Consider the following 288,358-nt stretch of genomic DNA (forward strand, 5'->3'; position numbering starts at 1 on the left):
AACCTCTCATTAATCTAGTCTCTAATCCTAACCACCAGATTAACCCCATGTAAAAGTCTTTGATATCATATCCCCTTCAGGCGGTTGGAATTTGGTTTCACTTTATATGTCCTTCACTGAAAACATCATTAGGAAAATCATTGTCGTTCCTCCTTGTATCAATCCTTAAAATGACACTTTTTGGTAGAAACCTGGGAAACATGGGAGATTTTTAGTGCAAGCAGCCTATATTTTTTTGAAGAAGAATACAGCTAATGATCGTAACCCTATTTGGAAGATTCTATGGAAATGGCCTCTACCTAAAAAGATGAAATTTTTCTTTTGGCAAGTACTTCATGAGAAAATTCCTAATAACTAATGGAGAGCTATGAGAGATTTCTCTGAGAATACTAATTGCCCCTTTAAGTGTGGTTGTGAGGAATCTATTACTCATATCTTAAGAGATTGTATGAGAGCAAAAAATTTATGGAAGGAATTGATTAACCCTATTTTCCATAACAAATTCTTCTCATGCAGCTTGCAGGACTGGATAAAATGGAGCACAACACATCATATTGATAGCGGGAAACTTAAATATTGGCCCTAGATTCACGTCTTTGGTCATACTTGTTGGTTGCTATGGACTTGTAGATGAAAAGATATCTTTGAAGGAACTCAACACAACACGAAAGCTATCCTTAACATGTGTTAAAGAAAGCTGATAGAGGAAAGAGATCTCAATCAACTCAAATTGCATTATGCCTTAATTGACACACATAGGTGTCGATAGATAGCACCTGTCTAAGGAACTATAAGAATGGACGTGGATGCTTCTCTAACTAAAAATAACAATGTTGCTTGTGGTGGATTAGCCACAAATTCAAAAGGTAAATGGATAAGGGACTTCACTTGTAACCTTGGTAATATCCTTATCATTATTGCAGAGGTCAAAGCTATTTAGCTAGGAATGGAGACTTGTAGAAGTATGAAAATTGAGAAAGCCTACATTTTCTCAGATTCACTTAATGCTGTTAGTTTTATCTATAGAGGAATTCTAAATTTTCACCCCTTCTACGAAGAGGTAAGAGCTATACAGGAGCTGATTATCACTCAACAGGATTACAAGATTCTCTATGCCCTTCATGAAGCCACTCTTTATGCTAATTTTCTTGCAAAGCAAGCCCACCATCATCCTTGCAATCTGATACAACTACTTGTAGCTCCCAGGGAATGTTAAGTTTATCTTCTAGCTGATAGGAGTGGGATTATACCCATAGCTTCTAACATTATCTAGTTTTATCACTAGCCTTTTCAAAAAAAATTGTGCAGGTTTTTTTTAATACAAGGACACAAGAAACCCGTGTAAAAGGTGAACAAAATTAGGTCATGTTAAATTCCATAAGAGACCTACAACCTGGGGGTAGATGATCATAAATAATAAGATCCAGCTTTTTTTAAGAGGCTTGGTGAGCGAGCATGTCCATACATCTGTTTGCTTTCCTGAACGTGTGGTCAAAGGTAATGATCCAATCTTTCATAACTAATTTCCTGACTTTATTGATAATACCAGAGAGAGGATGGTTATTAGGAAAATTATGTTGGATAAGCGAGAGTGCTTCGACATAATCAAGTATATATTGATTTTATTGAATCAAGCATTCCAACAAAGTTGAAGTCCTTCTAGAATACCCAAGAGTTCCATTATGGTGCTTGATTGATAACTAAGATATTTAGAGAATCCTTTGATCCAATTTCTTTATCATCTCATATGATTCCACCACAAGTAGTAGCTATAATGGAGTTGACAGCCCCATCAATGTCAAGGCGAGCGAATCCAACCTATTTTTAGGGGTGTCTATAGTGCCTCTAATCTTCTGCAATTACGACTGAGGAGATTAACTCTAGATTGAAGCCTCATATCGTTGTAGATTTGTTAGGTACTATAGAAAGCAATATCAACATTCTAGATGGTTTCTTTAGAATATATTTTTTTACAACGTGTCTTCCAGATGTTCTAGTGAACCTGAGCAAAAAGCCTTTGCCAAGGGATTTTCCTTGTGTTAAGATTTCTTGCCTTAACTTTCGCATTCTAAGTTATCCAATCCTGCACAAAAAGGGAGAAAAAAGTATTAAGTTTAGAAGGTTCCACCAGTTTAGTCAAAACATTACGAGCTTCTATGCAATCTTGCAGAATATGAATTGAGGAATCAAGAGAATTGCATTTGAAAAAGCAAGTTCGTTAAAGAGGAGCACTCCCTTTGGTATAAATAGATTTGAGTTGAAGTCTGTCCCAAGCAGCCTCCTAAAGAAAGTACTTGATTTTTTCATGAGTAGGCTACTTCCAAGTCCTTGCCCAAATGCCACACTTGTTACGATCTTTTGAGAAACCATAACCTTCTAAGCAAATTTGACAACGAAGTTGCCATTATAGGAAGGTCTCCAAACAATGACATCATTATCTCTAGAGGGATTGGCTAGTCTAACCAACGTAATGAGTCTTATCATCTTAGGAGGAAGGTGACAATTAAGAAGGCTAAAATTCCATCCCCCATCAAAGTTGTAAAGATCAAAAATTTGAGCATGAAGGATAACCTCTATGCTAGGATAGGTTTATTTAACAAGAGGTTTTGGAAAAAGGGACTACTTACTGTACCAGAAAGAGCTTTGGTCTCACTTATCAATTTTCCAACCAATATGCGCCATGAATTTATTCCAAACTTTACAAATATTATTCAAAGTAAAAGAGGAGGAGCTTAGTTTGTAGACCATAGGAATAGTGGGGTTAATATATTTGTATTTGTCACGAAGAATCTTGACCCAAAGATGATTTGGTTGAGTGATAAGACCCCAATAAAGTTTTATGATGAAGGCAATGTTTTGGATCTTAAGATTTTTTATGCCAAACCCCTAATAGATTTTTCCATAGTAATACAGTCCCAAGAGATAAGATGAGATTTTTTATGCCTATAAGAGGAGTCCCAGAGAAAATTTCTCGAATTTTTTTCCAAATTCGCCAGAGTTGGGCAACAGCATGGTTTGCATGACATAGCTAGAAATTGCCAAAAGGACAGAATTAATAAGGATAGTTTTCCCAGCAGTGTTAAGGAATCAACTTCTCTAATTGGCAAGGCGAGAGCAGGCTTTGTTAAGTAAGGGAGCAAAGGCGAATTTAGAAACTCTTTCATGGATTAAAGGAATTCCTAAATATTTTCCAAGATTACCTGTGAGGGGAGTTCCCAATTTAGTGCTGATTTGAGAAGCCCTATTAAAATTAACGTTCCTAGAACAAAAGAGCTTAAATTTTTTGATGTTAACTTTTTGGTCGGATGCATTACAGAAATTTGAGAGACATTATTGAATGATCCTAGCTTGGTTAATAGATGCCTCTGTAAAGAGTAACAAATCATCAGCAAAAAATAAACGGGAAATAAGAGGCCCATTAGTTGTTAGTCTAATTGGCTTCCACTCATTTTTATCAATGAACTAATAATACAGTGACTAAGACAATCAATGCAAAGGACAAATAAATAGAGAAATAAAGGGTCTCCCTGTCTTATGCCACGAGAGGGTACAAATTCATTTGTCAATTCACCATTTTAAAGAACCCTCATACAAGAAGTAGATATGGCAGCTCTAATTAATTTCCTAAAATGATTATTCAAACCAATGGAATGAAGAGTGTCATCTATAAAGTCCCAAGAGAGTCTATCAAAAGCTTTCTTAAGGTCAACTTTAAGAGCCATAAAACCCTTCTTTTTGTTCTTATTCCTCATTGAGTGAATAATTTCTTAAGCAATAATGATGTTATTACTACTCTGCCGACCTTGGATAAAGCTGCATTGAGAATCCCCAATAAGATTGTTCATACATTAATGAAAATAGTTAGAGAGAATCTTGGTTATTATTTTGTAGCTAACATTACAGAGAGATATAGGTCAAAAGTCCTTCATACAAGTAAGGTTATCGATTTTAGGGATGAGAATAATGAAGGTATCATTTATCTCACTAATGGTGTTCGGATTGATGAAGACCTTTTTAATGAGTTTGACAATGCTAGTTTTAAGATCATTCCAATAAGTATCGATGAAACCGACATTGATACCATTCAGACTAGGGGCTTTGTAGGCTCCGATATCAAAAGCTGCAGTCTTGATTTCCTCCTTGGTAAACTCCCTATGAATACATGTAGTTGTAAAGCAGACAGAGGTGGAAATCTTTTATTAGTGATGAGATTGTGTTTAACAAGAGCATCTTCCTTGAAGATATTTTCAAAATAAGAGATAACCATACTCTTTAAAGTATTTGGATCTTAAATCCAAGTATCATTATCAGATTTGAGAGATAAGATTTGATTTTTTTTTCCTTTTGATGATAGAGGTGGCATGAAAGTATTTAGTATTCCGATCACCCCAATTTAACCATTTGCATCTAGATTTCTAAAACCATATCAGCTCCGCCTGGTAAATAACCTTATTAAATTCAACCCATAAAGATTTCTCAAGTTTCCTAAGGAAGTAATTATCATTATGATTCCTCCGATGATCTATTCCTTCCAATTTGCGAAGGATCCTTTTCTTTTTTGTGGGAATACTACCAATATTGTTTTTATTCCATAAGGATGCAAAATCAGTAAATTTAATTCTTCCCTCATTCTAATCATTATTTTTCCAATGTTCCTTGATTATTAGGTGAAAGGAATCTTCAAGCATCCAAGCAGCATGACAACGAAAAGGTCCTTTATGTTGATAAGAATTGATCCTATTATCAAGTTTGATTCTAATAGGCTAATGGTCGAAGCCATATTTGAGGAGATGATAAGTATTCACTTGTTGAATTTAATATGCCACTCCACATTATAGAAGGCCCAATCAAGTTGTTCTTTAACATTTCCCTTTCCCCAAGTGAATGTATTCGCTGAAAAATTTAGATCAAGGAGATTGGAAGAATTGATACAGTCTCTAAATTGTTTCATGGCTCTCCTATTATGACTGATGCCTCCACATTTATCTTCACAGGAAAGGTAAGTATTGAAATCACTTACAATGAGCTAAGGATCATAAATATTTTGAGCAAGGGATGTGATGAAATCCCAAAGACCAACACGTTCATACGGGTTAGGGTCTCTGTAAACACAAGATAAGAGATAGGAATTATTATTAGAGAAAACATTAACTTTACAATGAAGAATTTGGATGTTGGAATAAATATAATCAATTTTAATAGTATTATTGTTCCAAAGAATCCAAATACCTCCAGCATATCAAGTAGCTTCAATATAGATCCAATCAGAGAATCCTAATTTTTTAACAATCTTATCTATTCTAGAACCACTTGCTCTAGTTTCAATTAAAATAAGGATTTGAGTATTATAAACATTAATAATTTCTCTGATGCAACCAAGAAAGCTTTTACCACAAGTACCTCTACAATTCTAGCAAATAATATCCATAATAATAATAATAATAATAATAAATAATAATAATAATAAAAGAGGGGATAAACCTAGAAAAATGATTAGACTTCATCCTCATTATTAATGAATTCATCATCCTCTAGGTCATTATTGATGTGTGGATTATCAAAATCCTCACCCAAAAGGTCATCATCAATGATTTCATCATCATTGCCATCAATAGAAATATCATCTTCATCATCTTTGTCACATAAGCATTAATTTTGATTAGTTATGGCTAGATCAATGCTCATTTGAGTTGCTGAAACAAAGTTGATAGAGTTACTAGGATCAAGAGGCATACTAGTATCATAATTCTTAGTTGATTTAGGAGGAGAAATCAAATTAATATTAGAAGTATTCCCTTGTATTCTTTGCGTCAGACTTGAAGATTAGGAGAGAGAAAATTTTCAGTTGTAGCTTTAATTTCGATGGACTTGCTTTAGTCTACTGTAATGGGTTTGTTTGAGAAGTCCAATTCCCTTTTATTCCCTTTAATTACCGTGTGTATACGTTTAGAGGGCCTTAGATGTGTTTGCTTTTGCTACAGCCCATTATGAGTAGCATCATCCAAATTGAAGTTCTTTGGGTCATCCCAATTAAAATAGAGCCCAACTCAAGAAGCCTTCTTCCCTTTAACTAAATTTGATAGTTTCTCATCTGTAAGAGCTTTCTCACTATCTCTAATTGTTTCAGCCACCATGTCCTTCTTATACTCTCGGTTTCTCTTATTTCCTACCAAGTCTTTCTTTACCCATACTTTCCTAACAGTCTTAGCTGCGTGACTCATAGTTGGACCGTTAAATGGAGCTACGTTCTCTATCTTACCGTTAAATGGATCATCTTCAGTGCTCAGCATATGCTGAGCACGAAGGTGCTCATCACCACCATTCGCATCGTTTCATTAAGGAGAAAAAATTGGGCTGTCTGTGAAGCTTTAATCTTAGCCATTAATTATTTTTATTTCACTAAACTTTTAATAAAATAAGGATGTTCGATTTCCCAACCCTGTTTGACGTCATAGACTATTTGCTCTCTTACTTTATCGGCCATCAGCGATGCTCTCTTGCTCCTTCAGCCATCATTGATTGTGGCTGGTAAGTTACTTTTTATTCTTTCACTTTCCTGCCGATTGGATTTTGGCTATTAAAATGGTCTCAAAGAAATCACATATTGTTTCCATAATCTAGTTTCTGCCACCGTTAAGTTTAGTTTGTGTTAGTGTCCAGCCTTTCAAACTTATAGATGTGGCTATTTTCTTGTTTAGTTCTGTCTAGAGAATATTGTAACTGATTAGTTCACTTTTAAATTATCCTTATTGTTTGCTCCCTTATTCCACATGTTATCAACCTTACCTAATTTTTTATATTTATAAGTTTAATGTTGATGAAAGGACTTGATTTTTTCTTTAGTTTCTTCTTGTATATATAATAATTTTGTGGGATAAATTCTTGCAGCCACTATGCACAAAATTTGGATTATTTTAAGATGCTTTTAATGAAGCAAGTCTAGTGACTGGATCACAAAGAAGCTATGGCAGAAATTGTTTTGCAGACACACTTCTAGTTTTGATTTATGGTTTCTTCTACAGTTTTCCATGTGTGCAATTTCAATGCATGCTAAATTATTTTTCTCAATAATCCATCATCCATTTTATCTAGAAATTTTACCTTAGACATGAATACAGGCGTCTTTCCTATTAATAGCAAATAAAATCTTAAATGTAATGCATCTAAACCTTATGGACTCTAGATGCTTGGCATTTAAGTACTGTTACCTTTTTATGATTATTCTAATGGTTGATTATTTCCTCCAGATCTTTTCCCCTTGTTTGATTTGTTTATTCTTGTATTTGCCAAAGCTTATGATACACTCTCCTTAAACTAAATAACTGAACCAAGCAATAGAATTTAGCATTGGGTGGATTTGTTATTCATCTTCCTTCCCCTCCCCCTATCCAAATTAATTATCAGTTAGGTCAGTTGGAAAGTTTTTAAGGTGGCACTGAAAAATCTTCTAGTGGCATTGAGATTAACCAATGGAATTGATTGCTTCACTTCTTCAACATATCCAGTTGGTAAAAAAAAAAACCTTTAGAAAAAGTGTAGTTGAAAACTTTTGAATTATTTTAGAAATATCTATCTCAAAATTAAGAATGGCAAGTATCATAAAAGAAAACACTTGCAACAAGTAATAACACAACATTAGCTCACAATATTAGATAAAGAAGTAGCATCCACAGTGCATAGATTAAAATATATCAATACTTTGTATGAGATCATATTCCACATGTACATTTCCAGCTAAATATTGTGAAGGATGAAAATTGATTTTCTTGTAGGTTGCTAGTAAATGATTGAAGCAAAGCAAGCGCCATCCTACAAAAATTTGTCCTTTGAGCTGTGCAAAAAGTCAAAAAGTGTCCATTAAAGTGTAAAGCAAACAACCTCCAAAAGCTAAAAGTCAAAAGTTGTCATGTACAATGCTAAATTGCAAATTAGTGAAGTGCAAAGCAAGCTGTCCTCAAAAGCCAAAAATAGTCTAGTGTGTATTTTACTACCCTGTATGAAGAAGAAATTATGTTATTAATTAGGTTTGTAACACGTATAAAATGTGAAGAGGTTGAAATGCATAGAGATTGGTTTTGTTCATTAGAATCAAATTGTATATGACATTTTTGAAATAAATAAAGTTGTATTTTTATGTATATTGTGCACATATATTTTTTATTTATTACCTTGTGAGTAGTTTGTCATGAGATCTATGGCATCAAGTGATGAAATTTTACTACCTTGTGCCTACATTTGCAAATGTTAGTGATTGTGACATGAAAACAAGATTACAATATATAATAACACTTAGTAGAAATTAATGTATTGATTTATACCATTAACAAAGTTGTAAATGACAATGATTGTAATGTAGAGGGTGGAAAAATATGTTTGTTAGAGGAATTGTGCATGAAAAGGTTAAATCTTGTATTTATGCAGGTGGTGTTGGAGCCTCTAAGTTTGAAACTGTTGAAACTTGAGTTTGTGTAACTTTCATTTGATCAACTTTTCTTCTTCTTTTTGTTTTTTTTTTTTGATGATGAAGCCTTTTCTTTTTCCTCAAACTTCTTTTCAAATAGTGAAGCCTCTTGAGAGTCCTAAAAAAAAAAAAATACAAGATGAGTTATAGCTTCTTTTTATTTTATATATAAATTAAAATTCAATACTTTTAATGTAACTCTTCTTCTTTTTTTTTTAATTCTTCTTGATTTTCCATCTCTTTTTTTCAACCCCTTTGGCATATTTTGTGACTTTATGACTAGTGTAGAATTATCATCTCATCACTACAAGGAATCTTATTTTCTAACTCAATGACACATCTATGCACATAAGTAAATCCCTCAAGTGTCATGGCTGCCTTTAATGCCAGTCTTCCCATCATAAGTATTAGTTGTCTATACCTATGTGTAATGTCAAGTCTAGGATCTACTTGAATCTCATTTCCTCTAATATCATGGACAATACCAGACCTTGCTTCTTTGGTCCAGCGCTTTAGAATATATTGTGTAGGCATAACTCTTACATCCTTTGACTCGTATACTTTTAATGCATGACAACATAATATCCCTGTAGTCTCAAATTTTTGACAAGTGCAAGAAGTTTCATGTATGTCAAGTTTGAACTCAACTCTCCATTCCCCTTCCTCATCAATCATATAGGCAGTATATATAAACAATGAATTTTTATTATCACAAGTAGATAACTCCACAGAGAATTGGAGATCCCATTATTCTTGGAACATCTCAAAGATAGTGGGGGTATACACTTGCACGAGTTGGCGTAGGATAGGTGCACTTTGATTGACCATCCTAGGAATCTTTTATTGAGATTCATACTCAAGTTCCACTTCCTCGTATCGCTTCTTTGCTACAACCTTGTCAAATCTTTTAAAGAATCGATTGATGTCCAATTTTGGCCTTGTACATCACTTCGCATCAGCATTCACACTTTCACTAACCTATGTGCTCCTTATACCTAATGTATGAGCATCCTTCACATAACACCAAGCCCATTTCTTCTTAACATCATAAGTAGAGTTCAACCACCCATTTTCTTGGATATTATAAGAAGATAATAATTGGATCCATTCTTCTTTAAACTTGTCTATATCAACATAATTAAACATGCATTTCTTGAAATCAGTCAAAAATCGTGACCCTTCTTTCATCAAGTTCCCGAGGTGTTTAACACCATTTTTCAATAAATGCCAACTACATAAACAATGTTTTGTATTAAGAAGAACTTCACGCAATGCTCTTGCTATAGCCTGATTTTGATCTATAAATACAACTTGAGGCTTATTTTGTATGTGAGCATCCAAAAATGTTTCTAGTAACCACTTGAAAGACTCAATAGTCTCATCATACAATAGCACTGCTCCAAAAATGACCACACTTCTGTGATGATTAAACCCAGAAAAGAGTGCAAGAGGTCGATGATTTTGATTAGTATTGTATGTTGTATCCAATGATACAACCTCAACAAAATGTTCATAATCTATTAGCAGACGACCATCAGCCCAAAAAACATTAATGATGTGTTAGTCTGAGTCCAACTGATATTTGTGGTAGAATGCTAGATTTTCTGCAATTTGTTTTTGAAAATATTGAAGTAGACATCCTACCTCCCCAAACTTCATACATCTATTCTTTTTGGACTCTAAGTAGTTATTTGCATCGTTCATCGTGTATCCAAGATTTTCTTGTCCACCAGCATATGTACTCATTAAATCAAAAGTAGCCCTTGGTTCAATTCAAGCCCAGATTCTTCTGCAAGATCTATCTCATATGCCTGAGCTTCTGATAAATTTCTCTGGGATGGTAACAGGAAAACTATGTCTTCTATATGAAGAGGGTGACTACGCTCTTTATCAAACACAATAATTTTGAACTTTTGCCCAACAAGAGATACTGCCATTCTTGCCTTACATTTGGTCCTTGTTTCTGGCCTATATACAGAAGAATATATTCTTTTTTCATTTTTTCTCCGAACACCTTCCTTGCAACATAAATATCTATATGTGATAATAATTGACTTATCTTTTCTACTCTTTGTAGAAGTATCCTTTCTAACTCCAAATCCATTCATTTTACTATATTCTCTCCAAAACTCCCATGCCTCATCTAAACTTTCAAATTCTCTCCCTATTTTGAGTTCTGATTCATCCTCCACTTGCATAGTCCCTGCACAGAGCAAAAGTATTTATATATATATATATATTATACAAGTTTTTCAAAAAAAAAAAGGGATGTAACAGAACACGCACATATCATTGTTATTATATATATATATATATATATATAATAGAACACGCACATATTTAGAGACTTGATAACATAAAATTTTAATTTTGTTCCTCAATCATTTCCTTCTTTTGTCTTATTTTGTTATATTACACACACACACACACACACATATATTTCATCCAATATCACATTTGGTATTTATCTATTTAGTTTTGTTAATTTCTTAAGCTATCTCTACTTTTAGTTAAAAAAAGAAGGACAAGAAGAATAGTCATAGAGAGCTTGAGCATTCTAAAAGACAAAAAACAAAAGAAGAAGAATCAACTATGTGATAAAGCCTACCAGAAAATGGCCAGAATGAAGACGCAAGGTCCCTCCCTCCATTTGAGTTACACTGTTACAGAATGCTTTGCATAAACCTGGAGCTCAATGAAAGATTAAAAAAGAGGTGCCAAAACAATACATTCCTCCCTCCCTCCTATTGATTTTATAAAATGAGGTTGAAGTCATTGAACAAAGTTGAGGAGCTCAACATCCTTATTTTATTAAAAGTTTAGTGAAATAAAAATAATTAATGGCTAAGATTAAAACTTTGTAGACAGCCCATATTTTTTCTCTTTAATGAAACGGTGCGAATGGGCGATGAGCACCTTCATGCTCGGCATATGCTGAGCACCGAAAATGATCCCCTCGGTTTCTTTTATTTCCTACCAAGTTGTTCCTTGCCCATACTTTCTGACAGTCTTAGCTACGTGACTCGTAGCTGGACCGTTAAATGGAGTTTCATTCTTCGTCTTGCCATCGTCTCTGAGCTTTAGGTTGGCTAGAACATCAAATTGAGATATGTTTAGTTGGTTAGATCCTTGATTTGGGTGATTTTACTTGTTACTCGTTGGATTCTTCGAGTTTTGTGCTCAAGCTAGTCTTCGAAACTTCATCCATTCTTTGCAGATTTCTTCTAATGAGTAAGATTTCGATGACCCTTCGTGAGCCTTCTCTTGTTGATTTATCTACTGTCTGGCTATATTTCCTTGTGAATGGTCCGGGACGCTGTTGTTAACTTCAACCTTGTTCTTCTTCTTTTTTGTAACTCTGATTTTTGGGTTATATAGGCAAGAGTTTTTATTGTGACCATAGCAACTACACCCGAAGCAAATAAGATTTAAGCTTTCATATTCAACATTGTAAAGTTCATCTCTAATAAAGATCCTTGGAACGAGTTTCTTTTGGAGGTCAATTTCCACACTAATTCGAACAAATTTTCCCCTCTCTGTTTTACAAGTCTCATTTTGAATGTCTGCTTCAGAGAGTGTATTTACATCTACCTTCAGTGTTTTACCCATACAATTTCCTATTCTCCATAAGATTTTTTTATCATAGCATTGAATAGGAATATTGTTTAATCTCACCAAAGGTGCTATCTTACTAAATAAATTTGTATTCGGGTTGAAATTTGGTGTCTAGCGCTGAACCATGATATAGTGATTGAAAATTCACCATGAGCCTCCATTAAGGATATTCTGGTATGCTTCTTGATTTTTGGTTTTGATTATATATAATAACCATTAACCAAATCAATGAGTTCGAAGTCTCTGATCTGCCACATTTTCGCTAATCTTGATTTAAGAGATTTCGGATTTAATTGAATACCCAAAGTTTTAATGACTAAAGCAACCACCCATAGTGTATATATTTTCTTCTATTCTTCATTAGAGATCTAAACACTGGGATATTGATCCATTAGTTTTTTGGTATAATCAGAAGGAGACCATTTTTGCTCCGGTTCCTTAATTAGAGAATCATTAATGTGTTCAGTGTTATTTCCTTCACTAATCCCCTAACAACTATTGTAGCTTACAAGGAATCTTTATAAGAAATAGGAGCTTTTAATGCCCTGTAAAAGTTTTTCCTTGCCTGGATTTTCTACTCTGTTGCGAACATTTTCAGATTGTATTTCCATAGGTTGAGTTCCATGTTGTTCGCTTTTTGATCTTTTATCTATTATTTGGATGCAGGTGGATCCATGATAGCATCTTGAGATTTTGAGGCAGAGAAAATGAAGTCAGACTTAGAGTTCATCACGTTTTTTCGCTCTGTGAAATTGGTAAATTGTGCAGGTTTTAAATGATGGAAATCAATGCTTTATTTAAAGACCAAACTAACCTTCGGCGAACTCCATCGTGTCATGTTAGTACAATCCGGTAAGCTTTCGTGTAAGTGCAATCCAGTATACCCATCGCCGTCGCCGACGTGAGACATACCCAAGTGCGTTCGACTCCCTCCCAATTTTCGAATACCTGCTCTTCTTCCTTGAAACCCTCCACTTCTTCCTCGACGCAAATACGACAGAGGCAATAGGAAGGGTTGTTTCAGTCTCGTGGACGGTGGTGGTTTCCGGCGCAGCGCTGCAGTGCTTTCCGGCGTGGTTACACAGCTGAATCGAGTGATGCAAGGTTTCCGGCCATGATGCATAATTGGCATTGAAGGTCTCGACTCCTTCTTTGCACTGAGCTATCTATCACTACAAATCTAGGGAAACGGGGGGGAAAAAACATTGGGAACAAGTAAGAAAAGAATGACAGATAACAAAATGAATATGTACCAAATTGTTCACATCCCAGACAAGGAGCCATATCCCCTTCACCAGCAACCCACTGGTCAGTTTATTAAAACTCATTAATTCAAACTCTTCTTTTCTTTTACATGGACTCAATGGATATTCAAAAAATAGTGCTTTGTTTATAGCTTTGTATTTCTATCTGTTCAGAGAATGTCATTGCTTCAGTCATTGATCCAAAGCATGCCAACCAAATTATAAGGTTAGTTCCTCAACCTTTATTTGTAATTTCCATTGTTTTATATGTAATATGTTGTTGGTTTAAAAAGATTTTGAGCTCGTTGCTGTTGAAACTTCTAACTTTTCTCTTCCTTTCTATTTTAAACTGATTTTCAAGGCACAAAAAATAAAGTAACTCTGAGTCCACCAGTCATTTCTACTTTATGATTTCTAATACTGGCTAAAGTCTTGTTTTCATCTTTTTTATTTTCTTTGGTCACTGTATTTATATGAAGGCAACCCAATATTTGCTTATATTTGCATTATGGGCTCAATGTATTGTGAGCTGATCAAGTTATTTAAATTTGTTGTTAGGATTTTGAATCGAATACAACCACTGGAAAATCTCCGTCATGTGAAACGAGTTCAAAAGAAAATTCTTGAAGCAGGTTTGATGGTTTGTCATGTGTGCAATATTATGGCATGTTATATTTGTTACATCGTTTAACATTCATCCCATATGGATCATTAAATTAGGAAAGTTATAAAAGCAAGAGATGTACCATCTTATATTTTCATTTTTTATGCGAGAAAAATTGATTTCGTGTCATTTTTTATTTTAACCTTTTAAGGTGAGTAAATAGTAATTATATTCATCTTTCTGAACTTGAAAGTCAAAACCAATGAACATATCAAGTTCCTTAAACTTCTTATTGAACTAAGCGTTACATTACATGCCATGTCTAAGGGACTGGGTGAAGGCTGACTGTTAAATTGAATTAATGGAGCATTTTCAAACTCTTTCCTTTTCAATGGTTGGCTGAACATTAAGGAACCCTAAGACTCCTTATCTCCATTGTTCTGGTTCTGTATATATGGGTATAATTTTCTTTGTAAGGATTATTATATAAGACAAATATCTTTAGACATAAAACAGACATGCTTCTTGGCCAAGGAAGCAAAAACTTCAGTTTGCTGCCAATTTCAATCACCATGTCCACTGATGAAATGCATAAATTAAGCTCACACTATAAACAGTTACAACGAGTAACAACAGAGAAAGAAAATAGTTTTGGTGAGGAATATATGCTATGAAATAGATGGGTATGTAAACAACCTATAGTCATTGACAAAATCATATTATCTGACTTTATAGATGATACAAGGAAAGAACACAAATGAATGTAGAAGAAAGCATGGTTTTAAAAGCATAAAGCTATTTTGTACATCACTTGCACTTATGGTCAAAAGACCTAGTCACTCAGTTTGACGGTAGATATTTTTGCTTCAACACCTGTATTAATGTACATGGCTTTCATTCTTTATCATTATGACTTGTGGTCAAAAGATATAGTAATTTTTTGGTGACAATGAAAAATATTTGACAGGACAAATAGAGTTATCTGTGATCTTGTGTCTGGCATCTGAAGGTGACAGCCAATTGGATAGTATGCCACCGCATCTGCAGGAGTTGATTAGGTCCTATCAATTGAGTCCTTTTATCACAAAAGTGGGTCTTCCTTATTTTGTCTCTGTTTTTTTTTTTGGTTTGTGGTGCTTTATTCTGATTATTTTAAATGTGCAAGATGAAAATATATTATGAAAGTTGAAATATTGATTTTTAAATTTTTTATGTCTAGTTTTTAAAACCAAAAGAAAAAAGGATTATATATAATTTGACTTATGAATTTATCATTGTACTGTACTGATTGAAACTGCTAAGCTGGCATAACAAATATGGTATATTTTTTCTTGTTAACTAATTTTATTTGTTTCTAAAGAAGAAAGATAACAGTTTAAATAATTTGTATACTTTGTATTGGGGGGAAAAAGCAAACCATTAGCACTATAAAGCAATTGGTTTTACATGAAAGCGAACTTTTCCTTTTATCAAATGTTTATCAGATTTTAATCTGAGCAAAGCAATGAAGCTATGTTTGTTAAATGTGTAACCCATATTTGTTTAGAGTGAGGGAGGGGGAGGATAAACTGTCTGCTCTTTCAAATGTTAAATGTGGTGTTCTGATGGTTACTTGAAGTGAAGTAAGGTGCTTTCATTTCTTCATGTCTAAGCGTAGGGTGGAATATTTTTTGCCTTTCTTTTTCACTTATCCTTTAATGGTTTTGGGATATATTAGGATGCACTTTTTTTGGGGCTGAAATCTGATGAACTCTAATTGTGTGGAATCTTGGTTCCCTTACCATTTCAAAATTCTAGTAGAGTTCTTTGATGTGAAAGTGTGGTTTCATTTTCTGTGAAAGAGACAATCAGTTCTAAAATTAATTGCCATTCTCTGAAACTAGCGGAGACTGCTTGGGCCCAAGTAGAATAACAACATATTTTCATGAAGTTCTATGTTTTTTTTCTATCTTTATTAGGTCTTACTAGTAACCTGCATACTCAAGCACTTCTAAATGCAACCTACTATTTCTATCTTGAAGATGGATCTTTTCAGTCATGCAAATGAGCATACCTACACTAATATATATGGCTTTGGGAGGTTTTTGTGTCATGGTGAGTCCCATTCTCAAAGTGTAAAATAATAGTGGCGTGGGTCAGAAAATTTTGAACTGCCCATGATCTCATTAGTTTGAAAATAAAAAGTAAAAATGAAAAGGGGACTAACTTGTACAACAACAAGAAGAAGTCTTATCCTACTAGGTAAAGTCAGATACATTGATTGTACTGACTGAAATCTGTATTAACTTGTAGATACTGGGATGTGCTGTGATTTTATGATCTTCATTGCATGTTACTGCTCCAATGCTGGTGATTCATGGATTGAATTGAATCTGACTATTTTTAGGTTTGTAAATATGCTGCAACGTCAAAAGAAGAGTGGCAAGAGCAATGCAAGTTTTGGCCAACATCATATCATCCAAGGACCTAGTAAGCTTTCTATCGTGTTCTAGATATATTGTCTCTGATTGAAGCATTGTTTCTCCCATTAGAATAATAGCTGACTTTGGTTCTGGTTTTGGCTTTGCTTTCATACTCAAACTACAGTAACATTGATGGCATTACCGGATTCAGTGAGGGTGACTCGCAGTTAGTTTTCAAGTTCATGCAATCAGCTGTTGAGTTGGCGACATCTGAGGCTGGGTTGGTATGTAAACAAAAGTTTCCCTTTGAATGAAACTAATTGTAGATCAGTATATGCTTTTTGGAACCGTGTCAATTGTCCAACTAAAGTGAGGACTTGTCTTGTTTATCTGTAAAAGCTAATGGAGCAATGATCTTATTGATTGTGCTTGCTAAGCTGCTTGTGTAATTTGCTAAGCAGGTTGTCAATGCTGCAGTGATTGTGGATCCTTCAGCTAAACAGGTGATTTCAAGTGCTTGTGATGAGGTTTATATTCCCAACACTTGCAAAGACAGTTGTAGCACTGACTCTTGCTGCTTGAAAAAACCAGAATTGTTTAGTTTCCATCCCATTGCCAATAAAGTAGGACCCAATGACCCGTCGAATTTAAACAATCCATCCAATCAACCCAAACCACCTCATACAGGTGTGGCTTGTTTATACCCTTGGCAGTGGGCTGAGCAGCAATCACTTAGGCCAAGTTTATACAAGTGGCACCCCTTACGGCATGCTGCTATTGTAGCTATAGAATCTTCTGCCGTGAGGGATCGATGCCTTTTTCGTTCTGTGAGTGACATTGATGAAAAATGTTTGGTATTGGATCATGAAAAGACTTGCTGGATTGCCTCTCCTCCAAAGAGACAGAGAACTATTCCTGATAATGTAAGTTTTTCCTGTAAGTTCTGATAATGGAACTGGGTTTAATGGATACTTTTTTGGGAAAATGACATTTAAGGATTCTCTAAGACCATTATTTAAACGTTATTTAAGAACATTCCAAAAGAAGACCATATTCCTTGAATTAAAATTTTGTGGGTAACAATTCCTGAGTTAATTTTTTCAGTACTGTTCTTTCCCAGTTTTAGTACTCAATTTTTCAATAATCATCTTAGATGTTTTCAATACTCATCTTTTATGTTTTCAATACGGAAAAACACTTATATTTAATTCTTCTTGTTATTAAAACCATGGAAGTTGAACATTGAAAACATATGAAGTAATTACTGAAAAAACTGAGTAATGAAAATTCCTAAAAATGACTATTGAAAATGTGAAAGATGAGTATTGAAAATATATGGAAGATGAGAACTGAAGAAACTCAATCGAAGAATTTTAATCCTAACTAAGGAGTAAGGACCATGATCCCCACCCCCCGAAATTTCATAATTTTAAGGTCCTTAACTATAATTAATCTCCTTAGAAGGTCCTAAAATGTCATTTTTCCTACTTTTTTTTTTAAATCGTCTGGATGCTGTAGTCCCACTCTTTATAAAGCATGTATTTCTTGCTGGCTGTGGTATCAAGGTCATTTAATTCTATTGTTTGATAATTTGTGACTAAAATAACATGAAGTACAGAAACAAAATATGTGGGTGCAACATCATTCATCTGATATCTCTTTGTTCAAAATAGAGCATGAGAAGATTAATTTGTGGAAGTTTTTATACCATCATTGGCTTATGGTGTTTCAGGTCGAGGATGATGAAAAATTAAATGCTCTTAGCCAGAGTTCTGATCAGGTGTCAGCGCGACCTTACTTATGCACTGGTTATGACATCTTTCTTGTTTGGGAACCTTGCACAATGTAAGATTGTATACAAGACACTTATCTGATTTCGATGCATTCTTATCTCTAAAGATCCTCTAGAGTATTTTGCCTGTTTAGTATACAGAATCAAATGGAATTGAAAATGAAATGAATGGAAAAAAAATTGATTTTGTAAATAGATAATGTCCTTTATGCCCTTTTATTCAAGTGAAAAAAAAATATCCTTCTTGTTGAGCAATGATAATAAAGACTACAATAAATTTTGTAGATCTCTGATTTTTATGCAATAACTTCTTCCATTGTACTCACTCCATCCCATTTTGTGATTCTTCAATGATAAATATTCCAATATTACCCCTCATTATTCAATTCTATAAATAAATTTCCTTCATTCTCTCTCTTATTAATGAAGGGTATTTTTAGAAGTTTATAAAAAAATTAAGATTATAATTTGTATTTAATGAACTTCATTAGTATGTATAATTTTGTCAAAAAATGTTTTATAAATTGGAATGAAAGGAGTACATTTCTCTAACACATTATTGCCGTCCACATTGATGTCAGGTGTGCTATGGCATTGGTCCATCAGAGAATCAGGAGGATATTTTATGCTTTTCCAAACCCTAATGCTGGGGCCTTGGGCAGTGTTCACAGATTACAGGGAGAGAAAAGCTTGAATCATCATTATGCTGTCTTCAGAGTTCTGTTGCCTGAGGAAGTCCTCCGTAAACATAATGCTCAAGTTTCAGAAACCGTTGCAGCCAGTACTGCTTAAGCACCAGATGTGAGTTCTTAGGCTTAGGAGGATGATGATGAATGATTATAACTTGGGAGAGGATTAACGAGAGAATGTTGAATGTTGTTAACTTATGTAGAATTATTCTGAATTGTTATGTTAGTAACATAAATTGGGAGAGTTATTATCAATTCAATCATTGATTTGTAATGTTGTTTTGTTGAGGTACAGGTTCAATGTATTTCAATAGAATAATAATTAGTAAGAAGTTCTACTATAAAATATTGTGGCCTCTGAGGGTAATTGTCGGAAAGTAATTTTTTTAATGACTGACCTTAGTGCTTCATGCCTAAAAAAGCAAAAGACAAGAAAAGTAGTGCTCATATATAAATGGCCCTAATATATGTTTTGCATGTCTATTGGACACATTATTACAAATAAAGTTCAAATAAATCTGAGATTTCACTGTTGGAATTTAAACCTAAAGTAAAATTTTGTAAAGGCAAAATGCTAAACATGATAATAAAAGTTGTGTTTCAAGTTGTGGTAATTGGTTGGGGTTAGTTATGTTGAGTTTAAAAATAGCAAACAAAGAAAAATGTAAAGCAAAATGACTGAAAGAACCTTTTTAACAAGTAAGGTAAATATTCTAACAAGTAACTTTATCATTTAACAGGCACGGTAATTGAATTAATAAATTATCAAGAATATTTTAACAATTAACTACAAAGAATTACAAGTTACATTACACATTTAACAAGTATGGTAATTAAGTTAATAAATTATCAAGTAAGGTTAAGAAATTAACATGTAAAGTAAAGATTTTAAGTTTTTAACAAATAACGATAGGAAATTAACATGTAAAGTAAAGAAGGTTATTTCAGTCATTTTGCTTGACATTTTAATTTCAGTTTAGGCCCAAATTCTTGATGTGAAATTTCATATTTATTTGGGCCTCATTTTTAATAATGTCACATCCTTGGTCTTTTAATGAAATTGTCCTCATTTTCAGTTATGAGAAAGTCACTTACAAAAAATGAGAAGTGAAGATGGAAGGGGAAAAAATCGTAGAATTTATAAAGAATAGAAGGGAGAGAAAAAAGCTTTCCCTTCTTATATTTGGATAAATCAATATATCTTATATAACAAAATAACTCAAGCCAATGCCTTTCACGGCCTTCTCATGGCTTCTCTCACAAATTACTGTTCAAAGGAACTGTGTCAACTTTTGCCATAGTACTAGCTCATGTATAGGGTTCCATGCAAAGATCTCTCTTCTCCACATGACTAGCATTTGAAGTTGGATATCTTGAAGCATACGCTTCTCACTTCACCCCCCTATGGTGATATGATGATCTTTGTTCTTAGAAAGGATAGTAAAATTTTAGGTCCATCAAGTTTGCTTCAATTATAAATTTAATTCCTCAAGTTTGATTTTTATCAATTTAGTTCATTTTGTTCTTTTAAATTATCATGTTAATCCTTTCAAAACACAACTAGCCCTCAAATTAGTCAAATGTACACAATATATATATATATATATATATATGACTTCATATGTATGTGAAGATAAATAAGAACAAATTAACTCTCAAATTAGTTTAATTTTTATCAATCTAGTTTCTTATGCTACTATTTGTTATTTTGTTCTTTTATAACTTGCATCTGTCTGTTTTTTCTATATAATGAATTATACTTCTTTTTATTAATCTACATAAGGATACACATCCTGTGCAATGGTGTGTGTAACATCCCAAGTTTTTAATTCAAAAGTTAATTACTAATTTAAGGGTAACTTATTAAATTAGTGGATTAATTAATTTAAGCATATTTTTGAATTGTAAATTGACATTTTGGGGCATTAGACCACTGCATAATCAGGCTAGGAGGAAATTTAGAGTAGATTTGGTCAAGTGGGAGAGCTAAAGTGAGAAGTATCTCACTGTACCACATATCACAGTATGGCGCAATGCATTACAGTGTATGGTATCAAAATTTGACTTTTTAAAAAGGGGTCAACTTGTGAGATTTGAGGGAGAAAAGGGAAAAACAAGACCAAGAAGAGAAAAGGAGTTTAGCTTTTCTAGGGCATAAGATCACAGGCAATTGGAGGTAAATTTTGACCCATCATCTACCAAATAAGCTTTATATCTCATTTTTCTCATGTTCTATCATATTTTCTCTTGGTTTGAGATATGAAAAAATTAGATTTTGACATAGTAAGGGGTTTTTGTTGGGCCCAAAGATTGTTAAAGGTTTGTTGGAAGTTAATTAAGAAATTGTAACTAGATTTGTGGGTTTTTATTGAATAATGGGACTTTGGCTAAATTATGGCTTTAAAGAGGAGGGTTCAAAGTGGTGAAACTCTATATTGATAGCAATGGGTTAGTAGAAGTTGTAGGAAGTGACAGAAGGTAGTTTGGACATAAAATTGTCTAAAGAAAGGGATGAGGAGTTTATGTTAGTCTAATTATACTAATAAGTACTTGTGTTCAATTTAGAATTGACATATAGTGATTAATTATGTAGATTTCGATCACTTGGAACCTCTCTGAGGTTGAAGTAAGTTGAAGCATTAGGAGTGACCACAGGTAACCCTTTTAGTAATAAATGAGTTGAGGTAATTGGATAATTTATATTATTTGTTAGTTTGTTTAACTATTTACAAGTAAATTGTGAAATGAAATATTTGGATATTTACTTTTAGAAATAACTTAAAAACAATTAAACAAGTCAATAAATAGTATGAATTATCCAGTTACCACAACTTTTCTATTATTAAAAGAGTTACCCGTGGGTACTTTTAACACTTCAACTTACTTCAACCTCAAAGAGGTCCCAAATAATTGAAATCTATAAAATTAAGCACTATATGTCAATTTCAAATTAAAAACAAGTACTTAACAATACATTAAACTAACTTAAACTGTTAATCTCTATCATTAGGCAACTTTAAGTCTTAATCACCTTCCATAAACTTCTTACAATTTCTACTAATTCCATTACAATTAATATAGGTTTTTCACATTGTAAAACCTCTCAATTGAAACTAAAATTTAACCAAAGCCTCTAAACTCAACTATCGACCACCCAACTACTCACAACTCCTCAAATTAACTTTCAATAACCTTTTTATGACTATCGAGCTAGAAAATAATCCCTCACTAACTCAAAATTAAATTCCTCTGTATCTCAAAGCAAGAGAAATTGGGTAGAATAAGAGAGTAAGAAGGTACTAAGTTTACCCGATATACGGTGGGTCGAAAACAACTCTTAGGTGCCCAAAATTTCTTGCCCTAATAGAGAAAGCTTCCCTCACTCTCTTCTCTCATGTTTTTCTCCATTTTCCTCTCTACACTTGACTTGATTCATGACCTATTTAATTAACTTTTTGTATCATATGTCGTGATGCATAGTGCCATGTTGCAGTGCATAGTGCAATGAGTAAAAACCCACTTTAGCTCTCCCTCTTCAATCTTGATTTTCCCCAACTTTCACAAAATCCTAATCTTGAAGTTAACTAACAATGAAAATGTTAATTTACAATCAAAATCACAATCGATTTAATTAATTCACTAATTTTTTTAATTTATCTTTAATTAGTAATTAGTTTTCAGATTAAACATTCAAGATGTTATGACTAGCACCATAGGGTATCTGGTGCAGCAAACATATTATGGACTGTGTTACCTTGGGACATTTGAGCAGTCATAATATGATTATGTGCTCCTTAGTAGCTAAAAGGATGTGGTATTGGAGTAGTAACACCCCAAATATGTGTGTAATATAAGGAATCCATAATTCAAGAGTGGGATAGAACACTTTTGGCTAGACAGTTCTAACATAAAAGGTGAGTTCAAATCAATTTATTCAAGGTTGATCCAGTATTATAGTCTACAAATTTAGTTGAAGGTAGATGTGGAGGTTTAGATGTATAATATGATCATGCATGTGATATTTCCTTTATTGTAATATAACATGTAGTTATAATCCTACTTTACATACTTGTTTATGGTTTTATTTGCTAATAGATAGTTGTAAATTATTTTGGTTATTAAGATTACATCTCACCCCGTGGTTATTATTTTACAAATTCATATACAAATAGGAGTTTAGAGAAAAGATTTGGGCTAAGAGTAGCAAGGCTACTATTGTATGGCCCTGGCATTGTAATTTGTGTAATGAATTTGTATAAATGTTTATGTTTATAAGTTGCTTAGTAGGAATGCGTACATTTTGGTTGCATTTATATGAGATGGTGTGTTGAGTATCTTAGCTTTGGAATATGTGTTTGTGATGAATATGGTAAGAGAGTTGAGATACTAGTACAAGTTCACATTGAAATGAATATTTTGATCTGTATTATGGAATTTGGCCAAAGGTGTTGTCTTTATGCAAATATGCAATATGGCCTTATTTTGTAAGAAATTAGAACGTTGGAGTGGCCAAATTTGATCTAATATGAATGATTATTGATATAATTGTTTGATTAGATGTGTATTGGTCCATTTGATGTGGGTGAGGCAAAAAAAGTGGGCTAATGATACAAGTTTGGGAATTGGGATGCTCAGTTACTAGAAAATGACATAGAAGTGTCATTTTGCATCTAGGTGTTCAATTTTAAAATGGAATAATAGATTGAAGTGAAACTTGTATAATTAGTTAGATTTGTGAAATGAGCTATATATAAACACTTAAATTACTCAAATTGAACATTATATATGAAAATGGTGCGCATTGAAAGTTTGCTTCTGGTGAGCTGTTATGACAACAGATACTGTCATGTGAGCTATGCTGCATGTCAACATGCCATGACATATGACACAGAGTTGGAAGTTAGTTTTTTGTGCCATATGTTGCAGCATATAACACACAAGGTACAACATATATACCTATATGGGTGAAAATAACCTTTTTGCCCCTATTTTCTTATGTATTATGATTTTAAATTCATAAATGCTTCCATTGCTCATAAGAATGCATTATTTTGGATTTAAATATAATTTTGAAGGGTTTTGGAATACCAACCATTTTCAAAAGTTTTATTTTGTATTATTAAACCCTGTTATTATTAAAGTAAGCTTAAGAGCTTAATAACACTTAATTACCATTATATGTTAATTGTGGTGATTATTTAGTAATGCCAAAGTAAACATTACAGTGTGGGTACAATGCTTGGGAAGTGGGGAGTCCTCATCATTAGTTTTTATCCAATGGATGGGAAGAAAGAAATGTATAAAACTTCTCATTTACTAAGCACACAATCACATTATATCCACTTTGATTTTGACTCTTTTAAGTTCCATGATTCCACTATATTATAATTATTTTATTTTATTTTATTTTATTTTTCTTAAAATAAAAATTATAAAAATAAATTTGTTTAATAAATATGCTTTATCATTTATCTAGATAGTCCATTTTTAATTTGGATAGTCCAAATTTAATACTAATTGTTTTATATTTTTTATAAATTAACTATCCAGATTTACTTTAAACAATTCAAACTTAAAATTTTAACCTTTAATTTTTTTAAAAAAAAAATTGGAAGGTGCCACGATTTTATCTTTATTGTTAATGTTGTATTTATCAAAATAAAAATTTATAAGAATCATAAAAATTTTAATATCAAATTTGGAAGTACATCTAAATAGTTAATTTATAAAATTTTAAAAAATTAATATTAAATTGAATCGTCCAAATTAAATCTGTATTACCCAAATTGGTGATTAATAGATTTATTAAAAAATTTATAATCCAATGTTAATAAAATTAGACTTGTCATTGAACCAATCAAAATAATTGGCTCATAGTTCAATGGTTGGATTGTTATCTAAACCATGGTTCAACGGCGATGAATAAATTGATATGTTAAATAATGCATGCTTAAAATAAAAAGAAATAATTATATACAATAATAAAAATAAATTTTTAAATTTGAAACAAAATGATATAAAATAAAAAGGTAATATCTATCTATACTCTATCATGTTAATCCAAAATATGTATACTTATTTCATGATGTATAATTTATAACTTTAAAATATATACATATATACATATTTCTTACATATTTGTTCATTTTTCTTCATCCATCAATGCTTATTAGGTACAAATATACATAAATTATAGTTTATAAATATAAATTAAAATTTAAAAAATGCAAAAAAAAGTAGAATTGAGTCAATCGATTTTGCTTGTTTTGACTGATTCAACCAGCTCTTGAGCGATTCTCAAATATAGCAATTTTATGATGTAACCAAACTAAATTTAAGATCGATTCTCGATTTAACTAGTCAAATCAGTTGGTCCAATTTAGTTCTAATAATATTGACTTGTGAAGATTATAAACATGATTGTGTGCTTTGCAAATGAGAAGTTTTTTATGCACTTCTCTCTTCCCATCCATTGGAAAAAAATTGACAATGAGGATTCTCTACTTTCCAAGCGCTGCACCCACACCACTACATAGAATCCATATCCATATGCATGATTGTTATTAATATTCATTTATCTATGCCAGAGGATTTTAACAATATTATTTCCTTTCTAAATAATAAGGATCACACTAATTATTGGGGGGACAAACTTAAACGATCGAATTAATAACTGAAATAAACTTAAATGACTAAATAGATTAAAAGAAAATAAACTTTAAAGATCAAATTGATAATTAAGGCAAACTTGAAAGGACTAAAAATTTTATTATTGTTAAAAAATAAAAATATGTAAAAAAAAAAGAAAAAAAGCGCTCATAAAATTCATTTTCCTATTGATGAATTGGAGGGAGCCATGAGGCAATTAAATATAGATAGTGTTCTCAGGTCAGATGGTTTTCATTTCAAATATTACCAAATCTATTGAAACCTTGTGAATAACAATGTGTTTCACTTAACACAGTAAATCTTTTAATATATGTTTCACTAAATCATACATTCATTAGTATCATTAAGAAATGTGAAAGTTCCCTATCACTGAATGACTTTTCCCCGACAAGTCTTTGCAGTGATATATAAGATCATAGCCTGGGGGCGAAGAAATAAACTGAAATTAGTGTTGGAGGAAATTATCACACATTATCCCTAGAAGAAAAATTAGTAATAGTATTATAATAGGTTGAAGGACATTTTTGTCCCTTACCTATTTTGCAAAGAGAAATGGATATTTTAAAACTATTTATTAAAATAATGTTACACTTTAGATATTAAAATTGTTGCAATGTTACCCTTTAGCTAACAGGTATTACTGTTAACTGTTAACTTTAAATTAAACCAACTTGCTAGGGACTTAATAGGCAAAATTTCAGAATAGATTTGCAAAATTGGAATGCATATTGTAAATCAAGAGTTGAGGATTGTTTAGGCTTCAAAGAACAACAAAATAGAATAGGTAAATGTCAATTTTTATCCTTGAAGTATTCTCTAAAGGGCACCTAAAACCATAAACTATTGGTCAGAGTAATTTTACCTTTAAAGTAATTAAAATGGAACATTTTGCCCTTACCATTAAATTCCCTAACTATCAACGTTAAAGTTTTCGTTATCATTTTCTAATGGTCAATATTGAGAATTTGACAGTAAGGATGAAAATGTTCTGTTTTAATTATTTTAAGGACAAAATTACTCTAATTAATAGTTTAAGGTGTTAGGTGCTTTTTCAATAATATTTCATCGACAAAAATGCACCTTTACCCAAATAGAATTGCCTTACTAGGAAAGCTTGCTTAAAAACTTTTTTTTTTTTAAGTTACCTTTAGAATCTTTCTTTTGCTAAGTGTTTCAAAACCTAAGTTTTGACTAGATCCTTAAGTTTTTTCATTTCATCATAGGTTCTCAATGGAAGATTGGGAACATTTTGCAAAATCCACTAGAAGATTAGTGATAGGTGGGATATTTTATTGCATAACCACCTTTGGTAGCATGTAAGTGGCCTTTGCCATTGACAATGATGACAGAGCCAGCAAACTCCATTCTTAAAGCCAATAATTCGAGCCAGGCTCGATGGATTAACCTAAATCTATCAAAAAAAGGTTAGAATTGATCTTGATTATATGGACTTTTTTAAAGTGTAAGATACTTTAAACTCTATTTAAATAAGCCCAAACTGAATTGAGCCTAACTTGAATAAGCCCACCCACTGAAATAATAGCTCTATATGTATGTACAGTTGATAATTCTCACTAAGCCCAACGAGCCATCCTAAACCCGGCCGAAAAAAGTTAAGATCAGGCTTAACTATATAAGCTTTTTTTCAAATGTAGGATACTTCAAATCCGATCCGAATAAGCCTAATCCGAATTGAGCCTAGTCTAAATAAGCTCAGCCCACTCAGATCATCAACTCTAACCATTTTGCATGATCAAGGTGGGATTATAAAACTTAATCTCTTATATGATGCTGAAACGGACAAAGCACATCATTGTCATGTAATTCATATAATTGACTTCATTTAATAGGATAAGACTTGTTATTATTGTATATGATGCTCAAACAGTGACCCACATTCTTACCTTTCTTTATCACAGAATAACAAGACAACAAAATTTGGACTATAAGATTGCAGATGCATACTTGGAATTAGTTAAGACTTGGCAAAACAGATCTCAGCCAAGACTTAATTGGTCCTTTATTTGGACAACGAAAATTCCGTATAAGATACAGCTTTTTGTTTGGAAACTACTGCATAATGTTACTCCTATGAAAACAACATTGTTTGAGCATCACACCTGTCTCAATTCAATATAAGATTTTGTAGAGAAACCACATATCATAAAAAGCTTCTGCTTTTTAATTGTTCTTTTGCTAGGTGCATATGGTAGGGGGATCCAAGTTGAGGGAGTTTTCAGATACAAGCTGAGTTAGGAATCTTTTATTTTTTTTAAATACTACTCAAATGTCGATGGCATATTTTAAGAAGACTTGAATAAGAGAACTTCTCAATTTCTTTCAATGAGCTTTGCTTCTTTAGTGTTCTAGATTGAACACCACGTGATTTATTACGTATTGTGGCGTTGAGAGTTCCATGTTCAAGCTCCACTTGGGATAATGTTAGGTTGCAAGGTAAGCTATTTGGAGGCTTTCATGACACAATTTAACTGCTGTCATTTTATACTCAACATGGAGGCTTCCAAATTCAAAATGGGACAAAAGAACTAATCATTCCGGTCCAGGTCATCCTCTGGCATCAATGCTCCCTTAGTTTTTATTATAAAGTACCTTTAATTATCTAATCAGAATTAAACAAATGTGGTTAAGTTATTAACTTTGTCTGAAAATAAAATAAATTTTCAATTGTATCCCTATTTAAATAAAAAGTTTGCAAATTTGCATTACATTTTCTATCACAGTCAATGAGTTTAAATAGGAACAATATTAGAAAAATGTAATTAATATCCTATCAAATACCTTATATGAAAAGCCAAAGAATTTTTCCAGAAGACGCTCTATAATAGGCACCAAAATGAGTACTTGGCATGTACTTGCAAAAACAAGTAAGAAAGCAGCAGCAGTGCCTGATCATGTATTTATGTACTATTTGATCATGACCTATTGCACTCATGAACCAGCGGATAAGCGGATCAGGGCATTTTACAAGCAACATTAGAGGCTACTAGACAAATCTTGAAATTTATCCAGCAACAGCAGAAGAGCATGCTAATTGTGTGTTTGGTTCCATGTTGGAAATCACTACAATGATGGTTTTGTTGAAAGCAGGTGGTTTCCAACATGAAACTAAACATGCTTTCAATCCGAAGGAGTTAACATTCTTTCTGCAAGATTTTAGATGGACAAAGAGTGGGTGGGTCGGGCTCAATTCAAATTGAGGTTAAAATACCTGAACATATAAAAAAGCCTATATATTCAAATGCAGACCTAACATCTCAATTTTTCGAGGTAGCTTGAATATCGAATTGTTAAATGTTTATATTATATTATGTTATTTTTCTTTTTTTAGCCAATTTCAATTTTTATATTAAAAAATTAAGATTTTCAATTTTTATCTTATTTTTGATAAAAAATTATCTTACTTAAATTTATTTTATTAATAATAAAAAAAATTCTGGTATTCAAGCTAAAGCTTATTTGGCAGATTTTTCAGGCTTACTTGGGTAGACAAATAAGTCTGAAGTAAAGAAAACTTTCTAAATTCTCAAGTCTAACCCTAAAATTTTTTTGGCAAATTTAAGTTAGCGCGTTGAGCTTAGTCCAAATTACGGGCTAAAAGGAGAGTATCCTGTCCTATCTAGTCTAGAATATCTTTTACAAGATGCTAAATTTTACCATTTTGGTTTCACTGGTTTTACAGCTACTTTGTATCAACCTGGTATGTACCCCTCTGCTCCTTGACTTCATGCTAATATGATTATGTCCTTTGATGCTGACTTCATTATCCCAAAATGAAGGATCTATTTTACCCACACATATCTCCCCAAAGACAATGTAAGTCAATATGGTTTCAGGATAGCCAAACATCTCACTTCCTATCAGAAAAGTTTCTCCCTGTCTTGAGTTCAATTATCAACAAAGATTCAATTTTTTGCATCAAAATCAGGATGTTAACCGATCGTACAAACTAATGATGATGACAACTGGGCGAAGCAATGTCAGTTTTCATACTAGGCATCTTCATTAAGTTCTCTGTCTCTTGCTCCCACAATCATGAAGGTTTCTAGCTTTCTTTTTTCTATTTTCATTAAGTTCTCTTTCTTTGTGGTTTTTTTTTTTTTTCCTTTTAAATTTCCTTTCTTTGTTTCTTTCTTTATGTTTTATAAGCACTATAAGCACACACCACGGATATTTTATTGCCCGATATCTTTAAGAAAAGACCCAAAATACACTAAAAATGGTCAGAGAAATTTATATTTGATAAAACTGCTTTTAAATCAATCTATTTCTCTGTATACTAAAGCGATATCAGATCAAGAAATTCATATATAAATCAATACATTAATTTGAAAATAAACCTCTTTCATCTCAGGCTTAAGTTTTATCATTGATAATTTTGTAAATTTACGTTATACAAGGAATTTGAGGCAAGTTCAAGATAAGAATTATGACTATCCTATCATGATCATCTCAAAACTGAATTATGAGCCTGTTTGGTACAAAGAGGGAATGAAAATGGGGAAGAAAATGAGAAAGTACTCCCAAAAATATGAGAAGCTCTCTTTGCAAAACAAAGCAAATAAATAAAAAAGCAAATCAAGACACACGTTGCCATCTATTAAACATGATAAAAATATCTTCCCTTAAATTTTTCCTACCTCAAGTCCCTTTTACCAAGTATAGCCTAGAAAGATCAGATTTTTCTAGTCCCCTTCAAACCTCGGTCACATTAACTAACCCAATCCAAATAGAACAGAACAAGTCAGGTTACATTAACTAAGCTGCAGGTTCAGTGAAAGCTAAGCTCTATATAATGAGTTAAGAGACAACTTAATGCCACCGAGAAGATTCAGCTCAAGTGAGTCAAAAATTTATCAGGGAAGAGCCACACAAGCAAGCTGATCCTCTCCCAACTAAGTCAGAAAATCCTTTCTAAACTTGTGGAGGTTAGCAATCTCTACATTTTATGTTTTGGATTAAAACCCTTCACCTTTTCACTGATACACAAAACAAGCACAAGGTATTCAATTCAAGTGATTTTCTTGTAAATACATAATTAATGCAAAGGCACTTAGCTCATTTTAATATGCATAATTCAAGCAGTATTATAAGAAAATGATGTAAATACCCTTGCACCTTTTTGGTCCAAATACAATTGGGGATCTTGCTGTCCTAGATCACACTATACTCCAAACACCAATGAAAGGGTTGGGTGCAAGTCTGTGAAGTAATATACTTCTAAACCTAAACAACTTAGCAATATCCAATAATCCAAGTATCTTACGTTATTATTTTCTTTTTTTGCTTTTTTTTTTTTTTTTTTTGTGGGTGGAGGGGGACCTACTACACATCAAGCTGTAAAGTCATAGTATTCAAATTATTCAATTTCAAGCACAAGACAGAATCACTAAAAGACAAATTATTTTGTCGATATGGGATTTCTAGTCTCTCATTCTACCTTTCTTGTGGTTTTGTACCCATTTTAGAGTTATCAAAGTTTGAACCATCTCTAGCAAGAGCCTGAGGAGCATCAAGTAGGTACGAAAGCCAAACATATGGAAATAAATAAACCTTTTCATTCTTCCTCACGATGTCGTTATGTCATGAGGATGTCAAAGTTGAACGTGCATCTAACATGTGACGTGCCTGAAAAGCAAGTGTATTATCGATGCACTTCAACTAAAATGAAGGAGTATCAAAGCATCTACTTCAATAAGAAAAAGTAGTTGTTCTATTTAATTTGTTACAAATCAGCAGCACAGCAGTAAAAACTGCATCAGAGGAATAGTCCAACCTTTATATAGGATCATAATTTCCTGGCATTAACTGTTATAGGTCATGGTAGTTGATCTTATGCAGCCCTTTGCTAATCCTAAGAGAACCATTATTAATGGCTTGTTTAGTTTCCTACATATGGACGAAGATATTGGCATTAACTGCAAAATTTCTACGACAACCTTGAACTCAAAAGGGGAATGACTTCCTCAATTGGTAAAGATGACGCAATTTCAGAGCTCTTTGCCTGAAAGCAGATGTTTTAACTGAACAGCATCCATCTTGTAAATTGAATGGAGAAGCTGATGGTATGATGGATTGATCATTAGACTACTAATGCTACTTTGGCACAGTTATAGCAGTATTTCAATATCTAATGTCTATGACGGAATCCTAAGAAAACCTGGAGAACCCAGCCTTCAAGACTGACTTCTAAGGAAGTAAAACCAAGCCATTTAAGTACTACAAGAATTACTTGGGGCTACTAGTAAGACTCCATTATATCATCACTATTGAAGAGCCAAAGTCATCAACAATTGCACCCTACAATGCTTACTCCAGCCACCTGCTGGTTGCACCCTCTGCAGATAGTCCTTTCCACGGAAGTCGTAAGAAGTTTGTAAGAGGAAAGATACATGTCACTTTGGTTTACAAGAATTACTTGTGGCTACCCTATGAAGGCCTTCATCACTCTCCTATGTCTGTTCATAACTTTATGCATATTTCTTTTATAGAAGGCTGATATAATACCGAATTTATCAGTTCAAATAATTTTTCTGGTGTATGAACCTCCAAGAGAAAATGAATACAGATATATATATATATATATATCATGAGCTTTTGAAAGATAGATGCCTCAACTATTTGGTCCTTGAATCTTCTCCAACACAATTCATTCCTTGAATATTTTTAGATCTCCGTTTGTTAGTTCCCCTAGTAGTAAAAAAACAGGGAAAAAAACATGCTCCAAAGACTAACCATGAGCTAGTAAAAAAATGCAGGAACTGAATCACGTAAATGTGAAATACAGGGACAAATTTCCTAACTATGTATCTTTGAAGGACCAAAAATATACATGTCATCTACAAATAACCATAAACAAGAGAATCTGAATTTTTTCTGGCCACTACCAGACATCTCACCAGGGCTCCGATAAATAGAACATTCAACAGGTTTATAGCATAATTCAAGATTCTACATGGGAACTACTTTCCTGAGATATGATTAGTGATCTAGGTGCTTTCTTCAACTTCTAACTTATGGTTTTCTTCTTTCTACCCTCATTAATTACGAAATGTTAAAAGTTAAAACAGAAAAATATTCAAGCAGAGAAGGTAATAAAACTTGTCTGAAGAATTTTGGAACTATAATTACTCAAAGTTAGCAAAAGAACAAAAATTTGGTGACACGTCAGCTCCTGATGATCATACCATTACCCAAAGCAGTACCATATAAAAAAGTGAATCAAGAACCATATGATTTCTCCCAACATTCATCTATAATAAATACAAATGTGTTGAAGAAACTGTACAGCAGATGGGTAACTCAATGGACATGACTATCAGTGCTATGTCTTACAGACAAGATCAATGTGTCACCTCCTTCTACATGCTCCACAAAGAAACTTGTTTCTGTCACAGATCACCATGTGTAGTGATTTTCAAGTTTCAGCTTGAATTGCAATTGAAATCCAAAATAATACAAGACTGCATATTTAGCGAATGCAGGAAATGCCACCACATACTATTAACCAGATGACAAATAATATTAAACAGACAGCTGCATCAATAGCTAAAACAATGCGTACTTGGCGCCACCATTTCTTGCGAATGCTTTGAGGACCTGATCTCATCCTCATCGAACCAAAATCTTTCTGCAAAGAGAATGAAGCAGCTGCTCCACCTTGACTATTAGAGTCCACATTTCCTGAATCAACCTTTATTCCCCTATCTGTAGATTTCCGATTCTCTTCCAACTCAACATCTCGCATTGCAATCACATGATCTTTTGCTTTCTTCTTATCTTGCTTGTTAGATTTTCCCAATAAAGGGGCTTTTGTTGAGCTAGCACCTTCAATCTGTCCATTTAGATTACTTGGTGATGGAGACAGACCCACTTGAAAAGGCAAAGTTTCATCCCTCAAATTGCTATTATTATCCGACACACTCTCCAATGAAGTGATCAGGCGGCGGATAACTGGAACTAATTTTTCCTGAATGTAAACAGAATTCATATTTGACAAACTTCCTCTTGAATCCTTTTTGGCTAAGTTTCTGAACTCATCCCTAACATGCTCCAAAAAGCGAAGAACTCCAGAGTTACCAAGACTTTCATCAACAATTGTAAAGTAAACATAACCATCTTCCATCAAAAACCCATAAGTCCTTTTACCAATTGTCTCAAAATACCACCAGTGGAAAGAGGGAGCCCTCTCCATGCACAGGGCTGCAACATTCTCAATTTCATGGTCTCCACCACTATATGCATACAGAATGCGGCTTCCCTTAGAAACACAACAATAATAAACTTTATTTTGAATTGAATCCATAGAGATACAGATAATAGCCTGAATATGATCACAGCCAAATCCACTCTGATGCCAGGACCAATAATCAAATGGCACCACTGCTCTCTTAATGGATCTTGGATTGATATGATAGACCTTTAACATACAAGCAAACTGAAATCTTGCGTGCTGCTACCAAGAACCTAAAAAATAAAGATTTGGCAAAAGAACCCAATAAGCACTTCAAGGAAAGAGGCAAAAACCAAGCAAACAACAACAACAACAACAAGCCTTTATCCCACTAGGTGGGGTCGGCTACATGGATTGCAAGACGCCATTGTGCTCTATCATTTATTAAGCTTTTAGAAGGCAAAAACCAAGCAAAGTGCAAGAAATTCGTCAGCTGTAAATTCAAAGGCCTCCATGAAATACCAACGCAGACATTCAGCGAAGCATTGAAAATCAAGAAGCAAGTCCTTCATGCCAGCTATCAATGCCGTTTCTTCTGTGATTCAAATAATGATTGCAGCTAATCAACAATAATAAACAATATAGAAATATAAGACCACAGTCAACTCCATTAGATCTTTCAGTTGACACTAGAACAAGAATTTGACACCGTTCGGATCAGAAAACTTACAACAAGAATTATTTAAAACACATAATTTCTTCACCGAAAGATCCTTCAACTTTTATGGGCAAATGAAAACCCAGAAGCTCAGTTCAATCGATTTGTAAAATCAAAAGCAAGATTATCAATTTACCAAACCTAAATGTAAACCCATTTAGCTTTCAGGTGTAAATTCTTCAAAATGTTAATTATTTTCAAATTCCTGCTATTTTTGCAATATTCCCAGCAAGAAAGCAGATCGTACAGCGACATACCTGATAACTGTGTTCTTCGGCAGATTGATTCATCGAGATAGAAAGAGAAGCTTCCGAGGTAAAGCTAGCAAGAACAATATCAGAAAGAATTATGAAAGAGAAGGGCGAAAGCGAAAAACTCATGAACCCAAGAAAAGAACACAAGCCGCGTAACATGGTTCATGTTTTTTTAACCCTCAAGCAATGCGTTTGAGTTTTGACTCACTTGACTTTCTTTGATATTTATCTCTTTTTTCCTGCAAGCTGTAAGATCGTTTGAAACTTACAGAAAAAAATGGTGGGACGATTGTCTTACTTGTACGTATTCACATTGATATTGATTAGATGATTAAAATATAAGGTTTAATTTGTGGAATAAAAAACTAAGATGCAATGAGTTCTGACCAAGCCAAGCAAAGAATTAATTGAAGAATTAAGACTTTAAAAAAGAATATCAAATTGTGTATTTGTTTTATTTTTCTGGAAAAATGATTTTTTGTTGACATATTAAAAAATTTAATTCAAAATAACTGGGACTCGTTTAAGTTAAATAATTTAACTGTGCATAGTTTGAAAATAAAATGTTTTTTAAATGCAAGAAATTATGCTGAGAGAAAATGTTTGTCACTTGCAAACCGTAATTTTTCTTTTATAAATTTTATGATTTAAAATTTATGTCCAACGTCTAACACCCGAATGATTTACAGTAGATTAAAAAAAATTTAAAACCAACATATTGACAGCCTCATTGATTACAAAATGGAAAAAAAAAAAAGGAAAATGTGTAATATTTAATTTAAATTCTCAGCATCTTTTTAATTAACAAATATTAAATAATGTAATCAATTTAATATGCTTCCTCCATTAAAAAAAATATAAAGTATTTTTGAAAAGTTTAATATTAAAAATTATAAAAAAAATTTAGTATTTTAAAATATAATCATTATGTTTTTTTAAATACTCATAATAAATAAATTACTTTATATTTATTTTAAAATAAAATACTCTGTTAAATAGAGATAAGTATGAAAAGATGATGTTAGTTTGAAGATAAATAATTACTTTATTGAAGATGAGATTTTTGCATAATTTGATATAATTTTTAATAATTGAATCCGTTTTATTTGATAGAGAAATGTCATTATTGTTAAAAAATTTCTGCATTTATAACAATGAGACGAAGTTTTTAAATTAAAAAACAAACACAAACATCATTACATAAAAATTGAATAAGTGTGGTGTGTATTTTAACTCATTCTTGAAAATGAAATTTTCAATCTTTATTTCTTTATGCAAAAGATAGAGATGTAATTTTACTACTTCAATGCAATTATATATATTCCTTAAATAAAGTTGCGTTTGCAAGGATGCCACATGCATGATTGACCGAATCGCTTTTCATAAACTTAAATATGTGAAGGAAATATGATAGTCATGTTCCAGAATAAAAACTAAATTATAGTTAGGTCCCAGATTAGGTCCCAGACAATTTTTTAAAAATAATTACAAATATTGATTCATATGAAAAATGATTATAAATTTATTAGTTTTAATTGCAAATGAAAAATTAAGTTTTCATTCAAAATAAACATTAATTTTTAAATGTAACTTTTAATTTGCAATTTATATTTTGTTTTAAAGAAAAAAAGTGAGGGCAAATCCCAAACAAAACTTTGTTAATTAATTAGACCAAGAAGGATTTATCTCAATACAACAAATACTCATGTTCTCCAGGGGCTGAGTGATAAAATTAAAAGTTTAAAACTATTAGGCATCTCTAAATTATTCTTGCAAGCTAATTAGCACAATAATTTCCTTCTCTAAATGTGTGAATATTTTGAACTTTCACTCATTTCTGTTACTCCTTTCGTTTAAAAATATAAGGTATTTTTAATTAAATCTCACTCCAAATAAAGTAATTACTTACCTTTTAACTAATCTTATGCTTTCATATTTACCTCTATTAAACATCTTATAATAAATATATAAGTCATTATCAATAGAGACATTTTTGAAAATAAAGAAATAATTACACTTTGAAAGACTAAAAATGCTTTATATTTTTTAACATCTAATTCCACAAAAAATGCCTTATATTTTTGAATGGAGAGAGTATTTGTAATTGAAATTTCTATTTATAACTATTTAAATTAGTATTTATAATTTATTTCTAAAAAAATTTCAACAAACTAACTCTTATTAATCCAACTCTTTGGAACTTAAATATCATTCCTCCATGTAAGCATGATACATAATTTAAGAATTACTTTATTTTAGAAATCAAAGAATTGTTTTAAAAAACAGGAGCAGGATAAATCTGAAGAAGTCAAAAATAAATTTTGAGAGAATGACCCGTGGATGTTGAGATCAAAGATCTCAAGTTAAGAATTATATAAATTATTAAGAGTCATTGCTTGAATAACTTAAAAAAAAAAACAGATTTTTAATGGCGACTTTCAAAAATGAATAAAAAAATATTCTGCCCAAAATGAATTTTTGAGGATGACTTTTGACAATTACAACTGAAAAAATTTTTTGAAGGCGATAAATGTTACCACTGAAAAATTTTTTTAAGACAATTAAATATAATTTTAAATTGTATGAGATAATTTATAAAATTATCATTTAAAATATGAAAAAAATTTTATAAATTATTTTAAAATTTTAAAATTAAATAAAATCATTCATGAAATTATAGTTCTTATTTTATATATAGAATGAGAAATAAATTATAAATTGGATTAGGAGACAAAATGAATGATGATGATGATGGTTGTTATAAAAAAAATGATGATGATGTGTTAAGTTTAATTATTAAATAATTCCTTTTAAGTTGGTTTTATTCATAATCTTTTTTTAGACATATATGTAGCTCTTTTTTTTAAAGAATGATATTATTAAGTTAGTATTTTAACATGACATAATTAAAATCTTGATAGGTGATTGCTTCTTATTATAATCTAGCTAAGTTATACATGAAGAGTTAAGGTATATTTTTACTTTTGAACTATTTTTCAGGAAGCAGCAGTGTTCTAAATTATTTATCATAGTAATTTTATCTCTAAAGTAATTAAAACGTATTTTATTTTCCCTTGAAGTTAAATACCCCAATGTTAACCGTTAAAAATACTACATCCATCCTAAATTATGAGGCATTTTTGAAAAAAATTTTCCGTCTCAAAGTATAAGACACTTTGAGTATACTAAGGTTTCATTAAATACGCCAATTTCAATATTACCCTTCCTCTCTTTATAATTAATTTTTGTCTTTTATTTTTTTAATATATTAAATTATGGGTATTTTTGAAAGTTTATATTTTCATTTTAAAAAGATAATATTGTTAAGTATATTTAATAAGGTTTATTGATATGTGAGATTTTATCTAAAAATATTTTATAATTCAGGATGGATGGGGTACTTATTAAGACTTAAGTTGATATAAAAAAAATACCACCTATCATGTTAGGTGGATTCGAGATAAGATTCATTTTTTTCCTAAATTATTCTCTAAAAAATATCCAATGCCCTAAACTATGTGCGTTATCGCAATTTTGCCTTGAAAATAATTAAAGCATAACATATTTTTTAACATAATTAAATAACTCAAAAAAAAAATTTCTACCCTTATTCTTTATTTTTATTAAAATACTACGTTTAATTATAGATGTTCATAAAGAAGAAGCCATATAGGCACTAGTGATAAATTGCTGAAAGATAGAGAGAGAAATGATGTGGGATTGCATTATTTGGTAAGACCTCTTTCTCTCAATTGGCCATCCCATCATCTTTTATTATTGCCTTCTGATGCATCATATTGTCAATTAACCCCACCTACCCATTCCCTCTAGTTCATAGTTTTTCTTACAATTACAAATGTTATACACTCTTCCTAATTTAAAGTCTGTAGTTCAGATTGATCAAACTTATTTTTATCTTAATTAGATTGGAAGAAGAAGGGAAGAAAAGGAATTTACATGATTTATTTATGGATGTTTAAAAATATGCTGTGTTTTAATTATTTTAAGGGAAAAATTGTTATGACACAAATTGTAACACTATAAAATTTCACACTTATTTTTTGCTACCTATATAATTTCACAAATAAACTTTATCTATTAAACATTTATCATTGTAGAATAGTGTCTAATGTAATAATAAAAGGTAAACTCATCTTTCAAACATTCCCATGGTAAGTAAAGATTACCATGGTAGAAAGTGCTTTAGATAGTATTTGAAAATCCTACCATGATTAAAAAAATGGGCTGAGTCAAAATCATTTACAAAATCTTATCATAGTAGAAAATAGTCTTTTTTTTAACAATCAAAACATTTTTCAAATTGGATTACCATGGAAAAAAAGGATCTACCATGGCAAGAAGATTAAACATATTAAAATAAACCATATCATAGTAATTTAGAAAATAAATGACTCAAATAAAATGTACATAATGGGATTAGTCTATGTTTTGAAATATATCTTTGTCAAAAACAATGATTTATGAGACCATATATGGGAATAAGGTAACTACAAAAGTTATACCTATATAAGGATGCTTATTCTTGAATAAGGAATATTATACATGTGTAAAGGATATTAAGGGAATTTTTGGGACTGGACCATTATTATACCAGTATAAAGGAGTTTGTACTAGTATGAGCATATATACTTGGGAATAGTGGACTTATTTCGAAATAATAAGGAAGGCAAAGGAATAAAGGACAATTATATCAGAATAAGAACAACTATACCAACATAAAAGAAGATGATTGTCTCATAAATCATCATCTTTTTCGAAGAGTTATTCCAAGACATGATAAGGATGTCATGTGAAACCAAATAAAATGTACCTAATGTGATAGAAGGCAATCAAAGATTGAGAACGTCATAGGTATACCTTGAGAAACCAAAAAATATATACTCTCTCTGTTTAAAAATATAAAACATTTATTGAAAAGTTTAATCTTAAAAAATGTAAAATATTTTTAATTTTTTGAGGTGTAATCATTTTTTTTTTCAAAAATGTCTTTATTGATATTGACTTTATATTTATTATATGGTATTTAATAGAAGTAAATATAAATAAATATAGTTAGTTGAAAAATAAGTAATTACTTTATTGAGGATGAGATTCAACTAAAAATACTTTATATTTTTAAACGGAGGTTGTTAATTATCTAAAAATGACCTAAAGTTATGTTTTTCCTTCAATTTATCTAAAAATATTATATAAAATTTTCTGAAATCCTTTAATGAAGATTAATATTAAACGTGAGATTGTTAATTATGGTCAAGAGAGAAAGAAACGGAATAATTGTTTAGGTTGGGAATGATTGTTTTCTCGTGAGTCATGTGTCGTGAAGGGAGAGAGCTCTGATTTTGATCAAACCCACACCTAATGAATTTGATTAACCTTGACTTTATATAATCATAAAATATTTATTACAAGAGTTGAAATTAGGGGTGGTAAATAAATTATTAAAACTTCTAATAAAAAAATCACTACAAAAAACTATTCTAGTTATATTTATAGGGTAGAGATAGAAGATTAATTTTGATCTTAATTATAAGGTACTTTATTATTTTCTATATTTACCGTTATTTTTTACCCTTATTAGGGATAGAGGTGGACACTTATTAAATTTTAAGATAAAATTAATAAGGTTTAATATTTTCATTGATTTTAATTAAATATACTAAAAGTAACTTGTAAATAGGATTAGAGGGAGTATTTCATAATAAAAATGAGATAAAAATGTTATCTTTTATATCAAAGATTACCAAAACTATCATATTTTTTATTAGAACTGAGAATATGAGTTAACTTGCCTTTTGCAGTCAATGCTAAAAAAATCACCTTGTTCAAACTATGCCCAATTCTTCAATTGCAAGCGGATAGGCCAACTTGCTAAATTGAGCTCTCTCTCTCTCTCTCTCTCTCTCTCTCTCTCTCTCTCTCTCTCTCTCCTCTCTCTCTCTTCCTTAAAAAATTTCTTCTTTTCAGTCTTCTCTTCTATATCCCCTTCATGATATGATTTAACATATAGTGATAAAACAGATTAATTGTATAATACTCTTTTTATTCTTTTGTTACAGGATACTTTTAACTGTTTTATATATATATTAAAAAAAGTTTTTTTTCTTGATATCATAAAAAAATAAGATGTACTTTTATTTTTACTCTTGACTTTAAATAGTAATATAACTACATTAAATACCTTATATTAATCAAGAAAGGGTAAAATTTGAAAAAAGTGGTTTAATTATTATATGGCATCTTACATTTTTTATTAAAAATTACTTTAGAAGGTGCCTTACAAATAGAATTAGAGGAAGTATGTTTCAAGAAATTAACCTGCAATGGAAAAATAAATGAAAAAGATATTACTAGAGGCATAAACTCATCAAGTAAATTAACTCAGGCATGAGGGGAGCATTAGACCAGAACATAATAGGACAAACTCTTATTTTTCAAGCCACAAAATGAATGTGTTCAGAAAACATTCTTAAGAAAATTAAACAAATGAAAACGAAGAATTGCTATGTCCTAGAAATTCATGTCTTTCAGTATATTTTCCTTGAGTTTTTTCTTCATTTTGGTGTACATTTTTATACAGTAGATACTCAAAATAGGAAAAAATGTGTATTTTGTGTTACGAAGCATGGATGCATTTCTATCATGAATAATACAAAATTAAAAAAGTTTAATAATTAAACTTAACACATTTTCATTATCATTTCTTTTGTTTTTAGATCCTATATATATCATTTGTTTCCCATTCTATATATAAAAGAAGAAATTTAATTTCCAAAATATCTTTTGAATAATTTTATTTAATTTTAAATTTTTAAAAATAATTCATAAAAAATATTTTAATTCATTTAAATGATAATTTTAAAAGTTATTTCATATAATTCAAAATTATATTCAATTTTTAAGAAATATTTTTAGTGGCAACAAATGTTGTCACCAAAAGTAATTATATGAATTATTTTTAATCATTAAATAATTTATTATAAAAATAGTTTTGGCTGTAATACTTTGTTACCCATCAAAAGTAATTTTTGGCGACAACTGCTTAATGTCAACTAAAAATCTATTTTTGGTAGTGACAATTAAAATTTGTTGCCAAAATCTTCTTTTGACAACTATGCTAAAAGTTTATTTCTAGTATCAATGTCTAACTATTGCAGCTAAAAGTGAATTTTACCCAAAAAAAAATTTATTTCACACTACGCATCTTTGATTTGAAAAATCAAATCATTCAGGAAATAAACATGCTTAAGGGGTATTAGAAAATGGAAAGAAAGTATGAGACACAAGTCCTAAGGGACGAAATTGGAGATAACCTTAAACCTAAATTACAATATCATCCACACTCAGGTTAAGAAAATTGAGCCTAGGCAAAATTTCCCATAGAAGCTTCCATGCCTAGGTGTAGAAAGCTTCTTCTAGGCATGACGGATTTACTTAAATGCGCAACAACACTTCCAGTTGTGATTTTTGGCTAGGGTATCATATTTATGCTTATGGAGATTCAATACATTCTAGTCAAAGAGGACATTAAAGGTAACTATGGAGTAATAGTTTGGAGCTTGGGAATGCTTCTAGTTAAATTTCAAAGAGATTCGAACTTCGATCTTTGAATTTTCTCTTATCCTTCTCTTTTTCCTCATTGTTATGATGTCAAAGGAAATCAACATATAATCTTTAGCAAAGGAAAGGAAAAGGATGACAAAGCTCAGCTCAACTAAATGGAAAAGAGGTGATGATGGCACACTTGGGTGATGGTGAGAGTTAAATAAATAAGATTGATATTAGCTACGTCCACACACATATGCCATTTGTGGGGAAAGGTTTGCACTTTGAAGATTGGAGACAAAGACATTCGGTAAAGTTTAAGAATAAGATTTTGAAATTTAAAAAAATGGGTTAGCTTGCTTAACCTACAAGCTAGATTGTTTTAGCCCATATGTCAAGCGAGGTCAGCTTAGTGCTCTTTTTTTAATTAATGCACAAATTTATCTAGCATGGGCCTCCATTTGTGACATATTAAATATAATGTCTACCTTAACATTACCATAACATACCACATAATATTATCATAATGGTTAGGACTAAGCAAATCCTTATATTTGGTCATAATAGGCAAGGGTTTAAAAACAAGGAGTTAAAATTTGAGATTTTAAAAAAACCCTTTTTAAAAAATGTTTGAGTTCAAACAATAGTTTAAAACATAAAAGAAAAGGATATGGAAGCATGGAAAAAGTAATATTCACATTCAAGCATTAAAAGAGGTCAAATTAGACAAGGTCTAAAGTATATCGTTTGCCATGCATATGACACAAAGGGAAAAGTCCCCTCAATGTGTAATGCATTGCGGCGCACTCTTGCTATCATGATAGCAGCTTGCTGTCATGATAGCACTTTGGGACTAATATTTGAATTGTATCATTTCGCTATCTAACGTTCGATTCAAGTGATATAAGTGTCTACACGCAGCTTTTTAAGCTATCTAACTATTGGCACTGGTTCCACAATAATTACTTGACCATTTAAAAGTTGGATACTAGAGATTAAAAAAATACTTTTCTAATCCCAAACATACACAAATTTGTCTAAAACTACAAACCAAGTGCTAATAGCACAAAAACTACTTGAATTGACTCATGCGGACCACAAAGCACTCAACAAAGCATTCAAACTCACACACAAATATCTCAAGCATATATTGGCCATTAAAATTCCAATTCCACATAAATCAAGGAGCATAGGCATAATTCAACATAACAATCCCATAACCATCCATACATGTACAATCATCACAGTAATAATATTTGTACTAGTATTTCAGCCTTTTACAACCAATTTCATTATATTTACAACATCCTAGGCCAAAATACACCAAATCTTAATTTCAAACAAGTGACTACAATAATAATACATGTCCTAACTTGGCATAACATATATATATATATATATATATTAGTTGCACAAAATACCAAAAGAATAGAGCTATATGTTAACCTCTAGAATTTTCTATCATTTCATCACATTTTCCTTATATTATAATATATTTTATCTCAATTTATATATTTTAGTTACCCAAATTAGAAAAATGTGCATCTTGCTTTGAGTTTGCATACTTGGCTTTAATTTAATATTTTTCAGCTAAGTTTGTGTTATTTTCGGTGAAGGTTTGATTAGATACATTTCTAGACTTAAGATGATGCTTTTGGAAGGCTTTCAGATGAAGAAATCAAGTACATAAAGACTAAGTTTCATTAACAATGAAAACAATACACAATTGCCAAAGTTGTCCTAAAGTCATGACTTTTGCCGCAGTCAGAAAAACATTCCATTTTATTCACTTAAAAATGCTTAGGTAGGTGCATATATGCTGAAAACTCAACCCAAAATACATTCTTTTTACTATAAGACACATTTGAAGCTTGGTTATGTTAGGGTTTGGGCATTATAAGAGTTAGGATCAAGAGATTGAACCTTTGAAGATATTTAGAGCTCATTTTCTTTTTCTTTTTATTTCTCTTCCCTTTCCTCTCTCGTGATCTAAAATGTGTTGAACCTTGATTTTGATGATTACAAAATAAAGAGAAGTTTTATGCATTTTAGGTTATTTAACTTGAACTTAAGTTAATTGGCTTAATATTAATCTAAACTGGCTAAGTATAAGCTTATATGTAACAAAAGTTCTTTTATCCAAATATCTCTTTGTTATTTAAGTATTTGATTTAGCTATAATTTATGTGCGTGATGCTATCTTGTTCTATTTTGTTTCTAAGTGTTCTTAGCATCGGTACTAAAAGCTTAACACTGATGCTGCTTGAATTATTTTCATTGCTCTATTAGTTCATGTTTCATTTAACACCAGTCCTACTTTTTTCTAACACCAATGTTATCCTTTTAAACTTATGCAATTGATTCTGTCTCTTTGAACTTTTTTCTTTACACTGGTACTATCTATTTAATATCAATCTTGTTCATTCTATGTTCTTGTTTGAGTTAAAACAACACCTGTGTTCTTCGTTAGCACCTGTACTATTTTTGAACAATTATCTGTAATACTAGTGCTGACTGTATAGCACCGGTACTATCTCTTCTATTATCTTGCAAAGATGTTTGACTGATCATGTTACTTTGGTATTATTTTCTTTTAACACCAATGCTGAGTTATCTTTTTAAAAATATCTTTATTCACTCAAAATTGTCAAAAATCTTTGTCTTTTATGATAATGGATTACACCGGCACTATTAGAACAACACATGTGCTAAGCTCTTTAATCAAAGTCTACTCATCACAGTAACATTGATGTTGGAACATTATAACACCGGTACTACCCTGCATTTTCATGCTCTGTTTTTCGTGTCAATTTTAAATCTCACCAAAACTCATCTTTCAATCTTTCTTTTTATCCGAAATCAATTGTGTTCACTCTATATCTTTACTCAATGGTATTTACACATAATTATTTGCTTAAAGTTATTCAAATTGCTTATCTTTCATTAATTCATCGAGTTTGCCTTTTGTTATACCAAAACATATAAGCTTTAACCACTTTTGTCAGAAGCATTTAATGTTTCTAACTATTATTGTACAAAAGAGAAAGTCTCTGTCGTAAAGCACTATTCCATTACTTCATCCATCGGAGAACCTTAGATAAGCTTGAATTTCCAAGGAAACTTGAAGGAAAGAAGCAAACAAATTACAAGCAACCTTTAACAAAAAAATTTATGAGTCTAACAGATCATTTATGATCCTTAATTATGAATAGACTCATTTATGAAACCTTAAAAGGAATGAACAATATAAGCTAACAAGAAAATTCTGTAATTACTTAAGCATTAAAGTTTACCTACGTTCTATGTATCATTTATTGTTAGAGAGCTTCATTGATCATATATTACTCTTAAAGAGAGTTTAAAAGCAATAGTAGTTCATTCTTGAATTTACTCTATTTATTCTTGTTTTACATCTTCAAAATAGAGGAACTTAAACTCAGGGAGTTTAAGGGAATTTATCATTACCTTTGTAAGGGGGAGAGTTTTAGACTTATTGTGAGGTCTATGAATGTACTGAGGCAACCAAGAGCCCATATCAATCTTTGTGATATAATTGGAAATCTTAAGAGGTTCCTGAGGACTAAACGTAGACTCAAGTGATAAAAAGTCGAACTAGGATAAATCACTCATGTCAAGCTCTACTCTTTTGACTCTCGTGATTGGTGATTTCATTCCTTTACTACTCTAATTTTTATTGTAAATCTTTTCAATTTTTAATTAGCCCAAATCTTTAAAGACATTTAGAGCTCATATTCTTTTGCTTTTTATTCCTCTTCCCTTTTCTCCCTTGTGATCTAAAATGGGTCTAAATATTTTGTGTATTTATGATTTGTGAAAGCTAATGAGTAGCTAAACTTTTTGTTATAAGATTATTTAGAACCCTTGTATGGATTAACACTAAGTTCTTCTTTTTTTATGATTGATGGGGTGTGTATGTGTGTGTTTATTTTATTTTTTTCTTAGTGCTTCTAAGTGATTGATCACTATTTAGATATTGAGTTTACTTGATTGATGCTTAAGAGGGCCAAGTTGATGTTGAATGTGGGTATAATAGTGGAAGAACTTGATATTTGCATGTTAAATGGATAGTTTGACCATTAAGATATACACTTGCTAGCCTTGTATAGCCACATTAGGGTTGATATTTAAAATTGAGTTTTATTAATTGTAATAAGAGATTGGGTAATTAATTTAACTAAATACTTGTTCATGACTTGCGAGAGCTTGTCTAGATATTTTTAGAACCATAGGTTAACACTTATTTTCATTAAACACATTTGTGAGAGGAGGTAATTTTAGTATTATGAGATATAAGGAAGATAAATAATCCTAGATTCCATTATGTACTTGAAGTTATGAATCAATTGTTTTTCTTTATTTTCTAGTGTTAGGTTAGTTTGCAAAATCAACTTTTTCACCTAATTATGTTTCAACTTAATTGAATTAGTTTAGTCTTTTACTTGATCATCATTTTTAAACAAATCTCCATGAAAACAATACTTTACTTTCATTATATTATTTGCTATGACCCATACACTTGCAGAGCACTAACACTACACAATCACAAACTCTTCAATTCCCAGTAGTATCATTCTTCTCTTTGCCCCTATTAAAGCCTTCACATGTAAAATATAACAACAGAGGTGAGACAATGTCTTAATAACTAAATAACCTAATCTATTTACTAAGTGTTAGAACAATATATTATCATGTGAAAGTCCTAAATAAAACAAGTTATTTTGATACATATCATACACTTGAATATAAGATTTCATTCATACAATGCATGATTAACATTCTCCACCTTATATCCTTTATGGGCTAACAACATAATAAGACCAAGTCCATATGAATAAATTAGTCTAAGGTCACCAATCATGAGAGGCAACCCAACCAAAGACACCTTCACCTATTTTTAGACCACAGATTTTCCCTTTTTTGAATATTCGGGGTGTCATATGCCCAATCTATCACCAAGATAGTATTGGGACTTTCAAACAAGAAAATTGAGCACAGGGCCTCTAATGTATTAGTGTACCACATAGATTTCAAACAATACAACCTTACAATATTAGGGTGAACTATCACCCTTTCATAATGATCATCCTCATGGTCTCATCAAACAATCACCTTTATATAATGGATAGTCCCAACTCAATCACTAACATGGAAAAACAACCTTTTAAACATGTGTGTGTGTGTGTGTATGGCTTTGACATAAAAATAATATTTTAAATGTGTGTATGTGTGTGTTTGTGTGTGTAATATCTACTTCACATAGTTTCCAAATCACACACAAACCTTCATCTTAATGTAACACTAATTTAAAACAATAACACATACTTTCACAAATCTCATAACTATCCAATCACACAAGTAAAAGGATTAGATTATCTAGTTACCTCAACCCTTTTATCATAAAAAGGTTACCATGGCAATTTAGTAATCCTTTAAACTCTGTTATCCTCAAAGAGGTCTGATCAACATTTAATTTACAAGATTAAAAACTAATCATCAATTTATAACTCTAATAATCACTCTTTCAGCCTAAATTTAGGTACCCACATTAGCCAAATTTCTTATTTAACATAATCAACATTCCTAAAATATTTCCTTAGTCCTATTTAATATATATAAACTTAGATAATATCAAATTTCTACCCATATCACTTCCAATATTCAAATTTAATCCTAGAGTTAGTCTAAACTCTAGCTTAAAATTTTAAATTACAATAAAATCCTTAAACTTTGATTTAGAAGCTTAGTTTAACTCCTTATGGACCTAAAGAACATAATAGGTACAGTCAAAACCTAAGGGAGAATGAAATCAACACTCAATTCTACCCAAACTTACTGAAAATTCGTATAGAGGAGAAGGAGAATAGATAGGAAGTTTACCAATATGCATTATTGTCCTAGAATGCCTCTAAATAGGTCCAAAAGTAGAACTATAGTAGAGAAAAGGTCATTCTCTATTGCCCTTCTCATTCTCTCTTCTCTCCTTCTCTATTCTAACGTGCAGCATATGATAAATTCATATTTTTACATATCTATCATGGCGGATGATGTAGTAATTCAAAATAAGTTTTAGGCCTTACTAGATACCCAATCCACTTCAGCCAGTTTATCCCACTTTTAAAGTTGTCCAATGATCCAATAATCTCATTAGTAGTTTGAAAACATCATTAATTTATTAATTACCCAAATTTACCAATTTGCCCTTACTTACACTTTGAATTTCAAGTTTAAAAGTTTGAGGATGTTATGTTAAATAGTACAGTTGGCCTATTAGGCTGATCCTATTTCCTTAGCTCTAATTTTGATTGCGTCTACTGCTTATATGAAGATATGTCGATTTTGGTCAAAAAGTATTGTAAGAGTAGTTTTGTCTTGAAAGTTACAAAAAAAAAACATTTGTAACAAGTTTCTGAACAAAATATGGAAAACCAAACACATATTAAGGGACATTGAATCCCTTCATATTTAAGCGCCATGAATATTCAAATTCATATTTATTATATCAAATCATAAATTACGTCATAAGCAATGAATTTTCACCAACTTTAAAGTTGATGTTAAATGCATTAAATTTAGGTGCATTAACATTTTAATTTGAGCATTAAAAATGATGGTTAGGAGAAACTTTACTCGCATTATTTAAGGAAGAATTCTCTCAAACCTTCAACCAGAGCTTCACCTTTCAAAAAAAAACCCTATAACTCACCATATTCACAAGAAAGATTTCATTCAAAGACCATTTCTCATAAGCGTCGCCTTTAAAAAAAGCCCTAATAACAACATTCAATATCATATAAGGAGGATTTCACCAAATCACCCTTAGTGTGAGCATCATCTTTCCAAAAATAAAAACACTAATTCACTGCATTGAAGATGTTGTAACTATGGTTCGTGTTTTTCCAATTTGGAGATAATACTCATTATCACATAGTACAAGTTTTTTTTTAAAAAATTCAATTTATCATCCCTTTTCCTTATTTTAAAAAATATTCAAATGGTGGTTTTAAAGATGTTCTAACAAAGTAGCCATTCGACCATCCTATTAGTTTTAAAAGATCTCGATTCATCATAATTGAGATATTATAAAGTATATTTAGACCATTGAGATGATCCATGTCGATTACACAAGGTATTACACAATTTTGTTTATTTGCTACCAATATCATGTTGCAAACATAATGCTCTTTTACTCTACCATATAAGATCAGATCTTACTTTTGATGTTTTATTGTTGTTGTTCCATGGGATATATATTCTTTAAATTGTTTCATTTTGTAGGGGTATATAATCTTTTAATAATAATTATCTTTAGTGAGGCAATTCTAAGAAAACACTTTAGTAAGAGGGTTTATAATTGGTTTCCATCCATGACCATTAAGCAAGCCAAGAACAATTATGTATAAGCTAGTTAGTACATAGGCTTATACAAGATCAGGTTCAAATGAGAAGATTAGAGAGATAGGGAAGCTTTGAAGCAAAAAAAAAAAAATGAAGGCCAAAAGGAAGCATATGAGAGAAAAACTTAACTAGAAAGAGAAAGCGACAAACCTTGCTTATGTAATTTAAAATTGAAGCAATAAATATATGTGAAAAGGAGTAAAAGAAAATAATGAAAAAAAGGAGGGCATATTCAGTTATTCACAATTGCCATAGCAAAATTTATTATAGCAGTTTACTAAGAACGCTAAGCTAGTCAAACAACTTCTTATGGGGAAATAAGTCAATGGCTTGAAATTTTTTGGATGAATTGCTATGTATATTTGGTTACTTGGGATGCTAAGCAAAGAAAGGAAGTGCGTGTATTTTTAGCATTTACTAATGTTCTTGTGAAATAGAGAGATATTTGCTAACAACCATGAGATTTTTTTTTGTAACATTTGACAACATTTTTTTGTATCTCCTTTTATATGCTAGGCTTAAAGGGAAGCTTGACAAGAAACTTCATTTGGTTTCCCTTCACATTACTTAGAAGCCATACAGAGCATAATAATTCCTTCAACTATATTTCTTTTGTTTTCATACTCTATAGCCATTATGAAAGGATATAAGTTTACACTCACTTATCAATTTAACTTTTCTTTGGTAGGTTTAAGAAAAGAAGATCTATACAAAGAAATATGGAAGCTATGTGCTAGACCCTTAGTTGATATTCCCCAAAAGGGGGAGAGATTTCTCTATTTTCCCCAAGGCCATATTGAGTAAATATTTCGTTGCTCTCATGCATGTCATAATCGCTTTCAAATTTGGTTGAGATATCTTTTTTCCCCTTTTATTTACATATAAAAACTTTTTGCTTTGTCTTATGTAGTTTGAATTTTTAACAAATGAAGAATTTGATTAAGGGATTCCTCATTTTAATCTTCCTTCCCAAATTCTTTGTAAAGTTTTGGACATTCAGCTTTTGGTACTACTAATGTTTGATTTCTTTTTTTATTTTATTTTGTTTATAAAATGGCTTATTTTTATGAGTATTTATCATGGAATTACTTATTTTGTAGGCTGAACCAAAAATTGATGAGGTATATGCACGAATCACTTTGCTTCCTAACTTAGAAGTGAGAAATTTTTATGTATTCTGCCTTTTATACTTTAAGAGAATAAAAGGGAAAAACATAAATTGAATTTTGCTCACTATAATGTTTATAAAATTTCAAGTTACTCATTTTTTAAGATGTCCAGATCTATTACGACCTCTGATACTAGCAAACATAGAAGACTTTTAGTGCTATAAAATCATGACATTGAGTGTCTTCCTCAATTGGTATTTTCCTATCATGGTTTCTTTCAATGGAAGTAAGATTAAAATGTTTTATAGAATCTAGCTTTTCATTATTGTCAATTGACTCTTACTCTCTATTATATAGGACATGACTCAAAAAACTCCAACTCAAGAGGTGGTTGTTAGGGATCTACATGGGTTTGAATGGAAGTTTAGGCACATATACAAAGGTAATTTATCATATTTAAATAAAGATTGTGTAAAATAAGTAAGGATAAAAACTACGGAATATGATCTCATCTTAATTTGTTTTTTTCCTTTTTATAAAAATTAGCACAATCAAGGAGGCATATTCTTACAACTGGGTGGAGCAACTTTATCTCATTCAAAAAGTTGAATGCAGGAGATGCTTTTTTAATTCTTAAGGTACTTAATGTTGTTGGTATTTGTATGTTATGTTATGACTTGTTTAATGATTCTTCATAGTTTAATTTTGATCTTTATAGGGGAGCAAATGATAAGGACTTATGGTGTGGTATTAGGCGTCCATCTAGGCAACAAATCCATATTCATTTATCTATTATTCCAGGCCATTATGTACATCTAGGAGTTCTAGCTCCTACTTCACATTCTGTAATAACTGGCACCATATTTATAGTCCATTACAAACCAAGGTTAGCCTTATGGAACATCATGATTTGTATAACTATACACAAAATTATTAGTATATTTTAATATAACATATTTTTTACCACTATTTAATTCAGGATTGGCCAATTCATAATTCGTTTGAACAAATATTTAGAAGCAGTGAACAATAAGTTTTATGCTAGTATGCGATTCAAGATGAGATTTGAGGGAGAAAACTTACTTGAGATATGGTATTCTAGTAAACTAATATCATAGTTTGAGAGTCTCTTGTTTCATTCAAGATTTGTATTTTAATATTATATGATTCTTTTGGTAAGGTACTTAAGGTACTATTGTTGCTGTTGAGGATTTCTCTCAAGATTGGCCAAACTCAAAATGGAGATCATTAAAGGTTTGACATTGCTCTAAATAACCCCTTCTTGACTTATTTATAATGTGTTTGAGACATTTCACATACTTTAAGAAAAATTATTATGTTACGTTATTTGTTGAAAGACATCATAACTTTTCATTTTTACCTTTATTAATCAAAGGTAGACAATGAGTCACCTTGTTATTTATGCAAATTCTTTCTTATGTTAAAAGGTATAATTGAAAAATTATTATTATTTTATTTGACACCTTATAAATAGGACTATTGTTTGTCTTCATGTAAAACACTTTATAAATAGAATAAGAGTAGTAGATGTCTAACAATGCTTATGTGACTATTGTATTATCTTCATTTTAAACATCCATGTTGGGTTCCTATATATTAGGTTCAATGGGATGAACTTGCAACAATTCCAAGGCCACAAAGGGTTTCTCCATGGGAGATAGAACCTTTTGTGGCTCCTGTTGCTATAAACATTTCTTGTTCAACAACAACAAAGAATATAAGGTTTAAGCATGTTAATATTCCATCTTTTGGTAATCAAAAGATACTTCCTCTTATATTTGATTTGTTAAACTTATTTGTTAACTTAGCATTAACATAATCATGACTTTCATTGCATGTAGAAATTACTTCTGACTCAATTGCTTCTCCAATAATAAACACTACTAATAGCTCAAGAATGCGAGTGGATGGAATATGGCCAGGTTCTCTAATATTGCATGTCTCTTCAAGCTTTCCTAATAGGCTAAGAAACAACAAAAGCTAGTTCACCAACACAAGCTTCTATCTTGGGTATGCTCATGTTTCAAAGTTTAATGATAATGATCAATATGATTAAGTTGAAAATGAGGAGAAAAGTGGGAATTCCAAGAATGTTTAATATTTGGGGTCAATTTTAGGTTGATTTGTATGTGTAAATATTTCATTGATAGGATTGTCAGGTTCTTGTAAAAATATATGCCTTTATTTTAGCATATTTTCTTTTGGGTTGCTATTATGGATTTGAAGTTCTGATTGTTGCTACAAAATTTTCAATATGATTTTTCATGCAACAAAAGGGAAATGAATCTTGTAAAATCTCCAAGTAAATAAGTAATGCTACCCTTACTAATCTACCCTTAACACTAAGTTCAAAATGATCATGAGGCTAATCATAAAAATTACCAACTAGTGCAATTTTCAAAAGTCAGAATCCTAAGTTCTCATAATTCAAAACACTACAGCACTCGTATTACTTAAAATTTAGAGACAAACATCTTTACAAAAACATGTAAATCCAATTTGTAATTTAGCATTTGCAAAGGAAGTTGAAAACTTTTTCAGCAAATGACATGATGCACCATGGCTAAAGCACTATGCACCACGATGTAGTGCATGAATTTTGAAAGCAAAGAACTGTCATATGACAGTTCTTGGGCGAACTTCTAACACCCCGATTCTCCGTTTGGCATCCAATTGAGGTGATTTAGGTGTTTACAGTGAACTTTCTCTTAACTCTAACTAATGATACTAATTTCATAATTAAATCATTTTTCAATCAAAAATTAGACGTTCATTACAAAACTACTAGGGTATCTATTTTACAATGCAAGTGCCAAAAGTCTACACACCAATTTTTGGACCACACTCAAAATACTATAAAAGACTTATGCAACACACCACAACTAACTCAACACACATAAATCAATTTTTTATTGCTTAACCCATTGAACACAAAGCATGAGGGGGAGCTAAATTTTTATGAAGTAATATAATAATCATCATTTTCAATCAATTACACATGTCGTTACTTGGACTATTATTTTGGACTTATATAGACAATATCCTTACATCTCAAATACCCTAGGGCATAAATATGTAACACCATATAATTTTTTTCAAAATAGTTATCTCAACTATGGTAGAAAAGTGTCTATTATGGTAAACAAAAGTTAACTTATCCTATATTTTTTTAAAATAATTTTATAATTTAAAACACTACACCATGATAGGAAATGATAAAACATAATCTTATAAAATATTTTCCTTTTAAAATGACTACCATGGTAGAAAAGATTAAACTAATAAATAAATAAATAAATACTATTATAGTAAGTAGAATTTAACTCCTTAAATTATCATTTCTAAAATTTGAAATCCCAAGCATTTAAGAACAATATAAGTGTGAAGGGCCCAAAAGATTCCTTTTGAATTTGAGAACATGATAAACACAATAGAATAGAAAAATTAAAAATGCTATGCATTTTAAAATTTTATAACCACTTATCAATCTTTTCAGATAAAGCAAAATCATTTTTGGTATTACTAATACATATCTACAACCATAGTTGGGTTACAGCCGCCGTCTAATACAATTTATATCAATAAATCAAATATAAAACAAGTAACAATTAGCTTACGTTTGTACAATACAACATTTCAAGCAAATTTTAACCTAACCTCCAACATGTCATTAGGCAAAAATCACATTTTTCTAACGTTATACTCTCAACAAGTGCAAACCATGAACCCACAACCAAAATAGATAACTTAATTAATTTTCAAAAAAAACTCATTATATAGCCCAATAATCATGTTATTTTAAACCATCCAAAATAAATCAAATATCAAGTTACAGTCATCTAAAGTGTACCAAAAGTTTGAAATGTATGATTACAACATTTCATTTATGTAATTATCAATGAACAAAAGGCCTTAGCATTAGCAATATAACACCTTAAAAATCATAAATCAAAATACCCAAACGGAACAGTGGAATATATGCCATTAAGTCTCAAGGAGTCCTCCACGCGCCACACGTAGCTCTTCTCCTGAAAATTGTTAACCATATAATAAGACTCAAAAGTCTCAATAACCAATGCCAATTTATGATAATGTATATAAACAATTAAATGTGTGCTCACTATGTACCATCATTTATTTTAAATGAAAATTAAAAAAAATCTCTTCCTTTCCCTCTTTTGGGATGCCAGTCATGCCACACCTATTACTTACCGCTGCTTTGGTTTTCAGGTTCCACTCTTTCCTCTTGTAGCTATTCGGCATTCTATACTATGTTTTCAGATCTGCTTCTTGCTATTTTTCTATCCTTGGTTTCATGAACTTGTAGTTGTTTTGCTACTCAGATTTGCTCTCATCATTTATAACTGGAACAAAACAACATATCTCCACCGCTAGCTTCTTCTTCACTGCTGCTCCTATTCATCATCATCTTCTTCTTCTTCATTTTTAGTGTCGTTTTAGAGCCTTTGGAAGGAGGTAAAGTGGCCCATCCAACCCGCCCAACTCATGGGGTTGAATGGGTTGCTCTGAGTTTTTTTCCAAGTCATTCAAGTTAATCCAATTAACCTCCGTTTGATCTATATAGCAAACCGAATCAAACATGTGGCCAATTACCAATTTATCAATCTAACCAGTTAGTCCAATTTGATTTTTCAACCATACATTTGACAACTACCCAAGGCATCCCAGCAACCACGCAAATGAGCAAGTAAGAGAGCTAGTACGTGACGAATGAGAAAAGATAGAAGTAGTATAATCAAATGTTTTAAAGATGGTTTGAAGATATAAAATAATGTAAATATTTTCAAATATAAAAATAGAATAAATTATATGAATCTATTTTCAAGCATTAATAATAATGATGATTATAACACACACATATAAAAATAAAAGCAGTTCAAAAAAGATTGAAAATATATATATATATTAAAATTTTATAACCACTTATCAATCTTTTCAGATAAAGCAAAATCATTTTGGTATTACTAATACATATCTACAACCATAGTTGGGTTACAGCGGTCTATACAATTTATATCAATAAATCAAATATAAAAACAAGTAACAATTAGCTTACGTTTGTACAATACAACATTTCAAGCAAATTTTTAACCTCCCACATGTCATTAGGCAAAAATCACATTTTTCTAACGTTATACTCTCAACAAGTGCAAACCATGAACCCACAACCAAAATAGATAACTTAATTAATTTTCAAAACAAACTCATTATATAGCCCAATATCATGTTATTTTAAACCATCCAAAATAAATCAAATATCAAGTTACAGTCATCTAAAGTGTACCAAAGTTTGAATGTATGATTACAACATTTCATTTATGTAATTATCAATGACAAAGGCCTTAGCATTAGCAATATAACACCTTAAAAATTATAAATCAAAATACCCAAACGGAACAGTGGAATATATGCCATTAAGTCTCAAGGAGTCCTCCACACGCCACACGTGGCTCTTCTCCTAAAAATTGTTAACCATATAATAAGACTCAAAAGTCTCAATAACCAATGCTAATTATGATAATGTATATAAACAATTAAATGTGGCTCGCTATGTACCATCATTTATTTTAAATGAAAATTAAAAAAATCTCTTCCTTTCCCTCTTTTGGGATGCCAGTCAGGCCACACCTATTACTTACCGTGCTTTGGTTTTCAGGTTCCACTCTTTCCTCTTATAGCTATTCGGCATTCTATACTATGTTTTCAGATCTGCTTCTTGCTATTTTCTATCCTTGGTTCATGAACTTGTAGTTGTTTTGCTACTCAGATTTGCTCATCATTTATAACTGGAACAAAACAACATATCTCCACCGCTAGCTTCTTCTTCACTGCTGCTCCTATTCATCATCATCTTCTTCTTCATTTTTTAGTGTCGTTTTAGAGCCTTGGAAGGAGGCAAAAAAGTGCCCATCCAACCCGCCTAACTCATGGGGTTGAATGGTTGCTCTGAGTTTTTTTCCAAGTCATTCAAGTTAATCCAAGTTAACCTCCGTTTGATCTATATAGCAAACCGAATCAAACATGTGGCCAATTTACCAATTATCAATCTAACCAGTTAGTCCAATTTGATTTTTCAAACCATACATTTGACAACTACCCAAGGCATCCCAGCAACCACGCAAATGAGCAGTAAGAGAGCTAGTACGTGACGAATGAGAAAAAGATGAAGTAGTATAATCAAATGTTTTAAAGATGGTTTGAAGATTTAAAATAATGTAAATATTTTCAAATATAAAATAGAATAAATTATATGAATCTATTTTCAAGCATCAAATATTTTCAATAAGCTTAGCAGAGCAAAAAGGAAGCATTCAGAAGCTTGAGACTTAGATTGAGTAAGCTTTAAAGCCATTTTAATTTTCAGAATAATCATTTGCCAGTATAGAACTCATTTGTTAGTTGGGTTGATTTTTTGAAATTGTTTATTAATTATTGATGACCAAAAATGGTATTGTTAGTTGATGCCTAAGACTATAGAAATTGTATAACGAATCTATTTAAAGTAAATATTTTAATATAGAATTCTAAGTATCAAGACGTTTGTTGAGATAAATATTTAAATATTCATGGTAACTTATTATTTATGATTTTAAATAATAGGAACTTTTATAACCTTTGTAGTCTTTATAACTAGTTTACTAAGGTTAGAGTTAAAATATCTATTTATTAGACATATTTTATAATTATGGTAACTTTCTAGAATATAGATTAACTCTTTTAATTACAATTAATTAAGGATAATTAGTCATTAATGACTATTAATATGTTTGATTGTAGATTGACCATTGTTAATGCCATTGAGCTTATTGGAGGCTCCATTTGATATTCACGAGTGCTCTTAGTTAGTAGACCAAGAGTGAGGTAACTAGAAATTTAATTATAGTACATATTGTGTCTACACTTGCATTTTAAGCATTATTATGGATGACTTGAAATGAGTAAAATGAGCTTATAGATAAATCTATTGATTTTGAACCATTACCTAAAAATGAAGCATGCCTCTTATGATAAAGTGCTTGGTGATTATATTTATATAGATTCTATATGATATTGAAACATGAGATGCCAAGTCTAGATTGCCTATGAGATGAACGTATTAAACATGATGAGTGGTCGTAATTGATGGATATTGAAAGAATTGTGTTAAGTATGCATTTTTGTGATGAAATACTTGATGATTATGTTTACATAGATGTTATGTGGCATTTGAAATATGAATTGTAAGCTTGGATTGGCTATAAGTTGATTATATGACAAGCTATTGTAAATTATGATGATGTGTGAACTACATACAAGTTCTAGAAATTATGAGAATGATGAATTATTATGATGCATGAGTTTAGATTTGCATATTTGACTAAATTTGTATGATTATAATGGTGAGAGTTTACCTTAGTATAATAGAGGGATTATGATAGAAAATCCATCTGATGTAGCCTTTATTGAGTTTGCACACAATGGTTGGAATATTTCATTACTATATTTGCTTAGTATTGCTAATAACCTTCAAGCGCAGCATGGTTTGGGCATAATGCTTAATATCACCAATCCTAGATTGAACGGGTAGGCCGGGCACTTGCAACACCTTGAAACTCAAGTACAAAGAATCTATGGTTTGAGAGTGCGTGTGGAAACCTTTAGCCTAATGACCCCTAACAATTAGAGAACGGGGCTAGTCTAGTCACATGGATTAGACCTGTATAAGATAATAGCTTATGGATTCAGTTAGATGATATAAGGAGTGGTAAAGGCGATTGCATTTGATCATACAAAATCATTATAATAATGCATTGTGAATAATGTCGGTTTGCCTTATATGATTTAAATACTCAATTGTTATGAATGCCATACTTTATATGCTTGATTAAATTACTTGATTATTGTGATGTTTATCTCACCTTCACAGTTTCATGTTAAAGGCGAGGATCAAGCTAAAACAAAGGGAAGGCCTTTGAAGCTAAAGATGAGTAGTTAATTATAATATCTCTAGTTTTATCTTTTATGTGTAATTAGAATACAATATTTGCAAACTAGGGATCTTTCATATTAACTTATGTTTATTTGAAGTTTACTTGTATTTGTAGCCTTAAACATTGTATTTAGTTATTTTTGAATTGTCTTGGCCATAGTAGGGTTCAAACTCATAATCTAACTATGGTAGTGTGCCAAGATAATTTGAACAATTATATTTTAACAAGTTAAATGAGTTTTACATGTTTTAGGTGATTATTTACTTGAATGCAAAGAATTACATTTTCACCCTTCCTTATGTGCCTTATGGTGCTTGGGTGGTTAATTCTATTATTAAAAGTTGTTTGATACTTGTGACTATTTAGACAAGTGTATTAAAACTTATTGAGTGTGGTTTAAGCCCTTGTGTGGGCTAATGGCTTATGGTGTGAATTTAGACACTTAGTTGATGGTTTTAAAGGCAAAATGTTAATTTATAGTCCTAGGTGTCTAAATTTTTCATTTGATATTGGATTGACATGAGACTAAAACCATTAGGTAGGTTATAAAAATTTTATGTGTAGGTGCTTGAATCACCTCAATCAAAGATCTGAGTCAAAATTATACACATCAGAAGTTCGTGGTGGTAGCTGCCATGATAGTTACTGTCATGAATCTTTGATTGCAACTTTTAAATTGTTAACTGCAACTAAAGAAGTTCCAGAGACCATTTGGCCATAGTCAAAAGAGAATTGGGTGCAGCTAATCTTCATGGAAGTGTTGGCCACGACTTAATGTGCTCCAGCGATAGCCAATACCCCTCTTAAGCAAAATAGCCCTTTTTATCTCATTTTGACTTGTTTTCAACTCTAATTATTTTTCATGCTTCCTAAAACAATTTTTACGCTAATTTATAATGGTAAATGACCTTTTACACTCAATTTTGAGATTGAATAATTTATGGGATCCCATCTCTATAGGGTTTTCTTACTTAGACTTTTGAGTTCTTATATAGCCAAGGTTGATCCTTTTATTTCCATAATATCTTTTACTATAAATTAAATTAGTTAGAATTACTATGATAGCTCTACATTAAGGTTAAGTATATTTTAATTATGTGTTTGATTATTTGAGGTTTTATAGCACCAATTAGTAAATGAATGTTTGAAAACTTAAGGGGCTTCAAATCAAATCTCAACCCTATTAGATCACACACTGGCGAAGCCCTTTGGAAATTTTTATTTGAACATAGCTTTTGAAAAATATTGAATTGAGTTTTTGAGAGTTTTAGTATTCCCCTCCTTCTCTCTCTACTTTCTCTTTCTCTCTCTTCCCTTTTCCCCATACTCATTTCACATCAATTAATTCTTAGAAAATCTATTCAATATTTTTCAAAAGCTAAATATGATTAAAAAACCTTGGTGCTATTTAGAGAGCCCTAGAAATAATAAATCGTAATCTAATCCTAAAATATATTAAGATATTCTAAATTTACTTAGATATTTATTTTATTAAAATAAATAAAATATAAATAATCCTAAGGTACTGAGAAGAAAACCTAACTAAATACTAAATAATCTAACAAGTACTCTAAATATCCTTATTTAAATTATCTAATAAAATAATCATAAATATCTAAAATAAAACTAATTAAATCTCATTTATATTGCATCACACACATTAAGGGACATGAATCCCTTCATTTTTAAAGCCATCAATATTCAATTTCATATTTATTTATATCAGATCATAATTATGGCATATGCAATGAATTTTCACCAACTTGCAAAATTCATATTAAATGCATTAAATTAAGGTGCATTAACATTCTAATTTCAATAATAAATGTGACGATCGAGGAGAAACTTTACTCACCCTATTTAAAGAACAATTCTCTCAAGAACCTTCAACAAGAGCTTTACCTTTCAAAAAAGAAAACCTTAAGTCACCACATTCAATATCTTGTAAGAAAGATTACACTCAAGATCTGTTTATCGTGAGTATCACCTTCTCAAAAACCCCCTAATTCACCACATTCAACATTCTATATGAAAAGATTTCACTAAAACACCATTTAGTGTGTGCATCAACTTTAAAAAAACACCAATTCACCACATTAAAGATGTTAAAATTATGGTTGGTATTTTTCCATTTTTGGAGATAATACTCGTTCTCAGGTGGTACAGGTTCTTAGAAACTTTTTCAATTTGTTGTTCATTTTCCTTATTGAAGTTCGAATGTTGGCTTTAATGATGTTCTAATTAAGTAGCTATTTGACACCATCTTATTGCTCCAAAGATCCTAATTCATCACAATTGAGATATTACAGAAAAGAATCAAACCATTGAGATCATCTATGTCGATTACACAAGGTATTACATAGTTTTGTTTATTTTGTTGTCACATATCATGCTAAGAACATAATGCTCTTTTGCATTACCAAATAAGATCTTATCTTATTCTTAATTTGTTGTTGTTCCATGGGGTACACATTCTTCAATTGTTTCATTTTGTAGCAAGATATATATATATATATAAAATAATTATCTTTAGTGAGTATTTCTAAAAAGATTTAGCCAGAGGGTTTTATAATTGGTTTCCATGTATTTTTTAGCATCTACTAATGTTGAGTATTCTTGTAAAATAGAGATAGATAGACTAATAGCAACTAATGAGATTTCTATTTGTAAATTTGGGCTCTGTGTGTATTTCACATGAATTTTTGTGTCTCCCTTTATACTCTAGGCTTAAAAGGAAACTTGACAAGAAACTTCATTTGGTTTCCCTTTACATACTCAGAAACCATACAATGCATAATGCTTCCTTCAACTATTTTCTTTAATTTTCGTTCTCTCTTATAGCCATTATGAAAGGATATGTATCGGTTTATACCTACTTATCTATTTTAATTTTTGTTTGGTAGGTTTGAGAGAAGAAGATTTGTATAAAGAACTATGAAAGCTATGTGCTGGACCTCTAGTTGATATTCCCCAAAAGGGGGAGAGAGTTCTCTATTTTCCCTAAAGCCATGTTGAGCAAGTATCTCTTTAGTTAATTATGTCATAGTTGCCTTACAATTTGGTCAAGTTATCTTCTTTCCTTCTTTTATCTATATATGAAAACTTTTTTTTTTGCTTATGTAGTTGGAACTTTTGACAAATGAAGAATTTGACTAAGGGATTCCTCATTTTAATAGTCCTGCTCAAATTCTTTGTACAATTTTAGACATTCAACTTTGGTACTACTAATGTTTGATTCCTTTGTTATCTTATCTTGTTTATAAAATGTCTTGTTTATTATGAGTATTATCATGGAATTTCTTACTTTGTAGGCTGAACCAGAAACTAATAAAGTATATGCACAAATCACCCTGCTTCCTGACTTAGATGTGAGAAATTACATATCTTCCACCATTCATGCTTTAAGAAAATAAAAGGGGAAAAATCTAAATTGAATTTTGATTACTATAGAATCTATAAAGTTTCAAGTTGCTCATCCATTTTTAAAAGCCCTAATCTACTAAAAGGTGCCTTTCATGGGTTTATTCAGACTAATCTGGCAGATCTTAATCCAGTTACCCACTTGAAACCCAAATCAAGAAATGCACTCCTTTTGCAAAATTTTGACAACCTCTGATACGAGTAAACATGGAAGATTTTAAGTTCCACGGGATTATGCCAACAAGTGCCTTCCTCAAATGGTATTTTCCTATCATGGTTTCTTTCAATGGAAGTAGGATTAACATGTGTATTATGGAATCCAACTTTTCATTATTGCCAATTACCTCTTTCTTCTCTATTACAGGACATGGCTCAAACAACTCCAACTCAAGAGTTGGTTGCTAAGGATCTTCATGGGTTTGAATGGAAGTTTAGGCACATATATAAAGGTAATATGTCATAGTTAAATAAATATTTGTGTAGAATAAGTACTAAAACCTATGGAACATATTCTCATCTTTTTTCCCTTTAGATCAAAGGGAAAATTTTATCTTTGAAGTATAAGTCTAAGAGGACCTAGGACACTAAACTTATTTAGGTGCAATATTCCCTTTCAACTTTTAAAAAATGGTGTAATGTTGCCCTTACCATTAATAAAGCTAACATTGTTAATTACGGGAGCAACAATGTATCATTTTGAAATTTTGAAGGGGAAAATTATACCAAAAATAAGTTTAGGGTCCTAGACAATATTTGACCTATAGTTTAGGGCTAAATGACCTTGATCCTTTTTCTTTTATGAAAAATTAGAACGAGACAGGAGGCATCTTCTTATAACTGGGTGGAGTAACTTCCTTTCATTCAAAAAGTTGAATGCAAGAGATGCCTTTATAGTTTTAAGGTATTTAATGTTTCTTGTATTTGTATGTTGGATCTCATGTTATGATTGTTTGATGATACTTCATATTTAATTTTGATCCTTATAAGGGAACAAACGATAAGAAACTATGGTGGGGTGTTGTTAGGCGTCCTTCTAAGCAACAAAGTCATATATATTCTTCTGTGGTTTCAAGCCAGTGTATGCATCTAGGAATTCTTGCTGCAACATCACATGCTATAACAACTGGCACTATGTTTGTAGTCCACTACAAACCAAGGTTAAGTTTGTGGACATCATGATCTATATTACATAAAAAAAATATTAGTATATTATAATATAAAACATTTTTATTACTATCTAATTTAGGATTAGCCAATTCATTTGTTCGTTTGAATAAATATTTGGAAGCAGTGAACAACAAGTTTCTGTTGGCATGCGATTCAAGAGATGAGATTTGAGAGAGAACACTTACTTCCTATATGGTATCCTACCAAACTGATAACATTGTTGAGATTATCATGTTTCATCCAAGATTTATATTTTAATGTTGTATGATTCTTTTGCTAAGGTTCTTTGGTACTATTTTCGGTGCTGAAGATTTCTCTAAAAACTGGTCAGATTCTAAATGGAGGTCATTAAAGGTTTGACACTATTCTAAATACTCTTCCAGTTTTGTTTATAAGTTATTCGAGATGTTTTACATGAGATTTGAGAAAATTTATTATATTAATTTATTCGTTAAAAAGATCATAGCTTTCCAATTATACCCTTATTAATTAAAGAAAGACATTGTGTTGCTTTGTTATTTGTGCAAATGGTTTTTTAAGTTAAAAGGTGAAACTAGAAGATTGTTCATCTTTTTTATTTGACATTTATTATTAGGACCATTTTTTCATAAAACTCCTTACAAATAGTACAAGAGTAGTATACTCATGTAATGATGCTTTTGTGACTTGCATTATCTTCACTTTAAACATCCATATTTTCTTCCTATAATAGGTTCAATGGGATCAACCTGCAGCAATTCCAAGGCCAGAGAGGTTTTCTCTATGGGAGATAGAGCCTTTGGTGGCTTTTGCTACTATAAACATTTCTTATCCAATAACAACAAAGAACAGAAGGCTTAAGCATGTTAATGTCCCTTCTTTTGGTAATCAAAGAGAGTTTTTCTTATATTTGATCTAAAAAATCTATTTGTTGCGTTAGCATTAACATGATCATGAATTTCATTGCATGCAGAAATTACTTCCAACTCAACTGTTTCAAGTATGCGAGTGGATGGATGGAATATGGCCAACTTCTCCAATATTGCATGTGTCTGCAAGAAAACAATAAAGCTAGTACATCAACACAAGCTTCTATCTCTGGTTATGCTACAATTTCAAATAGGTTTAATGATGATCAATATGATCAAGTTGAAAATAAGGAGAAAAGTGGGAAACCAAAAGAATATTTAGATATTGGAGTCAATTTTAGGTAGATAGTGTGAGGTTTTATAAAAATGTAGTATTTTTTTCTTTTGTAAATTCTCTTTTGGGTTTTTAATGTGATGCTAAGACTATGGATATTTTGAAGTTTTGTGTTCTTGCAAAATTGACATTATGATTTTCATGCAACGAAAGGCAAATGAATTGACCAAAAGCCAAAAAAAAAAAACAAGTATGGGGAGGAACCAACATCGATTTCCTATTAATATTCATTCAATATGAAATATGGCGAGTTAATTTATAAAGCGTTAGCTTATTTCTTAGAAATTTTCACAATGTGACTTGCCTATCAAAGTATGTCAATAAATGTCTATAAACATAGGTGTTTGGCAATACCAATGGAAAATATCAATAGAAAAATTATAATTACCTAAAAAATAATAAATCATTATATTATGAGATTTTACTTTATAATCAGATATTGATCATATGATCCCGTTCTTCGTAGAAAGGAATCCAATGGAATGAATGAAAAAATAATATAAAAAACTAAATTATCCAGTTCCTTATGGTGAATATGAAAAACAAAATCGATAACACATATTTCAAATATGGGACTTGTTACACCCATCACAATTCACAAGAATCATGATTCCAACCCAAGAATTAAATTATTCATCTCCTCTCATAAAATGATTGAATTATTTCTTCTTCATATATTAATCTTTATTCTATTCTATTCTTTTTTAATAAGCAAATAATCAAGACATAAGTTTTGTTAAGAGCTTGAAGCGAGCCGTGTGACCAAGTTATGTTAGTATAAGAATATGTGACTTTATATCCTCCAATCAATATCTATAAACTGTTTCTTTTAAGTAAAATTATACGACCCTTCCTCTTTACATGAGGCCAATGTGCATTGTATTGTACCTTTCTTAGACTCATCCAAGTCCATATTGGGCTTAGAGCTCAAAATAAAAGAGTTTTCATATAGAACATAGGAGGACTTGTGTTTGTATATTTAGAATCCCAGCTGAATGCAATTTTGAGAAAATTAAAATTTTTATTAAATTCTCTGATAATGAGCTGAATAGAACTCTTGGCTCCATTGTAAGTGAATATAATTCCTTTGAGCCAAATTAAGATGGAACAAAGTGAAGATACTCTTTTAGGTGATAGAATCTTGCTTAATAAAGAGGGTCTAAAGGCCTTTAGAATCTAGTTTACCAATCATAAATCTAACATATATTCGATAAGTGGATAAAAATTGCCAACCAAACAGCTCTAGAAAAAAGAACAGTCACAAAATGTGATTCAAATGTAATTCAAAGTCTCAAGACATGGGCTTAGGGCTTAGAGCTCAAAATAAAAGAGTTTCATATAGAACATAGGAGGACTTGTGTTTGTATATTTAGAATCCCAGCTGAATGCAATTTTGAGAAATTAAAATTTTTATTAAATTCTCTGATAATGAGCTGAATAGAACACTTGGCTCCATTGTAAGTGAATAAATTCCTTTTGAGCCAAATAAGATGGAACAAAGTGAAGATACTCTTTTAGGTGATAGAATCTTGCTTAATAAAGAGGGTCTTAAAGGCCTTTAGAATCTAGTTTACCAATCCATAATCTAACATATATTCGATAAGTGGATAGACAAATTGCCAAACCAAACAGCTCTAGAAAAAGAACAGTCACAAAATGTGATTCAAATGTAATTCAAAGTCTCAAGACAGTCACATCTAAAGGCATGAAGAATATTTGTCTCTAAATGATGATTCTAAAAAATGTCACCAATAGAAATTGCCTTGTGGATTAACTTCTAGATAAATAGAAGAGTTTGAAAGTTAATTAAGTTTTCAAAGAAAACTCCAAATTTCTTCATTAGCATGAGGACTAACCTTGGTATTTTGAGTTAGCCAGGAGTAGCCTAAATGAATACAATAAGTACTTTTACCCTATGATGTCCTATCAGAGTTTTTAGGAAAAAAAAAGAGTCTCCAAAATTGTTTTGGCAGAGTTAACATCATATAAAGACTTAATTAAGGGTACGTTCCATTTAGCTGTTGTCCAAGGGTTTAGACTTGGGATGATTAAATAAAAACTTTGAATATAGTTTGATGCTGTTGAGCAATTGAGGTAGACGTTTTCCATCACAAATCTTGAGAGATAAAGATGGATTTCCTATTAGCAACCTACTAATAAAAGTTTTTCTTGATAAGATTTATAGACTTAGAAATCCCTTTCTAGAACCAACGAATACAATGTTGACTTAAAACTCACCCTTTTCATTTTTTTGTTTTTAATTGTGAGAATTTTTGTTCTCTCTATTTTTATTTAAAATATCAAAATAAAATATAGTGTTAAAGACACATAGTCATTAAAGGTGTCAATTAGGGCTGGCTTGGTCCTAAAAGGCAGGCTCTTAAAAGGTTAGGGCCTAAACGGCTGACCCTATAAAGCTCGATTACATCTCAGGGCTTTAATTTGGTCAGCCTGGCCCTAAAGGCTTTAGCCTCTATTTTTTTAATTTAAAAATTTTAATAAAATATATTTAAAATTCAAAAAAATTATTACATGTAACATTTAATAGATAAAAATAAATTTAAGCCAATACACATAATAATAAATTTAAATATAATAAAAAATGATAATATTACAAATCAACACCAATAATAATCAGACTTTGTTAGCATTATTAGCAAAATCTTGATAATTTTTATTATCATCAACATTAATATAATTCTATTTTTCTCTTTATGGAGCTTCAATAGTGACAAAAATATTATACTTTTTATATATTATTTCTTCATCCAAGTGAAATGAGGCTATAGTTTTAGAATTAGCATAATATTTAATTTTTTTAATATTAAAATTATAAAAGAGCCTAAAAAGGCCAGCCCTTTTATTTTAAGGCTTTTAAGTCTAAATTATTATTTTATATTTTGAAATAACAGCCTGACCTTAGCTTTTTTCAAGCTTAAAAGAGTTGGCCTAATAAACTCGGTCCTAATTGACAGTTCTGATAATCATAGTATATTTAGTTTTTGGCTTAATGGCAAAAACCAAAAAAGTTTTGGGCTTGCTCTTTACTTCCCTCCTTTAAAATTCAAATCTGGTTGTTAAATTAAATTAAATATTATTAAAAAGAAAATGGTGAAACCCTATCTTCATGCCTTCTCTCTATCGCCGTGTCTCCATCCAACCATCCTTTTCCTTCTGAGTCGCGATTTTTGCTGAACCAATTGCAGATTTCGATCTGCATTCAGCCTCGTCGCCATTTTGTTTGCCGAAGACAAGTCCTCTTGTACGCCTTTTCCTGAGTTTTAACTTTCCTCCACAAGTTTCGAGCCAAGGATTTAGCAGGCGAACCAAAAAGATTTACATTCTTCCTGGGCGAGATCCAGAATGAACTCCGCGGCCATTTCATTGAAGGTTACAAGTTTCCGGGTGCGTTTTCTTCTTCTTCTTCTTCTTCTTAATTTTATTCTGTTTATTCGATTTTCTCTGAAATTGAATGGTTTTGTACTGTTAAGCATTTCTTGCTATTGCCTCCTCTGCTGTTGAAGCATCTGCATTGATATTAAATTTGTATTGAGTTCTGTTGATTTGTTCTCACCGGAAGAGACCATGGTGTTCATCATCTAGATTTGAAAGTTTTTTATATTTATCAAAATAAAAAATCATAGAAATTTGAGAGGCTAGGATCAAAGCTTTGACTAATGAGCTCATCAAACACAGAATGCTAAATACTAAACTTGAAATATGCCTTGACGTAAGGTAAGGCCTTAAAAAAAATCCCTGATAAAGCCAACCCGCTAACCCAAATGATTAAGGCAATTTTAATTTACGTAAGCTACTAGTACTGTTAACGGATATTGAAATTGATTGAATTTAATTGAACAGGTTAGTCCTTTATCACAGGTCGAATTAGGATTTGAATGCTCACTTCAGATTGAAATATGTTAATTTACAAACATGAGTTAACAAATTATATGAATTTATGTCAATAATTATATAAGATTTGATATCATTTTTTCAATCATGAGCAGCAACATCACTTCTTAAATTGTTAACTTTATTTGTTAATTTATTGGTAGGTTTTATAATTTATTAACATTAATTATAAATTATTGACAAGTTTTGTTATTTATAATTAATGTTAGTAAATTAACAAGTAAAGTTAATAAATTAACAATTAATATTACTTCTTGTTTGATAAATGGGTGTAATTTATAAGTGATATTAATAAATTAATAAATGTATTAAGAAAATTAACAGTCAATAATTCTATATAATAAATGAAGAGTATTTTAATTTTTTTAATGTTAAAATTCTTTTGACTTTTCTTCAAATTTCATAATGTTTTTGGATCCACATAAAATTAAGTTTATACGAAGGTCCTTAGCCGAAATTCTTTCATGAAAATATTACATTACAAATGTTCTAATGCTCATATTTGGGGAGTGGGAAATAAAACTAGAATAGGAGACTTGTACGAAACATAATTAAGACATTTCAAAAGCTGACATATAATGAGTCTTAACACGTAAACTTGAGGTGCGGATTGGCTGTCAGCATTTGCGCAAAGACAAAAGTCAGCTGGTAGAGAAACTTCTTCCTATATAACAAATAATACAAACATTATTATTAGATCGTTCTAGGAAGAGAAGAGAGCCCAAGGTCCACTATAAAAGATAAAATCAATCGTAAGCATTATGGAACTAACTTAGATTACCTTCCGACGCCTTCCACGTAGACTTCCTTGAGAAATATGAACTCCAACTGCACCATACTTGACTCTTACATTGTTTACAATTGAATTTGGACCACCAAGGCATTGAAAAATGGACTAATTATGATACTGGTTTGATAATTAATGGTTAAAATCATAATTGAATTATAATCAAACCTGTCATAAACAAAAAATTTTATTAAATTAATTAAGATATTAGTTTAACAATTTCAATTGGGTGAGTTGACCCTAATTTTTATATCATGTGGACCATCTTTATCACATGTTGCCATCTTGGATGTTTGCCAAACATAGCTTAGGGTAAAGCAAGCTTATTTGGGTCGAGCTGGGCTTATTTGGCTTATTCAAATTGAATTTAAAATACTCAAATATATAAAAAAGTTCATATAATTAAGCTTATTTGTAATACTTTGGGCTTTTTCGAGGTGACTTGAATGCTCAAATTGTTACTTATTTCTTTAAAAGATGTAAAGTATTTTTAATAAAATTTTACTTCTAATAAAGTAGTTATCTATTTTCAAACAAACCCTATCTTTTTATATTTATTCCTATTAAACACTCTATAATAAATATAAAGTTATCCATTAATAGGAACATTTTAAAAAAAAATAATGATTATATTTCAAAAAACTAAAGATATTTTACATTTTTTAATATCTAATTTTTTTAAAAATGCCTTACATTTTTTAATAGAGAGAGTAAATATTATTTTATTATGTTTTTTGCCATTTTCAATTTTTATCTTATTGTAATTTTATTTTATTAAGAAAAATTAATTATTTAATTCTTATAGTTTTAACTCAGTTATAATTTAGTCCTTCAACTTTTTTTCTTGTATTTTAGTCTCTATAGTTTAAATCACTTAAATATTAATTTCTATATTTTAAAAAATAAAATTATAAAGATTAAAAATATTTTAAATCTTTAATATGTATAATATTTATAAAGATTGAAGGGTTTATTTAATATTTTAATCTTTAAATATTACAATATTAAATGTTCAAAATATTTTTAATCTTTGTAATTTTTTTTAAAATATAGGATCAATATTTAAATAGTTGAAACTATAAGGACTGAATTGTAAAAGATAACATTTAAAGAATGAATTACAATCGACTTTAAAGTATAAGGACTAAATCACAATAAATTAACTTTAAAAACTGAGTAATAATTAGGCTAAATTTACAAGTACTAAATAATTAATTTTTCTTTTATTAATAACTTGAATTCTTAAATATTATTTTATTATTTTTTAGCTAATTTAAATTTTTATCTTACTATAATTTAATTTTATTAATAATACAAATAATTTGAATATTCAGCCTAAGTTTATTCGGGTTCAAGTTCAGTTTGAATTTTTTCAAGTAGCTTGAATAAGTTTGAATTAAAGAATTTTTTTTAAACTTATAAATCTGATCTTAAAGTTTTTCATGCTTCTTTGAGTAGGGTTAAATTAGCTTCTCTAGCCTAGAGATATATGTAACAAAATTAAAAATAGGAATAATTAATATCAAAATTATCAAAACTGATGTATTAAGTCAGAGATATATTATTATGATATATAGTTAAGAAGATATTTGTAATTATATTATAAATACTATATTATAATTATAATATTATGATTAACTCCTTGAGTGTGTTCATCGGATTCTTGTTCGTGCAAATAAACAGGCCCAAGATATCCCCAAAAAACTGCATACAGGCCCAATTCGTTAAGGCAACAACACAGCAGATAAGTCTGATGCTATTGCTGTCTATGGCTTTAACTACATTTTCATGGGTTTTCTAGATTGATTTCGTATTGCTTTATGAGTTGAAGCAAATTCTTGTTGAAACCAACCCAGGGACAGGGGTTCATGATAGAAGTCCCCTGATGAGATATGGCATTAATTATATTTAATATTTTTATTTTATTAGAATGATCTGATTTGAATAAATATAATATATTAGATTACTAGGTTGTCTTTTAGGTAACGCTTGAATTAATGAATTTAAATGTAAATTTTATATTTAAAATTTTACATTCATATGTCAAATATAAATTCTTTGTTTGAATAATTTAAAAATTTTTAAATAAAATAGAAAAGATGAGTTAGGATTTGGAAAAAACAGAAAATTATAAAAGATGATTTTTTTTTTGGTGAATCTACAAGAGATGATAAATGATACGGAGTTGTAGAAATATGTGAAAATATGAAAAGAATGAAATGTTTGAATAGTTAGAATTTCAAATTACTATGGTGTAAAAAAATTTAAAATTACAAATAAATTATAATTTAAAATAGATTTGGATTTAAATTAAATATAAATTCGATTTTTGTGTAGCTAAATGGGGGATGTGGTCCAAATTCAGATAAAAGTCTTTTTAGAATAAAGATTGATATTGATTTACTTTGTCCTGAGATTTCATCTTCTCTCCAATCCTTTTCTCGCCCCGTTCTGTATCATCCACCCATGAAAAAGGGCATGGCTCTCCGAAACGCAGAAGCAAGGGGATGCTGCATTAACATGGCTTTGAGGGAGAACATGATTTGCTAAATTTGAGTGTTGTTTTCATAATCAGTGAAACTTTAAAAGGCGTTTTCGGGAACTTTCACCACTCATCCAAACATTCGCAAGATGGTTAAGGCCATAAATAAAAACTCACTAGTATTTATCAGATTATTGATTGGAGTTTTTAAGAGTTTAAACCAAAAAATTATTTGAATGATTGAGTCAGATTGAATTAGAGTTAACTTCTTATTAGTAAGAGAAAATCAAAGTTAAATTGAGAATTGAAGTGATTTTTAAAAAATTGAATGGTTTTAAATATAATATTAAAAAAAGCTTAAAAAATTTGAAAAAAATAAAAATTCAAAAAATTAGATTCCTATTAAAAGCTAATTTTATTTTTGGACAATTTATACATGTAAAATGTGATTTGAGATTATTTATTATATATATATGTTGACAATTATAGGCACAAATACAAATACTTTTAAATATATTTATATCTATTATAATTGAGATTCATATATACTCTCTCTATTAAAAAATGTAAAGCATTTTTTAATTAAATTTTAACTCTCAATAAAATAATTATTTACTTTTAAATTAATCCTATCTTTTCATATTTATCTTTATTAAACACCCTATTTTGAAAAAAGATAATGATTACATTTTAAAAGATTACAAATTCCTTACATTTTTTAACATCAAACTCTTCAAAAAATGTTTTACACTTTTAAATGGAGAGAGTATTTAACAAGTTATAAAATTATAATTTATAAAATTAGTCATCTTATGTCATTTCATTAACATTATAAATTTATTTCTTATATTTATTTTATACATACATTTAATAATAAGAGCTTTTATAGATATAATTCATGTTATGCGATCAAATCAAGTAATTAGCTCAATATTTATTATATTTTATAATTTATTATATTATCAATGATATATCGTTATATATTAATGATAAATTTTTTATAAGTTTTCAATTTTTCAATGATAAATTCCTCATATATTAATGATAAATATTTTATATATCAATATAAACTAGCTCTATTTTCAAATTTTCAAAATTTGATCTATATTTTTTGGGTATAATTTTTTTTTTCAGTCAGTGGATTAATGCACAATAATATTATTATTATGATTAATGCACAGTTAATTTCAAGCCCCGAAAGCTCGAACAGGATACTTGTCATGAATTCTTGTGAAACATGTTAGAAAGTTTACCAAGGCAGTCAGCTAGATTTTCCATGGACAACCTTTCGTGTTTTTGCGCTCCGAACCATGCATTGAGCGAGAACCCACGATGCACAATGGCGCGATCTTGTTGCCCACGTAGCGAAAAGCCTTGACCCGAGTAGTTGAAGTGAAGCCCAAATACACCCCTTGCCAATAAATAGGCACAAGCAAAACCACAGAGTAGTCTGCCATGACCAAAAACCACCTTGCAGATCGGAACAATTTTGCCCAATTGCTTCTGCAAAAACCAAGTATGATTAGAGTCAGCACTTCCATGCACTGACACAGAATCTGCATTGGGTGGCACCGAAATCTCTTCTTCGTTTCTGATCTGAGCAGAAGTTCCAGTTGTTCCATGCACTGGGTCTGATAGGTTGCGGGGCATTGGTTCCTGGTCGACTCTCCCCAAGGCGAGTTCGATGCAAATATTCAGAATGTCGACAGTTTCTTTGACACTATTGTTAATGATTTCTAAGTAGGAATGCCCTTGGTCCTCGAGTATCTCGACCTGAATTGTGTTGTGATCAATTAGTGCACAGTTAATTTCATGTCTATGGCATGGATAGAAAGAATAATAGAAAGGGAGGGACAGAATTCTAAAGACAAAAATAACCATACTTTTAGGAAGGGGGAGCAAACAGTCTGAAAAAAAGGTAGAGGAAAGTGAAGAAAAGTAGTGGAAAGGTACGTGTTTCAAGGTTTAAGTTTATGAGTCTTTTTTTTATTATTATATATTAATTATTAAACTCAACTTTATTCATGTGTAATTTTCTACGTTGATTCAAGTCTAATACCAACCAAATGTACTAATGGTGCATTAGTTCTCAAATTAAAAGCAATAAATAAGAGTTTGTTTCCCATTTGGTTTCTGAACCATCTCTCACTTAAAATCAAGGCTTGGTTTGGATAGAAGAAAAAGTGAGAAGAAATAAAAATGGTGACGCTGGGAGGAGGAATTTCAGAAAAACGATAAAAAAATTTTGATCATTTTTAGGACTTTTCTCCCCTAGTTCTCATTCCTCCTCAGTTTTTACCGGAAGTTAAAGGGAGGCCCATCATGCTCATCCCACGTCCCAATAGATTAGTGGATAGAATGCCAGACATCCAAATAGTATAAAGGTGAAGTGCCACTACCTGTGCCCTTATAAATGCCACAGAGACACCAACAGTATACGGACAGAGTGAGCCAAGATCAAGTTGATCAGCACCGAATGTGGACACCTCACCAATTTCACCCATAAGGTGAGGAAATTGACCCTGATGATACGCATCCCAGAAGACCAGGAAGTCATTGAATGAGTCATTGTGAGCTTTCTCAAATTCCCTGTTTTCATCTCCAGTGAAAATGTTGTAAACAGCCGAAAGCTCCTGTCCATGAAAAGAAACAAGAAATGTTATGGCACTTCCGGGAAGGACCCCATAGCATTTAACTTTGAAAGATAAGCATGAGAATGCAACCTTAGTTGAGATTATTCTTGATGCAGTTCCGGTAATGCACATAGCAATGATCTTGCGAGCATGATTTTTGTTCACTCCATTCTCAGTGCATCTCCTAAAGAAGTGCTCCTTAACCATACGAACAGTACTCAATAAAATTCCTGAGGAAAAAAAATATATATAGTTAGGCTTTGTGTTTTTGGGACAACACAATGCAAAAAATACTCTTGCCTCGCTCTGGATTAGGATAAGAGGTTGTAGCTCTGCCATCAACGCGCTGCATTTCAAGATAGTTAACACTTGTAACAACAGGCAAGAAACAATATAACTATGGGAGTGGACCCACAAGGAGGGAAGAACTAGAGAAAGAGAGATTACCTGGTAGACTGCATAGCCTGAATTAGTTCCAGCGCCATCTATCTCTTTTCCTTGGGCGTCAAGTCTCTTACCAGATGGATCCATTGTCCATGGACTGACAGCTTCTACATTGCGACTAGGCATAAAATCAAGCGCCTCCACTTTTTGACCATGTGTGTACAGGTTTCTGGCCATGGGCGAGAGAAAGAGGAGAGACCAGAATCTGAAAATAAGGGAGAAGAGTTCAAAGTATGGAAAATAAGGAAATCAAAAACTAAGATAGAAAATGACGATGAGAAAAATAAATATGTAGAAATCAGAACCTCCCGCCGCAAGCAACGCAACGGCGAGGTAAGAAGCTCCACCAAAAATAAAATTTAAATTTCGGAAAGAAATTGCAAAAATGCAGAACTGATCATAGCTAAAATCGCTTAGGGTAAGATATAGACATAGACTTACTAGAAGCTGGCCGATGGACACGAAGAATAGATGGTGCGATGACAGTATATATTCAAAGCTTCGAGGGTTAGAGAACGAAACTCTGCTTGAGGCGGAGAAGCCAGCGATGGCTTTCACAGCGAGTGTGGAAGACGAAGAAAGGCTTTGATTGAGAAGATTAATTAGGTTAATCTTGTAGGGGCTCAACCAGAAACCATTTGAGAGTGAGATTGCCAAAGAAAAGGGCTCCGTAGGGTTGGTGGAACGGAGAGTACAGTAGTGAGAACTTGTGGAAGGGCAAGAAACATTTTTTTAATTATTATATTTTTTAAAAAAATAAAATCATTAAAAATAATTATATATAAAAAATTATTTTATTAAATTTGTGTAATTTTATTAATTGGATCATGAATGATATAATACTTTGAGGTTCACCTAATAATTTCTTATAAAATATAGACTATATATTCGTTATTTCAATAGGTTTGTTAAAGTTGAAAAAGCTTGTTGTTGGGATTATATTTCCTAGAGTTACCTTCATTTTTATGTTTTTGCTATCAATGTATAAAGAATTTGGATTATTATTTAATTTTGATTTCCTTTATCCTTCATTTTAAATGCGTCATAATATTGATGAATGGAAGAAATAAATATTTGTGAATGAGTGTTCCATTAAACGATTGATCCCTTCTTATCTAAAATGTTATTCTAATTATTTATGATCCTATTTTTCGTGTAATCATATTTGCGCAAATTATCATAACTCATAAATGAAAATCCTAATTTTGGATAGGTGAAAATTTAAAAAAAACAATATAAATGTTATTTTCTGTATGATCACTTTCTAATTTTAATACCTTCAGGTTGTTTATTATTGATAAAAGTGTGATTTGAATAGATCGAACATATTTGAATTAATGAGAAAATATCTCTTAAATTTGTAATTATTTATATTTTCTTATTCAAAGGTGATGGATGACATGATAGAATAAATTGTAATTATTATAAAATATAATTAAATTGATTTATGTTATCTATAAGACTGAACTAAAGCATAAAAGTTGAAAAATGAATGCTTCATGCGATTACTTTTGGGTGCTTGAAGTAAGAGTATTCGAAATTGATTTAAATTAAAAAGATTGACCCAAATCAATTCAAACAGAAAGAAACCAATCAAAATTGAAAAATAATAAATCTGCTTCAGTTTTTATGAGATGGAAACTGATTGATTCAATTTAAATTTTATTTTTAAGTACTAAAAACTAAATCAAATCAAACCAGACTTAATTAAAAAACTTTATTTATAAAATATAAAACCATTTATCTACAAGAAGTATTTTGTTTTAAATTTTTTATAGTGATAGATGAACATTTTTTAAAGGATTTAAATGAAAATACATAAATTAAATAATTATAATAATCATGCTATGACCATCATTTAATTATTTATAACTTAAAAGTCTCACAAATTCAATTTATCTATTAGAAGTATTTTGTTTTGAATTTTATATAATAAACTTTTTATTATTTATTAAAATATAAATACATAAAAAACATTTTTAAAGGACTTGAAAGGAAATATATAATATTAAATAATTTTAATCTTATAAATTGATATCAATTTTTATGATTAATTATTGTTAGCACATTAAAATTTTATTATATTTTTATCTCTATTTATGAAAAAAGAGTCAAAAAAAATTAGATTTAATTTTAATACACTGCATCGTTATAAAGATGGAAAAAATTAAATAAGTGTATTGAAATTTGATCCAAACATTAATCAAACTGAATCAAATTAAAAATAAAATTAAATTAAATTGAGTTTCATAAAAACTAATCTAATTTTAATTATGTGTAAATTGAATGATTTAATTTGATATGACTTTTGTTAAAATTAAATCTAACCAAACCTATAAATGCCCTAGCTTTGAGTTGGATTTTGTCAGCTTGAATTGTGTTGAAAATATGACAGTAAACAACTCCAAATCATAAAATATACTGGATAAGTAATATAACATAGCTCCTTGTACTTTTACAAGCACTAAATTTGCCTGTACACAAGGAAAAATGACAGCAATAAAGGGTTAGGTAGAAAAACAACCCCACTTTGATGCCTCTATAACTTTTATTAACTTTAAACCCTATAAATTTGCCTTTACTTGCTGCAAGAGAAAATATCCTTTCTAAGAGGAGAAAAAAGCTCATTGGATTTTAACAGTTATAGAAATTGTGACAAGACAACATCAATTAATACACCTTTTTTTCCTTACACTCATAAAGCATGGTAGAAAAAGTTAGATATTTTTAAAAAATAATAAAAAGAAGGTCTTCAAAAAAAATTAGTTATTTGAATTATGTTTTAACTATCAAATTTTAAAAATTTATAACTCAACCTTTCAATTTTATAATTATATTATAATAAATTTATAATTTATTTTTTAAATTTTAACATAATTGAATAATAAAAAAATATTTTTCTGTTATAATTTAATATAAATTATAAATTCATCATAATCGAGTTATAAAATTAAAAATTTAATTATAAATTCTTAAAATTTAACTTAAATTAATTAATTTTTTTAAAATTTTATTATCATTCTTCTTATTCCCTTCTCACAAAAGCAGAGCCACGTACTGTCCTTTTCATTTTTCATGTCATCATGCATCTGTCACAAGTACAGGAAGAAAGTTAGAAGTTAGGACTTCAAAGAGTCACGTCTCCGCTTTTGTATGTCTCCATGTTCCTGCAAGAGAAACATGATGCAAAAACACATCAGAAAATTTGGATTTAAAAGAGAAGCAAGAAAAGCCAACAAAAGTGTACACATAGTCAAAAATGCCAAGATTTAGAAAAATGAAGAAAAGCAAAGCTTAATATTCTAATATGAAGAGTGATCTTATAAAGTCAAGACTCAAACCTAACACTTGTTTACGAGAGCAGAACAAACTTTAATCAAGACTCAACAGACACAACAATCTAACGGTCACATAACAGACGCATCTAAAAAGAAAAAAGAGTACATATAAAAGTCAAGATCTTGCCCCATCACAATCTGGTCAAGAATGGTTCTTTCAAAGCAGCAGCCTTTTCCTTCGTTCATGTTACCTTTCCTTTTTGATGCGACTTCATAATATTTGTCTCTTCTAGACTCTTGGAGAAGGCATGTTGGGGTCAGGTTCTTATGCAAGTCATACATCAGTCGAGTTAAAATATATTGCTGCTGAATTTGATGATTGACCTCCAGTGAGGTATTTGTTCTACATGGATTCTTCAGCTTTGCTTCATCATTTACTTTTTACATTGCACTGTCATGATGCATCACATGAAAAATAATATTTTGATCATGGTTATCGAAGATAGAGTTCGAAGGATCAACTTGCCGATAATTGACATTATATAGTTTAAGAAACAGCTAGTGAAACACACACACACACCTATACATGGTAAGAAAAAAAATATAAAGTCACATATGCCTTAAAATCAATATCAATCAAATATATGTAATAGAATCTATAGCAAGTCATATTATTTACAAATCACAAAGGACTCATTTATTAGACTTAGTGTGACAATCTCTGAACTGGCAACTGGTTATATAGCAATAGATTCGAGGCATGAAGCAATCTCTGAACTGGTAACAGATTATATAGTAATAGATTTGAGGCATGTGTGAGCAAGACGTCATAACCTTGTCATACCAGCTTCATGACATAGAAGGAACAAATATTGGAGTCTGCAAGCTTATAGCAATACTTTGACGATGATTTTGCCTTACCATCAATGCTTTCCATATTTTCTCCTGCCACTCAAAAGTTCTCATCCTTGATGAGCCCATACTTTATAACCTCAGCAAATCTTGATGCAAAATCCCCTATCTGATAATGTATTTAACGTGTCTGTGTTTATAAGCACACACTGAGGTTGGTAGAAAGTGCCAATCCTGTTCTTTCCAAGTAGATGGTTTATCCTAGTCTTGCCACCGAATGAAGATTCAACCTGGAAAATTATGCACAGACCAATGTGAAAGAAATAAGAATTTGACATTAGAATAATCAACATCAAATAAAAGAGGGCAAGCAGAAATCTGGGTGACATAAACATGAATATTTTAAACGCGATAGCAGACTTGAACAATAAGAGAAGTGAACGAGATTGTATATGGTAAAAAAGTTACACTTCTTGAAGTTCTTGAATGCAGCAATATCAAAGGAGAAGTGAAGTGACAACATGAGGACAAGTAACTCAACAATAAGAATCTTGATAGTACAAGTTTAAGAAGCAAACCTATGAAATCATCAATTTTTCTGCAGATTTTGAAGAGCCATTTTTTTTTTTTTAATTTCATGTCCACAAAATTTACCGACATAGACACTACATGTATATGCATAAATCCTAGAATGAATAGATCCAAATAAGGATAAAGAAAAGTAACATGAAGCCATAAAACCAATATTTGTGAGTAATTGAGCAAAAGGAACCAAATTCTGAAAATCCAAGTCAAAATACTTAAAAAGATCTTTCTTGTAAAGTACCATTTACTTGCAATAATAAAAAAGAAATAAGAGGAACATGAACACAGCATCCATTATCATGTTTTTTCTTTTCATCTCCATTGTACAATTTAAACTCTCATAGAACCAAAACATGTAAGGGAGTCACATTGCTTGTGGGCTGTCAGAGATTTTCATCGTCATCATCATCAAATTGAGGAAGTTCATTGTTATGCTCTTTATAGAAATCAAGAATAAAATTCCAGGTCCTGTGTTGAAAAATTCATTAGTAACATTACAAATATTTGGAGGTAGTGAATAATAAGTTTTTTGTTGGCATGCGATTCAAGATGAGATTTGAGGGAGAAAACTTACTTCTTATATGGTATCCTAGTAAACTAATAACATTGTTGAGGTTATCATGTTTCATCCAAGATTTATGTTTTAATGTTGTATGATTCTTTTGCTAAGGTTCTTTGGTACTATTGTCGATGCTGAAGATTTCTCTAGAAACTGGCCACATTCTAAATGAAGGTCATTAAAGGTTTGACATTATTCTAAATATTCTTTCAGTTCTATTTACAAGGTATTTGATACATTTTACATGATATTTGAGAAAAAGTTATTATATTAATTTATTCGTTAAAAACATGATAGCTTTCCAATTATACCCTTATTAATTAAAGAAAAACAATGTGTTGCTTTGTTATTTGTGTAGATGGTTTTTTAAGTTAAAAGGTAAAACTGAAAAATTGTTCATCTTTTTGTTTGACACTTTATTATTAGGAACATTTTTTTTTCATAAAAGTCCTTATAAATAGTACCAAAGTAGCACGCTCATGTAATGATGTTTTGGTGACTTGCATTATCTTCATTTTAAATATCCATATTGTCTTCCTGTAATATGTTCAATGGGATCAGCCTGCAACAATTCTAAGGCCAGAAAGGGTTTCTCCATGGGAGATAGAGCCTTTGGTGGCTTCTGCTGCTGTAAACATTTCTTATCCAATAACAATAAAGAATAGAAGGTTTAAGCATGTTAATGTTCCTTCTTCTGATAATGAAGAGAGACTTCCTCTTATATTTGGTATGAAAAATTTATTTGTTGACTTAGCATTAACATGATCATGAATTTCATTGCATGTAGAAATTACTTCCAACTCAACTATTTCAAGTGTGCGAGTGGATGGAATATGGCCAACTTCTCCAATATTGCATGTCTCCGTGAGAAACAACAAAGCTAGTACATCAACACGTGCTTCTATCTTTGGTTATGCCCCAATTTTAAGTTGGCTTAATGATGATCAATATGATCAAGTTGCAAATAAGGAGAAAAGTGGGAATTTGAAGAATATTTAGATATTGTTGGAGTTAATTTTAGGTAGATAGTGTGAGATTTTTATGAAAATGTATGCCTTTCTTTTTGTAAATTCTTGTTTGAGTTGTTAATGTGATGCTAAGGTTATGGATAGTTTGAAGTTCTAATCGTTTTTGCAAAATTTTCGTTATGATTTTCATGCAATACGAGGAAAATGAATTGACCAAAGGCAGGTGTGGGGGAAAACCAACATCGATATCCTATTAATATTTATTGAATATGAAATACATGACAAGTTAATTATTTATAAGGCATTAGCTTATTTCTTAGAATTTTTACAATGTGATGTGCCTATCAAAGTATTTTAATAAATGTCTATAAACACAGGTATTTGGCAATATCAATAAAAAAATATCAATGGAAAAATTATAATTACCCAAAAAAATAAATCATTATATTATGAGATTCTACTTTATAATTAAATATTGAATTATATGATCTTGTTTCTTGATAGAAAGGAATTGAATGGAATGAATTAAAAAAATAATAATATAAAAAACTAAATTATTCAATTCCTTGTAATAAATATAAAAAAAAATTGATAACACATATTTTAAATGTGAGACTTGCTACACCCATCACAAATAACAATAATTATGATTCTCAAATTTATGAATTAAATTATTCATCTCACGTCATGAATATATTGACTTATCTCTTCTTTATATATTAATCTATTATATTTCATTCTGTTTTAATAAGCAAATAATCAAAACCTAAGTTTTGTTAAGAGCTTGAAGCGAGCCAAGTGACCCAAGTAATGTTAATACATAGAACATGCGACTTACGTTCTCCAACTCAGTATCTATAAGTTGTTCCTTGCAAGTCAAATTATACAACCTTCCTCTTTACTTGAGGCCCAATGTGCATTGTATTGTTCCTTACTTAGACTCATCCATGTTCATATTAGGCTTAGAGCTCGAAATAAAAGAGTTTCATACAGAATGTGGGAGTTGTGTTTGTATGTTTAGAATCTCAGCTGAATGCAATTTTTTAAAAATTAAAATTTTCATTAAATTCTTTGATAATGTGCTGAACAAAACACTTGGCTCCATTGTGAGTGAACAAATTCCTTTCGAGCCAAGTAAGATGAAACAAAGTGAAGATACTCTTTTAAGTGATAGAATCTTGCTTAATAAAAAGGATTTTAGAGGCCTTTAGAAGCTAGTTTATCAAATCATAGCCTGAGATATATTCGATGAATGGATAAATAAATTCTCAAACCAAACAGCTCTAGAAAAAGGACAATCACAAATTGTGATTCGAAGTTTCAAAACAATTACATCAAAAGACATAAAGAATATTTGTGTGTAAATGATAATTTTGAAGAATGTCACCAATAGAAATTGCCTTATGGATTAACTTCTAGATAAATAGAAGAGTTTTGAAAGTTAAATTAAGTTTTCAAAAAAAACTCCAAATTTCTTCATTAGCATGAGGACTAACTTTAATATCTTGAGTTAGCCAAAAGTAGCCCAAATGAATAGAATAAGTACTTTTACCCCATATTATCCTATCAATGTTTTTAGAAAAAAAAATAAGAGTCTCCAAAATTGTTTTGACAAAGTTAGCATCATACAGAGATTTAATTAAGGGTATGTTCCATTTAGCTATTGTTTAAGGATTTGGATTTGGGATGATTAAATCAAAAACTTGGAATATTGTCTGATGTTGTTGGCAATTAACGTAGACACCACAAATCATGCAAGATAGAGATGGATTTTCCATTAGTAACCTAGCAATGAAGGTTTTTCTTGATGCAATTTGTTGACTTAAAAATTTCCTTCCAGAACCTAGAAATACAATGTTGACCTAGAGATCACTATTTTCATTTTTTAGTTTCTAACTGCGAGAATATTTGTTCTCTTTATTTTTATTTAAAATATCAAAACAAAATACAGTGTTGATATAAAAAGATTTTTTTTTTAATTGGGTTACTCGGTTTTAACTAAAAAGAAACATAGTTATAGTGTATTCATTTTTTGCCTCGCTGGCGAAAAACGAAAAAAAGTGTTGGGCCCGCTCTTTATTTCCCACTTTTAAGACTGAAATCTTGTTGTTAAATTAAATTAAATATTATTAAAAAGAAAACGTTGAAACCTGAAACCCTATCTTTATGCCTTCTCTCCATCTCCGTCTCTCCGTCTCTTCATCCAACCATCCTTTTTCTTGAGTCGCGATTTTTGCCGAACCAATTGCAGATTTCGATCTGCATTCAGCCTCGTCACCATTTTGTATGCCGAAGACAAGTCCTCTTGTACGCCTTTTCCTGAGTTTTAACTTTTCCTCTACAAGTTTCGAGCCAGAGGATTTAGCAGGCGAACCCAAAAGATTTACATTCTTCCCGGGCGAGATGCAGAATGAACTCCACGGCCATTCCATTTAAGGTTACAAGTTGCCGGGTGCGTTTTCTTCTCCTTCTTAATTTTATTCTGTTTATTCGATTTTCTCTGAAATTGAATGGTTTTGTACTGTCATGCATTTCTTGCTATTGCCTCCCCTGCTTGTTGAAGTGTCTGCATTGATATTAAATTTGTACTGCGTTCTGTTGATCTGTTCTCACCGGAAGAGACCATGGTGTTCATTATCTAGATTTAAAAGTTTTTTATATTTATCAAAATAAAAAAATGATAGAAATTTGAGAGGCTAGGATCAAAGCTTTGACTGATGAGCTCATCAAACACAGAATGCTAAATGCTCAACTTGAAACATGCCTTGACGTAATGTAAGGTCTTAAAAAAATCCCTGATAAAGCCAACCCTCTAACCCAAATGATTAAGGTAATTTTAATTCATGTAAGCTACTAGTACTGTTAACGGAGATTGAGATTGATTGAATTTAATTGAACGGGTTAGTCCTTTATCACAGGTCGGACTAGGATTTGAATCCTCACTTTAAATTGAAATTTGTTAATTTACAAAACTGAGTTAGCAAATTATATGAGTTCACATCAATAATTATATAGAATTTGATATCATTTTTTCAATTATGAGCAGCAACATTACTTGTTAAATTATTAACTTTATTTGTTAATTCACTAGTAGGCCTTGTAATTTACTAATATTAATTGTACATTATTAATAGGTCTTGTTATTTATAATTGATGTTAGTAAATTAACAAATAAAGTTAATATATTAACAGTTAATATTACTGATTGTTTGACAAATGGGTATAATTTACAAATGATATTGAGAAATTAATAAATGCATTAAGAAAATTAACAACCAGTGATTCTTCATAACAAGTAAAGTGTATTTTAATCTTACTTGTAACTCAGTCCCTCAACTATAACTTGCTGCGACTCATTCCTTCAACTTTTGATTTATCTATAATTCGGTCCTTATTTTTTTATTTTTTTTAAAAAAATTTCTTATCAAATAAGAAGGATAAAAAAAATGCTCATATATTATTTTAAAATACCATTCTTTTGCTCATTGATGTGAGATATAAGCTAACATAAAAAAAAATTAACAAAAGTTCAGGGACTAATTTGTAAGTGATTTAAAAGTTGAAGGACTAAATCATAGGTGAGTCATAGTTGAGGGATTAACTCACAGTGAGTCATAGTTGAGGGATTGAGTTACAAGCAACTTAAAAATTGTAGAATTAAAATATTAATTTTTCCTTTAATCTTTTTAATGTTAAAATTCATTTGACTCTTTTTCAAATTTCAAAATTTTTTTTGAATCCCCATGAAATTAAGTTTTTATGGTGGTATAACCGAAATTCTCCTATGAAAATATTACATTACATATGTTCTAATGCTAATATTTGGGGAGCGGGAAATAAAACTAGAATGGAAGACTTGTATGAAACATAATCAAGACACTTCAAAAGCTGTGACATATGCTGAGTGTGCGGATTAATTTTTTTGGTCTGTCAGCATTTGCGCAAAGACAAAAGTCAGTTGGTCGAGAGACTTCTTCCTCTGTAACAAATCCTCCTTCCGTTCAAAAATATAAAATATTATTAATTAAATTTTATTTTTAATAAAGTAATTATTTATTTTTTAACTAATTTTATTTTTTTATATTTATTCTCATTAAATATCTTATAATAAATATAAAGTCATTATTAATAGGGATACTTTTAAAAAAAGAAAATGATTATGTTTTGAAAGACTAAAAATATTTTATATTTTTTAACATTTAATTTTTTAAAAAATACTATATTTAACATTTTTAAACGGTAGGAATAATACATTTTAGGGAGAGAATAGAGCGCAAGGTCCACTATAAAATATGAAATCAATCGCAAGCATTATGAAACTAACTTAAATTACCTTTTGACGCCAAAAATCATCCAGCCTTCTACTTCCTTAAGACATATGAACTCCAACTGCACCATACTTGCCTCTTCCATTGCTTACAATTGAATTTGGACCACCAACACATTGAAAAATGGACAAGTCATGATACTGGTTTAAGGAATAATGGTTAAAATCATAGTCGAACTATGATTAAATTGATCATAAATAAAAAATTTTATTAAATGAATCAATATACTTGTTTAAGGATTTCAATTGGGTGAATTGACTCGAATTTCTATATTTGTGAACGACCTTTATAACATGTTGCCATCTTAGATGTTTCCCAAAGATAGCTTAGGGTAAAGCAAGCCTATTTAGGTCGGACTGGACTTATTCAAGTTGAATTCAATTTATATTGACCTTATTCGAATTGAATTTAAAATACTCGAATATATAAAAAAATTTATATAGCCAAGTCTACTCGTAACACCTTGAGTTTTTTTGGGTTAACTCAAATACTTAAATTGTTAAATATTATTTTATTATGTTTTTAGCTATGTTCAATCTTTATCTTATTGTAATTTTATTTTATTAAGGAAAAATTAATGATTTAGTCCTCGTAGTTTTAATTCAATTATAATTCAGTCCTTAAATTTTTTTCTCTTGTAATTTACTCCCCATAGTTTCAATCATTTAAATATTAATTTTTACATTTTAAAAAATAAAATTATAAAGATTAAAAATATTTTGAATCCTTAATATTTATAATATTTATAAAGATTGAAAGAGTTTATTTAATATTTAAATATTTAAATATTATAAATATTAAATGCTCAAAATATTTTTAATTTTTATATTTTATTTTTTAAAATATAAGATCAATATTTAAGTAGTTGAAACTATAAGGATTGAATTATAAAAGGTAAAATTTAAAAATTGGGTTACAGATGAGTTAAAATTATAAGAACCGAGTCACAATAAATCAAACTTTAGAAATTAAGTTATACTTAAGCTAAAACTATGAGGATTAAATAATTAATTTTTTTATTAATAACCTGATTTTTTAAATATTATTTTATTATTTTTTAGCTAATTTAAATTTTTTATCTTACTGTAATTTTATTTTATTAATGATAAAAATAATTTGGGTATTCAAGCTAAGTCCATTTAGTTCATGCTTAGTCCAGATTTTTTTCAAGTAGCTCGAATAAGTTTGAAATAAAGAAAATCTTTTAAACTTTTAAACTTGATTTTAAAATTGCTCATGCTTATCTGGGTAGGGCCAAATTAGCTTCTCTTGCTTACAGATATATGTAACAAAATTAAAAATAGGAATAATTTAATATCAAAAGTATCAAAAACGATGTATTAAGATCAGAGAGGTATTATTATGATATATAATTAAGATGTTTGTAATTATATTATAAATACTATACTATAATTATAATATTACGATAAACTCCTTGAGTGTTCTTCATCGGATTCTGGTTAGTGCAAATATCTGCCCAAGATATCCAAACAATTTATATTTATACAGGCCCAATCCATTAAGGCTGCAATACATCCCGTAACTCCACAAGTCTGATGCTATTGTTATCTATGGGTTTAACTATATTTTCATGGGTTTTCTTTCTAGATTGATTTCGTTTTGATTTATGAGATGAAGCAAATTCTTGTTGAAACCAACCTAGGGACAGCGGGTCATGATAGAAGTCCATTGATGAGATATGGTACTGATTATATTTAATATTTTTATTTTATTAGAATGATTTGATTTGAATAATGATAATATATTATATTATTAGGTTGTCTTTTAGTAACATTTGGATTAATGGATTTAATTTTAAATTTGAAATTTTACATTCAAATGTCAAATAAAAAATATTTATTTATGTAATTTAAAAGATTTCAAATAAAATAGGAGAGATGAGTTGAGATTTGAAAAAAAAAATAGAAAATTAAAAAAGATGAGTTTATTTTTATTTTTTTAATTTATAAGAGATGATAAAAGATACGAGGGTTATGGAAATATGTAAAAATATGAAAAGAATGAGATGTTTGAATGGTTAGAATTTCAAATTACTATGTGTAAAAAAAAATTTAAAATTACAAATAAATTATAATTTAAAATGAATTTAGATTTGAATTAAATTTAAATTCAATTTTTGCATATTTAACTGAGGAATTTGTTCCAAATTCAGATTAAAGTATTTTAGAATAAAAATTGATTGATATTAATTTACTTTCTCCTGAGTTTCTAACTTTTCTCTAACCCTTTTCCCTTCCCGTTCTACATTATCCACCCATGAAATAAGGCTTAAAGTATAATAAATAATTTAATATTTATTATATTTTATATTATAATTAATTTATTATATTTATTAATGATATATTGTTATATATCAATGATAAATCTTTCATATATTGATGATAAATCCTTTATATATTAATATGAATCAGCTATCCTACCAAATTTTCAAAAATTTTATTCATATTTTTCAAGAACAATATTTCTTTCGACCAGTGCACCAACATAGTTATTTTTATTTAATTATTACGTCAACAACCGGTCTAACCAGCGACACCATAAAAACCGAATGTACTAAAAAGAACAGAAATTGCAAACCCTAAAGCTCGAACAGTAATCCTCCTCTAATAGGATTCTTGTCATGAATTCTTCTGAATCATGTTAGAAAATTTAGCAAGGCAGTCAGCTAGAGTTTCTATGAAAAACCTTTCGTTTTTCTGAGCTCCAAACCATGCGTTAAGCGAGAAGCCACGATGCACAATAGCGCGATCTTGTTGCCCACGTAGCGAAAAGCCTTGACCCGAGTAGTTGAAGTGAAGCCCAAATACACCCCTTGCCAGTAAATAGGCACAAGCAAAACCACAGAGTAGGCTGCCATGACCAAATGGAAAAAACTTGTTGCAGATTGGAACAATTTTGCCCAATTTCTGCTGTAGAAACGAAGTATTATTAGAGTCAGCACTTGCATGCACTGACAGAGAATCTGCATTGGGTGGCACCGACATCTCTTCGTTTCTGAGCTGAGCAGAAGTTCCAGTTGCTCCATGCACCAGGTCTGATAGGTTGTTGGGGATTGGTTCCGGGTCGACTCTCCCAAAGGCGAGTTCGATGCAGTTATTTAGAACGTCGACAGTTTTATTGACACTATTAAAGATTTCTAAGTCGGAATGCCCTTTGTCCTTGAGTATCTCAACCTGAATTGTGTAGTCATCAATTAGTGCACAGTTAATTTCATATCTATGGCATGGATAGAATAATAGAAACGGGGGAAGACAGAATTCTAAAGACAAAAATAACCAACTATTAGGAATGGGGAGCAAACAATCTGAAAATAAGGCAGGGGACAAATGAAGAAAAGTAGCAAAAGGACACCATATCTTAAGACTTAAGTTTATGAGTCCTTTATTATATATCAATTATTGAACTCAGTGTTATTCCATGTGAGATTTCCCACATTGATTCAAGTCTAATACCAACCAAATGCTCATTTGTCATGACCAAACACAAAAAAAGGTGCATTAGTTGTCACCGGTGGTTTGATTAATCTCACACTTGAAATCAAGGCTTGGTTTGGTTAGAAGAAAAAGTGAGAAGAAAATGGGGAAACTAGGAGGAGGAATTTCAGAAAAAAGAAATATTTTTTAATCATTTCTAGGAGTCCCCCCCCCCCAAAGTCTTCATTCCTCCTCATTTTTTACCAGAAGTTAAAGGGAGGCCCATCCATAGTCCCAATAGATTAGCAGATAGAATGCCAGACATCCAAATAGATAAAATGGTGAAGTGCCAATACCTGTGCCCTTATAAATGCCAGAGAGACACCAACAGTATACGGACAGAGTGAACCAAGATCAAGTTCATCAACGCTGAATATGGACGCCTCACCAATTTTATCCATAAGGTGAGAAAATCGACCCTTATGGTACTTATCCCAGAAGACGTGGAAGTCACTGAACGAGTCAACGTGAGCTTTCTCAAATTCCTTTTTTTCATCTCCAGTGAAAATGTTGGAAACAGCCGAAAGCCCCTGTCCGTGAAAAGAAACAAGAAATGTTATGGCACTTCCGAGAAAGACCCCATAGCATTTAACTTTGAAAGATAAGCATGAGAATACGACCTTAGTTGAGACGATTCTTGATGCAGTTCCTGTAATGCACATAGCAATGATATCGCGAGCAAGACTTATATCCATTCCATTTTCAGTGCATCTCCTAAAGAAGTGCCCCGTAACCCTATGAACAGAACCCAATAAAATTCCTGACAAAAAAAATGTAGTTAGGATTTGCGTTTTTGGGGACAACACAATGCAAAAAATAGTCTTACCTTGCTCTGAATTGATGGTTAATGGGAAAGGATTGGAGGCTGTAGCTCTGCCATAGGTGCGCTGCATTTCAAGATAGTTAACACTCGCAACAAAAAACAAGTAACGGTATAACTATGGGAGTGGACCCACAAGAAGGGAAGAACTAGAGAAAGAGAGATCACCTGGTAGACTGCATAGCCTGAATTAGTTCCAGCGCCATTTATCTCTTTTCCTTGGACGTCACGTCTCTCACCAGATGGATCCATTTTCCATGGTCTGACAACTTCTACATTCCGATTAGGCATAAAATCAAGTGCCGTTGACAGTGGGGACCCAATACTATGTCCAGAAAACAGCCCATGTAATTGTTTAGCCACCTGCACTGGGTCTGGCAAGAAGTTTCTGATTAGTTCCGGGTCGACTTCCTCCAAGGCGTGTTGTGTGCGGATGTTATCAAGTAAAGGAGAACACAAGCGAAGCCTTAGAACGCCTACAGCTATAGCTTCACAATGATGAATGACATCTAAGTAGGAATGCCCTTTCTCCCCGAGTATCTTGACCTGAATTATGCAGTCACCAATTAATGCACAGTTAATTTCATATTGTACTTCATAGATAGAAGGGAGAGAACAGAATTCTAGAGACAAAAATAACGAAGTGCCCCTTTGTCATGACCAAACACAAAAAGGGTGCTTTAGTTGTCAGCAGTGGCTGATCAATCCGACACTTGAAATTAAAGGTAACGAAAGTTAAAGGGAGGCCCATTGTGCTCATCGCAAGTCCCGATAGATTAGCAAGATAGAATGCCGACACCCAAATAGATAAAATGGTGAAGTGCCAATACCTGTGCCATCATCAATGCCACAGAGACACCGGCAGTATATGGACATTGTGGGCCAAGACCACCTGCTGAACATGTAATTCGTGCGGCTCTGACGACCTTACTCAAGAAGGTCTGATACTCAATTTTACCCTCAAAGAATTGAAGTGCATACTCATAGTACTCATCCCCGATGACCAGGAAGTTATTGTACGTGGCCCTGTAAGCTCTCTCAAATTCCCTTTTTTGATCTTTTGTGAAAATGTCGTAAACAGCCGAAAATCCCTGTCCATAAGAAGAAAGAAGAAATGTTACAGCGCTACCGAGAATTGAGAAAGGCCCCTGCAAATGAACATGCGCATAGAAGAATCATAAGAACCCCACAGCATTTAACTTTGAAAGATAAGCATGAGAATACAACCTTAGCTGACTCGGCGTTTGATACAATTGTTGCAAACAACTCAACAATCATCTTGTAAGCAAGATCTTCACTTATCCCACGCATAGTGTGCCCCGACAATAGCATCTTCATCCAATTAACAACGTCCCTTAAAATTTCTGAGGAAAAAAAATAGTTAGGATTTGCGTGTTTGGGGACAACACAATGCAAAAAAAAAAAATTCTTACCTTGCTCTCGATAGATGGGTAATGGGAAAGGATTTGAGGCTGCAGCTCTGCCATCAACGCACTGCATTTCAAGATAGTTTATACTCAGCAACAAAAAGCAAGTAACAATATAACTATGAGAGTTACTCGCAACAAAAAGGCTTAGAGATGTGCTGGTTCAGTGGTTTCAGAAATGTGGAGATTTACTGTGACTGTGCGGAAGCCATTAACCTACTTACCAGACTTCTTCTTCTTCTTGTTTTTTTTTTTTTGGTAATACCTACTTACCAGACTTTGAAACTGGAATCACCCTTTTGAAGACATCATTCAGACTACAGTGAACTTGTGTAAGTATTGGGCTATTTCCTTAAATTTCATATACAGGGACTCTAATACTTTTGCTGATAGATTAGCCAGGTTTGGTCATATTTTAGTGAATGATTTTTGGATCTTTGATCATATTCCATCTTTCCTTGTAGATGGAGTATGATGAAAGAAGTGTTTTGGTCCGTAATTTTTCTGTTTTTTTCTATTTGTTTCTTCATTAGGTTATTGTATCTGTTAGCTCCTTTATTGGAATGAAGCTTCAGCTTTTACTCAATATATATATATATATATAACTATGGGAGTGGACCCAGTATGGAAAAAAATAGCGAAAGAGAGTCACCTGGTGGACTGCAAAAGCTGAAGTAATTTGCTTAAATTCCAAGGGAGTATCTAGGTTCAAAGGGGACTCGCAATCTCCTTCGACGCTGTGCTGTAATGATAATACAAAGCATCAGAAAAATCGGCCAATTTCTACCAAATGCTTCACAAATCAGACAAGTAAACAAGTTCCAATTCAGTTGGGGGAGAAAACTGAACAGAAGAGACTTTGAAGAAACTAGAGACAATAAAAGCTTGAACGACCAAACAAATCCGAGTCGTTGGAAGAAGTTTCGGAAGACTACCTGCTTATCATGATCCTGAGACCAGAGACGAGTGTTGAGAAGGATTCCGGAAGGAGAATTCAATTTGGTTAGAGAATCCATCCTGGCTTTCTGAATCGCGCAGGCTGGGCGGAAGAACATTCAGCTGTGTTCGAGCACGAGCAATATTTGAAGCTTGAAAGAGAGATTCTGGTATCCCAAGAAAAAGAATGCGGCGGACGCTTACAGCCCGTTTGGTTTAGTGAATCATGAGTAGTGTCTTGTAACGTTAAGGTAAGAAACGGGGACGATCATAAGATGTTTGTTTGGTACGATGGAAAATATGGACATCTGACGGTCCAGATTTAAAAGTTTCAATTTTTATTTTTTATTTATATTTTTAAAATAAAAATATATAAAAATTGTAAAATTTTTTAATAAATATACTTATCAATCTCACAATCCAGATTTAATATAGATGATATGAATTTAATATAAAAAATTTAAATTAACTTTTTAAATATATTTTGAACAGTGCAAATATATTTTGAATAGAACAGTAAATTTATTAATATTAATTTTAAACTATCTATATTAAATCTGAACTGTTAGAGTAATAAGTATATTTATTAAAAAAAATTTACAATTTTTATATATTTTTTATTTTAAAAATATAAATAAAAAATAAAAAATAAAAATATTAAATTTAGATCAATCATATTAAATTTGGACAGCCCAAGTTAAGCTTTTGCTTCAAAGGAGAGGTGGAGGAGGCTTCTTTCAAAGGAGAGAAGCCTAGTCTGATATTGGAAAGGTGGAAACTAAGTTAATTTTTTATATTTATTTTAATGATTAGAAAAAATGAAAAGACTGTAATGCCCTCCTAAAAAATTTTCTTTCACCTCTCATTCCAACCAAAATTTCTTCCCTTCCCTTCAGCCTTCTTCTTCCAAACCATAATTAACTCTAAAATCAATAAGCAATAAAATTTAAAAGCAAAAAAGCAAATTTTGATTTTGAACTCAACCAACTTTTGTGAACAAAAAAAAAAGATTTGCAAACAAAAAAAAACGTTATGAGGGATGAGATATATATATATATATATATATGAAGGCTAACTGGTTGAGATTGAAGCAAAGAGCAAGAGATGACGGCGATAATCAACTACAACAGCAACCAACACAGAGGAGGGAGGGGACGCTGGATAGTCTTGAGTAGCATGAGGAAGTGGGAAGGGAGGTGGCGGTTGATGGAGGTGAAGAGGATGGTGACGAAGGTAGAGGGAGGAGGTGTCGAAGTTGCAGTCATAAGGAGGAGAAGCATGAAAGGAAAAAAATAGAGAGGGAGGGATATTTGAGTAAATTCATGATAAGGAACGGGGATTATAAAGGTTTTTTGATGTAATTCTCATTACCACTTATAATGTAATCTACATACACTGTAAAAGATTTTACAATACAAAATGGCAACCAAACAGTCAAAAGGTGAGAATTGTATTCGGATTACATGTAAACTCCATTCATGTAATTGAACCAAACGAGCACTTAGGTATTTACAAACAAGTTTTTTTGACTTATTTTCAAATAAGTTTGACAAATTTATAAAATTTTCTTTAAATCCTTAGAAATTTAGTTATGATTAGTTTTTCTTGTAAAATAACAGACTCACTTGTTTGACTGATGTTGACCAACAATTTGTAGTCATCATTCGTTGACTAATTCAAAAATAATTTTTAAAAAAATATTCTTAATGAAATATTAATATTTTAATTTTTACAAATTAAATTTCACAGATTTACAAGTCAAACTTCTTAATAAATATTTTTAAAAAAATTAAAAGCCTTAATATTTATAAGTCAATCTTTTAGATTTTCAAGTTAATCTCATATATTTGCAAATAAATTTATATAAGTTTTGTAATTATTATTCAAATTTTATACATTAATTTCCAAAATTTCCAAATCACCCTATTAAATTTACAAGTAGAATAAGTGTTCTTTACCTTGTTCATTTTCTGCAGTTTAAAATCGAAATATGAATCAAATTAATTGGTTTTTATCGGTTTATGTCATAAAAACCAAATCAAACTTGATTAATAGTTTATTTTCATCAGTTCCTTTCAGTTTGAGTTGGTTTGATTTGGTTTTTCTAATTTAGCTCGATTTTGAACATTTTTAGTAGGAGATCAAAAAAATAGCTCATTGCATCTCTAACAATACTTATAAGGTTGCAACAAATTTTACTCGTGGTTTTACAAAACACAGGAATCATGAATGTTTCAGAATTTTATCAACTACTACATAAATAACCAAGGACAGGGAGTTGTCACCAAATCCTTCAATACTATGTAAATTCATGGCAAAATTCAAATAATACATTATATTTTGAAAGAATTACTTTGAGATCTCCCATAATATAATTAAACACTGTAAGGTTCATTAACAATTGAGTAAAAGAAAATGACAACATATTGTATTGAATTTAGAAAATAAAATCGTAACAAATATTTAGTGGCTTAAAATTTAATGAAAAACCATCCCTAAATAAAGGATAAAACTTTCAAATTGGGTCAAATTTATAATTACAGAAAATATATGGCACTAAAAATAAGGACTCAAATAATAATAAAATAGAAAGGTAGCCAGGGTACCGTGCCGTTTGCCTAGACTGGAGCCGAGAGACGGAGGAAAAAGTATATACCACAACCACAAGAAAGTTGACCAAACCATATCTAGGACCTTCACTTTAAAAATGGTAAGAAATCACGAGACACCAGAGACAAGGCCGTGTGAAGGAGTTTTCGTAGCTAAGATAAAGTATTTAAGGGGTCTGATGTATTACTCTTCCTCCGGTCCCTATTATGGAATATTTTTTTAAAAAAATTCTTGGATCTTTAATATAAAGTACATGAAGGATCGTTTATTGTCATTTTTCAATTTTACCTCTATTATAAATTTAATTTTGTGACTTATTGTATATTGTGTATCTCTCCCTTCCTATTTTCACTAGGGATGAAGTTGAAATTCTTTTCATTTTGAGATATATTAAATGAGTTAACTGTCTGTCTTTTGTTTCAATGAAGTGGTTGAAAGCACCTAATAGGAACAGGAGAAAGTGCTCTCTTCATTTCAAATTATATGACATTTTTTTGATACAATCTCACATATTAATAAATATCATTAATTGCACTCAATAATTTTATCTTTTCAAAATGCAAATATAAAATTTTAAAAATATTCATCATTTAATACATTTAAAAGAGAAAGGATGAAAATTAATTACAAAGAGAAAAAAAATAATATTAAAATTGATGCATTTAATGAAATCTTAATTCACCCAAAGTATCTTATATTTTAAGACGAAAAAAACTTATTTAAAAATGCTTTATAATTTGAGATTGAGGGAGTATTATTTATATCTATATTCATGTCACTTTTCTTAATGACTCATTACATAGGATATAAGCACCACACACGGTCCTGACCAGAGATTGGGTTATTTGAACAAAAGTGATGAAACTCAGTTTTTGCACTGTATCTTTGAGCCGAGTTTGGTTGTAGAAAGAAACATGAGTCATCCCTTGAAGAGGCATTTTGGGATTGCTTTTGGATAAAATAAGTGTCCTCCGAAGAAATACTGCTACAGAATTTGTTGACACAGTTGCACTTACAGAGAGATTTTGCACGGAACCGTGAGAAGATCTCAAGCAACATATCATTAGGCATGTTCACATATGACTGCTGAATCGACACACGATAAAAGTTAATAGATTTTGAAAAGGAATGAGATCAAAATCAGGGATGTATAAGAGAAAAGACTCTAAAATTTGATTTGGTATTGCAATTTATTTTTGTTCTTGGGTGTGTATAATTATTGATTCCTAAGGTCTACTACGAATAAGAAACTAGTCTTTGAGATTAAAAAAAAGGAAATTAATATAATTTAACATTGTTGATCACCAATCAAGATAGATTGGGAATGGGAATCATTTGACCGAAAATAAAAGATTAGGAAACTTATTCCATAATGCTAATAAATCACTTTTTTTGCATATACTAATTAAAAATCAATTTCTTTAGAAGTCTTTTATGAGTTTGTGCAAATAAAAGAAGGCTTTGAGGGAAAATATAATGTTTATTTTTTCCTTAAAAACTAAAATGCAATATCTTAAGTATACTTTATGCATACATCGATATATAAATATAATCAATTTATATATAAATTATGAAAATAAGTAAGGTAACGTACCTTGGTGTAATGCGAGAGGGGCGTGTGTGATGAACAGGGTATTGGCCAGACAATAATTTTCTCCCCACAAAGTAAGAAGCCTCCAACTTTCAAAAACAAGTCTTTGAGTGAGTTTCTCTCTCTTGGGTTTTACGCACACTATTTCTCTTTTCCATCCTCATGGAGGACACTGGCCAATGTAAATCCCTGTTGAATTGACCCTCTAATGCTAGAAATGATGGTAGAAACAAGAAAAAAAAAGGGTCGAAGAACATCTCCAACTCATCATGGATGATTGTATGGAGGAAAAAGAAGCTGCATAGGATGGAAAATCCCCTGAATGTTCACTACACAATGAGCCGGTGCCCTCTAACTCGAACAAGCCCCAACCCTAGAAAATTCCAACCTATAAGGAATCACTCTTAAGCTTTAATGGTGTGGCAAATAGTGGGTCATTCCCTAATTCTAAAGATGTTCCCATGGAGGAAGATGATATTTTTTGACAACTACCAAAGCTGGACGAGTCCATGAAAAAGCCCATGGAGATATATCCTGTTGTTCCTATAACTCAAGAATATAATGACCGGTGCAAACCTTGGAACTACGGACTGGTGATTACAGTTCTTGATAGACATTTTTCTCTTCCCTCTCTTAGAGATGGACTTCGTCTTATGTGGGGTACATCTGAATACAAGATTGTTGATTTACCCACCAATTATTTCGTGGTCAGATTCACAAACCTAGACACCTGGAAAATTCATTACTCAAAAGCTCTTTATGAAGGACTGTGGGTATTCAAGCAACACTGTTTGCTTATCCAGAAATGGACACCTTACTTTGACCTATTCCATAATTCTTTAAGAAGAATAGTAACCTGGGTTTGTATACCTCACATTTCAACGCGCTGTTATAATAGTCATTTCATCTCTCGATTAGGCAATAGAATTGGTCGCACATTGAAGGTTGATCTTAACACTCTTGCTGATTTTACTGTGTCTAAAGCTAAGGTTGAGTGTGGCCATTTTGCTCAAATTTGTATAGAATTGGATCTCTAAAAGAATCTAGTGTTAAGAATTATTGTAGCTGGGTTACTGTTCAACGTCGAATATGAGGGATTAAACCTCATATGCTTTGCTTGTGGTCGATATGGCCACCGTTGCAAGGCATGTCATTGGAAAACTAGCTCAAGTAGTCAGCAACAAGAATGCACTCAGTCATCCTATAATGTCATTGCCAGAGAAAATTATGTTGAATGGAGACATATATGGCACCTTGATGCTTCCACTTTAAAAACAACAATTTTAATTCTTGAGATGGGGTAGGCAAAAGGAAGTTAGCCTAGATCTTACAGTCATGATAAAGATGTCATAAAGGAGGTTAATTTTCAACAGTAGTCCTTAAAGCCCCAGGTTCTAATGGAGTATAAGCCCACTTCTTTCAAGCACAATGGGATATAGTTGGCAGAAAAATCTGTAGATTGGTTAAAGATTTGTTTCAAGATCCAACCAACATGAAAATTATCAATCATGCAAACATTATCCTCATTCCCAAGGTTGACCATCCTACCTCCTTAAAAGACTTGCAACCGATTTCACTTTGCAATGTTAGTTTCAATATCATTACTAAACTGCTAGCTAGTCATTTCCAACTGATCATCAATGATCTCATTACCCCTAATAATGATCTCATTACCCCTGACAATGTAGTTTTATCACAAGAAGATCTAGCTGTGACAGCATTATCATCGCCTAGGAAGTAATCCATTAAATGAGGGCCAAACCTAGAAGAAAAAGCTATGTTGCAATTAAAGTTGATACAGAGAAAGCCCTTAATTTCCTCGGCTAGAATTTCATCAAAAGCACACTCCTTGCTATTGGGTTAGATAATAAGTTTGTGGACATCATTATGGCTATGACCTCCACTGTTTCCCTTAAAGTCCTTTAGAATGGTGAAGAAGGACCAACTTTTTATCCATCAAGAGGCATGCACCAAGGCGATCTTTTAAGCCCGTACCTTTTTGTTTTATGTATGGAGAGACTAGGACACCTCATTCATAATGAATGCTCTATTCAAAGTTGAAACCTTAGAGATTTGGAATTGATGGACCAATAATATCCTATCTCTTTTTTGTTGATGATCTTCTCCTCTTCTCAGAAGCAACTAAGAGTCAAATGAAGGTTATTAGATAGGTTATGTTGCAATTTTGTGTAGTTTTAGGGCATAAAATAAACTTAGATAAGTCCAAAGTCTTCTTTTCTAGAAATGTGCATTTTAATCGAAGTGTGGGGTTGAGCCAAAGTCTTAGGATTGGTATCACTGGTAGTCTAAGGAAATACATTGGAGTCCCGTTCATTCACTCCAGAGTTACTAAAGCTACCTTTTCTCACATTACTGAGAAAGTTTGCAATCGTCTCTCCTCTTAGAAAAGAAAATTGTTGACCCTAGTAGGAAGGTCAGTTCTTATCAATCTATTATTAAGGTTTTTCCTTCTTACCAAATGCAATCCTCTCTAATTCCTAAAGGCATTCTTAAGGAAGTTGAAAAAATAAGTAGAAGCTTTCTTTGAAGTCAAGACTCAAAGATGAGGAAAATGCATCTTGTCTCTTAGAAGGGCATCTCCAAAAACAAAAAGATAGGTGGCCTAGGTATTAAAGATCTTGAATGTCAAAGCAAGGCATTTATCATGAAGTTATGGTAGGAATCGATTAACAAATCTAATTCCTTATGGGTTCAATGCCTTTGTGCTAAATATGACTGTGGTACTCATGAAATCCTGTTACATAGAAAAAATCTTCATCTCTTGTCTAGAGTGTGATGGCTATAGTTTGGAATGCGTTCTTGGTGGGAATTGGAAAAAGAATCAACAATAGATGCAACATAAATTTTTTGTGGGACTCATGGGCCCTTTTTGATAAACATCTCATCACCTTTGCAGACAAAAACTTAGATCTTATCAATCATTTTGAGGTGGTTAGGATTATGTGCTACCCTTTTGAACTTGGAATGTGTAGAAGTAGTCCACCTTCTTTTCTCCTAACATCATTGCTGTTATTAAATCTATCAAAACACCTTCAAACAATCATGATGATGTTCTCTTGTGGAAAATGGCATCTGATGAAAGGTTCTCTGTTAAAGCAGCATATGACTTCCTCACCAATACTGACTTACCTACTGCTGACCCACTTTGGAACAAGATTTGGAAGTATCAAGTCTTGGAAAAAGTGAAAATGTTTATGTGACAAATTACCCATAAGAGAATTCTCAAAAACTTATTTAGAGAGAAGAGAGGTCTTTTAAAGACTTCACATTATCCTTTTGAGTGTCATGAAGAAGAGAGTGTTATTCACATCTTGAGAGATTGTGGTAGAGCACAACAAGTGTGGAATAAACTGATTAACCCTATCTTTATTCCTGTATTTTTCTCTTGTGACTTGTAGGTGTGGTTGAGATGAAATTTAAACCACAACCTTAGGCGTCAAAAATCTAGTAGGTGGCATTGGTTCAGAACTTTCTACTAATTTTGCTAACTCCTATGGACTAAATGTTGCAAACAAGTATTTGAGGGAAAGTGTGCAAAACCAAATGAGGTCATCCATGGTGGTATGCATAAGCTAATGGAAAATGTTGCTCAAGATAAATTTCATCATCAGCTTTTCCCAAGTTAGTCATTTTCTAAAACAGTCTAGAAACCCCTATTAGCATGGTAAGGATTGATGTAGATGGTTCTGTTAATAGCGATAATTCTACTGCTTGTGAAGGTGTCATTAGAAATCATTGAGGTGAATGGATCATTGATTTCAAGAAGAAACTAGGCTTTCTTCCTTCCACCACAGCTGTAGTTCTCATTATTGAAACTAGTCTGCAGGTTTGTAACCTCTATCAATTGAAGAAAATTTAATTTTTCTCTAACTCTATTGAAGCCATTAACTATCTTTCTAGAGATATTGGCATTGATCATCCTCCGAGGGTTGAGATTAAAGAAACTAGGGAAATATTCTTCAATAATTGGGAGATTGAGATTCATCATAACTCTAAAGAAGCACTTCAATATGTAGACCACTAGCCAAAGACGCACATGCTGACCACTATGGCTTAGTCTTACTATCTACTTCACCCTCCTTTTGTTTAGGCCTGTTTGTTATGATGGAATTGAGAGGGTGGAAATGGATATGGAATTGGAATTAAAATTTTTTATGTTTGGTTAGTTAAAATAAGGTTAGGTTTGGCTTCCACATGGAAATCATTTCCATCAATTTTGATGGAATTGAGTTCCATAAAAAAAAACTCAGTTTTGTAATTCCAGATCCCCTTTTTAATTTTTTACCCTTCCTCTCTCTCTCTTCCATTCTCACCTTCTCTTGAACAACAGTGACTCAGCATAATGAAGATTGACCTCCGACGTTCAATTTCTGACCTCCGCTACTCAGCCATCATCGCTCGTGCTGTTCCCTTCACTAACGTTGATGACCTCCTCCCTCACTAATTCCACCTGTCTCTTTGTCTTCTCATCCACCGAACTGAATGACGGTAACCTTCTTTACAAATGGTAAGGATAAACCAAGGTTTGTGAACAACAAGGATGAACTAGGATTTCCAGTGACCTCCAGCAATTTCAGGATCTCTCCTGCCGACAGTGGGTCTTCTTTTTCACGGCAATAGTGATGATGAAGGCTACCCATGCAATCAAAGGGCAAGGATGATGAAGCCAACAACATGGTTCCAACGACAATCTTCTTCAAGCTAGACTATGAGCTTCTTTAGCACAATATCATCATTTGGTCTTCTTCTTCTTTTCCGGTGGAAGTCCAGCAAAGATGCTTCATGGTGGTTCTTTCCCAAATTTGGGTAGGAGCTTTTTTTTTTATGATGAAAATTTTTATCCGTGATGGGGCATATTTTTTTTTGAAATGAGGGTATTTTAGTCTTTTCTTGTTTTTAAGATTAATATTGAATAAAAATAATATCTCAATTCTATAAACAAACCAAATATATTTTTAAACCTCATATCCTTTTTTGTATCCACTTTCATATCGATTTTCATTTCTATCAAAATCATTTTCACCATACCAAATGTGACATTAGGTTTTATGCAAGATGATCTGTAGATAAACTTTGATGTAATGGCTACTAGAGCCTAGTCTCTCTTTTCTTTGCTTTCTTTCAAGCTTTGGTTTGCCTTCTTATTTTAAAAAAAAAAAATACAACTCTTTGAGAGTCAAAAGTCATGACATATTTACAGGAATATGCTTTCCTTCTCTTAACTCTTACACCTCTGCAACTCAGCTGCATTTAAAAAAAAAAATCTAAACCATTCAAATTTTATTTGGACAATTTAGATTTAATGTTTTAATTTTTATTTTTATTTTATATTTATTAAAATAAAAAATTTTTTATGGATGATCCAAATTTATGGATGATCAATATTTAAATCTAATCACCAGTTTAAATAGTTTAAATTTAATATGAATGGTTCATATTTATAAAAAAATTAATAAATCTCATCAGAGTTCGAACAATTCAGCATTTAATATGAATGATACAAATTTACAAAATAAATTAATAAATATGATCAACAATCTAAATAGTTTACATTTAATATGAATGGTTTAAATTTGATATTAAAAATTTATAAAAATTATAAAAAATTTTCATATTAAATCTACACTTCCTATAATACATCTGAATAGTTAATTGATAAAAATTGTAAAAAATTTTGACATTAAATTTAAATTTTTTATATTAAATTTAGGCTATTCATATTGGTTAACGAATTTATTAAAGATTTTCTCTGAAGTGTAGCGGAAGTGTGGAGGTGCGTGAGGCAAGATGAGCAAAGACGAGTCCGTCTTTAAAGGCATGAACTGTTTAACTTGATATTCTTGTAAATTCTAATACACATTAAAAAAAAAAATTATTACTTGACAAAGATCTTTTGGCCTGAAAATATCTTATAAAGATTCCTTTCTCAAATGATTGTGATTATCAGAATATTTAAATTTAAAATACTAGAAAATAAATATTTTTATTAAAAAATATAAGACATTTTTTAAAGAGTTTAATATTAAAAAATGCAAGGCATTTTTAATCTTTAATATGTAATTATTATCTTTTTTTTTTCAAAAATACCTCTATTAATAGTAACTATATATTTATTATAAGGTGTTTAATAGGGGTGAATATAGAAAGACGGTGTTAGTTTAAAAGTAGATAATTATTTTATTGGGGTGAGATTCGATTAAAAATATTTTACATTTTTAAACGGATGAAGTATAGAAATATATTTATAATTATCTTTATTAAATTTAAAATATTTAAAAAATAACAGAGATACAATTTATCATATTATAACCTAAAAATACTTGTTTGGCTGTTAATTTAGGCTTTTTAAATTTTTAAAAATAGAAGAGAAATATCATCATCTTAAATCTTTTTTTAAGAAATCTACCAATTAGTTCTTTTTATTTTGGATAAACTTTGTGAACAGTAAAAGACAGTTCTGACAGTAAAAGTCCATATCTAAAGATCAAATGCAAGGATAAAACAATATAAACGCAATTTTAATTAAATTATAAATGTTATAGCCAAAAAAATACTTGTCCAGCCACTAATTGAGATTTTAAAATTTTAAAATAATAGTTAAGAAACATATTTATCATTACCTTTATTAAATTTAATATATTTCAGAAATAATATAAATGAAGTTTTTAATTAAATTATAATATTATAATCTAAAAATACTTTTTTGACTACTAATCCAAGCTTTTAAATTTAAAATGAAAGATGAGAAATAGATTATTGTTTTCTTTATTAAATTTAAAATATTTCAAAATTAATCGAAATACAATTCAATTAAATTATAATATTATAATTTAACAGGATTCTTATGTATGTTCATCTCTCAAAAGCTTCGGATGGGGGAGATAGCCTAGAGAAGATATGAGATAGGATGGTTAAGAACACCATGAAATGGGTAGTGTCATGTTAGAAATTCTTAGATACACTGTATACACTATGTTATTTGTGATCTGTCTAATAAAAATATAATATTTAGATGTATTAAATATAAATTGATTATGATATTAATAGTAGTAAAAAGATAAAAGATAAAGAATTAAATGTATATTTTGTTATAAGAATAAAATCAATTAAAAAATATCACATAAGATTTTATTTAGATTGTTTAAAGCATTTTAATTGAAAAGAGCTTAAATAACATGGCGCACCTAAACTATTTAAATATTTTTCAGTGTCATGGACAATTGATAGATACAGAGCACATTCAGACGCGCCCCATCATCTCTTATATTTTTTAAAATAAAAATTTATAAAAATGTTAATAAATATATTAATTATCAATATATATAATCATAATTAACTCTCTCAGTCTAAATTTAATATTAATTTTTTATAATTTTTATAAATTGACCGTACATATCTACTCTATGTGGTTTAGATTCAAAACTTTTAACTTATTATACTGTTAGATTTAAAACAGCTTAAAATAAATTTGTGTGATCAATTTATAAAAATTGTAATAAAAAAAAAATTGGACCGACTTGACTAAATATTAGTAATTAACAAATTATTTCAGTGGATCTCATCGCTTATAAGCAGCGAATGTGCTTCCTTGATGGATATAGCTCCCCCCCGCCGGGGGGGGGGGACTTTTTTGTTCTTTTATCAGTACTCTCTCTCTCTTCATTTACAGTATAAATAATTTTTGAAAAAAAAATCATATATCAATAAAGTCATTGTTTTCATAAAAATATATATCATTTTTTTCTTTTTACCCCTAATCTCAATTATCAATGCACTTTATGATAATTGAGATATATTTATACAAATATCTAGGATTAATAAATATAAGAAATAAAATGAAAAAAAATTTACATATACTAATTTAGTAATAGAGGCAAGCATAGTTGAGAGTGGACAAATGCCCCTACTCAATTTGAAAAAATTTACAAGACAAAGGTGGAATTTTAAAAATTTGCCCCCATTATCGTGATAGTTTTGAACCCACTAGATTCAAACTAAAATATATTTGAGTTTGAATTTTTTTTATCTTTTATATTTCACTCAAGTTCAATATTTTAAATTTGAGTACAATATATTTAAATTTAAATTATTTTTATAAAGATACCATTTTAATTTTTCCTTTTCTAATATTATTTTATAAAACTAAATATTTATTTTAAAAATATTAAATTATTTTTTATTATTTTTAAATTTTATATAACTATACTCTTACTGGCTCAGCGTCTTACATCCGCCACTATACTAAGTAATTTTTTTTTAAATCAAAATTAATTAAAAAAATGTTTATATTTTGAATAACAGAAGATACCTTTTAGATACCTTTATTAACAAAGATGGAGACGGTTCTACACGAGCCATGCATATTCTGCTTAAAATGATAGCTTGTCTCCTTCGTGGAAGTAGAAGCAATATCTTGCTGTCAAATGATTGGACCACTTGAGTTGTTGGAGCCTATCAATTTTATGTTTAGTTTCACTTCCGTTTTTCGTTGCTTTGTTTTTCTTTATGGGTTCCTATCAAAAAAAAATCATTATGTGTACTGTTGGCCCAATTTCTTTTGTGGGCCTTCTTATGAATACTACTAACGTTTTAAGGGATAAAGTTTAACCTTTAATCCCAAAAAAATATATTATAATATTATAACCTAAAATTAAAAGTACATGTTTGGCTGCCGGTCTAGGTTTTTAAAATTTAAAAATAATAGATAAGACATATATTTATCTCTGTATTTATTGAATTTATTGATGTCAGAAAAAAATCTTTATTGAATTTATAATACTTCGAAAATAACATAAATACAATTTTATAATATTATTATAAATTTATAATATCAGATTATAATATTATAACCACAAAAATATTTGTTTAGCCACTAATTCAGGTTTTAAAATTTTAAAATAATAGAAATACAATTTTAATTAAATTATAATATTTATCGTTACCTTTATTAAATTTAAGGCATTTCAAAAATAATAGAAAAATAATTAAGTTATAATATTATAAAAAAATACTTGTTTGGCTGCTAATCCAAGTTTTTAAAATTTAAAGTAATAGAATTTTTTGGCCAAAAAATTTAAAATTGTAGATAAAAATATACTTATCATCATCTTTACTAAATTTAAAAGTTCAAAAAATAATAGAAATAAAATTTTAATTAAATTATAATATTATAACCTAAAAATACTTGTTTAGCTACTAATATACAGGCTTGTTTCCTTTACCCATTCAATTTTAATTTTAATTTGTATAATTTAAAATTTTTTAAATAAATAATCAAAATTATAATTTTTAACTATGAAGTTTATTATTATATTTTTGTCGATATTTATCAATTCCTTTTTATCATTCTTTTATTATTGATATTTTAAAATATTTTTGTTTCCATTTTTAAAAAAAATTTATACAATTAATAAGACATTGACTAAAATAATGTGCTTCCAAATAAAAAAATTATTTATTTATTTTTCTGCTTAAGTATTTGTGAGAATTAAATATAGTTCAAGATTACAAGATCAGCTAAAACAATGTAGTAAGATTATAAATTAAAGAGACACACATGCATAACTTTAAACTAATAATTTGCGAGATTTTCTTTTGTTTTTTTTTTTAAATCTCTCTTAACTCCAGAATCCAGGATTTGAATTGATGTCTGAGTTTTCCTGAACATTTTATTTCAATCACTTCTATCTTTTTCTTTATTTCTAAATTTTGTTGTCTCTCTCTATTAAAAAAATAGTTTATATTTTTTAAATTACATCAAAAATTACCTTTCTCGCTTCATGTTATAGCTTACCTTGGCTTCCCGTTTATTATTATTATTATTATTATTTTCCAAATTTCGGACATTAGAATAATCAACATCAAATAAAAGAGGGCAAGCAGAAATCTGGGTGACATAAACATGAATATTTTAAACGCGATAGCAGACTTGAACAATAAGAGAAGTGAACGAGATTGTATATGGTAAAAAAGTTACACTTCTTGAAGTTCTTGAATGCAGCAATATCAAAGGAGAAGTTAAGTGACAACATGAGGACAAGCAACTCAACAATAAGAATCTTGATAGTAGAAGTTTAAGAAGCAAACCTATGAAATCATCAATTTTTCTGCAGATTTTGAAGAGCCAATGTTTTTTTTTTTTTTAATTTCATGTCCACAAAATTTACCGACATAGACACTAAATGTATATGCATAAATCCTAGAATGAATAGATCCAAATAAGGATAAAGAAAAGTAACATGAAGCCACAAAACACCAAATTCTGAAAATCCAAGTCAAAATAATTAAAAAGATCTTTATTGTAAAATACCATTTACTTGCAATAATAAAAAAGAAATAAGAGGAACATGAACACATTATCATGTTTTTTTTCTTGTCATCTCCATTGTACCATTTAAACTCTCATAGAACCAAAACATGTAAGGGAGTCACATTGCTTATGGGCTGTCACAGATTTTCATCGCCATCATCAACTTGTGGAAGTTCATTGTCATGCTCTTTCGAGAAATCAAGAATAAAATTCCAGGTCCTGTGTTGAAAAATTCGTTAGTAACATTGGAAATATTTGGAGGCAGTAAACAATAAGTTTTCTGTTGGCATGCAATTCAAGATGAGATTTGAGGGAGAAAACTTACTTCCTATATAGTATCCTAGTAAACTAATAACATTATTGGGATTATCATGTTTCATTCAAGATTTATGTTTTAATGCTGTATGATTCTTTTGCTAAGGTTCCTTGGTACTATTGTCAGTGTTGAAGATTTTTTTAAAAACTGGCTAAACTCTAAATGAAGGTCATTCAAGGTTTGACATTATTCTAAATACTCCTTTCAATTCTATTTATAAGGTGTTTAAGACGTTTTACATGAGATTTGGAAAAAGTTATTATATTAATTTATTTGTTAAAAATATGATAGCTTTCCAATTATACCCTCATTAATTAAAGAAAGACATTGTGTTGCTTTGTTATTTGTGCAAATGGTTTTTTAAGTTAAAAGATAAAACTGGAAGATTATTCATCTTTTTGTTTGACACTTTATTATTAGGACCATTTTTTCATAAAATTCCCTATAAATAGTAGCAAAGTAGTACACTCATGTAATCTTGCATTATCTTCATTTTAAACATCTATATTGTCTTCCTATAATATGTTCAATGGGATCAACTTGCGACAATTCCAAGGCCAGAGAGGGTTTCTCCATGGGAGATTGAGCCCTTGGTGGCTTTTGCTGCTGTAAACATTTCTTATCCAATAACAACAAAGAATAGAAGGTTTAAGCATGTTAATGTTCCTTCTTTTGGTTATCAAAGGAGACTTCCTCTTATATTTGATCTGAAAAATCTATTTGTTGACTTAGCATTAACATGATCATGAATTTCATTGCACATAGAAATCACTTCCAACTCAACTATTTCAAATATGCGAGTGGATGGAATATGGCCAACTTCTTTGATATTGCATGTGTCCGCCAGAAACAACGAAGCTAGTACATCAACACAAGCTTCTATCTCTAGTTGTGCCCCAATTTCAAGTAGGTGTAATGATGATCAATATGATCAAGTGAAAAATAAGGAGAAAAGTGGGAAACCAAAGAATATTTAGATATTGGAGTCAATTTTAGGCAAATAGTGAGGTTTTTATAAAAACGTATGCCTTTCTTTTGGTAAATTCCTTTTTGGGTTTTTAATGTGATATTAAGGTTATGTTGCAAAATTTTCATTATGATTTTCATGCAACAAAAGGAATATGAATTGACCAAAAGCAAAAAATGGGGGTGTGAGGGGAAACCAACATCAATATCCTATTAATATTCATTCACTATGAAATACATGACGAGTTAATTATTTATAAGGCGTTAGCTTATTTCTTAGAATTTTCACAATGTGACTTGCCTATCAAAGTATTCCAATAAATGTCTATAAATATAGGTGTTTAGAAATACCAATGGAAAAATTATAATTACCTAAAAAAATAATAAATCATTGTATTATGAGATTCTACTTTATAATTAGATACTAAATTATATAATCATGTTTCTTGGTAGAAAGGAATTGAATGGAGTGAATTAAAAAAAATAATATAAAAAACTAAATTATCCAATTCCTTGTGGTAAATATAAAAAAAAAATTGATAACACATTTCAAATGTGAGACTTGCTATACCCATCACAAATCACAAGAATTATGACTATCAACCTCATGAATTAAATTATTCACCTCCTCTCATGAATATGATTGACTTATCTGTTCTTCATACATTAATATATTTTATTCCATTCTATTTTAATAGACAAATAATCAAGACCTAAGTTTTGTTTAGAGCTTAAAGCGAGCCAAGTGACCCAAGTTATGTTAATATATAGAACATGTGACTCACATCCTCCAACTCAGTATGTATAAGCTATTCCTCGCAAATCAAATTATACGACCTTCCGCTTTACATAAGGCCCAATGTGCATTGTATTATACCTTGCTTAGACTCATCCATATCCATATTGGGTTTAGAGCTCAAAATAAAAGAGTTTCATACATTATGTGGGAGGAGTTTTGTTTATATGTTTAGAATCCTAGCTGAATGCATTTTGATAAAATTAAAATTTTCATTAAATTCTCTGATAAAGTGTTGAACAGAACAAATTCCTTTTGAGCCAAATAAGATGAAACAAAGTGAAGACACTCTTTTATGTGATAGAATCATGCTTAATAAAGAGGGTCCTAGAGGCCTTTAGAATCTAGTTTATCAAACCATAGTTTGATATATATTCGATGAGTGGATAGAAAAATCCCTAAATCAAACAACTCTAGAAAAAGGACAGTCACAAAATGTGATTCAAAGTCTCAAGACAATCACATCTAAAGGCACAAAGAATTTTTGTTTGTAAATGATGATTCTAGAGAATGTCACCAATAAAAATTGTCTTATGGATTAACTTCTCGACAAATAAAAGAGTTTTGAAAGTTAAAAAGTTAAATTAAGTTTTCAAAGAAAACTCTAAATTTCTTCATTAGTATAAGGACTAACCTCGATATCTTGAGTTACTTAGGAGTAGCCCAAATGAACAGAATAAGTACTTTTACCCCACATTATCCTATCATAGTTGTTAGAAAAAGAAATAAGAGTCTCCAAAATTGTTTTGGCAGAGTTAGCATCATATAGAGACTTAATTAAAGGCATGTTCTATTTAACTATTGTCCAAGTGATAGGGGATGCGGAAGTAGAATCGTCCTAGTCTAGGGACAAAATTTTGAAACACAATAAAAATACAAGAACAAAAAGAAAGGGACGAAATTTATGATAAAAATAAAGAAAAAAAGGAAATAAATAATGGGATAATGATTAAGGATAAGATTCTCTAGAGCACCTGCCTCTAGAAACCTCAACCTTCGATGACACCGTAAGAGTCGATCATGTTCTTGATCACATTTGTTTCTTAGACGGGATGCCACCACAAAGCACAAAAGCTCACAAGAGTTATAGACTCTAAAATAAATAATTTCATTCAACTTCTATTCTGTTTACAAGAGGGAGCATGCCTAATTTATATAAGCTCATAGAGAAGACTATTTCTTAAAATTAAAACCCTAATTTCCTAATACTAAAAGGAGAAATAATATAAAATAATGAAAAAATATTCAGCCACATAATTTAGAAGATGTGATCCTAAAATTATGAGATTAGAAAACTTAGAAATTAATAATATAATTAATTCTAATCTTTGACTAGACTCAAAAAAGGAAACTAAGACTAATATTACTCCTTAAGAAAGGGAATCAAATCAAAAGATCATTAAAATAGGAAACAATTTAGGAGACAATCAAGGGATCATAAAGGATTTAAAATCACGCCACTCTTGACTTTTTCACTAGGGTTTCATGCCTCCTTGCTTGCAAGAGGCTCAACTTGTAGTCTCCCTTGCATTGGACTAAGGTTTGCATCTCTTAAGCTTGACTCTTCATGGATTTAGATCTTAAGCACATTATACACGTATAGATGCTTTCCTTTGGGCTTGAAAGGAGTGCCCCAACGCTCTCCAAGCTCTTGGACTTCTTACACAAGACTAAATAAGGCTTGCTTCATGACTTTAGTTCGGGCTCTTGTCATTGAACCTCTAATATGTTGTAAAGGGTCTTCAGGCACATTGGATTAGAAGTATTGGCTCCTTGCTCCTTGCCTTGGGCTTCTTTCATGCCACCATGCCTATGATTACCATCTTCAAGCTTCGTTGTCATTAACGCCATATTATCCATGCCATAGGGTCCATCATTCCCTCCTAGTTGGAAAGGATTCATCCTCGAATTTGCAGAATCATATAAAGATAGATCAAAAACATTGAATGTGACACTAACATTGCCATAAAAGCTAGGCAAATCAATTTTGCAAGCATTATTATTAATTCTTTCTAAAACTTAGAAAAGTTCATCTCTTTGGGCTTGAAGTTTGGATTTCTTCTAATTAGGAAATCTCTCTTTCTTTAAATGTAACTAAACCCAATCTCCAGGCTCAAAGATCACACGTCTCCTACCTTTATTAGCTTGCTCGATATATTACTCATTCTTTCGCCCTATGTTTGCTTTAACCTTAGCATGTAACTTTTGCACAAACTCAGCTTTTCTCTTGCCATCAATGTTAGCACGCTTAGAAAAGGGCAAAGGTAAAATATCAATAAGAGATAATGGATTGAAACAATAAACAGTTTCAAATGGAGAATAAGAAGTAAAAGAATGAACAGCCCTGTTGTAAGCAAATTCAATATTAGGTAAACAATTCACCCAATTCTTCAAATTCTTCTGAATTATTGCTCATAGTAGTGTAGTCATAGTTCTAGTGACTACCTCAGTTTGACCATCAATTTGTGGATGGGCAGTAGTGAAAAAAAGTAACTTAATCCCTAATTTATGCCATAAGGTACGCCAGAAGTGACTAAGAAATTTCACACCCCTATCACTCACAATAATCTTAGATAAAACATGCAAACGAACAATCTCTTTAAAGAATAAGTTAGCAATGTTAACAGCATCATTAGTCTTAGCACAAGCAATAAAGTGTGCCATCTTAGAGAATCTGTCAACAACAACAAATATGGAATATTTGCCTGCAAAAGATTTAGGCAATCCAATTGCAAAATCCATAAAGATATGTTCCCAAGGGTAAGAGGGGACAGGTAAAGGAGAGTAAAGTCTATGAGGTTAGACCTTAGATTTTTCCTGTCTACATTTAATGCATTTATCACAAATAGATATGACATCTTTTCGTATGTGAGGCCAAAAGAAATGATCAGACAAAATAGCCAAAGTTTTCTCTACACCAAAGTGTCCCATCAAACCACCACCAAGTGCTTCCTTAGTAAGCAGCTCACGCATAGAACAAATAGGAATGCATAATTTATTTTTCTCAAAAAGAAATCCATCAAATCTAAAGAAATCACCAGATCTATGATTTTTACAAGATTTTCAAATATTTTCAAAATCAGAATCAGTTTTATAAAGATCTTTTAGAATCTTAAAGCCAAGTAATTGAGCATGCAAATAGGAAAGTAATGTATACCTTTGAGATAAGGCATCAGCAATGACATTTTCTTTGCCTTGCTTATGCTTAATCATATAAGGAAAGGTCTCAATAAATTCCATCCAGCCAACATGTCTCTTGTTCAACTTACCTTAAGACTTGAGAAACTTTAAACTTTCATGATCAGAATGAATGATGAATTTCTTAAGCCACAAATAGTGTTGCCATATTTCTAAGGCCCTCTTTAGGGCATAGAGCTCTTTATCATAGGTGAAATAATTCAAAGCTCACCATGTAGCTTTTCATTAAAGTAAGCTATGGGCTTAAAATTCTGCATTAAAATAGCACATATACCAATACCAGAAGCATCATATTGAATTTCAAATGCTTTAGGGAAATTAGGCAAAACAAGTAAAGGGGCATTAGTCAATTTATCTTTTAGGGTTTGGAAAGCCCTTTCTTGTGTCTCACCCCATATGAAGGTCATGTTCTTCTTAACAAGTTCATTAAGAGGGACAGTAATGCTAGAGAAATCCCTAACAAATCTCCTATAGAAGCATGCTAAGCCGTGGAAGCTTCTCACTTCACTTGCATTCTTAGGGATTGGCCATTCACGAATAGCTTTAACTTTCTCCTCATCCACATGAATTCCCCATGATCCAACAACAAATCCTAAAAAGATAACAGTGTCCATGCAAAAGAAACACTTTTAGAAATTAGCATAAGCTTATATTCCCTCAAGGTGTCAAACATAATTTTAAGATAATTCACAAGATCAGTTAAAGACTTACTATAAATCAAAATATCATCAAAGTAAACCACAACAAACTTGCCTATAAATTTTCTAAAAACATGATTCATTAATGCCATAAAAGTACTAGGAGCATTAGTCAAACCAAAAGGCATAACTAACTATTCATATAATCCAAATTTAGTTTTAAATGAAGTTTTCCATTCATCACGCTCTTTTGTAATCTCCCTAAGGTTAAATCACACTTAACTCTAAATTATGGTAATCCAAGGCTTAACTCACTGGAATTACTAAATTGTAGGGTTTATAAAATCTATTTCAAAGGAATCCCAATATGCCATTTTAAATCTTAAATATAATTTAAAGACTCCAAATCAGAGTTTTTAAAAACAAAGCGAAAGCTTGAAAATCAGTTAGGACCTAAATAATGAGTTTTTAAAACTCAAAATAGATTTTTACACTGAATCTGACAAGTACGCCACGGCTTACAGTTTGTGCGCCACGGCATGTCTTCTCTGTGTCATGTACCGCGGCGTGAGGCGCCATGCGCCGCAGTACATTGCATAAAATTTCACAGATCAGTGTTGTCTTTTGACAGCATAGGGAGCAAACTTTTGATGCATCCTAAATCTCCATCCGACGTCTGATTGAGGTAGTTTTGGTGTCTACACAGAGCTTTCTCCTAGCTCTGACTAATGGCACTGGTTTCACGCTCAAATTCATTTTCTATCAAAAAGTTGGGCATTAAAACCTATTTTGATGCATTTTCATAAAATTTCCTAAATAAGGTATCCCAACTCAACCACATATGCTAATAGCCCACACTAATCCTCTGACCATACTCAATGGATTCTTGCATACTCGTGCAACACACTACACACAATCAAACACACTTATTTCACAAAACACCTCTCAACCCTAATTTTCACAAAACATAGAGGGGGAGGAAAAATTGCACAAAACCAACCATTTCATTCATATTTCTCAAAAATACATATGTTCCTACTTGCATAAGTATTTTGGCTCTATCTATGGGTTCACAATAAAAACTTACTAACCTAGAGCACAAAATACACTAGTTAAAATATAAAATTATGCAAGCAGTGCATCAATCATGACAATTGTTCCTAGTTGGCAAATTCATTAATAATTACACATGTAACAACTAAAGAGAGACATAAAGAGGATTTACTCCACAAATCCTAAGTCTCTGTGTGTTTTTCCCGACTCGAATCCAATGAGCTAGTCCTTGAAAATATTGAGAATTAAGGGGTGAGTACAACCACTTAGTAACTAAATTTCACTTAACCCTTATAGTTACATATTAATTGTAAATAAATGCAAATAGGCACATAACACATATATCATATAAGATTAGGCCACGGTTCACAAAACTAACAACTGAGTGACCGGGCTTGCTATAAAACACTATACCATGTTGTTTTCAAAAACATAACTCAGGGTCGCAAAAGTAATAACCATACGCCTTTCACACGTGCCGGACCATAAAACTAACAACCATATGGCCGGACTTATATGCATGATCATGTGCCAACTTTATATCCTCCTGTTACTTTTGACATGAAACTGGTGGCTATCACGAGGCTATATCCTTCACGGACTGACCCATCCTTTTACTTGTGAGGAGCTATCGGGCCGGGGTTAACTCACTCACTCATGCAATTTGGTTTCCCTTAATACTAATAACCATAGGGTGTCGTACCCCTAATCTAGCCTCCTTATGAACCAGTAGAGACTAGTTAGGTTCGAGTCCCTCGTAGAACAAGTAAGACAGTCCAAATCAATCATAGGACAAGAGTTACCTCCTGATTCCAACGGTTAGTACCAAGGCTAGTTCGTAATTCCAATAGTCACTGCCAGTACCATATGGATTTCCAATCAAACTACTCATCTCCCTCGGTGAACTCCCGCTAATGATCATGCCATGCACATTTCACCCATTTTATGCATTTCAATTCATTACTCAACACATGAACTTACATAACACGTATACTTTACATTTTAACACATAATTCGTCACAATTCTCCACTCATAGTAATAAATCACAATTAATTTCACAAAACATCCTGGGTGGTAGAATCAAGATTTTCTTTATCAAAACCATCTTACACTCAAGCATTTGCCAATATGAATAATCAAATTAACTCACAAATCACATTTTACAACACAATTAAGATTCAACTATAAAAATTAAGTTTCCCTGGTTACCTCAAACCTTTAAGAGGTCAAAAGTTTATCCCTCACTATAGCAACTTCCCCAAGCTTCAACGAGCTCGAATGGTTCCAAAACGAACCTCAATTCATCCAAACCACAAGAACATCATCACCAACTAGCTCTTGGAGTTTTATCAACATAAAACTCCACATACACTACTAAGTCATCTCATAATTACTACCCATTCATACTCAATAGGCTCATTAGATTTCATTAATGTATATTATTATTAATAACACCTTAAACTATCATTAATGCACATTAACCTCTCTCAACTACCTCATAAATACCAATTTTTGAATATTAAATGCTCCTATGGACCAACCACTTTTAAAATCATCAATGTGGTATTCCAATACATAAAATCACTCCCATTAATCTCATTTTAACTAGAGCCAGTAATTTGGGCCAAACTCGATAGGTCAGCCCAAACTCGCCTGAAAAATTTAGGCCCAAGAAAATTCGAGCCAAGCCCGATCGGGTTCAGGCTTGGCCTAAATACCTGAATAGAAAAAAATAAATTTTTAAAAATATATATAATATAATAAATATTAATTATTTTTAAAGTTTTATATCATTTTATTTTAAAATATCATATATTTGAGTGTATTACTATAGTTATTTTAAAAAAAATAAAAATATTTATAGTTTCTTATTTTTATTATTTTTAATCAAATAAAATATCTCAAAATAATAAATAAAATATATTTTAATATTAATTTTTATATTTTAAGACTCAATTTTTTTCAAAAAAAAAAGTTGAGTGATATACACCATTTTCTTGTCCAAAAAATTATATTTTAGATTTTTTAAAAAATAAAATAATTAATTTTAAATTAAAAATAATTTTAAAAATAAAATTTGGATATGTACAAATTCTCGGCTCTTCTACTAAACAAACATAATAAATAAAATAATATTTTTAAATAATTATTTAATTATCATCCATGCTAAACTTGGTTAAAAATTAAGAATGAACTAAAGTAAATACCTTTTGTATATAGGGCTTAAACAATATAAAAGGTTAAAGAAAAAAATTTAAAAAAAATAGTGTTTTACCCATAATTAAATGATTTTTTTATATAATATAATGATGGCTATTTTTCTCATATGCTTAAAAATAAAAAGTACAGTTTATCCAATAGTTATTAAAAACTTTAAGCTAATCAGGGCAATGATTTTAAATTAGTGTTTTAACTATAGTTAAATTGAGATTAACTTAATCATAATTAAAATAATATAATTCAATTAAAAATTATAAATATTTTTATATAACCATGATAAGAGAAATATTTAAACAAATAAGACATTAATTTACAAGTAAAGGAAACATTCATAAATAAATTGCATATAATACAGCAAAATAGTAACATAGCTACTTAAGTACTTAACTACAAAGTTAATAAGTTATTATTTTTTTATTCCTTTCAAGTTAAAATAATATTTTATGCTTAATAAAATTATTTAAAAATTAAAATTGATTAAAAAATAAAAAAAATATTTTTAAAAAAATTTTTGAGTATTCGGGTCTGCCCGAATAAGCCTGAAACCCGATGATGTTAGGGCCAAGCTTGACTATATAGGCTTTTTAAAATGAGTAGGATTCTTTAAGCTCGATTCAAATAAGCCCAGCCCAAATTGAGCCTGGCCCGAATAAGCCCGGCCCGCCTGAATTACCGGCTCTAATTTTAACCAATGGAATCGGACTCATACTCTTATGGAACAAAAATCCATCTCCCAACTCAAATCCTACATAAATAATCATAAATGAGAGAGGAAAGGAAAGAAGGAAGCATCATAATCTTACCTTGAGTGTTTGGGAGCTTCAATCTATCCACAATGGGCCAAATATTGTGCCCCAATAGAGCCAAAACTAATTTATTTGGTTTCCTCCTCTTTCTCTCTTTTATTTTTACTCAACTCACGAGCTGATTTATCAGATTTTTGGCCATACGCCACGGCGCATGATGCTATCCTCTACAGTGCATGGCACAGAGGAACCTGTTACATTCAAATTATGTTTGTGCGTCGCGACAGACTAACCATGCACCACGGCGTGTGGCACAGAACATAACTCTTCACTTTTTCATCCTCTTTCCTTGCCCGGGTGGCCTGCCATCGATCCGAACTCATTTCTAGGGCTGAAATCATAACAATTATGCCAAGTTAAGCCCCTCTGGCCATACACCTCATTAACTCACTAACTACCCTAATTAAGTTAATAAATCAGGGTTAAAATTTTTTGGATGTTACATCTTTCATACGAATTTGATGATAACCACTTTTAAGATCAATTTTAAAAAAGATAGAAGCACCATGCAACTTATCAAGCATATCATCAAGTCTAGGGATAAGGTAATGATATTTTATAGTAATTTTGTTGACTTCTCTACAATCAACATACATCCTTCAAGATCCGTCTTTTTTTGGCACCAAGATAACAAGGACAGCATAAGGGCTAAGGCTCTCACACATCAAGCCTTTCATAATCAATTCCTCTACTTGGCGCTAGATCTCCTAAGTCTCTTTAAGGTTAGCCCTATAAGTAGGTTTGTTTGGAATAGTAGCTCCGGGTAAGAAATCTATCCTATGTTCAATTCCTCTTAAGAGAGGAAGCCCATCAGGAATCTCGTCAGGGAATAAATCTCTATAGTCCTGCAACAAAGAGACAACACTAGTAGGTAAAGTAGGGTCAAGAGTGTCAGTAAAAAAAATATTTTTAGGAATTATAATAAGAGCTCACTCACTTATCAAAGCCTCTTGAATCTCACTTTTCCCACACAATAATATTTTCTTTTCACTATTTTCTTTCACTCCCACCATTCTATTTTTTTCTTTTCTCACCTTCTCACCACTCTTTTTTCCTCTCTTTTAATTGATTTTCAAGTAAAGTAATACTCTCTTTCTTTTCTCTCTCACTCATGCCATAATCAAGGAGATCTCTCCTTTACTTGTAATCTTGAGCAATCTTCTTCATAAGTTTGGATGGGCCTAAGAGAATTTAATACAACAGTTTTGCCTTTAAAAGGCACTTTGTAACAATTTCTAAAACCATCATAAGTAACCGTATTATCAAACTATCAAGGCCTACCTAATAACAAGTGTCCAGCAAGCATAGGGGCTACATCACATAGTACATCACAAGTATAGACCCTAACAGAGAAAGTAATTAACACTTGCTTAAAAACCCTAATTTCAACACAATCATTCAACTATTGCAATTTGTAGAGCTTAGGATGTGGAATTAAAGGTAGAGATAATTTATCTACAAGTAAAGTGCTAGCTACATTAGTGCAACTACCACTATCAATTACCATGCTACACACTTTCTCTTTGATAAAGCATCTAGTATGAAAAATATGCTCACGTTGCTCATGTTTATCATCCTCCTTTGGTTGAATATTGAGAGCTCTTCTTGCCACCAAGATAGATTCAACTATATCATTGCATTCAAACTCATCATTTAATTCATGGAAGATAGAATCATTATCAACATTATCAGCATCACTTTCATGCACACTATCATAGCCATCATCATCTCTCAAGATCATAGCTCTTTTATTGCTAAAATCTCTCGCCATGTGGCCTACACCATTGCATTTAAAACACTTAATAGGAGAAGTGTTATATGAATAAGAAGAAGGTTTAGGGTTAGAAGTTTTACCCTTATACTTGATTTTTATTTCTTCCTTAGCCTTGAAATCCTTCCATTTAGACGTTGCCTTGGAGTCTTTCCAAGAGAACTTGGAATGTTTATTCTTGTTTCTCTGCTCTAACTTTATAGCTTTGTGTATGAGCTCTTCCTTGTCCATAAAAGTGTACAAGTCAAGCTATATCTCTCAACTCTGGCCTCAAGCCATCCATAATTCTTGACATTGCTTCACATTCATTTTCTTGAATGTTTGCACGAAACTTCAAGAGAATCAACTTATGCACATAGTCCTCCATAGTCATAGATCCTTAAGAAAACATTCTCAATTTTCTATTCAGCTTTGTGTAATAGTAGTTAGGGACATAAGCCTTTCTCAAATATCTTTTAAGCTTCTCTGACAATTTAATGAGCTTTTTCCTAAGTTTGTTTCTTTTGTACTATAAATCTTGCCACTAATAAACAGCATAGTCAGTGAAATTCAAAGAAGCAGTTTTTACCTTCCTTGACTCAAACAAATCAAGGGTCTTGAAGATTTGGTCCATTTTCATTTCCCAATTAAGGTATTTTTTTAGATTGTTGCTACCCTTAAATGAAGGATACTTTACTTTTTGGTCCGATAAGTCAACATTACGCTTTGAGGATTTCTTTCCCTTAGGAGAAGGGGGCTCTTCATACTCCTCATCATCGTTGGGGGTCTCATGCTTCTTTCCTTTAGAAGAGGACGTCTCCACCTTATCTTTATCCTCCTTATGGAACCTATGATCAAGTTTCAAGTGAAACTACTACAACTGTGTTTTAATAAATTCTAAAATAGAGTTCATATCAACACTAAGAGATTCATCCTTGTTACTCATATTCACAGAAGCACTAGAACCCATATAAAATAAAAATGGATCCTCATACATATAAACTCATGTGTTTACTCTCAAAAGAAATAAAGTCATTTGTATTTCACAAAAAAAGATAATGGCTTTGTTTTAATAATGAAAAACACACTTGCCTTTTACCACTCACTAAGCTTATGGATAGAATCCAATGGTGAAACCAAACACAAATCAAGAAATTAAGAAAAAACCAAGTGAATATCTTCTAAATTAAGGAAACTAGAAAACAAGTACAAGATGAAAAGAGGATATATTTTTTTTAAAATTTTTTTTGAAATTTTGAAACAAATAGGAAAGTAAAATTTTCAAATAAAATCACGCTTACAAAAGAAAAAACCACAAGTAACAAACAAAAATAAGAAAGAAAGAAATGAAAGTCAAAGAGTCAAATGCTCAAAGATAAAAAATAAGAAGCCAAATAAAATAGGAGAGTAGCACAAATAGCAAAATAGAAGAGTAGAGAATTTGAAAAGTGCTGCCAAGAATGAAAAATAAGAAAATGACCAAAGTAAAAGACTTTCTTACCACCCAACTTGACTTTTCTCTTCAGGCAACCTCTTAGTGACTTGGAGTTCAAGAATAGTCTTTTCTACAGTCACAATTCACAGCAATAAATATTTTTTTGTAATTTTTTTGAATTTTTAGATTTTTTTTATTCTTTTTTTTCAACACACTAACACTTTTTTGCATGAATTTCTAGGTATTTTTTCTCTCTTTTTTTTAGAATGTTAATAAAATAAAAACTCACATAAGATGAGAAAGTCACAAAGATGAAGAAGAGAAAAATCAAAAGATAGAAGTAGATAGGGTAGATAAGAGAAAATGAAAAAAAAAAAAAAAGAAAGGACAAGATTTCGAACCACAACTAGCAAACTAACAACCAAAGCTCTGGTAGCAATCTGATAGGAGACGCGGAAGTAGAATCGTTCTAGTTTAGGGACAGAACCCTGAAACACAATAAAAATACAAGAACAAAAAGAAAGGGACGAAATTTATGATGAAAATAAAGAAAGGAAGGAAATAAATAATGGGATAATGATTAAGGATAAGATTCTTTAGAGCACTTGCCTCTAGAAACCTTAGCCTTCGATAACACGAGAGTCGATCATGCTCTTGATCACATTTGTTTCTCACACGGGATGCCACCACAAAGCACTAAAGCTTACAAGAGTTATAAACTCTAAAATAAATAATTTCATTTAATTTTTATTCTATTTATAAGAGGAAGCATGCTTAATTCATATAGGGTGGTCGGTTTTGTTTTTTAAATTGGGGTGCTCGGTTTACGCTGAAAAGACACACAGTCATAGTGTATTAAGTTTTTGGCTCGCTGGCGAAAAAAAAAAAAAAACAGTTTTAGGCCCGCTTTTAAAATTGAAAACTGGTTGTTAAATTAAATTAAATATTATTAAAAAGAAAGTGGTGAAACCCTATCTTCATGCCTTATCTCTATCTCCGCATCTCCATCCAACCATCCTTTTCCTTCTGAGTCGCGATTTTTGCTGAACCGATTGCAGATTTCGATCTGCATTCAGCCTCGTCACCATTTTGTTTGCCGAAGACAAGTCCTCTTGTACGCCTTTTCCTGGGTTTTAACTTTTCCTCTACAAGTTTCGAGCCAGAGGATTTAGCAGGCGAACCAAAAAGATTAACATGCTTTCTGGGCGAGATGCAGAATGAACTCCACGGCCATTCCATTGAAGGTTACAAGTTTCCAGGTGCGTTTTCTTCTTCTTCTTCTTAATTTTATTCTGTTTATTCGATTTTCCCTGAAATTGAATGGTTTTGTACTGTTATGCATTTCTTGCTATTGCCTCCCCTGCTTGTTGAAGTGTCTGCATGAATATTAAATTTGTACTGTGTTCTGTTGATCTGTTCTCACCGGAAGAGACCATAGATTTAAAAGTTTTTTATATTTATCAAAATAAAAAATTATAGAAATTTGAGAGGCTAAGATCAAGGCTTTGACTAATGAGCTCATCAAATACAAGAATGCTAAATACTAAACTTGAAATATGCCTTGACGTAAGGTAAGGTCTTAAAAAAATCCCTGATAAAGCCAACCCGCTATCCCAAATGATTAAGGTAATTTTAATTTATGTAAGCTACTAGTACTATTAACGGAGATTGAGATTGATTGAATCTAATTGAACAGATTAGTCCTTTACCACGGGTTGGACTGAGATTTGAATCCTCACTTTGGATTGAGATTCTTTAATTTATAAATATAAAGTAGTAAATTACATGAGTTCATATTAATAATTATGTATAATTTCACATCAGTTTTTCAATTATAAGTAATAACATTAATTATTAAATTATTAAATTTACTTATTAATTTATTAATATTAGTTGTAAATTAATGACAGGTCTTATAATTTATTAATATCAATTGTAAATTACTTACCTGTTTTGCTATTTACAATTGATATTAATAAATTAATAAGTAAAGTTAATAAATTAATAATTAATATTATTGATTGTTTTGATAAATGAGTGTAATTTGCAAATGATATTGATAAATTAATAAGTGTATTAAGAAAATTAATAATTAGTGACTTTGTATAACAATTTTTTTTTTTGACTTTTTCTCTTAAAGTGAATTGAAATTTTAAATTTTTTTAAACTCACCTAAAATTAAATTTTTACAGTGATCGTTAACTGAATTTTTCTTATAAATATATTACATTACAAATGTTCTAATATTAATATTCGGGGAGTGGAAAATAAAAACTAGTATGGGAGACTTGCATGAAACATAATTAAGACATTTCTAAAGCTCTGACACATAATGAGACGTAACGCCATAAACTTTTTTTTTTTTTGACCAAAAACGCCATAAACTTGAGGTGCGGAGAAATTCTTTCGGTCCATCGGCATTTGAAACTGTGCCCGAGTAATGAACCGCAAAGGCAAAAATCAGCTGGTTGAGAAACTTAAAATTAAAAGGCATTTGAATTTCAATTAAATATAATTAATTATAAAAAGTTTAATTAATATGATTAATTTAAAATATAATTAATTATCTTATGTAGTATATAATTGATTTATAAAATTAATTAATAAAATTAATTTTAATTAAAATTGAAAGGAAGAATTGAAAATAGGGTAAAATTATAATTTTATAAAAATATATCCAAACACTCATTTTATATGTTAAAATCAATTATAAATTTAAAATCATATTTAAAAAAAATTCAAATACTCATTATGCATGCCAAAATTAATTATGAATTTAAAATTGTAGTTTTCTTAACAATATTCAAACACTTCCATACATATCAAAATTAATTATCAACCCAAAATCATGATTATTTTATTAGCTATTAATACCTACTTTTCAATTCAAATTTTCAATTATACATTTTTAAAAATTTATCTAAAAAAGTTTATAAATTATTTTACAAATTATATTTTTTTTATTCATAATTGATTTTGACATGATAAGAAGTGTTTGGATATTTTTAAGAAAATAAAAAATATAATTTTTTAATCCCTGCACATTTTTACGTTTTGCCAGGGTTCTTATATTTTTTTTCAATGTTTTAGGTCGTTACACTTTTATTTTTTTTTATTATTTTAAATTCTTTCATGAACAAAGTGTAGGAACTTTAGGAAGATTTAAAACAATAAAAACAAAAGCATAGGAATTTAAAACACTGAAAAAAGTGCAAGAATCAAAAAGCAAAATGCAAGTAAAGTACATGAATCCGAAGTTATGTTTTTTCTTAAGAAAACTATGATTTTAGATTCATAATTAATTTTAACATGTATAATGAGTGTTTGAATATTTTTCATAAAAATATGATTTTAAATTTATAATTAATTTTAACATGTAATATGAGTGTTTAGATATATTTTCATAGAATTATCATTTTGATCTCTAAAATTGATTTTAGATGTTATGGAAACAGGTACTTCCTATAAAACAAATAATACAAACATTATTATTAGATCGTTCTAGGAAGGGAAGACAGCCCAAGGTCCACTATAAAATATAAAATCAATCGCAAGCATTATGGAACTAACTTAGATTGCCTTCTGACGCCAAAATTCATCAAGCCTTCCACGTATACTTCCTTAAGAAATACGAACTCCAACTGCACCATACTTGACTCTTCCATTGCTTACAATTGAATTTGGACCACCAAGGCATTGAAAAATGGATCAGTTGTGATACTAGTTTAATGATTAATAATTAAAATTATAATTGAATTATAATCAAATCAGTCATAAATAAAAAATTTTATTAAATTAATCGAGATATTAGTTTAATAATTTCAATTGGTTGAGTTGACCCAAATTTTTATATTACATGTTGCCATCTTGGATGTTTGCCAACCATAGCTTAGGATAAAATCAGCTTATACGAATTAGGTTGGACTTATTCAGAAAGAGTTTAATTTGCGTTGGTTTTATTCAAGTTGGACTTAAAATATTTGAACATATAAAAAATATCATATAACCAAAGCTGGCAATAACACCTTAGCCTTTTTTGGACTAGCTTGAATATTCGAATTGTTAAATATTATTTTATTATTATTTAATTGATTTCAATTTTTATCTTAAAAAATTAAGATTTTTGATTTTTATCTTATTGTAATTTTATTTTATTAATATCCTGAATTCTTAAATATTATTTTATATTTTATTAGCTAATTTCAATTTTTATTTAAAAAATAAAATTTTTATTTTTATCTTATTGTATTTTTATTGTATTAATAATAAAAATAATTTGGGTATTCATGCTAAGTTCATTCATGTTCAAGCTTGGTTTGGATTTCTTTGAACGACTCAAATAAGGTTGAAGTAAAGAAAATATTTTAAACTCTTAAATTTGGTCCTAAGATTTTTCATGCTTATTAGGGTAAGCCCAAATTTCCTCCTCTAGCTTAGACATATATGTAACAAAATTAAAAATAGGAATAATTTAATATTAAAAGTATAAAAAATGATATATTAAGATCAGAGAGATATTATTATGACATATAATTAAGAAAGTATTTGTAATTATATTATAAATATTATATTATAATTATAATATTATGATTAACTCCTTGAGTGTTCTTGATTGGATTCTTGTTAGAGCAAATATACAGGCCCAACCCAGTAAGGCTACAACACGGCCCATAAGTCTGATACTATTGTTGTCTATGGGTTTAATTAGATTTTCATGCGTTTTCTAGATTGATTTCGTATTGATTTATGAGATGGAGCAAATTCTAATTGAAACCAACCTAGGACGGTGGTTCAAGATAGGAGAAGTCCACTGATGAGATATGGTGTTAATTATATTTAATATTTTTATTTTATTAGAATGATCTGATTTGAATAAATATAATATATTATATTACTGGGTTATGTTTTAGAGAATATTTGGATTGATGGATTTACATTCAGATTTTAAATTTGAAACTCATAGGTCAAATATAAAATATTTGTTCAGGTGGTTTACAAAATTTCAAATAAAATAGGAGAGATGAGTTGAGATTAAAAAAAATTGAAAACTAGAAAAGATGAGTTTATTTTTATTTTTTTAATTTACTAGAGATGGTAAAAGGTACGGGAGTCATAAAAAATGTGAAAATGTGAAGAAAATGAAATGTTTGAATGGTTAGAATTTCAAATTTTTATGGTGTAAAAGAAATTTAAAATTATAAATATTATACTTTAAAATGAATTTAAATTTGAGTCAAATCTAAATTCAATTTTTGTGTATCTAAATAAAAAATTTGTTCCAAATTCAAATTAAAGTATTTTAGAATAAAAATTGATTGATACTTACTTTAACTTGAGTTTCTATCTTCTCTCTAATCCTTTTCCCTTCCCGCTCTGCATCATCCACCCATGAAAAAGGACGTAGCTTACTGAAACGCAGATTCAAGTATAATAAATAGCTCAATATTTTATATTTTATATTATGATCAGTTTATTATATTTGTCAATAATATATTGTTGTATATAAATGATAAACCTCTCATAAATTTTTAAGTTTTCAATAATAAATCATGCATATATTAATGATAAACCCTTATACATTAATGTAAATCAGCTATCCTCCCATGTCAAATTATTTTTTGGCACAATATTTCTTTTGGCCAGTGGACCAACATAGTTATTATTACATCACCTGTCCCACCACTAGTCTAACCAGTGAGACCATAAAAGAATGTACTAAAAATAGAACATAAATTGCAAACCTTAAAGCTCGAACAGGAATCCTCCTCTAATAGGATACTTGTCATGAATTCTTCTGAATCCAGTTAGAAAATTTAGCAAAGCAGTCAGCTAGGGTTTCTATGGGAAGCCTTTCGTTTTTTGGGGCTCCAAACCATGCGTTGAGCGAGAACCCACGATGCACAATAACGCGATCTTGTTGCCCACATAGTGAAAAGCCTTGACCCGAATAGTTAAATTGAAGTCCAAATAAACCCCTTGCCAGTAAAGAGGAACCAACAAAAAACCAGAGTAGGCTCCCATAACCAAATGGATTAATTTTCTTGCAGATCGGAACAAGTTTGCCCAATTGCTCCTGTAGAAAAGAAGTATGATTAGAGTCAGCACTTACATGCACTGACACAGAATCTGCATTCGGTGGCACCGAAATCTCTTCTTCGTTTCTGATCTAAGCAGAAGTTCCAGTTGCTCCATGCACCTTGTCTGATAGGTTGTCGGGGATGGGTTCCGGGTCGACTAGCCCGATGGCGAGTTCGATGCAATTATTCAGAATGATGGCAGTGTTTTTGGCACTATTGTTAATGATTTCTAAGTAGGAATGCCCTTGGTCCTTGAGTATCTCGACCTGAATTGTGTAGTCATCAATTAATGCACAGTTAATTTCATGTCTATGGCATGGATAGAATAATAGAAAGGGGGGAGGACAGAACAAAAATAACCAACTTTTAGGAATGGGGAGCAAACAGTCTGAAACTAAGGGGGAGGACAAATGAAGAAAAGTAGTGGAAGCACACTATATCTTAAGACTTAAGTTTATGGGCCCTTCTTTATCATACATCAATTATTAAACTCAACTTTATTTCATGTGAGATTTCTCACATTGATTCAAGTCTAATACCCAACCAAATGCTCATTTGTCACGACCAACACAACAATGGTATATTAGTTGTCAGCGGTGGTTGATTAATCTCACACTTAAAATCAAGGCTTGGTTTTGATGGAAGGAAAATGGGAAGAAAATAAAAAAGGGGGAAACTAGGAGGAGGAATTTCAGAAAAAAGATATTTTTTTTTTAATCATCTTTAGCAGTTTTCTCCCCTAGTTCTCATTCCTCCTCAGTTTTTACCGGAAGTTAAAGGGAGGCCCATCATGCTCATCCCACGTCCCAATAGATAGATTAGTAGATAGAATGCCAGACATCCAAATAGATAAAATGGTAAAGAGCCACTACCTGTGCCCTCATAAATGCCACAGAGACACCAACAGTATACGGACAGAGTGAGCCAAGATCAAGTTGATCAGCACCGAATATGGACACCTCACGAATTTCACCCATAAGGTGAGGAAATTGACCCTTATGATACGCATCCCAGAAGACCAGGAAGTCATTGAATGAGTCACTGTGAGCTTTCTCAAATTCCTTTTTTTCATCTCCAGTGAAAATGTTGTAAACAGCCGAAAGCTCCTGTCCATGAAAAGAAACAAGAAATGTTATGGCACTTCCGAGAAAGACCCCATAGCATTTAACTTTGAAAGATAAGCATGAGAATACAACCTTAGTTGAGATTATTCTTGATGCAGTTCCGGTAATGCACATAGCAATGATCTTGCGAGCATGATTTTTATTCACTCCATTCTCAGTGCATCTCCTAAAGAAGTGCTCCTTAACCATACGAACAGTAATCAAAAAAATTCCTGAGGAAAAAAAATATAGTTAGGTTTTGTGTTTTTGGGGACAACACAATGCAAAAAATAGTCTTGCCTCGCTCTGGATTAGGATAGGAGGCTTTAGCTCTGCCATCAACGCGCTGCATTTCAAGATAGTTAACACTTGCAACAAAAGGCAAGTAACAATATAACTATGGGAGTGGACCCACAAGGAGGGAAGAATTAGAGAAAGAGAGATCACCTGGTAGACTGCATAGCCTGAATTAGTTCCAGCGCCATTTATCTCTTTTCCTTGGGCATCAAGTCTCTCACCATATGGATCCATTTTCCATGGACTGACAGCTTCTACATTCCGATTAGGCATAAAATCAAGTGGCGTTGACAGTGGGGAGCCAATACTGTGTCCAGAAAACAGCCTAGGTACTTCTTTAGCTGCCTGCACCGGGACTGACAAGTTTATGATTGGTTCCGGGTCGACTTCCTCCAAGGCGTGTTGTGTGCGGATGTTATCCAGTACAGGAGGACACAAGTGAAGCCTTAGAACGTCTACAGCTATAGCTTCACTATGATGAATGACATCTAAGTAGGAATGCCCTTTTTCCCCGAGTATCTTGACCTGAATTATGTAGCCATCAATTAATGCACAGTTAATTTCATATTGTACAGCATAGAGAGAAGGGGAGAGAACAGAATTCTAAAGACAAAAATACAAGTGCCCCTTTGTCATGACCAAACACAAAGGGTGCATTAGTTGTCAGCAGTGGCTGATCAATCCGACACTTGAAATTAAAGTCTACCGAAAGTTAAAGGGAGGCCCATTATGCTCATCCCAAGTCCCGATAGATTAGCAAGATACAATGCCGACACCCAAATAGATATGGTTAAGTGCCAATACCTGTGCCGCCATCAATGCCACACAGACACCAGCAGTATATGGACTGAGTGGGCCAAGATCACCTGCTGTAATTCGTGCAGCTCCAACGACCTTACTCAAGAAGGTCTGATAATCAATTTTATTCTCTACGTAATGAAGTACATACTCATAGTACTTATCCCCGATGACCAGGAAGTGACTGTGAGTGGCACTGTAAGCTTTCTCAAATTCCCTTTTTTGATCTTCAGTGAAAATGTGGTAAGGATCCGAAAACCCCTGTCCACAAGAAGAAAGAAGAAATGTTACGGCACTATCGAGAAAGACCCCTGCAAATGAACATGCGCATAGAAGAATCATAAGAACCCCACAGCATTTAACTTTGAAAGATAAGCATGAGAATACAACCTTAGCTGATTTGGCTTTTGGTACAATTGTTGTAAAGCACTCAACAATGTTCTTGTAAGCAAGATCTCCCCTTATCCCACGCTCAGTGTGCCACGACAATAGTATCTTCATCCAATTAACAACATCCCTTAAAATTTCTTAGGAAAAAAAATAGTTAGGATTTCCGTATTTGGGGACAACACAATGCAAAAAAAAAAAAAATGCTGTTACCTTCCGCTGGACAGGGGGGTAATCGGAAGGGATTGGAGGCTGTAGCTCTGCCATCATCGCACTGCATTTCAAGATAGTTTACACTCGCAACAAAAAGCAAGTAACAATATAACTATGGGAGTCATTCACAACAAAAAGGCTTAGAGATGTGCTGGTTCAATGGTTTCAGAAGCGTAGAGATTTATTGTGACTGTACAGAAGCCATTAACCTACTTACCAGACCTCGAAACTGGAATCACCCTTTTGAAGATATCATTCAGACAACTGTGAACTTCTTGTGTAGGGATTGGACTATTTCGTTAAATTTCATGTGCAGGGACTCTAATACTTTTGCTGATAGATTAGCTAGGTTCGGCCATACTTTAGTGAATGATTTTTGCATCTTTGATCATATTCCATCTTTCCTTGTAGATGGAGTACGATGAAAGAAGTGTTTTGTCTCCATGGTTTTCTGTTGTCTATTTGTTTCTTCATTAGGTTATTGTATCTGTTAGCTCCTTTATTAAAATGAAGCTTCAGTTTTTACTTAAAAAAAAAAATAGAGAAAGATCACCTGGTGGACTGCAAAAGCTGAAGTAATTTGCTTTGATCCCAAGAAAGTATCTGGGTTCAAAAGGGAGTCGCAATCTCCTTCGACGCTGTCCTGTAATGATAATACAAAGCATCCAAAAAATCAGCCAATTTTCACCAAATGCTTCACAAATCAGACACGTAAACAGGTTCCAATTTAGCTCGGAGAGAAAACTGAACAAAAGAGATTTTGAAGAAACTAGAGACAATGAAAGCTTGAACGACCAAACAAATCCGAGTCGTTGGAAGAAATTTCGGAAGACTAACTGCTTATCATGATTCTGAGGCCAGAGACGAGTGCTGAAAAGGATTCCGGAAGGAGAATTCAATTTGGTTCGAGAATCCATTTTGGCTTCCCGAATCGCGCAGGCTGGGCGGAAGAACATTCAACTGTGTTCGAGTACGAGCAATACTTGAAGCTTGAAAGAGAGACTCTGACCGCCCAAGAAAATGAATGCTGCGGACATTTAGGTATTTACAAACAAGTTTCTTTGACTTATTTTCAAATAAGTCCGACATATTTATAAAATTTCCCTTAAATCCTTAGAAATTTAGTTATGATTAGTTTTTCTTGTAAAATAACAAATGTTTTCGGACTGACACCCGTTTGACTGATGCTGGCCAACTACTTGTAGTCATCAATCTGTTGACCAGTCCAAAAATAAGTTTTTAAGAAATATTCTTAATGAAATATTAATATTTTAATATTTACAAATTAAATTTCACAGATTTATAAGTCAAATTGCTTAATAACTATTTTTTAAAAATTAAAAGCCTTAATATTTATAAGTCAATCTTTGAGATTTTCAAGTTAATCTCATAGATTTGCAAATAAATTTGTATAAGTTCTGTAATTATTCTTCAAATTTTATACATTAATTTCCCAATCATCCTATTAAATTTGCAAGTAGACTAAGTGTTATTTACCTTGTTCAGTTTTCATGGCTCAAAATAGAACATGAATCGAACCAATAAGTTTGTATGTTATAAAAATCAAAATAAATTTGATTAATAATCTGTTTTGATTGGTTCCTTTCAATTTGAGTCAGTTTGGCTTGATTCTTTTGGTTTAGCTTGGTTTTGAATACCTTAATAAGAGGTCAAAATAGTTTATTGCATCTCTAACAATACTTACAAGGTCGCAATGAATTTTACTTGTGGTTTTACAAAACATACGCAATCATGAATGTTTCAGAATTTTGTCAACTACTACATAAATAACCAAGGAGAGGGGGTCGTCACCAAATCCATCAATACTATGTAAATTCATCACAAAATTCAAATAATACATTATATTTTGGAAGAATTACTTTGAGATTTCACATAATATAATTAAATACTATAATATCCATTAACAATTGAGCAAAGGAAAATGATAACATATTGCATTGAATTTAGAAAAAATCATAACAAATATTTGGAGGCCTAAATTTTAATGAAAAACGATCCCTAAATAAGGGATAAAACTTTCAAATTGGGTCAAATTTATAATTACAGAAAATATATGGCACTAAACATAAGGGCTCAAATAATAATAAAATGGAAAGATAGCCAGTGTACCGTGCCGTTTGCCTAGACTGGAGCCGAGAGACGGAGAAAAAACTTTCATCTAAAACAAAAGAAACTTTTTAGAAAAGAAAGAGCAAGAAGTATATACCACAAGAGAGTTGACCAAACCATATCTAGAACCTTCTTCGCTTTAAAAAGTTTAAGAAATCATAAGAGACACCAGAGACAGAGTCGTGTGAAGGAGTTTTGAAACCTAAAGCAAATTATGTAAGAGATTTGATATATTACTCTCCTTCTACTCCTTATTATAGGACATGTTTTAGAAAAATTCTGTGATCCTTAATATAAGGTACATGGAGGATCATTTATTATCATTTTCTAATTTTATCTCTATTATAAATTTAATTTTATAACTCATCATATATTGTATATCTCTCTTTTTCTATTTTTAATAGGGGTAAAGTTGAAATTCTTTTTATTTTAAGATATTAAATGAGTTAATTGTCATTCCTTGATTCTAATAAAATTGTTGAAAGCAGCTAATAAGGACTGGAGAAAGTGTTATTTATATCTATCTTTATATCACTTTTTTTATGGCTCGTTATATAATACATAAGTAAGTAATAAATTCTAAATGTAAATATAAAATTAACATTAATGCTTTACAGGAAAAATAATGACAGTTATAAAGGGTATAAACTATAAAGTTAACAGATTTTGAAAACGAATAAGAAGATCAAAATCAGAGATGCACAAGAGAAAAGCCTCTACAATTTGATTTGGCATTGCGATTTATCTTGGTTTTTGTATGTGTATAATTATTGATTCCTAAGGTCCTAATACAAATTAAAAACTAGTTTTGAGATTAAAAAAAGAAGGAAATTAATATAATTCAAGATAGATTAGAAATAGGAATCATTTGACCGAAAGAAATAGATTAGGAAACTTATTCCATAATACTAATAAATCACTCTGTTTGCATATACTAGTTAAAAATTAATTTATTTAGAAGTCTTTCATGAGTTTGTGCAAATAAAAGAAGGCTTTGAGGGAAAATATAATGTTTATTTTTTCCTTAAAAAATGAAATGCAATATTTTAATTTAAGTATACTATATGCATCCATCAATATATAGATACAATCAATTTATTTATAAATTATGAATAAGTAATGCAACGTGCCTTGGTGTGAGTGTTTTGTGTGATGAGCAAGGTATTAGCCTGACAATAATTTTCTCCCAATAAGAAACCTCAACTTTGTTTCAAATACAAGCCTTTGAAAGTCAGAATTCATGATGTATTTATAGGCATGAATTGTTTAACTTGATAATCTTGTAAGTTCTAACACCCAAAAAAAAAAAATACTACTTGACGAAGATCATTTGGCCTGAAAATATCTTATAAAAATTCTTTTCTTAAATGATTTTGATTATCAGAATATTTAAATTTAAAATAATAGAAAAGAAATATAGAAATATATTTATAGTTATCTTTATTAAATTTAAAATATTTAAAAAATAACAGAGATACAATTTTAATTAAATTATCATACTGTAACCTAAAAATACTTGTTCGGCTACTAATTCAGGCTTTTTAATTTTTTTTAAAATAGAAGAGAAATATTTTTATCTAAGATCTCTCTGAAAGAAATCTACCAATTAACTTTTTTCACATTGGATAAACCCGATGAATAGGAAAACTTCTTCAAGTCAATGCTCAAGAGACAATTAAAATTACAAACTGAGTAAAAATCCATATCTAAAGATCAAATGCAAGGATAAAACAATATAAATGCAATTTTAATTAAATTATAAATGTTATAACCAAAAAAATACTTGTTCGGCCACAAATCGAGATTTTAAAATAATAGTTAAGAAACCTATTTATTGTTACTTTCTTAAATTTAATATATTTCAGAAATAATATAAACGAAATTTTAATTCAATTATAATATTATAATCTAAAAATACTTGGTTGACAACTAATCCAAGCTTTTAAATTTAAAATGAAATATGAGAAATATATTATTGTTATCTTTATTAAATTTAAAATAGGATAAAGTAGCAATTTGGCTACAAACTATTTTTCGAGGAGCATCTAGTAGCCTAAACTATCAGATGGTGCAAAATAAATCGTGAACTTTTAAAAATAGAGCATCCAGAAGCCCGTCGTTAACTTTAATTAACAGACATTATATAGGACCCACAATGACACATGGCACGATGCGACTATGACACATCAATATGATAAAGATGCAAATTTAACTATAAACTATTTTTCGAAAAACACTGGGTAGCTTAACTATAAAAAAATAGATCATCCAACACCTTTCCTTCATTTTTGACCGAATACTGTTTATTTTCATACTTATGAGATTCATGAAACATTAATCTCTCCAATCTTCTTGTTTTCATTCTCAATCTCAGCTCGAGAAGAAGAGGTTCAAAAAGTTCTTATCTAAAGATATTTATAAAAATGATGCTAACAAAGTGAAAGAAATAATTTGTAACTAAATTAAGCTAGAATCAAACTTCTCTTATGCGTAGTTAAATCAAGCTTTTATTTCATTGACATTATCTTTGTGTACGTTTTTAGATAAAAACTCAGTGAACCTCTTCTTCTGGAGCTTATATTGAGAATAAAGGCCAAAAAAATTAGAAAGATTAATGCTTTGTGGGCCTTATAAGTGTGAAAATCAATAGTATTTAGTCAAAATTGAGGGGAAAGTGTTGGATGATCCATTTTTTTATGGTATAGGCTACCCAGCGCTCCTCAAAAAATAATGCATGGCTAAGTTTGCACATTTTATCATGTTGATGTGTCATGCTCGTGTCTTGCCACGTGATATTGTGGGCCCCACATAACATCCGTCAGTTGAAGTTAACGGTGGACTACTAGATGCTCCATTTTTAAAAGTTCACGATTTACATTTAAGCTACCAGATGCTCTTTAAAAAATAGTTTGTGACCAGATTTGCTACTTTATCCTTTAAAATATTTCAAAATTAATCAAAATACAATTCAATTAAATTATAATATTATAATTTAACAGGATTCTTATGTATATTCATCTCTCTTAAGCTTCGGACTGAAGAAGATATGAGATAGGATGGTGAAAAACACCATGAAATGGGTAGTGTCATGTGAGAAATTCTTAGGTGAACTAAGTGCATCACGTCATTTATAATATGTTTAACAAAAACATAACATTTAAATAACATTAAATGTAAATTAATTTTAATATTGAAAGTAGTAGAGAGATAAAAAGTAAGAAATCAAATGTCCATTATGTTATAAGATTAAAATAAATTAAAAAATATCATATAGGATTTTTTTTAAATTACTTAAAGTATTTTAATTGAAAAGAGTACAAATGACGTAATAAATTTAATTTACTTAAGTATTTCTCAATGTTATGGACAACTGATAGATACGGAGCACATTTAGAGCTCACCTCATCATCTCTCTTATATTTTTTAAAATAAATATTTATAAAAAATTAATAAATATATTAATTATCAATATATATATATAATTCATATTTAACTAGCTCGGACTAAATTTAATATTAATTTTTCATAATTTTTATAAATTGACCATATATATCTTGTTTGGTTCAAATTCAAAATTTTTAACTTATTATACTGTTAGATTCAAAACGATCTAGAATAAATTTGTATGGTCAATTTATAAAAATTGTAAAAAAATATTAAATTTAACCAGCTTGATTAAATGTGAACTATATATTAGTAATTAATAGACATTAGCATAGTTGAGAGTGGGCAAGTATCCCCATTTAACTTGAGAAAATTTACACAGAAGAGGTGGAACTTTTAAAAATATGCTCCCATTATCCTAATAGTTTTAAACCCACTAGATCCAAATTAAAATATATTTAAGTATAAATTTTTTTTTTGATCTTTTATATTTCACTCAAGTTCAATATATTTTAAATTTTTGAGTAGATTATATTTAAATTTAGATTATTTTTATAAAAATATCATTTTAATTTTTTCCTTTTCTAATATTGTTTTATAAAACTAAATATTTATTTTATAAATATTAAATTATTTTTTATTATTTTTAAATTTTATATAATTATACCGACTCAGGATCTTACGTCCGCTGCTATACAAAGTTATTTATATTTTAAATCAAGATTAATTAAAAAAATATTTATATTTTAGATAATAGATTAGAAAGTACCTTTTAGATACCTTTATTAACATACTTGGAGGCGATTCTTCATGAGCCATGCAGATTCTGCTTAAAATGATTGCTTGTCTCCTTCCTGGAAGTAGAAGCGATATCTTGCTGTCAAATGATTGGACCATTTGACTTGTTGGAGCCTATCAATTTTATGTTTAGTTTTACTTTCTGTGCACTGTTGGCCCAATTTCTTTTTGTTGGCCTTCTTATGAATACTACTATCATTCTAAGGGATAAAGTTTGACCTTTAATCCAAAAAAAAAATTATAATATTATAACCTAAAAGTAAAAGTACATGTTTGACATGTTTGACATATATTTATCTCTGCATTTATTGAATTTATGATATTTCGAAAATAACATAAATACAATTTTATAATATTATTATAATTTTATAATCTAATATTATCATAAATTTATAATATTAGATTATAATATTATAACCACAAAAATACTTGCTTAGCCACTAATTCAGGTTTTAAAATTTTAAAATAATAGAAATAAAATTTTAATTAAATTATAATATTTATTGTTGCCTTTATTAAATTTAAGGTATTTCAAAAATAATAGAAAAATAATTAAATTATAGTAATATAAATAAAAAAACTTGTTTGGCTGCTAATTCAAGTTTTTAAAATTTAAAGTAATAGAATTTTTTGACCAAAAAATTTAAAATTATACTCCCTCCGCTAAAAAATATAAGGTATTTTTAATCAAATCTTCCTCCAATAAAGTAGTTACCTACTTTCAAACTAATCCTATCTTTTTATGTTCACCCCTACGAAACATCCAATAATAAATATAAAGTCATTTATCAAGCACTTAAAAAAAAGACAATGATTACACCTCAAAAAACTAAAAATACTTTATATTTTTTAACAAAGGGAATAAATAAAAATATAGTTGTCATCATCTTTACTAAATTTAAAAGTTCAAAAAAAAATAGAAACAAAATTTTAATTAAATTATAATATTATAACCTAAAAATACTTGTTTAGCAACTAATACAGGCTTGCCGCCTTTACCCATTCAATTTTAATTTTAATTTGCATAATTTAAAATTTTTTAAATAAATCATCAAAATTATAATTTTTAACTATGAAGTTTATTATTATATTTTTGTCGATATTTATCAATTTCTTTTTATCATTCTTTTATTATTGATGTTTTAAAATATATTTTTTTGATTTTTTTAAAAAAGTTATACAATTATTAAGACATTGACTAAAATAATGTGCTTCCAAATAACAAAAGAAATTTATTTATGTATTTGTTTGCTTAAGTATTTGTGAGAATTAATATAGTTCAAGATTACAAGATCAGTTAAAACAATGTATTAAGATTATAAATAAAGAGACACAAATGCACAACTTTAAACTAAGAATTTGTGAGATTTTTTTTTAAATCTCTCTAAACTCCAGAATCTAAGATTTGAATTGATGTCTGAGTTTTCCTGAACATTTCATTTCAATCACTTCTATCTTTTTCTTTATTTATTTCTAAACTTTATTGTCTCTCCCTATAAAAAAAAGTTGTTAATATTTTTTAAATTACATCAAAAATTACCTTTCTCGCTTCATTTTATAGCTTACCTTGGCATCCCGTTTAATTTTTTTTTTTTTTATCAAATTTGGGAGATTACCATGTAACTTTTCCTGCGGCATATTATCTATATATATATATATATATATAAAGTAAAACCACAAGCAATATTTAATGATAACATGTGTCTCATATTATATTATATTTTATTTATTTTTTTAATTTTTTATTTTTAAAAAATAATAAAACTACCTTATTCTCAAATATCTTCTCATTATCTCAACTTTCTAAAAGAGCATGCATAACCATAAGCAACACCTAATAAAAACATGTGTCTCTAATTTTATTTTCTCTATTTTTTTAATTTTTAAAAATAAATAAAAATTACCTTACCTTCAAACATCTCCTTATTATCTCAACTTCTTAAAAAAGTAGAACTACAAGCAATATTTAATAATTAAACGTGTCCCTAACTCTGTTTTACTTTATTTATTCTTTAATTTTAAATGTTCAAAATAGATAAAACTATCTTATCTTCAAATATCTCTCCATTATCTCAACTTTCCATTTACATATTCATAATTTCAAATAATAAATAAAATTCAAAATTTTAATTTTAAAATTAATGAAAAAAATTATTCTAACTTTTCATTAACTTACTTATTTACACTTTCGAGATTCTAATTTAAAAATAATAATGAAATTATGTGCCACAAGCAGCATTTAAGGGTATCATTGATTCTAATAAGCTTTTTTTTTCAATTTTAAAAATAAATAAAACTACCGCACCCTCTAAATATTTCTACATTATCCCAACTTCTTATTAACTTATTTATTTATAATTCTAAATTTATAATTAAAAAATAATAAGAATAAGAAAATTATGCATCACAAGCAATATCTTTTACTTTATTTATTTTTAAAAAAAAATAAAACTACTTTACATCAAATATCTTTCTACTATCTCAACTTTCCATTAATTCACTCATAACTTCACATTTAATTTAAAAATAATAAATGAAATTCATGTTTTTAATTGTATAAAAAATAAGATTTAAAAATAATAAGAAATTCTTTTTTTTGGAAAAGAAAGCAAAAATTCTAAAGGAGCAAAAAATTGAAATCCAACCCAAGAGTTTTTTGATAACCCACTTCATGTCTTCACCCCCACTATATTTTCTACACTTTTCCCACCTTTCTATAATTTAAATTCCAAGTTAAACCTTAAAATTTTTAAAACCTTTTTTTCATTGTAACTTCTGTACTCACATTTCTTTTTCCTTTTTTCTAGAGTGCTCACTCACATTTACACAAATTCTTACAAACTTTGCCAAATTATCATCTCATTGGTGTCTGATCAAAGGTTTAGGGAGAGTTGTTCTTGATTGCTGTGACAATGCAAAAAATAATCCAAATGAAAGTCCTACAATAAAAGCTCTAGATCCACTTAAACCTTGATAGTTAGCTCTATTTTTCTGTTCAGTAATATCCCATCTTTTATTCATCATAACCAAGTCATTTTGATTAAATATGTTACAATATCATTCTCTTTTATTTATTTCTGTGACTGAATTATTGTGATTAATTCATTTTCAAAGCAAGTGAGGGAATTAGGTGATGTCCTTTTTATTTTTGCTATTGAACGTCATTTAATAACAAGTTTTATGTGTAGGTGATAAGGATGTAAGTTTTGAAGGAAACATATTTTACATGCTTCAAATTATGCAAGTATAATTTGACTCTAGATAACATTTGACATATCTCATCATGGTATGTAGTTATATATATATATATATATATATATATATTGATTCTCATGCTCTTAATTGTCTAATGTATCATAAGAAGTAAAGCCAATGTTAAAAGTAAAATAATAACTTAGTATAAAACACATACAAATACTTGAATGCATTTAAATTAGTAAATATTGAACATTTCTAAATTATTTTTTGGTGACTATGTTCTTTTGTTCCTTCTATTCATTTCCTTTTCATTTATAGAAAGTTCTTTTTAAACAAATAAAATATAATAAACATTCATAAAATTTAGTGAAAAACAAATCAATATGAAATTAATTTTTGGTGTAAATTAATTTGAACCATTTTCAATTTTTTTAAATCAATACAAGATTAATTTTTGGCTTATCATTTTCAAACTTATTTTAAAGATTGCCTTAAATTTAATTGATCTTAATTGTATCATAATTACAATTACAAAAAATATACCTAAAAATATCATGTGCATCACAAACTATTTTAGTTGAAAGTTAATAAGAAACATTATTGTGATATTTATAAATTTCAATTTGAAGTTAGCTTATGCTTTGTAAAAGTCAATAGCTAACACTGAAAAATTTATTTTTACCAAATAACATCTTATATTATGGATGATTATTAACTACTTCCTTCATTTAAAAATATAAAATATTTTTTAAAAAATTAGATGTTTAAAAATGTAAAACATTTTTAATTTTTCGAGATATAATCATTGCTTTTTTTTAAAAAAAATACCCATATTGATAATGACTTTATATTTATTATAAGATAAATAAAAATAAATATGAAAAGATAAAATTAATAAAAAAATAAATAACTATTTTATTAAATGATGAAATTCAATTAAAAATATCTTACATTTTTAAACAAAAAAATATTATTATTTATTTAATTTTTTTTATTTTTTTTACATCCCACTCGCACGAGCCACATACTAGTTATCCATAAAAAAATGACAAATAAGGACATTACCAGAAAATTTAAGTCACACAACTAAAATTTCTAAATTCATTACTCCTTTTCCGATGTTTCATTACTTAAATCTTTAAAAAAAATAATCTTGATTTGATATTAATCATTGTATGAGCTCTTTACTCATCATTCCCCCTTATCCTCCTCTAGTGTTTCAAGCATTGGTTTGGGTGGGCAAGAAAATATTTAAAAAAAAATACTGTAAGAGAAAAACTTTCAAAAACAATAAAAAATTCATTTTTTTTAATATTCTCTCGACCCCATTTTTATTTCCTTCAAAGCCAAGATAATTAGGAAGTTCAGATTTGCATTGATCAAACAAAGGGCCCTTCCTAATGATTGGAGATTTCCACTAAACCAACACAAATTGAAAATTTCCAGAACAAAGTAGAACTAGTTTACTTTCTTTAGTAACAATAATAATAATAATAATAATAATAACAAACGAGTTGAGTCTTTGAAAAAAAAAAACAACTCATCCACATGAGGAAAAATCTCATAGTTTAAGAAGCGGTTTGAGATCTTTATATTATATCTATCAGATGCCAGATTTGATCCTTATTCTTATGATTTGGTCTAATGTATTTATAAATAGAACTTGGTTTTAATATCTCTTCCCAAATAAAACACTGAAATTCTATATGACAACAAACGTTTTTATAGTTTGATAAATAGAAACATGTTTTTTAAAAATAAAATAAATAATGCATCTATCCTATTTTCTAGTCAGATACATTACACTGTTTCCTTCCTTCAAAAAAAAAAAAAAACTTTTTTCATACAACCAAAGATGTAATCATAGCATTTCTTTCGCCACCAAGAAATATGCCTCTTCATCAAATGATCTGTTCTTTTTAGTAGTTACCATTGGCCAAGATGTTCATTCTCTCCTGCTAAGTTTTGCTGAATAATCCAACACAAGAACCTCCCACAACCAATAAAACCAGATAAACACAAAAGCCATCATGAACGAAAAGATTTCAGATTCCTAAAACAGTTGGCTCAGTTGATAAGATATAATATCTCTCATTACCAATATTGATATGAATCTTCACAGGAATACTCAGGCCAAGGGCTAAAATCCTTAATTCAATAAGGAAATATCAAAGTTTTGCCCTAAGAGGTTCCCCAAGAGGGAGCCGGACAAAGTCCAAAAATACATTCACTAAATAAACTAAAAAAGAAACTAATCACTAACAAGTAATGAGCACATCTAAAGTAAACTCTGTCTTCTAGGGTAAGATATGTGAGAGAGAGAGAGAGAGAGAGAGAGTAATATAACATCAAACAGGAACCTGATGTCCCTTTGAAAACATCCAATAAAATGGAACTACTCTTGCCGGTCTATTTACAAGGTCTTAACTCTTACCTATTGATCCTTAACATAGGACCTTCACAAAATTTACTTTTTACTAATTTCCATGATCTAATGAAAGTAGTTAACATGGCCTTATGAAAAAGACCAAGCAGGAGACACATATGAAAGGGTGACAAACTTAAGTTACTACTAGTTTATTACTATTTGCTAAATATACATCTTTCATTAGTAGCTAATTGTAAAGTGATACGGTCCTTCTCTGTAAGGACAATAATAGTAAGGAAAAGTCAGCTTAGAGTTGTAGTTTGTCAAGAATAAAGATCTAAGTAGACAGAAAAGTTGAAAAAATAAAATCCTAGAGAAAAAAAATTAAGGAAACCGTAGTATGCAGCACTACAGGTCTTAAATTTAAAAAAGTAGAAGCTATTCAATATTCAAACTTACCTGAAATAGTTTTTAAATTATGTAATTGGCAATGCTCACCTCAACATTGTATTCTGTCAAAGGAAAGCATTCTCCTTACTAATACAATAACATGGTGTTAAATCATTTTACAGAATAAAGTATTAATAAAATAATGTAAATTTTATTCTCTTTATAGAAACCTGCCTCCTTCACCTTCCCTTGAGATTTTGTCTGTTTCCTAAATAATGTCTCTCTCTCACGCTCCTCCCCCCCCCAATAAAAAAAAAAGGAAAAAAAAACCAGTCATCACAAAAATTATTTAAACAAACTACTTTCCCAGCAAAAATGCTACTGATATAAGCATTAGATCAATAATAGAGATTCATGTAACCGTGAACACATCTAAAAGTTTCAAAATACCTTTATTGATAAACGATATATTAGTTTCACTCAGTTTCACAGACAGACGAAGATGCTATAAAATAAAACAGAGAATTACCATAACAAGCCTCTCATGTCTTCACACCTCTTCTAACTGCTTTCAGCATTTCCTCTTTCAACATCAATGCAGTGGGCACTGCTTGAATTATCTCTAGAGCAATTTTGGGCTACACAGCTACACTATTATCTGGATGCGTTGTAGATCTTGATTCAGAGAATTGAGCAGTTGGTGTTTCTTCATTGCCAGACGGCCTCTGCAAAAATGATTTAATTGTCATTACTGTATTATAATCATTCATCTGTGCGATAGCCAGGTACAACTTACTGGTTTCAGATAAAAAAGACTGAGAAAGTTTTTAACTGCCAACACCTTGCCTCATCCTGTAACGTGATGTTGACATTTTGATGGGACACAAAATTAATTAGATTTACAATTTTTAGTTTATTAGAATGATCTTAGCATTTGATTTGGATAAATGTAATCTCTTATATTACTAGGTTATCTTTTAAATTATTTTAGAATATTTGGATTTAATTATTAGGATTTATAGAATATTTGCTTTTAATATTTTCATTTCCAGAATTAGGTTAAGGCCTATAAATAATGCCTTAATGTATTTACTTTGTACGTCTTTTTGAATGAATAATAATTGATATTGGTTTGCTTCCCTATAAATTTCTCCCTTCTGTATCTATCATCTTCTGTCTCTACACCCTTTCTCTTATCTTCTTTTTCCCTTCCCTGCTGCATCACATTCATAAACACACTATCTATAAATTTACTCTTAGCTTTGGATAAATATGTATTTGAGTGTATAAAAATGATGAACATGTGTATCTAAAGGGTTTAAAAACGCATTAAATACACGTGACACTGGAGTTTTTTTTTTTTTTTAAGACAAATGCGTGACCCTGCAGTTAGATGCTTGCAATTGCGCCATGATTAAATGATTATCAGCTAATTCATGATGAAACCAATGCATGTGTCCGAAGGGTCATACACAGAACTCTAGATATGCATCTCTCCAAAATGATAATAATTACCAACGTCTACCTGTAAATTAGATGTCTCAGTTGAAGATTTAGCAGAAGCTAGAAGAGACAAGCGGCATAGAGGGCAGGTGCTGTGGTTAGTGAGCCAAAGATCAATGCAGCTCATGTGAAATGTATGGCCGCATGCAGGTATCTGTTGAAGCTTATCCTCTGGTTGGTAGTCCAAAAGGCAAACTGAGCATCTGCCACAAAATAACTCGTCAGTGAGGAACGATAATGCAGGTCTTGATTCTTATTCCCCTAAACTTGAGAAGAACATGAGCTTCTCTTTATTACCAAGTTAAATCTCTTTATTGTAATGTTCTATGATCGAATATTCTTGAGATAACATTTTTTTTTTATACATCTTATGAGGTAAGGGGTAAATCCGACACCATGAGAGATGGTACAAGATCATCAAGCCAGAAGGCTAAGGTCAAGATATTAATTTTATAAGACATATAAACATCATCTAATGATTCCAAGAAAAGGTTAGCAAACTGCAAAGTCCATAAGCAGTAACATGGAATGTGTTGTTAAAATTCTCTCCACAACACTAAGTTTGAGATCAGGTGTCTTTCTCATCCCCTCTCTTACTTGAGAATATATAGAAGCTTAGTCAGTCAAACTTGTGTTCATTTTGATATTACCCGCGGATGATGCTGTTATCAAAGCAGCTTATATTCTCCTCAATTTTGCATTAGTTACCGAGTGTTGACAAAGCATAAAAAGTTGATTTCCGATCATGGCTACAATATGTCAACCACTAGTGAGCATCCATAGATTAATTCGGTTGTGAATGAAAATTTAAAGGAAAAATTTCATTGCAGATAGCACAAAGATTTTTACCCAAACTGTGTCTGAGAAAGAGCAAGTGAATGGAAGACAAAGGAAATTAAAGCAGACCAGTGGCTTCATTATTTATATCTGGATGCCAACAGATCAGTGGCTTATCACTTTAGTTTGACTTCAATTTTTTTCTAAATTCTAAAACTAGAAGAGGAATGAAATTAAAGTAAGCTGAAGTTCGAGGTATAAGTTTTATGCTTGGCAGTTTGGATGAATGGATCCAAAAATCAATCTGAAGAATAAAGTTTCACCAGAACACAAATTAAGTTTATATGGCTTTGGATAGAAAAGAAATAAATGCAATTCATCATTGGTGAGCATTCACAATAGGAAAAATGGTCTGAATGGATGTTTAACTTATAAGATAATTGAATGCCGCTGAAAGATGGGGTAAAATTAAGACCCATTAAGTACAGTTGTGTTCTTTTCTTTTCTTTTCTTTTCTTTTTTCACCTTCCCAGAGTTTTCCTTTTTTTAAAAAAATAACCTTCCTAGAGTATTGTTGGTCTTCTGGTTCTGAAATTGACTAATGTGCTGTGATATTAGCTCCAAAATTCCAGTTTCAGCATGATTTTGGACCTAAACAGAATTAAATCTATTTCTGCCTTCTCAAATAGAAATTGGTTTCAAAATTAACCTTCCATTTGCTGGAATTAATCTGTGTTGGGAATAGTTCAAGAACAAATAAATTCCCCTTTCACAGTGAAGATGCTTCAAAGGTTTGGTGGCTTTCAACAAGTTGCAGCAAAATTTGATTCCAATTTTGGATAAACAGAGACAGAAGAGAAAGGAAGCTTCTGAACTCCAATTCTAACTTCCAAGTTCCCCTTATTGGAGCTCCATTGCAGTCCTTATTCATCTAAGGGCCAAATGCAGAGGATAGGAAATTATATTGATTATCACCAGAGCAAGTACTTTTGCAACCATTATGAAATACTAAATATAAATATATTTTTTGGCCCAAAATAGAATCGACCTGGGGAGTTTTCAACAAACCAACTATCAGGACTTCATATTGGAACAGGTTAAATTCATCCAGCATAAACATGCATTATGTTATCAAAAGGGTTTATTGTGTGATGACGTCAAAGAAAAGCAGAAGTCTAGTCAGAGCTGAGGTTGATAATTCTAATATCAATTTCATATACCTTGAAGCATTTTTTTAATAGGACAAATACCATAAAATGTTGGAATATTTTGACCTAAAATTGTTGGGAAGGAACGCACAAATTCAGTCATGTTACTGGGGTTCCTAAGAGTAGAAAACACAATGATCAACTTAGTGAGCAGAGATTTCCATCATGGACACATTTGCTTTCACAGAAATTTTATCCAAGAGGATTATGTCATGCTCACTGCATTCAAATCAACTTGTCACTCTGATGTTCCACAATAACTAAGCTTCCTCCAATACGCAGTCTAAACCTCAAAGATAAACGAAGAAAGTCATTCAAGTTCTTATCAAATAGGTTGAGGATATCCATCCACAAAGTTTTCTAGTATATAAAGTTACTCAGAAGAAGCTTTAGAGAATATTGTTTCTGAACCAATTTTGTCATATAAAATTATCGTTGTGCAGTGAAAGGGAAAAAAAGTCAGCAGGTATCACGTGCTCCATTATTGACTCTAAAAATGCAAGGATACTTGCTTTTATTAGCTTATTCATATCAGAAAAATATCAACATAAGGCATACCATATGCCTGGTTTGTGTTACCCCTCTTGCAAAATTTTCCCCCCCACACATTTTAGGCAATGCCAAACTGTTACAGGTCAGAAACAGGTGAAAACCTTTCTAACCTGCATCAAAGCATTCCAGAATCCAAAAAAAAAAAAAAAATTGGTTTTAAACTGCTTTAAACTGCAATGCTATATGACAATGATAAAAAAAAAATGCTCTTAAAATGCATTGAAATATAATGAAATGACCTAAACAAAGGATTTAACTAGAACAAAACACAACAACAACAACAAGCCATATCTCACTAGATGGTGTCGGCTAGATGGATTGCACAAAGTCATGATACTCTATCATCAACCAAACTTTTGGGAATATTATTAACCAAGAGGTCTCATTAAACGACTTCCATGAGTATTCTTTTTGGACTTTTTCTTTAACCAGGACATATTTAAAGCTCAATTAATACTAAAATCTTCAATATTATTGTTAGCTTATAAAAACTAATATCTGCGATTTTAGTTTTTAATTAATAATAGACTGATGTATCTCTACCCTAGATTTTTCAAAAATTGCCATATACCCTAAACATGTTGTTTCAATTTTCAAACTCAAAAACCACACCCAAATCTGTGCATCATAGCTGCAGTCACTTTTCATGCGCTGAATATTGACTATGTATCATAATTCCTCCAGTGTTTTTTCCAGTGTGGAACATTGACTCTTTATGGAAGTCTTTTTCATATTAAGAATGTTGGTTTTGATCAGCATCTGCTGCATTAAAAGACAGACGTACATTTCCAATAGGTTAAAACAATGAAAATAACCATGTAATATGTTAGTTTTTGTGGATCTCACTTTTATATGTGCATTTGGTGATTTTTCCTAGGCTGTAGTCCATCAAAAATTAGAAGACCAAGTCTATGCAAGAATTTTCATTTCCAAAAACTGCTTAATTTGATAATTATAAAGAAGTGCAAAAGAGAAACAGATATATAAATATAGAGACAGGGAAAAAAAATAAATAATAATAGACACCACAAAAGTTGAAGAGGCCATCTAACTCACTGTGTATCCTTAACCGAGAAGCTTTCTTTGTATACGATAATCGGTAGCATCTCTCTCAGCTCTTTCTTCAAGCCCAATTCAGGCTGCAAAATCAATAATAAAAAAAGATAATAGTCAACATCAAACATGCACGTGCAAACTAGTTTTCATTTTCCTTACTCAAAAGTTTTCCTAAACTATTGAAACTAGAAATATCCAACAATATGATCTTACCCTGGAGTTACCGCCATTATCCTCCGCAGCCGCAAAAGCTCTCATCCTAAGAGACGACCAATCAACCCTTCGAGGTCGAAGGTAAAACACGTAGAACAGAAAGAGGAGGATGAAAGTGAAGAAGATGGGTACAGAGAAAATGAAGGCTCGGTAAAGCTTGAGTTCAGCTGAAGCCGAATCCAAATGATCCGATCTTGAGCAGCAAGCCGAAGAAGGGTCTGAACTGTCTTGAGACATTACCAAACGGCTTGCCAGAACCCAGAAATCCCATAGATGTAAAGTGATTCCCAAAATTAACAAAGAACACTCTATAAACTCAATTGTTATGAACCAGAATCTAGCAGAGCAGTCATGTTGAGTTCAATGCAATAACTGAAACCTGTAATGAAGTTCAAATTACCGGAACCTTCCGAAGAACGGTGTCCGAATCGGAGAAATATGAAAAAATGTGGTGAAAATAATTGAAGAGAGACTTGAAGAAGGTAGATTTGACCTGCGTGAGAAAAGGATCTAGCTTGGGATACTGATTGATGGCGGCTGTAGGCGGATGAAGGCACAGCTAGATTTATTGAAGAAGAAAGATAAAAAAGGAAAAGGAGAAAAATATTTATGGAATGGATTGAAGAGAATCGAAGGCAAAATAACGATGATGGAACTAAGAAGTAAATATGGCCCAGTCGCCCTGGAGGTGTAAGTAGGAAAAAGACAAGGTGTTGTTTGTGGGAAGAATGACAATGAGGGCCCTAAAACGAAAAATTATTACAATAAAACTTTATCAATTTTACATCAGATCTTGTATTGTAAAAATATGAATATATTGCAATCAAAAAATGAACCTTAATTTATTAAATTTTTGAAGAAGCCCTAATAAAAAATACAACCTAAGACATATCCGTCTTTTTATAATACAATATCTGACGCAATATTAATAAACTTTTATTGTAATAATTTTTTTTAGACCCTTCAATGTCATTCTTCTTTGTAGATAAATGTAAGTCATTTTGAATCAAACCTTATCTTCTAATAAAATAATTACTTAATTTTAAACTAATTATATCTTTATATATTTACTTCTATTTAATAGAGTATTTTTATTTTAAATAAAAATAAAGTAATTTATTCAATAGAGTTAATTTAAAAAAATAATAATTATACATTAAAAGATAAAAAATATTTTATATTTTTTTAACATCGTTCCTTCAAAATGTCTCTTACATTTTTTTATTAGAGGGAATAAAATTTAGTCAATTAAATTAAGTAGTGTCAAGATTAATGAATTTAAAATCTTATATTTAAAATCTCACATTTAAAATTAATAAATTTTTTTATTTGGATAGTATAAAAATATTTAAGAGAATAACTAAGATTTAAATGAGAGATTTAAAATAACAAACTTACCTTTACTCTTCAATCATTGAGAGATAAAAATGAGAGATGAAAGGTTAAGTGAAATTAATAGAGACACTGATAGTAGAAACATGGAGAAAACCAAATGATTGGGGTAGTTGAAATTTCAAATTATTATAACTTTGAAAAAATTTGAAATTATTATGAAATTATAATAAAATATAAATTTAAAATTTATATATTCAAGTAAAGAATTTGATTTAAATTTAAATCTAAAACTTTATATATCTAAAGGCAACATTAGTCCATAACCACTAACAATTGAATTACTGCTCAATTATTTGAATTAACCTGATTTTGACGACCTTACCAAGTAACAATGATGTAACTAATGCCCAAATAAATAATTATTGATTGATACATATAGCCACTTAATGGCTTGACATCTATTTTTCTTTACGGACGAAATCATCCGAAAAATGGATTTCTTGGTTCAGCTAGCCTTTCTCATTATTTTTTAAAAAAAAGTGGGAATTTGAGCCGATCTGAATTAGTTCAAAGGAGCTCAATTCATTTATTCTTTATAACTTATTTATTCTTTTTGTGTGATGGAGAGGAAATGAAAGATGATTAACGAAGCGAATTTGAAGTTGGTTGGATGGAAAGAACAAGATAATGCTTGTTATTACCTGAAAAATAAATAAATTAATATTTAAATAATAAAAAAATTAGAAGAAATAATTCGGACTGCAGGCCAGCCAGAAAAGCTCAAAAAGTTAGCTGGAGTTTGGCTCGGGATTGTTACATGTAGGATCGTTAGAAATTTAGAATACACATATAAATAATAATTTAATTCTTTAAAATATCAAAATTTTATTAAAATTTTTAAGAATTTTATATTATTAATAAATTTATATAAATGATTAAATTAACTTTATTGAAAATAAAATAATTTACAAATTTTATTTAAATAATCATAATTTTTTTTATATTCACAATAATATAATAGCAAATCAAAAATTTAACATGCGAAATTGTAATTTGTTGTGAATATAAGAAAAAAATTATAATTATTTAAACCAAACTTGTGAATTATTTTATTTTCGACAAGGATAATTTAGTTATTTATATAAATTTATTAATGATAAAAAAGTTTCTAAAAATTTTGGTGAAATTATGACATTTGAAGAAATTAAATTGTTATTTATATAATTTAAAATAATTTTATTATCATTATCCCTACAAAATTCTCAACTTTATTAATAGCTTAAGTATATTGGAAAATGATGGGAAAATGACATAAAAATCTTAAAAGATTAATTAATTAATTCAGTGTCAATTTTGAGTATCAAACTCTATATTTACAAACTTAGTTCTCAATTTTATAATTTTATTGTGATAAATTTATAATTTATATTTTAAATTTTAATAGAAAAAATAAATTTATTTATTTTTTAATTATATTAAAATTTAAAAAATAAGTTATAAATTTATCATAATAAAATTATAAAATTGATAACCAAACTTAAAAATTTTTAAAGTTTGATAGTTGGAATTCAGGTTGAATTATTAATCATTTTGAGATTTCTGTCATTCTCTCTGCTTAAGGTATTGGTTCGAGTCTGTATTATACAAACATTTTATATTTCTGATCCCCGCGCCAAAACAAAATTCTTGACCTCGCTCGTAGTTCAACGTTAGCTTCGCCCCCATCTAATTAGATAATCTCTGCCTTTTTGGAGCTTCATGACAATGGTTTACACTATAGCAGCTGGAAGGAATTAATTATTATTTTTCCCAATCTCACTTGGAGAAAGAGAATCTAGCTTTTTGTCACACAAGCCCTTGAGAAATAATCAATGAATTCGACCACTTTTAAGTTTTTATCTCATGGAAGTTTGTCGGTGGTCACAGATTCATAATGTTGAGAAATCTCCTTCTGTTGCATCATCATCTTCAACATCGATATTGAATAGTATTGAATAAATATTTAAAAAAAATGTTTCAATTTAATATTATTGATTTTTATACCTCCTACTTAAATTTTATATTTACCAACTTGGAGTTACAGCTTTAAAGGGGGTTTAAATCACCTTTTATTTGATTGAATAACATCGAAAGGTTTAATATTTATAAACTTCTCTAATGTTCAAGATCGCTCAAGTTATGAGGCTTAATTTTTTTTTAATTTTAAAGCCGGTGTTTGATGATTCATTAAGAAAAACTTCCGATTGTACCTATATATAGCCCAAGGAGTGCAGTGTATCAAGAGCCAAGCTTTATAGTTTTTAAGCTTCTTCTATAAATTATGTTGCTTAAGTATATTTTTTTTAGTTTTTATTACCTTGTGGCCTTGCTTAATTTACAAAATGAGTTTATTTAATTCTAAAGAGTTGCCGTACAAACAACCTAATGTGGCGGAATAGTTCTTAAAGATTATTCTTGGCACAACTCAAACTTTAAATCTACTTGCTTATTCCAACAAAATAGAACTCAAACTCAAGATGCTCATGTCAAATGGAATGTTAGAATGAAGAACTTCAAAACTTCTGGTTTGAATTTCTTTCTTGTCATGGTCATTGTGAATAATGATCATCAACACTGCTGTAAACGGTGACGTCCAAGAAATACTGATGCTGCTTGTTTTAATCTTCTATGTATTCGAATTGTCCTCTCTTGAATCGAAGAACTTACATATGAATTTCAATCAGGGCAAGACAACATACTAATTCAATGCTTTCGACGAAGGCTATTTCACTGTCTACCTTCAAAGCATCATCTTCATCAACCTTTGGTGCAAGGCATCCACAAGATAAGGGGTTCTGTTTTCGTGCCCATCACTTGAGAAGCATCTGGATTGTCTAGATTTATTAATTTTTTTATTCTATATTTTTTATTAAAAATTATAAAATTTTAATAAATTTATTTTATTATCAATATGAACAATACAGATTTAATTTAAATGATCCAATTTAATATCATATTTTTAAAAATTTTTATAAATTGATTATACAAATGCACTCTAGACAAACTAGATTCAGAGTATATATGGATAATCAATTTATAATTTTTTTAAAAAAATTAATATTAAATTGGACCAATCAAATCAAATTTGCATTGTTCAGATTGATGATAAAATAGATTTATTAAAATTTTATATTTTTTTTATTTTAGTAAACATAAAATTAAACTGGTAAATCTAGACCCTTCTAGATTAAAATTTTGACCAGTCCAAATTACTTATCACTTGATGAGCACTGAAACTTGACACCATGATAGGTAGCTCTTTTTGCTGTTTTTTTTTTTTAACGTATCTCAAGATGATCATCTTTCCAGCCTTCGCTTTCCTTTGTTTTTTGCAACTACTTTAACATTGTAATGTTAGTATTTTTTTTTCCTTTAATAATATTAATTTTTTTAATACAAAATAAAAACATTAGCTTCACCTTGATATGTGAATGTAAGAAAACGTTTTTGAAAGAACTGCCGCATAATTAAACCCGATAATCTTTAAATATCTGATTTAATAGTGCATGTCACACAGATAAATCTAATACACACGCACGGAGGATAATACTAACATGTGTCCATTTTCTTTTAAGTAAAAACAAAGATAGCTAAGGTCCGACATAACTTAAAAAAAGAAGTTGATGACATATGCTTATATAATAATACTAATACGAATGTGTTAATATCGTTGATTCATATGCCAGACTTGCATATAGAACCATTATTCAAAATAATATCTTTATTTATTTAATCCTAAATTCCTTGTTAATTAGGGAGTGGTAGCTTTCGTTATAAAAACCATATTTGATTAGCAGACAAAATGATATTTCTTTTTTTTTTTTTGTTGGTGAATAGACAATATGATCTGGGAGAATGATAGAGGAGTCACAAAAGAACCAATTAATTCAACATAAATTTCAAGTGTTAAATTTTAAAAATTTACAAGTTCGGCTCTCAATTTTATAATTTTATTATAATGAATTAGCAACTTATTTTTTAAATTTTAATTTAATTGAAAAGTAAAAAAATTTATTTTTCTTGTTAAAATTTGAAATATAAATTACAATTTTTTTATAATAAAATTGCAAAAATAAAAACAGGTCTTGTAAATTTTTGGAAGTTAACATTTGAGATATAAATTAAATTAATTGATATTTCAGGATATATTTGTCATTCTCCCATATGATATTTCTTTCGTAGACGAAATGTTGTCTTTTTTTTTTTCTATGCTGTGTTGATTTTCTTTTTATTATTAAAAAAATAAAATAAAATAAAATAAATGTTGTCACCAAATGCGGGTGTGGTTTGGTGGAATATGGAAGCATCCCTCCGGCATTTATTATTTGACATCCCAAACACTTAATTGCTATGCTTTCCTTCCGACTCGGTTTCTCTCCTCATGCCACCCCTTCCTCCCACCCCTGTATTAAATTTGAACCGTCCAACCATCTAGATCTACATTTGAACGGTTCAAATTTAATTGTTTTTATTTCTTTATTTCATATATTTTAAAATAAAAAATTAAATAAATTTTAATAAATTTGATTATCAATCTGAATAATTTAAATTTAATATGAATAGTCCATATTTAATTCATAAAAATTATAAAAAAATTTAATATTGAACATATATTATTCAAAATATATTTAGAAAGTTAATTAAAATATTTGATATTAAATATGGACCATTTATATTAAATTTGGACTGTACTGACGGATGAACAAATTTATTAAAATTTTTTAAATATATTTAAAAATTTAATTTATAAAATATTTAATATTGAATATGAACAATTTATATTAAATTTGGATTATACAGACAGTTGAACAAATTTATTAAAAATTTTGATATTAAATATACCTAAAAAGTAAATTTATAAAATATTTAATATTAAATATGGATCACTTATATTAACTCTGAATTATACAGAGTTACAGACAAATAAACAAATTTATTAAAAAAATTTAAAAGTTATATAATTTTTCATTTTTAAAAATTTAAAATAAAAAATATTAAATTTAAACTATTCAAAATTCGCGCGATGCGGAAGCGGGCTTCATCCAACTCCCTTTCTTTGGACTACCAACGAAATTGAATAATATTAATAAAATAGATGCAATAGAAAATTTCTGGTTATCAATAATTTATTGTGTGTGTACACAGATGCATACATATATGTTTATAGGGAAAATGAAAATTAATTCTTATATAAAAAAGAGAATTAATGATAATTAAGTTTTTGATATTTTTTTTAAAAAATCAATTGTAAATATTAATTTAAATAATGATATGTTTAAAATTTTAATTTTAAATAAGACATGTAAATCTCAATTTACAATTTACAAACGTAGGAATTTAGCATCCGAAAACATACTTTCGGTGATGATGAAACTTCTGCCACACGTGGAACTAATATTGAAATTTTTGATTGGCGAATAAGCCAAATTTAAATAAGCATAACTCTTTAAAAAGCTTCAATAATTAAGTTCGACTCAATTTTTTTTGGGTTTTGGACAACTCAAATATTCAATTTTTATTTTTAAAATCATTTTTAATTAAATTTTTTACTTTAAAATTAATTATTTTATTTTAAAAAATATATTTTTTATACTTAGATGATGTATATAACTCAAATATATGATATTTTAATATAAAATGATCTAAAACTTAAATAATTAATTAGTATTTATTATTTTTTATATATTTTGTAAAAATAAAAAAACTTATACGGGTATTTTGGACTGAATTTTCTTAGGCTAGGCCCGAACATAAAATATCATTTTTTAAGGCTGATCCTAATATTTTGGCCTTAATTTTCTTAGGCTAGGCCCGAACATAAAATATCATTTTTAAGTCTGACCATAACTTTTTTCAGGCGGGTTTAGGTTAGCCCTTTGGGCTCGACCCGAATTACCGGCTCTACATGAAACCCATGTTATAGTTATGAGTTTGAATATGGTTTCATAGTACATATAAGGGAAAATTACATCTAAATTTTACGTATGAAAATTTATTATTAAGAGGTCTCATAAATTTTACAAAATACTCTCAAGTTTCAAATTTTATATATTTACAACTTGACTGAGAACATTGATAATTGGATAACGGCTATTTATAACTTACTATTAATATCTCACACAAATCCTTTAAGGGCATTGATAATTAGGCAACGATTATTTATAACTTGCTATTAATATCTCATACAAATCTTTTACAAGTTGTAAATGATAGTTGTCCAGTTATCAATACCTTTAGTTAAATTATAAATGTATAAAATTTGATACTTGAAAATATTTTATAAAATTTATGAGATTTTTTGATAATAAATTTTTTTATGTGAAATTTAAATATAATTTTTTTTAGAGATAATTTAGTTTGAAGTACCTCCCATATTTCACGATAAGGATTTTTAGATAGTTGTCTAACTGCTTTATCACCACCATAATCATTTAATTAAATAATTGTTTAACGCAAGTTGGGCCCATGTTCACTTGAGCGAATTCATCAAGGTATTATCTAACCATTTAAATCAATATTTGCAACTCATTCTTTATTAAAAAAATTTGGAATTCAGCAAAAATTATGTATGTATTAATTGTATCTCTGTGTGTATTAATTGTTATAAGATTTATGATATCACTTATATCAATATTTAATAATTTTTTGTCCATCAATGTCAGCATACAATACAACTCATTTAAAAAAAATTAATGAGCATTTTGAACCCTAAAAAACATCATGGATCCTAAACTTTTAAAATGTGTAAAATGAATCCAAAATTTTTAAATTTATAACAAATTAAACCCTACTGTTATCTTTTTGTTAACACCGTTATTGTTCACCATGGGGCCCAGTCAAATGCTGATGTGGCAATCCCTTACTAATGTATCATTTGTTTATTAACACCACATACCCTAAACTATTATGCAAGTAGCATTCTAAACTTTCAACTTTAAAATTTCGAGCAAATCATATTCATCATTTATGTATAGAGTTTTGACTATTATGTATACTAAATTAGTCTTAGCATGATCCACCATGATGAATGCATTGTTAGCTTTGGCAAATGACTCATAATTTTGTGAAGTGATTTTCTTACCCCATTTTACAATGTGTTCCAAACGATTGGTATATCATATTTCTATACATTCTACAACTCTAATTTATCTTCATTTTGAATAATTTTTATTTATTTAATGGTGAAAACTTGAAATCTTATTAGAAAAGAAGTTTAAATATAAAAGAATTTTAAGTAACTGATTAATTTAGGTTTTAAATTTGTTGATGAAATTATCGCTTTCACATCTATCATTTATAAAATCCTTTAATACTTAAACTTTTTTTAAATGGAATATCAAGTTTTCATCATTAAATAAATAAACATTACTTAAAATAAGACTAAATTAGAATTATAGAGTATAAAAAAATATGAGATACTAATTGTTTGGAAAATATTGCAAAAAAGTGGTAAAAAATATCATTTTACAAAATTATGTGTTGTTCACCACGGCCAACGATGCTTCACTATAGCGGATTATATTAAGGCTAATTTGATTTATATAATAGTCAACGCTCTATATATAAAACCATGGAGGTAATTTGCTTGAAATTTCAAAGTTCAAGGTCCAAGATGCTATTCATGTAATAGTTTAGAGTCCATGGCGCTAATTAAAAAATGACCCAGTAAGAGATTGCTACGTCAGCACTTGACAGAGCCCCATGGTGAATAATAGCAGTGTTAATAAAAAGATAATAATAGAGTTTAATTTACTATAAATTTAAAAGTTTATGATTCATTTTGCACATTATAAAAGTTTAGGGTTTAAGACGCTTTTCGCGCAGCATTTCAAGATTTATAATGCTCATTAACCCTTTAAAAATTCTATACAAGATATACAAATTTAATTTGTATCCTCTTTTTGTTCCCACCCTTTCTTTTCTAAATTAAAATAGTTTTAGGCTAAAATATATAAAAGTACCTTAAACTTTGAGACAATTACAGTACAAAATCTTCCCACCTTTAAAAGTTTAAAATTAATTTTCTTGATCTTTTATTTTTTGAAAAAAATATAATCATAAATTCTTATAGTTTGATCAAATTTTACTTTTAGTTCTTGTATCTTTTTCTATATTTTCAATCCCTATAAGGATTGAAAAAAATTATGAGAATTAAAAGTAAAATTTGATAAAGATTGAAAACACTGAAAAAAAAATAACTAAAAGCAAAATCTAATAAAAAATAAAGGCTGCTGATTACATTTTTTCTATTTTTTTCAACCACATGCTCCTCTAATATTATTTCGTGATAGCTTATGTGATATTTGATGTGAGTTCTAAGAGAATTTGGCATATTTTAAGAATAGTCAAATGATTCCGAGCCATACAGTTCACTCCAAGGACCCCAACAGCAATAGATGATGAAAACGATAATTATAAATGTGGGCTCCATAAAACATGGGGTTTGTTGACTGGCCTATATGTTAATAATAATTTATAAATAATACAATTGAGAAGTTTGGATAAATTGGAAAATAGAAAGTTCACAATTTTTCAATCGCTCTTATCTGGATTGGGAAATCATGAACTATGATGATATAGTTATAGGACATCTCAATCACTCATGTTTAGTTATATTATCTCTCACGGTGTGTTGAAAGTTAGATATTTCCGTTTTGAATATTTAAGAGGTCAAGCAACACTTTGGTCTGACCCTCCTATATTCTTTGTCCCATCAAAGGCTAAATGAGGAAGCACAACCTAATAATTTATATGTAGTAGAAATAAATTCTCATCACTTACTATAATTTTAGAGGAGTAATGAAACAAATATATAGCAGCAAAATAAATTGTACAATTCAACCATAGACATTCGAAATTATTAATATGAAAAACCTCTCAATATAAGGTTAAAAACCACTTACCAATGAAAAATAGTTTCACTATGATCAAAACAGAGTATAAGAAAGTCTCAATGCACAAACAAATGCAAACAACCAACCAAAATACCAAAACAACAAGTTTACACAAAAAGGATGAAAAACATGCAAAACCAAGGGCAAAATGGTGAGTAAATTACTTTCACATCAGACAATGAATCAATAATCTAACTATTGAAAGTGAAGAACAATATGTTTTAAATCCATTGACCAAATTTCAACCCAATTCAACTACTAACAAATTTGTAAGTGCAGATTTACTAAGATTTTTCTAAGAAACATTTGAAAATAACATTCTTTCTTTTTTTCCTCTTAAATGGCTGCTCTTCAATCTTGAACATAACCTCTCTCTTATAACCTAATATGATCTCTCTCAACTTTAGTTAGTGAGAGTCATAATAAACTTTAATATTAGGCCTCTTTCTACATAAAAAGGGAGCCCAAACCTACTAACATTCAAGCCTTCTTTAATGACCATCATTTTCGCAATTGTAATCGAGCAATATCGCAATTCTTTATGAAGTTGTATCTCTAATTACCTTTCTCATCTCGTATAAGGCCTCTGAAGGTTGTTCGGCTTTAAAAATTAATTGATCCATCCACATCTAGTCTAATATACTCGGGGTCTAGTTTTCTCCAACTTGATCTTTCTGTGTTTTGCTTTCTTTCTAAGTTGTCTTTGAGCAATTCTAGTCTTATTTCATTGTTAACTGTGTGCATAGTTGAGAATGCTATGCGTGTCTATTCTTCTAGATCATCCAACAAACCTGAGCGAAGACCCTTTCCTAAGATACCCTCCTTGTTCATGTTGTTCCTTGCTTTTTTTTTTTTATTGCATTCTCAAGGATCCATTTCCACAAAGACAATCAAAAGAAGTTGGTGCTCATATAGTTGGTTTGATTAGGTTAGCCTCAATGGTAGTCTCTAATGATGGGGAGAGTAGTCACTTTCAAAGCGCAATCAAAAGCATAGAGATTGCACTCCTAAATATATAGTTTTTCATTTTGGTCCTCAATTATTTACTCATAAATATTTAGTATCCTAAATTTTTATATAGTATAATTTTATCCTTTAATTTTTAAAAATGATGCATTGAACACTCCAACGTTTAAAAAATTAACTTTGACTATTAGTATCCTAAAATTACAAAAAAAGGGGGGCCTAAAAATTACAAAAAGGACTCAAAATTGCAAATAAGTACCTCATATGAAAAGTAATATCGATTAAGTCCCTAAAATAATCATTTGTCAAAATTGTATTTTTGATCTTTTACATGGATGAGAAATAACATTTATATATTAAAAGACTTAATTAATGTTAATTTTTTATAGGATACTTTTGTGTAATTTTATGAATTCTTTTCTATAATTTTTAAGTCAACTAACATTTAAAGTTGACTTTTTAAATGGTAGGATGCCTAGTGCATTATTTTCAACAGTTGAAGGGCAAAATTGCTCTACAAAAAAATTTAAAATACTAGGCACTTCTAAAGATTTATGCTTTACATTAAAGGGCAAAAATGCCCTTTAATTCTTTTATTTTTTTAATTACTCATATGTATCCTTCTATAAGAGATAATCATATTTGAGACATGGGTGCCTCTTCTAGTAAGAATTTAAATATTAATTTATTACATTATAAAATACTAATTTCTTTTGCTATACCTGTCTCTAAGTGGTTAGCTTTTTTGATTTTGATTGTTATGAAATCCAGTTTGAATTCTACCTCATGCCGCTTTCTAGAAAAAGCATTTGATCTTTTCATAAGTCACTAAACATCCTACACGTATAAGAAATACAAAATATCATCATTAAGATTATAGGCATACTTAATAATTCTCTATTTGCACAATAATTGACTTTCTCATGAACATAATCTAAAATAATTTTCCAATCTTTAGATATTAGACATTAATTTATTAATGAGTCTCTTCATCAATGTAGCATTCTCTCTACTAAACTAATTAATTGTCTTCCAATTTTCAACCACAATATATTCTTTAACTATCTTTCATATTAATCATAATTGCATATAATTTTTTTGATACTATATTTTGATTGCAAATTATACTACTCATTATAAGCCATATATTATTCAACTTATTATTGATCATATTTATACAGCTAAAGTGATCCTGTGCATTTGCATGATTGCATGTAACTTGAAATAGGTCACATTTTTTGCAATTTATAAATAGTAAAAATATCTTTATTTTTAAATATTTTATATTTGGTTCAAATCGAGGCAAAGGGGTGTGAAAATTAAAGTTGAATATGAAATACACCGTTCAATGAAAGATCAGTTTTCATGAAAAAGGTCTAAATCACTTAAAGGAAACTTTTAAATATTAGTTATGAAATTGAAGATGGAATCGGTTGTCTCATGAAAGATCAGTTTTGTGGATCCAACTTTTTCAATCCCAAAAAATTTAAAGAGAAAAAAACAAAAAAACTTTTTCATGTCTAAAGCCACAGAAAATTTGTTTTTGTTTGGTAATCGGTAATAGACTATTCATCACAAGTTAAAATCAGTGGGCCCAACAAAAGACAAACATTAAGTCATTAACATTATCAAAGTCGAATAAAAGAAGGGACACTGAGATGTGTGGTTGAAATAAAGAAGGCCTGGGTTCATTTCAACGTCGTGGCCCAAAAGAATTCAGAGTTTATTTAAGTTATATTCCTGTTTTTTTTTTTAAGTTTTACTAGGTTGATTAATTGGATATAGTCAATTAATTGCATAAAACTATTCATTTTTATTTTGACAAAAGATTGAGTACAAAACGTTTCATTTTCAATATTGAGAGTTCAACTTTTCTTTTTGGTTTTTGTATGTTTTTACTTGAAACAATTTTTTTTAAAAAAAATTGTTATTTAATTACATGACCCGCGCTTGTAGGAATTTTTTGAATTATTAATGAAAAACGTTTTTATTTGTTTTGGGAGAATTGTTGTAACGTCCCACTCAACACAATTAATCGCTTCAAAGTTCACTGACAACTAAGCTTGAAAAAATGACAATAAACTTTAGAATAATTAATTATACTGAGTGAGATTTGTATATAATTTTTCTTATTTGTTTTGATATCCATAAAAGTAAATGTACAAGATTTAGCATAGTTATGTTGTTTTTATATAAAAAAAAAAATGCGAGTAAGATATCAAGACTCACCAAAATAAAAATAAATTTCAAGAACTAAAAGGTAGCATGACTTAACCGCCAAACATGAGGCGTCTAATTTAGATAATTCTATGATAGCAACACTTTATGGGGTATGAGTTACATGCTTGCTCATTGGATTAATTTTTAAATAACAAGGCATTTTTACTATCACCACCACCACCATATTTGACGGTTTACTGTTAAAACTTTAATATTTACAATTTGAAGATTCTTATTTTGTATTAATTCTCTAATAGGATCCTTAATTGTCATTTTTACTATAATTTAATATTCCCTCTTGTTTTGAAAAAAGAGTTAAAAAAAAAAAAGTGTAGTTGTTTTTCCCCACTTTCGGCCTGATTGTAACTGTTATATTCAAATCAAGGCAAAAAAGTATGAAATTGAATTCGTGAAAGTCTCAATCATATGTATGGGAAATTTTTTTAAAAGTAGGTCATGAAATTTTTTTTATTATGCACAGTTATCCTTGTACTAGAATCAATCATATTCAAAGCACTGCTAAGATTAAATGTGAATATGTCTTTTAATAAAAATTTAAATATTAGTTCATCATATTGTAAATGATTAATTAATTCTGCTAACCCCAACCTTTTGGTAATTTAGGGTATTGAATTTTTTTTTCTTATAGGTATCTTCCTATTGAAGGCAATCATGTTCAAGATATTATCGGACACTAAATGTAAGTACATTTCCTAATAGAAATTTAAATGCTGATTCACCACACAAGGAATCAGCCTCTTCTACTAAATTCAGCTTCAATATTGGGTATAGAATTAAAGATGGAATTAGTTGCCCAATAAAAGATCAGTTTCGTTGATCCAACTTTTCAAGCCTAAACCACTTATAAAAATTAAGGTTTTGTGTGATAGTGAACTGTTGAATTACAAATTACAATCAGTGGGTCCAATAAGACGCTAACATTAACCGTATAAAATTCGAATAAAAACTTGTACCAAAAAAATTCTAATAAAAACTAATGGGATTAAGTTTAGTAAAAGGAGCAAGTCCTTCACAATATAAAAAAAATAATGTTCAAATTATTACTGGAAGAGACACATATTTAATATTAGATGGTGCTTCAAACAGAAATTATCTTCGATAAAATGATACTTGTGGGTAACAAAATAAATTCGAATAAAACAATGTCCAAACTAAGAGACAAGATGTGTGATTGAACTTTTTTTTTCCCCAACATTTGCATGGAGCAAATGAATCTTCAAATATACATCTACAGTACACTAATCTTCACAGGTGCATCTGTGCAGGAGAATTATTCTTTAGAATAATAATATTGGTCACGTCTCAAGTTATCCTTTTATTTAATTTATCTGTTACAATTTTCTAATTTTTTTTTTGCTATCAAACCATTTGGTTCCATATCCAATAATATCATCCTCACCTTTTTCTTTGCTTTTTTTTTTTTCTTCTTTTATTTTTTGTTTTGCCTTGATCTCATTGTCAATCGGGCACAGAAAAAACTTTCATCTATCATAAAGAAATTGAAGCAATTTAGAATAAAAGACAAAAGTTTCTATTATATAAAAAAATTTCATGATAAATGGGGATGTACAAAGTCCCATGTAAGATTAGGTTGACTATCATCCCTTTGATTAGAGGTATCAATTAGGGCTAGTCCGACCCTAAAAGGCTGGCCTTCAAGGGTTAGGGTCTAAATAAGCTAATTCTTTTAAGTCCGATTATATCTCAAAACTCTATTTTTAACAGTTTGGATCTGGCCCTTAGGGCTGAAGGGTCGGCCCTCAAGGCCTCGGCTGTAATTATTTTTTTTAATTTTTTAATTTAAAAATTTTAAAAAATATTTAAAATCCTTACAAAGTTATTACACATCATATTAAATCTTAAAAAATAAAATAAAATTAATTTACACAACAAAAAATTTTAAGTCTGATAAAAAAATAACATCCCAAAAATCAACTTCAATATCAATTACATGTTGGTAGCATCATCAGCTAAATTTTGATGATTTTCATTATCATCAATATCAATATGATTCGATCATTCTCCTTGTGGATTCTCATCAATGGCAAATATGTTAAGCTTTTCATATCTTTCTTCTTCATCCTCATTATTGCAATAAATAATGAACCAAAATTATAATTTCAAGGTATTTAAAGAATGCAGAAATATTTAAAGTAAGCAAATAATAATGTGCGTGTCTACTTTTTGAATTAGAGAACAAGTGCTGAGTTTAAGTGATGTGGTGTCTTTTTTTTATTTTTTATGTTATTTTTTAAAAAATATATTAGGGCTTAAAAGGGCTTGCCTTGACCCTAAAGGGCCAGCCTTTTTATTTTCGGGCTTAAAAATGCCAATCCTTTCAAGCCTTATTTACCTTTTTGAAAATCAAAATAGCAACTTGGCCCTCAATTTTTTCAAGCTTAAAAGAGCCAGTCCTACAGGCTTGGCTTTAATTGACGGTTCTACCTCTGATCTATATGCATACACCCAAGCCTAATCAGGTTGGCCCAGTATACAATATTAAGTTTGGCCTAGTCATACATAAATTATTAAAAAGTTAAAGGAAAAATATAACCATTAGTTCTTATACTTTTAGAATGTTTTGGTGTTGATTTTTATATTTTCTTTTCGTTAATCCAAGTCTCTTAAGTTTTATTTGTCTGCAACTTTGGTCCTTACGGTCAATGATGGAATTAAATATATTGATGTGTATAAAACTCTGTTAAGTGTTAATTCTATTGCCGAGTTGATAAGATTTTGATAAATTAGATGTTGTATGAATAAAATGATCACTGACCCTTTTTGCCTGTCCGCCGTAGTTGTCTATCTTCTTCATGTTGAAGCTTTATCCATTGCAAATTTAAGAATTGTGATTTATTGCTTGTTTTCTTTTTTGCGCTTTACTTATTTTTTATCCATTTCATTATAATTTAACAAGTTAGCACAAGTACAATAAGTAATAAAATTTACGTACACTTTTTTCACTAAAAAAATTCATGTACACATTAGTCAAAATTAAGTTCTTATAAGATAAAAAGTTTAGATTTAAAAATATAAGGACTAATGTTGGAAATATGTAAAACTTAAAGGTTTGTTTTTTTTAAAGGGACTAATACCAAAACATACTAAAAGTATGGGGCAAATAGTTATAGTTTCCCAAAGTTTAAAATAAAATAAGAAATCAATTTTATTTATTAGCAAAAATATAATTCCTTGCTTCCAAACAATATTTGCTTAATTTAAAGAAACATTTTCTAAAATTTCAAATACTTAAATTATGCATTACTTTTATATAATAATATCAAGTTAAAATCATTTTAAAATTTTACACAAAATTAAAAGTTTGAATGCTCAAATTTTTTATGATGAGCATAAAGTCAATTTACAATTATGTATGATGTATTATGAATGATAATTGTGAAAAATTATAAGATAATACAAACTCATAATCTATCTAATCATATATATAAATCACTTTGAACTACTTCATCTAAACCTAAAAAAATATAATTAAATTATTAATGTTATTATTTTATTGGATCCACTTGTTGCAATTTGTAATGAATCAGTCTACTAACATACAAAACTTCAATTTTTGTAAGTGGTTTAGGCCCTGGTCTTTTATTGGGCAACCAATTCCATACCCTAAGTTATTAATGGGATTGAATCTAATAGAAGTGATTAATCCTTTATAATGTAACAAATCCAAATTTGAATTCTTGTTGAAAGAGATGCTCACATTTATTGCTCAATTATGTCTTGAATAAAATTCCCTCCAATAGAACAGCACTTATGTAAGTCACTTTGAATTACTTCACCTGGATCAAAAAAAGACAGTTAAATTATTAATATTATCTAAAAAAAAATTCCAATATACTTTGATTAAATGCATCATTTTTAAAAACATCTCCTCACGTTCTTTTTAGTCCACACATGGTAAATTGTAAAAGGTAAAATTGAAAGAAAGTAATTAATGATTTATATTTTTTTTATCCAAAGTGACTTTATATAGAATTGGAAGGGGCATGTAGACGAGACGCTATTGAGTTAACCTCAACTCTCCGCCCAGCCAAGCCTAGTCTTTTTTTTTTTTTCAATTACCCTCAAGTATTGTCCTCTTAAAAGAAATCATGTTTGCGTCCCTCTTGGATGCTAATGTGAGCATTTCTCCCAACCTAATCTTTTGGGACACAAACAAATGCACAGAAATCAATGTAGAACATTGGAAATCCCCTTTCTGGTTGTCAGTTAAATAATCACACGTCTACTGCTACAGCAAGAAGAAGAAGAAGAAGCTCAGTGACACGGGTCATCATTTATGTACAATGTTGCTATCATTAAGGAAACGTTAAATGAATGAATGATCAGTATTCTCACTTAGCTACGTAAAGCGACTATGAACTTTCTATACCCTGCCAATTTTCAAACATCTCTGACCTTTAGCTTGATTTCTGAGCTTGGATGACCCTTCTTTGGACTTGAAGGAACAGTGCCAAACTTTCGAACCAGAATCTTGAAGCACGGTATAAATACTATGTACAGCGTTCCAATAATAAATGGCGATTGCAACAAGCAACAAGCCACCCTACTATCTGCAGAAGTTCATCATGCACTATTTTTGTATCAATAATAAAATATAGATAATGGGTCGAGGATATCACTGATGAATTATGATGACATTTCAATAATTAACATGATGTTAAGAATGGACCAGTATCATAATACAGATTAATTGTCTATAACGCTTCATGAATAGTGAAGGTGGCATCATTCCGTTCTATGATAGATAGCTCAAATTGTGATACAACAACAAAAACAAGAAGCCTAGTCTCATAACTGACGTCAGCTACATGGACCGTGTGTAAACACCATTATTTTCTATTAGCAAACTAAACTTTTGGAAATATTGTTAACCAAAAAATCCCGTTTAACAATTTTTATAAGTTTTTTTTTTGTCTTCCTTTACCTCCTCTTTAATAAACTAACTAGGTCTGCCTGTCTGAGATCACTGGCTCATAAAGATGCCATTTAAAGCCAAATCGGGGATTCACAGGTCAATATTCACGATTTATCACGACCAATGAACCCCCCCCCCCAATCCACCAAAGGATTCTACGAAGCATGCAACACCACCATTTCTTCCAATAAACTAGGTTTATTCAACTCAGTCAAGATTCTTTCTCTAGTCACACTTTCGGTCAGTGAAAATAAAGGAATAATATGATGGACGCAGCGTCATTGGACTTACGATATTGAAGACCTATAACAAAAAGAAGTGAAGTGAGAAAGAAGAGAATTGCGCCTGAGCGAGCGAAGCAGTGGACAAGGTCTGAACTCATTTCAGAAGAGCCAAGCAAAGAAGTCTTGCAACAAAATATGCAGCGAATCCTGGGGAAGAGAGTGAACCCACAGAGAGAGACGAATTGGTTCAAAAGGGGATAGATTGTAAGGGGTCTGTCAGGAATGGAACAAGGAAGAATTGGCTGCTGATGGAGATTCTCCAGCCTTTTGAAAAAGCTAGAGGATGTCTGTTTCTTTCTCATTCAGCATTTTATATTACCTTCTGTAAATCCTTGAATCTGTCAATTCTAATCTTTCTATGATTGCAAAACGAATAAAGGCATCATAATATCAGTATCTGTTGGATTCCATCAGAGTGTCAAAAGCTATCCTCCTAATTTCGTTAAAATCCAAAGGCACCACGCACACCACAATTGGTACAGAAGGAATCACAGTTAATTTTGTTTGTTGTGAATGTGCCTAACATATCTGTCTGTTTGATGCAAATGCAAAAAAAATTGTTATCGTGCCTACCGCATGGGCAATGCTTGAGAAAACTTCATAAGAAGCTTGACCAGTTAGAACTTTCTTCAAAGCATCAGACGTCAAAGGGAAATGAGGTCCCCCGGAGATAACTTCACCGAACCGCAGAAAGGCACAATGAGACTGAAAATGCCATAAAAAATTAAATTATAAATTAAAATCAGTGTTCCTCACTAGAAGAAATCAAAATAAAAACAAAATAGGTGAAACGTCCAAAAATATGCCCCATGGGGCGCAGGGAGCCATTACAAGAGAAGGGCCATAAAATTGAATACCCGACATATAAGGAAAGTGGAAAGAAATATGAGCCTAATCAGGAGATATTTTGCATTCTCTCAAATTTTTAAAGAGTTCAAAACTTATACACTTGGCGCATTTCGTTTAAACTTTTTTTTTAAAGTAATTTTCAGATGTCTAAAAAGAAAATTTGTTGTTTAAGGATTTTATGAAAAGCAGAAGTATTCCATGCTTGATTACAATCATAAAAGGATATTTTATTCGAAAGTGCTTCTCAAAAACAATCAGAAGCAATTCAGAATAGTTTTCTCACAAGAATCAGATTTTTCTTAGATTTTGATTATTTTTCAAAATAAATATTCTAAAATTTCTCAAAAGTACTTTTTTTTTTCCCAATAAAAAAGGGATTTTTTTCATAAAATAAGCTGAAAGAAATGGACCCTTATTCCCTGAAGAATTTTAATACAAACATAGATAAGGGTAGGGTTTGTATTTGGCTGTGGGGACTCCCTAGCTAAATAGGATATGCCTATGCTAGAACTATTTGCTATGATTTTATTTGCACCCTATTTTCTGAAAGTAAAAATTACATTGCAGCGTCCCCATAATCATCATGGTGTACAACAATGCATGACTATCTATTGTATATTACATACACAATTGTCACAAAGTGTTCTAATGATGCAAATTGCAATCAACAATTTGCCTTAAGAAACTAAGAAATAAGAAAGTCCTCTTTATAAAGACATACGGAAGTTGTTTATCATATATTTGACAAAACACTTGAGAAAATAAACAAATCACCGAATCACCATTGCCATAAAAAAACAATACAAATGGATAATTTTGAATGTACAGCACCTCAACTCTATTGAGTAGCAATGAAGTTTGCAAGCATTAAAGTTGGAGCATGACAAAGTGATCTAAGCAATGCAATAGCCATCCCACAAAGGAATACGGTGACACCTGCATCATAAAATAAGCTTGTATGTGAAACATAGTAAAACATCATGGAACTATGTCAGCTAATAATTAGTAGAACTATGAAACTGCTCCTTGGCCATGATGAAATAAAACACAGTTAACATTGAACCATACAAATCTTCATTTTCCATGAGCTGCATCTCCCTAACTTCTGTAGGTACTGTTTTGGATATTTCATATAACTGACTATGCAGAGCTATCAATATTATTAAACGGGGTTACCTATGTGCGATCATGCAAGACTAGTTGATTAGAGTTGGGAAACCAAAACTCACTCTAACTTACATTATGCAGTAGTTGTATAAGATTCAACTAATAAATTAGCATGGCAGCATCGATTCTAACCTTACTGAACAACTAGTTACTAATGATATAAAAAAGGGCACTCTATGCAGCAGCCAATTTAATTTTTCCATCACTTGAACATTCAACCAATCCTATCATCTAGCATCTCCTCAGTTGTTTGATGAAATAGTTAAAATTAAAAAGTATATTTATGTCATCACCCTCACTATAATACCTGCTAAATTTAAAATAAAATACTACTCATTTCGGCAGGTATATAGCCTTTTCTTCATAACTGCATCACACTTGTCAAACTTTAACATTGTCAATCAGAGGGAACAAATAAGCACTCAAGCAAGGTGGACAAACCTTCCTCAAAAATAAACTCTGCTTAAATACTCAATTGAGCACCCAGACATACTACTCAATCACGGACTTTAGGCATCCATGACCTTGGACCTTATCAATTGGCATCCCTTGTAACCAAACATCTAGTGGCAACACTATGCAACACTTCACTCAAACTTTATTAGTCAAAACTTTCTACAAGTAGCAGCCAACCACCAGTTCTATTACCGAATGATATGCACTCAAGCAAGGCCAGAAACCCTTCTTCTAGCTAGTGAGATGGGAAAACCATTTTATTTAAGCATTCCATTGAATAGTTCATATTACTCAATACAAGGTTTAGACATCCATACTACTTTCCAATCAGTTGGCTAACCCTTAGAAGGCTGACATCCTTAAGCTTACTTTGTGACATTTCACTCAGCCATCCACTAGTCAAAAACATAGAACCCTTCCTGTAGCAACTGACCAATAGCTCTCATACCAATGATAGGCGTTTAAGCAAGGTGAACAACATTTTCCCAAAAGATAGCTATTAAGGTGAGAGCTGCCTAATTTAAGAACCCATTGGGCAGTCTATGTTACTTGATGTAGGACTTAGGTGTCTCATATTACTTGGTCCTCGTTAGAAGATCAACAAAAGTTCAGGGAAGTTTCTGAGCATGAAACTAGGACACTGCTTCCTATCATGCAAACTAAACAACATGAATATTGGTTACAAGGGAAAAATTTCTAATTCCAACATAATGAAGATTGTTTAGTAGCAATGAATAAGAAGAAAGACAATAGAATGATAATGAATATCCGTGTAACTAATGGTCTCATTCATTAGTAATTCTGCCATGCATTTCACAGAAATTAACTTTTCAAAAATCTAGAAATGCTTAATAATAACGTACCACATATAGGAAATATTCCCAACGTAATGCCAAGAGCAGCTGAGAAAGCCAACTGTTTTGGCTCAGCACCTCTGAACAAAAATGGAGAACATTAAAACATGTAAACCAATTGCTGCTGTCTCTGAAGCCTCATTGTTGAAAGGATATGAGGCATAATATCATAAAAATAGATTTCCAAATTTTTAACGATCTCTTCCATGAAAAGATTTTACTTTTCAACTTTAACATGGAAAAAATACAGTATGTGTGCCAAAATGTGGTAAATAAAGTACATAAAGTTATAGGAACTAACATTAACACACTCGAATTCTTTCAGTACAATAAGCAATGAATGCCTTTAGTCTTGACACAACCAAACACCGAAATCAGGCAAGTGAAGTTCACTAGCATCAGTTACAAGGAAATTTATTATGGAGTCCAGAAAATGAAGGCCCCCATTTCATTTCCACTAGAAAATAAGTAAAATGAATGAAAACGAGAGAAACAGTTAATTTGTGCTTTAGATGTCACTAGGCAGACTGGTGCATATACTGACCAACTTAACTAAGAGTCTTCACCACAGAAAGCCAAGAGATGAGGAAAGAGAAAGAACTACATAACACCAAATCATAGACACCTTGGAACTCCATCATTCCACGCCAACTATTAAAGGAGAGCTTTCTTGGACCAAAATCCCTAACTACGGGGATGAGGGTGTTACCAAATACAGTACAAGGCAATAGAGGCAAGACAATGGGCAGCCTCGTTCACTACAAACCCCAACCACTGAGAACGTACTGAAAATCTGAAACGCCAACAATATGATATTCTGAGAAAAGAATATAGTTGCACAGTAAGCTGGTTATCTCATGGAAGCACCAATCCACCATTGCAAGCCAAACAAGATACACCATACGTTAGAGAGAAACCCAAATGTGTTTTATATAGTTTGAGCTTCTGTCGCAGACAACACTAGTTTCAGTGAAATCGGGTTATACTCTAGATTGTTGATATTCAAATAAAGGTAAACAAACAAAGAATGACAGTCGAATCCCACGAAAAAGTTATAAGAAGAGAGAACTACAAACGAATAGTAGTATATCACGCGCTGAACGTGAGAACTGTGAATTACAATTTGGAAGGAAAACTACCTGCGAAGAATCAGAGAAGAGGATCAATTATTTTGTTTTGAACCAATTGGTGAGACCCATACTTCTAATCAGAATCCTGGTCCAAATCCTAACGAGTTTCAACTAAATTGAGAAGAAATAATTTTCAGACCCCCCGCTTTAAAAGTTCTTAATTCTACAACATTTTCGATTTGCCTTCTCCGATAAGCAAAAACAAAACATGACGTTCATGATATTTAATTCAATTCATTGATCGGAAAACAGATGACAGATCCAAATCTTCGGATTCATGAGTTTACACGTCTTCGTTTAGGAAAATTACAGATAAAAGGACCCAAATTTCGTAATTATAATAATAAAAGAGAGAATTGCATTCAAAAGCCCTTTAGAAGGAACATATTTATAAATAATACCAAATGATTTTGCAGATCCAAGGGTTTCATTTACAATTATGTACATAACTAAAATGACCCAATTATCCTTTTTCTCCTCTCTCTTCTCTTTTGAATTCTCTTTCTACTTATAGTGGTTAATGCCCTTATGGCTTTAAACACTCTTGGTTATTCACATCTAATTCATTGTTTCGCAAATGCAAACTCTTTTGAGAAAAGTAAGCCTTGTTTAGTAACTTAATTTGGGAATAGCTTTCTAAAAAACAAAAAAAAAATTATTGATAACATATTTTTTGAAGGAAACAAAACCAAATGTTATTCTAGAAAATAAAAAAACAAAAATATCTTTTAAATATTTTAGAATATTATTTAAACGACAAGGGAGTATGCAAAAAATGCATGTTTTTATTTTTATTTTTATTTTCAGAATATGTTTTACAAAATATTAATTTTTTAATAATAAAAAAAGCGGGTTTCAAACAAGCCCATAAAAAACTTTTCAAAATATATTTATTTAGGAAATTACATTCAATGCAAAGTGGCATTCTTTCTAAAAATATGTCTAATAATATTTTTGGATACACTTGAATTGGATTTAAGCCAAATTATTGTTTGAGTAATTAATATTGTAAATCCAAATCCAAGTCTACTTTAAACTCTTTGTAATTTGAAATCTTTTGTTTCAAATCTTGACTCAATTTCTTTTGTAATTTGACCTAAATTTATAAAGGCTTGATGGCCGCCCACGATAACTAATCGGACCATCAAAGTTGACGAAACAAGCTGCCACTGTTGACATGTACTGTTTAGATATTAAACAAAGCATGATTCAAAATTTACAAGTTCAAATATTCACAAATAATAAGATTCATAAAGTGACAAGTAAAAGTTTAGATTTTTTCCAATTAAAGGTTCATGTTTGACAATTTCAAATTTATATATAATAAGTAATTATTATTTCTTGACACATATCTTTCATTTATCTTTTGGGAAACTAATATTCTTTATCCACTATGTAAATGTAAATGCAAATGCAAATGGAATTAGTAATTATTTTAGGATTGTGTGAACATTGTCTTAAGTTGCTTTTTTTGTCACTTTTGTAAAATGTAAATTGTAGGGAAAATTTTGGAGAATGGACCTAAAAGTTGTAAGGGAGATAATTGGACTTTGTTTTCTTTATGAACCTTCTATTGTAAAATTTTTTCAATTAACTTATGCTGCTTATCAACAATCAAAACCACATGGGCATGATAGATGAACATCTTGTTGGAAAATGATCAGACTTTGATTGTTATTTATAAATAGTCTATTATAAATTTCATTTAAGTATCTTGTGAAAAATATACCAAAATTTTTTCACTATAATTTACATTTTACAACACTGACCCCAAAAAGCTACTCGAGACAGCATTGACACAATCCTAAAGCAATCTCACTTTTATTTACATTTACATGTTGGATAGCATATTAGTCTTAAGAGATATGAAGTTGTCAAAAAAAAATGAATAATTGCTTGTTAAAATGTGTACTTGAAGTTGTCAATATGTCAACAATCATTAACTATAAAATATGAACTTTTAAAGGTTAATATGCAATTTGAAACCTGAACTATAAATTTAGGACGATTTAAACCTAAACTTTTAAAAAATACATTCTGAACTCTAAAGAATTAAAATTGAGGGCAATTGCAGTCCCACTATTAAAATTTGAAACAAACGTTTGTCAGTTTTTTAAAAATGAAGTCTGATATTTGATTTTTATCAAATGAGAGTAAGAGAGAGGGATAGTGAATTTTGTTCAATTTAGCACAATTACCTAACTTTAATTATTTAGGATTCAAAATGTACCTTTTAAAAGTTAAGGTTCAAATCACTTTTGGATTTTATAGTTCAGCGTTTAAATCATATACTAACCAAACTTTTAATTGTCACTTTATAAACTTTAACTTGAGAATAGCTAAACTAAAGCTTGTCAATGTATGAATTTTTACTTGCAAGTAATTGAATTTAGACTTGTCAACATGTGACCTTTTTTTGTTAATATTTGAACTCAAAGTTGGCAAAATCTAAGCAATTACTTTATGTGATTTAATAGTTGTGTAGATTGATTGCATTGTTAATTTCTGTAGGTTTATAAAGTGGCTAAGGAGAAATTTACAATAGAAGGTTTATAAATAACAATCAAAATCCAATTATTTTCATTAACCATTTAAGCCTGTATATGCCCCCCAATAAAAAGTGTTGAAAATTTAAGAACTAATCATTCATTGGATTTTTTGATACAAATTTGAGCTTGATGAAGTTGAATAGATAGATGCTTTTTTTCTTGTTACTTGGAGGCTCACTCATCATGTCTAAGATCAATGCTTGTACCTTTGCTTGTGAAGTCTTCTATTCTTTTGCATCCCATTCTAGTATTCTGCAACAAGTGACCAAATTCATATAGGTAGTGGCAAATTTAAGACCTTTAGGTTAGGGGAGCACAAGGACAAACTATTAGAATTGAAATTCAGTAGGGTCAAAATATTAAAACTAGTAGGGTTCAAAATTATATTTTTACATACCTTGCATGTAATTTTTGTAAAAGTGAGTGGGGATAAGTTACCCTTACTACAATGTAGGTTTGTTACTGCATATAGATCTATTTGAAGAATGAATTTCACTTTATATTGAGTGTAATTTTCCTAAACTATTTTTTTTTATGGTATTTACCTTTCTTTGAAGTTTATACTTGCAAAACAAAGTGACCTAGAGCTTATACAAATAACTATGATGCTAGAAGTGCTTATGGCCCTAAAGTATCGACCACTTTGAGTAGAAAGAGCAAATAACTTCGAGTAGAAAGCGCAAATTGAAAGATGAAAAGAAAGAAGGAAGAGAGAGGAAAGAAAAAGAGATGGATGAAGCGTAATTAGGTCATTTTAGCTGGGAACATAATGTCAAATAATGTCTTTGGGCCTGCAAAGGCATATCATAATCATTTGGGTCATATTTATAACTATATTCCTTTTAAGGGTCTTGAGTGCAATTCTCCCATAAAACAGAACATATTTTTTACGAAAAGGAAAAAAGAAAAGATATATTTTTTACAAGGAGATAACGAGGCTAGACAAAAAAAATAGGAGAATTACTTTGAAGTTTCAGATAATATATTTAAATATTATAAAGTCTATCAATAATTTTATAATATTTTAATATGTTATGTGAAACTTATATATAATTTAAAAAAAAAAAAACAAATCTATACATCTATTTATTTATTTATATTTTTTTGAGTGAAAGGAATTTCATTAAATAAAATTATATATGCAATATATACAAGAAAGTAAAAAACAATTATATTAGACATTTAAATGTAGAAAAAGACCTATATTTATTTATATTTATCCTGTCTAATCCTTTCCCACGGGGAAGGAGGTTTCACACAACCGCGCCACACACAAACAACATCACCCTACACACGCATCCAATATAATTTTTCTCCCTCGATCACTTGGGAATTTGATCCGATGACTCCATGCATCAAGGAATATGAATCATGCCAATCGAGCTATAAGCACTCGGCCTATATATCCATTTATTGCAGGTCCTTGGAAAGTTCAAGATAATGTTGCTTTTGTAAATAATAAATAAAAAAAATTAATCATTTTATTTTTGTAATTTTAATTCAATTATAACTTAATTTTAAATTTTAACTTGTTATAATTCAGTTTTTTAGAGTTTTAATTTAATTGTAGCTTAACTCTTGAATTTTTCTTCTTGCAACTCAATCTATATAGTTTTATTATTTAAATATTGGTCCTTAGCTATATTTTAAAAAATAAAATTATATAAATTAAAATATTTTAAACTTTTAATATCTATAAAGATTAAAAGGATTTATTAATTTAAAATATTAGTAGTAAATTTTAACATAATTTTAATCTTATATATATATATATATAAGATATAGGGACCGATATTTAACTGATTAAAAATACGAGAATTGAGTTTCAAGAGTTAAAATTTAAAAACTGAGTTACAGTCAAGTTAAATTTTAAGAACTAAATTATAATAAATTAAAATTCATAAATTTGAGTTATAATTGAATTAAAACTATAAGGATTGATTAATTTTTGTTAATAAATATAAACAAAAAAATAATTAAATGAAAACTTGTGAATAACTCAACGGAGCTAATTTTTGATATTTCACTTGTTAAAAAACACTTGACAAAATGGTGATTTAAAAGATTTGTTGTACAATGGTTAATTCAGGCTGGACAGGTTTGTTTGAATCCGACTCAAGTTTAGGACAGGTAAAATACCATAATTTTATTAAAGATTATTTTATTTTCTTTTTCCGTTTTTAAATTGTGTATCACATTCATGACGGTTAGATTACACGTACGGTGCAGATGGCCTCAATGAGACGCACTGCAGGCCAAAGCAATGGACGTGATATGCTTCACCTTCCATGGCGGGGTATACTTCTCCCGCCAATTTTGTTCAATGCACCAGATTCCCTCCTCGACCCCAACATCTTCTCACAGTTCTCCCTCCGTCACTTCTCATACCTACCATTTCTCAAGTTCGCAAGCGGGCAAAAATGGACAAATATCTAGTCAATTTCAAATCCTCCGCCGAAAGTGCTCGCTCTTTCGGAAGGTAAAACATTTGTTCCGAATATACTGAAGTTTCTTGTGTAGTTGACAATTGTTGTGAAATCTTGTTTTGGTTGAAAGGCGTATTTGGGAAAGGCAAGCCATAGAAGTAAATGGAAGATTCGATCCTAATTATCGACATCAGATGTTTGATATGTTAGTTCGTTCCTATTCTGAGGTTTGTCAAGTTTTGTTTAGGTTTTCTGTAAATTAATCTAGTTTGGTGTTTGAGCACACTGTTTGTTGATTTTTGCTTGAATTTGATAGTAGTTGAAGTTTAATTGGCGATGCTTAATTCTGTCAAGGTTGGGGCTTTCCCGCATTTGTATCATGTGAATGGAAATGGAGAGCCTTGCCAATCTCATGTATGTGTTATTCAAGTCATGAAGTTTTCGTCTAGTAAGTCTATATATGGATTTCTTTCACTTCCATTATTTATATTTAGCTAATGTCTTTGGCATGCTGTCCAGGTGAATCGACTTGCAAGTGAGGCAAATACTGATCACAGCGTGTTTTTTAGGAAGTTAGTCTCCAATTCTTTCTGTCTAGTGAAATCCATTCTGATCGTTATGCAACGTGTATTCAATTCTGTCTGCGGTGATGATTTCCAGTATAAAAATTAACTTCATTTTTTTTTCTAACAGGCAAGGCATCTCTGCCGTAGACTTTGACAAGAAGGTAATATATAGGCAAGTCGTTACCTCTGCAATCATGAAATGTAACAAAGTTAGAATGAATTGCTGATACAGCTAGCAGTTGAATAGCATTGCAAATTTCTAATAGCCCTGTTAAATACTTGTTGCTAGATTTGAACAATCAATTCTTTGTAGATCAGCTGTTCTTCCATGAAAAGTATAGGATTTTTTGTATGAAATTGTAAATCATAGTGTAACTAGGTTTCATAGATAGTTGACTTGAAAATTTGATTGGCTGATCAAATGTCAAAGCCTATGACACCGAGTTGAAATGTTTACCAATGTTGACACACTGATCATTGTGCACTGTAATTTTTGCGCAAATTTCTTGCATCTATAATTATGCTTTTTTAAGTGAATTTTCTTTTTGTTTATTGCAAGGGAAACATGGTTAACTTTATGAAATTCTTGATGGTATTCTTTTCTGTAATTTTTTCATTTTATACTTTAATGATTCATTCATATTATTTTTCGGCTGTGTTCTAGGGAATATACCTGGTCTCTGTGACAAAATCAGGTTGCTTAACAGTTCATGACTTTGAATCCCTATATTGCCGGATACATGAGTTAAAATGTAAGTTCTTCTTTGACAGTTTTCTGTTTTTAATAATTTCTAAAATGCTGTTCTGATTAACAAATTCCAAGTGCAAAGCAACAAAAATTGTCCATGCTCTGTGAGCCCAATCCTTGATTTCATACATTCTTGGGAATTAGAACACAATTGTGTTGTCGTCATCATTATTCTTTCATTAATTTTCCTGGTAGGCTTGGAAGAAGATGAAAGCAAGCATGTAATGCATCTCTCACTAAATCGGCAACTTGATGTTGTACAATGGAATCCACTTAACCAGGACGAGGTTTCAACTCAGTTAAAATTTATTCTTATTCAGCATTTTACATTCAAGATTATGATTGAAGATAGTTTACTTGAATCTTATCTACCACAAATTATGGAAATTGCTTTGATTTTAACTTTCCTCTGTAGTATTCTCATAAATCAGAACCCTTTGCTATTTGAAGTTAGTGTCCACATGGACCTCTCACACATTTTGCTGTTTTAGGTTGTCTGTGCATCTGTAAAAAGTAATGAAGTACTTATATTTGATGTTGGCTATATCTCTTCTGAACCAGTTGAAGTAAGTCTCCACTCTTATATAATTTTATTCTCCTCTCTTTTATTCTGCAATCATGGATTTTATTTTTTACATTGTATATCTTTCATGAATCAGAACATGTTTCTTCTGTTATTCACAATCAAATTGGTCCAATACTTTAACCTTTGCAGACCACAATTATGATTTTTCTCTCTGAATCTATCATACAGGTTTTAAGAACAAGACAAACAGCCACAGTACATGGATCTAGCATTCTCAAAGGTCTATCTGATATTGCCCTCATGTCAAATGACTCAAAGTGAGCGAGGCCTTGATTTAATGGAACTAATTTTGTTTTCACTAAGATGACAGGAACTGCTTGTGTTGGTACATTGAATAATGAATTTGTGATTTAAATACTTATGATGTCTAAACTTATAAATTAAATATGGTCCTGTTGACAAAATATTCTCACCATTTTTCTTATTTTTATGTCGAATTTGATTTTTTAATATGTCTATCATGACAACTAAAAGAGTGATGGGTATGTGCTTGTTTGACTGATAATCGTTGTTGCTTTCCTGTCCCTTAGTTTGATTGTGTTCCTTGCATAATCATACATAAAATAGTTTGGAGGCATTCTACAATGATGTTTCATACTTAGTAGATGTGCTTCAACAGAAAATATAGCTTGCTTGAAATGTTCGATTGAGGGTTTTACATCTCTTTGAGAAACATGACCTTGTGTTTTTCCTAAATCCTAATCCTTCATGATTCATCAAGTTATATATTTATCTATTTATTTTTGACATCATACATGAAAGCTTCAGGGCCTTTCCTTCCAATTTGGGATGTTACTAAGCTATCTGTTGTTTTACAAAGTCATGGTAACGGATGGTAGTAAGACCAATCATTTATAGTTCTTTTTTTTTGGGGTGAAAAATTGATTATAGTTCTGACACTGCAGTTCTATGCTTTGTTGGTTATTTTCGCCAGGATACTTGCTTCTGATACACATGGTGGAATCAATGTATGGGATAGAAGAGTGAAAGCTCTCCCTTGTCTTGAGCTTGCATCTAGTTCCTCTGGTATGCTTAACAGCATCCAATTAAATGCAGAAAATCAGGTTAAGTGTTGTGTCTATATTCTATAATGCAGTATTTTATGCTTTTTCTCAAATTTGGGTGTTAATGTCTGATGTTTCTAAAACTTTCCTAACGTAGATTGAATTGAAATAGTTCCAGAAGCAGGCAAGTTTATCTCCAAGTTCAAAACTTTTATATTGATTATATTGAAAAAGAAACTGTTTTTTCAAAAGTAAATTACCATATTTATAATGAAATAAGCAATTTAATGGACCAAATGTCTAAATGTGTTTTCCAAAGGCTGATAAACCACGTTTCCATTGCCCCATTGTCAAGTCCTGAGAATCAGGGTATTTTGAAAAATACACATAATCACAAAACTCCAGTTGATGGCACACATGAATTGCACTTGTGGTTTTGATTTCCACATGTTTTGATAGATGTCTTATTTTGTTCTGTATATTCAATACTTTGAGAAATTATTGACAAGGAATGTTACCTTTATTCCAGATCATCTTTGGTGCTGGGAAGGATGGAATGGTGTATGTATGGGATATTCGGGGTGGAAGAGCATCTTCTACTTTCCAAAGTCACAAAGAGGTTGTAGCTGAGATTGTGTAACTGCATATAGTTAGTTGATATTCATTATATTTAAGAAGGGAGAATAAGAAAGGATTGAAGATTCAAGGCTTTTTCTGTGGCTGAAGCAAATTGCATGCAAGTTAAAAAGCTTAGTCAGTTCTAAAGTCTGTGACTTTGACATAATCAATAATATCTCTTGAAGTTAAGCATGTCTTTCATGGTTGAGAAAGAGAATAAATCGTACCATGCAAGCTAACAGCTGCCACAAGTTTTGTTCATTTTAAATTTAGTTGAGATAAAGACTTGTTTGAAACACAAAAATGAGTTCCTATATCGTAATCAAATTGGTCCATTGTAAGGATCTCAAGCTCACTGTATATATTGCATATATTGAAATACTGCTTTACTCTTATATTTTGGGTGTCCATAAATTATTAGATATAAGCTTGTGACATCTTAGTTGTTGTGTAACATAAATTTATGCCTTTATGGTGTTAACAACATTATCCCCATTCTATGATTTGCAGCACAAGATGCTTGCAAATTATATTTGTTCCTCGTTTTAATTAAGCATTGATTTGTTGGCTGTGTCAATTACAAGATGTATTCTATAATATGTAGCTTTCTTATTCTGATTTAACTTCCATTTAGGCATGCCATCCACCTATGATGTCATTGAGATTGGCATCGCTGATGGATAAGATTGAATCTCTGAAGGTAATATTCATTGCACTCATTTCTGTTTTTACAAGTTTAAACTGGAGCAGAACTTCTTCCTCATTACCATGTGTGGCTGATACAGATTTCTAATTTTAAAATCTGTACATATATAGGCTTTATATTTGGTTCTGTAAGATAATAATTCGTTAAGCTTGGGTTTAGTATCTGGGGAAGGTAAAAAAAATAGAAAGCCATTGGAGATAAATAGTGCTAGAATCCAAAAATCACTATTATTCTAACTTCAGTTATGCTAATAACCTAAATGAAGAATCTCAAGTACAAGACACAAATTACGAGTTACCTCCTATACAGCCCCTACATCTATTTATAAAACAGAAATAGACTCCTAAACACACAACTACAAGCATGCCATAACTGCTGTTAACTGGTACAGCGTGCTTTGCAGATGACTCCCTCTCCCACTCCTAGTACTGTGCTGTCCTGAAATGGCACTTCTCTACTACTTTCTCTTGTTAGGCCTTCTGTTGCTCCAACTGTCCATGTGCCCTTGAAAATTCACCCTGCCATTATGGTAACGGGAAATTGCTCTGATGAAAGGAGCTAGATTTTACAATTGGATCTTGATCATGTGATGGACCATCACCATGCTTCAACAGCCTGTTATATTTGCAACCGTGGCTTTTGCAGGTGACAAACTTAAGCCACCTGACAAGGGAGTTATACAGGCACGCAGAGACAGTGAGACAAAACCCTCTGTTGCAGAAGCAATGCATTGACAGAGCTTTGACATTCAGCTTAGATATTGAATCAACGTACAAAATGAAAAGTTATGACAAAGACCGTCAAATGATTCTTTACAGAAAGGAATTCATTCCAGCCAGAAATGTGCTATTCTTAGGTTATAATAAGAGCAAATAAATGTCTCAATTCTATCTTATTCATCTGGGTTCCAGCATTCAGCAATGTGCTATTTAATATTTCATGCTCTCATTGACAAATCGTAACTACATAGTAAATGAAGATTTCATATTTAATGCAATAGCTTTGTAGAAAATGTAACTTAACTACTTATACTTAGTTGTCAAAGAAGATCCTAAGGTCCACCAGGTTATAGGATATAATAAGACGTTGAGATTGTACTACAATACTATTTATTGTGCATGCTTTAATTTATGCTAAACCACAGATATTGTTATGCAGGCGCAATCTGATATCATTCCAAAGGAGATACACTCTATCAATCTTAATCCATCTTGCCCATATCAGTTGGCATTCCACCTTGATGATGGCTGGTAAGTTCTCTCTAGAATCCTATAGACTAGTTAGCTCTCAACAAACTAACTACTAGTTACAACAGCCATCTATTCCTTCACATATTAATAACTTAACATGTTCTTCCGTCTTTAAGATAGTTTTTTTTGAAAGTGCTTGATTTCTATCTCTCCAAGAATTATAATGAGAATTTTCATTATTCTATGCGTACAGAAACTACCATTATTTTAGCAAGGATTAAGGCTCTAAAATCATGGGATTTTATGTAGTTATCACTTATTGTTACTAGATAATGTTATGCCAATATCAGTAGTTGTATTTGATGTCATCATGATGTACATCTAACTTTGTTTCTTTATATTGAATTTTATGAAGTAATTGTTTCCTATCATTTTTTTTTTTTGGGATAAGTCAGAAAGAATTGTTTACCATCATTTCTGATTTTTAGTTAAAATTTCCATAATAATTTGACGTAGGTCAGGCGTTCTGGATATTTATAATCTTAAAGTCACGCATATTCATTGCCCCCCACCTGCTTGGTTGTAAGTTCATAACATTTATTGCTCTTCTACTGTTTATCGAAAGGCCTTCCGTACGAAATCTAATTTTGTATTTACTGTCCGTTTCTTGTTAGAAATGATTCTTACGTTTCAGCTGAGCCATCATATATTAGAAAACCATCATGGTTATCCGCATGTTCGGTGAGAATTTCTAATGCACTTTTCTTGTTGCACTTGTACATTTTCACCTGAGTCGTCTTACCTGTTTCAGTTTGTTTTCTTTCTTTTTTCTTTTGTATTTTTTGTTATGGTACTTTTTTAGTTGTGGAAGCTGCTTGTATTATTTTGAATAAACTTCAAAAGGGAAAATGACAATTTGAAAAATAATAAAACTCAAAGACCCTCAATTTGAAAAATGACAGCTGAGGGTTGATGTAACACTTGCCCCGAGTGTTATCCAAAAATCACACAATTCAAATAAACTAAGTGTGGTTAAAGAGTTAATCCTAAAACCAACTTAGGAAACAAACCACTTAAATCACTAAGCAAATATACGATTGCAAAGTAAACATTTAAAACCTTAAAAAAATTATAGGTTCTAACTATAGCGCACGGAAGCAAGTTAGACGAAAAAGAAATAAAAAGATACTGTCATGACAGCATTTAAATTGCTGTCATGACAGCCCTCCCGAGTCAACTTCTGGGAGGCGTCGTTTCGCCATCCGACCTCCGATCGAAGTGATTTTAAAGCTCACACGTCACATTCAAAGGGTACTATAAGTATAGCAAATTTCAAAAAGATCCAACGGTCGGATTTAAAATTAGACATGTTAAAAATTTGATTATTTTTGCTGTCATGACAGCACTTCCGGACCAACTTCCGGAGTGCACCATTTCATCATCTGACCTCCGATCGGAGTGATTCCAAAGCCCACATGTCACTTTTAAAGAATACTATTAGCATACTAAATTTTGAAAAGATCCAACGGACGGATTGAATTTTGTGCAGGTTATAAAATCAATACTGTAGCTGTCATGACAGCAATTTAATGCTGTCATGACAGCACCTCCAGACCAAATTCCGGAGTGCGTCGTTTCTCCGTCCGATATCCGATCGACGTGATTCCAAAGCCCACACGAAGCTTATAAAAGGTTTTACTTGTGACCCAAATTTTAGAGAAATCCAACGGTCGGATTAAGATTTGGACACCCGGATGCAAAAGTGCAGCTTTTTGGTAAAAACCATTTTCAAAATTGTCCAAATCTCATCCTAATGGTCACAAACCTGTGGAAACACTTTGGACACGTCAAATAAGATTAAAAACACCTAATAGAACATTCAAATGATGAAAACCCCCATACATCAAAATTTGACCACCCGGGTGCCATTTCCCAAAATGGACCCTAAACCCCCAAAATGCACAAATCATACAAGAGTGGTCACAAATCAATCCAAATACCATGTATTTATATAAATACATATGCTAAACATTTTCACTTGGCTCAGAGCTCCTTGTGGGGCCCACGCACCCACTCTCTCTATCCAAGCTGTATGTTTGCCCATAGACACCATTTGCAATGCAACCACTTTGCATTTGCTTATAAAATCACATATATATCAAAATAAAGATTTGCTTGTAATAGAAACTTGGTCTACTAAGTAAATCCATCAAAACCACACACCATAACCAAGTTTCCTAGCCACAAGTCTGCAAACAGACAAAAATTCATACACAAGCACACAATCCACACATATTCACACACACACACATAATCATATCCTACTGGCACCCTAATCTTAAATACATTACAATATATTTGCTCAAAAGAAAGGGGTTGCAGTTCTTTACAAATCACAAGCAAACCCCTAGCTTTGCTCCTTTCCCGTCCACCACTGGATCCTTCGCCTGGACCTAGAATATTGAAAAGAAAGGGGTGAGACAACCACAGTCTCAGTAACAGCGAAATTTACATTGATTATTACAAAGTAAGCCATAATCAAATAAACGAATAATAAATTCAACAGAGTATATAATTTAGCCATTTAAAATGCATGAATGCATGACCTAGGCCGGTATGGCCTTTCATGACCAACAGAATGCCCCCTGGCACTCTTTAACTCGCAGTAAACCTTATACCTACTTATACCTCCACAGGCACAAAACATAATCTAAGGCATGATCTAATTCACTGAACCGCCTATGCCCCTTCGACGTGAATCCTGAGCAGTCAAAGCTAACTCCCTCCCAGAGCCAGCCCGACTTACTCTCCATGTGAGGGCTACCTTGGCCTAGGCACTCAACCTCACACTTCATATGTCGGATTCCCTCCCCCACTGAGAGGTGTCGAACACTCAATACACTAACCACTTTAGTGCACTGAGCCCACAATACGTAAGACAACACTGAGTACTGACAGTGTGTCATAGAATATCAAAAATCCACACCTTCTCATTGGTGAACTCCCACCGAGATCATGCCTTTTACTCTTGTCTACCTTTCCTGAGTATTGACCATTCAACACTCTAAAGTAGTATAATATTTATAAATCTCATTTCCATAAAAACATTGTTATTAAACAATTAGAAAACATATTTGCACTATAATCAAAGTAGTACCCCATAACCCCTTATAAAGCACATTTAATCTTTTAAAACATGTAATGCATGATAACTAGTAATATTTATTCAAAAATAGCTAAAACAAAGTAATAAGAAATATAAATTTCCCTGTTACCTCAACCCTTTGGTACTAAAAGGGTTCCCCTTGTACAAAATAGGGCTCGGCTTGTTCCTTACTTCTCAATAAGTTCCACCAACAATTTTCTACAACATATAAGTGATTCACATCACTTATCATGACAAATAGCATTAATGAAGACTATAACTCATACCACACAACTTAGGTCAATGAGTCATAATCCACCCTAATGGTCCATATATTAAACCAACCATTCACATAGTATCACTTAACCACCAAAACCATTTATTAGCCATCACTAGGCTAATTTTCAATTTATATAATTTTTTAATTAATTAAAAACCTTTACTTAGTGCCACCAACTTTCACCATTAGCCCTTATAATGAAAACCAAACCTTAATTTAAATCTTATTGGGTTCAAATAGCAAAATTATAACTAAATCAATAGGCTTAAACCATTGAGGAGCAAAAACCCAATTTCTCAAGGTTTATTTTGTGCTCAAAACACCTTTTTTCATCCAATTATTCACTCAAAACATTAGATCACTATATAGAAACTCAAAACATGCTCCCTAGAATCCAAAGAAATAAAAGCTTACAAGAATAAAGCCTTTGGGATCAAAATCCAAAAATTTTCTCTTCCAAAAATTGAAGAAAATCAAGAGAAAGAGAAGAGGATTGAAGTAGGGAGTTTACCTATCGTGTAGCCGAGCTCGCAACGGTCGCAAAGACTCCTAGATCCAAGCCTAACTCCCTCCCTTTCTCTTCTCTTCTTCCTCTCTCCCTCTCATACGTTTCCTTTCCTTTCCAATTCAATTTCTGCGTTTCTGCATCAATTTTGGTCTTTAAATTGCTGGTCAAAAAGTTTGGGGAAAATTACAAGAAAGGGCCCAACATTTTTTATGATTGCACAAAAGCCCGGTTCAACTTTGGTAATTTTTCCCATAGTTAAAAATCAAATAAAACCAAACTTTTTCTTAGTAAAATTCAAACTCTGGGCCTCTATTAAATTATTCTAAATTTTAATTTAATTATAGATATTTTATTTTATTTTTATTTTTTTTAAATAAATTTGAGTCTTAAAATTTTTAGGATGTTACAGTTGAGATCCTAGATTTTATAAACAATTCTATGGATCAAAATTCAAAATACCCCTACTCGCTCAGAAACGTGGTGACGTTTACAAAACAGAAGTTCAATTGTTAAAAACTAATCTTCTATTATTCGCAATTGTATTGTTCATGATTTGTGATTAAACTTCTAGATCTTACAAGTCAAATTACACCAAAATTTTGAAAATGGGTTTTGAATAGTCTTCAGCTAAGTTTTGTGTATTTATAACGGAACTTCTAATTGCTGTAACTAAGTTTCTAGTTCTGACAAGTTGCCACGTTTTCAACCGAGTAGGAGCATGCTAGTCCTTGAAAATTTTTGTGGGAAAAAACAATAAAAGTCCTTGGTCATTAATTTTCATTTCTTAAATTGGGGATCATCGAGTGTCATTATTTTCCCTATAGAGGTCCCCTTTTTAATTACTTTATGGACCTGCAAGCACCCTTTTTTTAATTTTTTGCTCAAGAAAACATGAAATAAGTATTTGCTGTAACGAAGTGCAGATCTATGTAGTTGGTTCATCATCAGAATGTGGCATTCATCTCCTGGATTTCTATCCCAGCGCAAGTTCATCATGCCATGTGGATTTCAAGTAAGGCACTGCGACATTGAGAACATAAACTCAAATACTTCATCTGAGTTATTGTCTTGCTGTAAAATATGATTGAGACTTGCATATACTTACAAGAGATCTTTATGTTCTATATATCTTTTCATACCTATGAAAGTATCTTCATCTATCAAAATTTGCTAGGTGCATAAATTTTGCTCTTTATATGTACACTCCCTCCTGTCCTATTTGTAAGGCGAGGAGCAAAGTTTTTTTTTTTTCCTTTATTTATAAGTCACATCATTAACTTTTATAATTTTCTCCTTTTACCCTCTATCAAATGTTGGTAAGAGACAGTATGCTATTTAAGATATATTCTGAGACTCGTGACGCTGCTGTTAGTAATAATGGTCCCACACAGTAGGGTTTCGGATTAGTCTAAGTGGGAAGTGGTAATACCTCAGGTTTCCTAGGATATTAGGTGATGAAATAAAAAAAAAAAAAGAGATATATTTAATTGGGATAAGATGAAAAACTTATTAAATTTTTGGATAGAATTCATGAGTTTTAAAGTTTTCCTTAATCTTGGTGAATTATTTTGGAAGTGTTGTAAATAGAACCAGATGAGTGTATATATACATATATATATATTAACTACCTATTAAAACTTACTTTCAGGGAGGATAAACAGGAAATGTCGGGAGTGAAGAATCAAAACAGATTTGTTGGTTTATCTGAAGGAGTAACTGCATGTGCTATTCATCCCTTATATAATGCCATCATAGCTGGTACGAAGTATTCATCTTTGCTCATGATTTCCCAGAAACGTGAGTCATACAGAGGTGGAGATTATTAGTCTCCATCATTCATTTTCGCTTGTTTATTCTAGCTGCTCTATTAATGTCTTATCCTCTTGCAAATGAGTTAGTCTTTGTAACAAGTCCAGTTTCTCTCCTCTACGTGTCTCATCTGAAACTGTTAAATTCAATCATTGGATGGTCCAACAATGTAGCGGACAGTTCACTTAGCGGAGGGATAACTTTAGTCAGTGTAGCAAGCATTTAGATACAATATTTTCTAGTTCCAATCTCCAAATGGTACTGTGTCTGGGAAGAAAAGAAACCACAAAATAAAACTCATGGGCATGAAAGACTACTTTACAACATTATCTGAGTATGTAGCCGTTGGGCTGCGCATTCTTGCAGATCTCAGACATGCTTGATGAAAGAGTTTGCAATCTAAAGCCATCGCCTTCCTACATTTAATCTCCTGTAAATTGTAAATTTCTGGAACTCTGCTTGAAGCAGATCTCCCCAATCTTATATCTTATTGGGTATTACGACCCAGCAATTCAAATCTGAATGACTATTTCGCTTATTACCAGAAGAATGTCTCACCTTGCTGCTCCTCTCAGATTTTGATTCCTTTCATGCCACTGCCCTTTAAATTCCCAAATTACATTAGTGGGATGCTGCACAATGATACTTTGATGCACTGCCATGTTCCTTTTGTGGCAATAAACTTTATAATAATAATAATAATAATAAAGGAAAATATATTTGCAAGTTCTTATAATTTTTCTTCAATTTTAAATTAAGTCATTATAGTTTTTTTTTTTATTGATTCCTTGTGGTTTGATCAATTAAAATTTTTAACTCTTGAGAAATAAAATCCTTGAATTATTTAAAAAAAAAACAAAAATAAGAACTTTTATAATTTTATTAAATGATTATATAACTTTAGAATTAATTACATAATTGTTATAACTCTTAGGTTGTCTTTTAAATAGTCTTTATGTTTGTAGAATGTTCATAAAAAATTTATAAAAATTTAAACAGGAAAAAGTGTACTAAATCAAATTTTCTTTTTTTTTTATTTTAGTTGAAAGTATTAAATTAAATTTTCTATAAACTCTAAAATTATTTTTTGTGAAATTTAATAATTCATTATTAGTTTAACCTTCATTGATTAATAATTTAATAGATCTTCAACATTGAAAAAAACTATAAGGACCTCCAAATTAATTCTCCTCAATAATAATAATAATAATAATAGAGATATAATTTCCAACCTTTTGGGTTTGGTTTGGATGGAGGAAACCTAGGAAGAAAATAGGGAGGGAAGAGTTAGAAGAAATTCCAAAATTAATAATTTTTTTAGTATTTTTTAAAAATTTCTCTTCTAATTTCCTTCATCTTTTCACATTCAGAAGTAAGATCAGGGATAAGAATATTTCAATCATCCATTGTGGCCGGCTAGCTTGAACAGCTACAGAAGATTTAATGGAAAGTCAAAGTGCTACAGACCATACTGCCTTAACGCTAAGGAATGAGAAGAAAACATGATCTAGAGATTCATTTTCTAGGCAACTAAAAGGACAGAGCCAAAAAAAAAAAAAAAAAGCACAGTGACAGCATTCAAATGATGAGCTCTAAAAAGTTCGTTGGCCGGGAGAGAATTACGCAGTAATTTCAATGTTTGAAGCAGATATTTGATAACAAAAAAAAATATAATTCGTGAAAAAAATCACATTATTTATAACCAATAAAGCACATAAAATTTATAAAAAAAATCATATCATCTGTAAGTTATAACTAATATAATTTTTTTTGAACTCTATATAACCTTTTTTTAATTTTTAAACTTTGTTAACTTAGTTCAAAAAGATGAAGTTCAAACAATATTGCAATGTTGGAGAATTTTTTCAAGTGCACGAAAGTTGTTCAAAGAAAAATTTTTGTTGCATCTGCTTTAAGACAATGATATCCTTGTCATGCGTCAATTGTTGTCTATTGCAATTCCAAATTCCAATGTTAGCTTCAATTTTCATCATAGATAATTGCTCCCTGTTTTAACAACAAAATTGTATTACTGAGTCTACATTCAATTTGAACAGCATAAATTTGAAATTTTTCATTTCTGATTTTTTAAATTAAAGAATTGTGTTTATATTACATTTGGTTCTTCCTGAAATAATAATAATAATAATAATAATAATAATAAAAAATAACAACATCCATATTCCTGAACCAAATTCCAATGTTAGCTTCAATTTTCATCATATATAATTGCTCCCTGCTTTAACAACCAAATTGTACTGAAATTTTTTTTTTTAAAATGCATTTCAAGTACTGAGTCTATATTCAATTTGAATAATCTAAATTTGAAATTTGGCATTTCTAATTTTTTAAATTAAAAAATTGTGTTTATTTTACATTTTGTTCTTACCGAAATAATAATAATAATAATGAATAACATAAAATCCACATTCCTGGAACCAAAATTGAAAGACCTCGAGCTCATATTCCTAAGCAGCCATAGATGCGGAGGGAGAAGTAAACAATTGATGTACTGATGATATATTTGTGGATCTGGTTGCACACAACCACTGCCTTGGGGTTCCATAATCATCATCACTCACTCTTGGCACATGCCAACTACCATTGGCTGATTCCTGCAGTTCAGTTATATTAACCACAAATGTTAATCCTCCATTCCATGAACAGCATCTATTCCCTCCATTTTATATTATAAAGCATTTTTTCAAAAAAGTTAGGAAAAATACAGCTTTTAATCTCTGTACTTTGCTCCCATTTTGTTTTTGATCTTTGTACTCTCTCTTTTTTTTTTTGTGTTTTAGGTCCCTACACTTTTGTTTTTCATTATTTTCAGTCCCTTTATAAATAAAATTTAGGAACCTTAAAGGGACCAAAAATAACAAAAAACAAAAATATAGAAACCTGAAATACTGAAAAAAAAGGCACAAGGATCAAAAGCAAAATGAAAGCAAAATACAAGGATCAAAAACTATGTTTTTCCAAAAAGTTATATGTTTTAATATGTAAGATATTTTACAGAATTTTAAGATCAATTAATAGCTCTTTTTTTTTCATCTAAATGTCCTTAGGAGTATATCAAAACCGCTTGCCTAGGAGAAGTAATCATTATAAACAAATAATCAATAATTGGTATTAAAGGCAAAGTTGAAAAACATAGAGGCTCTTAAAAGGTACTGAAAACCAGACTACTCTTTGAATTGGTTCATGGCTTAATAACCAAAATTGTAGTTGAAGTGTGATCAAACCAATCATCCACAAAGCATTTTATTAAACCGATCAAGACACAAGTTTAATAGGTTAACCGGGCGGTTTGACTGAGATTTCCATGCTCTTAACTGTTTATCTTGGCAGATGTGCATTGGGTAAGAGTTTCATATAATATGAAACCAAGGGAATATCGATAAAGTATGCAGAAAGGCTCCATTTTATCTGTTTAAAATTTTTCTAATGTGGAATCAGCCCATGTTTCTTCATAGCAAGCCCCGATTCCGGACGAAAGAGAGTTAAGTCCTTAACTGTCAATATAAAACAGATTTAACCTATATGACATGAGAGTATGGCAGAATAGAGATATATAAATGGGAGCAAATCCTCTAAAACTGAGATCTGAGATCCATGAATTTATGTAAAATTTTCCTTTCTTGATATTTTCCCTCATTTTATTATTTTTTATAAGACAAAATCTTTTCCCTTTTCCTTGTAAAAGGTAAACTTCAAGTAATTCATGAATTTCCAACTTCAGAGGATCCACTCCCTAAATAAACCAACTCCTAACTGTTGGTCAAAATAAAAAGAACGAAAGACAGCCCCCAACTTGTCAAGAATTAAATATGAATGATTTCTGAGGCCAACCCACCATTTTTTTTATTTTCATTCTAACCCAATTGACATCAAATAATGAAAACTGGATGATCACTTGATAAGAGGCCTATTATCTTTTTTTTTTTTTTTTTGAGCCAAAAGATAAGAGGTCTATTATCAGTTATCAAACTTATCACATATTCCAAATGGTCTGTTTCTATCTTCACGAGGCCATTGGCCTGGTAAAATCCAGAGAATGAAAATTTGGGTCAACCTGCCTGGTTGAACCAGTAAATTGTAAATCAGTGCCTTAACCAATTAAATAAAATGCTTTGCTTCTGATTGATTTAATCACTGTTCAATTACAGTTTTGAGCATTAATTCTTGACCAATACCTTGACCAATTCAATGATCAGTCCGGTTTTCAATACCATGGTGAAAACATACAATTCTATATTCAATCAATTGAACAAGACACAAAAAGCTGTACCTGAATAACTGTTGAATATGGTGGAGGCATGATGAGGGAAGGCCCATTATTTGAGGTTGACAGCCTAACCTGCAAGTCATCAAAGCATCTCGATCCTCTCACTCTTCGAGTCAAAAGTACAAATAAGCTTGGTCATTAATAGAAGAGAGGTGATGTACAAGTAATACACTAGTGCTACTGGCTTAAGCTCTTGAGAACTACAATTGTGTGGTTATGAAATGAAGGATAATTACATTATCATATGTCAACTACATTACCTATAGTTGAGTAAAGATGAAGAAAGATAACTACATCTTTTTCATTGCAGAGTGGCTATAAGTAGCCTTAAGTAGAGAAGACCTATAGATTTCACACTAGCCTTGTGATGAATTCGTTTTATAGGATTCTATATGAAATTCCCTGAAACAAGAAGTACCTGATGCTTTTCCTTCCATCTTGGAAAAAAACTAGAACCTAATAGTTGGAACAAGTGATCTCTCATCTCATCATTTGTCACCAACAAGCTTTTACAGCTAACAGCTGCATATAGCCAGTACCTGTGATATATTATTGACAAACAAAATTGAAAAATTAAAAGGAGAAAACAAAACTTCGGGATTAGGAAAATGAACTTGTTCCGGTCAATACTTGTTCAGACCAATGGCATGAAAGACTCTACAATGTATAATGAACTGAAATTAGACAAGTCGATTTACTTTAAATACTTAAGAAGTATTTCATTACCAGTCATCATTGGAACCTTGAGGTGTAGCGTAAAGAGCGTCATTTTTCTTCCAATATTCTAAGAGTTTCTTGTTATGTGGCTTCCGAGCAGGACCACTAGTAACCCGACTTATATGCAAGATTACAAGTGGCAATCTTTTTGAGGGACTCATTTGTTGCAATTGCTGTACAACAGTGTTAAGCTGCAACCAAGAGAAAAGTTTTCAAATGGATTTCCTAGCAATGTGCTAATAAAGTTAGCAACTTAGCACCCACCTGCAAAAAGCTGAAATTATGCGTGCTGACAAGGCCTACATTGGCACCATCTACAACTGCATCAAAAGGACCATGTTGTTGAAGCCACTTCTGAAAAAGTTTAACTTTCCATATCAACCACTATATCATGAATAATTATATATATATATATATAGATAAGAGAGCTCAAGAAATAAAGTGTAAAACCATCATCAAAGCATGCCTCCCAAGCAAAAAGGAGCTTTTCAACTAAAAGCATGAAGTTTGTTCCCATGGCAACAACAACAACAACAACACCAAGCCTTATCCCATTAGGTGAGGTCAGCTTTTGTTCCCATGGCAACAGCTCTAATAATTAGTTTGATTATGACTTTCCTACCCCCTGCATCCTAATGTTTATGACTCATGTCCAATTGATAACACGTCATATATGTAGGTCACTAAGTTCAAAATGACCCTTTATTGTCTCATGCAATAAACGCCATAAAACTAAAATGTTTCATAACAAACTGAAGTAGGAGAATCCATAAATATTCATATGAAAATAAAAATATCCAACCATTGACACCAATGCACCATTACTTCCCCTGATACTACCATGTATTCTTTAAGCTAATGAACTTAGGTTAAAATGAATTTTCGTATCAAAGTATTATTACTGAATAGTAATAATGATTAGGGGTAGATTATCGCCATGCAACACAACAGTAAGGCCAGTACTTTGCCAAGTAAAGAGACCAGGATAATAAAACTTGGCATTGTAAATATTTATCTGTTTTGGAAATTTAAGATTTCTATTGGTGCATCATATATCTTATAGCTGGTAAAATATAGATCATAGGGAAAAGAGGTTAAGCTGAGATCCTCAAAACTATCAAACAACCCTTTCTCTTTTAGGCACATTCTTATACTTGACTTGACCCACTTTGTTTACATAGAAAGTACTGGTTTACTATTTGACCTTTCCAGGTGAAGTTGATTTAGGATTATATCGCACTTCTAACCAATGTTTAGAAGCATTCTTTTTCTACACTTCTTATGCATCAGTGCTACTCATGATTCCAGCAAATGATTACTTGTAAAGAACAAACTGATTTCTGTATACAAGTCTAATCAATTTGCAAAATGAAAGTGAAAAATGACATAGCAGCATATGAATATATTCAGCTCTATGTGCAAAATTCTTTTATGAATCCCAGACATATGTTATACCTGAAAATGGTTAAAGTTTGCCTTAGTTTCTCTTTCGCAAGCCAATCTAGTTAATGAGGTAGCAAAATTTTCAGTCTCTTTTGGATCAATGTCAATGCTCACAAGTTTCTCATTGCATGAGAGACACATGCCAGCATCATTTACATGAGTCTTCACCACCTTCCATTGCCCACTTCCAAGCCATCCTTGCCCATGCCATCCTCCACCTCCCTGAGCAATCCCTTTTCTTACCATGCAAACATCCCAATATTTTTCTCCAACTTTTGCTGCATCTTCCGAGTTGAACCAATCTTCAATAATTTGAACAGTTGATTCTGACACCTGCCTCACAGTAGCACGTAAACGGTGCAACATTTCATAGACCTTGTCTTCCTTTTTTGCATCAACACTAAGTTTTAGAAGAGCAGAAAGCTCAGGCTCTTCAGCCAGAATCCCAGAAGCAATCATATCAGCATCAACTTCATAAGCTTTATCTGCATCTCCTCTCTCGCAGAATCCAAAAAGGGAAGGTTCATATGATCTCAACTTTGGTGCAATACCACAATTTTTCATTTGCTTCAGTAATTCAAAAGCCATTTCAGGATCATCCCTTGCAGCTGCAAGCCTGGCTGTACTTGTAAATGTAGCTTCATTTGGAGCAACTTTGTCGACTAACATCTGCTGGAAAATCTCGAAACCCCTTCTAAGGCCTAAAATCATTGTATTTTCATCATTCTTGTTGTCTATTTTGACATGAGCATGAGAAGAACAAAGGTATAGTAATGAGTTATAATGGTGCAGATTCAATGCAACACCATTACTTCGTGCCTCGTCATAGAGTTTAAGTGCCTCAACAATGTCCCCACCCTTTGAGCACTCATTTAGCTTATGCCTCAAGATTCCCTCAGGAGATTCGTTGATAGCTTTTCTCTTAGCTTTGTTAGAAAGTCTACTAGTAATTCCTCCAGAGCACTCAACTACTGATGTAGCTGCTTGACTCAAAGTGCTCAAATGAGATGTCTGGTCTGCTAAGAAGCTATAGGAAAACTGTTTGAGAATGCACTTCATATTGATAGAAGAATTGTAACAATCAAGATGAGAAGAACCATAGCGATGATTCCAGCAAATGAATGGTCTTGGGTATTGGGTGAAGAATGACAAATGTGGAGCCAGTTTGACCATCAGACAACTGCGCAACATGACTTGTCAGGTTTGAGCATAACAATTTGAACATACAGCCCCCCTTCTTTGTGGATAAAAGACTTTTATATATAGCTTCCTTAACCACGATTCAAAGCAAAGCTTGATCAAATAAACTTTGGTAAAAATACTATTTACTAATAAATATAAGAAAGAACTTCCATTCTTAATGAAAACCTTGCTTAGTGGCAACTTGTCTCTGATAAGGGATAGAAAAGCATTTGCATGCAAAGTGAAAACATCCGTTAAGATGTCAACTGGATTTGGAAGAGTTGCATGGTGTAACGCGCAATGATCCACTCTAAATCAGAAGAAGATAAAGAAATATCATCAGCAAAAAAATGCACAGCTTCTTTGGCTCCCTTATAACCACATTCAAGAAAAAGGAAGAAAAGACAACTGCAACAATATAGTTGAAAGTTAAGATTCCACAATCTTTCAGCCCAAAAAAATATCCAGGGACTCGAATTGCAAATTTAAATACATTTCAAATCATTGTGAGGATTCAAATTGCATCCATGTCCCAGATAAAATCAATTGCAGATTTACACCTATATCGTTCTAGTAATTCAATCAACACATACCTTGAGCTTATGTTTGGGTCTGCATTTTGCAAGCTCAAAATGAAGCTAGCAACCCAAAACACAGTTAACCTGTCTGAAAACCAACAAAGACATGGCAAAATTGAAACTATGTTCTTCCTCTAAACCACGTTACTGTAGAAGCAACCCACACCCTACTTCTGTGCTGAAGATATCCGTTGAAAGCATTAATTCCAAAATAAAAAACTTTCAACAACCAACAATACTCTCATCTCTATTCCATTCCTGCTTCTCCTCTTCATTCTTGATAGAGGTAACAATCCCAGTTGCAAAAATGTGAATTCAAAAGGCAACAATTCCATTTCCAAAAATCATCATTTCCAGAATTCACATTCAAAACCCAGGCAAGAAAAATAGCCACAACACTGAGAGGGAAGAATCAGAGGATACTAACCAGCGCCTTTCATAGCTTCACATTCACGTCAGTCCAAACCTCACAATAACAGAGCCACCGGCAATGGAATAACAGAGGAGAGGAATAGATAGATATTTACGGAGTCGTGAAGATGGAGGCCTGTGAGAGATAAGTGGATGATGAAGAAGCTGAGACAAAGTGAAATGCTGGTCGTTTTGCAAGGCACTTAAAAAACACCAATCAAGACAATGGTTCAAGCCTCAGTGATCCAACCGGATAGACCAGCGATGATTAAAAAATTTACAAAAATAATTACATTTGACTATAAAAAAGTAATATTTAAATAAGAAAAGACTTCAATCCTAAGATAAGTAGCTAAATAGCAATCCAAGAATGGGTATTTTTTTAACAGCAAAATTAAAACCTCATGGAAGAAACAACTCAACAGTAAACTTGTTGCAATGTGTGTGTGCGTGCGTGTGCGCGCTTTCTTGCCAAAATGACGAACCTCATCGAAGATACGGTACTGAAACTTGATCCAATCATTTGATTACAAAAAACAAACACAAGTTTATTGGGAGGTGAACAGAACACCCTCCCAAGATTTAGCACAATTACATAACTAATACAATACTAGCATACCAAAACATGGAGAGTGAGTGGGAGGGAGAGCAAACCAGAATGGAGAAAAAAGAACGGACTGTGAGCTTGACGGGGAGAGAATGACAAACTAAGGACACAAGCTTGACAGGGAGAAAACAGAACGAACTCCGAAGAAGCCACGACGGCGCGGCGACGGACAGAGGTCACAAGCAGCAGCCAAGAGAAGAACAGCACCAGGATTTCGACAAGATGAGGTCACGGGCAGTCAGTAGCAAATCGAAGAGCACATCAGCATTCAAAAAACGGATAATGTTTGAGGATGACGCTGTTGAAATGCTTCAGACCAAAACTGAAAACCGAGGCGAAGACAGGAAGCAGGGTTAAGGATGGAAGGGTTTACTTAGGGACTTTTGTGACGTGTAGACAGTAGGGCCTAAAATCAGCTCTTAAAGGTCTCAGACCTAAATAAATTCACCCTAATAAACAAGATTATATTTAAGGCTCATTTTATAAGTTCTAGCCTTTAAAGCCTCGATTTTATTTTTTTTATTTTTTTAATTTAAAATTTTAAAAAATATATTTATAATTTTAAAAAATTATTATATATAAAATTAAATTTAAAAAAATAAATTTAAATCAATTTACACCACAACAAATAAAGAAAACTTAAATATTCAAGTTTAATATTAAATAGCAATATCAAAATTAATATCAATAAAAATTAGACTTGACTAATATTATCAATTAAATCTTAATGAATGAATAAGGAAGGGGCAAATAAATTTAATATATTCATTTCTTTTAGTTATATATTTAATCTTCTATTTTTTTATATTACAATTTTAAAAAAACTAATAAAACAGTTTTAAAATGGCCGGTCCTTTTATTTTTAGGCTTAAAAGGAAAGCCTAAATTACCATTTTTCTGCCCAAAGTAGCAGCCCGAATCTAGTTATTTTCAAGTTTAAAAAGATTGATCTGACAAGCTTGGCTCTAATTGATAACTCTATGCATAGAACAGAACGACGCCGTTTAGTGGATAAGATATACGGGGAAAGGAAGTGGAAATCATTTATTTATTTATTTGTTCTCAATAGTTAAGACATTTCCTTCACTTTTTATTAGGCTTTTTTTACCAAAATGCTGTGTTTAGTAAAAAAAAAATTATGTTGAAGATTTCGCAAAATGATAACATATTAAAAAAGTATAAGGATTGAAGATAAAATATCAAATCAATAATAATAAGTTGAAATCATTCAGGCAATGAACGATTTCACGTTTAGTGTAATAAAAAAATAATTTTTTATTCTAAAATCATTTCAGGCAAGAACGACTTCTTTAAACCCAAAGTCGTTCTTCCTATAAACAATTTTTGGTGTAGTGTTTTGAAAAATATTTTTCACACTGCAACATTTCAAAAGAAATTTTACTGTATGCAGCATTTTGGTAAAAAAGCCCTTTTTATTACAAGTGCTCTTTTGTTTTTATTAAATATTGGTAGCAAAATTTGGCCAAAAAAAATATTAGTAAGAAAAAGTATATTATTAAATTATTAAAACATGTATATGTATATACATATTAGTTGGTGGGAGAAAGCATGTTAATTGGTTATTTATACGTTGCACGGGGATGTTGTTTTTGAGAATTCCTTTAGTGTTAGATGAAAGCAATTAGTGTATATTTTAAGTAGTTATATGAGTAAAGCAATAAAAAAAATTATAAGATCAAGAAAAAGGTATAATGATACTATGATAGATAAATTTTAAACAGATCAGAAAGTTAAATACAACAAATCGTTATGCTAAAGATAAAGAAAAAGAGATGGACAAAAAAAAAATAATAAAATAAAATAAAAAGTATGGCATTAACAGGGGATGGTGAGTGTCGTACATCATTTAGATTATTAAAAATCTCCTTGCACACTTATATTGAATGTAACATTCGTCGGTTTATCATTTGTGTTAAGAGTTAACGTTTTTGACCCTTGCCTACTTTGCAGTTGAGATACAATAACACTTATTTAGTCATTTGTAAAAGTAGGTTTTGGCAAATATAACCCAACACTAATCAAGCTTTAACCTTTATTTTTGTTTATGATCATAACAGAAGACAATAAAACAAGAAATTGTCTTCTACAAAGAGAAAATAATAGTTAAGAGTCAAAAAATAACATATTAATTCTTATAATGTAGATCTTTATCTCAATATTTAATTATGAAATTGTTTATACTTTTAAAATATGTTTTTCTGTTTAAGTAGCAATCAAATGCATGCCATTACATTTTACAAAAACCAAGATATTTATCAATATTTCTAAAAAAACATAATAACCTTAAGTTTCAATACATGATTTGAGAGACTGAATACTGATATTGAATTTAGAAATCCAATAAAATATAAATTGTGCATTGAGTCATTATTTTCATCTTATTCATACATTATTTGAGCTTAAATGCTAGAATTGGGAAACGGACGGGCTTAGCCCTTATGGCTTGACCCATAAGGGCTTGAGCCTTTAAGCTTGATTTTTTATTTTTATCCATTTTTTGAAGTCTGGCTCTCATTTGAAGGAACTTAGGGTTGGGTCTGTATGCCTTATTCTAAAAAAATTTAAAAAAAATTAAGCATTATAAATTAATTAAAATATTCTAAAATTAAAAAAATTAAAATCCTCAAAATCTTTTAAAAATTAAACAACACACATTTAAAAGTTTAGTAAGAAAATTAAAATCTTGATTAAAAAATAGTTCATTTTTTTATAAATACACAAACATAATAATTATAGAAAAATAAAAAATGTTAGAAATTTTATAATGTACATTAATATTTATTAAATTATATTAAATTAATTTTAGAATAAATTAAAATTAATAATAATGTAATGCACATAGGATCAAAGCTTCAAGCAAGCAGGTCCTTCTTAGCTTCAAATGCATGTTCTATGAAAAAAAATTAATAATAATATAGCAGGGGTTTGAGTCCTTTTCTATAGGGCTTATTAGGGCTAGACTCTCAAATTCAGTTATTTTAAAAAAATTAATTTTTAAAATTCAAACTCTTATTTAAACAGGGCCTCCAGACTGGCCTTCCAGGCCCGGCCTTTATTTCTAACTCTATTAAATACAACACATTTTCTCTATGAATCATGAATAACATATGTTCATTAATCTCATTCATAGTAAACAATATGAGCATTAACACGATCTTATATGTGAAATAAAGCTGGGAACTGAGACGACCAATAATATTTGACTATATAGATTCAGCCACACACTATCGTTTTACCCCGAGCATGATATAAAATGCCATCTATAACAGTGATCTTTGTCTTCCCATCAATATCCCTTCCAATTGTACCATCTCTTAAGAAAATAATCTATTTTATCTCATCATGATGACTTTCATTAAATAAATTTTTTTATAAGCTTCAAAAATATTTTTGATTCAAAAAATTTATTATTCATTAATAATTTTAATTTTTAAGAATTAGCATGTATAGCAAATCAACATATGAAGATTCAATTCAAACAAAATAAATTTAAAAAAAATATATAATTACGCCATGTCTTAAGGCCCTTTGGGCTCAAACTCAAATCCATGCCCATGATGGTGCTTCTGAAAGTCTAGTCCAATAGTCCTGTCATATGAAGCAACCTGCTCAACCTCCAGACATCACTTCTTTTGGTCGCTACTTGACCTTCTTAAGCAGCCGCCGGCAACTCTATTTTAGGTTTTGATCCTAGAGGTGAAGGAGACTGCGAGCTATGTCCTGTCTCGCGATCAGAGATTTCTTCTTTGATTGTTACATATTATTGGAAACTTGAGGCACCAGGTAGCCCCTTGCATCGCAAAGTCTCGTTGCAAGGAAATCACGAGAAAAAGGTTTATAAGGTGCAAAATTCAGTGTTGGCACGACCATTTTCATTATCGGCGACGAAAACTAGGGTTTTCCTCTCCCCGGTATTTGGTTTGCCATAAATTGTCAATCTTGATTCGGTTGATGTAGTGGAGTGAAGTGATACTTTTCGATGAGCAAAGCAACATGATGAGGACATTTTAATCTGAATATGATGTAGAATATTAGTCTCATATAAGGTCTTCAAAGTTCTCTGATTGCTTTGCTACCATACTGTGAACTTGTAGTTAAAGTGGTTCAGTAAGTCCTGATGTAGAAAGACGCAGAGTGATTATTTTTTACTTTTGGTTCTGGAGTGATGTTCTTCAATGAGCAAAGCTAAATGATGAAATCACTTAGATCTGAATTTGATGTAGATCTAATGTAGGTCTTCAAAGTTCTCTGATTGCTTTGCTATGATACTGTGAACTTGTAGTTAAGAAGTTCTGGAAGTCCTGATGTAGAAAAACGTAGAATGATTTTTTTCTTTTCGGTTCTGTAGTGATGTTCTTCATTGAGAAAAGCAAAATGATGAAATCAGTTAGATCTGAACTTGATGTAGATCATTTGTCTAATATAGGTCTTCAAAGTTCTCTGATTGCTTTGCTATGACATTATGAATCTGTTCTTAAGTAGTACTTCAACAGCTCTGATATTGGTGATTTTGATATGAAGTCTTTATACTCTGAATTTAATGTGAAGCATCTGAATTTAATGTGAAGCATCTGTCTCCCATTCGGGTCTTCAAAGTTCCTGTATCTTGAAGATCTGTAGTGTGCTTCAATATGCCCCAGCACTTTCTTTTCCCCTAATTTCTTTTGAGTTTTTCTCACTTCCTTGGGAGTTTGTATAGTGAGAAGGATTTCTTGGGTTCATAAACTGTCTAGTATTGAACTTCAAAGGCACACTCAAGCCTCTGGTTTCCTATGATTTGATACTCTTGATATATGATAGTGAAAATAAGCTTACTAACCGCACTTTTCTTACAGAACAAAAGAATGATCTTTTCTGACTTTTATTTTTATGTAGTTTTTTTCTTCCCGGAAATTCTTTTTCCCCCAGCTAATTCTTTGTTCTCAATAGAAGCTGAAAATAAATGAGAACTGAAACTGGTCTTTAAGAGCAAGGAAAGAGAAGTGATGGGATTTAAAGTTATCTGGTTTCTTTGATAGTGTTGCTACTGGTTTGACTAATAACAGTGGCTTTCCAATTTTCACCCTATCCAACAAGGAAGCTGGGATGAGAAAGGGAACAATGTTGTAGAAAGAGTGATTTTACCCTTTTTTGTTAGATTTTCTATTGAACATGGATGGGAAATAAGAGTAATCAGTAATGTATGTCTCGAACATACTGGAGATTGATGAAATGTTTTAACATTTGGAGGTGCAGCAATGACTTAAATACTTTGCCTACAGCAAGAAAACTCCCAAACATGTGTTGGGGCACTTCTCTTGCCCTTTTATCCCCCTTTCCACATCTTATCTCCCAACCTAGTTATTCAGTTAGTGAGAGCAAAAATAATTCTTGGTTGGTTTCTCATAGCAGTGAATGAAGATCAAAGAGAATACTTATGGAAATTGTTGAACGATATTTCTTAGTTACCAATATTTCTAAAAGTTTGGTTGATGATAAAGCACAATAACGTTGTACAATCTATGTAGGCAATCTTTACCTAGTGAGATAAGGCTTGTTTATTGTTTCTTTATTTTTTATTCCCCTTGTTGGTTGGTTTCTCATAGCTATTCAATCAAGGGTAAGGTCGTATGTGCTTGCTCTTGGCTGCCCTGTTAAATTTGTAACAAATAGAGGTGAGATAGAATGGGAAAAAATTAGGGTCGAAATAGTTGTGTGTTTATCAAGTGAAAGCCATTATTATGTAGCAAAATTTCTCATTTTCCTGATCAAGTAATCTAATGTGCATTCTGCATTGTAATATATTAGATTATACAAGCATGGTACAACAGAGATGTCATTCTTCCCTCTGTTCATTTGTCTTAATGAAATGAGCATTAAAGTACTATTGGGGCAGGAAATGTGAAACTTTTTATCAGAAAATCTGATATCAGCTTTATTAGAAAACTTGTGGGGTTAGTTTCATTCTTTTGGATGCATTGCTTAAGTGATTTTCTTAACATATGTTCCACAATGACATCTTTCTTTGAGAACTGAGAAGTTATTTATACAACGAGCCAAAGAAATTGTGAACATCATCCTTGTGACTTTGATTGCTTTGAGACTCATCGTGTCTAGTCTTTTTGTATCGAATGATTTTTACATTTGACTTGTTATGTTGAACTAAACGGAATGAAACATTTGCCAAGTTTAACTCAGTCTCAATGTGACTACTAAACTATAATGAAACATTATAATTTTAAGGATTAATGTTCATTTTGCCTCTGAACTACTTGCTTAGGAGTGTCTAGTATTATAAATTTGTATGTGGTGTAATATACCCCTTAAATTATAATGAAGCATTATGATTTTAACCAAAAAACCTTAATGTTTCTTGTGCATATCATGATGGTTTCTGTACACGTGTCAATATCTATGCTTTGTAGCTTGGAAGATTTGGATTGAGGGCTTCTTCCTTCTAGAAGCGAAAAAATTTTGAAGAGCTAACACTACCTTTTCTTTTATCTCAGCACTAGCTCTCACTGCTACTCATGCTTGGGAAAGCATGGATAATTCAAAAAAGTGAACGTATCTATATTTGATACGATATTCATAAGATATTTTGGCATATGAATTGCATATTTTAATATTTGTATTATGATTTTTTCTAATAAGTTTTTTTATATTACTTAAAAGACTTAAAAGAAAAAACTTGACATTTTAATTGATTGTTACAAATATCTTTATATTACTTTAGAAATTATTGTTTAAAAATTAAAATAATTGTACTTATATCTATATATTATAAATATTCACATACTTGTATTATAAAATTTTGAAAATTGATGTATTCAATCTGATAGCTTCTACCTCCTCATCTTTAAAGATATTAGAGAATAATAAAGAGGTTTTAAAAGAATTAATTAATTTAAATTAAGTTTAAAATGTTAAATTTTAAAAATGTATAAGTTCATCTTTTAATTTTATAATTTTGTTGTGATGAATTATAACTTATTTTTTAAATTTTAATATAGTTAAAGAATAAAAAAATTATTTTTTTGTTAAATTTAAAATACAAGTTGTAAATTTATTACAATGAAATTGTAAAATTAAGAGATTAAGTTGTAAATTTTTAAAATTTGACGCTTGAAATTTAATTTAAATTAATTAATTTTTTTGAAACTTTTTTGCCATTCTTCCAAAAATATTTATACTAGTTATGTACTCCTTTTCTTTTCTTTTTCTGCTTTTTTTTTTTAATTTGCCAGTGTAATTAGGGATGTTGATCCAAGTTTGTTCTAGGTTATCTTTTTGATAATCATACAGTGAGGAATGTTAGTGTGTGTTTGGATAGTCATGTTAATCAATTTTTTTTTAAAAAATAATTTTTGCTTCAATTATTCAAACACCAACTTTTCCAAAAAAATTGATTTTTGCTTCAATTATTCAAACACCAATTTTTCCAAAAATATTGATTTTTAGCTGAAGCTTCGGCGTTCAAATTTACAAAGGTATTGGAAAAAATTATAAAAAAGACTAAAGAAAAAATTATAAAAAAGTATAAAATTTAATAAAAATAAAATCAAATTCTCTTCTCTTTTTTTTTTCTGTTAATAAAAATTAATGTTTGATATTTAAGAATTAAATATTTTTTAATTAAATTTATTTTAATTAAGATATATTGAGTTACTTATTTACATAAATGTAAATGTTAATATTAATATAATTTAAAAAATATATTTTATTTTTTAAATAAAATGGAACAACTTTAATAATATTATATACAAATTTATTAATAATTTAATGTTGAAAAGTAATGTTTTTTGTGGTAATTTATACAGTTAAAATTGATTCTAAATAAATTATTCAAATATTTTTAATTTTGTTAAAATTAATTTTAAAAAAATAGTATTCAAATAAATGATGTCATAACATAATTAATTATTATTAAAATTTATTATTTAATTAATTATTTTAATAATTTATTATGCTGAATTGAAATTCAAACGATCATTTAGTGGCGTTTCCAACCAGTTTTGTCAGCACTGGGATTATAATACATGTTGCTTCTTCAGTACTCATGGTGGTAACTTCTTCAAAAGACGACGTTTTGCAACGACTTGTCATGCATAGTGTTCTTCCATATGCTTGCCAAAGGCCCTATTTGGTATGAGGTATTACATTTTGAAGGATTGAGAATGGGATTGGGAGTGAGAATAAATTTTAAAATGTTGTTTGGTACACCGAGGGATTAAAAAAAATGAGTCTGGGATTGAAACAAACAAATTACAAAAAAGACACAAATGCCCTCATCTTATTCCTTCTACTCAAATTTTCCAGCCATCCCTAAACCATTATTCCTTCCATCAGCTACAACGTGCTTTACTTTGTTGCAATTTGAAAAAGTTGTAAACAAACAAATAACCACCACCCAAAAATTTATGAAGCACAGATTAAAAATCTAGCAAAATTCGCAAACAATTTCAAGGGGCGAGGAGCATGAACAGATCGAGCCAATACTCAAACTCCCTCCGTCTCTATCTCCGTCGAGGAGGGCGGCTTGGTTTTCACCTGCCCTTGCTTCTGCCACACTGCTTGTGACCCAGAAATGGCGAAGATGTGATCTACATCTAGATCTGAAGAGAAGGGAAAGGGAGGAAGACAAATGGATAGACTCGAACTCGATCTCTAACCCATTAGACATGGTAGATGCAAGGGAGGTTATTTGGTTGAGGGAGAGAGATGAGAGGGCGGGGGAGGGACAAGATGGCGAGAGGATGGGGGAGAGAGATGAGAGCGCAGGGGATGACGAGGGCAGAGAGAGAGAGGAGAGAGAGAATGGGGTAATTTGGTCAGAAAAAAATCAATCCCAGGATTGATTTTCCAATACCAGTTGAGAGGTGGTACTGAATAATCCCACCTAAATGGGATTGGGTTTGGTATTAAATTTTTCAATCCCTCCTACCAAATATAAAAACATGGGATTACTCAGTCCCAATATCAATCCCACTCTTTCAATCCTTCGTACCAAACAGGGCCTAAGATTCTTGCGTTTGCATTTAGCCCCGAGCGCCCATCATTACGTGGCTAGAATGTAGCCTTTCATTTTATACTAAAATGATCTCAATCGTTCATTTTAAATTAATTTTTAAATATTTTAAATATTATATTTATTAATATAAAAATTATAAAAAATCTTGATATTAAATTTGGGCTGTCTTTTGTACTCATTCAAAAATGAGAATTATGATACTTATAATATTTGATGAGATCTAAACCATCTAAATTTAATTTTTTTATATTTATCATAATCAAAAATAATAAAAACTGTAATCAATTTGTTTATTACCAATTTGGCCAATACAAATTTAATTTAGAAGGTCCAATTTAATATTAAAAATTTTTATAATTTGACTATTCAGATATACTCTGAATAGTTTAGCTATAATTCAGATGACTTATAAATGTATTCTAAATAGTCTAGATTTAATATCAAATTTTTTTATAATTTTTATATTAATAAATATAATATTTAAAATTTAAATTAAAATAAACAGTAAAAATTATTTCAAGGTAAAATCCAAGGCCACATATGAGCACTTGGTGCTCATCACTGTGATGAATACCAAATGTGAACGCAAAATTCTTTCTATTCTTTCATAGGGTGATGTCAACAATTGTAGCTTGGATATCTTCTTCTTCTTCTTCTTTTTTACATGTATCTTCTTATTAGAAATAATCTTATTTGATGTATTATTAGACATTAAATATGAGTATTTTTTTGAGTAAAAATTCAAATATTAATTCATCACATTATTAGATATTAGTCTTTTTCACTAAATTTTTTTTTTTTGTGTGCTTGCAATTGCTTGGGCCTCCACATCTTATGCTCGAATTTAGTTGGGCCCCAGTTTTTAGTTGGTATATTTTTATAGTTTTAATAAAAAATGATGTTTTTTTGGAAAAAATTAGTCATTTCATTCTTGTAATTTTAATTTAATTGTAACTCAATTTTTAAAGTTTTGATTTTGTTGTAACTTAATTTTTAAACTTTATATCTTGAAATTTAGTCTTTATATTTTAATTATTTAAATATTAGTTCCTAGATCTTTAAAAATAAAATTATAAAGATTAAAATTATGTTAACATTTATTATTAATATTTTAAATTAATAAACTATAAATAGTATTTATAAATATTATAAATATTAAAAATTTAAAATATTTTTAATCTTTATGATTTTATTTTTTAAAATATAGAGACTAATATTTAAATGATTGAAACTATATATACTAAGTTACAAGAGGTAAAACTCAAAAATTGAGTTACAATTGAGTTAAAATTATAAAGGTTAACTTACAACAAGTTAAAATTTAGGTATTAAGATATAATTAGGTCAAAATTATATAAATCAAATGATTAATTTTTTTTTAAATTAGAAAATGGCGTAGAAGTTTGAGATAGGTTTTGCACGCAGATTCACTGGTCTTATCTTGTCTTTTCTTTTCTTTGGTGGGTGATATTCTATCCGAAGGCATATATTTAGAAAAAAAAACTCATATACTTAATTTTATATACTTAAAGTGCTTGTTTTTAATTAAATCAAGATATGTATATCTATTATAAATTATTTATTCTATAATAAATTTTTTTATTCTACTGTGCTGACAAATTTTTTTTAATAATATCATAATTGAAATGAAAAAAAAATCCATTTCTAGTTCTACAATTGAAATTAAAAATCACATGTTATATGTTTTTTCCCTATTTTGATAATTAAAGATAGCATTTCCATACTGAATAAGGCAAAAAGTTAACAGCTTTTATAATAAAGTTCAACCATTGCCGGCATCTAAACTTATAAATAAAATGATTGGATCTCCTTCCTAATTTGTGCATATCATTAATTTTGAAGTAATATGAATGGATATAGACATTTCCTGAAAATAAAAAGGTACATAAAATATAGTACGTAGTACATATTATATAAATACGAGCCATTCTACCAATAAAATAAAAAAAATAATAAAACACTTCAAAAGTCCTTTCTTTACCAAACCACAAACACAGAATCAAAGCAATATATGGAGAAGCCTTCCTTCAAGTCCATCACCTTCTTTACTGTCATTTTGACCATGGCAGCAACAAGTATGTTACTCTGCTTGTCTCTACTAGCCTTTCCTTATAAATAATTATTGCTTAAATAACATCCCAAACCCTTAACTTTTGAAATATGAAAAAATTTCTTTCAATTTCTAAATTTTAAGCATCTAAAACCTCATTATTAAATTAAAAAACAGTCATTACTTTTATAGTTGTAGGGCCTAGTTACATATTGATGCAATACTTATCTTAACTCTTAAAAATAACGATCGTTTTCTCTAATTTAATAGTGAGGTTTCAGTCACTTGAAATTTAAAAGTTGAGAGGAGTTTTTACATATTTCAAAAGTTTAGGATTTAGAATACTATTGGCATAATAGTTTAGGATTCAAGATGCTCATTAACTCAATTATGAACATTTTGACTCTTTTTAGATTCTGTATAATTATTTTTTATTTTGTCTTTTGTTTTTTTTGCATATCAATTGGGCTTCTGCAATTTTTTTTTTAAATTTCTTTGTGTTTTAACAACATTAAAATTTGAAAAGTTAGTAAGAAATTGACTCATATATAAAGATGTGAGTTTAAATCCCACTGCTAATAATGTAAAGTATATTTGTGGGTGTTCTTTGAACTGCAAGACATCTAATTTGAAGATGGTACTTTGGGAAAATTAAAAAAAAAAAAATCTTTGCATATCGCAAATAACTAATCAACTACAAAATTATGAAACTGAATTTTTTTAACATTATTATTTTTTTGTTTTAAAAATAATATGTTGACTAAAATGCCTTGGCCGGTGACGCAAATTTAAGAATAAAAAAATTTTCTAACTCAAATAAAGTGATTTCAGAATCCATTCAACTAAATTTCCACACAATTAAAGTGATTTCAGTATCAACGAATTTTAAGTTGCCACTAAATGAGCACTTTGGTCAAAGTACTATTTTTAAAACTACCAAAAAAGATTATGATCCTAGAATTTAATTTTATAATTTCATTGTTCAGATGTTCTTATTTGTGATTTTCCCTAGTACTTTTGTAGAAGATAATTAATTGTCTATCAGAAGTTGACTCTAAAATAATGTTTTAAAACCCAATGCTACACTGCTACATAAATTTTAAAACATATTTTTTTTCTATGGTTCTAAAATTGGTGTAGAAAAAATGGTTATATATATATATATATTTAATTTTTTTTGTACCTTCTATATCATATATTATTCGTTAAATTTTTAACTTGTGTGGAAAGTTTTTTTTCTTTTACTAGTGCCATCCTGTTTTGAATTTCCCACAAAACTTTATATTTTATTCAAAGTTCATTTATTGTCATATCACTATTTACCTCTCTCTCTCTCTTTTATTTGTATATTCATATATAAAAGATTTTTTTTCCGATTTATTGAGTGCATTAATTAACAAATGAAAAGGTTCAATGGGGGAAAGAATTGAACGAGTTGAAGGAAGATGGAGTGATGAAATTGATGATCTAAATAAAATTGATGACATTCCGAGCCAAGCTTCATGTCAGTTCCCACAAAATTGCAACACACAGTGTCCTTCTACTTGTACTTCTTACCAATGTATTGGAGGCAGATGCAGGTGTTGTTGATCTCTCAAAGTTCTTGTGTTTCATGATTATCTATCAAGCATATATAATAAGAATGAAAATTATTATTAGTTGAATAATTCAATAATTTTGTTCTTATTTTTTTTAGGGATAATTAAAATTTTATTCCCTCAAATTTATCTCAATTATCAATGCTTATAATGGAACAATAAGTTAAAAATTAAAATAATGTCACTATGGTGGTAGTATACATGATCTAGATGATAATAAAGTACAAGAATTATTTAAAAAAAAAGCAAGAAATTAAAAAGAGTGCTAGAATGCACAATATGGTTAAGTGTGGTAAGAAATAATTTTAAGAATGTGATCAAACTTGCACTATTTTTTATCAATATATAGAAGGGGTCTTTTTTTTTTTTAATGGACTCAGTTTTTAGTAGACTTATTATAATTCTAAAATATTAAAATGATTGGGTTAAAGGATCGGTATTTCGCCATACTTTCTTAATATTTAAAATTGCAAGTCATCATTCATTAAAAAGATCAACAATGTTTAACCAACTAAAAGAAGTTGGCAAAAGTGATAAGAGCTCTTGTTATTTGGACAAATGATCAGTGATTCAATTCTCAATTCTTGTGTGTGTGTGTGTGTGTATAACAAATTAATTGAGAGAGGATATTCCTTTGCTTTCAGTATCTTTATCAGGAGAAATAATCTTTGGATTAATTTAAAACCCTCTATAACTAGGATTAGCTCTCATATCTATTTCTTTACCTGTTTTACTTTCTAGATGATAAATTGTGTTATTTTCATATACTTGATTTTCTTTTTTGTTGTTTTCATTTATTTTGGTATTTTTCCAGAAAGAAAATTAAAGTACTTATCTTATCAAAATATTGAATCCCTTGAAATCAAATTGTGACAAAACGAACGAAAGTAAATTTGTGTTTCAATATTTTCCACCTTTTATACTGCATTTTTTCTTTTATCTCTCTCATTTTTTAAAAATCTCTTACATATTTCACATACCAATAAAATTTAATTATTTTTTTATTCTCATAAAAAAATAGGGTTAAGGTGCAATTTTACCTTCAAATTATTCTTGAAAGAGTAATATTGTCCCTAAACTATTAGTTGTAGCAATGTTGCCTTTAAACTAATCAAATCGGAGCAATGTTGCCTCTACCATTAAAACGTCCGATACTGTAATTTGTGGGACCTACTTTTTATGAGTTAAGATGCAATTTTGCCCCTAAACTATTCTCAAAAGAGCAATGTTGTTCTCACCGTTTAAAAATCTTAAAATTATAATAATATTAAATAAAAATAATATTAATGTATGTATAAAATAAATATAAGGAAAAATATAAATTATAATTTTATAACTTATCAAATATAAGTGGATCTTAATTAAATTAAATATGAGTAGACTCAAAAGTATCTACATTTATACTTATAATTATCAACATCTTTATAAAAAAATAATCTCAAATTATATTTTATATATGTTAATTATTCAAAAATAAATTTGGCTTTTAGTATGATCTAATTTTTGAATTTTTCTATTTTAAAATTTTTTTAAGCTTTTTTAAATATTATATTTAAAACTGTCCAGTTTTCTAAAAATTGCTTCGATTTCTACTTCAACTTCAGTTTCTGACTTAATAGACGCTTAACTCTTGTCCAATCCAGCTCAATCATGAAAATATTTTTTTAGTCCAAATCGAGTACGTAATGACAGCTCCAGTTGATAGTTATAGATACAAATAAAGATATTTTGAGTTTATTCATACTTAATTTAACCAAAATCTATTTATATTTAACAAGTTATAAAATTATAATTTATAATATTATTAATTTATAATATTTTATTAATATACTATAATTTTTTTCCTTATATTTATTTTATATATAGATTTAATATTATTATAATTTTTTATTTAATTTTGTGATTTTTAAAGGTGAGGGTAACATTACTCCTTTGAGAATAATTTAGAATAAAATTGCACCTTAACTCATAAAAAAGTGGATCTCACTAGCTACAGTAACGGATGTTTTAACGGCAGGGTCAACATTGCTCCGATTTGATTAGTTTAGGGGCAATATTGCTATAATAAATAGTTTAGGGACAACATTATTCTTTCGAGAATAGTTTAAAGATAAAATTGTACCTTAACCCTAAAAAATAACATGTATTTTTTTCCTTTTGTCTTAATCCGGCTGTCATCAAATAAATTAAATTTGAAGGAGAATTGCGAAAAGTGAGTGAAAATTAATTGATAATTTTAGGCCAAAAAAGAAGTAAATGATATTTTACATGCAATGTAAGAAATCCACATTAATAAATTCTCCTCTAGCCTATATTATAGGGCATCTTCTAGACAAATTTTTCTATCTTTAATATAAAGCACATTATTGGATATTAAATATATTTTTATTATCATCTCTATTTAAACTTATTAACCACAAGAGAGAATGTAATACAAATTTTAAAAAAATTATTTAAATAGGGGTAAAATTAAAGTTTTATCATATATTTTCAAACAAAATTTTAAACTTGATTATCTCTATTAAATCTGGTAGGATAGTTAATAGTATCTTATAACAATAATATGAAAGAGTAAAAGGCAAAGAGTAGTGCTGCAAATTGCATATCAAAAGTCAAATTGGGCCAGCACAAACATCTTTCTTTTCAAGCTTTGGGAGAATTTCATTTTCGTACCTCTTGTAGAGACTTAATTTTAAGTAGGTTTAAAAATAATTTTGAAATTTTAGTTCAATTTAGGGGGAAAACGTCAAAAGAACTTTGCTCATGAAAAGACCAAAATATCCTTCATTTGTTATGTAGAATCACAAGTTATTAATTTTCTTACTTCACTTATTAATTTATGAATATAAGTTATAAATTACAGGAGTTGACATGTCAATAATTACATAAAAGTTAACATTAGTTTTTCAATTATAAGCACAGTGATATCAATTGTTAAATTGAAAATTTTACTTATTAATTTACTAACATCAATTATAAATTACTGATAGGTCTTGTAGTTTACAATTATCAATTATAAATTATTGACAGGTCTTGTAATTTACAATTGATGTTAGTAAATTAATAAATAAAGTTAGCAAATTAGCAGCTAATGTTACTAATTATTTGGCAAACAGATGTAATTTACAAGTGATATTGATAAATTAACAAGTGTAGTAAGAAAATTAATAATTAAGGATTCTGTATACCAAGTGAAAGGTACTTTAGTCTTTTCACTGGTGAAGTTCTTTTGACTTTTCTCTCTTAGAATGAACTGAAATTTTAAAATTTTTTTAAATTCACTCAAAATTAAGTCTCTATAGAGATATTGAAATGAAATTCTCCCTCAAGCTTTTATTAGGCCTCTTGTTGAGGTAGCTCCTTTGTTAATTGTTAAGGTTTTGATTTTGGCCCTAGGACTTAACCTTGCACTTTTTCTACTTCCAAGCTTATTCTTGCTTTAATATTCAAATAAATAGATAAATAATCAATGAGGATTTGGGCTTAACTAGTGGAAGGGGTTAGTACTCATTTATTGTTTGACAATGTCTTGAATATAATTGCTTTTAATAAAAGGATACTTATAAATAACTAAAATAAATAAATAAATATAAGGATAAATTTAAAAGATATTTTCTAAAAATATCAAGTGTTATGTATTTTGAACCAAGTTTAATTAGTTGGAGAAAAATGTCTTACAAGGTTTGGATGAGGCTTGTTAACCTGTCGAATGTCTTGGATTTGACCTGTCAGTGGGCCTCAATGGGTCGATTGTCCACTCCAAGTGGATGAACTATGGCTGAACTTAGACTTTTGCGGAAACAACGCCACGTGTGCGGGCCCATGAGGGTTTAGATTCTCTTCGATCATGAACTGCGACAAGTTTTTTTTTTTTTTTTTTTATAAACCATCCGGTATCCTAAAATATTTTGAATTTATTGCCCACCCCAGACTAATCCGGACCTCCCACGAAGAGACCTTACAATGATAGTGAGGTATCGATGAAACAACTTTTTTGAGATTGCGTTAATTATTGCGTCTATTACTCTCCAAAGTTCAAACCCTCACTCTAAAAAATGTTAGTAGTAGCCCTTACCAACTCTACCAAATTTCCATTGGTACTGCAACAAGTTGATCGTGACTCCAAGCTACAAGGGATTGTCCATCGTGGAAGCATTCTTCAGAAACAAGCCAGAAGGACTGCACACTGCACACTATAGACTTTTCAGTTATAAAGCGTCATTTCTTAAATTACCTCACATATTTATATTGGTATTATGTTCAATATTAATAATCATCAATATTTTTTTGATATCTATTTATAAAGTATTGAGATATTACCTTATGATTTTTAAAATTTTTTATTTTTAATACGTTTCTGTTATTTTTAAATTGCAAATTGTTATTTTAAAGTTGATATTTCAATTCTAGTTTTAAGAAATTAATTTTTTTAAATGTTGCAATATTAATATTTTTTTCTTAATATATTTTTTTGACATTTTCTTTTAGAATCAAAGATTAGATTTTTCTTAAAAAATAAGTTTTATATATAATAAAAATATAAAAATTATATTTTTTAATTATAAAAATAAATGAATATAATCTTTTGACATTCAAATCTATGGTGAGGAACTATTAGCAGGGACTAGTTAATAGATAATTAGATATAGATAGAACAAAAGTACAAGTAATGATTATGTTTTGTTCGATATTATTTTATAAGACTATAAATATATATGCTATTTTGAATATTTTTTAAATTAAAATTATATTTTTAATGTTATTTTATTATTTTTTATAAATAGGTAAACATGTATAAAAAATTCATGGTATTTTATTTTTTTAAAAATAAAAATATGAAAATATTGGATATCTATCATGTTTGATACATATATCAGTACCGTGGATCACAACTTTGTCAGCCCAAACATAAGCTTTGACGGGTCCAGGATATTCGCGCCGAAATCGATGAAGGTGAAGACGTTGAAGATCGATTCGACGGTGGAGATTGTGCTTCAGACACAGCATTTCTGGGTTCGATTTCTACGTACTGGCCCAAGGGCTTGGGGCGTTCAATACGACGCGAGAGATAGCGGAAAGTTCAATGTTGTGAATCCTCAGAGGCATAACACACGATCGCCGTGCCGACGGGAGGTTAATTGAGCTGTCTGTGATCAGATTCAGAGTGAACAATCAGGTGATTTTCATTTCTTGAGAATCAATGTAAAAGAAAAAGAAGGCTAGTTAGATTGTGAAAGATTGATATAGTGATGAAAATGGTGGTGATCTATGCATTTGCAGGCACATGGTTGATTCAGTGCCATATAGATGCTCACTTGCCGGATGAAGATAGCTTATCTGCTGAGCTGTGGACTTTGTCTCACTGGGCTTCCGGCAAGTAATAGTTAAGAGCAATTGTTCTGAGGCAATTGCTTTAATTAGGTCAGCTGGTTCCACTGGTTTGCATGAAGATGAAGTCATTTTAACAAAAATCAAATCTTCTTATTCAGAGGGATTGGCAAGTGCAATTGCTGCAGGTGCCACGTGAGGAGGTTGCTGAGATGCGGATTGTGTAGCTAAGATTGCTCTCTCTCTCTCTCTCTCTCTCTCTCTCTCTCTCTCTCCCCCCCCCTCTGTTTGAACTTCATTTGCTTTCTACCAATTCTCTTCAATCCATCCGGTTGTGTGTGTTAGTTTTTCCCCCCTCCTGACAAAAAAAAATCTTTTAATCTTTTAATTTTTTACTTGATTAGGACTCAATTTCTTAACTATGATTCAATATAATTGCTCTTAGACGAGCTTTTAGGGACTCTTAACCTAGGTTGGAGGATGTAAAGCGCGTTGTGGGATTTCAGATCTTGTTTGAATAAAATCAAAAAAAAAAAAAAAGAAAAAAAGAAAAACTGTTCTGGCTGAAGCTGGTTGAAGTAGCTTCTCACCATGCCATAGGTGGGTGGACATTAGGGCATTCTCTCTATCTTGCTTATCTTTGCAAGTCACAAACCTCTTAACCCTCTCTATAGTTTCCTTGCTTTGCCTTCGGTCTTTAGAAGCTTTTCACTGCCTTCTTCTTGATGCAGTCGTTGACAGCCCCTTGTGCTCGCCACCATCCTCATCCAACAAGGTCTTGCGTCTCGCCTTCTGTGGTTTGTGTTGCTCGCCATCCATACTGCATCATCCTTCTTCTTGCGTTGGGACTGTGCTGCTCACCACCTTCTTCTGATTGCCGGATCTGTCGGATAGAGTAGAGAGAGGAGGAAGGGGATGAGTTCTCAGGTCTATCTATCTAATTTTTTTTTTTTTTTTTGCCTTTTCCTTTCTTTTTTTTAAATACGAGACCACAGTTAAAATTGTGCAAATAGACTAATATCAAGTCAAGTTAGAAGTTATAAGGTTTTCACAATCATTAGGCAATTTGCTAAATAACATAATATCAAAATGTTCTTGGAAGTCCTATGGGTTAAAAGATTGGTGCATCTATTAACTTTCCTGTAGACATGATCAAACACGATCTCCTTGTCTTGTATGGTGATATTCCTAATGTGTTTTGATAATAGCTGAGAGAGGGTGGCTATTAGCGGGATTGTAATCAATGAGAGATAGAGCCTCCAAAGAATTTAAATAGACATTTACTCTAATGAGCTTAGCATTCCAGCAAAGGTTTAGCCCTTCCATTATTCCTAAGAGTTTAGTAGCCATGCTAAGTTAATAGCCAAGATTTTTGGAGAAACTCTTAATTCAGTTACCCTTATTATCTCTTATAAGTCCTCCACAAGCAGTTATATCCTAAATCCCAATCTTTTTTCTTTCTTTTGCCAAAAGATAAAAAAAAATGTTGTCATTTGATTCATTATAACCGATTGAAGCTTTTAAATTTATTTAAAGAAAAAGCAAAAGCTTTCAGAAAAATATTATTTTTGATTGGTTTCTAATTTTTAAAATTTTAACAAGTATAGCATTGACAAGAAAGCTCCAAATGAAAAATTGCCCCCCCTTTTTTGTTTTCAGGACATAGCTTATATTTGAAAAATATCAAAACAAAGTTGATAAAAATGTAGACTCTTTTTTGAAAAATATAATTTAAAGTTCAATATTCATGTCCTTTTATTCATTCATAAAAGTTTATTATTTTTCCAAAAAATATTAAATGATTAAAAAATATATATAATAAAATTCATGTTCTTTTTTATTATTATACAATGTCTAAACTAGCTTTTAAATCAAATTATTTAAAAAACTTCAATTACATGTTTTTATATTTGTAATCTACTCCCTTAGAAACATCAAAAATTGGTCACAAATATATATAAGAAAAATCATGTCCACTTTTCTCATTATACATTTCAACTAACTTTTGAATCAAATCATTCAAATAAATTTTAATTTGTCTAACTAACTTCTAAAAAAAAGATATCCAAATATAAACTATATTAAAATTATGAATTTTTTTCTTAATCTCAATTGTGAATTTTTTTTAATCCAAACACATACTAATGTGCTAAAACTAGGTCCTCAATGTTTTCTCCATTTCAAAAGTTGATTCTAATCATCCATAAATCAAAGCTGAGTCATGACTCAGTTATCCCACATGGCCATAAATATATATATATATATATATATATTTTTTGAATGAGCATCATATTAGCCACATCAGACAATGATTCAGCCTTGGGAGGGAAAGGAAAATAAAGGCTCAGAAATTAAGGATTTTCACATCAAAGGTTAGAGATGGTGAAAAAGAAAATCGAACTTGTTTTCGGCTCTGAAGAAAATCAAGAAGAAGAAGCTTGTCATTAGAAAAGGAGATCGATCTTCGGGTTTGTTCTTGGCCGAAGAAGGTTTGTAACTCTCATTGTGGGTTCTTTCCAATGAGAAATACTTAGATAGATTGGGTGCATCACGTCGTTTGTGATCTGTCCAACAAAAATATGACATTTAAATGTCATTAAATATAAATTGAATTTTGATATTAATGATAGTAGTAGAGAGAGAAAAGGTAAGAAATTAAATATACATTTTGTTATAAAAATAAATTTAATTTAAACAATATCACATAAGATTTTATTTAAATTATTTGAAATATTTTAATTGAACATATCACAGATAACATGATGCATCTGATCTAGCTAAGTATTTCTCCTTCTCAGCATTCGTTTCATCTTCTTCAGAGTTGTTCTTCAAGCTTATAGTGTCTCCTTCAAGCAAAAAGCAACTATTGTGGTGGCTATTGCTGATTTTCCGTGCCTTCTATGCAATATTTTAAAATCGTAACACCCTACATTACCATTTATACTAGTTTGTGGACATAAATGTGCAATTTGATGAAATCCTCTTTTTTTTCCAGCATATTATGTGATTTGATAAAAGTAAATTACTTATTATTGATGCTTGATTTACAAGTTATGTGGTTTGATTTTGTGGCCACAAAATGCATCTTTTTGGTTTGTTTATCTAATTTTCTATCAAATACAAGTGGAACTTACTAGGAAGCCACAATAGTAATGTTTAACGAGGTTAGTAACGTTTTTTGCTGAGTAGGATGACTGGTGATCACTCAAGAGGTAAGGATGTTAAGGATTAATTTTTAAAATAGTTGAAAAATGAAGCATTGAGTTTTAATCAAATTAAAAGTTTAAGGACAGAGTTATATTGGGTTATAGTTGAAGAATTAAGTTATAATTAAGTCAAAATTTAAAAGACTAAAAAATTAATTTTCTCTCTCTTTTTGTTGTTGTTAATTTTCCTTTCTCTTGTATAAAAAAAAATGTCTTACAATTTAGATTGGAGGAAGAAAATTTTAATGAAAAAAAGTTAATAAGTTTTAAAGTTCTTTTAAAAATACAGAATACAAAAAGATATAATAAAAATTTAAAATAATTAAATAACAAATTATTTTTATAAAATAGAAATCAATGAAGATATCATAAAATTTAAAAATAAATAATTCTAATAATTACTTTTTATTATTGTGACTAAATATAAAATAATATGTGCTTTTTATATAACCTCTACAAAATAAATTTCTTTTATACAATATTTAAATTATTTAAAAATTACTTATTTTTTAATCTTAAACATACAGGTCTTGAAATATATTACTGTTTCTAGTCCTACTTATAAATTACTTCTAGCATGTTTTTCTAAAATCAAGCAAAACTTTAAACTTTATTAACTTTGTCTTAAAATTTAATAAGTTTTCACTTTTATCCTTAATAAATATTATTAAATCTCATTACTCTATTTTTATTGAAAGCATTTAACAAAGGCAAAAATAAAAAGAGAATGATTAAAAATTAACAAGTGCTCTATAAATAAAATTAATTTTTTTTCTTTCTCTACCCTATAAAAAGAATCAAAGGAGTCAAATTGACTCATAAATAACATATTTATTTTCCTTTTTTCCTTTAACTTTTACTCACCAACTCAATTGAGAGGATCCAAAGTTCCAAACATTAATGATAAGTTTGCAAGCTATTAATTGATAGTGGCCCTACAAAATTAGTATAGCAAATAAATATAGGACAACAACTTCTATTGGTGATAATAAATGACTACCCTGTAAAGGGGAAAAAAGACTACTTTAAATTTCAATGAATATAGCACGTATTACTCTCGTTTATATATATATATATATATATATATATATAAACCTCCATTCTACTCACACCAAAACAAAAACAAGCAAGGTTTCTACTCACACCAAAACAAAAACAAGCAAGGTCACTCATAATTGAAGGAATATGTCTAGGCCTTCCTCCAAATTCATCATCTTCTTCTTCATTCTCATGGTGACCATAGCAGCAACAGGTATGCCCTCCCTCCCTCCCTCTCTCTGCGCGCGTGTATAGAGATGCACATATACAGAAACAATTATACACTACTCCCTCCATTCTCATATACAGAAAAAAAATAAGTACTTTATTAATTTATTTTAAAAAAAGAGACCCTTTTTTATTTATAATAATTAGGGATAAAATTAAAATGTTGTTATGCTTTTAATTAGATAATCAACTTTTATTAGTTTACGTGATTTGGTTAAAAATATCGTATATATAGGGATGGAGGGGGTATATACAAGTTGTCTTTAAATTTTTTTAAAATTACAAAATTAAAATCTTCTTTTTAATTTTAAAAGATAGGAAAACCTCTCCTAATTCTAAAAAAGGATGTCTATATATTTTTTAAAAGAATTATCGAAATGCCTCTGTGTGATGTAATTATTAATGTTCAAAAATACATAAAATGTTCAAATAATTTCAATAAAATTCAGGAGAGATCAATGTTCTATGTATTTATACAATGAGTTTAATTTCTAAATTATTTGGTGGATATATATTGATATAGTTTGATTTCTATAAATTCACTGGACCTTAAAATTTGCAAGCTGGTGACTACTATCCCTAAATTCAAAATTCATAATCTATAAATTCATAGAAATATATATATTTATTCACAATTAACTTTTCATTTATTCACAATTAATATTCCTTAAATTCACAATTAACCTTATTTACATTCATGATAATTTAATAATTTAAAATTTTCAGTTGTCATTAATACATTCACAAGTCCCTAATTGCAAATTTAGGAGAGATCAATGTTATATGTATGTATATAATGGGTGTATGTAAATAAACACACACACACACACACATGAATGAATAGTTTAATTTGTACTTCCTCCGTTAAAAAATATAAGGCATTTCTTGAGGAGTTGGATGTTCAAAAATATAAAGTATTTTTAGTCTCTTTCGATGTGTAATCATTAATTTTTTTTTCAAAATACCACTATTAATGAATGACTTTATATTTACTGTAGGATATTTAATAGGGATAAATATAAAAAGATAGAGTTAGTTTGAAAGTAGGTAATTACTTTATTAGGAGGTGAGATTTAATTAAAAATATTTTATATTGTTAAATGGAGCGAGTAATCTATTTGGTGGATATACATTAATATTACAGTGGAAAGGGCTGAAGGAGTTGAAGGTAGCGTGTGTGATGAAGATGGCGTGGAGATGAACAGTGAAACTGCATGTTTGACTCACATTGATTGTGAAGGCTATTGTCCCCCTCACTGCAATTCTTACAAATGTAATCGTGGTAAATGTCAGTGTTGTTGATCTCAATCATATATGTACAACAATATATTATCAGTTAATGAGTTAATAAAGAGCAAATTAATCCGTGTGTCCCTATGTATAATGTGTATCTCAATTTTAGAAGTAGTAATTTGAATCAAGCCCGACAGACCAGCCTGAATAAGTTAAAAATTATTAAGAATTGGTTTGAGAGTTTAGAAAATTTTCTTTACTTTGGCTATTTTGGGTCACCTAACTAAACTAAAAGAAATTTGGGTTAGACTTGAACTTGAATGGACTTAGCCTGAATATTTGAATTCCTTGTTTTATTATTTATAAAATAATGAAAAGTAAGATAAAATTGAAAATATTAATTTTTTTAAATAACAATTGAAATTACATAAAAATAAAATAAAATAAAATAAAATAAAAATTAATAATGCAGGTATTTGAGGTAGTCTGAATAAGCCCAAAAGCTTGAGGGGTAAAGGCAGAGCTTAGCTATATAAGCTTTTTTATATGTTAAGGTATTTTAAGCATAATCCAAATAAGACAGACTTAAATTGAGTCCTATCTAAATAAGCTCGACCTATCCAAAATACCACCTTTACTAAATTTTCAACTAGATCTATAGACTTCAAAAAGCTTATAAAGCCCCCTATTCATGCTTTTCAATGGTTACCTATGTGCCTATCCCAAATCATCAACTATCAACAATTAGGACATAGGGTTTACCCTAATCCGTCCCAAATCTTCAAATAAGTAATTCGATTAAACACTTAAGGAACCTCCAAATTGTAAATGACCCCAATAAGAGGTTAATTGAGTTAATTAAAAATTGTAATAAAATTTGCAGAGATAATAAGATAAGTAAAGGAATAATATCACCAAACATAGAGATGAGAGAGAAAAGCTTGCATAGATTATTTATCCTAGTTTGACTCCTATCACTTGAATCTACGCTTAGTTTTTAGAAACCTCTTGAGATTTCTAACTATAGCACCAAGATTAAATTAGGCTTTTGGTTGCCTCAGTACATTAACAAACTTCTCACTAAGTTTGAATCTCTCTCCCTTACAATGGTAATAGTAAATCCTCTTAAGCTACTACTTTTATAAACTCTCTCCAAGAGTTGATATGTAATCTATAAAGCTTACTAACAATAAATGTTTCACAGGAAGTTGGTAAAAATTGAATGCACAATAATGATAAAATTTCTTTCCTTTTAGCTCGACCACTCTCTTTATTCATTCTTTATAAATGCACCTATTTATAACTGAAAATCATAAATGATCCATTAGACTCATAAATCTTCTAGTTGGAAGTCAGTTGCGCTTGACTTCTTCTTTTCTCATAGTTTTTCTGGATGTCTGAGCTTCTTTGAGTTTCTTTGGTGAATGAAGCAATGAAACATTACTTTTTGGTGAAGGTTTCTTTTTATGTAAGGTAATGTCTATAATATTAAATGCTCTAACAGAAATAAGTGAAGGTTTATACTGGTGTAGCATTCTAGCATAAGTGTTATAAATCAATAATGAATCACATAGAGTTTAAAGCAAGCAATAATTGTGTTTAGAATGATTTTAGGAAGAGTATAGAGTGAATATAATTGATTATCACATAGAGTTTGAAGCAAGCAATAATTGTGTTTAGAAGGATTTTAGGAAGAGTATAGAGTGAACATAATTGATTATAGATGAAAAGAATAGCAAAGAAATGAGTTTCGAAGAGTTTAAAATTGAGAACATAAAATAGAGCATAAAATATCACCTTAGTTCCAGTGTTATTTGGATTAGCACCGATGTTGTGATGAGAAACAATGACAGCATAGTGAAAATAGCACAAGTGTTACTTCGATAGTACCAGTATAAAGCTCTTTGTAAATTACGATGATCTTTTTCATTTTAAAGAAATAGAAAAATTTTCTCAAGGATGATTAATAGCTTAGATGCGAACAAAATAGTACAGTTGTTAGTGAACTCTAAAAAACAAAAATGGAGAACAGTATTGATGCTATAAAATAGCATAGGTGTTAATGTAACTCAAAAGAATTATTTAAAGTGCAAGTTTTGTGAGTGCTGAACAATAGCACCGATGCTATTAAATAGCACAGGTGCTAACTATTAAAACTCGAAATCAAAATAACTAGAAATTTTGAAAAAGATAGAAATAGCACAGGTTTTAATTCTTAATACAAGTGCTAAAGAGAGATTTTTGCCAGAAGTGAAGAAATAGCACCGGTGCTAAAGATACTTAGCCAAAATTGAATTTCTAGAAAATGAATTTTGATTGAAGACTCTGCTTGAAAAACTTCTAGAAGGATATTTAAATATTTAAATGACCGATAGTTAAGTCAAATAAGATTTCACAAAGAATAAGAATTTTTAAGGTACGAGGATAAAAAATTTGATTGAGTGCAAGGCTCAAGATATTAGTGCTAAGCCACTTAAATTATATTAAATTAAAATGCTTAGTCAATTACCTTACCCTTATTTAATCATGATTAATTAACTTGTAAAACATAATTTTCTCTTTATTTTACTATAGCAAAATATATTTTTTAAACATACGTATCTAAATCGGGTCAAGCGCAAATGGTTTAGAAAAAGGAGGCAGTGGCATTATTGTAAATAAGTAGAAGGTTGAAGTGATATCTAAATTGGCTACACGTTATAATTGGTTTAGATATTAATTAAATTTTCATTTTTTATTATTATGAAATAACATCTAAATCAGTTATTTCGATTAACCAGTTTGGATATAAATTATAATTTTGAAATTCTTTTTGGCACATCTAAACCAATTATATTTAATAATTGGTTTAGATATATAAAATATTAGTTTTTTAACACATCTAAACTGGTTATATTTAATGACTAGTTTAGATATATAAAAAAATTAATTTTTTTAACATATCTAAACCGATTTTAATTAACAATTAGTTTAAATATTGTTTTGTCATTCCTAAAACAGACTCTCCATCATTCTTTCATCATGTGAAGCCCTGCAATTCAAACCCTTGAACCTAGAATCACCCATAATCAGATATAAAATCTTGAAACCCAAATATTTAGATCAAATTCAAACTCTGAATGCTATTCTTATGCCGTTAAATGCTCATTCTTCTGTGATTTATTCCTATTGTGTTTGTGTTCTTCATTCGTAGCTTCAATTTGGGTTTTGCACAGTCACTGAGCTTTTTCACCTTCATAGAGCTTCTTGTTTGTTTCTCCTACTTCAATCTTTCGGGTTAAGCTGTGCTTCAACTTAGGTATGTTATTTAATTCCCATAAAGCATACAAAATTTCAATATCTAAGTTCATTATATATGTAGCTTTGAGCTTCAATTAGCTGATTAATTTTCACGAGCTTCTATCCTTGAATTTGATTACGGGACTGTAAGCTTGATATTGGTTTTAAATTGAAGGAGACAAATCTTGATATTGGCTTTAGCTCATTGTGTTTGAGTTGTGCATATGATGTGTTTGTTAAAATACCTCTTAAAATTTTTGTTTATTATATCCCTTTGTGCTGAACTTGTGGAGTTAAGTTTGTTAGCTTAATTGTGTATGAATTGTTGGATGAATTTTTGTTCTACTCTAAACTCAAATTATTAATCTCCATAATTCAATAGTATTATTGTTTTTCCGTGCCAAAAAAATGTTTTAATTCATAGTTTGAAGCAAATTAAAGGCAAGATATAGTTCTCAGGAAATATTACTTCTAAGAAATAAAAAATATTATTAGCCTCTTACATACACAGTGTATGATATTATTTTTCTTCATATAATTTTTTTTGGCCAAATTCCTCATATAACTTAATACTAAATAAATGCGAACATATGATGTTATTGCTTGTGATGTGGCAAGTCCAACTTTTAGAAAATGCTTGATTAATTTTACACTTTTGAAATCTGATTTTGCATTCATTCTTCCTATTTTTTAATATTGAATTATTGTGAATTAAATTATTGTGATTGCATGATTGGTTTATTTTCTGTATGTTGGTGGAGTGCTGGTAGAGGAGGTCTGAGGCCTTTAGGTATTGCATGCGACTTTGTTTTACTTAAATAGTATTATTTTCTCCTTGTACTATTATCGGGACTCTAACTTTTAGGAGAGACTCTACCCAAATTTTTTTGAAACTTACTATTTGGCCTTAAGTTTGTGTTTGAAGTGTTAGCTTAAGTTAGGTATTATTATTGGCTTGAATTTGATTCATTAAATTGTGCTATTATATTTTCAATTGTAAGATTATTGGGAGGTCTAACTTTTAAGGGAGACTCTACCAATTTTTTTTTAAACTTATTATTTGGCCCATTTCTCAATATGAAAAGAGCCAAAAAATATATAATTGGCTTCCAGCCAACTCTAAAGAATAATTTTCTCTAAAGAGCCATTAGTTCATGCCCTAAAAGTTAGGCACGATATAAGATTTGTATTGGCTTTCTGTTCTGTTGCTTGAGTGTTCTCTTTACTGTTCTCACTCGTATTCTCCTCATTCACCATACTCTGTTCTTTCATAGGAGTGCCGTTGGTTTTAGAGGCACTCTCAACTTCCATGGCATCCTTATGTTCAAACATGTCATAAGGAAAGCTTTTCTTACTAATATAGTGACATTGTAGTAAAGGTAAAGTGGCCAAGCCAAGAGGAATTGATTTAGCATTTAGCGGTCCATACTAGGCTCCAGGTAGATTTAAGAGTGAATGCCCAATAGTAAAGGAAGAAAAGGACTCGGCTTAACTTCACTTGGGTTTGCTTTCCCTTCTTACTATGGGAATGATGGAAGTTGCTCTTCTTCCTCTTAACGTTAGCTACTTTGAGCTCATAGGGAGCTGGGAGTGAGCTTGATTGGTTGGGACCAAGAAAAGATAGAGTTGAAAGAGAGGATGAAGACTCATGAAGATGAATCTTTTATAGGTGGAACACTACTTCTTAATGAGCATAAATCCTTGTCAGAACTGTGTTGATGAGGGAAGCCCAGAGATTTAAGAATTCAATTAGTTAGCAAATAGCCTGAAATGCCATATACTCTTTCCGCTTACCTTCCAAGGCAAGGTAGGTAGCAGTAGCAGCTTTGTAAGGTTCCCATCTTTTTAGCTTAAAATGTCAATTTAGCTTTGAAATGGGATCCAAAAGTGGAAAATTTGCTAATTCTTGAAACTTCTTGTTAAAACCTCAGGGAATAGTGTATTAAACTCTATCGCTTCACTTAAGCCTTTCGCCCGTGCAGGAGCAAAAATGAATGCTTTGTCTTTCTTTTTCTTAAAAACCCCCAATCAACTTCCTAATTTGTTAGAACTTGTTATTTGGTGCTATTCCAATGGATTTAGTAATAATCCATGAACTCTTTCGTGTTTTAGGAGGTTAAATTAAACATGAATCGTAGTTAGATAGATGGCAAATGAACAAGTACAAAATATATTAATGAGGTTAAAGGGTTTTTAGAATTTTCTCAAAGCAATTTTGAAGATGATAGTGGGGGATTTTCTTGTCCTTGTAGGGATTGCTTGAATGAGAGGCAGCTAAGTACAAATTAGATAAATGAACACTTAATTTATGAGGGGTTTCTCAAAAGTTATAGAGTATGGATATAGCATGGTGAAAGACTGAACATGCCAATGCCAAGTGTATCTCAATCTTAAGATGTTAATGATGATGATGATGATGATGATAATGATGATGATATAACTGATGAGTTGGAGGACATGATTTGTGATGTGGGTGAAGAGGCCTTTGAGCAATCCTAGGCATGTAATAATATGTGCAGTGATGTAGAGACACCTTTATACCCGAGTTAGGAGGAATATAGTCTGTTGAAAGCAGTGTTAGAATTGATAAAATTGAAAGCTAGATCTGGGTAGAGTGACAAGAGTTTCACATAAATGCTCAAATTGTTCAAATTAATGCTTCCGAAAGAAAATGTGTTACCGATTCGTTACTATGAGGTGAAGAAAATTCTGTGCCTATTGGGCATGAAGTTTAAGAAAATATATGCATGCCCTAATGATTGCATACTGTATAGGAAAGGGTATAAAGAGGAGCAGAAGTGTTTGGTATATGAGACACCAAGGTATAAAGAGGACAATGCTCCTACAAAGGTATTATGGTATCTTCTAATTATATCAAGGTTTAAATGGTTGTTTGCTAATTGAAAGGATGCAAAGAATTTGAGATGACAAGCCAATGAGAGGATTTTTGATGAAAAGTTTTGACATCCAACAGATTCGAAATAGTGGAATAAAATTAATACATTGTTTCTTGAGTTTAGCAGTGATCCAAGGAACCTTAGGCTTGGACTTAATATGGATGGCATGAATCCTTATGGTAGCCTTAGTAGCATACATAGTTCATAGCCTATTTTATTGGTCATTTACAACTTATCTCCCATATTGTGTATGCAATACAAGTATATCATGTTGTCTATGTTCATTTCGAGATTGAAACAACTAGGGCATGACATTGATGTTTACTCAAGACCCTTAATTGAAGATTTAAAAAAGCTGTGGGAGGTAGGTGTGGGTGTGTTTGACGCAAACCAGAAGGAGATATTCAAGTTGTATGTGATGATCTTTTGCACTATAAATGACTTCCCTGTATATGAAAACTTTTTAGGTTATAGTATTAAGCGGCATAAAGCATGTCCGATTTGTGAAAAAGGCACATGTTAGCATTAATTTCATCATGGAAAAAAGATAGTCTACCTTAGTCATAGGAGATTTCTTGAAAAGGGTTATCATAGAATGAGGAAAGCTTTATATGATGGCTAAGAGCATGAAACTACCTCGAAGCCATTAACAGGAGGGCATGTTTATGAATTGGTGAAAGACATCAATGTTACTTTTGGTAAAACTATAAAGAGTAGTGAAAAAACATATGAAAATAGAGGCTTATCTTTTTTTGACCTTCCATATTGGCACCATATTGATGTAAGGCATTGTATTGATGAGTATGTGGAGAAGAACGTGTGTGATATTATTATTAGAATACTTCTCAACATACCAGGCAAGTCTAAAGATGGATTAAAGATAAGATTAGATTTGGTGGATATGAAAATAAGGCCAGCTTGACCCTTCAACTCTAATTGTATCTACTATTGGTGACTAGAGCATCCTTGCAATGGGAGACCAGAGTGTGCCTAGCAAACAATTTGCATGAATGAGAAGACCTAGAAGTGACACACGATTAAGAGAGGTGGCTTTGAGTTGGAGTAGAGGTGAAAAGATTTCGATTCAGTTTGATAACAACTGAAAGCCAATCGGGCCCAATGTGACTAAGTATACCAGTTTTGCAACCCTTCAAGCTCGCAGTGAGCTGAGTATATTGGCACCCACATGGGACAATGTCCTATAATGTGTGAAAGAATAGATTTAGGAAGCCATCAATGTATGAAAATAGCACTTTCATCTATTGTCACTAATTATTATTACTATGCCATTAGCAATTACCGTGACATGTATTATAGGTCACTTGTGAAGTCCTTACCAGTGCAGACTTTAAACATAGGTTGATGATCTGGGCTTGTGAGTATTGGAGGAGTTTTAAGACATCACTAGCTTGCAGATATGTGCATGTCAAGGTGCCAAAAGGACAGCCTTGGCTTGATCCTTGCACCCAATATACATTTTTGGATATAGCTACTTTTGAAGAATTCTTTAGGCTTCGAATTATGCCAGAGGCTTTGGTGAGTAGGTTTATTTTAATTTATTTTGTATTGGTTAATTTAAGTTACATGTGTTTTGTTAATTTTAATTTGCAGGAAAGAAGGAGAAGGGCATAAGAGATTAGGAGGATGAATAATTGTCCTTAAACAATGTCTCGTAAGGGTTATGCTTTGGCTGATAAAGTCTTGATGAAGGCCAAGAGGATGAATAGAGAAGAAGAAGCTTGATCTGATCTTTCTATTCTACTATCTCCACCATCTTCAATATGTCACGATGAGAGATGGATCAATGCTTATCAAAAGAAGGACAGGTCCTTTTCAAGCAAATATGCTCGTATGTTGCTGCCAAAATTGTAAGTATAGCAATTGCCCTTTGTGTATTTTTTTAAACATAAAACATTACTAATTGTTTGTTATTTGTGTGTTATAGACTAAGCTTAAACAAAAACAATCTGATGGATTATTTATTCCAGAAGGAAGGAATGACATCCTAATCGTTGCTATAGGGAAACAAGAGTACCTTGGATGTGTTAAGGCAGTTAGATCAGGGGTGAGTATAAGAGATGTATATGGACCACCTTATCAACACCATCCTTTAGGACTTGTGACAAGGGAAGAGATGACTGTAATGTTAGCTCAAGCAAGAGCAGAGGCAAGGGTAAAGGTTAAGGTTGCCCTTGAATCTAAATTGTAAATGATGAAGGAGGAAATGTTAATGATGATGAGCTCATAGAAGGAGTCAAGTGCCCTATATACCTATTGTCTTGCTTGTCATCTGAGCACTAAAAGGAGTAACATCGTTCCACTTCCTTCAGAGGATGACCCAGCACCTGATCTTGAGCTATGCTTCTTATATGTGGAGGCTCTAAACAAATGCTTAGTAGCACGCTGTTGCATCCATGAGGGGTTGAAATGCCACTTTTAGAAAGTTGAAGAAGATGTTGTCAAGGTCACCATTGAAGAGGTCAAAATTGATGATGCTCATATCTCATTCCCCATTGATGAGATCACGACGATAAAAGATGCCAAGGGCACTTTTACCTTATAGCCAAAGAGACTTGTTAAGATGCCTCAAGGTTAGGTAATAAAATTAATTAATTATCATGTATTTATTAAATTTAAGCACATTTTAGTAACTTTTTTAAATTTAATAGGAGACCCAATCGTCTAATAAAGTGGGTCAAAAAATGTAGTTGCGCGAGCTTAGTCCATAAGACCAATTTGTCCTATTAGCATATGGTGGATTGTTTCCCCCTAAAGTTTTTAAAGTGGTTCCTAATCTTGTTGGCATTAACAACTATCAAGTTGTTATTGAGAATGAGGATCTAGGTCATATTCTCATTGATGGTGACTAAACTATGACGAACATTCAAATTGAAATGATGTAAGTATCTTATTCTAAGTGTAAATTTAAATGAAATTCAACAATTAAGCTCTTGGAACTAACTGGTTTGCATTATCGTAGGTTTTTGCATCAAATGTTAATTTTCTCAAGCAAAGACAACGTTACACTAATGATAAGGAGACCACCAAAGAAACAAAGGAGGAGTATATGAATAAGAGGCTCAGTGAAGGTGGCAAGGAGTGTTACTTTTTCTTGTTTCTCCATCTGTAAGTAAACGTGTTTAAGTTTGTTTGTAATAGTATAGAATATTTATTTAAATCACTTTATTTTTTTGTAGTACACATTGGCAATTGATCGTGTTTTTAATAAAAAACAATTCTATCCTCTTTTTATGCTCTCTGCATTGTACACTCAATCCGGCAATGAAGAAGTCTTATGAGCAGTAAGTGTATTCTCGTAATACATTATTCTATGTAATTAAGTTACTACCAATGTGATATTAAAGATAAAGCTATGAGGATTGGCCAACAAGTCCAGTTGGGCAAGGCCCCACATGATGTTAATGATCCTACATGGATAACACTAAAGATAATTAATATATGTCATTATAATTTTAATAATAGAGCTTTCTTTAAATTTAATTTTGACAATGTAGTGTTATTCTACGGAGCTGCCATCAACCCCCTACTAACTTGTGTATCTTTTATGTGTTGAGACACGTGCATAACATCATAATAGCTAGTTTGATAAAGTTTACTGAAGAGGTAAATCTAATTTTAGACATCTGATACATCATTTGTTTGCTTGAAATTGCTAAGTTAAATTCCTTGTCCTTAATTTTTTTAGATGTTCAATAATTCGTCTCCATTTCCACAATCAAAAATCCAAGAAATTAGAAGACATTGGAGACTATTTATGTTAAAGCTTCATAACAGTAATCAATTAAATGAGTAAGTTTAGGATAGGCATAGTTAAATTAGAAAAATTTATTAAACTTATTTGGATATTGAATATTAAATGAAACTGTAAATATGTTTAAATTAATTTGATTAAATTGGATTGTATTTTGGCTGGCTGAATGTATATATTGCTTTTAATTTTGTGGGTTTGCACCCTATCATGGTTGGGTTAAGTGAAAAAATCCAAATGATTTTTTTTAATAAAACAAAGTTTCTAAACCGGTTATAAATATCATTAACATCTAAACTGGTTATTACTAGAATCGGTTTAGATATGAATAACATATAAATTGGTTATGATCATAACCGGTTTAGATGTTAATGATATCTAAACAGGTTATGACATCATAACCGGTTTAGAAGTTTATTTTTTAAATGTTAAAAAGTTTAAAATCATTTTATTTAACTTTTAGCTAAATCAGTTGTAACTAGTTTAGAATGTGATTTATCTAAACTGGTTTTATAACCGGTTTAGATATTCATCATAGATCTAAATGGGTCTTATCTAAACTAGTTGTAAAATCAGTTTAAATGATTAATTTTAACTGGTTTAGAAAAGGATTTTTACACTAGTGTTTTGTAATCATCAAACCAATGTTTAACACAAATAACTCAGTTATAACATTTAAACAATTATTTAATTGGTAGAAACCTCAAAAAATTGATGATTTCTATGCCTCTCTATCCATCTAAGAGAAATAATACCCACCCTAGAGTGTTGAATTGAAAAGGGACTAGGAGGGTAGGGAAAAGATGATGCTGGCACATTAGGCATCCTTCTATTATTTTAATTTTTGAATTATGGATTATTTTTTTCCTTTAATTTTACTCAATGAGTTATTGGATACCTTAAATTCAACTATTAGTTAATTTTGTCCCTTAACGTTAAATATTGCATCCCTCTTCACTTTGTCCTTAACTTCTTGTTTGTTCATCGCTAGTAGGCCTCACATTACATTTTTTTTATATTTTTTATTATAAATTATTTAAGTTAATGTTGCCCATTGACCCTTCAAGGTAAAGGTGAAAGGGCAAAAATAACCTTCAACCTAATATTTTATAATAAAAAAATTTAAAAAAATGCAATGTAGGACCTACTAACAGTGAAATAAATGACAGGATGATGAGAAAGAGAATTTTTAACATTAAAGGATAGAATTGACTTATAGTTAAGTTTAGGGTATCTAGTGACTCTTTAGGTAAAGTTGAGGGATAAAAATAACCCTTAACATCACAATTTTCTTCCTTTGTGCTCCCATGTCTATAGTTCTCATAGTGTTTTTTTTTTCCTCGTGTTTTTCTAAACTATGTTATTTTTGGTATTTTGATGTATTTTCTTCTTTCGAGGGCCAGAACTATTTATTAATAACTGTTTATTTGATGTTAATCCCACATAGTGGGGTAATGTATATATATATATTTCAAATATTCACTTTTGAGAGCTCCTTTATAGTTTATATGATTCTTCATAAAACTCGAGAGCTGGTATGTTTTAGCTTTTAGTACTTTATGCGATTCTCCCAACGGGGGACAATTATTTGCTCCATTCATATGTTTTGAGAGAATGACAAATAGGTTCATGAAAATCAATTAATTTAATTTAGATTTTAAATGTTAAATTTTAAAAATTTATAAGTTTAATTTTTAATTTTCTAACTTCATTATAATAAATTTATAACTTGAATTTTAAATTAAAAAAATAAATTTATTTATTCTTCAACATGTTAAAATTACAAATTTATTATAATAAAGTTATAAAATTAAAAGTCAAACTTATAAATTTTTAAAATTCAAACTTAAAATTTAAGTTAAATTAATTAATTTTTTTAAAACCTTTCTATTAATTTTTCTGTATCCCCCCCCCCCCCCCCCACAAAAGGGAAGCACCACTTACCACTCAGGCTCCTTTTCTTGGAAACTTTCACTCTCTTATTGCAAGCTTTGGCTACTTTTTTCTTTTTCGCCACCACATGATTGAATTGCTTGCTTGGAGGCGGAGTTTGTCTCCATCCTGACTCTTGTATCATGGTAGAGTAGTGAAAGAGCTGGCAACGACAATCAAAAGGGGTTAAATTGGGTATTTAAAAAAATTTTCACTTATAAGAACTTTATTGGAAAACAAAGTGTATGACTGAAATAAATACCAAGAACTCGTAAATTTTATTTTCAAAGCTCTTTGCAATCTTAAAGAAAATTATACATTCAAATTCAAGCATAAGATTTTACAAGAAAGGTACAAAGATTTTTAAAAGAGAGTTTATCACAAAAATAGAGTATGATCCATACGTGCTGGAAATGTAAGGAGATAAAGATAAAGAAATTGTAAACAACGATTTAAACTGTTGGAGCTCTAACCACTTGAGTCTATAACAAATTCCAAATTTTTTTTGAAATTTTCACCACTATAATCCATATGTTTTAAATTGGGAATTCATGAAAAATTACAATTTCTCATTCTTTTATTAGCACTATTCTCTCAAGAGATACCTTATCCTTGAATATCACTCTAAGGGATACCACACCCTTGGTTCCTAGGAATTTATGAAAGAGTTCAAGTTGTTATAAGTGAGATTATAGCCATTAAGAATGCTAGAGCACGCAACAAACACATTATCTATGAATAGAGTTGATGACTTGACAAGTATATGAAACTTAGTGAGAATAAATTAGCTCTCAAATTTGTTTAATTTTTTTTTTTATCGATCTAGTCTCTTATACTATGTTTTGTTGTTTTCTTTTCTTTTTTTAAATTTCTCAATCTATTTTTTTACTTAAATAATTATATATTTTTCATTAATCTATATAGCTGCTATTAATATGTTTTATCCATGTTAGCATATTTTAATAGTATTACCTCCTCTTTAAATGATAAGAACCAAATTGATAATAGAGGCTAATTAAATGACCAAACTGATGTTTAATTAAAATATTATTTTCATCAACTTATATTTTTAAAATTAAAAATTACTCTATAAATAAGTTTATATAAATAAAAATTTACAATAAGATAAAAAAATTAAAAATATATGCATTATAATTATCTTTTGAAAACTTAAATGACTATTAAACAATATTTATGTTAAAGAGAGGTATTTTAATTCAAAGTATGTGGTTCAAATGTTAATTAACAGTTTATTGGATGCATATGGGATCTCGAAAATAGAGATGACCTTCGTATTATGTAAATTTATTATATTTTTGGTTTTCTATTGACCAAAAATCATTTTGTCAAAAATTCATTTAATTTGGTAAAAATCAATTTAGCCAAAATTAGTTGTAATGAAATTTGTATTTGGATAAATATTTTTAAAAGTTAGTTCAATAAATTAAAAGTTGTTTGGATTATATACAATAAAAAGTGAATTTGAATGTACAATTAAATAAAAAAAACATTGATTTTTATGATTTGCAGCTTTTGTTATATAAATGCTTCATATTAGAAATGTTTGAAAAATATATATAATAAAAATTTAAAATAACATAAAATTTGATATGTTAAAGAATGAGAATGAAAAATTAAAAAGTTTGATACATTAGACAAAAAATTATGTACATAGTCAATATACATTAATACTAAAAATTAATTGAAAAAGAATTAGAGGTAGCATGGCAATACATATTTTTTCAAATTACAACTGGAAAAGCTAAGCAACAACAAACATTAAGAGTTTATGAAAGATAAATTTTTTCTCATCATCCACCACCTTAATAAAATAAGAGGAAAATAGGTACATATTTTTACCCCCTCGTTGATACCCCAGCACCCTATTGTACATCTCAAAAACTCCTCAAGTTATATTGAGTAAATCCACTTTCACCCACATGTACTTTTGAAATATGATTATAAAAAAGAATTTATCCGAACAACTTTTTGCTCTAGAAAGTAGTTGCAAAAGTACTTTCTAAAAACTAAGTTAGTTTACCAAATATACCTTTAGATTTTAAGGGAAGTTTATACATATTTACAAATAAATGATAAGTCTTTGTAGTATATTAAGATAAAAAGAAGGAAAAATCGCATTTAAGTATTTCTCAAGAAATTAATTTACAAACAAGGGGTAATAACAAGTCCTTTTTGAGAAAAAAAAAATCACGTTCTTATTTTTCTAACAATTCATTTCATATTAGTCCTTATTTGTGAATAATTTTTGAGGGATTCTTGAATGTGATTCTCCCTAGAAAGAATGTTATGCTATGTTTGGATACACATGAATTTAGATTCGGGCCAAATCCACTGTGTTTAGGTAATTAAAAATGGATGGATTTGGATTTCAAATTCTACCTTAATCTCTTTATAATTTGAAATCCATTTAAACCCCTATCTTTTTAAATCCTAACTCAATTTTTTTTGTAATTTGACCCAAATCCATGAAGGCTTGATATTGGATCGAACCACCAAAGCTAATGGAACCAAGTCACCACCATTGACTAGGATCAGACCACCATTGCTAACTGAGACTACACCACCGGCACCAACCAAAACTAAATGGCTGACTTTTATTGGGACCAATTGCCCATATTGGTAGGGACTGGAGTGTAGGTGACAATCCAGAGTAGATAGCCTACTTCCATCTAGATTGGATTGTCGGCACCGATTCAAATTGAAAGGTTGACTTCCACGGTACTACTACAAAAAAAAAAGCTTTTCACGTCACTTTTCAGGGCATTTCACGTCCCTATCATAGGGGACATATATTCGGGAGACATAAAAAGTTAACTTATCCACATCATTTTTATGAGAGGCGTGGTTTTTGGAGAAACCATGTCACTTTTTGTAAAAATGGGACATGGATTCTAGAGAAACCACGTTCCTCTTTTACAAAAGCCGATGTGGTTTCTCCTAAAACAAATATCAAAATAATTTAAATTTAAATATATGCCATTCTCGTTTCATCATTCCAACTAGCTATAAATTTCATAGAACTAAAACAAAATAAAAGAAAAATAAAATCATACCAAAATTGATAAAGAAACAAAAGATAATAGAGAAAGCTCAAGCAGAGGTCAGAAATATCTACAAAGAAAAAGAGTTTAGGTGAAAGTGATACTAACCAAATATTGCTCGCTCAGGGGAAATAGGAGGAGAAGCCATGAATCTCAGCCATGGGTCTCAAAGCAGTTCGTCGAATGGGGGAAAGAGGAGGAGACGAGGAGAAGAGAGATTTGTTTATTGAATATTCACCGTTGAATGCTAGCCTTGGGTCTCTATTCAATCTATTGGCCATAGATCTTAATGCTGTGGGTCTCGATACAATAGGAAGAAGAAGAGAGAGTTGTTGAGCAGAGGAGAGGAGAGATCTGCAATGGGGAGGAGAAGAGAGACGTGCTGTCATTGAAGGGAAAGAGGGAAAGGAGTTAGGTTTTAAAATACAAAATGATGAAACGAGGGAGGAGCTCGATCTAATTTAAAAAAACTGACTAAAATTCACATCACCTTTTCAAAAAAGCGATGTGAAAAATGTCTAGAAATTAATAATTTAAAATATTTTATTTTCTACAATCCATGTCATTTTTTTTAAAAAAGCAAAGTGAAAAAAATGTCCACTAATTAATAATTTAAAATATTTTATTTTCTACAATCTACGTCGCTTAAAAAAGTGACGTGAAAAATATTCAAAAAATTAATAATTTAAAATATTTTATTTTCTACAATTCATGTTACTTTTTTTAAAAAAGCAATGTAGGTAACTTACCACATCGCTTTTTTAAAAAAGAGACGTGAAAAATGTCTAGAAATTAATAATTTAAAATGGTTTATTTTCTACAATCCACATCCCTTTTTTTTTAAAAAATGTGGCATGGTAAGTTATTCATATTGCTTTTTTTAAAAAAGTGATGTGAAAAATGTTCAAAAATTAATAATTTAAAATAATTTATTTACCAAGTTTCTTTTTTTAAAAAAGGGGAAGTAGATTGTAAAAAATAAATTATTTTAAATTATTAAATTCTAGACATTTTTCACATTACTTTCTTAAAAAATGATATAGATAACTTATCCACGTCGCTTTTTTAAAAAAGCGACATTGATAGTCTTACATATTCAACATTTATTTACAAAATTACCACTGTCTTTATTTTTTATGTTACTTTTACAAAAAGTGATGTAAATTGAGGGATATAAAATGTATATTTTGTAGCAGTATCAGGACCATCGAAGATGACTTGGATAGGTCCCCAACTTCCAAATGGCTGATTCCAATGGGACTACACCTTGACGATGACCATCCCAGTCACCTCTCGATTGAAGTCGACCATTCGGTTCTAGTCATCGCCATCAGTTTAGTCCCAATCACCTCTTAGTTGAAGTACAATGTCTTGTCCTAGTCGTCGTCATTGATCCAGTCCTAATCACCTCCTGTTGAAGTCAGTTTTTTGATCTTAATCATTACCATCAAGTTTGGTCTTAGTGGAAGTCGACTGTTCGATCTTGATCATCACCATTAATCCGATCTTGGTGGACGTTAGCCTTCTGGTCTCGAACATCATTGTTGGTTTGGTCCTGGTGGAAGTCGGTCGTTCGGTCCCAATAGAAGTTAGCCTTCTGGTCTCGATTGATGTCGTCAATTCGGTCCAGTGGAAGTCGACCGTCTAATCTCGATTGTTGTCGGTGTTGCAGTCCTAGTCAGCATTGACAGTCTAGTCCTGATGGTAGTTAGCCATTTGGATTGTTGACTTTGACTAAGAACGAACTGCCGAAGTCATTCAAGTTTTAAATTTAAATATAGAATTTAAAATTTAAAATTTTACTTTAAATCCAAACAAAAGATTTTAATATTATAATTTAAAATTTTTTATATCATTTAAACAAAGAATTTAGATTAATAAATTTTAAATATGAAATTTTAAATTTAAATTTCTAACTTAAATTTACCCATTCAAACACAATCTCAATATATTTTCCTCTAAAAAAGACATAGAAACATGACAAGATGAAGGGCATAGCTGGAAACACATATACGTACTAAAGTTAAATGAGAAGATTTGGCTTTGAAAAAAAAATTATTATCCCTATTATTTTTTTGAGTGAGAAAAAATATTATTAAAAAAGTAAGAAGATGATGGTGAATAAATGCTGGTAGATTCTTTGATATGGAAAGCAGATTCGGCTTTATCTCGTGTTCGTTTCCCTTTTTATCTCATTGACACTTGCGCAAACAAAATCCAATATATTTATTATATATGTGTGTGGATGTGTGTGTGTCCCCCCACCCTTCCCACTAGCTATTTGTGATATAAATAACACACAAGACTCGATGCACAGCACAAATTATATAGCTATTTGATTAGAGAAGAGAGACATCAAAATGACAAAAGCTCAACCGACTTCGTTTCCTTGCTCATCTTCTTCATTCTCATGTCTGGTTAGTTTCAAGCTCTCTCTATCTATGCATCTCTCCCTCTCCTCTCTTGTCTCTTCTCTCTCTAGTATGTCATATACATATATACAACTTAAATATGGTTGTGATGATTTTTGCATGATTTTTTATTTTTACTGATTTTTTTGGTGCTGAACAAACATAGAGAATGCGAAGAATGACAATAACAGGGATATCAAACTCTTGCTATATAATATTAGTCTTTACATAGAAAAAAGGACGTACAATTCGAAATTTAATTAGTTCTAGCTTTTATTATCATTTGAATCCAAAAATTTTAGAAACCAAACAAATTACTGCAAAAGTTTAATATATAATTAGGTTAACAAATTAAAGCAAAATTTGAATGTGAATGTGGAATGCAACTTTTAGGCTTTGTTAGTGATGCAAAGAAAAAAACCAAATAAGGTAATTGGGTCTAGCAAGCCAAATGTGCTAGTATCTTATAATGAATTAATGTTTGAATTATCGTTAGAATTGTTATCCACATTTAATGATTTACCATATCTCGAATAGTATTATCTCCGTACCTATGAGTAATCAAGAAAAGAGAACAATGAAGAACGAAAGCTATAAATTGAAAAAAAAAACATTTCTTACTATTGTTTTCCCCTAATTTTATCCTAAATAAGAGAAAAAACTAAAGAAAGATCTTATAGAAAGCATATGTTATTTTCTTCTATTTTTCTTATTAGTTTTCTCTTCGTATTTTCCCCACATTTTAAAGAAAGTGTTAGTACATTATCTTTATTTTCTTACAAATATGTCATAATCAGGAGACCCCCTCTATAACTTTTTGTGGTTTTTGATGAAAAAAATGGTATTAATTTAACTTTAACTTTTTGTGTTTTTTTACTGTTGCAAAATGCTGCTTATGGAGAGGATGTAAGGAGGGAGCAAATTTGTGAATAAACAATTGGTATTTTTCAAGTATAGCTAAATGGAAATTTACTATTAAGATTAATCTTAATTAATATTAATAATTTGGATATAGTGCATCAAACATGATTTGGAATATAAAGATCTTATTTGAATAGTTTAAATTTCATTATTTTTTTCATAAATTTTGTTTCCATAAATATAAATTTGGATCCCCTAGCCATTTAATACGAAATATCAAAATTTAATTTGATTAATTTAATATTCCCATTCATCCCATTTTATAAAATATTTTTTGAGGTGATTGGACTATTGGTATCCCAAATGTAATATGCATAATTTCATTAATGATCATTATTCTAATATTACCCTTCATTATTTCACTCTCTAGATAAACTTCTTTCCCTATCTCTCACTAATGAAGAATGATTTTGAAAATTTATAGAAAAATTAAGATTATTCTATTTTTATTCTAAATTACGACATACTTTTGAAATAGATTTAGTGTCTCAAAATATAAAATACTTTGATAAAATTAAGATTTTATTAATGATATTTTTCTATTATTATCCTTTCCATTATATTCTTTTTTTAATATTTTTTCACAAATGGATTATTAAATGAAATGTGTTTTTGGAATTTTATATTTTTGTTGTAAAAAAAAAGGTTATAAAATATAGTTAATAAGATTAATTGGTATGTGTGATTTTATATAAAAATTTCTTATAAATTAAAATTGATAGAATATCATAAACTGTGTTTAATGAATTTTATTAGTAGGTATAATTTTGCCAAAACTCAAAAATACATTATAATTTAGAGCAAAGAAGTGTTATTTTTTATTTCTGATTAAACGATGCCGTTTTAAGGAGGAGGAGAAAGAGTAGAAGGAAGAGGACATGTTGAATGCCCAAGAATGATAGACTGCAATTCGGTGTGTCAAGGATTTCCCAACTGCTGCGTCAACGGTCAATGCATTTGTCAGCCGTGCACTCTTCACTTTGATCCAAACCCTACTAGCAAAACTCATCAGCCTGTAATTTTCAGTTATAATTAATATTATCTTTTCTGTAATTAACGTAAAAACCAATTATAAATGGTGTTAATTAGAGGATGCGAATAAAAAAGCTAGAATTTTTTAAAAAATTGTATTCTTGTTTTTTTTTTTAAAGTGCGTTTGGACATGTGCTGAGGGGGAGGAAAAAAAAAAAAAAGGTTCCGATATGAATATGTATCCCATAATCGAGGAGTTATAATGAGATATTAATACTTTTTACTTATATGGATATATTTACAAATTGAATGAAATAATAAAAATTAAAGAAGTAAGAAAATATCACAAAAATTAATTAATATATTTGCAATATCACTTACATGGTTGTTTAGAATGGATGACATGAGCCACCATGGTAAATAGAATTTTTTTATTCTAAATGGGATCTCAAGTGTTACAACTTAAAACATATAGAATTTAGGTCAAAAATAAATCTAAATCAAAGTTATAAAATGCACGAAAGCATGAGATATCAATTAAACTTAAGAATAATTACATAAAAGGGGGAAAGTGTCAATTTTCAGCAATACAAGCCATTTGTCATAGCATAAAGACTGTGTATTGTGGCCAGATACTCTTTGTGCCATGCACTGCAGCGCATTGTACAAAATTTGATAGCAACATGCTGTCATATGATAGATCTAGGGCCAAACTTCCAACACATCCCAAAAGCTTAAACAACCATTTAGACCAAACTCAACAGATCTAAGACAATCTGTGCAATATACCACAACACACACATATACACAGTTCACAATTTAACTCCTCAACCCCAATATCATCAAAAAGCATAGGGGGAGGTAATCATCATTTACTCTACCAATTAATCATTTACAATCTTAGAATAATTCTAAATATACTTACAATAGCATTTTGGCCTTAGTTAAACATAAATAGCTTATACAACTTGACTTAGGGCATAAAATACTAACAATCAATCATTAATGCATGCAATGGTGCAAGTAATCATCAAATGTTTTTACCTCTAAATAAAAGTACTTCCAAAGCTTTACTTAGCTTGAATAATGTCAGGAATGATTAATCTATAATTTAACTATATCAACAATGATTAATATCCTCATTAAGATAAATCCTAACACTCTAACTCAATACTTCAACTACTAAAAACTCCAATCCCTAGCATTTAAACATACACATTGGGTTCCTTAGCTTCCTTTAGCTCACATTAGTTACAATGAACCCTTAAACTATCATTAATGGCATCCAACCATCTCAAACTACCTCCATTAACAAAATATTTTGGGTATTAATTCCAACTACCAAACACAAAACCATAAATGCTAGGTTTAAAAAACTTAAACAACTTATATTAACCCTATCTAAGTTACTGTGTTTGGACCCATAACCTTTATAGACTAAAAATTACCTCTTTATAGCAAACCTTAACTTGAAAATCTTGTAGAGAGGTAGAGAAGAGATTAGGGAGACTTACTAGAGATGATAGGAAGTTCAAATCCTCCACTAAGTGCCCAAAATGTCATGCCTTAGCAGAGAAAAATGTCTCTCATCACCCTTTCTCTATTTTCTATTTTTTCCTTCTATTTCCCACATCAGAACATGACCTCTTAAATCTAATTTTTGGTCATGTGCTGCGGCACATGTAAGATCTCCCTATATAATCACCATTAACTCCAAAATCAAGATAATCAACAGACAGAACCAAATAAGGATTACCAAGTTTTCATAATTTGTGAATGGAGGAAACAATTTCAAACTATTTACAATGGAATCCCAAGATTTTCAAAATTTAAAATACTTCTATATGTTTTTGATAGTCCCAAATCAAATTTTTAAAATAGCATGAAAACATGAAAAATCAATAAAAACAAGGAATTTGTATAAAACTTCAACACAGTGAAAATAGTGCAAGAAATAGCATATACGCTGTGGCTAAGTGCCATTGCATTGCAGCTCGTTAGCCTTTATGCCATGCATCATAGCGTGATATGCCATGTGTTGTGGTGTTTTACATGATATTTGACAGCAAACTCCTGTTGTCATATGATAGCATTAGGAGCGAGCTTCTAACATGTCCCAAATCTCATTTCGATATCTGATTGAGATGATGTTGGTGTTCACACTAAAATTCATTTTTTACAATGATTTGGACACCTCAAACCATTTTCATACTTTTTCATAAAAACTCACCACAAGAGTGTCTAAACTCATACACAAGTGCCAAAAGCTAACACCGACCATTTGACCACACTCAATGGACCCTATAGGACTCATGCAACACACCATACTCAACCAAATAAACATATAATACAAATTCACCACTCAACCTCAATTTTTATAAAACACAAGGGGGAGGAAATCTTTGCATCAATCATTCATTTTCATTTCAAATCATCTCAAAATACACATAACACTACTTGCACAAGTATTTTGGCCTAATACAAGGTTTACAACCACAACTCACTAACCCAAGATATAAAATACACAAGTTGTACATCATAGTAATGCAAGTAGCTTAAAAATAATCATGTGAATCTTAGTTAGCAAATTAACAACATTAATATGCTTCCGCAGATCAAGATCTAATGAGCTAGGCCTTATAAATATTGAGAATTAAGGGGTGAGTGTAACTATTTAGCAATCAAATTCCACCTAATCTATACAGTTGCTTATCAATTAAAAACAGATGTAAATGGCAATAAGCACAATTATAATGCATAGATGATAAATATAGCCACGGTTATAACAATAACAACCATGTGATTAGACATAAACACATATCACATGTCATATCAATTATGCACAACATAGGGTTATAAAATTAACAACTATGTGCCCCTAACATATGCCAGACCATAATAATGCCAATTATGTGGCTAGATCTAAATTCATGATCAAATGCTAGTCTTATATTCTCTTGTTACCTCTTATATGAAATTGATGGCTATTAAGTGGCTATGTCCATAACACAAACTAACCTAGCCTTTCACTTGTAAGGAGCTACTGAGCCAAGGTTAACTCACTCACTTATATACCATGGTTTCCCTTAATACTAACAACCATGTGGTGTTGTACCCCTAATCTATCCTCCTTATGAACTAATATAGACTAGTTAGGTTTGAGTTCCTTATAGAACAAGTGGGATAGTCCCGTATCAACCATAAGATAAGGGCTTCCTCTTGTAACATCTTGAATTTTAATCCATTGATTAACTAAGCCTAATATGATAATTAAGTAAATTGTAGTAGTGTATGGCTAGGAAGGTCTAATGACTAGTTTCAATTGTATTTTAGCCCTAATTATGGGTCTGGTATGAAGTCGGGCTACCTAGGCATCAAAAAGAGAAGAAAACAAAGATGAAGTATTGTTGTGCCACATGCTGTAGTGTGAATCATGTCCATTGCAGTGCACAAACAAATACTAGAATGAGAGGAGACCTCTCTATGCCATGTGCTACAGCGTATTTCTAATTTTTGTAGAAAAATTAGTTGTGAATTAAGACAGAAATTAGAGAAAAGGAGGTAAAAATTGAGAACCAATGACCTAAGCTCTGGTAGGGTTTAATCTTAGACAACATTGGGAGTATTTTAAAGCTATAAACACTTAAGGTAAGTGCCCTAAACTCCATTCCTTCTAATCTCTTTCACATTTATGAGTTTTTGGTTAGGGTTTGATAGTGGGGGATGATTTTTTAATCCATATAGGTTATGAGTTTGAATCTATTAACTTAAATGGAGTTAATGGAAGTATATTTAAGTATTTAAACCTAGAAATAATGATTTTTAGCATTTTTGGTGGTTAGACCTCATAAATATATGAAATTTATAATTATAAGGGTTGTTGGGAGAGTGTAATGACATTAATGAGAGTTTAATGGCTCGTTAATGTTATTAGGGACTAAAGAGAGTTAATAAACTCAATGGGTAGGCTCAACCTTACACATTTTGGGCATTGGGTACGCTAGTGATGGAAAATGAGAGTTAAGAGATGTGTGATTGAATTATTAATGAAATTTATAACATCCTCAATTTTAAATCTAGATTAATTAAGCTTAAATATATTAGTAAAGTGAATCTTTGAGGTGTGTGGTTAAAGAGGCCTAACGGGCGTGTTTGATCTCGATTTCAATACCAAACGCAGGTTCGAAGGAGAATTGGGTCATTCAGGGATAGAAGAGGAAGAATTTCTAAAGGGAGTGATTTTGTGCCACGCACCGTGGCGTGGGGTTAGTCCACCATGACGCATGCGTGCCAACATGTCTGGGAGAAGCTCTCTGTGCCATGCGCCGCAGCATATTATGTGTCTGCCACAGCGCATGGCTAGAATTTTGTAGTATTAAGTTGGGAATCTGAAGTGAAAATGAAGAGAAAACAAAAGAGAACGAAGGAGTGGTGAAAAAGCTGAGCTAGGGTTTGAAGAAATTGATTGTTGGGAGTAATTTGGAGCTCATAAACACCCAAGGTAAGCTTCCTAGCTTAAATCTTTCTCTCTTCTTCCATTTTCTTGATGGTGGAGGTTAGGGTTTGATTTCTAATGGTAATTTTCAATCCATAAAGGTTATGGTCCAAACCTATTGAATTAAATAGGAGTAGATTGAGATAAGTAAACTTGATATTTATGATTTTATGATGATTGGTGGTTGGAGGACATTAAATGTTTGAAATTCCTATAAATTTGATGGTTGGGAAAAATGTGTCTTCATTAATGCCCATTCAAGAGCTCATTGTTATTCATGAGAGTTAAAGGAAACTAAGAAGCCTTATGGGTACTTCTTCATGAGCCTAGAATAAATCATGAGTATTAGGAAATGATGAAATGTTAGTGGAAAATAGCTCGAATTAGATATTGATGTTTTGCATGGTATATGCTTGTAGTGTAACTACCATTGGCACCATTTAAGCTTCTTGAAAGCTTTGAGAGTGAATAGTTGAGGGGTGAAACCTTTGACCTTTAAAGGTTTGAGGTAACTGGGAAAATTCTATCTTATGCTTGTGTGTGTCTAATGGTTTGTTGATTTATGACTTATTATTGAAATATATAAACTAGAGAAAATGCAAGTGTGGCTTAATTTGTGAAGAATTTCACGAGATCAAATTTATGAGTTTTGTGCCTTATGATGTAAAGTTTTCCTTGAGAACAATACTAGGGGATTTTTGTATTAATGATTTTTAGGAGTGTAATAATTTTTACAAATTGAGAAGCAAAATAAATCTTTGTTTATGATGAAGTTCAATGATTTTAAAAGTGTGGTACAATGATCATGATTTGGGTGTTCAATAACTTGTTTGGTTTTAAAGTTCCATGAAATGTGTTTGAGAAGTTTAATGATTGTGTAATGATGAAGTTCAATGATTTTAAAAGTGTGAGGTATAATGATTGTGATTTAGGAGTTCAATGACTTGTTGGGTTTTGAAGTTTCATGAAATGTGTTTGAGAAGTCTAATGATTGTGTAATGTGAAATTCTATGAATTGTATATGTGTGAGTTATAGCATGAATATCTATTGTATGATCTTAAGAGGCGGGAGTTTGCCTAGGAAGCGGAGTAGATGAGAAATCCATGTGGTAAGGCCCCATCTGTGTGATGGATTGTCTAGATTAATTCTATCCTTATTGTCCCACTAGTTCAATAAGAGACTATCCCATTGGTTGAACGAGGGACTCAAACCTAGTTAGCTATTCACTGGTTCAATGAGGAAGCCAGTCTAAGGTGTATGACACCCCATAGTGTGAGAAATGGGGGAAACTTTGATCTATAAGTAAGTTGGGTATGCCTTGGCTGAGTAAGCCCCTCACAAGTGTTTAGGCTAGGGAAGTCAAAGAATATAGACTATCCCATTGAGTTATAGCCCACGGTTTTGTGTTAGAGGAATAAGGAGGTGATAAGGGAGGTATAATCATGTATATAGTGAGACAAGGCACTTGTTATCTATATTGAGTCCATAATGTGGATACGTTGAATTGAGTAATAATGTTTGCCATTAGGATTGTCAATGATTTGTGTGAGCGATTCTATTTATATGAAAGATTTTAAAGGCATTGTTTTTCCAAGTGAATGCCATTATGTTAGGTAAGTTGTGAATTCCTATTTCAAATGTTGCTCATGGGTTAAAGTAATAATATTTACTGCCACTTGCATTTAAACTAATTGTTATGCATTAGTATTGGCTAGTCGGAACTTGGTTACTGAGTAGTTATACTCACCCCATTATTTTTAATATTTCAGGGAATAGCTCAAGAAGTGTGGACAGAGGAAAACAACCTGAGGTTTAAGATCACGATCTATTTATAGTAGACCTCTTTATTTTGGGTAATTTATGTGTATGATAATTTTGATTGCCAACTAGGATTTCCCTTTTTGTTACTTACTTGCATTAAGAGAAAAGTAAATTGTAATGGTATTTTGGGCCCTAGGGAGAGAGTTGATTATTATGTGTTATGTTGATAGGGCTAAAATACTAATGCAAGTAAGGATAGTGTATATTATGTGGTGATTTAGGAAATCTTGATGAAAATTGTGGTAAACTGCCCCTTCCTATGATTTTGAGTTAAGGGGTTGAGTAGTGAAAATTTGATTTGAAAATATTTCTTGTGTTTTAGTGCTTTGCATGAGTTAATTTTGTTAAGTTATATGTGATCATTTGGTGTCGGTGGCCATGGGTCCTTGATTATGGGTTAGGACACTTTAAATTTGCGAAAGTTGAGGTAAAGGTGTAAGTTTTAAAAAGGGTGTCCAATTCTTTTTTTAAAAATAATTTGAACCTAAGACTAATGCCATTAGTTAGAGCCCGGAAAGAGCTTTTTGTAGACTCCTAGTTCATGTTATTCGGACGTTGGACAGAGATTTGGGGCACGTCGGAAGTTGACCTTAAAGCTATCAAATTGACAGCAGACTCACTATCAAAATTCGTGCATTTATGCCACGGTGAATGGCATCACAAGTCACAGTGTGTGTCACAGAGGCGAACATGCTATGGCATATGTTCAACGAGCTACGGTGCATGCCTTTTAATTTTTCAAAATTTTTCTTGTTCCAGATTGTTGCACCTATGTAACCACTTATGTGATAATCCCTTGCTTTCGCGTATTTGCAAACTTTGTTTTGCCTCTTTGTAAGACTTGTTTTGACTTTAAATTTATAATCTTAGGGTCCCTATTTTGTCAACCAATGAAAATTATGTATTTAATGATTACTATCGTCTCATTTTCTTAATTAATTGAGATTTAGGTTTAATTATAGGATAAAAGGAGGAGGATATTACAAAATTCAACTTGGTTAATTATAGATTGAGCTCTTGGACACCAATTTGGTTGAGGAATTCAAGCTTGGAAGTTATAATATTGAGGGGTAAACCTTTAACCTAGTACAATTAACATAGAACTACCTAAAGTAAGATTTTACTTTAGGTAGTTCTATGTTAGTTGTACTATGAGCTAAATTATATGTTTAACATGCAAATTGTGACTTGTGAATGGTGTAACATGAAATGAAACTTTGTGTTTACATAATTGCTTTGAGGTGTATTAAACATGTGAAAATAATTATGAAATGATTTGCACTTTATAATGTGGTTTGGAAAAGTCCTTGATGATGAGATTGATAAAGATATATGTGTTGAGTTTGAAAATAGTGAATGTATGTGAAAATGAGTATTCATGCTCACTTGGGTAATGCATGGTCATGAGCCCAACGTGATGATTTTGATAATGAATAAATGAGAATGTGAATAGAAAGTAAGCATCGCACATGGCATGATCAGTGGGCGGGAGTTTGCCTAGGGATTGAGAGTAGAGAGAAATCCATATGGTACTTAGGTTGCCTTTCGGTGCATGGGGGTATAGCCTTGTCCCACAGTTTGTCATGAGATTGTCTCATAGTTTGTTAAGGGATTAGAACCTAACTTTCTCTACCAGTTTATCGAGGAGAATAGCTTAGGGTATATAACACCCTAAAGATTTGAGAGTGGGGGAAGCCATGGTTTGAGAGTGAGTCATTTGATCTTTGGTTAGGTCACACCTCACAATTAGTGAGCTTGGATAGTCTAGTCACATAGACGAAGCCCTATTTAGTGTTATAGCCTATGGTTTCAATCGGAGGAAAGAAGGAGGGTATAAGGCTGGTTGATCATTGCATTTGAGTTTATATGACGTGTCATATATTTGAGTTATGGCAAGTCGTGTTGATATATTAGGACAAAGTCACATATTTGAGTGTCTTATGACAATATACCTTGTGAAGAGATGAAAATGAGCTAAATGAGTAATGATAAGTTATGACATGTGTGCAAGCATGTTTTAAGAACTTGGTTTCATATGCATATGTTTAATTTCAATTGATATATAACTACATATGATAGGTTTTACCTTAGTTATTGAGTAGCTAGACTTACCCCTTTCATTTAATATTTTACAGGCTTTAACTCTAGTGCTGAGAGGGAGAAAGCTCAGGAGACTTAGGAATTAGTATATTTCTACTGTATGCCTCTAGTATATGTTCATTTTGTATAATAGAATATCATTGCTAATTCTAGGATGCATTTTATTACACCTGCACTATAAAGTTGTTTAAATTGTCTTAATTGTATTTTAGGCCCTAAATAGTTGTGTTTGATAAGTTAACTATGTTGATAGGATCAAAATACTAGTGCACGTGTAGTAGAGTTGTTATAAACATGTTATGATTGATTTTGAATGCAATGCAATGGAAATTACCTTCCCTTACTGTTTTTAGATAATGGGGTTGAGGAATGATTTTGTTATATTAGTAATCATGTGCATGTGACGTGTTATACTTGTAGTCCTAGGTCCAATGAATATGGTCTGGGTATTAGGAGTAGCTTTTAGCACTTGTTATAGGTTTTGGACACCCTTTATGTGTGAGAATTATGAAAAGTGATAAAAATATGTTTGGGTGTTCAAATTCATAGTATGACTTGTTTTATAAGTGAAATCTATGCCATTAGTTAGTTTATGAAAATAGCTTTCCGTAGACACCTAGATCATGTCATTCGAATGTCGGACGAAGAATCAGGTCACATCGGAAGTTGCTCAATTCTGTTGTCAAATGAGAGCAGAATCTGCTGTCAAAACGTGCAACATGCCACGTCGCATTGCTCTGTTTTTCAACTGTTTTCAACTTCTTTCACTCCTTCAAGATATCTCGTACTTCTGTAACTTGTTTTTACTCTGATTGAAGAGTCAATGAATGATTTAGACATGTTTTAACTTAAGAAAACTTGAGATCCCTTGATTTTGAAAATTTTAAAACTTGGTCATCTATTTTGACCTTAACTCTTGATTACTATAGATTTGAACTTATTAATAGCGATTTGTAGTGAAGAATGTTTCATGTCTCGATTCTAATGATCAGTGTCAAGGCAAGCTTCTGATTCTAATGGTAAGCCACTAATACCACACAAATTTACTAAACTACTCCTCTCCCTATGAAAACTCTTGCCAGTGATCATGCTATGCACAATTTACACATATTATGCATTCTAATCAACAATTCATGTCATATGAATTCACATATCCACACTCACATACTCAACACACTCCACATGTAAAATATCATATTTTCATCAATTTCAAAATGACATGCCATCAATCATAATCATTAATCTCTAATGTGCAAACATGTATGAGGTTCTCTATTTTTCCAAAACCATTTCTCACAAATTCATCACATTGTCAAATTGCATCAAATAGTTTTCACATATCAACAAGTTTCAAATCATAATTTCCACAATTATCTAATTAACATTCAACTATATAAATTAAGTTTCCCCTGGTTAACTAAAACTTTTGAGAAATCAAAGGTTTACCCCTCACAATACTAACTTCCAAAGCTTCTTTTCAAGGCCGAATGGTGCCAAATCAATAGTCTACATCTATTTCATAAGATCATTGGTCAATATCCCCTTATGATTAAATTTCTTAACAATTAACACCATATTCTCATTCCATCAACACCCTAAATTCACTACCCATCACACCCAGTGGGTTTACTATAGTCCATTAACCTATATTATTACTAAGAAGTCATTAAACCACTATTAATGAGCTTTAAATATGTAACATCCAGGAAAATTTAACTATGATTTATTAACCTAATGAATATGTTTAGTTAATTAATGAGGTGTGTGGTTAGAGGGCCCTAATTAGTGTAATTAAATGTGATTTCAGCCCTAAAAGTGCATCTAGATTGATGGTGGGCCACCTGGGCATGGAAGGAGGAAGAAAAAGTGAAAGAATGCCCTCTATGCCATATATTGCAACGTGTGGTCAATCTGCCATGGCACATAGAGACAGATTTAAATGCAACGGGTCTCTCTGTGTTATGCGCCGTAATAGAGGGCAGTGTGCACCACGACGCATGGTAAAAAATCTCATTTATTAGATACGATTTTGCATGTAAAAAATAGAAAAGAGGAAGGAGAAAACCTAAAAAACACGGTTGAGCCCTGCTAGGGCATGAACATTGGAATCCTTGAGGATAGATTGAAGCTTTCCAACACCTAAAGTAAGCAATCTATACACTCCTCTTCCTTTCTTTCCCTTATTTATGAAAGTTTAAGTTAGGGTTTGAGTTAGAAGATTGATTTTCAATTCATAGGAGTTATGAGTCTGATTCCATTAGATAAAATAAATATAATGGGAGTTGTTTGAGGTAGTTAAACCCTACATTAATGATTTTGTGTATGGTTAGTTGAGTAGAGCACTTAATGTCCAATAATCAACATAAATGAGGCAGTTGGGAGAGTTTGATATTTATTAATGGTGGTTTAATGACTTATTAATGGTAATGTGAGTTAATGCAACCTAATGAACCTATTGGGTATGAATAGGTAGTGCTTTATGAGATTGATAGAATAGATATGTGGAGTTTGGTGTTGGTAAATCCTTAAAAGTGGGATAATGACAATACCCTTACATATGATTGTAGTGTGATTTAAATTGGCACCATTCAAGCTTGGGAGAAGCTTTAGAAGTGCTTTGTGTGAGGGGTAAAATTTTAACCTTTCAAAGGTTTGAGGTAATTGAAGGAAACCTAACTTTATATAATTAAATATTAATTTGTTATTAGTTAAAAATGGATTGTTTTGAATAATGATTTATATTTCAACTTATAGATGCAATTTTGGGCAAAAGATAAACTTACGAATGAATTGATAAATGAAAACCTCTTACATGTGATCTAATTGTGATTTATGAATTTATCTTGGCATATTAGTGTGAGTGAAAATTGTGATTTGTAATGTGTAGTATTTGGAGTAATTGAGTAGGAGCATGTGAGTCATATAACATGATATGTTTAAGTTGAATGCATAATTATATGAGTTGTGCATAGCATGATCATTAGTAGGAGTTTTCCTAGGGAGAGGAGTAGATTAATTTAAATCCACATGGTATTAACAGTGACCTTTGGAATTAGGAACTTGCCTTAGTACTGACCATTGAAATCGAGAGGTAGCTCATGTCCTATAATTAATTTGAGACTATCCCACTAGTTTTACGAGAGACTTGAACCTAACTAATCTCTAACGATTCATAAGGAGGCTAAATTAGGGGTATGATACCCCATGGTTGTTAGTATTAGGGGAAACTAAATTACATAAGTGAGTGAGTCAATCTTGGCTCAGTAACTCCTCACAAGTGAAAAGCTAAGTTAGTCCATGAAGGACGTAGCATGTAATGTCTACCTTGACATTACCAAGACAATACTTACACATCATTGTGATAACTTGGATTAATTAAAATCCTCAGAAGAAGTTACCACAACTCAAGGGTTTAAAGAAAATTAGTTTGAGCTCAAACCATGGTTAAAAATCGATTAAGAGCAAATACAGAAGCATGGGAAATAAACTACAATAAAATCTGGCTTAAATGCCATTTTTCAGCAAATATTGGTCCATCAGTCGCGACGCAGGCCACGCTTACCATGGCAGATAGCACAGAGGGACAAGTCCCTTAATAGCCCAATGTGCCATGGCACAACAACCATGCTCCGCAGCACATACCTGCTGTCATGTCATCTCTCCAACTTTTCAGAGTGCGTTGTTTCGCCATCTGACATCCGATTTGAGCTGTTCAAGTGTCCACACGAAGCTCTTTGAGCCTTCTAGCTAATGGCACTAGTCTCACACTCAAAAAATCATTCGTTTAAAAGATGAACACTTGAACCCAAAATGGTTCATTTTCACAACAAAACACATACTATGGTGTCCAACTCACAATACACAATGCCATTATCCCCGAAGACAACTTGACCACCTCAAATGGACCATACTCCACATAACAATCCATTCACGTCACATAATTAAGCAATCATGCTCAAAATGACCACCAAACCCCCATTAGACAAAAACATAATGAGGTGGACAAAATTCAACACATTAATCAATTGGTCATTTTGACACTTAAAATACTTAATAAATAAATAAATATATATATCTATATATAAATCACTTGTAAGCAACTTGGCCAAGCAAACAATTAATCCATATCATCATTCTTGGACCAAGATATACATACTTACCACAATTTCATATAAGTGATATCCAAATAATGTCATGTTCTTAAGTTGGCAATAATTATCGACAATATTCGTTACAACACACAAAAAGAGAAAAGGAAAGAGCTATACAATGATGCTCTTTACTCTTTAAATGCCCTTTCCTTTCCCTTGCCCTTATCGGAGCCTTGATCTGTAAAATATAACCATAAGGTGAGATAAACATCTCGATAACTAATATAGCTTATTAAATATTTATTACCACAAATAACCATGAAAAAGTATCAAAACTATAGTATTATCCAACATACTAAAAATTATGAGATATATGTATCTCTTCTCAACAAAACACATAATTTTTACACTAGCATGATCATCTAACCACCAAACCTCTAATGCTTCCCGACATGAAACCATAGGCTCTCCGGGTTCAACTACTTGTTGACCCGAGCACACTTTCAGTGGTAAAAATACCCAGCTAAAGGTAATCTAACCTGCCTACGAACTATGGTTTTTTTTCTCTTCACACACTTATGAAAGAGGTGTCATTAACTCCTAACTGCACCCCAACGGGTACTTGGGAGTTGCTAGACTGCCCAGATGTCCTATAATAACAATCCCATACAATGTTGCACCGGATGTCCCATGGTGTCAGCCCAACCATATGGATTTTTCACTCACATATCTCCACACACACATTCCCACATATCTCAGGTAAACTCCCACCTCTTATGATCCTGCTCTTTCATAATTTCCACTATTTTTCATCACATTTTCACATCACACTTATATACATAGTATATATATTTCAATTAGGAATAATAACTATTTCAAAATACTTTTTCATACTAAAATCATTTACAATGTCAAATTATGCACAAAACTCTTCAAAACCACAACTTTATCATTTAAAATTACTTCTACACAGTTACAATAGTTAATAAACACAATAAACTATATGGTTACCTCAACCCTTTTTTCACACAAAAAGGGTTACCGTGGCTCAACGTTAGCTCCATATATTTTATATGCATAATATAGCTCGAGCAATGATCAATCTACACCAATAGGTGACAATCGTCAATTATCACTCCGGATAACTTTGAATTCACTATGTTCTAAGTGCTTAAAATACTCAAATTCCTTTTCTAATAACGTCAACCATTCCCACACACTCTAACCATCCTATTACACATTCCAATACACTAAGTTTGCGTTTGGATTTGATCACATTTACATCCCAAAAGTAAATTTTAACTTTTCGAATGTAAAATGTTGTTTGGCTTCCTTTTTCTAGATAAAACATACTTTCCAAACTGACTTTCAAATACGTTTGAAATGGAAAAATTTGCAAAGCTACTCCCAGTTGCTTTCAAAACGTCATCAGTTGGATGGACATTTATGGCTAGTACCTAATTTCTTTATTGACCATGATGCCCCTCACTTTTGCAGCTGATACATATCACGCACATTCTTCTCTCGTGGTCTTCATTCGTGCAGCTGATACATCAGTGTTGTTCTTCGTCCTTTGCTACTGCTCTATGTTCGCGGGTCATTCACCGCTAGTCCACCACTCGTCCGCCACTAGTCCACCGTTTGGCTATCTCTTTTCCTTCTCTCCTTCGCCTCTCCTCCACTATCACAGATCCAGATCTCTTCCTTCCCTAAGCTTCTCCTTACTTCATCAACGGTGGCTACATTTCACCGTTAATTTCTCCCCATCTCTTTCACGGATCAAGCTCATTTTGGGACTTGGGCGGCATTTTGGAGCTGAGAGAACTCTGACCAGCTACTTTTGCAACTTGTGGAGTGTAAAGGTGAACATTCCGACCAGATCGTGGAACTCTGATCCTCTTCTCTAATCTGTTCTTCGATCTGTAAGGTATGATAGCCTCTAAGGTTTTTTTGTCAGATCTAGAAATGGTGCTGCTTTGTTCTGCTCTTCGATGTGATCTGTTGCTTTTCTTGTTCGGACCACCGTGAAGCTCTGTTCTAATCTGTTTCTTTTCTTTTTTGGACCACCGTGAAGCCCTTGTTCCAGTCTATTTCTTTCATTTTTCAGACCACAGTGAAGCATTCCGGTCTGTTTCTTTCATTTTTCAGATCACCGTGAAGCATTCCGGTCTGTTTCTTTTCTTTTTCAGACTGGTGTGATTTTTTTTAATTGCCTTCTTTTGATAGCTTCACATAACAAGAAAATATAAGCAAGCAAGAACATTATTTATGATTGCATTTTGTAATTATTCTGTTTCGATTTGTTTCTTTCATTTTTCAGACCACCATGAAGCATTCCGGTCTATTTTTTTATTTTTTAGACTGGTGTGATTTTTTTTAATTGCCTTCTTTTGATAGCTTCACATAACAAGAAAAAATAAGCAAGCAAGAACATTATTTATGACTGCATTTTGTAATTATTTTGTTGATCTGCTAATGTTTTGAAATATGACATAGTGTTTTGAAAATATATTCTGGTGACTGATCTATTGATTGTTCTATGTTGCTTTGTTTTTTTTTAATTTCATTTTGATAAGAATTTGAGCTAATTTATTTTTTGAAAATTGATGAAGGGATGAGAAAGGCTACAAATTTCTGGTCAAACTTGCTTATTTTAATACATACTATTGAATTATATGATTTGAATTTTTGAGTGAGTGTAGAAATTATCTTATGGCTGCTTTTGAATAACTGCCTCTTTCAACAACTATATGTGGCTAAGATAACAAGTGGTTAATTAACTATGATCGAATAATCTTTTTGTCTTTTTGTTTCCAAAAAAAGGATAGTAAAATTTTTAAGAAGGACAAAAGGATGGTAAAATTTTTAATATTTTAACTCTAACTCAATTATGGATTTTTACTCCTCAAATTTCATTTGTATTGAGAATGTGATATTTTGATAGTAAAAATGAGTAAAGAGAAGGCACTATGGACTATCAAAGAGACCAAATTGTTTATTAAATTAGCTCTCCAGCAAGTTAAGAAAAATAAGCGTAAAGGCTCTACCTTATCAAAGGAAGGTTGGGAGGCGCTAATGCAAAGTTCAATGCTTTGAGTTCTAGAAGCTATGATAAGAAGCAGTTGAAGAATAAATGGGACAATTTGAGGAAAGATTGGAATATATGGGACAAGCTATTGAACAAAGAGACCGGTTTGGGATGGGATAGTAAATAGAAAACTGTTTTAGCACCAAAGGAGTGGTGGAGTCAAAAGATTAAGGTATACAATTATATATGGCATGCTATACATTTCATATTTTATTTTATAGATATACTAGACTCAGTTCTTGTAAATGTGTAGGAGAATCCTGAGTATAGGAAATTCAGGCATAGACCACTTCCATATGCACAAGAATTGACACAGTTGTTCCAGCCAGTTGCAGCACAGGGCACTTACATGTGGACACCTGTGGTTGATGATCCACAAGATGTGTACAGGCCTCAATTGGATTTGACTGAAGGATCAGGAGACAGTGATGATATAAGAAACATTAATGGAGGAGCTCTCCCAGAAATTGGGCAGGTTAACTTGAATAATGCATACAGTGGTGGTACTAATTCAGGGAGCAAGCGAAAGAGAGGTGAAAGTGGTCAAAACAAAAAGGGAAAACATCTTGCAATGGTGATGGTTGATTCAGTGAGTCGATTGGTGTCCACACAAGATGATAGGGTTTTAACATTGAAGTCAATTCTTAATTCCATAGAGGGTGGAACAAAACCAGTTGACCAAAATGTGTTGGAGGTTGCAAAGGAACTTTATGGAATCAAGGGGATTGCTTGTGATGAGGTGCTTCTTGGACAGTGTGCTGTGGCCTTGCTAGATAAGATCGCAAGGGACATGTATATTGGGCTTAGGGATAACAGAAGAGCATTAGTGGCCTATTTGAGGTGCTTGGGCAAAAAATGAAATTAGATCATCTTAGCTTGCCTTCTAATGTTTTAAAATTTAGCTAGTGTCGTTCATGTTGTTAATTTGTCTTAAAACTGACTGTGTTATTTGACTCTTGTGTTATGTGTTTCTTACGTTAAGTCATGGACAAATAGTATAATAGTTGTTTAATTATGCTATGCAGTTTTTATGGATGACAATACGCAATCTCGCTTATTACAATTACTTGTACATGCAGAGGACGATGAGATTGAGGCTATTACTGCAATAATATCCAATTACTCAACAACTTTATTGAAAGAGCCTTGTAGAACCAGTTCGCAATCAGGTCATGCATGGGTGCAAGAAATTTTGCAAAGGTATCCTCAACGTTGTTATGATATGTTTCGTATGGAAAAAGATATTTTTCTTCAACTTTGTGACGAACTAGTGCAACATGGCCTACGTCCAACCAGAAGAACAGGGATTTATGAAATGGTCGGTATGTTCCTAAATATTATTGGACATGGAGTGGGGAATAGGATGGCACAAGAACGATTTCAACATTCAGTAAAGACTGTTCATAGGCATTTTAGAAATGTATTGCATGCTTGTGAGAAGCTAGCAAAGGAATATATCCAACTAAAAGATTGCACTTTTCAAGATATTCATCCAAAAATTTTAGGTGATCTGCAATATTGGCCATTCTTTAAAGATGCCATAGGAACAATTGATGGCACACATATCCCATGTGTGGTTAGTGTTGAAGAGCAAGGGAAATATATTGGAAGGAAAGGTATTCCAACACAAAATATAATGGCCGCATGTGATGGGGATATGTGCTTTACTTATGTCATGGCTGGATGGGAAGGGACTGCTCATGATGCTCGTTTGTTTGACTATGCTCTCACAAGGCCGAACATGAAATTTCCACATCCACCCCAAGGTATATTTCATATTTATCTAATTTAAACAATTATTTTAATATTTTTTAAGACCTTATAATTTCTGTTTTTTTATTGGTAGGTAAATATTATTTGTTAAATGCTAGCTATCCAACTCCACGTGGATATTTAGGTCCTTATAGATCTCATAGGTACCACCTTCCAGATTTCAGGCGTTCATCTAGATTTGCAAATAATAATGAGGTTTTTAATTATTATCATTCAAGCTTAAGGACCACGATTGAAAGGACTTTTGGGGTTTAGAAAAATAGATTCGCAATCTTACGACACATGCCTAGCTATCCATTTGTGCAGCAAGTTCGTATTGTTGGTGCAACAATGGCTATACATAATTTTATTAGAAGAAAATCTATAACTGATTCTGACTTCAGGAATTTTGAGGATGAAAATATGGTTAACACTATCGATGATATTAATGAGCCTGCATTTTCATCAACAATTTCAAGTGTAATTTCAAGCATAGCTTCTGATAGAGAAATTAATAGGGTTCGAGATTCTATTAAAGATCAGATTGTATATTATAGATCGAACCATTAATCATGTAACTATTCAATATTAATGAATGTTTAACTATTTATTACGTAATTTTTTTCCAAAATTAAATTTTATTTTCTTATTCTTAATATTTAACATTTTAAATTTTATGTTATTTTAAATTTGTTTCACCTTTTTTTTAATATATTACATTTGTATAATAAAAATTATAAATTATTATAAATCAATGTCTTTTTTGGTCATTACATATTAAAAAGTACATTTGAAAAGCATAAATTTTTATTAATCCAAACAACTTTCAGTTTGCCAAATTGACTTTTAAAAAAAATATCCAAACACAAATTTCGTTACAACAACTGACTTTCACCAAACTGACTTTTGCCAAATGAACTTTCATCAAATTGACTTTTAACAAACTGAAAACCAAACGCACACTAAATTCGCTAATCAATGTTCCACATTGTCTTAAAATCCTCAAATTATACTTAGAGTTCGTCTAAACCCTTATAAAAAATTTTCAATCACCAGAAACTCATAAACTTAAGGTTAGAAGCTTGATTTAACTTTTAAAGATCTTAAATAAACTAATGGGTTCGGTCTCAACCCAAGGGAACTGAAATCAAAGCCCCTATTACCCCAAATATTTTCACATAAAAGAGGGAGAAGAGGGAATGTACAACTTACCCAATAGTGAATCAAGCTCCAAATGCCCTCAAAGTAGCCTAAGGATTGTGCCCTAGCAGACCAAAAGCTCTCCTCTGTTGCTCTCTTATTTTTCCTTCTTCTCTCTTCTATTTTCGATCTGTTTTCGTAATCTGATAAGTGCTAATTTTGCTCGTGCGCTGTGGCGCACTGACTCGCCTGTCATGACGCATGGCACAAAAAGCCCCACAAAATTTTAAACTTCTTTCCGTGCCATAGCCCGCTCGAACCTCGACCTAGCCCTCTTCTAAGATTGTCTAAGAATCCAAAAACCATTTTAATCTCCATAAACCTTACTAAATAATAATTTATCTAAATTAACCAAATTACCCCTTGAAAACATTGATAATTACTAATGAAGGAACTTAGGATGTTACATAGCACGCGATAGCCACCGATTTTATCTCAGTAGCTCCTCACACCATGGCACATGGCATAGAGGTGAGTAAACCGCATCGCATGTATTATAAGCCGCAATGCATGGACCGTTTTCTATAAAAACCATAGTTTTAAGTATTATATCTTTTGGGTTCCACGTGATTTTCAAGCCTTCGCATTATTTTAAAACTCTAATTTATGTGTATCAAATTTTTTTTTGAGATTGAAAATTGAGTTTTAGGATTCCATTATAAATGATTTGAGAATTATTCTCTTTTATATAATTTTACAACTTTAGTAATCCTTTAAGGGTTAATTTATTGATTACTTTGATTTTATAGTTAAATGTGGTTCAGTAAGAAAGATCTTATAAAATACATCCAACAACCTCATTTATTACAAAATTTGGATATTAATGGCTCCCTCAACTAAACATTCAGAAAACTATTAATACTAGGTTTAAATACCTTAAACAACTCTCATTATATTTATTTTAACCAATGGGTTCAGACCTATAGCTCATGGACTAAAAATCACTCTCCCAACTCCAACCTTAACCTAACTCTTCATAAAGTATGGTAGAGAAAGGAAGAGAAAGGCATAAACTACTCAACTTAGGTGTTGGGTAGCTTTTAACTATCCTCAATGGGCTTAAATGTACGTGCCCTAATAAAGTATTATGCATGTCATTGTTTTCTTCTTTCCATCTCCTTTGATTTTTCACACAGACATGAACTGATTTGAACAGATTTTTAGCCATGCACCACGACACACGCAACCCTCCACTACATGGTACAAAGTGGCCCTTCCTCGTGAATATGCCTCTGTGCATCGTGGCAGCCCACACATACACTATGACATATGGCACAAAGGACTTTTCTTCTAATTTTCCTCTTCTTTCCTTGCCTGAATGGCCCGACTTCACTTTAAACCATATCTTTGGTTGAAAACACAATCAAATACACTTATTAAACCCCTCTAACCACACATCTCATCAATTTACTAATTATCCTCATTAACTTGATTAATCGAGTTTATATTTCTTGAATGTTACAGTACACACAACATGTGCCACAACATATGGTATAAAGAGGTCCTCTTTGTGTTTTAATGACTCGTGTGCTATAGCATCCTATGTACATATCACGGCATGTGGCATGGAGCCACTTCTTGTTTTTCTCCCTTCTTAAGGTTTGGGTGTCCTAACTCTACTTCAGACTCAACTCTAAGGTTGAGACCATGAAACCATAACCCAAAAAATTCATTAACTCTTTATAACCACATATCAAATTACTTCTCTTAATTACCCTCAATTAGTCTAATTAAATAGGAGGTTAATTTTTAGGATGTCAGAAGCACCACTTTTGAGTCCTTATCAGTAGGATAGGTACTCTAGGGTGTCGCACCATGTTCCATTGCATGTCTAAAATTCCTCAGGAAGAAATTATCATTCTCTTTGGCTTTGCCTTCTTATGCATCTGTGCAAGTTGAGGGAATAAGTTGACTTTCATTTTGGGAGCCATAAGAAGATCCACATTAATCCATCCTTGGCCTAAACTCAAGGGAGCAAAGTACTTCATAAGGTAGTCAAAATTTTGTGATGACTTACCCAATGTATCTCAAATTTACTGCTATTATTGGATACTTGACTTGTCAAGTTCCTTAGGATTCTTGCTATTGTTGCATAGGTAAGATAGCTTATATTAACTTCTGCAAGATGTCTTCTGCTCATATGATCCTTGTACTATAGGGTGTGTGTTGCTTTCACTCTCCACCTTCTGGTTTCCTAAGTGCACCATGTTGATAGTAGCCACAAAAAAGAAGGGGTTTTTATCTATCACTATAGTTTCCTTCTTATCTTCTGGGAACTTAAGAACTCCTTGGTTTATGCGCTCCTGGATAGTTTTTTAAAAAAGTGCAATACATGTTAATTGAGTGGTGATATTTACAATAGCCTCTTCCTTTTCGTTCCTCTCTGGAAGGGAGTTTGTAGTCGGTCAGTAAGGAAATGAACTTTCTTTCAGCAAGAAGTCGAAGATATCATAGACATGTTTGTATTGAACATGTACTATGTTTGTATGTTGTTGTTAGTTGGCTTCTTATTTCCCTTAGAATTAGGGGCCAAGAGTAGACATGTAACTATGCCATCTTTGGCTAAGTCTGCCATAACTTCATATGTAAGGTCTCCCTTATTAAACCACAATTTACTCCAAAATCAAGATAATCAAGGGATAAACCCTCAAGAGTACCAAATGTAAAGTTTCATAAAAAAGGAAATTTCTCAAATTCTTTAGAATGGAATCTCAAATTGAAAATTTTAGATCTCAAATAGTTATTAAGCTCAAATCAGAGTTTGAAAACAGTGTGGAAGCTTGAAAAACAAATGAGACCCAAAACAATAAAATTTAAAACATAAAACTACATTTTGTGTAGAAAATGATGCATGCGCTGTGGCATATGTCATATGTGTCGTAGCACATCCTTATCTGTGCCATACGCTACGGTACATTGCACGAATTTGACAGCATCAGTGCTATCATTTGATAGCATAGGGAGCGAACTTTCGATGCGTCCTAAATCTCCATTCGACGTCCAATTGAGGTGGTTTTGGTGTCTACATGGAGCTTTCTCTTTACTTTAGCTAATGGCACTAGTTTCACACTCTAATTCTTTTTCTATAAAAAGTTGGACACCAAAACTCATATTTACCACTTTTTCACAAAATTTTACAAGTAGGGTATCCCAACTCAACCACAAGTGCCATAAGCTTATATCGATAATTCAACCATAGTCAATAGACTCTAGCGGTCCCGTGCAATGCACCACACACAATCAAAAATACATATGTCATAAAATCACCACTCAACCCTGATTTTCATAAAACATAAGGTGGAGGAAATTATTGCACAAAATCATCATTTTCATTTCAAATCTTTCAAAATATACATGTTCCTACTTGCACAAGTATTTTGGCCCTATCCACGTGTTTACAATAAGAACTCACTAACCTAGGGCATAAAATATACAAATTATATACAGTAATAGTGCAAATAGTATAAAAAACAATGGCATGAGATCTTAGTTGGCAATTGCATTAATAAATACACATGAAAATAACAAGAAGAGGAATACAAAAAGGATTACTCTATAATCCAAAGCCTTCGCGTGTTTTCCCTAACTATGACCCGATGAGCTAGGCCTTATAATATTGAGAATTGAGGGGTGAGTATAACCACTCAGTAATCAAGTTTCACCTAACCTATACAGTTGCATATTAATTGAAAATAGATGTAAATAGGAAAATAAGCACAACATTGGCACATATGAGGAACTTTGCCACAGTTCACAAAACTAACAATTATATGACCAGGCCTAAAAAACACATATCCATTTTTAAATCACAATGCACACCACGGGGTCACAATTCTACCAACCATACGCACCTAACATATTCCAGACCACAATACTAACAACCATGTGGCCAGACTTATATGTATAATCATATACCAATCTTATGCCCTCTTGTTACTTCCAACACAAAACCAGTAGCTACATCCTTCACGAACTAACCTAGCCTTTCACTTGTGAGGAGCTACTAGGTGAGGGTGAACTTACTCAATCATGTAATTTGGTTTCCCCCAATACTTACAATCATGGGGTGTCATATTCCTAATCTAGCCTCCTCATAAATCGGTGGAGACTAGTTAGGTTTGAGTCCCTTGTAAAATAAGTGGGACAGTCTCGAATCAACCATGAGACAAGGGCTATCTTTTGATTCTAACGTTCGATACCTAGGCAAGGTCCCGATTCCAACAGTCACTGCCAGTATCACGTGGATTTAACTAACTACTCCTCTCTCTAGATGAACTTTCACCAATAATCATGTTATACACATTTCTCACATAATATGCATTTTAAAGAATTAATTCATGGAAAATAATTTCACATACTCATGTTCAATTACTCTACATAATCAACACATGTCACATCACAATTTTCTACCCACAATAACAAACCATACTTAAGTTCACAAATCATAAGGGTGGCAAAATTGAGGTTTTTCTTTCCAAAACCATTTTACAAGTTAAACACATTGCCAATATGCATTGTTAATTTAAATCATCAATCACATTTCATAAACACAATTAACATTCAACTATAAAAATTAGGTTTCCCCTAGTTATCTCAAACCTTTGATAGGTTAAAGGTTTACCCCTCATACAAAACACTTTCAAAGCTTCTACTAAGCTTGAATGGTGCCAAATTTAACCCATATTATAATCATAATCAAGAATATCATCATAATCCCATCTTATGAGTTTTACTAATATAACTCTCCACACACACTATTCTATCAATCCATAAATTACTACACATTCATACCCAATAGGTCTACTAGGTTTCGTTAATGCACATTATCATTTATGAGTCATTAAACCACTATTAATGGACATAAACCTTTCCCAACTACCACATTTATGTTAATTTTCGGGTATTAAATACTCCTATGAACCAACCACTTTCACAATTATCAATGTGGTGTTCTAATACCTTAAAAAACTCCCATTATACTCATTTTAATCAATGAAAATGGACCCATACTCCTATGGATCGAAAATCAATCTTCCAACTCAAATTCTATCATAAATCATCATAAATGAGGGAGAGAAAGGAAAAAGAAGGCTTAACAAACTTACTTTGGGTTTTTAGGAGCTTTAATCTATCCTTAATTTGATCCCACAATGTGCCCTAGTAGAGCCAAAGTTGAGCTCTTTGTTTTCTCTTTCTCCTCTTCTCTAGTTTTCACACAGAACGTGAACTGATTTATCAAATTTTTTATTTGTGTGCTGCAATGCACACTTCCTTTTGCCATGGCACATGGCACAAAGAGGCCCACCATATTCAAATCTTCTACTGTGCACCATAATGAATTTACCATGCACCGCGATATGTGGCACAAAGGGCAAACCTTCATTCTTTCTTCCTCTTTCCTTGCTCAGGTGGCCTGCCATTAATCCAGACCCACTTTTAAGGCTGAAATTGCAACAATTACACCAAATTAGGCCCCTTTAGCTAAACACCTCATTAACTCTCTAATCACACTCATTAGGTTAATAATTCAAGATTAAATTTTCCCAGATATTACAACATTTCTAGGAGGCTTCATAAAATATGTCCCTATGGCAATGTGCATCATTTAGTTGTCTATAATAAGAAGCTTCTTGTATTTCATCACTTTAGTAATAAGTTTGAATAAGTCCCTGAACTCTATGCCTTAAAATTTCTTTTAGAGTTCTAACTTTAAACCGCACCACACCATTTTAACATATTCAGTCTTAGGTAGCTATAGTTTGCATTGGCTATGAAGTTTCTTAAACCTACTCAAGAATCTTTTCAAGCTTTCTTAGGGACATTGAATAGTTCTACATAGTTATGATATGTAAACTTCTAACTCTATCATGTGCCAGGCATGTCAAAGGAGCAGGTTCTCAAAAGAGTGAGTTACAATCAAATGATCAAGTGAGTTATAAAGGTCCTTCATCACAATTTCCTTGGAGAGTCAAGTACATGGAAGAATGATAAAGTAGCGTGCCATGTTGAGAGTAAAGCTTAATGATATTATTGATGAAATGAGTACAATCAGGTGCACTGTGAGAACGGAGAAGGAAATACAAATGTGAAAATAGCCTGGGGAGCAAAACTTGCATGGAGAAAGTAGGTCACGTTGGGTGGGATTGGTTTATGCAAGGTTAGGATTAGTGTTTTGCACTGGGCAAGTATTGTGCAAGTTTGGCAAAGTGTGTGCTCGTTGCTGTTTATAGAATATGGCAACAATGTGCTCCTTTTGAATTCAAGTTTGGCACCATCAAGAGTAGGTAATTTCATGCATCCCTAAGGGTAAACTTCATTGTGTGGAGTGTTGAATTGAGTGCTGAGAATCTCAGGAAGTGGATAGAGTGGGTGTGACTTCGTCAATCCTTCTTTTAAATGCATCGTTCCACTTGTGCGTATGAGGTTGGTTCACTAATGAGCCACGTCTACTCCCTCACTAGTTTGGGCCTTAGTTGATTATCCTGTTTGGGCCTAGTATGCTAATTTTAGTTCAAACACATTCATTTTATTATCTTTCTTATAAAATATAAAATCCTTTTCCTCTTTCTTAAAAATAAAATCTTCACAAAAATTCACCAATCCTAACTTCAAAGCATTTAAATCCATTAATTTGCACATGAGATATAGGAAAAATGACAATTAGGGACCCCATAAGAATATTAATTACAATTATAGATCCTAAATTATTGAAATTCTAATGACAAACCGTGGTCTTTACTTGTAATAAATTATCTTTCTTGATTAATTTGAGATTCATAATGAATTTTTGTAATTTTCCAACTAATGTTACAAAAGTTTTCAAGTATTTTTTGTTGATTTCCTAAATGGTAACTATCGCACTTGAAAATACAATGCGGACGGCACGAGAGCAGAGGTTCTGGCCTTTGGAGTGAAAACTGGTTGAATGGGAGTCACCACCAAAATTTTGAGAAAAATTTTGGGAAATCATTTAAAGGAGATAAGGATGGTCTGCAAAATTAAAAATAGGATCGACAGTCGATTGAGTGTGGGGAAGGTGTTAGGCATCCCACAATACCTGTTCATGAAAATAGTTACTTGAAGATAATTGTGTTAAATTAATATGGCTTTAAAGTTATTTTAATTATCCCTTTTTTATTCACATGTTTGTTTTTTTAAGATGATAATAATAAAATGAAGATAATTTATAAATTTACAAGGGAAGATTTGATTTAGAATCAGACTCTGAGGCCTACGTATCCTGTAATGGGAATCAAAGTCCATGTAGTTTGGGTTTATAAATTGTTGGTGAAAATATTTTTTGAAGAGAAATTAATTAAAAATATTTCACCATTTCACAAATAAAATAATTTTTTGAAATTTTAATATGTATGTTTTAAATTACAAAAAGTAATTTAATTTTAATTATTTTCTCAACTTTTGAAATTTCGAAATGAAGAAAAGAAAGAGTTTAAAATTATTTTTTATATTTATTATTAGAAATTTAACCGCTATACCTACAAAGCCTTATTGGCTCATACAGTAATACAATTATTCTAAATATCTATGGAGATTCAAAAATCTCACATGATAAAAGACTCTAACAACTTAATTCATTTACTAATATTTTTAAGTATTAATAATATATATTATTTTTTAAGCATGTTCATGCATATATACTTTTTTTTAAAGACTCTTAATCATCATACCTACAAAGCCTTATTAACTTATACCATAATATAATTATCCTAAATATTTGTGGAGATTCAAAATCCTCACACAATAAAGAATTAAATAACATATATTTTAACGCATAATTATATAACGTATATTTTTATATATATAAATCTTAATCATTATACCTGCAAAGTCTTATTGACTTACACGATAAGATGATTATTCTAGAGGTCTATAGATATTCAAGAGTCTCACATGACCAAAAGATTTAATGGTTATTATGTAAATACATTAATTTAATTAATTAATCTCATTAAAAAATGAGTATTATTTTATTTATAAAATTCATTTATATTTACTATATAATTTAATAATTGCAACATCTATGAAGACTTATCATCCTACATGATGTGATTAATTTAAATCTCCATGAAGATTCTTTGAAATCTCACATGAGACTTAAATATTTTATTAATTTAAATTAAAAAGAAAGTTAATTTTAATGGTGGGTTATTGGAACCCATACTTAGTGTACACAAAATTGATCCTCATACTTGCTAAATTTTATTGATTTACACGATATGAGATCATTATAAATGCTTGTGAAGATTCTTAAAATCTCACACAACAAATAGGTAATCAAGATATTTGCATTTGTAATTGGTGCATAATATGAATTTAGCATTCAGAGGAACAGAGAAAGAAATTATTTTGACACTTCACTCCTCTTTTGACTTGAAGATGTGTTCTTTAATATTTTTTAAATTGGTTTAATGCTCAGATATGGCTTTCGAAAGAAAATAGTGAGAATAGTGTTAATAGCATCCAACAATTAAAATAAACATGATTCACATATCATCATTATCATCAATCACCCAATTTATTTCCTGTAAAAATCAAAATCAAGTTAACGTCTTAAGTTTAAGAAACAAAAAGATAAAAAATCAGATTTGATTCACATGCTCTTTTATGCTAAAAAAAGATATTTTAGATCCAATTTAACCTTGGTCTAACAAGCATAAGAATTGCTTCATTTTGCTTGAGACAAAACCATAATAGGAATATGCATCAAAATCATATTAAGGCAAATTGGACAGCAAACAGGAATTTTATTTAGATTTCCCCCTTTTTAACAATAATCATCATACGTTCTTCAAGGTAATAGGATTAATCAAAATAATTAAGAAGGCAACTAAAGTTTTACTTGGAGTTTTCTCTCAGTTCTTATTGCCTCGTGTGTGTTTCTCGTATCTTGCTCCTCTCCTCCTTCCTCGCTCAAAATCACAGAACGCTGCTTCTCCTGCGTAGTACTACTCTTGTCCGCCGACTCTGCGAGAGTCTTCTTTGTCTTGGCAAGCTTCTTGACTTTCAAGACCTTCATAACCTCTTGAGCAGTGATGAGCCTATATGCATGGCCGAGCTTGAGACATTAGGGCAAAAAAGCTTGACACGAGTGAAACGGACAGTCCTGTAGTCCTCGTTCTGGTGTTGATCCTCAGAAAGAGGTAATGGAATCATCCCGAAGAGACATAATGACTAGGGTTCATCTTCATGATCTCACTAGCAGTGACAGACCAGTGCAACCTCTCTATCTTGCCACAAGGGTGCTGAATCACGAGAACAACAGCATCCATAGCCAGATTCCGCCTTCTCCTTTAGCACACGGCATCGTCTTTTTTTCTCCTCAGCCACTGCTGACCTCTGCTCTCTTTTATGTCGTTTCTTATCTTTCCTCCTCTTCCCCAATTTCCTTACCTCCTCTTGAAAGCAGAAGCAGGGAAGAGTTTTTTAAGAGCTTGCGTATGAGATAGAAGGCTATTTGCGTGCTTCACTCCTCTTTCCTACGTTCAGAGATTCAGTTGCAACCTGTGCCTCTTCTCTCTGCCTTCGTCTCTTCTCTCTGCGTGTGAGGTGGAAGGAGATCATAAGTCTTTGCATGTAGCTCTTTTCCCTGACCGTTGCGTTCTGCTGCCGCACCTGCACCTCTTCTCTCTGCCTTCGCACATGCATTTTTTTCAGAGGGAAACCTTCGTGCGTGCGTTTTACTCCCTCTTTTTTATTTGTTTTGCAAATTTTTTAAGTGTGTGTATATATATATATATATTAAGGAAAACGTTCATATCTTAAAAAAATTCAAAGGATTTAATTTTTATTAAAAAAAGTTAATTTTCATAATTTTCTGCTTGTTAAGATAATTTGGTGAAGAGATTTTAAAATATTTAAGTAATATTTTCTCCTCTATTTTTAAAATTGATTCTGAAGACCAATTAAGTTTATTTATATTTTTTATTTTATTTTTTTGAAAAATAATCCTCTAAAAGAATTAAATTTTATTTTTATATTTTTATATTTTTTGATTGTTTTAATAAATTAAAAGAAATAAAATCCTAACTAACAAATGATTATCTAAGTTAAAATAAAATTAAACTCTATTAATTATTTTTTTATTTTATCTGTATTATTAAAATTTTATTTTTTTGATTAAATTTATTATTATTTTTATTAAATTTAAAATTTTTTGAATAAAATACAGTGTTCACAATAATAAAAAATCATAAGTAATAGGTTTGCAATTCTTAACTGTAAATTCTCAACTGATATTACAAATAATTTTAAATGTATTTTATAAGTTTTTTAAGTAATTTATTTATATATTTACAATAAAATAATATAAATGATTGGCTAATGATTTACAACTAATTCTTGTAAATTCCTAATTAATGTTATAATAATTTTAAATATATTTTCTTAATCTCCTAAGTGGTGTATTTGTATATTAATAGTAAAAAATTAAAATTTATAATTGACTATTACAAATTTCCGACTAATATTATACATAATTTTAAGTTTATTTCATTGATTTTTTAACTAACTATTCAATTTTTTAAATGGCAAGTGAGAGTCATTTTTAAGACTTGTAATTATAATTAATGTTCAAGTCTCTGATTGTCATTTTCCCTAAGACATATCCGTTCCTGACAAGACGTGCACGGCATAGGAGAAGTCAAATTGTCAAAGGTGTGTGGAGTAGCAGATGAGGCACTTACCGACAAAAGCATGAATATATATTATATTACTTTTTTTAAAAAATTACTTAATTAAATAATTTTGAAAATATACAATTTTTATCTATTATCTTTTATTTTAAAATATATATTTTTATTCCTTATATTTTAATTAATGAAAAATTATTTTCTCATTTAATTGATCTTAATTGAAAAAATAATACAGATTAGATCACTTTCCTTTTTTCACTTTCAACAAGTTAATTAGATGTAATAAATATGGTTAAACATGAATATTTTTGTATGCATGAATTAAATTATAGGAAGAATAACAGTTAGGTTTTAAAATATTAAATTAATGATATTAAAGTTTTCAATTTTTTTTAAAAATAAGTTAAAAATATCAATTCAGATAATTATAAATATAAAATTTTTAATTACAAATAAGTATTTTAGAATTAAATATAACTCTTAGGTTATAACAAAATTTTTTTTGTAATTATTTAAATTGATATTTATTATTTATTATTTAAAAAAACTTTTATTGAGAACCTAATTATCATCAATTATTTGGAACCTGACTCTCATTCTCCCCAAATTACATTATTTTAATTATAATTGGCTTGATATCAAGTTGATCCTGATTGGATCATTAATTTTTTGAACCACTTTTTCAATTAGTTTAATGATCTGGTTAGACCTTTAATTTTTAAATTATTATTGTAATTAATTTAATGATCGGTTTGATTTTGTTGGAAAAAAAAATAATTGGTTTGATTTTCAGTAACTTTTTAAATTTTGCACGCTGGGGATGAGATGACTGATGAAATGGATAAATGGGATGTGCTCATGTGCACAAGAGAAAAACAATGCTCTCTGATCCACTTTTTATGGTGTGGACCATCTGCCTCTCAAAACCACCGACATGTCACGTTCAGTTTTAGTACTCATCATCTTGATTGTTACAAGATGTTCATAAAAGATGATAAGATTTGAATAGTCTATATTTTATATATATTAATATAAAAATTAAAAAAAAATTTAATAAGTGCATTCATCACTAATTTTTAAAGATAATCTGTTGATTAAAACACTCAAAAAATATTTTGTTAAAAAAATTATATGGTAAAATTTTCAATCTAAATTAACAAGAATAAATATGCATAGAAAATTTATAAAAATTATAAAAATTTTAATATTAAATTTAAATAATTTAAATTAATTTTGGACTATTCAAATTGATGATAAAATAATTATTAAATTATTATATTTTAATAACTTAATTATGTACTTTTAATGATTATTTATTAAAAAAATTCTTACGAGTTCAATATATTTGAATTCATACTTTTAATAAATAGTTGTGATTGAGAAATGGACGGACAAAGAGAGAAATTAAATGGAGAGACTGCCCTATCCTCATGAAGTTGACAACTTTGTAAGCTAATTGAAGAATTGACTTAGTCTTTGCTCAATTTAATTCTAGTAGGTTGTCAGTCACCCTCCAGTCCTTCAGTATAAGGCATAAGTCGTCTCTTACATGACCTTTCAAAATAATGCCATTAAATTAAATGCAGAATCATAATTTAGAAAAAAGGAAAATATTATGTTAAAATCTCATATAAAAAAATTAATTACTCAAGTTTATTAACAACTGAATTAAGATAAAAAAAAAAAGAAAGCCTAAAGCTGTATAATGCTCAAAAACAGAAGGAGAATACAAGCAGACAACAAGTAGAAAGATCTCATATTTTAACTCAAATCTTCAAGAGTTGAGTTTATAAGTCATTCTCTTATATTTTAAGGAGAATTTCAGTTAAGGACCACTCTAGAGAATTAATTTTAAAATTTTTTGAAATTTCTATTTAGTCTAGAGGAGAAAATTCAAAAGAATTTTGACAGTAAAAAGATCAAAATATCTTTCACTTATTATGTAAAATTACTAGTTATTAATTTTTTTTACTGTACTTACTAATTTATTAATATCACTTATAATTTACATTTGTTTATTAGACAATTAGTAAAATTACTTGTTACTTTGCTAACTTCATTTGTTAATTTACTAATATTAGCTATAAATTACAAGACCTGTTAGTAATTTATGGTTAATGTTAGTAAATTAAAAGCTTGTCAATAATTTATAATTGATGTTAGTAAATTAATAAGTAAAGTTAATATTTTAACAACTTATGCGACTGCTTATAATTAAAAAAATTAATGTTAAGTCTTATATAATTATTAACATATCAACTTATGTAATTTGTAACTCATTTGTAAATTAACAAGTGAACTAAGAAAATTAAGAACTAATCATTTTACATAACAAGTTAAAGGTATTTTAATTTTTTACTGTTGAAATTCTTTTAACTTTTCTTTCCAAAATTGACTTGAAATTTTAGAATTGTTTTTGGAGCCACATGAAATTAATTATCTACAGTGGTCCTTAACTTAATTGAAATTCTCCTTATATTTAATACTCCCTTCTTAAATTATAGGACACTTTTGAAGGAGTTTTTTCGTCCCAAAATAAGATATTTTAAGTAAATTAAGGTTTCATTAAATGTATTAATTTTAATATTATCCTTTCTCTCTCTATAATTAATTTTTGTCCCTTCTCTTTTCAATATATTAAATGATGGATATTTTTGAGAGTTCATATTTTTGTTTTGAAAAGATAAGATTGTTAAGTGTATTTAATGAGTTTTTTATAATATAAAATTTTCTAAAAGTATTTTATAATTTAAAACAGAGGAGGTATTAGATATTAAACTTAATTTTGTTTTATGCGAACCTTTCCGCATGGGTTCAAATCCAATCACACTTCAAAACTCCTAACAACGTTAATATCTAATCTAAAGTGTTTGGTGAAGCTTAATGAACGAGTCAGCTTTCCTTAAAAACATGATTGAAAGTAACAACTCAATTTCACACAAGCACCTATTCAATGCAGATGACCCTGTGGCCGCCAATCTATACTAATTAACCACTTTAATATATATATATATATATATATATATATATATCTGTGTGTGTGTGTGTGTGTGTGTGAAGCGTTTTTCAGTCATCAAAGGATACGCATAATGAAGAACACTGCTCACTGTTTCCTTCTTCTTCTTCTCTTTAGCTTTCTCTTCGCTTTTGCCTTTGGAGTCACTTCACCAGATGAAGGTACAGACACACACACACACACGTATAACATTCTTGTATTTTGTACGTATACAATATCAATAATGAATCTTATATCTGATCTTAATCACTTTGCAATTATTGTTAATTTATTTAGTGGAAGCTTTGAAGAAAATAGCTGAGAAACTGGGAAAGAAAGATTGGGACTTCAACGTAGATCCATGTTCTAATGTTGGATCTAGCAACTGGACGAGAGACATAAATAATAACGCTGTCATCTGCAATTGTGCTGCTGCTTCAGATAGCTTCTGTCATGTTACCAAAATGTATCTCTCCTTCATTATCTCTTTCTTTAATTCATCTATGTGATGTTTACACACACACACACACACACACACACAACAGATTTTATTTCATTTTTTCAAAGAGTCTTGTTGATTCTTTAATCCGCGTGCGCGCGCACGACAGATTTTATTTCATTTTTTTTGAAGAGTCTTGTTGAGGTTATGCGTGTGTATTTATTTTAAAATTTTTTATTAAACTAGTTTGGATTAATATAATGTTCATGTTAATAAAATTCCTTTAATTGAAAATTTCAAAACTGATATGTTAATAAAAGAAGCTTTACAATTGTCTCTTGCAAAAGCATAATTCTGTTTAGTCTTTGGAGACCGACATGAGCTCGCTGTTTGAAAATTTTAGTACTGTTTGCTTTAATGTTTCCCAGTATAGATCTTATTTTCTCTCCCCTTTTCATTTTATGGTTCCTCAAACTTGTGCTTTGCAAGTTATTTTCATTTTATTTAATTTAGCTTTTTCTTAAAAAAAGAAATTTCAAAACTATAAACTAAATTAAAATGTAACAGTAATTAAATTTTTGTTTCAAGGATAATAGATAGTAGGTATATCCAGTGCATACGCGTGATAATTTCCGCATACACTATGACTAACAGCTCTTAGAGAATTTTTTTTACTTATGCTTTTAAAATATGTACATACTCCCAATCAGATCTGATATTATTCCCCCCCCCCCTTTGCTTTAGTTTTCTAGGTTTTTGACTCAAATTAATCTAGTTAGGAGTTTGTGGGAATCTTTTTAGGACATATTTATACTTCCTCTATTAAAAAATATAAAATATTTTTTGAAAAGTTAAATATTAAAAAATGTAAGATATTTTTAGTTTTTCAAGGTGTAATCATTATACTTTTTTTAAGTGTCACTATTAATTAATGACTTTATATTCATTATAGGGTGTTTAATAAGGGTAAATATGAGAAGATAGGATTAGTTTAAAAATAAATAATTATTTTTATTGAGGTGATATTTGATTAAAAATATCTTGTATTTTTGAATGAAGGGAGTAATACCTCCTGTTCAAAATTAAATCATTGCTATTTGCTTAGGGCTTGAACTTGAAATTTATGGCTAAGAGGGATCGACTTTCTAGACAGTTAACCCGAACAATTGGTGGTTTGATAATACTTAAAATTGATTTAATTAGATAAACATATAAAAAAAAATTTCTTAGTTACAAAAAACATTAAATTACCTTTTATTTTAATTTAATAATAGCTTTTAAAAATAGATGGAATTATACTTTTGATCTCTTGTCTTTGAAATCAATTTCATGCAAGTCCTTCAATTTTATGAAGGTTCATGGAAATCCTCAAACTTTGCGGATGCAGTCAAACCCTTTCTAATCTCTTGTACATAGAGGTAGTTAGAAATTCAATTTTCTTTTGACCAAAAAAAAAAAATCATTTTTCTGTCCTTGTGTAAATAGCAAACCTAATTAGAAGCCATGACGAAAACAAACCTCTTTTTTTTTTTTGGAATAAAAAACAAACCTAATTGAAAGCAAGTAATCATGCTACGATGATATTAAATTTTTATTTAAAATCCATACATTCCTAATTTTTATTTAAAAACCTAATTGAAAACAAATCTCTTTTTTTATTTAAAATTTTTATAAAATTTTATTTAAAATCTATAAATTTATATTGTAAAATTTAAAATTAACATAAAAATTACTCCCTTCAATTTTCAATTATAATTTAAAAATTATAAATTTTATTGGTTTTAATTAAAAAAATAGACCTAATTAATGTGATTAAAAAACCAACATTTGAAAATGATTTGTCAGCCTTAAAATTGTTGTCAGCGTGCATTTGAATGGAATTACTTAATTTTCAATTTACACACATTTTTTTTTTGACAACTTCAATTTACAGGTATTTTAATTTAAGATTAATAAATAAAATAATGATGATTCACGCAGTTAGTTGGTCATTAGGATTAATGTGTCAGGATTAGTGACTAACTTTATCAATATTTAAAATTGTTTCATCAACATTGTTAATTAGATTAAATGAGTGATAATTTATTTGATTGAAACTGCTGCAATTTTATTAAACAAGGTATGGATGATTTGTTATACTGAGTTCATGCAAAAAAATTTTGAGTACATATTATATGTACTCGAAAATTTTTTATAGATATAGTTTAAGTTATAGAATTAAATTAAGTAAATAATTAATATTTATTATATTTTATATTATAGATAATTTATTATATTTCTCAATAACATATTATTATATATAAATGATAAAAATTTTTATAAATTTTTAAATTTATAATGATAAATTTTTAATACATCAGCGTCAACCGGTTATATCCTCAAATTTTTAAAAATTTGTTTTATGTTTTCTGGGCACTTCGGCTGTGGGCCAATGTATCACCATCATCATCATTATTTTTATGTGCAGTCAGCTGAAATCACAAAATCTCCCGGGGACTCTCCCGCCAGAATTGGCAAAGCTACCTTAACTTCAAGACACGTACGTATATAGTATTTCTGAAGCTTCAATTCACATTTAGAGGTATTATTGCATTTCTTTCCTCAACTAAATTCTGTGCCTCACTCTGCTTCTTTCTCTTCTCTTTTCTGTGCTTACAGCGACCTCACTCGCAACTATCTTAATGGCACAATCCCTCCAGAATGGGGCTCCTTGCAAAAACTCTTGAATATGTACCCTTCCTCTCCTCTCTATATAATTCGATTGTGTTTAGAGACTATGATTCTGGTCAGTTTCGTCAAATGTAGATGAATTCGATGATGTGTTTCTCTTAATTTCGATAGTTCGCTTCTTGGAACCGACTGACGGGTCGAATCCCACCAGAGCTAGGAAACATTTCCTCGCTTCAGCGTTTGTGAGTGTAGTTTTTGATTAATTTTGACGAATAATTTCTCGCATTTGAACTTCATCTAAGATTTTGGCGAAACTTAAACTCCCCTGAAATGCGATAGGTTCCTGGAGTTCAATCAATTATCTGGAAATCTTCCTCCAGAGCTTGGGAATCTTCCCCACATTCAAAACCTGTAAGCCTATGCTTTGATTTGTCATTTATAATCACTGTATGATCTTCAATAATTTGAATATTCTCGTTTGCTGATTATGTGCTTTGAAATTTGAATACCATGGCTTATATATAATTATATACATTCATAATCTGTGTTGTTCTCGACCTAGGTTTCTTACCTCCAATAATTTGACTGGAGAGTTACCTGCAACATTTGCCAACCTTACTAAACAGCTGGACTTGTGAGCATTCCTATTTTAATTTCCTCTTATTGCTCTAATAAAAAAACTAAATCGATATTTTCACTTATCAAGTCTAAACTAACAGTCTCATTATAACCAAAAAAAAAAAAAAAATGAAGAGTCAAAACTATCTGTCACTTATACTTGCACCTCGCATTATGCAGTCGAATTGGAGACAATCAATTTTCCGGAAAGATACCTGAATTTATTAACAACTGGGCAAATCTCAAAAAAATGTGAGAACATCTCCCCCCCCCCCTTTCTGTTTTTTTTTTTTTTAATTATTCTTATCAACGCTAATTGCTTTAACTCTTAGCAGGGTGATTGAAGGAAGTGGTTTAAGTGGGCCGATTCTTTCTGCATTTTCACTTCCAGAAACACTAACTGAATTGTAAGTATTGTATGACGATTTCCATTGTAAGTGAGATTTTAACGTTGACTTGTATTTTATTTATATTTAACTATGACTGAAAATGACACGCAGGAGAATTAGTGACCTGAAGGGATATGAATATTCGACTTTGCCACAACTTCAAAAGTTGAAAAACTTGGAAGTATTGTGAGTAAAATATTTTTGATTAATTTTTTTCAACTCAAATACACTTTTTGAGGCAATGTCTCGCGGATGCATTATTTGGGGATGTAGAAAATAAACGAGAGGTATTGATGCTTCTTTGCTGTCAATATGACTATTTCACAGGATATTGAGGAATTGCAAAATTAATGGAACAATACCTGGTTATCTTGGGTTTATGACAGGTTTAAAAACAATGTGAGTGCTCATTTGTTTCTTTACAATAAGAAAATTCCTTGGTGTAATACACGAGGGTATTCAAAAAATGGATAACACGCGAACGCACGCACCCACGATTTCAAAATGAACAATACTTATATATATTATGAAATTGGTGTTAACTAAACTTCCTTTCCAACATGATATATTAACTTTGTGCTCACTTTCTTTCGTGTTTCTTAGACATTCTTGATAATAGATAATGTTTTGTTTTTGAAGCAGAGATCTCAGCTTTAACAATTTGAGTGGCCCGGTTCCAAACACCTTTAAAAACCTGAAAGCAGACTACATGTAAGAAATCTATTTATACCTTATCTTTCGTTCACTCCATGATAGAGGGATATATTCCATCCTGTGACTGCATATTCAAGAGATTATGTTTTGTTCATTTATATGTACTTTTCCAATGTAACATTTTAGCCCCGTCAAAGGATCATTCCCTGCTTCGAAGGGGAGAAAGAAATAGGAAATGTAAAAACGGAAAAGTAGACATGTATTGTGGTAGATAAAGAGAGAAAAGGAAACATGCTAAAGCTTTTGTTTTTGGTTTCAACAAACATGACTTGCTTTCACATCTTTGAGCCTTGTCATTGTCTAAATTAAATCTTTTGTTCAGTCAAACCATTAAAGAATAAAAGAAACCTGGGTAACAATATGAATTGATCAATTTTCGTTTTGTTGGACCATTGCTAATTAATCAATTCTGCATATTATTTCATGACGTTCTTTCTGTATAGATTTTTGACTGGAAACCTTCTCACGGGACCAATACCTGCATGGACAGATGATATGTTGACCGCCAATGTGTGAGTTCTCTTCCAATGCTTTATATATGAATTGGTTTTTGTTTTTGATGGAAACTACAAAATAATCAGTATTATTTATGCAATTTTTTTCCTTACTAAACACAATGAAAATGGGAATTCCCAGCTTGGGTGATTATAAAGAGAAACTTCAATTGCAAATAAAATTGACAAAGATCACTCCACAAACGCTAGTTTTAAGATGGAGAGCAAACTCGTTGCATCAAGCAGCTTGGAGAGACAGAGAATCACCAAGGAAGATGATCTTGTTCAAAGGAGCATAAAAAAGATACACCTTTAAAGCTGAAGATAAGCATGACCTCAAAGGGAGGAAGGGGTGAGCAGAGTACACATGTGCAGGAATGCAGCTCTCCAGAGGACATATTAGTTGCAAGGACACGTAGCTCAGCTTCATGAGTGTAACACCCTTCCTAATTAACTAGGAAATTAACCACCAACCCATCAACATCATTCATAACATATTAGGAACAATCTGAACATATGTCAAGGTGTTTCATTTCATATCAATTAATAGTATAAATGCATCATTTATATATATATATATATATATATATATTTCAAGTATTCTAAAATAAGTTAAACGTCTGTGCAGGAGGAAGGAAAGCACTTCTCCAGTGTTTTTCCTCTATCCCCACTGAAGCTTTCACCTAAAATGCTGAAGTGGAGTGATATAACAATCTTAGTAACCAAGATACATTTGAAATCTAATGAGGTAATCAGGATAAAAATTTTACAAGCTCATGCCAAGTACATGCACATGGCTATTAATTTGGTGAAAACAAACGAGGGTTTATACTTTATAGGGATCTATAGCGCCCCTAATGCTATTTATAGAATGGTGTTATAAAGAGTTTATACTGTATGGCCTTGAGTCATCAAAGGAGACTTCGATATGTGTATGGCACCACAGGGTAAATGTAGGGCCAGGTCGGAACCAAATTGGACATTGATTGGTTTGTTTAATAGTCGAATTCTTGGTTTGCAATCAACATGCCAGGGTAGTAGATTTAATTCACTTAGGAGAAGAGCAACTTGAAGGCAACATTAATTGGCTCTTCTACAGTGTAAATTGAAAAGCTTTAGTTCCTCAAGCTAGCTTGCAACACCTGTAGAAGAGTGAATCGAACCATTGACCTTTAAAACTATGTCTGCTAGAAGGGTTGTTTTGTTGGCGTTGGGGGGGGGGGGATTTTCAAATGTAACAGAACATGGTTTTTAATTCAATCCGAAGCAGAAAGAACTATAAAAATAGGAATGGACTTTCTCATAAAGTGATGGAATGGGTGTCACCAATCGGATGGAATGTTTTCTCATTCCATTCTTTGACAAACAAAAAAGACTAATGCAAGATGGGAATTGCCCATGCGAGAATGGAGGTGTTAAGGGAAATAGGGTATTGGGTTTGTGACTCACAGTATGATTTGCATGTTGGTGTTTTTTAGCAAGACACTAATTTTTTTACCAGATTTAATGGTTAATTGATTGTCTTTTGATAAATTATAGTCATAATAATTGACGCCAAACGAGAGGAGTAGAGGAAGACCAAAGAGAATACATATAAAAGCTGTTAAGTGAGACCTTCTCCTAAAAACTTGGTTAATGATAGAGCATAGTGGCATCGTGCAATCTTTGTAACTGACCCCATTTAGTGGGATATGGCTTGTTGTTGTTGTTTGTTTGTTATAGTCATAATATTTTACTGTTATATGTCCTTTGGTGTAATTTTTCCCAATTTAATTCCAATTAAACTTGAATGAATCATCTTTTTAAATTTTTATTTCAATGTATAAAAAAATTGTCAAGATAAAATCATCTCTAGAATATGTAGAGAAATTAGACATTGCTTATTTTGGTGACAAATCGTTTGATATGTGATACAATTGACTCATTCAGATTCAAGTCGTGTTAGGAATAAATGGGAGAAAGCTCTCCTAATGTTGCTTTCCCATCTAGAAGGCATAAGCTGAAGAATTTACTCGAGAAGTATTGAATCCTTCATTACTCATTCCAACCACCTTTAGCAATGGACTCCCTTCTACCACCATACCATCTAATTGAGACTTGGTCTCTGTGGTCAGGCTCAATTGTTTCCTTTCTCCTCTCATATGGCTTCCGCTCTTTTCCTCTAGCAACTCAAGACCCATCATCATTTAACCCAATTCCCTTTTATCTCCTCCATATTTTTGGTCCAACAACTGCAGGCTCATGCTCGTCAGTTCCTTTCTGGATGTCCGTTTCTTAATTTGCTTTTCTTTTCCCCCCACAAATCGTTCTTTTTATTATTTTTTTTCACTTGGAAAAGCTGGCGTAACTTAATGAGGTATAGGACTATATGCTTATTCATGTCTTTGGGCTTTTAGTGTTAAACTGCCAACCGTTGCTAATATTAACCAGCATAAGCATGTAAATACACAAGTAATGCAGATTGCAGAAAAGCTAATCAGAAAGTCCTTTGAGCAAAAAAAGTTTGTAGTCTTGGAAAATATGATCTAACACACAAATTTAATTTATAGCAGTAATCGACTTCAGTTTCCTTTGCGTATTATGAAAAGATACTTGCTAGTTTCCTAAGAGTATTTTCTGATCTTTTACATTAACTAAGGTCCAATAGAGAAGCAAATACAAGTTTCTTAATGTGGCTAATCCTTTCTCATTCTATTCTATTTTGATCTCTAGAACAATTTACCATTCCCTTGTACGCTTCATTGAAAGACGCAATTTGGTTAGTTTGGTAGTTGATGGACAGCCAACGTGCTGAGCAGTTAAAGGAACTCATTTTGGATGTTTTCTGTTCATGCATGGAGTTTGATTGGACATCTATTCATTGAATGATACTTGAAAAATTTTATGCTGATATTCTTTGGTTTGTTTATGATTGCCAAGTGTTTTGTAACAACACTTTGTTGCATCATCCAATATTCTGAAATGTACTTTATTACTTGTACATAGAGATCTTTCATACAATAACTTCAGCATCGGAAACTCAGGTCAGCGGACATGTTCGAAAAGTACTCTGTAAGAATTCTTGCACATATATGCATTCGTTAGCAACTTTGAAAACGTACATGATCCTTAACAATCTTTTACATGGCCTAGGAATTTTTTTGCAAGCTCTTCAATATTGGGCAACAACTCGTAAGTTTTGTACTATACATGCTAAATTATTTTTATTATACATATGTAGCATAAACCTTATATCATTTATGATGAGGTTTTGCTGGCTTGTTTTGCTCCTTTATCCTAATTCTCAGAGGAATGCCTTCGTGTTTGAGAAATAGCATTAGTTGTCCTAAAAGTAAGTTTCCATATAACCCTTTTTCTTTTTTTTTAATCTTTGTCCTTTTAAGATCTCGGTATTCCTCCATTGCTATAGCATTTGGAATATGGATTTGGAACTACTTTGGGTGCAAGAATGAGGGGGAAATGTTCTCCCACAGACAGTATACCATGCATGTCCATCCTAACCATCTTCTGCCATTAAGCTGTATTATTTAATTTGAAGGGGCCTCAATTTTGTTATTATTTTTTAAATGTAAGTTTCTTACTTAGCTTGATATATTTCAATACTTATTCACTTGGTTTTACTTGTTCCAGCACGGCGCTCTCTCTTTATAAATTGTGGTGGAAACAAGGTAGCAATCAATGGAAGTATGACATATGAAGATGATTCAGATCCTGCTGGACCATCTAGATTCGTCCTGCATAGTGATTCAAACTGGGCATTTAGCACCACCGGTTATTACGTGGATACTAATAAGACCAGCAAAGATTACCATACCTATTCAAATGTGTCTAGGCTTTCTATGATCAATGCTGAACTGTATATGAATGCACGGGTTACTCCCATTTCTCTGACTTATTATGGGTTTTGCCTGCAAAATGGAAACTACACAGTAAAACTCCATTTTGCAGAGATAATGTTCACTGATGATCAAACATATAATAGCCTTGGAAGGCGTGTATTTGACATCTTGATTCAGGCACGTGCTTTACCATCTTTCCACATTCTCAATTTCCACACTAACATTTAATATATTGAAGGATTTTTACGTTTTAACCATTTCGTCAGTATTCTCCTTTATGTCCTAAGGACATATAATATGCTCATGAACATAGAGTAATATTTTAGGAGTACATCAGCCATAAACATTGGCTCAAATGTTGAGCCTTTTCATTAGGTATCATGTGAAAAGTGGACCTAGACTGGAGTCAGGACTTACACATAATTTGGAAAAATACTGTTCGATCATCTAGTTTGATTCAAATCCTCTTCAGTTTTCATATGAATTCAACTTATTCACATTTTCTTATATCCAGTATACATAATATCACATTTGTAGGGATTGTTTTCCTTGTAATTTGACTTCTGGTGTGAAATTATTGCTAGAATATTTCCAACAGTCCGAGAGACAGTAGATTTAACTTGAAGCCATCTTGAAGCATAAAGGTTTGAACTGAAATCATGCAGGGTAAAAGAGTTCTGGAGGATTTCAATATTGCAGAAGAAGCAGGAGGAGTTGGGAAGTCGGTGGTAAAGCATTCACTGCTGTTGTCACAGATAATACCTTGGATATTAGATTATATTGGGCTGGAAAAGGGACAACCGCTATCCTGTTTAAATCAGTATATGGTCCTCTTATATCAGCTATATCTGTGCATTGTGGTGGGTTGTTAAGTTTTAAATTTTCTGCCACCATCTTGGGGTTGTCACTACCATCTGATACATGAAAGTTTTTCATTAAAATCAAACAGACTTTCCGCCCCCTCGAGAAAGTAGAATATCTGCAGGAGCTGTGTTAGGAATTTTAGCTGCAGGAATAGTTATTGTGATCCTGGTGCTTGGTTTACTATGGTGGAGAGGTTGTACAGGACATAAAATTTCGTTAGCTAAAGGTAATTAGAAATCAACTGCTAATGTTATCATGCCAACCAATCCTTTCCTGTAAAAAATCATGTATTTTTTAATTGCAAATGGGCATTTTGTATTTTTTAGTGTGAATTTTGGTGTCCTGACTTATCTTGAGATGGCAATTATTTCACCTAATGCTTGATTTGAATTTTGTACATATTGTTAGCAGATCTTAAGGGCTTAGATCCTAGAATTAGTATATTTACCTTGAGAGAAATCAAAGTAGCAACCAACAAATTCAATGCTGCTAATAAGGTTGGAGAAGGAGGGTTTGGCCCTGTTTATAAGGTTGTACACAATATGGCATGTTCTATTAAATTTCTTAGCATAACCAATTGCAATTGCAGTTCTTGCTTGCTTGAAAATCTATTTTAACACTCCTATAACTTCATTTCATATAAAAAAATGCAGGGCATTCTCTCAGATGGCACAATAATTGCAGTAAAGCAACTATCTTCTAAATCTAGGCAAGGGAATCGCGAATTTATAAATGAAATAGGCATGATTTCTGCTCTGCAACACCCTTGTCTTGTTAAGCTTTATGGTTGTTGCGTTGAAGGAGATCAATTATTGCTGATATATGAGTTTATGGACAACAATAGCCTTGCTCGTGCTTTATTTGGTAAATTGTTAAACTTTTTCTTGCCAGATTTGTCATAATCCAATATCTTATAACATGTATGCTTGGTTATATGATGATGTCGTCTAATTTGTATGAAATTCACAAATGAAGGCCCAAATGAATTCCAGTTAACGTTGGATTGGGCAACAAGATACAAGATTTGTGTTGGTATAGCAAGAGGTTTGTCTTACCTCCATGAAGAATCAAAATTGAGGATCGTTCATAGAGACATCAAGGCCACTAATGTGTTGCTTGATAAAGATCTCAACCCCAAGATATCTGATTTTGGTATGGCCAAGCTTGTTGAAGAGGACAATACACACATAAGTACTAGAATTGCTGGCACTTAGTGAGTTCCTATATTTTAACTTATTTTTTTGGGAATTTTATTGGTAAATTTGTTTTGCATGTAATGAAATGTAAAGAATTGTGCTGAAGTGTAAAATTAAAAATTTCCAATATTATAGACTAAAAGATATATTTGATTCTATAATTTCTGTTGTTATTGACTGATTTTGATCTTAATGGAAGTATTTTTATTTTTACAGTGGATATATGGCACCTGAATATGCAATGCATGGTTATTTAACTGACAAAGTAGATATTTATAGTTTTGGCATTGTTGCCTTGGAAGTTGTCAGTGGGATGAGCAACACCATTTATGGGCAAAAGAAGGAAGCATTCTATCTTCTTGAATTGGTAAACTATTTTCAAGCTCTCTAGTGATTATGTCAATTTTATTTTTGCATAGTAATTTCTATTAGGGGCTATTTGTTTGGTACATAGTTTTACAAAACCCTCATTAATTTTTCATTTAGTGCCACAATTAGGACCTTTGGAGAGCTTTGACGCATTCATCAAAATATAATTAAATTGTGATAATTTTCACCTTTTATATAAACAACACCAAGCCTTATCTATTAGGTGGCGCTGGCTACATAGATCACATGATATCATTGTGCTCTATTATCAACCAAGTCCTTGGAAATATTGTTGATCAAGAGGTCTCGTTCAACAGCTTTTATGAGTGTTTTTTTTTGTCTTCCTCTACCTCTTTTTATAGGGCTTAAGATTATCCATTCCACACTTCTCACTGGTGTCTCCTATGAGTTATGACCATCTCTATATCTATCCAAACTATCTCAAATGATTTTTTACCATTTTTATCTCAATAGATATCATACCCACTTTTCCTTGTATATATTCATTACAGATTTTATCTTTTTGTATATGCTTACAATGTGATCTTGTAATTCAAATAGGGGGACTATGGTTTTGACTACTTCTTTCTGGTGCAAATTATACCATAAAAGAGTGCTTCTACTTTGTATTTCCTACAAAATCACAAGACTCCTTGCACCTTTAATTCCCCTGCAATTTTTTTATTCTTTTAAATGACACAGAATCAAATGGTTGTTTGTATTTTGACTTTGCAAGGCACGTCTCTTAAAAGAAAAGGGAGAATTACTTGTGCTGGTTGATCGAAGGTTGGGCTCAGACTTTGACAAAGAGGAAGTAATGCAGTTGATCAAAGTGGCTCTCCTATGTGCCAATGATATCCCAGCTCACAGGCCAACCATGTCTTCAGTGGTAAGCATTCTTGAAGGAAGATGTGTAGTTGAAGAGATAGCTGCAGAGGCAAGTGAGGAGGCATTAGATGAGGGGAAGTATTTGGAGATGATGAGAAGGTACTACAATGAGATAGAAGGAAATAAGATAACTGAGATTCAAGAACAAAATATATCAGTGGACGAGTTTTGTGCTACAACATCAACATCAGCAACAGATCTCTATCCCTTACATTTGGACACCTCTTACTGGGAAAAAAGAGTTTAGAGAATCTCACAATCTGTAGAAATGCATGTTCCTGTATATCCTATTAGTTAGGTACTTCATAAGATGTGCTGAGGGCTAAAGAGACTGCTATTAGCAAACCAACATTGAGTACTCAATCTGTTTGTAAATATTTTCCTATCGTGTGTGGAATCTTTTTCTGTCAAATGAGATAAGGGTTGTTACTGTTATTATTGTGTGGAATCATCGTTTTTAATGTGATGTAAAATGATGGCATGTCCTCCATCATACTAAAGTGATTAGAGAATTTCACTTGGATAAAAGAGATTAGAAAATCTCAATCTGCAAAACTGCATGTTCTCTACTGTTCTAGCTGTAGCTTGCATGTTCTTCCATATCCTATTAGTTAGGTACTTAATAAGAAGCTTGCCAAGGGCTAAGAGGATTGTTATTAGCAACCAACATTGAGTACTCAATTAGTTTATAAATATTTTCCTATCATGCGTGGAATTTTCTCTTTTTATCTAGTGAGATAGGATCGTTGGAAATTGTACCCTAGAATCAATCATTATATTATAAACATTGTTATTTAATGAATTTTTATTTTGTTATCATATTAATTGCATATTCACTTTGATAACTGTATCCTTGGACAAGTTATAGTAATTATAAATGAAACAGGACTAGTATGACTTTGATTAATTATAAAGATATGAATCAAAGTCATAGCACTTGAAGGGATATAAGGTGTTGGACCGACCTACTATGAGAAAGTTGCATGGTGCGAGTCATAAGCTTATCTCATATGAAACTGTGTCATTAAGCCTTTTGACTTGAGATCATCATGGATTCTTACATGATGACCACTGAACTTTGACCTAATTAAAAGTCACTTTTAATTAAGTGATCATAAATGCTATGCTTAAGTTTAGCGATATTCATGTAGAGGAATATGAGTGATCAAGATGAATTTTGTCCTTCACATTAATTGAGTGATATTACTAGGCCCTTCAATGAATAAAACTGAGAAAATGTATTGTTATACTACAATGAAAAGGATTTTTTCATTATTATAGTCAATCCACTCAGAGATCGAGAAAGTAATGGTTAGATAAAGGAAAATGACAATTTCATGTCTCACACTTGGCTGAAATATCATGTGACAAAAGAGAGGTGATGTGGTTATGTGACAGGTTACATCGGATCATTGATCCTTATATGAATTGGATAGTCGCAATGTCTTACCATAGGCCACTTGTGACTTGTGGGCTAATAGCATTATTAGTTTACTGTTAACTTCATATGGGCCTTTAGGGTTGCATGCAAGAACAGCCCAACTTGAGCTATAATGTCCAAGTTCATTGAATCTGAAATGTGTCTAGATTCAATGAATATAATACTTTATCTAGGGTGAACGAATTATACATACATACATACATATATACATACATTTGAATATTTATTTGATAAATATTCGTTCGTATATATATGTATATGAAATATAAAATTCAAAATATAATATATATATATATTCAAAATATATTTATACATACTCGTATCTATATTTGTGTGTATATATATATGTAATATAGATTATATTATATTATGTTAGTTTTAAATTTAGTTTTATATGATAAATTAAATTTAATAACTAACATGATATAAAAATATGTCATATTAGTTCTATAATTTAAATTTATGAGATAAATTTAAATTAGATATGATATGGTAGATTAAATTTATGAGATAAATTTAATTAAATTTTCATTGGCTCAAAAAGGAAGACAAAAAAACCCTAATCTATATAAGATAGAGAAGGGACAAGCTTTAGAAGCATGTGAGAGAGTCTCTAGATGGCAAAAAACTCTGAGAGCTACAAAAATATCCTAGAAAACATAAAAGAATGTCTGATTGATAGACAGACAGACGTTGGAAGCACTAACACACTGTTCAAGGTTAAAGCTGTTTGTGTGGATACTGGTAGAGAGAGCAGATCTACGTTGTCAGCTCCTGAAGATCAAATATTTGTGAAATAACACTTGAAAAGTTCAAAAAATAAAAGACAACTCTTATATCCACCTTAACTTACACGATTCGATTAGTTCGTGGTTGCGATTGGGGTTTTCTAAGTTCTAATATTTCTCCACTGTGCCCCCCTAACCTAACAAAGACTTATTAATGTTATTATTGTGTGGAATCATCATTTTTAATGTGATGTTGTAAAATGATGGCATTTCATCCATTATACTAAAGTGATTTGAGAATCTCACAAGAATAAAAGAGATTAGAGAATCTCACAATTTGCAAAACTGGATGTTGTTTACTATTCTAGTTATTTTTGCATGTTCTTGTATATCCTATTAGTTCGGTACTTAACAAGATGCACCAAGGCTAAAAGGACTATCATTAGCAACCAACGTTGAGTATTCAATTTGTTTGTAAATATTTTCCATTCATGTGTGAAATCATCTTTTTCAATATAGTGAGACAAGGCTTGTTGTTGTTATTGTTGTGTAAAGTTATCATTTTAAATGTGATGTTGTAAAATGATGGCAGGCATCTCCTCCAACATACTAAAGTCACCAAGAAGCATGGAAAAATGTACAACTTATCATGATGTGTAAATTCCTTTTATTTAAAATGACAAATGTATAACTTATTTTGTGTATTTTTTATGCAAGTTTTGATCTGTTAATAATAACTCGTTTTCAAGAAATTTTTTTTTTGGGTTAAAGTGTAATTTTGCCCATAAACTATTTTTAGAGGAGCAATGCTGCCTCTAAACTATTCATTGTAGTAATGTTGCCTTTAAACTAATTAAATCAGAGCAATTACCCTTATTGTTTAAATGTTCATTATTGTAGTTAGTGGGACCCACTTTGCATGAGTTAAGGTACAATTTTGTCCTTAAACTATTTTCAATGGAGCAATGTTATCCTTGCCATTTAAAAATCATAAACATCCATTAACTATAGCTAGTGAGACCCACTTTTCATCATCTCTCTCTAGTTAACATTCAATCAGGTCATGATTTCAAGACTATGGCATTTCAGTTGCTAAATTAGTTTTTGGATAAGTACTTTATGATGGTCTATATATATGCTTTTTTGATTATAATGCATATGAGAGTATATTTATTTATGATAGTCAATTTTATAGACTGATCGACTCAAGAGGATAAAAAACAACCTTTTTACCTTGAAAGTGTTGTTTATATGCTTTTTGTTAGATCAAGAGCTCCTCTTGTAGTGTTGTTAGTCATAATTGTCACTGAAGAAACTTAGTAAAAAAAATTGAGCTTCTTCTCAATGTATAGTTCATGACTCATTAGAATGTTAGTAGAAAATATCATGACAAAGACAAATGCTTTCACATGAATATTGGATGTTAGAAAAGATGTGAATGCAATGACACTAGTACAAAAAGTACTTTTTATTATATCTCTCTAGTTAATGGATGTTTATGATTTTTAAGTGACGGGAGCAACATTGCTTATATTTAATTAGTTTTGGAGGGATATTTCTCTTTTGAAAATAATTTAGAGGTAAAATTACACCTTAACTCCTGAAAAGTGGACGGGAGCAACATAGTTTTAATTTAATTAGTTTAAAGATAACATTACTATAATGAGTAGTTTAGAGGTTACATTGCTCCTTTAAGAATAGTTTAGGGTCAAAATTATACCTTAACCCCTTTTTTTGTATACATAATTTTACCTAAGAACCTCTTCGTAAATAATTTTCTTGCAAGGGTTTCTCTATAATTGATTCTTGGGATAATGAAACTTTTAGTTTATTAGATTTGTCTTAGTTATTGATTTGGTCATTCAAGTTTAATTTTTATCAATTTATCTTTTAAGTTTGTTTCAACTATCAATGTAGTTAGTTGGTTTTAAAAAAAAATATCAATGTAGTTATTGTTTAAAGTGGATGTAACACTTATTAAAATTTTCTTACATGAATAATGGAATATTAATAGAAGTCATGTAGATTAATGAAAAGAAGAATAATTATTTTGATAGAAAAAAAAAGCTCAAAGTTTTTAAAAAAAAACAAAAGAACAAAACACAACTTGAGGAACTAGATTGATAAAAATTAATTTAATTTGAGGATTAATTTTCTCTCAGTTAATTATATATACACGTCAAGTTATTAATATGTTGAATACAACTCGAGAAAATGTTTTATTTATGTGTATTATAAGACTAATATGGCAACCAATCCAAAAGAGCAAAGGAAGAAGAACAACAAAAAACTTGATTGCATATGTTTAAATATTCTAATTTCATAGTTCTTGATGCTAACAACTAGTTAAATAAGAAATCTTGCATTTGCATATCATGGTAAAATAATTTTAAGAGACAAATCTTACACTCACACACTCATGAATTTTTGAAACTTAGAGAATATATTTGTACTTTTTGTAATGACTTCCTTCATTAACATAATTAACTTAGTTAATTCACCAAATTGGTTAATACAATTATCATTCAACCTTGGCGAATGATAACTTCAATAATTGACTTTAAAGGCATTTTGAGTAATGGGATTTCAAAATCATTTGAAAGTGAAAAATATAAGTTAAGGCCCTTGTAAAACACTTAAAATCAGGGTATAAAAGTTGAAAAAACATGGGAAAAGAGTTGAATATTAAAATTGGTTAAAACAAAGGGTCAAATGGACTACCTAACGTTCTGGGCATGTCTAGTGCGTCTAATGTAACACCCTCATAAAAATGACCTTAAAATTTTCATGGTAGAAAAAAAAACCCAAGTATATATCAATCATAGTAAAAAAGATTGAAACCCATTTGCTAAAAATTAATCAAAGTACAAATTACAAAACAAGAGTTGCAAGAGTCTACCATGGTTAAAAGGAAAAAAAACTATCACCTAACAAAAATAAAATCATTTTGAGATTTGCAATCAAAATATAATATCTAAATAATTTCCAATCAAAAATACATATTTTAGAATTATCACGTAAGTTAATCAAATATAAAACACATCCTAGAGGCATGGTAATATTAAATAAGGTTAAAGTTCAATTTTATCTCTATACTTATTTTTTATGAGCGCTAGGCACCCTATACACTTAAATGGGCAATTTTATCCCTGAACTATTTCTCGAACGAGCAAAAAAACCTCTTCTGTTAATCAACTGTTAATTTTTCATTTTCTGTTGATGTGACATGTGTGTGGGGCCCATGCACAGTGACATGTAAGACTTTGACCATGTTCTTTGGTACTAATTTGTTTCTGAACTCTTTTTTTAAGAGCGCTAAACACCCTAAGGTCTTTCTCTCTGAGCGTTGGGGCACTTTGAAGTTTTGTTAAAATAACATTTAATAAATATTGTTAAAATATTAAGTATTTAAATATTTAATAATTTAAATAGTACTATTTAAAACATTACACCACCCAATTTAATATTTTAATATTTTTTATATTTTGCAATTTTGTATTAAAAATGAAGCGAATGAATCTCTACGTTAATGAAGGAAGTTTTTCTTCTTATCTCTCCATTTTTTTCTTGTTAAGTTGTAGCATATTAATGGAATAAATGATACCTTTCAAATAAATATTTTTATTGTCATATTGTTGGTCTTGATTTGTCATGTTTATAATTTTACTATTAACACTGTAACGCACAAAGAGTATTAAATTTGGATAATGTAATATTTTGAAGGAAGATCATTAGTTGACCAAATAAATTAAGGGGCTTAATCAATATTAAAAATATAAGTAAGTTCTGACACATACAAAAGGCATAATGATTTAGATATTATATCGAAGAGAAGATCAAAGATCGATATA

The 288,358-nt window shown here is 30.8% G+C and overlaps 9 protein-coding genes, 1 long non-coding RNA gene, 3 other non-coding genes and 2 pseudogenes across 31 annotated transcripts; 9 read left to right on the plus strand and 6 right to left on the minus strand.

Annotated features, from left to right (window-relative positions):
* The first annotated feature begins 11,543 nt into the window (after positions 1-11,543).
* On the plus strand, positions 11,544-19,081 carry LOC129316237 (tRNA-specific adenosine deaminase TAD3). Of its 5 annotated transcripts, XM_054960557.1 has the most exons (11): positions 12,432-12,623; positions 12,743-12,831; positions 12,920-13,384; positions 13,495-13,546; positions 13,879-13,952; positions 14,892-15,013; positions 16,311-16,393; positions 16,511-16,610; positions 16,788-17,249; positions 18,059-18,171; positions 18,700-19,081. In XM_054960557.1, exons 3-11 carry the CDS (start codon positions 13,303-13,305, stop codon positions 18,908-18,910), a joined length of 1,299 nt encoding a protein of 432 aa, XP_054816532.1. In that variant the 5' UTR covers positions 12,432-12,623; positions 12,743-12,831; positions 12,920-13,302; the 3' UTR covers positions 18,911-19,081. The 5 variants fall into 5 exon arrangements, with proteins under 5 accessions (XP_054816530.1, XP_054816532.1, XP_054816531.1 ...); XM_054960555.1 differs by lacking the exon at positions 12,432-12,623 and adding an exon at positions 11,544-11,692 and having other exon boundaries at positions 12,743-13,384; XM_054960556.1 differs by having other exon boundaries at positions 12,432-12,831.
* Positions 19,082-32,703: 13,622 nt separating this feature from the next.
* Positions 32,704-34,883, minus strand: LOC129315858 (phytolongin Phyl1.1-like). 4 transcript variants are annotated; one of them, XM_054959976.1, is made up of 3 exons: positions 34,643-34,883; positions 34,194-34,262; positions 32,704-33,960 (listed from the first exon to the last, which is right to left on the minus strand). In XM_054959976.1, exon 3 carries the CDS (start codon positions 33,920-33,922, stop codon positions 32,966-32,968), a length of 957 nt encoding a protein of 318 aa, XP_054815951.1. In that variant the 5' UTR covers positions 33,923-33,960; positions 34,194-34,262; positions 34,643-34,883; the 3' UTR covers positions 32,704-32,965. The 4 variants fall into 4 exon arrangements, with proteins under 4 accessions (XP_054815951.1, XP_054815949.1, XP_054815950.1 ...); XM_054959974.1 differs by having other exon boundaries at positions 34,190-34,262; XM_054959975.1 differs by having other exon boundaries at positions 32,704-34,012; positions 34,127-34,262.
* A 14,450-nt stretch (positions 34,884-49,333) lies between these two features.
* On the plus strand, positions 49,334-67,875 carry LOC129316547 (putative auxin response factor 14). Its single transcript, XM_054960967.1, has 11 exons — positions 49,334-49,349; positions 50,307-50,418; positions 50,605-50,635; positions 50,719-50,775; positions 51,085-51,169; positions 51,529-51,613; positions 51,707-51,828; positions 51,917-51,981; positions 52,349-52,499; positions 52,590-52,670; positions 67,715-67,875. The coding sequence occupies exons 1-11, from the start codon at positions 49,334-49,336 to the stop codon at positions 67,873-67,875; spliced, it is 966 nt and encodes a 321-aa protein (XP_054816942.1).
* A 1,041-nt stretch (positions 67,876-68,916) lies between these two features.
* Positions 68,917-129,648, minus strand: LOC129316548 (uncharacterized). Its single transcript, XM_054960968.1, has 12 exons — positions 129,435-129,648; positions 129,152-129,241; positions 128,599-128,659; positions 128,389-128,525; positions 128,005-128,259; positions 127,351-127,725; positions 127,204-127,249; positions 74,413-74,552; positions 74,089-74,322; positions 72,943-73,462; positions 69,202-69,248; positions 68,917-69,084 (listed from the first exon to the last, which is right to left on the minus strand). Exons 1-12 carry the CDS (start codon positions 129,552-129,554, stop codon positions 68,917-68,919), a joined length of 2,193 nt encoding a protein of 730 aa, XP_054816943.1. The 5' UTR covers positions 129,555-129,648.
* On the minus strand, positions 87,772-92,525 carry LOC129315330 (uncharacterized). 3 transcript variants are annotated; one of them, XM_054958959.1, is made up of 9 exons: positions 92,013-92,524; positions 91,730-91,819; positions 91,084-91,144; positions 90,878-91,014; positions 90,481-90,741; positions 89,819-90,196; positions 89,657-89,717; positions 89,127-89,590; positions 87,772-88,530 (listed from the first exon to the last, which is right to left on the minus strand). In XM_054958959.1, the coding sequence occupies exons 1-9, from the start codon at positions 92,130-92,132 to the stop codon at positions 87,976-87,978; spliced, it is 2,127 nt and encodes a 708-aa protein (XP_054814934.1). In that variant the 5' UTR covers positions 92,133-92,524; the 3' UTR covers positions 87,772-87,975. The 3 variants fall into 3 exon arrangements, with proteins under 3 accessions (XP_054814934.1, XP_054814935.1, XP_054814933.1); XM_054958960.1 differs by having other exon boundaries at positions 89,127-89,360; positions 89,451-89,717; XM_054958958.1 differs by having other exon boundaries at positions 89,127-89,717; positions 92,013-92,525.
* Positions 129,649-139,778: 10,130 nt separating the features above from the next.
* LOC129315093 (RING-H2 finger protein ATL7-like) lies at positions 139,779-146,808 on the minus strand. Of its 4 annotated transcripts, none has more exons than XR_008594373.1 (5): positions 146,176-146,808; positions 145,963-146,045; positions 142,392-142,572; positions 141,396-141,591; positions 139,779-140,098 (listed from the first exon to the last, which is right to left on the minus strand). XR_008594373.1 is itself a non-coding variant. In XM_054958621.1 (5 exons), exons 2-5 carry the CDS (start codon positions 146,410-146,412, stop codon positions 141,505-141,507), a joined length of 588 nt encoding a protein of 195 aa, XP_054814596.1. In that variant the 5' UTR covers positions 146,413-146,554; positions 146,669-146,807; the 3' UTR covers positions 141,260-141,504. The 4 variants fall into 4 exon arrangements, 2 of the variants coding, with proteins under 2 accessions (XP_054814596.1, XP_054814595.1); XR_008594372.1 differs by lacking the exon at positions 139,779-140,098 and adding an exon at positions 140,176-140,988; XM_054958621.1 differs by lacking the exon at positions 139,779-140,098 and having other exon boundaries at positions 141,260-141,591; positions 146,176-146,554; positions 146,669-146,807.
* Positions 146,809-164,051: 17,243 nt separating this feature from the next.
* Positions 164,052-169,404, minus strand: LOC129314900 (uncharacterized; annotated as a pseudogene).
* A 4,830-nt stretch (positions 169,405-174,234) lies between these two features.
* LOC129316272 (uncharacterized) lies at positions 174,235-185,956 on the plus strand. The gene is made up of 17 exons (XM_054960605.1): positions 174,235-174,354; positions 174,432-174,528; positions 174,656-174,715; positions 174,821-174,873; positions 174,995-175,028; positions 175,532-175,619; positions 175,811-175,902; positions 176,107-176,181; positions 176,370-176,458; positions 177,136-177,265; positions 177,735-177,824; positions 178,458-178,523; positions 179,688-179,779; positions 180,236-180,301; positions 180,394-180,460; positions 184,576-184,664; positions 185,301-185,956. Exons 1-17 carry the CDS (start codon positions 174,296-174,298, stop codon positions 185,476-185,478), a joined length of 1,425 nt encoding a protein of 474 aa, XP_054816580.1. The 5' UTR covers positions 174,235-174,295; the 3' UTR covers positions 185,479-185,956.
* Positions 185,957-187,775: 1,819 nt separating this feature from the next.
* Positions 187,776-195,060, minus strand: LOC129315947 (proteinaceous RNase P 1, chloroplastic/mitochondrial-like). Of its 7 annotated transcripts, none has more exons than XM_054960129.1 (9): positions 194,735-195,060; positions 194,097-194,216; positions 193,278-193,401; positions 191,922-193,089; positions 190,731-190,820; positions 190,476-190,657; positions 190,168-190,288; positions 189,753-189,821; positions 187,776-188,076 (listed from the first exon to the last, which is right to left on the minus strand). In XM_054960129.1, exons 4-9 carry the CDS (start codon positions 193,080-193,082, stop codon positions 187,930-187,932), a joined length of 1,770 nt encoding a protein of 589 aa, XP_054816104.1. In that variant the 5' UTR covers positions 193,083-193,089; positions 193,278-193,401; positions 194,097-194,216; positions 194,735-195,060; the 3' UTR covers positions 187,776-187,929. The 7 variants fall into 7 exon arrangements, with proteins under 7 accessions (XP_054816104.1, XP_054816101.1, XP_054816103.1 ...); XM_054960126.1 differs by having other exon boundaries at positions 191,922-193,179; XM_054960128.1 differs by having other exon boundaries at positions 193,685-194,216.
* A 3,635-nt stretch (positions 195,061-198,695) lies between these two features.
* On the plus strand, positions 198,696-198,777 carry LOC129316921 (small nucleolar RNA R160). The gene has a single exon (XR_008594847.1). It is a non-coding gene; the product is annotated as a small nucleolar RNA R160 (small nucleolar RNA).
* Positions 198,778-198,891: 114 nt separating this feature from the next.
* Positions 198,892-198,965, plus strand: LOC129316923 (small nucleolar RNA R160). The gene has a single exon (XR_008594849.1). It is a non-coding gene; the product is annotated as a small nucleolar RNA R160 (small nucleolar RNA).
* A 111-nt stretch (positions 198,966-199,076) lies between these two features.
* On the plus strand, positions 199,077-199,157 carry LOC129316922 (small nucleolar RNA R160). Its single transcript, XR_008594848.1, has one exon. It is a non-coding gene; the product is annotated as a small nucleolar RNA R160 (small nucleolar RNA).
* Positions 199,158-235,651: 36,494 nt separating this feature from the next.
* LOC129314954 (uncharacterized) lies at positions 235,652-237,950 on the plus strand. The gene is made up of 2 exons (XR_008594342.1): positions 235,652-235,776; positions 237,540-237,950. It is a non-coding gene; the product is annotated as an uncharacterized LOC129314954 (long non-coding RNA).
* A 16,339-nt stretch (positions 237,951-254,289) lies between these two features.
* On the plus strand, positions 254,290-255,581 carry LOC129316549 (uncharacterized). The gene is made up of 3 exons (XM_054960969.1): positions 254,290-255,025; positions 255,106-255,227; positions 255,339-255,581. Exons 1-3 carry the CDS (start codon positions 254,290-254,292, stop codon positions 255,579-255,581), a joined length of 1,101 nt encoding a protein of 366 aa, XP_054816944.1.
* Positions 255,582-269,926: 14,345 nt separating this feature from the next.
* Positions 269,927-282,828, plus strand: LOC129315164 (probable leucine-rich repeat receptor-like serine/threonine-protein kinase At3g14840; annotated as a pseudogene).
* The last annotated feature ends 5,530 nt before the right edge of the window (positions 282,829-288,358 follow it).

Source organism: Prosopis cineraria, unplaced genomic scaffold (assembly GCF_029017545.1).
Source record: "Prosopis cineraria cultivar Desert tree isolate PC_DT_omini unplaced genomic scaffold, ASM2901754v1 PC7, whole genome shotgun sequence".
Lineage (NCBI taxonomy): Eukaryota > Viridiplantae > Streptophyta > Magnoliopsida > Fabales > Fabaceae > Prosopis > Prosopis cineraria.

What these genes read in the sequence shown, in the direction of transcription:
- LOC129316237 (XM_054960555.1), top strand. Translation starts at nt 13,303, where the DNA reads ATGACAGATAACAAAATGAATATGTACCAAATTGTTCACATCCCAGAC. An exon ending in TGAGTCCTTTTATCACAAAA is followed by an intron (nt 15,014 to 16,310) that starts GTGGGTCTTCCT and finishes GACTATTTTTAG; the next exon opens with GTTTGTAAATATGCTGCAAC. An exon ending in TCATATCATCCAAGGACCTA is followed by an intron (nt 16,394 to 16,510) that starts GTAAGCTTTCTA and finishes CTCAAACTACAG; the next exon opens with TAACATTGATGGCATTACCG.
- LOC129315858 (XM_054959977.1), bottom strand. Translation starts at nt 33,922, where the DNA reads ATGTTAAAGGTCTATCATATCAATCCAAGATCCATTAAGAGAGCAGTG.
- LOC129316549 (XM_054960969.1), top strand. Translation starts at nt 254,290, where the DNA reads ATGGATGACAATACGCAATCTCGCTTATTACAATTACTTGTACATGCA. An exon ending in ATTTCCACATCCACCCCAAG is followed by an intron (nt 255,026 to 255,105) that starts GTATATTTCATA and finishes TTTTATTGGTAG; the next exon opens with GTAAATATTATTTGTTAAAT. An exon ending in GATTTGCAAATAATAATGAG is followed by an intron (nt 255,228 to 255,338) that starts GTTTTTAATTAT and finishes CCATTTGTGCAG; the next exon opens with CAAGTTCGTATTGTTGGTGC.
- LOC129316272 (XM_054960605.1), top strand. Translation starts at nt 174,296, where the DNA reads ATGGACAAATATCTAGTCAATTTCAAATCCTCCGCCGAAAGTGCTCGC. An exon ending in CCGGATACATGAGTTAAAAT is followed by an intron (nt 175,620 to 175,810) that starts GTAAGTTCTTCT and finishes TTTTCCTGGTAG; the next exon opens with GCTTGGAAGAAGATGAAAGC. An exon ending in CTTTCCAAAGTCACAAAGAG is followed by an intron (nt 177,825 to 178,457) that starts GTTGTAGCTGAG and finishes ACTTCCATTTAG; the next exon opens with GCATGCCATCCACCTATGAT.
- LOC129315093 (XM_054958620.1), bottom strand. Translation starts at nt 146,412, where the DNA reads ATGTCTCAAGACAGTTCAGACCCTTCTTCGGCTTGCTGCTCAAGATCG. An exon ending in ATAATGGCGGTAACTCCAGG is followed by an intron (nt 146,046 to 146,175) that starts GTAAGATCATAT and finishes TTGATTTTGCAG; the next exon opens with CCTGAATTGGGCTTGAAGAA. An exon ending in CTGAGACATCTAATTTACAG is followed by an intron (nt 141,592 to 142,391) that starts GTAGACGTTGGT and finishes TCATTTTTGCAG; the next exon opens with AGGCCGTCTGGCAATGAAGA.
- LOC129316548 (XM_054960968.1), bottom strand. Translation starts at nt 129,554, where the DNA reads ATGTTCTTCCGCCCAGCCTGCGCGATTCGGGAAGCCAAAATGGATTCT. An exon ending in ACCCCCCTGTCCAGCGGAAG is followed by an intron (nt 128,526 to 128,598) that starts GTAACAGCATTT and finishes TTTTTTCCTAAG; the next exon opens with AAATTTTAAGGGATGTTGTT. An exon ending in TGGCATTTATAAGGGCACAG is followed by an intron (nt 73,463 to 74,088) that starts GTAGTGGCACTT and finishes AACACAATTCAG; the next exon opens with GTCGAGATACTCGAGGACCA.
- LOC129315330 (XM_054958958.1), bottom strand. Translation starts at nt 92,132, where the DNA reads ATGTTCTTCCGCCCAGCCTGCGCGATTCAGAAAGCCAGGATGGATTCT. An exon ending in ACCCATCTATCGAGAGCAAG is followed by an intron (nt 91,015 to 91,083) that starts GTAAGAATTTTT and finishes TTTTTTCCTCAG; the next exon opens with AAATTTTAAGGGACGTTGTT. An exon ending in CAAACGCCGAGTCAGCTAAG is followed by an intron (nt 90,742 to 90,877) that starts GTTGTATTCTCA and finishes TCTTATGGACAG; the next exon opens with GGATTTTCGGCTGTTTACGA.
- LOC129316547 (XM_054960967.1), top strand. An exon ending in CAAAATGGAGATCATTAAAG is followed by an intron (nt 51,982 to 52,348) that starts GTTTGACATTGC and finishes CCTATATATTAG; the next exon opens with GTTCAATGGGATGAACTTGC. An exon ending in AGTGGATGGAATATGGCCAG is followed by an intron (nt 52,671 to 67,714) that starts GTTCTCTAATAT and finishes AACCAATTGCAG; the next exon opens with ATTTCGATCTGCATTCAGCC.
- LOC129315947 (XM_054960126.1), bottom strand. Translation starts at nt 193,100, where the DNA reads ATGTTGCGCAGTTGTCTGATGGTCAAACTGGCTCCACATTTGTCATTC. An exon ending in ATAATTTCAGCTTTTTGCAG is followed by an intron (nt 190,658 to 190,730) that starts GTGGGTGCTAAG and finishes TCTTGGTTGCAG; the next exon opens with CTTAACACTGTTGTACAGCA. An exon ending in GATGGAAGGAAAAGCATCAG is followed by an intron (nt 189,822 to 190,167) that starts GTACTTCTTGTT and finishes GATGACTTGCAG; the next exon opens with GTTAGGCTGTCAACCTCAAA.